This window comes from Erithacus rubecula (assembly GCF_903797595.1).
Source record: "Erithacus rubecula genome assembly, chromosome: 6".
NCBI classification, from domain to species: Eukaryota; Metazoa; Chordata; class Aves; order Passeriformes; family Muscicapidae; genus Erithacus; species Erithacus rubecula.
In genome coordinates, this window is record NC_136688.1 from 43,536,129 (window position 1) to 43,824,486 (window position 288,358).

At 37.2% G+C, this 288,358-nt stretch overlaps 5 protein-coding genes across 13 annotated transcripts; 3 read left to right on the top strand and 2 right to left on the bottom strand.

The window, feature by feature from the left end:
• The first annotated feature begins 12,676 nt into the window (after positions 1–12,676).
• SPATA7 (spermatogenesis associated 7) lies at positions 12,677–44,433 on the top strand. Of its 3 annotated transcripts, XM_079308123.1 has the most exons (12): positions 12,677–12,802; positions 19,466–19,525; positions 20,218–20,310; positions 21,192–21,239; positions 29,118–29,251; positions 35,395–36,308; positions 37,323–37,389; positions 37,846–37,916; positions 38,756–38,806; positions 40,075–40,152; positions 41,518–41,575; positions 41,926–44,433. In XM_079308123.1, the coding sequence occupies exons 1-12, from the start codon at positions 12,694–12,696 to the stop codon at positions 42,409–42,411; spliced, it is 2,169 nt and encodes a 722-aa protein (XP_079164249.1). In that variant the 5' UTR covers positions 12,677–12,693; the 3' UTR covers positions 42,412–44,433. The 3 variants fall into 3 exon arrangements, with proteins under 3 accessions (XP_079164249.1, XP_079164250.1, XP_079164251.1); XM_079308124.1 differs by lacking the exon at positions 20,218–20,310; XM_079308125.1 differs by lacking the exon at positions 20,218–20,310 and having other exon boundaries at positions 21,195–21,239.
• A 6,258-nt stretch (positions 44,434–50,691) lies between these two features.
• PTPN21 (protein tyrosine phosphatase non-receptor type 21) lies at positions 50,692–93,859 on the bottom strand. Of its 2 annotated transcripts, XM_079309069.1 has the most exons (20): positions 93,414–93,859; positions 89,699–90,068; positions 79,548–79,717; positions 76,877–76,974; positions 75,182–75,249; positions 74,670–74,740; positions 73,298–73,385; positions 73,026–73,114; positions 70,612–70,699; positions 69,843–69,922; positions 68,592–68,693; positions 67,990–68,050; positions 67,322–67,406; positions 63,685–65,150; positions 61,498–61,635; positions 59,040–59,261; positions 58,084–58,212; positions 57,537–57,771; positions 56,853–57,013; positions 50,692–56,050 (listed from the first exon to the last, which is right to left on the bottom strand). In XM_079309069.1, the coding sequence occupies exons 2-20, from the start codon at positions 89,876–89,878 to the stop codon at positions 55,922–55,924; spliced, it is 3,660 nt and encodes a 1,219-aa protein (XP_079165195.1). In that variant the 5' UTR covers positions 89,879–90,068; positions 93,414–93,859; the 3' UTR covers positions 50,692–55,921. The 2 variants fall into 2 exon arrangements, with proteins under 2 accessions (XP_079165195.1, XP_079165196.1); XM_079309070.1 differs by lacking the exon at positions 68,592–68,693 and having other exon boundaries at positions 93,414–93,858.
• Positions 93,860–98,548: 4,689 nt separating this feature from the next.
• ZC3H14 (zinc finger CCCH-type containing 14) lies at positions 98,549–122,031 on the top strand. 3 transcript variants are annotated; one of them, XM_079308597.1, is made up of 17 exons: positions 98,549–98,713; positions 99,469–99,511; positions 102,744–102,858; positions 105,629–105,669; positions 106,027–106,222; positions 106,563–106,983; positions 108,414–108,574; positions 109,647–109,747; positions 111,877–112,032; positions 113,482–113,556; positions 113,979–114,135; positions 115,631–115,854; positions 117,906–118,026; positions 118,927–119,063; positions 120,098–120,192; positions 121,022–121,128; positions 121,752–122,031. In XM_079308597.1, the coding sequence occupies exons 1-17, from the start codon at positions 98,678–98,680 to the stop codon at positions 121,756–121,758; spliced, it is 2,193 nt and encodes a 730-aa protein (XP_079164723.1). In that variant the 5' UTR covers positions 98,549–98,677; the 3' UTR covers positions 121,759–122,031. The 3 variants fall into 3 exon arrangements, with proteins under 3 accessions (XP_079164723.1, XP_079164724.1, XP_079164725.1); XM_079308598.1 differs by lacking the exon at positions 111,877–112,032; XM_079308599.1 differs by lacking the exon at positions 99,469–99,511 and having other exon boundaries at positions 98,555–98,713.
• A 1,324-nt stretch (positions 122,032–123,355) lies between these two features.
• Positions 123,356–221,953, bottom strand: EML5 (EMAP like 5). Of its 4 annotated transcripts, none has more exons than XM_079308121.1 (42): positions 221,522–221,953; positions 201,500–201,659; positions 199,229–199,327; positions 198,599–198,667; positions 196,830–197,015; positions 189,482–189,617; positions 187,963–188,164; positions 186,738–186,875; positions 185,762–185,985; positions 184,647–184,859; positions 183,581–183,748; positions 182,184–182,290; positions 181,674–181,792; positions 175,853–176,039; positions 174,016–174,121; positions 172,708–172,801; positions 170,980–171,080; positions 168,847–169,049; positions 167,654–167,765; positions 166,582–166,709; positions 164,919–165,060; positions 163,008–163,160; positions 162,079–162,210; positions 160,737–160,825; positions 159,839–160,015; positions 158,798–158,999; positions 157,174–157,300; positions 148,445–148,523; positions 147,286–147,415; positions 146,506–146,604; positions 144,619–144,639; positions 141,709–141,882; positions 140,630–140,838; positions 138,572–138,729; positions 136,584–136,698; positions 135,916–136,104; positions 135,548–135,720; positions 134,469–134,631; positions 133,480–133,583; positions 132,143–132,296; positions 131,217–131,317; positions 123,356–130,907 (listed from the first exon to the last, which is right to left on the bottom strand). In XM_079308121.1, exons 1-42 carry the CDS (start codon positions 221,716–221,718, stop codon positions 130,871–130,873), a joined length of 5,877 nt encoding a protein of 1,958 aa, XP_079164247.1. In that variant the 5' UTR covers positions 221,719–221,953; the 3' UTR covers positions 123,356–130,870. The 4 variants fall into 4 exon arrangements, 3 of the variants coding, with proteins under 3 accessions (XP_079164247.1, XP_079164246.1, XP_079164248.1); XM_079308120.1 differs by having other exon boundaries at positions 185,762–186,018; XM_079308122.1 differs by lacking the exons at positions 123,356–130,907; positions 131,217–131,317; positions 132,143–132,296; ... (5 more) ...; positions 138,572–138,729; positions 140,630–140,838 and having other exon boundaries at positions 141,717–141,882; positions 146,510–146,604; positions 185,762–186,018.
• A 9,304-nt stretch (positions 221,954–231,257) lies between these two features.
• On the top strand, positions 231,258–271,653 carry TTC8 (tetratricopeptide repeat domain 8). Its single transcript, XM_079308055.1, has 15 exons — positions 231,258–231,479; positions 239,748–239,777; positions 242,753–242,873; positions 245,149–245,212; positions 245,367–245,526; positions 246,264–246,353; positions 250,111–250,155; positions 256,422–256,507; positions 258,493–258,580; positions 262,042–262,152; positions 264,712–264,851; positions 266,048–266,222; positions 267,487–267,609; positions 269,347–269,430; positions 271,038–271,653. The coding sequence occupies exons 1-15, from the start codon at positions 231,372–231,374 to the stop codon at positions 271,152–271,154; spliced, it is 1,542 nt and encodes a 513-aa protein (XP_079164181.1). The 5' UTR covers positions 231,258–231,371; the 3' UTR covers positions 271,155–271,653.
• Positions 271,654–288,358: the final 16,705 nt, after the last annotated feature.

Genomic DNA, 288,358 nt, shown 5'->3' on the forward strand with positions numbered 1-288,358 from the left:
TCAGTTTTTCCACGATGTCCCTGAAGAATGTTCATAAGATCAAAGGCCAATATCTGACAAAAATAGCAACCTGATTAATAAAAACAAGTCACCAAGTTCATTTTAAGCAGTACTATTCTCTTCCCTCATGTTATTTTTCTAAAGTTTCTTACTTAATAGATGCATGAAACTCTATCTTTACAACTTAATAACTTTTCTCCATATTAAACAGGAAATTTGGGAGTTAGCTTTCGAAGATGCCTCCGTTTCGTTGCCATTAACACCTGTAGCAGAGCAACGAAAGGAAGGGCGGCGGCAGGTGCCAGGAGCCAGCCTAGCCAACTTTCAGGACCCTGGACAGGGACAGCCCTGTCGCCCGGCCGGCTGCGGGCAGCGGGGCTGGGGAGGGGGCACAGGGCGCTGAGCCCCGCCCGCCGGCAGCGCAGTGACCCTGCAGGGACACCTGCCCTTTGGGAAAGAACACAGCAGCAGGAAGAGTAGCACACGAAATACCCAGAAAGGGAAAACGAGAGACAGCAGATGAAGGGCGATCAATATAAGGAATACAGTGACAGAAGTATGGGCAACCATGTTAGTGATGAGGTCAGAAGGGAACGGGAAAACCCCAACACTTGAAATACAAATGAAAGATTGAATAGATGGCTTTGACATGAGAAGGGAAAGGATAAATAGGTGGGACAGATTCCCTAGCTTGAATACAGAATAAGGGATAAATGAGTAGAAGAAATATATTAAACCACACCTTCACATGCAAGGTGCAAACTGGCATTTCTTGAGTAGAAAGGGAGGAAAATAGACCCAAACCCTACACAGTTTTATGTATATGATTGTTGCACTAATGTTCCTCTGTTTAAATCTTCCAGTTGTAAGAAATAAACCTACAAACCTTTGCACTTAAAAGACACAGAGATCTTGGGCAAGAGTTGAGATTATTTTCTGTGCTGCTGCCTAGCCTGCATATTTGCTTGTTCCTCAGCAGGACCATCAGAACTAACACAGCTACATGGAAGAATGCTTATCCTGCACTCTGACCTTACCTCCCACAGACATGACAGTGACCTCATCAGCCACTGGGGCAGGATCAGGGGCCATATACACTGAAGACATGAATGCTGGTCGCAGAAGCACTGTCTTACCACACATTTTGACCAAAAACTTACAAATATCTTAGAATCAAATATTCCACTAACAACAGCGGCTCCTTTCAGCGTTTTGCAATACAATTTATCACATCAGCAGCCTATTAAATGTGGGGATTAATGCAGCTATCGAATAGTTAAAGTAGGGAGGAACAGTCTGCCCAAACACCATTCACTGTGACCACTCCTCTTACAGCTTTCAGTTGTGCCTATTTCTTTTCTACTCTGAACAGCAAGGGAATAAAGAAGCTATACAGAGCATTTGAAGGGCTGACTACAACTGTTGCATTAATCATCCTCACTTTTACAGTACTCAGAAGAGCTTTACTACTTTCTAAATTCAGTAACATATTTCTCACATGGCTCGAGTAGTAAGAAGCAGCTCCCAAAATGTGAAAGCAATGGAATTGAGATTGGAGCTGTAGAATAAGGAATGAGATGAGGCTTTCTATTGAGTTTCACTCCCAGCACTGTCCCACGTTTTTCCTCAAACTTGTAGTCCAGGACATGCATTTTTTCAGCCATGTGTAGAACTTTTGCAATCACTAGTTTAACCATTATTTGGAAGATTAACACTGGGAATTGTCTGTGTCTCTTTATCTGCACACCATTGCTGCTTTCAGTCCAGGAGCTCTCAGGGGAAAATTACTTTGAAACAGGATGATATTTCAAGCAAAATAAAATCAATGAATTATGATTCTGTTGTAGGAAGAATAAGGGCTGTGTTCTGAGTGTAAGTTAGAAATCATCAATATTAATAGTAGGAACAGTGTGTCAGGCAGTATAACAATCATGAAAACAGCTCATGACTGTCTTAATATACTCACAAAGAAAAAGCTATTTCTGTATTTCTGAAGATTCATAGCCTAACAGTAGGTGCATCTCAATTTGAGTTTTTACACTAATTGTGTATACATATGCGTCTAGAGTTACCAAAAAAAAACCCCAAAAAAACCAAAACCAACCAACCAAAAAACCCCCAATCCCCAATACAAACCCATGAGGAAAATCTAGTAGATTTGGCAAAAAAAGAGAACTGAAAAGATTAGATTCATCCTAATGCATAATGTCACCTTCTAGAAAAACTACCATTCTCTATTTCATTAACTGTTTCATCGTATTTTGTGGGAGAAGATGTAGTGGAATTACAACAGTTTAGATGCAACATGACAAGAGAACGCAGTGTTATTCACACATGGCATATTCTCAGCAAAGTGAGAACCTCACTGTGAATCAACCCATAGGCAGTGACTTCTCACAGTTAGCAGATCTGCTACAGCCTACAGACCAAGAGGTGACATGCATTTCATTCAGCTACCCATCAAAAGAAATATGTCAATGTATATAATTATAATAAGGTTCTGGATCATTCGTATTCTGATAATATAAAGGAAAAAAAGAGTTTATGTGATTTGAGAACTATAATATGTCTTTGAATATAACATACCTTCATGTTGAAGAATTGAAAAACGTTATTTATACTAATTTCCTAAGCCAATATTTGCAGGCTGTCTACAGGCAGCCTCCTTTATGCAATTATATTTTGAATGAACACTTTAAGCCTCTTATGGACTAATTCAGGAATGCACCCCTACAGCTCTAAACCAGCTGCAGTTACTTCTAAATGTAATGCATAGAAGCCTTGAGATCTTCTGTTTAAAAGGAACAATATAAACCACTATGTATTTTTACATCTTTACACTGTATTTGTCTATAAAGATCCCACTAGGTAATTCTAATCTGCCTTTTTACTATGTAAAATAATGTGGTGTAGGCAATATCTAGATCCCAGAGACTTAACATTATTGAACAGTCAGATTAAAATTGCTTGTATTACACAAGGCATGTACAACTCTGATGAGCAGTCTAAAAGCACGCAGGTTTTTTTCCTTCTTTTTTTTCATTATCTTAAAGAAATTGTTTCACAAGTTCCCAAAGGTATTTAGGCAAGAAACTCTGAGTCAATGACAGTTATGTAGGCATCTAAATATCCTGTAGATCTCTTAAGCACACATCACCTAGTGCATCAGTACTGTAGCCATGCTAATGGAATTAAAGAAGGAAATAATTCAGCACAGCAGTCTATTGGCCATCATTTTGAGTGAAGAAAGCTGATGGAATGAAGGCTCTGTCACCATCATACTTCTCTATCTGCACGAAGTTGTAACGGTGGACCCCATGGTCAACAAGTTCAGAAGGAGGGCACAGGTGTACATTTACAGCACAAGTTTTCTGAATTAGGAGTTTTAACTCAGAGCAGCTGTGGTTATAAAACTGTTTGCATAAATTGGACTCAATTAACATTAGATGCTACTAAATATATAAAGAGGTGTGGAAGTTGTCTATTATATGTCCTTGCTAGATAGATCAATAATTTGTCATTGCCAGTACCTGCAGATGATATTTCAAAAAAAAAAAATAATGCAACTAATTTTATTTTCTTTAGCATCTTCCAGCTCAGTATCTGAAAACAATCCACGAGATAAAGTGAATCATGAAAACCCTTTAGAATAAATATTATAATAGCTATTTACAGATTATTTAATTGCTATATGGAATGGTTTAGCACCTCATCCAATTTAATGAGAATTCGCAATACAGTGAAAAGTGAAAATGAGGTTTTACAAAACCCAAGTATTTAATCAGAAAAAAAAAAAAAAAAAGTAATTTTATGACCTAAGAACCCAGACTGGCAAACTTAAAAACACTGAGAAAAAAATAAATAGTATAAGAACCAAGACATACATATAACTGTAATTATAATTTTGCTTGATAGTATTATACCTATTATTCCAGCAATTTATTCAATAGTAAATCTTTGCATAAAACCACCCTCTCCCTCAATTACCACAAACCTATAAATTATACATGCTGGCAATTTCATATCACTTTCTGGCAATATAGCATCATCTTTTAATTATGATAAATATCTCATTCTTGATTTTTTAACAGTCCAAAAATAATAAATCACAAAGATTGCTTAATTTTTCATTTTGTGTAAGAACAGAAATAACCTCATGCCTCAACATCCTTTTTCTGACTCCCATAATGCTCTTTGTCTTTTTGATCTTTATTCCACTGCCTTGAGAAGCAGTGGTTGTAACTGAATTAAACACAGGTATGTATGTTAAAGACTTATTTCAACTTTATTTAATTAGAAGGCAAACTTTTTTTGTATTATGTTCAGTGCTTTTAAATATCATAATTCTTTTGCTTCTCTCATAACTGGGTAAAGACATTCACTCAAGGTAAACTACAGAAATGCTGGGAACCTACTGTTTGCCCATTTCTCATAGGAAATTGTCAGAAACACTGAAAGCAGTAATCACTTAAGTTGTGACAAGCCCTAAAGTAAATGAGGTGGTATTTAGTATTTGTCTTTTAAACATATTTTTTTCTTTTTCAGAGTTATAGCATATTCATGGCACATAGAACTTCGTTCTGCTTCACTGTCTGGGGATGGATATTGAAACAAGTGAGTTTTTGCTTTGGTTATGCAATGAACACAAACCAACAGATTTTGAGATAGAGAGACTAGGACTTTATGCATGAATATTCTCTAAGATTGTAGCTCTTTGTCATGAAGTTTTCCAAAATGAGTAATATTTCAGTTTTGGCATTAGGGGTGATGTCATTAAAACAAGCACATAGTGGTAGGAGGAAATCCAGCTGTTGGAACCATTGGATACATAACAGTCTGCCAGCTGATACCATCTTTAGAACTGGAGAGGCTGCCATGGGAACTGACAACAGTAAACCAATATAGCTATACATTTTATTATATGACAAATGAGTTTTCAAATCATAACACTGCAGCAGTCATAACACAGCAAACGAGTTAGTTACCAGTATTAACGTATTCCTGAAAATCTTCTGGAATTCAAGAAAAATGGCCAGTGAAATCTTCAAATGAAAATTACCAGTACTGCCCACCCCTCTCCCCTCACCCCAAAAAATCTTACTTTATTTTAATTTTAGTTTAATTATAAATTAAACATTTTTATAAGCTCTGAAGTTTTACAAGGAGCTTTGCTTTTGCTTCCATTTTATTTTGATCATGAGTGCTTTGCTTTATATGTTATCTTCCTTCTCAGACATTTTATTCCACCTTAAAAATTGCTAATGTCACTAAGACCAAGAACAACTAGGGCTACTTAAAGCTTGCATTAAGTTTAATCAAGCCAAGCAAATTGTGTCTTAAATTGCTATCTCTTAAACCCCTTTACTTATGTGATTAGAACACATGGTTAAGAATGAAATTACTACACCTCCACTAAAGTGAACAGAATTTCTTTTCCCATAGCTTTCATTGAGGTGGAAAGAATCTCCTAATATTTTCTAATCCATGGTATTATTGTATAATTTACTGGGTACTTACTGAAGAGTGGGTTGCTTATGGTGGTCAGGTGTCTTAGCCCTTCACAGATGAAGATCCTTATCTATCAGACTCAACAAGATTGCAAAGTTTCATAACACAATGAAGATTCTCCAGAAATCCTTCCATAGTTCTGAGCAAACTGGAAAAAAATGAAAACTTGGGAGAGAAATATGGCTTCCCAAACAAACAACTAAGCTCAAGGGAATTGCTGGAAAACTGTGAACAAATTATAGTTTAGGAGGGAGAAAAATTATCCAGATAGGGAGAGGCCTGTTGGTTTGACCTCAGCACTCTTCAAGGACATGTTTTAAAGAAAGCAAAAAGAAAGAACTTGCAGAAGTAATCAGTAAATGCAATAAAACCCAATAAGTTTATTAATCAAATAGAACCTGAGGGTTTTTAGATGTACTTAGATAATACATGTTTTCTTGATAGGTAAACTCCAAGGATTGAAGTTATTAGTGATGATCCTTGGAAACTAATATTGAAAAACTTCTTATACTATCCTAGTACATTCTGTAAAATAATTAGTTGTGCCAATGTATGAGATGTGGGAATAACAGAAACTGAAAGGTGTTGCCAAAATATATTATCATTTGAAGAGTATTTACTAATACTGCAGATTTGAGTGGTACAGATCAGAAAACAACTGGTATTATCAGCACCAAGAGCAAAGGCATGCTTTGGAAGAGAAAGAAGAATTGTTGTTATGAAAAACAGATGACACAGGAAGAACCAGACATAGGAATATTAAATGGGCATGGAAAGTCTTAGAAAACAAAATTCATATCAACCAGGTTGAAGTTTCTAGCACAGATCTTACTAAAACTTATGAAGGAAAACATGAACTGAGAGAAATGGGAATTCACTGAAAAGTGAACAGAATACCATGAGACTAATTCTGCCTAAGACTAATAAAGAACATTAACTGTGTATACACTGATCATGAATGTAAAGGTTTGGTGTTCCTCTATGGAACTAAATTTTTGAGCAAACTTTTAAAGATGGCTGCAAAAAGAAACACATGCAACTTTTAAGACAGAGATTAAAAAGTTTATCAAAGAGATTTATATGATGATGATGTCTTTTATTAAATAAACCATTAGAATACATAAGACTTTTCATCTTACTTGTATTTTTCTTTCTTTCTCCATTGTATAGCTGATTTGCTCACTCAGAGTAAATTCAACTTCTCCTAGTCTTGTGTGGAATTGCTAGACTCCATTACAGATATTCATGTTTAATATTAAAAATCACAGGCCCTACTGGCTTCTATGACATTATCTTAGGGAAAAATATTATTCTACATTTATGTCTCACCCATATAGTGTAATCTGCAGTTCTGATGTTTATTATTCAAAAGATAGATGTAATTTCCTATTTATGATAAGCACTGTGCAAAAAGGCTCATCTCAAAAATGCAGAAAAATGCACTAACTCTAAATGCCTCAATTTTTACTACCAACTATGAATTAAGGTAATTCAGACTGCAACCTACCAAGACACCCAAATTGCTGTACACAAGGTCACACGTGTCACTGACAAAGCTATAAATAGACCCTGAGCATCCTGGCCCTTGGGCCTGTGGAACATCCATCAAACTGATGCTCCTTTCTTTTCTGATACATTTAACATGTTAATGGACAGAGGAAGCAAAAAAGGGTGTATGTCAAATTTTAAACCAGTAAATTTCTGTTTCTGTCTAAATTGGAACACTGGATATTCCTGAAATTTTATGACGCCAGTAAAACATGAAAATTTAGTGTCTAGTAGATGTTTTCATTGGAACATAACTTTTAGATGAAAGGAAGTCCTAGAGAATATAACAGAAAGTACTTATAGTAATTCTTCCAAAGATTTCCTTCCTAAGTATTAATAAAATTAATCCACAGAAAAATTACTCTGTATTTCATTGCAATAGTTAAACTCCACACATTCCATTTTGATTCTGGCCATTTTCTTGGCTATTGCTTTCTTTCACACATACTTAGAAGTGGTTAATGTGACCAAAATTGCTATTATTTATGAAACTTTGCATTCAGATATTTTCTCAGTCTGTTTCATTCATCTTCTACTTTGTATAAACACAGACTTTTATGAAGTTAATGTATAAATATTACAGTACCTTTTTAAGGATAAATAATACCCCACACTCTTCTGAGTAGGAATTTAAGCCCATTTCTAGTAAAACAGTTCTTCACATTCATGCAGATATTGAAAATGCATCAAAGTGCCTTGGAAAATCATAGTATATCTGTGTCTCCTTTTGTAGGCAATTCTAAAGATACCCTTGAGAATTTCTCTTCTTGACCTTGACAAAGCTGGAAGAACTCTCTTTAGCACAGAAGATCCCATTTATTTGAGCATGTGCATGGATTAATATGTAGCCAGGTATGCCTGAGCATGCTGTAGTAGCTGTGTAGAAAGTGGATGGGCCACAGTGACATTCTTCTGTCTGCCTGACATAGTCTAGGTAGACATAGATGATCCATCCAGCCTAAGCAGGAATAGCTTCCCTGAATTTACTGAAGTTGCATCATTTATATATATATCTAATCTGAGTCATAAGTTTCTGATCATCACCAAAATATTAAAAAAAAATCATCCTGTTTCTCATTAATTAGTGTGAGTAAGCATTTCTATGTATCACAGTAAATAAATCAGTTAGAAAATAAAGAATTTCTTATGATCTAGACAACAGTGTTATAACACTTAACATGGGCTTTTTTCCCTTTAAAATTCCAATATATTTCATCAGCTATTCCAGTCTACATTCTTTAATACCTAGTAGTTCAATTAAAGTAATGAGAAAAGAGCAGCCCTCAGCAGTCAGCCTACTAAAGGACAGTTTTTCACCTACAAGCGTTCTGTCTGCAAACTTGCATGGGAACAGTAGATAAACAGCGAATGACATGATATAAGGAGAAATAAAAGCAGATCTTGAGTCACCCCAGCTACTAAATACTACATTACAGCTGAGAATAACATCCTATACAATTTACAGGTTTCTTCTTTGACACATCTAAAATTAGTCTTGTATCACAGTATAGATGCATTATAAAACTCTGTATAGATCTAAAGAGAAAGAATAGTTGTATAGTGTACATCTGTACAGTAGTTTCCTGAAGGGGTTTTTATAGTAGTTATTCTATATATGTTGTAGGGGACACTTTTTATTCTAAGCTGATAAATGTTATGGAATTTTAATATGGTGTTCATAGAAACTTTATATCATTATATATTCCTATAGTTGCCCTCATCTTCCTTATCATTCTCCCTCTTATTTTAGGTTAGGTCCCTTATTGCATTCTAAATTATAAGCTATGAAAAACTACAGTTTTTAAGATATGGATCATCTCCTCTGAAGTTTTTTTGCATCATCTTTCCTACTGGAGCCCTAGCTTTACAAAAATCTATGACTACTCCTGCCATATAGACAGTAACAGCTAAATAACAACTAAATGCATTGCCATGAAGAAAGTGAAGGAATCTGCAGCTCTGCCAAAATACATAACTCTCCATCATTTAGAAAGCTGCAATGATATTTCAAGACTGCACATGATTTTAAATAACTTGAAGAACCATATGACCAAAGAACATGCAGCAAACACCAGGCAGAAAAGAACCCATCATTCCTCCTGGAAAAGTAATCCTTCAAGAAAAAATCCAAAACAAGCAAACAACGTATTTCAGTAGCTATTAAATCTTCTTTTTCCCCTCACACCAGATGTCTGAAAGCTACTTCAGTTTTTTCAACACAAGTTTCCTAAGTAGGTAGAAAAAGAAAAACGCTCAGCCAGTCTGATCAAATGCATTTAGAAGGCCCTCTAATCTTTCAGGTAAATGTTTTTATTTCCACATAGTTGTAGCAGAACAGACTACAAGCTGATGGTCTGAACACACCAGGTGGGAATTGCTGCAACTCAGTTAGAACCCTCTGAGAGCTGTAATGAGGGATTTGGAACACTGACACACAGAGCCACAGGCAGGTGACACCCCGCACTGAGATAGGGCACTTATGCCAAATAAATACTCAAATCCAGGAGAATTATTTCAATGATCAAGTACACATTGTGGTGAATTTAGGTCCTTTCTAGAATACTCTGTGAATAGAGTGTGCAGATTTGGTTGTTGGGCTGTTTCCTGCCTGCATATGTATGCTCACTTGACTCTAAGAAAAAGTAAGCATGAAAGACAACCAATGGCTTGAAAGAGGAGACGACTTTCCAAAGAACTGCAGATTTTAATTTTCCAAATTATATTTCCAAACTATTTTTCCAAGAAAGTCAAATCCTACAGAGGCAAAGTTCTGGTGTTATGAACAGATCTCTGTGCCAAGTCAGCAGGTAACTGTTTGAGGTCCTGCCAGACATACCATCTTTTTCAGAGGAATGGAAACTTGTCTAAGCTAAGCATGCAAAAGGTGGACATCTTATGGGGTATTTCCTTTTTTTTTTTTTTTGGACATATTTTTCTCTGTGTTGGATTCTTGCTGAATACTATGAACTGTACATTTTCACAGAGTTAGGTGTGTCTACATTGGATGATAGAGAGAGAAGAGGTAGTAGACAAGAAGGCAATTGTTCCCTAAGTCCATGCCACAGTGAGGACAGATGCCCACCTACAATTGCAAATGTGACTCTCATATTCCTGCTGCTTTCCTTCCCTCCCAGTGAAAGCACATTTTAAAACCATGTTCTGTTGTAATGCACTCTAAGGAAAAGGGGAAAGTGCCTGACAACAACAGTGATTGCCACGTTTCCTTTTTTCATATTGGAAAAGGACGAATCTTACAGATTTTGGCATGTTATTACTTCTTCAACAATGCTAAGATCTCTGCAGTGATCTGTGTAACTTATTCTGTACTTTTTTGAGGAGATCAAAATCCAGAACTGATTCAATTTTTGTTAAGGATTTTTTTTTTTTTTTTTTTTTTTTTAGTTTAATGCGTGTTATGGAACTTAATGCACACACCATTATAAAATTGTGCCACTTTACAATTACATTCAAAAGATATATATATTCTCACAGACCAAAGGGGACCAAAAGCCACTAAAGGCCAAAGGCCCACAAGTGAGACCAATTAGCAATACATAAAGCTCTTGTATTTGCTGTCACTGGTGGTCAAAAATTTCACAGACAGGACATCTCTATGATGCTGTGACTGCTGACTGAGAGGGAAGAAATGGAAATCTCTACACTCCCTCAGCGTTGCCTAGAAACAAGGGGAATATTTCTAAAAATGCTTACTTACATTTATGTGTTTTAATTATCTACATGGTGGAAAAAAGCACAGGAACAACAAAGAAGAGATTATGACAAATCTGTCATATGGGTTTGTACAGAACAGCCTAACACTGTATATTGAGTACTATAAACCGAGTATTTGGGAACCTGACATTTAGAATTCAGAAAAAGAAACTACAAAAAAAAAGTCTTTAAAAAGTATAGAAAGTTAACTATGAGTAGCATGTTTTTGTGTTTTCTTGGGAAAAGCAAACAGAGATAAGTGTTTTCTATGACATAATCTCTCCAGTAGACAGCATTATGGCCAACCATGTAAAGATGTACACTTACTATCTTGCACACTTGTTTTCATTCTCTCCAGTATCTTCAGGTATCTGAAATGGAAACTGTTTAAAGACAATCTCTACCTTTGAAATCTACAGATTTAATGATCTGAATCGTATCAAAGTATAAACCAGAGACCCTGAAACACAAAAACGGTAACTAATTTCCAGAAGCCCTTTCCCCAAATCTCTAATTTCACACATAATCTGCTTCAGAGAAAAAACAACAAAAACAAATAAACAAAAAAAAAACCCCACAAAACAAAAACCAAACACATGAACAAAACCAAACAAAACCCATACTCAAACTCTTGGATTGTGTTTTTTTTGTTTTGTAATTTTTCCTGGCAGATATTTTCCAAGACATTGACCTCAAGTCCAAGAGACATAAAGGAAAATTACAAAATGCTATCAAATTATTTTGATTTGACAAGAAGGTAAGGTTTTTGTGACCTTATGGTTGACAGTAGATCAAATGCCACGGCAACTGATGCTTTTATATAAAACACAGTCAGAAAGACAGAGGACAACCAGAAGATGGGGGACTGATGCCTTTCCAAGGCATATATTCCCTGCCCTGACCTCTCCCAGACAAATTTGATCCAACTACATTTAAGGATGATTTTACAGAAAGCAGAATTAGACTGCCAAAATGATCACTACAACATGAAGCAGAGAAACTAAGGCTACATCCAAGGAGTACTTCATATGGTAATTGGTATATCTAAAATTAAAAAGGACATCACAACATTTAGTAGTCAGACTGCTACTGAAAAGCTTTTTGAAGTATTTGGAAGAGTCTACAGAAAGTAACAGGTTAGAGAAACTACTAGTTTCATCCAGCATGTATATTTGTGTGACCAAGTGAAAGCTTTGCCTGAGGCAGAAATAAAGAAGAAAGGTTGTTTCGAAGTAACACCCCTTGATTTTGCTATGATTCTGAACGACATTCAAATTAATTTTCTAGCCTGTCAGGAAGTGTAGCAAATCACATAAACCACTGTATTTAGCCTTTAATTAATACTTATTTCTAGATACCGAAGGGGAATGTGTCTCCATCTGGGATAACTATGTGTCAGGCTATGGAGGGGACTGCAGTACCCTTGGCTGGTCAGCGAGAAAAATCTTCACACAAAAAGTACAAAAGGCCTCTGAGATTTCACATTAGGGAGAACAGCAATCTGTCAGACAAACTGTAAATACCCTATTGCTTTTCAGAAAGTTGAAACCCAGCACATCGGCATGTGCACATTAACCAGTGATGGGAGCGAAGGCTGCTTTTCAATAGGTTATTTTGTGGTTCATTTTTAAGGCGTTGTTGGTTTTCAAAGACATTGATATTTATTCCTTCAGTGTAACGCACTGGGAACGCTCGAGGCTCTCGTTTTGACTCGTTCCCTGACATATCACCAATTTGCCGTGAATTTCTCCCGGGCATTTATTATCCTTCATTCCCCTGTCAAATTACAGGAAGAGGCTTAGGCAATGAGGGCCCGTCCGTGAGAGGCACGAAGCGCTCCCGGGGCAGAGCGCCCCGCGGGGGGGCTCGGGCCCTGCGGCCCCTCCCCGCCTGAGCCCGGCCAGGGCCCGCGCCGCCCCCGCCGCCATGGCAACACCGCCCGCCCGCGGCGCGGGACGAACCGCCGCACCGCCCAGCGCGGCCCCGGCCGGGAGCATGGGGCTGAAGAGCAAGACCGGCGGCAGGCGGTGCCAAGGTGCGGGGGGCTCGCTGGCGGCTGCGGGAGGAGCGGGAGCGCTGGCCGCGGCAGGGCGGGGGCTGCAGCCCGAGGGACGCGTTGCCTTCCGGCCTCCCCCGTCCCTGCCGGCCGTGGGGGTGCGGGGCGCGGCCCGTCTCGCCCGGGGCTGGGAGCAGGCGGTGCCTCCGCCTTCCCCGCTGCGTGTGTGGGCGGGCACGGAGCCGGCAGCAGCCCCCGGGCCGGGGCCGCCCGAGCCGCCGTGGCTCCTGCGGCGGGGCTCGGGGTCGCCCCTCGCTCCTGGCCACGCGGCCGCCCCGAGCGGTGCCGGCCCGGCCGTTCGCCGTGGGGAGCGGGCGGTGGCCCGGCGGGGGAAAGAGCCGGGTCCCGCCGCTCTGGAAGGGGGCACGTACAGCCCGGGACGGGCTGAAACCCTCCGAGAGTCGGGGCCTGGAATTGCGCGTCCCACAGCCGGCATCGCGCCGTGCCTCTCACGGCACCGGCATCGAGCGCCGCTGCGGGCAGCGCTTCAGGCCGCGGCATCGGCCCCGTCTGCGACGCCCGTTCCTGTGCCCGCTGCTTTTTCTAGTCGACTTCCGTCTTCTGGAGTGGTTTTCTCCAAAACTGATATTCAGTAATTATTATAATGGATTGTACCCTGACGTGTAGAACGTCCCACGGCTTTTGGCTGTAGATACAAGTCTTTTGGTTTGGTGGGATTTTAGTGCAAGTGTAGTTGAAAAATAAAAGACTCTAAAAGTTTTTAAAGGTCTTATAAAGTGATTCCTTACCCACGTTTAACCATCCGTGGGCTGGTCTGGTGCCCTGTTCCTATGAATAGTCCTAGGGGCACTTGTCATTCGGGATTAAAAAAAAGGCACAAACATGCGAAAATGCTTGCATGAGCCAACTGTGGCTCTTGGAAAATACCTAAATATTTTTAGATACGGACTGGATTACATGCATAATGTAAAACAATGGTAGGAATTATTCAGTGGTGCACTGTAATGTCAAGATCATATCGCTGCATAAAATCAGAGCCATTTGAGATAATGTTAGGCTGTTCTGTTGCATCTCAGTGTCAGTTCCCATCTTTGGAGACAGTGACAGATGCCACTTCAGAAGACGCCTGATATCAAAGAACAGTTTGAACATAAATTCTAATACTATATGGGAATATGAAATTCAGAGCAAAAACTAGTATTTTGTGCACCCAACTTTTATTCTGTCTTATGTAGTGTGAAGGCAGTTCTATGGCAAATACATCCTTTTTCTAACTATTCTTACATTTTTCAAAGTACTTTTATAGACAGTCAGTAAGCCTGCCGATCGTCTGTTGACCATAAAAAGGGAATAGTAAATAGGATACAGGATCTAAATTTCATTCAGGTTACAGCAAGCTTTGCTTGAATAACTTCTGTTTAACAAAGTTCAAAAGTAGGGAAGAATTGCTGTGTGTCTGTTGAATTGGGAATGCTTTGCTTGTCCCCATTGGAGGCTACAATGGGAGCAGAAATGTGTGCCTGAGCAGTGCAGTGTGGGGGTTCTCAGGCACACAGGAGGGATCCTTACAGAGAGCAAGGATTAGCACAGGCAGAGGGACTAATACACTGAGCTGAGCTGGAAATCCGTGTGCCTGAGCAGACTTGGCAGAACAGCCACTGGGTTGCTTGCAGTGCATGAAAGGGGAGGAACACGTGGTATTTATGGTTTCTCCAAAGAGTAGTATCTAAAACATTAATACAGAAAATGTGGGATACACTATTTCACGTCCTGATTGTATGCCGTGCAAAGTTTCTTTTTCAGACTTAGCCTCATCATTTTAAAGAAAGAACCAACATTTTACACTTGCTTGTATCAGGCGTTGTTTTATCTAGTGAGAGTACTGACAAAATACTATTTTTGGGGGTTTTTTTTATATTTGAGTATATAGGATTTGTGTGTAGGTCTTGTCAAAGTTCAAATAAGGCTGAGATTTTTTTACCCTCCTAGAAATATTAAAGAATTAATCTGCTATTTTTTCCCTAATTCCAAATATAAACCTTGTAGCTATTTGATGTAGTAATTTCAGGAGTCAGTTAATATACTCACTGATTTATAGTATGACCTCAAATAATCTGAATACTGTAATTTTAAACCAGCTTTGTTGTTTAAATCCAGTCTTATGCATTGGGATGTTTAATTCCCACAGCCAGTGGGAACACATGCCTGAACAGCAATACCTAACAGCATCATGCACCTACTGTTAATCAGTGGCACACATTTGTACCCCTTTTATCTTACAGCAGTGGGGAACATTACAGCAGTAATGATGCATGGAGGCTGCTGTTAGATTTAGGCAATTTGCACAGGCTTGCAGGATTTTAAAACAAAATTTAAATGCTTGACATGTTCATAGACGATACCATCTTATTTAGATTTTTCCTGCTTTGTAGGAAGTCCTTGCAGTAATCTGACTAGAGCTGAAAAGCTGCTAACACAGAGACTTGTGGACTTTTTATTATTATTCATTCATTTGCCACTTGAACAAACAGCTTACTAAACTTACTGAATTATTAGTTTGGTAGCACCAGATTTTAGGAGCTGAAGTTTTCTTTGACCATCAAGAAAGATGAAAAATAATCTAGTTTTGTCTTCCAAGAAAGAAGGAAATAAGTAAAGTTTAGAAGTTCTATTTGAATCACAATAATTTTAACTGAAATTGGGAAATGGTAATCTCTGTTCTTAATTTTTTACCAAATTAAAACCTTTACTCAGTAAATCTCATAAAACCTATCCTTAACTTAACCACTACTCAGATAGTCTATTAAGTGAGTTTTAATCACTTAATGCTCTTAAAATCCTGACTCCATTCAGCTAATAACTTGAAGTTTTATAATGACTTAAATAATGCCTATTGGCCCCATTTTATTGAGGATTTCTTGTGTGCTTCAAGTGAAATACCTGTTAAAATGAACAGTGTTCAGACCATTAACCCTAGTAGCTTCTTTGCTCCAGATATAACCTGCAGCTTTCTCTGAGGCACAGTGGATCAAGGTTTCTCTACTCTCCTTTCTGGGTGAGGCTGCCTGTGCATTAGAATTTTGGTGATGTATTTCCAGGTAGAAATAGGTGCTCATGGATGAAGGAGGGGGCATCCTTGTAGGTGCAGATTATTCTAGCAAAATAGATTTTTTTGTTCCATATATGGAGAAGAATGTCTATACAGTGTGTCTATACATTCAGGTATCGTTTTCAAGAGTTATGTAATCAGATATGGCTGAGGGCTGTTGTTTTATTTCATTAGATTCCTTAAATTTTTTAGAGGAGGGTTTAACTGTTAAAACTGTCATACAATTTTGGTTACATGGTTTTAATTTATACAGAATACTGTAAAATTGTTAATTCTAAAGATCTGAGAGACCTAACTCTTAGGCATTGAGAGTATGTGTAAAGAACAGCTTTTGTGTAATCCAGCATAGTAAGTGTATAAATAGCACCCATGTAATTAATGGCTTAGGAGGTTATGTGTAGTGCCTGTCAGGGGGTGTGTCATTTCCATCATACTTTGCCTCAGACACAAATGACCCCGTGCAAAATTCAGATGGAAGATTTGGGACTTTATTTCAAAATTGGAGTAGTGTGATTTTCTGGATCTCTATTAATTGAGTTTTGCTTCAGGAAATTTAGATATTAATGCCTATTCTTTCTGCTGGTGAGTTCTGCCATTTATTAACAAATCTTAAATGTGATTCTTTTAAAGATGGCTTCACATGCGAGACTTCATACTCTCCCGATTGATAAGAGTTTTGTTATCAGTGAAATCAGAAAGGGGTCCTGTTCACTTGAAAGAACAGGAAAGAAAATACAGGTGTGATCATGATGTGCTTGTTTTGCTGCACTGTAACTTTCAAATAAAATGGAGTACTGTATTCAGTAAGTGGCTAAATCTAAAGCCATGTTTGAAGGTCTCTTGTGATTGTGTAGGTGCTGAAAAAAAGAAAAGTAGTGGAGACTTGCCAGGTTTTCACCTGTGTTCTTTCCTAAAGAAGGAGTCTTGGAGGGTCACTACTCTCTGCAGGCCTTTTCGTCTCTTCAGTTGTGCATCTGTTTGCCAACTTCACCCATCTGTGAGTAAGAGCTAGGAGCATCAGTGTTACCCAGTAGCTGGGTAGGAGAAAATCCAACAAATTAATACAGATTTTTTAGAGAAACTCATGCTGTTGTGTCTTCATTCCCAGATATGTAAGTAGAGGGTAGCCAAGGATAAGCTTAAACTGGATGACTAATTGTAATTCCTATAGCCCCTTGTCAGCCACAGCTGGGCAAGTGAGGGATGTTTGAGGGGAGGAATGACAACAGGTAAGGAAGAGGAAGCAAATTGGGGGCATTGAAAGGGGTCAGTTTAGGGGGGATGGTACAAAGATGTAAGCTACATGAATGGAGTGTTTGCAAAGCACGTGTCAGATTGGGTCCTTACCAGTCTCAGAGGGATCAAATGTCCAAATCTCATGCAAATGATGCAGTTCTAGTCTGTTAGAGATGGAGATGCTTTCTGCATTGCCAGCTGAGAGGAGGCCACTATAGAGCTAGGAATGCAGGACTCCTGGAGCCACCAAAAACCAAGCCACTGCACAAAAGGGTCAATATTGACAGTGATAGGCATATTGTGGAGCAGCTGGAGAGACCTGTGGGTCTGGGAACTGCCCTTTGGAAATTACAGTGTTCACAGGTCCCTGGACAGTTAAGGTTTCATGTCTTGTAGTGCTAGATTTAGATGCCTATATCCAATATCCCACCTAAGGTCTCTGTATTTGTATGGATTATCTACTAAGTAGCAAGTCTTGATAGGTAAGGGTAGCATGATAGATTGATTTATTTAATTTTTATTTGCTATGACTGAAGTACATGCTTGTTATAAAAATAGTAAGTCTAATACTTGTGTTTAAAATCTTTTCTGGGATAACATGGTAATGAAAGACTGGGCTTCTTTCCAGTGCATATTCACGTTCCAAATCTGAAATGGCTTTGTAGAAGAATCATTTCCATAAATTCTGAACATCTACTAACACCCAGGAAACAAAGTAAACCACCAATTTCTATATTTTGTATTACTGTAAAATCAGAAATTAGGATAGGATACATTTTAAATTAAAATTGAAATCTAAGTTGCTACTTACGTTAGATACCAGTTGGAAAAAAATTTAGATAAAGCTTTTCTGGTTTTGTTTTCATTGTTGTTTAGTGTCATAGAAGGAACTAAAAGATTAAATAAAATTTCAGAAGTATTGAATTTGTTTGCTCATTGTACTTTAGGAGAACACTCAGTTTAAAAATCATGATTTTATATTCAGTGTGGACAGTCCATTTGTATCTATAAGGGAAATTAACATTTAGATCAGATAGTTACATATGTCAGATATCAAACGTATTTTCGTAGTTAGCCTTGCATTGTTTAGTTTATATTTGATTAACTGTGAATTACTGGCAATCCCTCCTTTGCATGTAAAATTCTCTTCACATACCTAAGCCTTCAGTTTGTTTCTGCTGTTGTGCAAATAGCTGTGAAAGCACAGCCTGAATCCAAATAAATATCCATTCAAGTTAAAAGACAATCTGAAATTACAGTTGTGAAACTTTTGACCAATAGCACTTTCTACCTTCATTAAGGTAGAAAAGAGCCTGCACATAGGAAATTCTCCAGTTTGTTCTCTGACATTACCGACATGCTTCTCCATAAGAGTGATTTCTGTGCCGTCTATATGTCCATAGCCAAATAGAGGGTACAGAAATACTGTTTCTCCAGGCTGACGCTTTTTGGCAGGCTTTCCTTGCCTATGAAGTACTGGTGCCGACTTCTCTTTTTTCCTCCTTTCTCCTTCCCTGCAAGCCGAATACAAATTAATTGTAAAGGACAAAACCAGCAGGCGGTGATTTTCCCGGTAGAATTTCCACTGTGCCATCTGCTGGTGATGCAAAGCAAATGAACATTGTAAAGTCTGGTCTTCTGCAGTGCTGAACAGTTGTGTCTCCAGCTAAAGACAGTAAAGGCAACAGGTTTCTGAGTGTCCCTGGTGGTGTTTATCGTGGGACAAAGTCATTTAGCTTACTTGAAGATAATCAGTTGTACAGAGAACAATGTCTGTTTTTTTAAGTGATCATTCTTGCCCTTCTAGGGTTGTGTCATGTAAGGATGAGTTAGAGGTGGCACTGTAAGCATTTACCTAAAACAGCACAGATGCTTCCCTCTGGAATTACAGACTGGCTCTAAAGCACAGAAAACAGTGGAAGAGGGAATTTTAGCCTGGCTCTGAAGCACAGAAAACAGTGAAATACTTAAGTTATTTGAACAATTGTGAATGAAGCACTTTTGATTCTCAATTGTCTGCTGTAATCCAGATTGCAGGTATATATGCATGCAGGTTTTTATCATTAGAGAAAATTCTGTCAACTGAAATTTATAATGTAACATTCAAATCATCCCAAAGACTTGCATTCTTCCAACACCTGCATATTGTAAATTCCAGAAGTCATGAGTTTCAGGTTGAATCCAGCTAGACTGTGAATTACCACTTGTATGTAATAATGTATGGTAGAGAAATATAATATTCATACATTCTTTGGAGAAAGACTTCATCTTGTCTCTAAAAATATGTGTGGGGATTTTTCTCTAACTTTCGGTTTTTGTTTGATGCTTTTTTAAAGTCACTCCCAGATGTGGTCCAGGATGTCCATTTAAAGGACACTGCAGAAATAAGAGTCATGGTAAGTAACATATACTTTCGTCAGAAGGTCAACCTGGTTCCTTTTATGTCAATTTATTGATTTTATACTTGAAATATTTTTATTAAAACTTATGCATTTAACTTATTTGGAGAAGTTTAATAGTACTTATATTTAATATGCATTACTGAAAATAATTTCAAGAAGTAAGTTTTGCCTTGACTGTACTGCTGGCTACAAATTGGTAGCAAGATGAACAAATATATAAAGATGTCCCATCTTTGTTGGCTGTAATATACATATATATATATGTTTACCACATTCAAGAACCCCTGAGGTTAAACATGTTCCTTTAGATTCAGTAGTTTACATAGGCTAGTGTATGTTTCTGTGCTGTACTGACACCTCAGATACTTTTTTTTTTTTTTCAAAAGAACATAGAGTGAAGAAACAGGAAGTTTCCACGTTTACATTTTCATACAATTAGAACCAATTTTCATACAATTTCAGCCACACTTGCAGCTGTTTATTGAATTATTGGCTCATTGGAGAAAGAAAAAGGAGACAGGATGATTTCATGTGGTATAAATATGTGATAAAAAATACTGCCTTTCAGCAAAGAAGTTAAACAGTGTTTTAAAGTTCGTGACTTTGAATTGCAGTTAATAACTGTTTACAGTTTTAGTATTTTTTTGCTTGCCATTCTAATGTTGAAATGTATTTTAATCTGACAGCTTTCTCTATTGACCCCTTTCGACATCTACCTGGCGAATACCTGATCAGAAATCACATGGTGTTTCATTATAAAAAAATTAATTCAGCCAAAGGTAAAAATGTGCATGTATGAATGAACTGTCTCCCCCTAAATTTAGCTCAATCTCCCAGGATAGGCTCATACCAAGAAGGAATTAATTGGATTTTAGGAAGTTTACTGTTCTTCCTGTTTCTTACCCAAACATGTGTCAGCAAGGAGATGTGACTGCTACTTCATAGTACTTTTGTGTTATTGAGATGAAAAGTTTTGTATGAAAACATTTTCCTTAAGTGTTACCAAAGATCCTTCCTTAGTTTTAGAGCACTTTGTGCTGTATTGGCTTCATTCTGCTTTTGATTTATTAATGAATTATTCAATAATATGCTGAAATGAAAGTCACAGTGATAACCATAACAGCAATCATACACAAATTATTTTAGGAATGAAGGCAGAACATTCCTAGTTAAATTCAGATCACAATGTCTTTTTTTCTTTCTTAATTTTTATTTCAAAAACTTAGTAACATTTTGTTCATCTTGCAGTGAATAATAACAGTTCTAAGGACTGTTAAATTTTCCCTCTATGTTTGCAAATGAAAAAATCATGTTACTGACAAATAAAATATTCACAATGTTATCTCATGTAACTTAGTATCCTCAGGTATGCAGGTAAATGCCATCAGAGCAAAATTTATAGAAACCTTTTGCAAAGAGTCTTCATTTAAGTAATGATTCTTCCTTTAAATGTGTTTTACCCAGACAGCTTTATCTCTTAAATCCTGTGACCATATTAATATCAACATAATAGTTTAAGTACACGGTAACTAGTATGTTTTAAAATAGAAAATAATTCAGTTAGTCTTTGTTCTGTGTTGATTTATTACCACCTTTTTTAGCTTCACATATACTGAATAAATACTGAATCACTCATATTTGGTGTTTTTCTTATTTTCAGCAGCTGTAGACACTTCAGTGCCCAAAAGTAGGTTGTCCAGCATCAAACGTAAGTATTTGTTACATGTTGATTCTCAAATGCTTCTGTAAAACTAACTTAGCAAAAGAGCCAGCAAAGAGTAACAATAGCATATAACAAACCCTTAATTGAGAACTTTGCTTGTTTATTCAGCTTTCACATCCTTCTTCAGCTACTTGTAGATGCATTCAGTCTGCATCAAAATGGAATGCTGGAGAGGCAGATCTGTCAATGATTAGTTGTACTTAGCATGACAATTCATTTTTCAATGGCAAAAGTCTCAACTGCATGAGACTGTATAATCTTAATTATCTGGTATGAATGCATAGGCAAAAATCCTGGACCTTTCTTAATAAAAGCCTTTGAGGATTTCTCTCTCTGCTCAATGTGTGCATGTAAGTGATATTATTTTCTGACCTTTATTTTCTTTCCTTTATATGCTGTTCCATATGGCCGAGATTCCTTTACAAACAGATAAGAAGCTGTTGTTTAGGGTGAAAGTTTTGCAGTTATCAAAGAGGTACATTCCATGGAATTACAATTCATCATTATTGGTCTCACTGACTTCAAGGTATTTAAAGTTAAGACTACCCAGGCATACCTTGTTCAGTTTCTGCATTATCCTTATAAATACTAGATTTTTAGAATTAAAAATAATTTCATTTCATACCTAAAATTAGAGTGATTGCAATTTTTTCCTGCAGTTCTGTGCATTGTTCATCAAGAAATACAGATTTCTGTAATGTAACAACCATGCAACCAAGTGTGGTATGTCCAGGTGTTAAGTTCAGTGCAAAGTACCATTTGTAGTCTCTGGTAAACCACTGGAGAATCATTTTTCTTCCTCTATCATTTGGAGATAACAGGCAGTAGCTCAGACAGTAAGAATGTTGAAAATGTGCTGAGAAAGAAAAGTAATGGAAAAGGGGTTTTAGAATATTTTCAAAACAATTTCTTCTTTCTTGCTGAAGATGAGACATAATTTATCCAGGCACAATTTTAACTTCCGTATAGCTGAATATCAGCAGTATCTATAGTGTCACTGAGGACAAGGGGTTTGGTTTGCACCTTTATTCTCACAGTAGTTTTCTACCTGTCGTTTCTTCAACTAAAGCATATTATTATTTTTTTCTCTTTGTGTTCTTTGTCTTACTAGTTTTTGCATACCTAATAAATTTTCTGTTCCCCCTCTATTTTGAGATTTGGGAAGGGGAGTAAATTTAGTTTAAAATTGTAAGATTTATGAATAGCATAGAGTTACAAAACAGAATTCCTGCAGATAGTGTTAAAAAACATCTGAAAATATGCTTCATGTACTGCTGGAATAGCAGGTGAGTATTTCCCTTTGGGGTTGTTGCCATGAATCAGTCACTAACGTTTAAGAATTAAACATGATACTGTAGTTGGCATTCTCCGTGGCCAACTGAATGTGTTCTGTCCTTAAAGTGGATTTAGTTTCCACTGTTCTTTTCCTGGTATCTTAGCTGGCAGCAAAGCAGGCAAGGTGCCATGCCCTGAGCTAGAAGTGAGCATGTTCCTGTGTATTAGATCAGGCTTACTGACTTAAAATAGTTGTTAAAATGTGAAACTTCTTGAAATGTGAAACTTCTGTGTTCAGAATTAGTCCAAGCATGTTGATTGATACCAGTGGCCATTAGAAGTCTGTGGTTGTGAAACTTGTGCCAGAAAACTTGACAAAGGCTGTGCCAAGTAAGACAGCTGCTGCTCCACATGCCTGGTTTCTAACAGTACTAACTTTTCAACCCATATGTTTAGAGGTTTTTCCACAAGGCATATTGATAGTAGAGATTGAACCCAGTGATTAATGTGCTTAGGAATGCAGGTCTCTTGGATACTGGGGCAGGGGGAGAAGAAGAAGGGTAACAAATATTCTGAGAAGTTACCCTCCATAAATCTACTTTAGGTGAAACTTGAATTCTTGGAAGGAGCGCAGTAAGAGATGGGGAGTGGCAACAATTCAGACTGATAGTAATGTTGGTTTTCTGCCCTTTCAAGGGGTTAAGTTCAAGCAAAAATATCAAGAAATACATATTGTTACATAGTTCTGTATTTAAATCTTAATTTTTCCTGTGAACACATACATCTGTCTACACTTTACGTTATGAAAAAGCAGAGATCTGTGCAAAGCTCTTACACGTTTTGTTGTTGCTGCTATTTTAGAGGAAACTTTCACAAAATTATCCTTTTTTTTCTCTCAAGTCTTGTCCTTAAGTATGTATTTCTGAAAAATGAAAGTTGTAAGCAACTAATATAAGCTCTTAAAATTAAAACACTGAGGTAATTCTAAGGCCTGTGTTATGCCTTTGGAAAGGTGTTCTAATATATTTATCAAGTCTAAAATTTGGTGAGTGAAACTGAAAATGTGTCCCTGGTTTTTAATCTAACAAACCTAGCTTTACTATTCATCTGCTGGTGGGCAGAACTTTTATTTTTATACAATTGTCCACCATTACTCAGGATTACAAAATAGCTACAGCATACCAGAGAACAAGAATGAAATTCTGCATTCTACCTATTTTCAGTGTTATCTCAGTACACTGTGTCTAAATTGTCCTTGGGGGCTGCCCCAGTGGTAACTTGAAAAAAAAAAAATCCCTGTCAGGGGCCAGCTAGAAGCCAAATGGGCCTCTCTGGAGGGTGCACAAATGGAAGTTTACATGGGCAGGCTTAGGTATTTCCTTTAGGGCTGGTGCAGCATTCCACAGTCAGTGTGCAGTCACTGTTGGCAGGCTGCTGTGTTCTGCATGTGGCTAACAGAAGAATACAGGCAATGTCTGCTGGATGAGGACCCTGTATATGAGCATCAGAGGTGATGGATTTGGGGTAATCCAGTGCTTCTAGCCTCTTCTGAAATGCTTTTGAAGGATTTATATCTGACTGTTGGGCTTTATTTCCAAGTCTTAGCAATGACCATATTTTGCCATTAGTAGCTTTGCCAAGTAGTATGTGATTTCTGAAGTATAGCTCTTCTTTTGTGTTTGATACAAGCAAAACTTTACTATCAAACCCTTAATAAATACTTTTTCACCCTTATTCATGGTGAATCCTCCCTTATTTGATGAACAGTACTACTGATACTGGACTGGATGTGAAGAAGGACTGCAAAATCACCTCTTAGAGTTACAAAAATTAAAATTTCTGTGTTAAGGAATTTAGATTTACACTTATAAGAAACCTGAACTTCATAGTTAATGGCAATATTCAGTTTGCATTTGATGAGGTAACAGGTGCTTAAATCATGGTGTACTAGAAATTTGTGTAGAGCTAGGAAACTGATAGTGAAAATTAGTAGAGAAGGAAGGGCTTGCTTGCAGAACTAATATTGCCAACTGATATGCTGGCCAGTGACTAGCCCCAATGAGTTCAAGCTCAGCTGAGATGATGTTGGTATGATTTATCCAAAAAGAATTCAAAAGGGAAATAATAACTCCAAGTGTGTTATTGCAAAAATAACATACATAAAACACAGTGGATTAATTCTGAGTATTGGATAATTCCTTTAAGATACATTGTTCTGCAAGCTGAACTCAGTTTAAATCTAACTTCATATTCCATTGTCTACCATGGATTATTTATATCAAAAATGAAATAACTTGAAGTTTAACTGACAGCTGTTTTGTGATATGACATGATAAATTTAGCAATTGGAAATTCAGAGCAAAGGACAACCACTGGCATTCCAGATCATACTGTCCTTCTAACTGCAGAGCTTTCAAGCTGAGTAGGACTATGAAATATAGGATTCATTTGTTTCTTCCAGATTTATGACATTTGCTTTATAACTCTTAAGCATGTCTTGAAATGCAGTCTAGACTTACAGAAAAAATAATTAGCCTATAGAGGGAGTATTCTAAAAGGGAAATAACATGGTGTGATCTCTGCTTTGAAGTGCAGTGTACTCTGCAAAGAATATTTGCCTAGGCAGAAGTGTCAGATTGATCAGTGTTTTATAGGTATCTCTTTATGAGGAGTGCTACATTTTAACATCTGAAATTCATAGTCTTTCTTGTGCTTCCTTTCACTGACAATAAAATTAAGAGAATGGATTCATGGAGTGAATGCAACAAGTTATGGAATCTAGGTTCACAGACTGAATTTATCTGATCTACAGAATCACTAAAAGTTTATGTGCTAGTACATTTTCTCTTACTATACTATGAATCTGTGGGGTTTTGAGCACAGTAGTTAATGAGATGCAATTAATCTCTAAAGCTCTAATAAGACTTTTAAAGGGTCTCATTTGAATCTACAGACTATTATTTTGCTTTCCCCTTATAAAAAGATGAAAAGTAAGTGGTTTTTTTTTTTTCATTTATTTGTCACGAGATATTTACTATTATGTACTTTTCCCATATTTAACTCTACATATGTGACATGTTCATGGAGACAATGTTCAAATAAAAGCTACTTGCAGTGAAACTGTTTCAAGTATCTGTTAACAAATGCAGTTTATGTTTACTTCCCACTGTCTATTACAGTCTGTCAAGGGAACTTCTTTCAAATTTAGTTAATGAACCTCACTGATTTGAAGCAGAAGATACCTTAAACTGTGAGCAATGCTTTCAATTAAAAGCTAAATCTCACTTCTGAAATTGGATGTCTCTTGAATGCTGGTCTCTTTGTTTCTGTGTTTAATGTATTCACACGGCAACACAAGTGGTTATTTATGACAGCCTTAAGTAACTTCAGCTCCTCTCAGTTGTAATATTGTAATTAGTGCCTCAGAGTTCCAGGCAGTTTTTCTATCTGGCTGAAGGCAAAGCATAAGACTGGGTTCTCCAGTCCTTGCATGGGTAGAGGACAGCTAAGGAGAGGTAGGGCAGCATGCCTGTTTCTGCATTTCTCTGTGCTCCTTGCTGACTGCCCCACAGCTGTCCTAACTTACCTCCAGCTGTCTATTTACATCTACATTAACTCTTGTAAGAAGGATTTCTCTATCTCTTACTTTGCTGGCTTCAAAATTCCTAGCTTTTACCACAGATCTAGCCTGAAAATTCTTAACTTGATAATTAGATGTGTGTATTACTGGAGTTTTCTGACATTCTGTTTTGCATGTCTGTGCTGCCTTTCTGTACACACAAGTGACATTATGGCTTTTGGAGCACACTTAATGGATTAGCTGAGCTAAGCTCACTGTGTGACAGGTGCAGGGCAAAAACTCCACATTTCCCATGGCAGTGGTAGTCCCAGTGTATCATTCTGATATTTCAACATAACCTTAGAATCCTTACTGGAATACTTGCTGTTCTTTCATTCTTTATTTTTGGGCATAAGCCATGCTTTGGGTGAAAAGTCACAGCACACAGTCCTGGAGGAGGTTTTTTTAACAGCTTTTTTAACTGTGCCAATAGTAGAGGCATTCATGTATGTCAAATTTTGGAGTTTCTCCTGTAAAGAGCAGAATAAGGACAACATGGGAATTCTGTTTTGCAGTAATACTCACACTGCTTTGCACTTTGTCCAGACACTCATTAAGCTGTAGTGTGCAGGTGGAACACACAGTAAAATGTTAAAGCTTGTCTTGTCTTAGGCAAACCCTCTTTTCACCTAAGCACCTGAGTGTAAGGAATTTGCTGAATCAGACACCTACGCACCCTTACCCATATTTCTGTATGAGTTGCATTTTTGCTTGGTAGAGCTTTCATTTGCCCATTGTTTCTCTAGATATCTATTTGCTCAGACATACTGTTTAACCTGAGCACTAGTCAAGATGTGAATTTTTATAGCCTCCATGCACACACAGACATTGGCTGCATTGGCTCAGAATAAGTATTTATCTCAAACATAAAAAATATCTAACCTGTAAGTAATTTTTGAGTGCTTCTCACTTAAAAGTCTTAAGTTTTAAGACAAATACAATTAGAAGTAGAAATAATAGCAATTTTGAACATACACAATAATTAAATATAGAAAGAAAAACATTCAGATTTAATTATTTAATGGCACAGTATATTTTGTCATTCTGTTGTAATGTATATTTCTTATTCTGGGTTGTATAATGTAGCTAATATTTTCCCAATAATTTAAGTCTCATATTGGAAGTACTCTAATAATGTGTGATGGATAAATCAGCAGCCATAAAAGAAATCTGTATTTTACATACCAATTAAGAACTAAGTCTTACATATCAAGTAAGATTTAAAAGAAAGAGAAAGTGGGATTTTCCTGAGCAATGAGGGCAAAGATTTCACATCTGAAAGATTAAATTCTATCTTAAAAGGGGACTGAAATGTTTAATGCAATGAATACACTTGGGTATTTCCTGGAGATTAACATGTGTGTAGGGTACTTGTACACAGATGAATGCATTCTAAAGGTTGATTAAACATCCTCAGGTTTCTGTTGGTCTCAGCTATGTAGAATGCACCACACCAATCCCTGAAGTTTTTTGCATTTCCATGCATTAAATATAGTAGTGCATGTGCAGATTGGGGTCTCCCAGAGTATGATATAAATATATTATGAAATCAGAGAACAAATACTCAAAGGCCTTTGTGTGTCTCTATCAAATGATTCATACAACACGATATGTGTTAAGTGAATGAGAAAATTTTCTTTTGGTGTACAGACTTCAAGAGCATGTTTGCTTATTTTTTTCCTACTTGAAAATGAAATTACTAACTTTTTCATCAGCCTCATTTTGATTTTATAACTTTGTGAACTTTGAGTATTGTGTCCAGTTCTGGGCATCTCACTTCAAGTAAGACATTGAGGTGCTGGAGTGTATTCAGACAAGGGCAACAAGGCTAGTGAGGAGTATGGAGCAAAAATCTTGTGAGGAGTGTCTGAGGGAGCTGGGGATGTTTAGCCTGGAGCAAGGAGGCTCAGGGAAAACCTTATCACTCTCTACAATTGCCTGAAAGGAGGCTCTAGCCAGGTGATGGTCACCCTCTTCTGCCAGACAACCAGTGATAGGACAAGAGGACACAGTCAGAGGAGATTTAGGTTGAACATCAGGAAGAATTTTTTCATGGAAAGGGTTGTTAAGCATAGGAATGGCTTTCCCAGGGAGGTGGTGGAGTCACCACCTCTGGAAGTGTTTAAGAAGCAACTCAGTGTGGTGTTTGGTGCTGTGATTTATTTGGTGAGTTAGTGTTTGACCAAAGGTTGGACTCATCCTTGGAGGTTTTTGCAACCTACATGATTTTGTGGTTCATCTGTGAAACTTGGCTGTTCCCAATATGGAAAAACTTTGGACTGTATTATGTAAGATTTGGGTGATTGATGGCAAACTCATACACTGTCTTTTGGGCTTCTTTATGTGATGACATAGACACCTGACTCAGCTTTTCACACTGCAGATGAGGTCTTGGGCTGCAGACCAGTGTGGACTGATAAAAAGCCCCTGCTCCTGATCTGACAGTAGTCCTCTTAGAGCTGGCCTTCATTTTTTTTTTGTGTGTGTGTGTTCTTGACAAAAAACTTGCTTGTTCTGCCCTGGATTTCTGTATTTAGGAAACTCCGTATTGTAAGCATGATATTTTTTTACATATGAGATTTGCTAACAATAAACACAGTTTTTTCTGAAATACTGGATAAGAGTACAGTCAAAGGAATTCTAGCTGTAAAAAACAGAAAGCTTGTAAGTTTTTGAGCAAAATGCTCTGTTAGCAACACTGATCTTGGAAGACATGTATGCTGGTGTTTGTTGTGACATAAGAAAATTTCAGGAAAGTTAAGGCACAGCTTCAGCTACCAGCATACTCTATTAAGAATTTTTCTTCTGAGAGTAGACATAAATTTTATAACTGCTGTGTGTTGCAAGTGGAATGTTTCTCAATAATCTGACTTTACTGAGCAATTGGAAGCCACTGCAATGTTTTCAAACACTTAGGGAAACAAAGAATATTTCAGTTTGCATCTGACCAACTTTGTCTCTTTCCTAAGTTGCTGACCAGCTAAGAAGAGAGAAACTGAAAAAGAAGACAGGCAGGAGTGAAGGGAAAACAAATATGTATGACGCTGTCACTCAGTGCTGTTCAAGAGATGGCCGAAGGCTGCCGCCGCCCTGCTGTAGAAGGGTATGTGTTTTCATTCTCTTTAGCAGATACTGTCATATACCTGCCTCCAATGGTAACAGCTGGTCACTGCTGTGCAGCAGCAAGGGCTGGCATCTTTCATGCAGCAGAAAGTAGACAAGGGTCTTTCTGGTATGTGCCCAACACTGAATGCATGTCTTGATCTTCTGACAAAGGTATCGGGTATCTGGATGAAGAGTGCTTGCGGTAAATACAAGCTCTGATTACCCTTGAATTCTCTTGCTTTTATCTCACCTGAAATTCCTGTCCTCTGTCACTCCAGAGCTTTTTACCGTTTCCTAAGGGAGAACTCTGTCACCTCTACTCTTCTAAGCAGAAGAATCAGGAATCTTCCATTTTTTTCTTAATGAAAAGTCCTAGTTGATAACACATTTTGTATCTAAGAGTGTACTAAATCATTCCGTTGCATTTCTTGAAAGAAGAAGTATTACTTAAACCAAAGTATACCATTCTGTATATATGTATTCTGCTTATATGCATAGGCTCACTTAGTTTGGCTGGCATTTAATCAAGATATGTGGTGTGTATTTCTAACTAATAAATAAATAAATACATAGATAGCACAATAAACTACATTCTTGTTCATCGCTGTAAATGAGTAATTGCAGTTGAAAACAGAATAATGATTTAACTCTTTGATTCTAACAGCATAAGCTTCATTGTTTAGATATCTGTAAAGCTAGAGGACATTTCCAAGTAGTACAGCAAACACTGTCAGTTTCTTTCTGTGTAACTGATTTTTGTGGTGGGCAGCCTGAGTGTGACCTTATTGCAGTGCAGAGAAATAATGCTTTGAAATTCAATACATGGCTTTTAGTCATGGATGAAAGCACAGGCATGAATAAGGAAAAGGGAGGAAATGTAATATTTAAAATATAAATTATATTTCTCAGTAATACCATTTTTGTCCTTCCATCTTATTTTTTGCAAATTTGGGGCAGGCAAAGTTCCTTCAGTTGTTTCACTGCAAAAGCAAGTAACATGTATCTAATTACTGCATGAACTCCCAGCTTTAAAATAAAGGATGCACTGTAACAAAGTGCAGCTTCTTTTGTTTGTTTTTCAAAATAAGCTTTTATAAAATTCTGCCTGAGTAAGATCTTTGATTTGAACAACTCCTGGTATTTCATATCTCGTGTTCAAGTAATCCTATTAATAGGCATTTCTGGCTGCTAATGATTTTTTTAAAATAAATTAGTCCATGCCAAAAGTCAATTGAAGGAAGGTTGCTTCATAGAAGGTTAAATTTTCTTTTTCAGCCATTTGAAGTACACCATTGCCTTGACATTTCAAGATCCCTTTCAGCCTGTTTTTTGAGATTTTTTTTTTTCTGAAGAATGAAAGTTGTGGCCATCTGCTTGTGCATATGAAATAGAGATTGGGAAACACCATTAACTGGTTGTGGTCTCTTGTTAATTTTGTGTGCAGCACATGTGTGGCTGTGTGAAATGCCTACTCAAATGCTTTATATGTAAAGATTTATTATACTCTTATGATGCCTGCAGTCTGAACATGTATTGTGCTTAAATTAGTTCTGTCATAATGGGAGATGTCAGTGATGAAACAAAGCAGAAGAACCTTCTAAGCATCAAAGAAAGTTGTTTTCATTAGGAATGTTAAGATTTCCTTTCAGGCTTCATAGTGAAAATTACCTCTTGTGATGGTTGTTTGAATTAATGCACACTCAGTAATACCCTTTATTAATAACATCACAGTATTTGATAAAAGTAGGAACCTACCACATTACAGAAATGATACCCACACACACACGTGCACAAAATGAAAGAGTGTACCAGGAGCACAGTTTTGAAAAATAGTGATACCAGGATACAAACTGAATATATTCATAGAAGATCCAATTTGTTCACATATTTGTATGAATTTTCTCCAAAGGCCGTTGCCACTTCCTACAGTAGACCTTTGCTCTGTCCAGAGAGCAGAGAACAGGTGCTCAGCTGACTTACAGCAATATTTAAATGGTTTTCTCAAATTAAAAGAATCATACTCATTTATTGCAAATTTGCAGCTTCTGTATCCTGACAGTGCAGTTCATAAAGCATCTCTTCAATATCATTTTATGATGGTAGATGAACTCTTCTATTAGGAGAACCTTTTCATACAAGAACAAGTCAATTTCAAGATTAATTTAATCTCACTGTAATTTCAGTGACCCCAGTGAGAGCTGCCTTGGACCTTTTATGTGGAAAAGTGGAAAAAGTATTTAGCAACCTTTCTTTTCAGAGTTTGGTTTTTATAAGGCGTCTGATACTTCAGTGGCTTTTGAGCTGGGAAACTAAACTTCTTGTAGAAAGTAAAAGTAACTTACAGAGAAATCTGGATTCTTTCTCAGTGTTACTGCTTTTGCCCATCAGATGACAGCTTTGATCTCTTTTTTACTGAATTTTCTTTTCCACAGAGTCCATGAAAATTCAGAGGTCTCTACATGCTTGTTGCAAAGTACTGTTCAGTTTCCCCCAGTTTTGTGACTAATAAAATTGAAGCATAAAAACATACTTTATGAAAGTTTTTTAAGAAGTTGCTGAAATGTATCATTGAGTAGATTTGTATCTTTAAAAACTGTTTATACTTGTTTGAATCAACAGAATAGAAACCTATATTGATAAGCAAGATATAAGTCAAGATTTTATCTCCAAATTACGTTCGTTCTTGATAGTTCTAATAGCTAAAGCTCAGATACTATAATGGATTTTTTAAAAATTTTATTTGAAGAATAGAACTAAACCTATTTTAATAAGTGTGCTATTTGTAGGCATGTTTTTTTATTTGATGATTTTATAGATAACCAACTAGAGCAGAAAGTGGGCATACTTGCTTACAGTTTACTTGCAACACAGGACAATTTTCTGAAAGTTCAGAAGAGATAAATTGCAGACAAACAGCATTCTCTGACACTCCTTAAAATCTTTTGAAGTGACATAGTTCCTTGTTCATGATATTTTTTCTTTGTCTACTTGGAGTGTACTTCTCCCTGTTGGAGTAGTAAAGTTTTGCCTCAGGATAAGGGCTTTGAAAGACATCCTTTTCTCAGTATTTGAATGAGTACATCTCATACCTGACACAAATACAGCTTTGGGTTGTAATTCTCTCTAGTCACTAGTGAGCTACTTGATCTGTTCTACTTATGAAATATTTGAGAAGACAATAACTGCCCTGAGCTTCCTCATGTATAAGGAGTGTTTAAATTTAGGATACTGCCCTGTCAACCTTGTGCCTTTATCTTGTTGTGGATCAGCTCAACTCTGCTTCTGAGGAGCAGAACATATTTTCATGAGGTGTAGGTAAATAATTGGTTAATATAACTTCATATCATTTCTTAATAAGTATTTTTCATAAATGCAGGGAACCAGTCTCATATGCTCACAAAGGCTTCTACAATCCAATTTATATTGCAGCTGAATTAACTGATTTAGTCAGAGTAAGGCATTTACAAGAATTAAATTGTTTGTTTATAATATACACTGTGTGTGTGTATATATATATACAGGGTGTGGAGTTAGCTTTTATCTTTATAGGTGTATGCTGAAGCTTTCTAGTCTTATCTGTTTTCTATAGTGCTGAGCTGCCACTGCAACTACTTTATATGCAAACAATCACACTGGTAAGCCTCATTATTCTGCTTGCTAACACAGGCATTTGTTTGACATTGTAACTGCATGTTATCAGTTCAGCACTTAATTATGCTGTAGTAGTAAAATACAGTTGATTCACGAGACACCATCAAGAAGAGCTTATTTGGCCTCAGCTAACTAAAAAAATCCTCTTTGCATTAGGCACAAGCAGCTCTGGATATTTTGGGGTACTTGAATAGTTCAGATAGGTCTTAATGATGTGAGAGAAAATTGTTGTAAATGAAATACATGGTATGACAGCAGTATGATCTGTGACTTAATTTTCATTATAAAATACCTGCATTTTTAATATTCCTCTAAATAACATCTACTGCATGCTGCAAAATGTATATTCACCATAATTGAGCTTTAATTTAAAATACTATGTTTGAAAGGAATTATATAGGTTAATATACTACATTATATCTTACTGGTTTACTAGTAATATATTACTATCTTACACTATCTATTTGTGGGTTAGAATGTCATGAATTTTCAATAAATGTAGAAAGATTTCCAGTTTTGATCATGGGGTTTTTTTTTTCTCTCTGTGTCCACCCCAGTAGGAGACTTCAGAAATCTCAGGACAAGTATTGATTATCTTGCAGAATCCCCACAGGCACTTTCTTTTTCAGTTGTTTTTGTGACTTTTGTTGGCATTCAGTCCATTGTCAATTCCTGGTAGGGAAAATCACACATCCAGCCTTCAATCCACATCTTAATCAGCAGATCATTTTCAAGAAGTGAAGTGTTCTTGAAGATTTTCTCGAGATTTGTATTGTGCTCAGGCAGTGAAGCCCCATTGGAAATGCACTGGATCTGTGTTTCAGTGTTAGTCTCTTGAACTAGTGTCCACATAGCTTAATTGTGAGATCAGGATAGGCTGCTTGGTGAATCCGTGAATCTTCTCAGCTGACATTATGGTTGTATATCATAAATAAATACGTCACCGCATACGTACAAGTCATACCATACTGCATCCCCTCTTTCTCAGGCGTCCCAAAGGGCACATGATCCTTCAGTAGCTTCAGTCATTTAATGCTTCTGTGTAATAGTTTTCATTTGTTTGATAGAAGTATAATAGAGATGAATGAAACACATACAGAAATCATCTTCCTTTTCTTCCTTTTGTCACTGGAGCCCTTATGGTCTATGCTGGTATCTCCTTATCTTCCTGTTCTTTGTTCAGATGGTGGAAGTACATGGACAAGTTAATTTCTGTGTTAGCCTATCTGAACTAAACTTCAAGTTTGTTAAAAACTTCAAAAGGCCTTAGAAATTGAATTTTCTTCTTAGGAAACATCTCTACTTGTATACATTCTCTTAAAACCTCATAGCACTTTGTTGCTGATGATGTGCACCTATATGAACTGCCCTAGTGTTAGGAAAGTATGATAGTAATTTTAGAAAATTAGCTCTTGGTTTTGAATTGGGTTTTCTCGGTTATAATTCAGCTGTTATTTTGCCTTGCTGATTGCATGGTACAGTAGTGAGATTTTCCAGAATAACACTATCCTCAGCTTGTCTCCCTCACTGTTGCACTGTAAGCACTGTCTCTGGGAGTTGTGGTGCTAGATAGTTTGAGTACACACAATGGGAGTTATCTCTTCTGCATCATATAGTTGTGTGTGATAGAACTTGAATTTCATAGTTACATGTGTGAATGCAAAATTGGTTTATACAAATTTTGTTTGCTGATAGGGTTCTGGTTTAATCTTCCAGTTATGTAGTGTGCTTTGCCCATGGAGAATGTAAAATGTCATACATAATTTTCAGATTGACAGAATATTCAGTGGGTGGCTGTATACTACTAGGTAGGAAAAGAACATACAACAGCTGTTTTTATAAGGTATTTCAGCCACAATGTAAAGCAGATGTGAGTGTGCATACCCTGTCTGGGTATTCATGTTTTGATATTGCAAATTTTTAAAATCTCTCTCTATGACTGAAATAAAATTTGCTATTTAATTGTTCTTTCTCATTTAATGAAACAAATGAACAAATTACCAAACCAACCAAAAACTCCACCTTAAAATATCACTTGAATTTAGTTGTGTTTCTATCTTATTTGTCTTTGTCACAGTGTCATAATACAATTTAGGAATAATCTTGAATTTTTAAGCATGGGATAATTATGGATAATGTCCACCTTAGTTTGCCCAGGTGGTATGAACAGACTATACTTAGGTAAAATAATTAGCCTCGGTGCAATGATTTCTTGACTCTTGGTTTGATGGTAGCTATCACTATTCTGTAACAGAGTACCAATGTTTTGCTACTGAAGCAAACCATTTGCTTATTACTCTCTTATTTCCAGTGACTAGGTTTTAAAATCTGTTAGTACTGAGGCTGCTGTGAAACCAGTTTGATGTCACAAAAGTTGAAAGTTTTTACATAGAGAATATCTCCAAGGTGGTAACAGTAATAACTTGGAGTGCCATCATAAGCAAAGCAGGTAACTTGCAAAGCAATCAAATGTTGTTTTATTTTTTTTAGACTTCCATGGACTTAGACGACAGTTTCTTCCCCTGTTCTGAGCATGCACACTACCTATCAAAAGTACCATGCCCTTATGGCAAGGATTGCTGGTTTCACACCTGTCCAGTAAAACATAGGAAATGTTGTCGGCATGCATCCAGAGCATCCCACTCAAACTCAAGCACCTGTGTGTCGAGGCCAACAGTTAAACGCACCATCATTTCACGCAGTCGCTCCGCCGAGAGTTTGGTGACCGCTGGTTCTTCCCAAAGGTATCCAGGAAGCAACCCCAAAGGGTACTGTGGGGATCCCAGCAAGAGTTTGGTGTCTGTTGCTTGTTCACCAGGGTGTCCAGGAAACAACCCCAAAGTGAGCTGTGGGGATCCCAGCAAGAGTTTGGTGTCCGTTGCTTGTTCCCCGAGGTGTCCAGGAAGCAACTCCAAAGCGAGCTGCGCGAATCCCACCGAGAGTCTTGTGTCTGGTTTTTCCAAGAGGTGTCAAGGAAACAACCCCAGAACAAGCTGCGTGGATTCCATTGAGAGTCTCTTGGCTGCTGGTTGTTCCCAGAGGTGTCCAGGAAACAACCCCAAAGCGAGCTGCACAGATCCCACTAAGAGTTTGGTGTCGGTTGCTTGTTCCCCGAGGTGTCCGGGAAGCAACCCCAAAGTGAGCTGTGGAGATTCCATCGAGACTTTTCTGACCAGTTGTTCCAAGAGGTGTCCAGGAAACAACCCCAAAGCGAGCTGTGGGGATCTCCTGGAGAGGCACTCTGAATGCTTCACCAAGGGCAAACTTCCTTTCACTCCACGCACCTTACTGTCAGATGCTAAATCCTGCCTGTCACAGTACAGGTATTACACTCCTCCTCGAAAGAAGAAGAAGAACCATCGCAAGCACGGTGTGGAAGTTGAAACCCAGACTGATATGATCAGGTACAGAGATTGAAACTTTATTTTGAAATTATGGGATTTAGATGTTATCATAACATGATCTTCATAAAAGCAAGATGTTTGGCTCTTAATACATTTGTATAAAACCAGAATAATTATTCTGAGGTTATTCTAGATATGCCATAGCAAAAGCTAGAACAGAATGTGATTTTCCTTTTTTCACTGGTACAGTTTACTTTCTTCCTTCTGGAAGAATTGGTCTAATCTATTTAGATTGGATATGAGGTGCCACTAAACTCAAACTGTGGAATCTCACATCTGCTGGTGATAATCATTCTCCTTCTCTTCCCTGTGCTCTCTGATGTATAGTTCCATCTTGTAAAGAATTAACCAATATAAGCATGCAAGTAGTTCCTCACTATTGCCCCTGTAGTCTCATACTTTCAGTTTGCTGATTAATATACCATGCAAACATAATTTTTTAACTCTTGAATGTATCTCTTCATTGTTTTTTTATCACTTGAATTTAAATACATTCAGATATACCCTGTGTAAAATATTATAAACAAAATTAGTGTCCTTTTCTTGCACTGAACTTCTCAGCAAATTGAACAGTTCTGATTTAGTTTTGCTTCTACTGATACTGCCTTGTAAAGAGAAATCTTTTCCCTTTTGTGTCCTCCATGCCTGCATGTCCAACTTCAGTTTTGTCATAGAATAAATTATGGATTTCCTAAAACTGTGATTACAATAGCATTGGCTCTGTATTGCAAATGTTGATTTCCTGGCTACAGGTCATCTGTTTTCCTGGTGCACTTTTAATTTTAGGATCTCCATTCTTAATTCTGAACAATTATTTTGAATAATTTAGTTATCTCCTGCTAATATGCAGCTAAATAATTAATTTGGATCACCTGTCTGGCAGAAATTTTCTGAACTGTTCAGTACTACATTCTGTTCAGGCCAGTGAGACATTTCCACTGGCACTGGCATTCTCATCCTGCATATTTTAAAAGTAGTCTATTTGGGTACCTAATACCTCTCTGTATTTTGTAGCTTTCCATCCTCAGACCAAGTGTATGAGAGAAAATCTATGAGTGAAGAGCAGAAGATGAAATCAAAGGTAATAACACATCCATCAGTCATCTGGGTACTCTTCCCACACCCACCACCATCACTGTGGGGTAATGCAATTCATCACTGCCACAGCAGTGAACAGCTGATTTAGGTGATCTCTCTATTGCCATGACATTAATTAGTTCCATAGAGGAGAGAGAATTTCAGAAAATTGAATGGAAACTGTAAGAAAAAATAGTGAGGCACATGAAGAGATCTCTTTAGATTTTTTTTTAATTGTTTCTATAAGTCCACTGTCAAATATCTGCTAAGGTCATAGATAATTGGTACCTGACTTTCCAGCAAAAGAAGGTGTGCCTTTTGTCTGTTTACCCAGAGTTTCATGGAAAATGCATGGAATTTCCAGGGCTGCTTAATCACAGAGATTTATTACATTAATTTTAATGGTAAGATTTGCTGTGTACTTGCACTGATAATAAAGATTTTTATTTCTGTGTTGTAGGCTGAAGATAAAAGAGATACTTTGGATGAGCCTCAGAGAGTAATAGATGGTTTTGAATACCCCTGCCAAAGGTGCCTGATTTACAGCAGGAGGGAATATTTGAAATGTTCCTTTCTCTGCAGCTGATCTTTAGGACATAAGTCTTCACTAGCATTTCTCTTTATTTGTCTTATTCTCACATGACTTTTGTTAGGGTTTTTTATATCAATGGCCTTTCCCAACTTCAAAATTCATTATTTTTTTGTGATAAGTTCCACTGGGAAGCTAATTAAGAAAGAGAGCTCTGAAATACGAGTATTGCTGTGAGAATTGAGTGATGATACATTAATATAGTCATTAGTTCTGTACATCTGAGCTGACAGACTATACAATACTATAATTAAACGCTGCATTGCAGGAGCATTTCCCACATCTTTTTTTTTTGAAAACTTAATACTGGGATTGCTGCAGTGCAAGAGCAGTGTTGAAAATCAGGCCAGAACCCAAGAGCTCTGAGCTGATTATCCTCATTGCTGCCCCAAGTGTCATGCATGACTCACAGATTTGCTCTCTGGCCTCTTCATACAAAGGCATTTTTATCTGAGGGGAAAAAAAAAGTAACTCTGAGTTTAGAAAGCTTTCTTATGGGCAACAGAGATTGAATAGCATCTGAAGTAGCACCGAGGTCTTGTGAGCACTGCATCAACTGAGGTGGTGTAATACTCTTGAACCACAGTCTTGCAAGTTTCAGTGCCAGCAGGGGATTTTGCTACTGGAGCAGGATTTAGGAGGGGGGGGGGGGTTATGGTGGGTTTTCTGGCAAAAGGAAATTGTATAATGGTACTCCATGGCTCCAGAAGAAAATTACATGCAAGGCAGTATAAATGGGGTTTAGAATGTTCTTTTTCTTGCCCTCTGATTCTCTGATTAGAAGGATGTCACGGTGTTCTCAGAAGTGTTCATCAAGGAGTACTGTCAATGAGTAAGTATAAACCATTTTTCTGCTCATTTACAACATCAAACTAGAAAGCTTTCCTCAGAACTGATGAAGTTGAAACATACAATACTTAAAAAAATTTATATTAATCTAAAAAGGAAGAAAATTCGTTATAACTTCAAAATATTGTATGGTGCCTGTAGTTTGGTTCTGTTTCTTTTTAGGTCTGTAATCTCTGAAGCAAGTATTGGCAAATGAAACAACAAACTGAAAGGCATTCTTACCACATTTCTGCATTGAAATGTGATGAAAATTACAAGAGTTTTGGGTTATATTCAGAGACACTACTAATGCTTCATCAGGGAGCCTTGGAAAAGTCATTTATATCTTCATGCTTTAGGCTCTTGTTTGCCTAACTTAAGGCTTATAATCGAGGTCTCAAATACCAGCTGTGGGTAACTTTCTTGACTATAGAAAAACCAAAATTATAATCTTTAGGCACCATAACTAATTTTATGTAATAAAAATCATGCAAGATATATTCCATATTTTATTTTCTGTTTATTAAGACCGGAGAATTACTCAGTGGAGTTTGATTGGATGCTTTGGGAGACTTAGAAAAATGCTATGAAAGAGAAAAAGCACTGAAAAATTTTTTTCTGGTGTTTTCTTTCCTGTTCTCTTTCAAGCAGAGCTCCAGACTTTCAGAGAGTGTCTGATTTAGAAAAATTGGCATCAACAGCTCTTAGAGATAAGAGGTGGAAGTCATATCTAACACTGACAAGATTTTGTACATCAAGGAGATATGCTGAAATGAGTGGATGCTGCCAAATAAGCAGTTAATTCCTTCTCAGTTTGTATTTAGGACCAACAGTTTTCAGCTGCAGTCAGATTCTCTAGAAGCTCCTTTGGAAGCCTTTACCTAGAGGATCAAGCTGCAATTGTACACTTGCTTTCCAGTTAGCTCCCTGTATTGTGCTCAGTGCAGGTTCTAAATGCTTGCCAAGATTCACTGATTCCCTTGCCTGGAATCTCTGTGCTAATTTATACTACCACAGAAAATTAGCATAAAGAAAAAGCACCATGACCACCCTTCTACCAGTCTCACATTTTGCAGTTTTTTGTTATTATCCAGATTGAAGGAAAGACTTAGTTTCTCATTATAGCTTTACCTTTTATGAAAAATAACTGCTGATAAAAGAACTATAAAATCTTAATTGCTTTTCCTATGAAATTGATGAAATCTAATTAAAATATATCATATGCATTTCTGTGAGAAAGCATTTACATTGGGGTTTCTATTCTCCCTGCAGAGACGAGGAGCTTTCATATTTAAGTTTCATTGAAGATGTAACAGATGAAATTCTTAGAATTGGGGTATATTCTAACAGGTAAGTTACAGTTGTTTCAGTTTTGTAATGTTGTGTTAGAAAACCATAGATTCCATTAGTAAGGGAAGTAGTGGTTAGTAATAATTTCTTCGTGCACACATACACAATTAGCCCTTTCTTTTGTTTTGTTTCCTCTTCTTTTTTCCTTTGCATAAGAAAGGGGAACTAGGAAATATCTTTGGGTCATCAACTTTGATCTGCTGCTTTGTAGCATGAGATAAAAGCTTCTGTTAAAAACTGACCTAAAGGCCTAGGTGGAATAATACTAAGAACTCATTTTAGTTTGCAATATCTGTTTTGCTAAATAAACCAATTTACTAACCTTTTACACAACACAACTTATTCCTGTTCCAGTATGAATTCAGTCTTCAGCATGGGTTGCAAGGGTTACATCCTCTTTCAGATAAAAGTTAACCAGCTGGTAAATCAGATTATTTTTTCAATATGATACTGGTTCATTCTAAGAAAGAACTCTCAATTTATGCAAAAAAAACATTGCAATAACTTCTGTAAATACAAAGAATATATATATATACAGAATCTTAACAGATCTTTGAAATTCTGCATTCAAGGCAGTCTCATTTCATAATACTATGATCTTTCTCAGGGTTGATAATGTTCCCAGCTGTTTTTCCTATTCTATGCACTCATATTTTTTTCTTCTTATATCAAGGCTGTCAAAGAGAATACTAAATACACCAAGTAAAAACATTATTCCTCAAGAAATTTGAGAGCTTTCTCCTTCTGGCTCTTTCACAGTAATGTTTGCTTCCCTTAGAACCCTTCTTTCACTTTAAAAAAAAATAAATTTGCAAGTAAGCTAGGTTAAATTCACTTTACTTTCTAGAATTCTGTTCCAGTGACTGTGTACTTTAGTTATCACAGAACACTTTCTTTACAGAATTTTTTTTCTCATTTGGCCTAAGAAATGGAAGCGAGCTCTCAGGACTGAGGGCTTTTCTGTGGATTTTTTTTACTGAAGCTGGATCTTATTCCTCTTTATTTATTCATGCATATAGCAGCCACTATGGTGCATCCAAGAGATTTTGGATACTTCAGCATGCCAGTACAATCATGATGGATTGTTATTTCTCCCAGCACATAGGTCCAACAGATCAAACACAGGCATAGTTGTGCTGCAAGTCAGCCCACGATTGCCATGTGCTGCCCACAGCCAGGTCTGCCTGCTGAGCACGGTCCAGTGGGTTCCTGATTACAGGTAGCCCTCTTTATGACAGAGTGGAATTGAAACTGTCTTAGAGGTGCCATTCAGCTGAGAAAGGGAAATAAAAATCTACAGTCATTAGGTTTCATATATCTGGTAAAAGTTGGTTTTCCTCCTGTGAATTTTTTTTTTATTTGTAGGGTTCTGAATAAAGTGTTTGAGAGCCATATACAAGCAAATAAGCACCGCCTTGATGAGGTATGTGCTGTCCTTTATAACAGACTCTGCATATGATTTACGTGATGTTTCCAAAGAGCAGGGCAAATGTATCTGTATATTTGAGGGTAACCAGAGTACTCAAGGGGGAACCTCTCTCTCTCCATTAATGAGATTTGCTCACTCATGGATCATAGCAGATCAGGAGCCACAGTACAGTGGCAAAGAATGGACAACAGTCAATTCAGTTTGGTGGCACTCAGTGCTTAATTTAGTCACCTGATTGCAAGCAGCCTCCCTGTCCTTCTGTCAGAGTTAAGCCCTGAGTGTGAGCAGTGCTCAGGTGCCATGGGGCTGGGGAAGTGTCACACTCTTCTTCCTTCACCCCTTAGGGCAGAATGCGCCAGATGTTGGACGTGCTGAAATCAGACCTTTGCTGTGGCCAGAGCAGCGAGACAGAGCTATGCCATGCAGGCCTGGAAGCCATGGACCCACGGGAGCTTGAGAAGCCAGAAGAGCTCAGGTATCCCAGTAAAGGTCACGGGCTGAACAAAGCTCCAAAAAGCAAAGAATTCTGTGACAGCATGGACTTCCCACTAAAGGAACCAAACAAATGTGGATCACTGTCATGGAGTGAGAGGTCAAGGGAGACACACAGCAGGGAGGTGTCTTCAGATGGGACCACAGAAACTCTGGGTGCTGGGACAGAGTGTGATTTCTGTGGTGTGGAATTTGAAGAAGACACAGACACTCCACGCACCTACGTGGCAAGTTTACCCTTGACTTCTTGTGACTCTGATTTGGACATCAGTAAGGAACTTGCTGAACTTGAGGCAAGCTTAGCACACACCCTTCACATTGCACGTAACTATTCATAACAGCAACCAAAACTCACCTCTTAAATAGGGATAGAGCTCCTTCTATGGTGAGCTGCCATTTGTCAACCCATAGTAAATTGTTGTTACTTCTCTTTAAATACTGCTAAGATCTCTCTAGCAGGATACCAGTAATTGGGCATTAATCTCTGTGTAAACTAGACCTTAAATGATAAAGTGTCAGTTATCAGAAGAATTTTGTAGATTTTGCCTAGAATTGTATAATTCAAAGCAAACTTGAGAATATTATGAGATTCCTATTTTTTAGAGCTGTAATAATAAGTTATGAAATATTTATTGTTTTAAATAAATTAATTGATAGTGCAATAGATAGTGTTCCTGCTATAAAGATCTGAGATTTTGTAGTCTGCAAAAATTCAACAGCTTAACATAAATTTAGCATCAAACAATGTCCTCTTCCAGAATGGACAAACAGTTGTACCATGTAGTGTACTGTGTTAACCACTCACAGAAGCCCACAAGAGGAAAATCTGACTTCTAACAGTTCTATGTAGGTTAATGACTGTAGTTTTTTGTTTTCTTAACTGAATAAGACTGCTAAGGTTAATTTCTTGCACCGATGATAGCCATGGCATAGCATTCTGCATCAAGCTTTGGTTTTGGAAAAGGATTGAGTTGCTTACTGTTTGATGACTAGGACTATCTGGAAGAAGACACATCAGGCACCTTGTACAGCAAATGGAAAAGAGGTGGTGTATTTTCTGGTTGAAGTTTAAATTGAAGTCAGTACATGCATTGCATGAAATCAACCCAAATGTGATAGTATAATCAGAGTACAGCTATTGCCTGACATTCTCATTGCTGCAGAATGAGTTCAACAGGTTCTGAGGAAATGCTGGCAAATTACATTGTCTTGCTGTAGGTGAGGAACTAGGAGATGTCTTAGGAACCAGGATAGAGCCTGTCCCCTAATATCTCCTGGGGTCAGTTTTTAACCTTCTTCCTGCAAGTAGAGGCCCAAGTTGTACCAGTTCTTACATAATAACTGCTACTACTTGCCTCCCCTGTGCCTCGTGAGCATCGACCTAAGTCTGTGACTCTGTTGGCCGAATGACACCTTCAGGTACTTCCTATAGACACAGACCACTGCTTCACTTGTGAAGGATGAACTTTTCAACAAAAAAGAAATGTCAAAAAACAGCTAGAGGAAGCCAGTCAGAGAAAAACATGTCTGGCACAATCACAGCACTGCAGTGCAGAACACAATTCCCAAAGAAACCAAAAGGCACTTTCCTGGGTGCCTTGTCCACAATAATAAATTGCACTTAAATGACAGGAGACCAGAGTTTATTTTAGCCAAGTACTTGTGGCTGGGTAGATGGGCACCAGCCTTTCATCTGCCCCACTCAGCTGCCCTGTAAATCTGGCCTGCAGCATGAGTACTCTGGCTCACTGAAAAACAGGTGAGATAATGTGAGGACTTCTTCATCCCCCCATCAGAGCCTGTCTTGTTGAAAAGATGTGGCCACAGGGCTGAGTCAGTGCAGTGCAGGGAGGGTTTGTCCTCAGTCACAAGCAAACACAGACCTCCCATCCTCAAGGAAAGTCCCTCTCTATGCAGTACCCCCAGAGAAGGGATGCCCTAGGAAACTGTCATTTCAACTTTACAAAGAATTCTGACACACAGGACTGGTTGGAAAACTAAAGAGCATGGTTAGATGTATCCAAGTATAAAGCCTCTTTGCTCCTCAGACAGGACTTCACTCTTGGGGTTCTCCATTCCAAGTTCTCCATTCTTGGTCAATAATGGGAATTTTGGGGTTTTTTCCCCTACCTGTCTTTACTCTTGTGACTTGTACATCATAAAAATGTCACTCAGGGAACTTTGGCTTCTTGTCAACATGAGTCTGATTAAAGATTAATAAGAATTTCACCTGCAAATTTTGTAAATGAAAAAATACTGTAAGAAAACACCACGGTAGTGAACCTCACAGAAAGGCACAAGTAATGACATACTAATTTCCATGTAACACAAAAATAAATAAAAACAGCTCCTTGACCGTATTTCCTGTTGATGAACTGTCTCAGTATCAATGACTTTCATTCTTGCTAGATGCAACTTAAAAGAGGAAATAAATTAATTAAAACAGACCTTTCACAAAGAAAGCACCTGTCTGCCTAAACCCTAAGTGTGAACATTTGGATCCATAGTGGAATGTCTGGTAACAAACCAGAGAATCACACACCCAGTATCCAGCAACTGGAGCAGTTAGTCCACAGAACTGGTTTATCTTATTGTATAGGCACTCCTATCAGATAGCAGGGAAAAAAACATTCTAGATAAATGTTACTTATATAAAATCAGTTTATCTGCAGAGCCAAGAGCAAATTCAGGCTGCCTTGGATTTCCTTCTATTCACATTTACTTCAAAGTGGTGCTTAAAACATAAGTTGTTTAAAGACCTTGATATGCAAGCCTGAACCTCATCACTGATGAGATTAATCAACACTGCAATGTTTGGGGATTTTTTGGGAGTTTTAGTTGGTTGGGTTTGAATTTTTTTCACTCATCACATTTTACTTTGTGTTATACACGGGTCTTGGCACAAGCAGGAGCAGAACAAGGCACTCACACACCATTACATATCTGAGTCCTTCAGATGTAACCAACTTAGCAGCAGTCAGCAGCAGTGATCTGCAACATAAAGACTTTTTTCTGCCCAGATTGTTGTGGGCCATGAGTACATACACTATAGCATCTAGGGTTTTTTTAAAAATAGAAGCCTGCTAGTGTTACTTTGCTCTAACAAAACAGCCTCTTATCTTTAAAGCTACAGTTTTGTCATCACTGCTCTTTTTTTTCAAAGGTAGGATTCTGTTTATTTACTAAGCAAAGTAGGGCTTTCAGTCATTTAAAGTAAAGATTAATGGGATCAAAAGAAAGAGGTGCTTACATGTCTTAGGGCTGACCAGAAAACAACACCCTTCAAGCCATCCTTTTGTCCTTGATCCACCCAGTGTCTAAAGCTCCTACAGAGTTTTCATTTGGGCTTAGCTGCAGAATGACTTCACGATCTTGTTTCTCTGCACTTCTGTACACTTTATAATTTATAGCTATGCAAGAGTAGTTGTAAGAATGATGCAGCTCAACTGACAGCATTTCATGATTCAAGTTCAAATGGCTCCATCAGACAGGAAAAAAGGGCTACCTTTTTCCTCAGCAATGTTTTGTGCAATGTTTATGAGTGAGAAAACTAAAACATCAGCATAAAGAAAAATTAAGCCCAGGAGTTTCATTTGTAGCCTCTAAGGCAGGCTGTTCATTGTGGTGACAGCACAATTTCTAACCAATATGCCATTCTAATAATGCCCTTTAGTGCATTACTACTGTTCTGTGTCTGAGTACCTGGGAGAGGCAGCAGCCCCAGGCCACAGCCTGGGATAGGTATAAACAGCAATGGAAAATGAATGTTAAAGAAAACACAGGAAAAAAGGACTGGGGAAAGGGAAATAGTTATTACTGATTCCATCTTTTAAAAAAATGTGAGACCTATTATTGTGTAGAGCACAGATGTAGAGTAGAGATTTAGGTGCCACTTGTTAACAGTGGCCTTCAAATGTATTTTAGAGCTCCCTCATTTTTCTGCCTTTGTATCATAGCGCTTGTATTTGAGATCTAAAAATTTGTGCAAAGGGAAAAAAACCCACAAAACTGGAACTTGGGGTCTACTTCAGAAAGCTACAGGAAAGTGCAGTGTCCCACTAATTTTTGACCACCCAAGGAGCATACATTGATAAGCAAGTGCAGGGCACTGCAGCTGTGTGATATCTCCAAAGCCATCAATCTTTTTTTCTCTGGCACTTCCCAGTCACTTAACCTGCTGTTCTCAAGAGCTGACACCTGGCATGTACACAGATTACAAGGAACAGAACAGCAACCAGCAGTTTTAACAAAAAATAATTTTTCTCTCCAAAGCAACCAAGCCAGACACAACCAGTCCAATCTTCCATTTCCCTCTAGTGAAGTCTGCTTCATTCAGAAACAACCACCTTCAGTTTGCATTCTAGTAGTAAAGCAAGTGATATGCAAACAGGTGAGTAGTAAATTAATCTGCCCCAGCCATTTCCCCAGCATGGGTCACAGCCAGTCAAGGGATCCAGTTTCAAAACCTGTAGCAGGTCATGGGCCAGCGGAAGTCGAGCACGTCACAGGGATAAAGCATCACTGGGAAGGGAAGAGGAGAATCAGCACTTACCACTGGTATGACAAATCTGCTGCACTGTAGGGCACCCATAGCTCCTCTCCACTTCAGCCACCTTAAAGCCTAGGAGGACTCCCAAGGTGGCAGGCAGTGGAGTAGCAACAAGAATTGTTAATTCAAGTGAGGGATGAAAGGAAGGATCCAAACTCAAGGATGAAATATCTACTGTGTAGATGTTCTCTGGAGAAAGTCTTCAGAGTACCTGGGTTCCTCATGTTCCTTTTAGCTGACCCACTAAGCTAATTCTAGCTGACAGCAAAGGGCAGGAGTTGTGCCTCGCAGCCAGGTGACAACACAGAAAACTTCACTTGCATTCATCTTTGAAACCATGACACTGGCCTGCAAAAATCCAGCACCACATTTTGGCCTGTAGGAATGCCAGACATCCCCACAGGGACCAACACAGGCTGCTGCCTCCATGCCCTTGCTGCTCTTGTAGATCACAGGCTTCAGCACACACAGGTTCCCCTGCAATCCTTCCAGCCCTACCACGCTGAGGGAATGAAATTGGATCTTGAGAAGGGCAAGGAAAGACTACATAAATGGAGTAGGGAGGCCTCTGAAACCTGAGAGAGAGAAACTCAAACAGATCCTCAGGCTGGCACACAACAGAGCTGTGCTGTCCCATTCTCATAGAGGACAGGCAGCTGATCTGTAGCACGAGGTGCAGAGCTCTCTGCAGGTATCCCAAGAATTCAGCAAGCCTGTAGGACTCCCCTTACAGTATGTGTGAGGGCTGCAGCATACCTCACATCTCACAGCAGCCAGAGACTCGTTCCAGATGAGTAACAACTATGAGATGACCCCAGCTCTTCCAAGTATCCATTTCTCTCACTCATAAGCATGATCACATGCCAAAGAAGTGAAGCAACACGTTAAAGGCCATCAGCTCTCCTGTCAGCCTGAGAATTCCTTGCAGGATCTCAGAGGTGTAGCCTCTCCAATCAAAAATTCAGCTCTGAGGCATTTGACGCCCTGCTTTTCCCCAGTGTTTGACACAAGTGAAACCAGAGATGACACAGCACAGGTTTGAAAGCTGGCTAAGAGGCTTCCCAAGAGCTGGGCACAACCCTCTAAGATAACAGTGGATTGTAAGAGAAAGATAGAAGAGCTCCTGAAGCTTTCATCTTGGTTTTCCCCTCCCCAGACACAAGCTTGCATAATGGCTACTCCCATCCCACCCTGACAGTTTTCAGCTTTATACAGGGTTTCAGCCTAAATATCTGTCTTTAAAGGCTTTACTATGCCTTTCCAGAGGGTGTGTTTTCTCCATGGCTCCTCCTCACTATTTGAACATCTTTAGAGTCTGTGTTCAATTCACTTTATGGTGCTATCAGATCTCCTCAGCCAGCTCCTTGTTCCTCCCTTGACCTGAGGAAGCAGCTGGCAGGTGAGAGCAGAGCCCTGCCATAAAATACCCATGGTGCAGTCTCAGGCACACTCCAGTAACAAAGCTGAGGGGCAGGTGAGTGGTAGGATGGGACAGCCTGTGGCCAAAGTTACCTTCCCAAATATCAGGAAATTCAACCTACAGTATTTGTGCAGCAATTCCAGAATGTCCATTACCCTCAGTTCTGCTTATTTGTTATTATTTAAACACCAGCACTGTGCAGAAGGATAAGGCTGACTTTTTGTCTGGAAAACAGGCTCAAATGGAGCATTTTATTTCCAGTTTGATGGCATATGTGCACTGAAAATGCTAAACTCACCATGGCAGCCCTCCTACCACCATGACACTAAAGACAAATTTGCTCTGACTGCAGGGAGTACATACACTCAGCAATTCTCCTTATTTTGGGTAGATTGAAGTTTTTTGCAGTGCATCAAAGCTACTGCATCTGATACCTCTCATTTGGACTCCTATTGCTGTTCTGATTGATCTAGAAACTTCTCAGCTCCCCTAAGTTTCTAATGTATCAAGTCCTGGAGCTCTTGCCAAGAAAGCTTCTGGCCAGATGTGCCAAATCCAAATAAGTCATGTCCCTGTCAGCCAACTCTGGCTACCAAAAGCCTCTAATGGGGATTTTACAGTGACTGGAAAATAACAGCTGCAGTTTAAAGCCATTTGGGTTTAGAGGAAATGCAGGTTTTTGAAGATACCTTTGCCAGAGGTCTAAAACCAGTATAAATAATAAGTGTGATCAAAACTGCTGAATGCTTTACCAAGAGCCTCGGGTCCCAGGAAAGCACATTTTTCTCTTCTATTTTGAATCCATGTCTAATAAAAGAGCTTTGCTACACTGAACATGGCACAGGACATTCTCCAGGACTTGGGAACTGATCAGACAAGTATAGATGTATCTATGGTATGTCTTACCTGAAGCTGATTAATGCTTTCAAACTGAATGCCCCTAGAAGACAAAATTTTAGTTAAAAGCCTGATTGTTTCAGATATAGCTAGATGGACAACACTCTAGACTTTTAGCAAAGACAAGGAAGATGCAATTGTCCAGTGTGAAACTATAATGTCCAGTGTGCAATTCCTGCACCTCATAAAGCCTCCTGCTGTACCAGGTGAGCAGAGCAAGCTGTTGGATCACCTCCCTTTTTAACTCAATGCCAATTCTAGAATGAAAATAACTTCAATGCTAGCTGTTAGCAGCAGCTCCAATGATAGTAAGCATACAATCAACTGTTCTCTCACATGCTTTTGGAAAGGGCTCTCCAACTTTCAAAAAGTTTTTAATTCTTTCTACACCTAAATGTTAGAGGGAAACTGGAAGTTCAGTACCAAAAACAGCCTTAGAAAATGCAAAACATTGTGAAAAATTATGACAATGCAGCAGGCACAAGATTTTCCTGCCACAAAGATGACATCTATTAGTACCTGACAGCACAAGTTTTATTCCCAATACATGAAGCACATTAGAAGAGGGATCACATCACCTTTTTAAAGACAAAGTCCCAGCCTAGGACTACACATGAACAGTCAGTTCTCAAATTTTTCCTTTAATAATGGAACAATAAAAACTCATAATTGCTTCAAATATTTATTTCCATGGCAAAAATAGACTATAATATATTCATTTCACATATATTACATTCAGTAATACAAGCTTTTCTGTCTATGAAACACAATTTATACATTGTTTTACAAACCAATTTCAGTTTTACAAGAATTAAAGCTGGTTTGATTATACATTTTTACAGTATTGGTGGCAAGACAGCAAAAAATAGACATGTTAACTGCTAGCTTAGTACTAGAAAATAATACTTCATGTTTGCTACTTTTAAACAAAGTCCCATTTAAATACTTGCATACTGGCTCAAGTGAAAACTGAAAAAAATGGAGCCAGATCCTGTGTTCCTCTGACACTGAGGACTCAATCCTACAAAACTGCTGACAGGATTTCTTAACATCTGTTTGCTTTTAATGAATGAAGATATTTCAGCAGTGTGCAGGAGTGTACATACTTGCTGATTTGCCAGGTAAAGCCTGTTAAATTTCCATCCAAGTGCCCCCAGAAAAGCTACAAAGAAGACAGATCAGTTGGGTATTTCAAAGCAATTTAAGCAAGTATCTTTGTGAAGAGCATACACACCTTGTCTGGCAGAATTATCCAGGATTAGCAAAGTGACAGACTGGAGGATTTTACAGTGGTTTTCTCCATCAAATTTCCTACCCTTCTAAAAATTAATGGCATTTGCAATGTCTTCAAAGTGTATTAAAAGAAAGTCTCCTAATTTTACCTAAAACATTTCCAAATGGAAAAAGAGCACTTAATTCCCTTTATAAAAGTTAGGCACCTTCTGAAACTCATAAAATTAATAATTTGGTAGCTTTGATTGCTGCATATCTGAACTAAAAGAACATTACAATATCTACAGACTTGCTCTTTGACTTGCCACAGGCTGGATCTGTTGTAAACTCTGCTCATTAGATTCTTTATATTTGATTTCTATCTTCGTTCCCGAAGTAGAGCTGAAGAATAGATTTCAACAAAACAAACACACTGGAGGTTATTCTTCACCACTGAATGCAGGATGATGTGGAAAATAGCAAAGAATAGAACCAATGGCTATTTAGCAACAATTTTTTTAAAAGCTCATTGAAGTTAGCAAATCCTCTTTTTTTCAGCCTAGTTAGACCTTAAAGTAACATGAGATACCAACAGAGTGCACCAAGTTAGCTGGTCCCAAGCAAGATGGTAGTCAGAATTTTTTTTCCTCTTTAACTTTTCTTTTTACAGACAGCTTTGCAACAGCAGTTAAAAGTTTAAGATTTTTCTCCCTTACCTCAGCACAATATTTCACTGTTTTAATGTCACTGTGTTGCAAATGCTTCACTGCAACAGAACTAAGTACATGGTGAATTCCACATTTTGAGTCTCAATGTTAGCCCAGCCTTAAATTGGTGCAACTCACACAAACTGGCTTCATTCAAAGCATAGCTAGACTTTTGAATAATCTCACCTGCATCCATTAAAAATTATCACTGCAAAATTGCAAGTATGCCTATTCCCCCTGCATTTTGTATCTGTAAAACCAGAGACTGGTTTGAAAAATCTGACCTTTAGTAAGTAAACAGAAATTGAGCTGACAAGATTGCATTCAATACATTTGGAAAGGAAGATATGTAAAAATAACAGCCTCTGAAAAAATATTTGGAGTTTAAAAAATCACATTTTAAAAAGCCAGTAAAAATAACACCTATGACTACATATTCACTTACCCTACCATGCCATGAAAAACATACCATATGACTCAAACCCTACTAGCAGCTCTACTTTGGATACAAAACATTCCAAATCCTCCTCCAAATGCCTTCTGCCACTCCTCAAATCCTGACTCTATGTCCAAAATTCTGTTCTTGCACAAGAGAATTTCTTTTGAACTCTCATCTACTTTTCCTCTGAATGCTGTACTTTCCTGTATGCACATTCCTGCTGCATTCTTTTGGTTAATTCTTGTAATCTGTATTTAAATTTGAAGCAGAAGTGCATATTCATGCTTCAAGGGCTTAAGCTTTCATTGGCAGTAAGCCCATTTCAATTCCTACAGTATCATGAAGAACTGCAGGAATTTTGCATCTTGCAGAGCTGGACTCTGGTTTCCACAACTTTGCTCTATTGGAAAAAACTCAACCCTAAACTCTAAAGCACTGAGTTCTTAGCAACTGAAGCATTGATTCCTTCAAATTGATAATTTGAACTATTGAGAAACGAGTTCACTGTTTTTAAGTCCAGGGATTTAGTAATGCTATTGATATTAACACTGAGGTCTCATTACACAGCTATGATAAACAACCCTGCAGTTTCCAAGTTTGGTCCAGAAGCCATCGAAATATATGAGCCACTCAACTTTAACAGCTGCTCCAACACAAAATATGCAGCAGCAGCAGCCTCAGTCTTACTTATTAAATTTAAAGGAGCCATTTTAGAGAAAATTGCTCAGAGTGTTGCCTACTTCAAAAAGAGATACAAAGGATTACAATAGGAGCCAAATGTAAAATGTCAAGAATCTTTTCCACCTTAGTAAAAATTTATTTTCCTTTTATTTGTTATTACTGTATTTTAGGTTTTTATCTAAACGTTGGTGATAACTTAGAGCAGCTTTTCACCCATAGAAATACAGGAACACTGCCTTGGTCACCTGCTTTGAATTAAATGTATTTCTACACATAAACTGGAGCACCCTGCACTTCTATTGTTCACTTGTGTGAAAGGTATTTCAATGAGAGAAATACTAAGGCATAAAACTTTTCCTGCTCTTCCTGGGGGACAGCAGAAAAGGAGAGCAGTGCTGTGCAGGCTGCAGAGGCTAAGCAAAACTCCCCTGTGCACCTCAGAGCTTCTCCCTCACCCAACAGGGCCAGGAGGGACCTGCAGCCTAAAGCTAACCCAGCTGAGTCTGTGACATCTCTGTCATGGACAGGGCTCTGACTTAGCTTCAGGTTTCAGCCCAAGACTACAAAGATTCACTGGCCAAAAAATCTCTCATCAGAACAACCAAGAAAGAAATCAAATATGCAGAAGTCCTTAACTACTGTTTGCATGTTCTTGTCCTGTCTCTCCATATAATTTGATCCTAAAAAGCATCTCCTACCTAGTCAACAAAAAACCACCAAATCTGTCTCTTGACAGTATATAGCACCTTTATTTGTCCCTGAGAGCTCTGACATCCCTAGAGATCAGCATCATCTTTGCCATTTGCTGCAAGAATTTTTCATACAAGTTTTCTTACTAAACAAACTCTGTTCAAATCTTGCATAATCACCTGATTTCATCCCCATAAAAACAGATACACATTTGGCAAAATTGGACAGGCTTTTAGAGAAATTTTAAGCTTTTTGACAAATAAATCCACCTCTGACTCACACTGTGGCTGGATTTGGACAGTGGATATTCTTAAAATATCCAAAACTTCATGAAGCACCCAGCACAACTACATGTAAAAATGCATCCATTTTCAAGGCTCAGAACAAAAGTGCTAAAAACTGAATTGTTTTTTATAAGTTAACTGAAAATCTAAACAAATATTTTTAAAAAATATTTTTATAGAAGATTCTGAAGTTTAATTTCATTTGGTATCTAGAAGAGAAACTTCTCATTTTCAATGCTCACTTGGAGTCATATGCTTACAAACAAAAGCAATCCTACAGTGTTCAGTCGAAAAAACTCACATAAAATCAAGTCTGATAAGATCAAGTCTATTACTGCAGAAAACAGACTGCTGATGGACAGAACTGGAAGCTGAAGGGGAGGAGGTAGCAGTGTTACACCAAAAAAACCAAAACTGTGACTACCAGATTTGAGCACAACCACCTCTAAAAGTGAACACAACTTCTTTTAGCTAGAAACAGAAAAATAAGCCAAAAGAGACACATTTCCTCACCCACCTCAGATAATCCCATAAATACTGGATTAAATTGCTTGTTATAACTGCTCCTTTAATGCCACACAGCTGATGTTCTGTCAAAGAAACTGCTGCTTGAAGTTCTGGTTGTCCATCATGTCATTGAAACTGCATCTATCAGGTTATGAAGATCACAGTGCAAAGTTTAGAAATGGAAAAGGTACAAGCTGCATTTCAGAGCCTGCCCTCCCATTCAAAAAGATTTCTGCAGATAGAAGTTAACTGTGGCAAAAATTAACAATGTTTTTAAAACACTGCATGACACAAATAGCTAAGTACGTTTGCTTCTTTCAATACTTCTGTCAACATGGATATATCAGATTGGTATGTTTGCAAGGTTTATATATAAAGAATCAGTCTTCAGAAACTGGTTTCCTCTGGACTTCCAGTTTTATATTTGGCAATTAATAATTCCTAGGCATTTTATATTAGAACAACATTTCTCTAGTCTGAAATATTCAATCTGATTTATACTGAGAGTGCAACAAATCAGACTGCTTCCAAACAGACCTGAAAGCATCAGATCAATATTGTGTACCTAAAAGTAATATATTTTGTATAAAATGACATATTATCACAATGTCTTTTGGACCATGTGTTTAAATTCGTGGAAGCAGCTTACTACAGAGGAAATTTAAGCAACCTATTTATAATTCTTAATTCATCTTTTGGGACACAACTAATGTTTTGAAGGGGGTTTAAGAGTTTCCAAACCCTTGTTAGAGCTCAGAAAAACAACAATTTCAGCACTAATAGACCTGGCTTTTAGTTTCATTTCATTTCACTAAGTAGGTATCAAGGGAAATGTACACTTAACCATACCTGCACACTGGTCTGCTACAGGGATTTTTCAAAATTAAACAAGATATCTAAAATCTACAGCTCAATTTGGAATAGGGATTTTCAACTCGGCATCTCAAAACACTTGGAAAGGCAGCGAAAACCACGCTGTCCCCCCTGAAAACCACAGAGGATTATTTAGGGATATTGTCATTTGACCGGCCCCATGGGACAAAATGGAAACTACAGTAGGCTGTACCTACCTCAGGTCATTCCACAGCACTGACTCAGCCACCTACACAGCTGCTAAATTACCCTCATCTCCAGTGTTTCCTCTAGGAGCTCTTCTTCTGCAAGTTCTCAAATGCTCTTCATCACAACACTGCACAGCATTGGCAAAATCTGCTCTAACACTAACAAAATAATCTGGAGGATTCTACAGAAACTTCCAGTGCTTTACTGGCTTTTTAGGCTGGGAATATTAACATTTTTAAGGTCATCTTTGCACTGTGTAAACCAGCAATCATAGCTGCCACACCTCTTCCATTACACTTCATACAATCATTTCCACTTCACCACTCTGCACCTTCCTACTCCCATTTTAGTTCTCTCACTTCATCAACTTAAAAAGCTCTTCTTAAAATAACAGGTTAGTAATGGTATATTACCAAATGAAACAATGCATGATTATAGTCTCTATATTTAGCTACATAAATAACAGAGCAAAAAAAAAAGTGCTTAAAACATTTGCATCCACTTTGATTTCAGCCAGTAAAATCAAACTGTCCTCTAAATATATGAATAATACTGAATATGTACTTTCTCTCATCCACTTGTTTCCAATAATCTTGTAGATTCTTAAAATATTTTTCCCCTGCCTGCTGCAGGTAAACATGTCTCCTCTCAAATGAAAGTTATCAACAGTTACCATTATCTTTCACTTCTCTGTTCTATTACATGGCACTCCAACTAACTACCAACAGCTTCCCTAGGACCTTCTGCATGATTTCTAAAAAGTTGGTTCAAACGTTGTCAGTCTTCTCTGAAAATATTATTATGTTTAAAAAGTTTTCAGTTGTGGTAGTTAATTTTTTTTTTAAATTTAAAAAATCCCAAATATAAAAATAGCTTTCTTTAAAGCAACAGCTTAAAATATTTTGCTAAGTAAACCAGAGGAAACCAAATGTTCATTTTAAAAAATATAGATGTATTGTTCTAAATATAAAATTGAAAGCAGAATGAAACTGCATAAGACCTTGACATTCCAAGGGGCAGGTTTCTGACCCTATGTGCACCTACAGATTTTAGCTTTTGCACAGTCAACAATTATGTTTCAAAACATAATGTTAGTAAAATTGTACTATACACCTCCATTCCATAAGATACTTCTTTTGCTCAGAGTAACACCACTCTAAAGCATGTGTGCAAGTTAAATCATTCCTTAATGTGACTGTGGCTGAACATGGGAAGAATTCAGTCAAGCAAAGATCCTGCAGTGCAGGGACTGTTACACTGACTCACATTTAACAGTCACATGGCAACCCCAAATGGTAATGCTGGGATTCATCATCATAGAACACCAGTGAGAGCAGGTCTGGACAACTCTGATTTTCTTTCTGTAAACTCTTGCAGAGTCTCTTAGGAAGTGGCAGGGGTTAGATAAGTCTAGAACTTTTGAGAAACTGAATGAGAACTCCATAGACAAAAGTGTACTGCGAAAGAGTCTGCACCATCATCATTCTCTGCTGCCTCAACATATCCAGCACTCGTGGGATGTCCAGCATCTGGAAGAAGAGAAAAAAACATTACAAGTGACAGGTGAGCAAGGAAAATGGCTTGCACTTTCCCAGCAGGAGGTTCAGAGCAGTACCTTAGTGATCTAAGGACAGAATCAACTGTTCTGATTTCAGCTCTGACAATTCATTGCCCAAGCCCACAGTATGGACTGCACTACACCACTGATCATCTGGGAAATATGCATAATGGTAAAGTTACCTATCTCATGGGCTATTGGTCTTCACAAACCTAATGGCTGAAAAAGTCTGTCACAGTGTTAGGAGAGAAATGCACAATGAAACAATAAGTTTGCTGAGTTTCAAATGATATATTATTAATGAACATTTTACACCTGTCCACTTCTGGCTAGAAGTTGATAGGACTGATTTTATTCTATTAAACTACCACTTTGTCCTCTACAACTAATACTGCAAATACACTGCACTTAGGAACAAAATAAGAATACGTACAGAGACTGGCTAAGAAAGCATGTTCTTGAATACTTTCCACTCTAATTAAGGCAAGGAACAGTAAAGTCAGGATGAAATCCTGAAATATGCTCAGTGGCTTAGGGCATACTTGCTCCACTCAGTGACTCAACATCTTAGCGAGTCAAGAATGCAAATGAGCATTCCAGTGCCTGGTGTGCATGTGGGCAGCTCTAGAAGATTATTAACTTCTGTTGAATTCCCAAGAGCCATTTCAAGCAGAGTTGAAAGGCCTCTCCCAACAGCATGGCATATTTTGGGCAGGTATTTACTCTCGTATTACCTAACATTATTTAAAGGCCAAGAAAGCAGCAGAGCTCACCTCATTGTGCTCCAAGCAGGCGATCATGATCTCTGCCAGGATGACCACCCCTGTGCGCCCCACGCCCGCGCTGCAGTGCACCAGCAGGGGAGGGTTGGAGCTCTTGGGGTCTGCTGTGCTGTTCGTGTGGCGCCGCACCGACTGGATCTCCTCCAAGTACGCTTTAAATCCAAGATAAGAGTCATTAATTTAGGAGATGAAGCCCCATAAACTGTTCCATTATACTGTTGGACCACCAGAAAGCAGTAATTTAACAATGGACATTCCACAGGAAAACTATGTATTGTATAAATCACAAGTCATGCCCCAACCGTAGCAATACAGATCTACAAGGATCATCTAAATTTTGCAAGGATTTCCTTGCCTTGTTCCCCTATTCCTACTGAAGACAGCTTGTGGCCATCTTGCTACTGCTTCAACATACTCAAATGTGTAGTATGTTTTACTCTATATGGACTTCTGGTAAATTATTTGCTTTAGACAGAAAGAATCACTTTAATAAAATGTCAGGTATATTCCTGCATAAAACATCGTTCAGTATCTCTCACTGGTGTGAAGAAACTTTTTACAATGGAATGCTTGGCAAACTTGTCTAAAGTTACTTCATGTATAGCAACCATTTTAGAAAGTATTAAAAAGCACCACAAACCACACCCCAGAACAAAGCTATTAAATACAACTTACATAAAAATCCCTTTAAGTCTTCTGGACAGCCATGCTCTGGCCAGTCAGTATACTGCAAATGCCAAACCGTTCTCTCCTGTCCTGTGAGAAGATGTTTAATCTTCAAACCCGTAGTTGCGTAGCAGCCTGAGTCCGTACGGAATCGCGTGGTAATCTTAAATCTCCCATATGTCACAGTGTTGTGTCTTGAGCCAAGACGTGGCCAGTATCTGAAGCTTTTTTCTCTCCCACTTTCCTAAAAAGTAGAACATTTGCTGTTAACAATAAACCCTTATAAGAACACTGTTCCTGTAATAACAACTGTATCTCTCCTCTATTAAGTAGTACTAGTGTGTTACGGCCTCTTACTCTTACTGAGGCCTCTTACTTTCCAGCAGAAAGTTTGCAAATTCATTTTTCTGCCAAAGAAATCAAGGCAGAAAGGGGTCACTAGAAACTTAATCTTTGATCTGTCTATTTGTTGGAGCAAAGATCCCCTTCCTCTAACAGATTATTAAAAAAATCATGGTGGAATTTCTGGGAGAAACCTGACTCAATTTCTACTCACTTCCTCTGCCGTCACCATAGCTATGATGGCAATCCCTTGTTCCCAGATCATCTGCCAGAAATCCTGACATGTATTTTGCAAAGGGCCCTGTGTAGCAATGTAATCCCACTCTATGCCACCAACAGAGATCTGTAAAAAGAAAGACATTAGGTTAGTAATTATTGAAAACCCTTTCTCCAGTTCAAATATCAGTCATTTGAAGATGTGCAAAATGAAAAGACTGCAACACCACAGAAGTATGAGCCCATTGTGAGTTTTATCTACCCCATTTTTTAGCTGCATATTGTCACATTAGATGCAGAAAACACAATACTATACGTTCACAGCTAAATAAACATATTTTATATCATAAGGATCATGTAAATCTGAGAATACTAAATTGCATTTCTCTTTTGTGAGTTTAAGGTCTTTTAGCAAATTCAGATTTAGGGAAGCTATCATACTCTGGTGCTGTAAATATTATTACAGTACTAGTTGTTATTTCCTGAAAAAATATTATCTTGCTTGAGTAGGGTCAAGATTTGTGAATAAGGCAGATAAATTATGATGCCATGTTGGTATATAAACAGATTCATTAAATAAAGACAGCAACACAACTACAAATGCTGCTTTGACAATCTCAACTCTTTTCAGAAAAAGCATGAAGCCAACTGTAGTTACACTTAGAGCAGATAAATGTATTGAAAATGAATTAACTGCCTTTCAGGTTCTTGAAGTCACTCTTCAAATTCTTTTAAACAGAGCTTAAAGAGTTAAGGATGGGGACAGGTTTTGAAAAAGCCAATTTTCCCCTGGCTCTGGCAGCTCCTTTAATCATCCAAAAAAACTTAAGCTAGGAGCTTAAGAGAGAGAGATGGAGGGATTGTCATTCACCTTACCAAACCAAAACTGATAGCCAAATGCATTTTTAGTTACCACACGAAGTGGGACATTTTCCCCCAGAGCATTTCTCTCACCTTGATGTGAGATGCGTTGATGTAGCCCGTGTTATTTTCCTTGGTTGGGACCAGCTCCACCCTGGTATCATCGTAAGGAAGCACGTCCTGGAAGCGGTTCCTCTCAGCATTCTCCGGCAGCCGCGCGATGGAGCACTCGCCGTCCATCAGCCGCTTCTTCTGGACGCGCTCGTATTCCGTGAACACCATCCCCTGCTCCAAACGCTGCTCCAGCATTCTGCACTGCAGGGCACAGCACAACCCTCAGAGGCACGTTCTGAGCTGGCTCTGTTGGAATTCCTGTATGCACTTTCTTCTCCTACACATTCAATGCCTTCCCAGCTTTAATGTTTCCACAAACATACCAGAATAAACCAGAGGCAACCCTAACCAGCAGGAATTTTGTTCAAGTGAAAACTAAGCAGCCTGTTATACTTCAGTAGGTCACAAAGATTTATGTGGGTACTGCTGGTAAAGGAAAACTTACTTCATAGTTTCTGCAAAGACAGCCCAGCCATACTGCATACTGCTTCAAATACCTTTGATCCATTGTTCAATATAGCAGCAAGATGACATAATTTGAAAGGTCTCCTTGAACCTTATAATAATAAAAAACCCCAAAAATAATAACAAAAGACCACACAAACTTAGTTGTTTGGATGGAGAAAAACGAAATTTTGCTTACATCAGGAAAGCTGCCTTAGAAACTTGCTTCAGTTAAAGTATAAACCCAGAATTTTTTCTAATAGTATAATTCAATCTTTTTTTTATTTAATAAACTGCTCCCTCCTCCCCTTTATTCTCTTGAGACCAAGTTGCTTCTAAATCATAAGACACTTCTGGAATTTCTGCATCTCTTTGCCAACAATAATTAGAGGAATAATATGTAAGATTTCAGCCAGAAAATTTCATCTATGTCACATGTCCCCAGATTCTTACAGCAACTGCTCTGTGGTATCAGGTCATAGAAGTGTCTTATATCAAGCAAGTATGCCAAATGCTGCAGAGGAAGGTGTAAACTTCCATCATATGCAATTTGCACACCAATACATCAACTGCAGAAACTCCTTTATTACCTTTACGCTAAATTCACATCTTTAAACTGATAATAACATGAAGCTGAGCAATGAAACAGGCACTGAATCAACACTAAACTTATCTTCTAAAATACCTGCACTCTGGACTTCTTTTCATGTCACATGTCTACTTTGCTTTGCCTCTTCTCAACTGGAATTTATTCTACCTCTACATGACTGCCTGAAGAGAAAATGTAGTGACATGACTTTGTCATAACTTGACTTTGTGGTTTCTTCTTTGCCACAATGCTTTGGGCAGAGTTAGCTGAATACAAACACAGATGAATCCAGTAAAGGCCAACCCAAAAGAGATGATGGCTCTAGCTAAGAGGAAATAACCAACACAGGTACTAAACCTGTACTTCAGCAACACAATGTTAATTTTTCTCCCTTGGCATCTTAAGCCATGTCTATGTAGTTCAACACAGCTTTTACTGAGTGAACTGCAATTAATTTTCTTGGTCTGTTCATTTAAACTGCAGCTGGTGAGAGCAGGATTATTCCTTCAGGTTCTAAGCCCTAGATTAGATCCCTAGTGACTAGAAACAAAATTGAGCAAGAGAGGACCTGCAGCTGAGAATGCCCAACCATGCTCAGGATTGGAGACTATAGATACCACTGGTGGAAGAATGGGCAATAATCACCATAGAATTTTGTGTACCTAGCTGCTCCCTGGTCAGATGTGTGATGGCACTGCTCTTCATAGCCCATCACAGCCTGAATATTGACTGTATTTCATTTTCCTGCACTTCTTAAATGATGTATGGAACAGACTGAAGCAGACATAGGATTTTTTTTATCCCGACACAAGCTGATAGAGTCTTGTATTTTTCAAGAATGATCCTCAAATTCTAGAACCTGAAGTCCTCTCATTGATCTGACATTTTTTATGGAGTTTAAAATTTCACCAGATCAAAAAAAAGTTCTATGTTTTATGGACTCTACCTGAAAAAAAAAGACAAATACAATCTGCACAAGTTGTATTCTGAGGATGCAATTAACTGCAAAACTCACTCTAAACACCATATGAATTTTTAATAATTGCAAATAAAATCAATCTCACACTCAGAATTTTAAGCTTCACAACTTATCACTCTGGAAAACCCAAAATTAACGGGATCAGTTGCACAAAAACACATCAGGAGGCACTAGTGAATTCACTTCCTGTATGTTCAGAGTGTAAATTATAGTTGAATCATTGCCATCTTAAAGAAAAATTTGAGTTACACCCAATAGTTCTAGCAATGACTCGTCAATTAGGAATCTTTTTATTTTATTTCTATTCTCAGCATTTGAGTTGCCTTAATATGAAGCATTTTACAGTCAATAAAACGTACCACTCATAATCATATAATTTTGAAAAACTACCAGGGTAAATCAAGCATTAAAAAACGTCAACATACTCGTTCATCATTTGTTGCTCTTGTTGATTCTTCCTTCCCCTCATCTGGCAGAGGCATTCTAGTCAATGCCAGTCCATTTAGGGCAGCTAGCTTCAGAGGCCCCATTTTTTTTGCATCATTTTTATTCTTTTTCATACCCTGCAAAAGAAAAGCTAAAATTTATAAATATTCTTAAATATCTGATGCAGTTATAAAGCAGAAACCAGACCAGTTCAACTAAGCAAAAGATACTTCTCTGGCCCCTCCTGTGAACAGCTCTGACCTTTTTCTTTGATAAGCACTGCAGTGAGAGATTAGGGTGGTGGGACCACATTCCTCCAAGGACACAACACAAGTCTGTCTTCATTCCACACAGGTTAATGAAACTGCATGAGAATGACAAATATTGTTCTCTAAAGCTCATGACTGAGGGTGTGAGGTGGCAACTTTGGATAATTAACATTCTTGAACAGACCTGGGATCACTTCCCAAACCCAAAAATATGTAAAAACTATTCCTTCATAGACTACACAGTTTGCAGACACTTTTCTTCCCTACAATCAGGCAATGACCATATAACTTTAAGATATTTGGATACAATTAAGTGTTTTACTAAGTTTGCAACAAACTTGAAATACAAAACACGAACACAGAACTGCAGACAGATTTGAGTCCTAGACCAGGCCATGAATGTAAATTATGTAATTACCATCCATTATTTGATGAAAAATATCAAAGGGGAATTTCTATGAAAGAATCAGTTCAAATTATTTTTTTTAAAAGGATAAGAGGAAACCTCATCATTCCTGATGTTGCTAAGTTTAATTGTTAACAAAAATACACTGAAAATATGAGCGCACATGCTGCTTGAATGATAATCAATGCTTTCAAAAGTTAAATGGTGGTAAGAAACAGGAAGACAATACAGGAGGATGAGACTTCATCTAAAAGTGAACACAAACACAATAAAAAGTTCACTGAAAAGCAAAATGTGCAAGCATTGGTAGGGGCCAGCTTTGTCTGAAAATGTGTTTTTTGGAGAGCAAATACTAAGTAACTATCTAAATGTGAACACCAGGAGGAAGATATCCTTTTTATTCCCCTATATCCACATTAAAAAAACAAGAGAAAGATGTAGAAAAACATACATAATTATAAAAAGAATTTAAGCTGATGCAGGTTCATTTCATTGTGTTCAGATCCATGTATAGCACATCTGACAGACAAAAACTTGTAGGAGTAGTATTTCAATACACAGTTTTTTCATATGTTATTTGTTGCAGTATCTGCTGTTACTACAGCAGTACAAGTTATATAGCAGTTCCCCTGCAGTCCAATATATGCAGAAAACTATTTGACACTAACTCAGGTATCAATCGATTTTAAAAGGCAAAATAATAATAAAAAATGGTCTTCCTCTATTAGCACCTGAATTCTGCCACAAAATACATAAAACTGAACAAAAGTTTAAATCAAAGTGGGTGCTAAGGAGTGCCAGTGAAATTGTGCAGTCCACACAGACCTTGATGTTTCTGTGAGGTGGGAATTACAGGAAAGGTGAAACTTGCAGGTTTTCACTATTTAGAGTCCTAAGATTGGAGAAAGAGATATTGCAAGCAAGAAAAACCTTCAGTGGGATAAAAACAGCTTGAAGAGAAGGCAAAAGGAAAAGGATATGAAAAAGGGAAGGAATGTAGTAAAGAAGAGAATGCAAGGAAAGAATTTATTCCTTAAGGTGTCAGGTTCCCCTCTTAGGTCAGAAGAATCAGGCAAACAAATTTTTTAAAAAGCAAACTTTTCGGCTACATATCATATTTCAGTGCAAGAAAGATGAGCAAGTTCAATGGAAAGAGTTGTTTCTGCTCCAGATAAGAAGTAGGGCAGAGCAGGGATCTAGAACTGATCTTAAACGAGCTCCTTCTAAAGTTCCTAGCCAGGTTAGGTTCTCAGATGCATGGAGACTGCACAGTTGGATTTGTGTGGGTGGACTAAACACACAGAACTCAGACATGTCAGAGGAGGGGATAAAAGATAGCTAAGCAAAGTTAACCAGGGAAACACAGAACTATAAAGGTCAAGCTTAAGGTAGCTTTTAATTCATATGTTTTAAAAGCATCTCAGGCTGATTAAAAGAACCCCAAACCTCAAACAAATACAACAATCAACTGCTACAGACAACCCAAAACAAGACAAATAGTATCCACTTACACCTAGAGGGGGAAGGCCTTCCACAATATTCTTCTTCCCAGACAAAAGATCGGACACGGGTCTCTTCTTTACTGAATCTTTCCTTACTCTGTATCTCCCTGATGTTGTAAGATCAGATTCTGACATAGATGGAGTAAGCAGTCCTTCCCCTCTTCTCTGTACCTGGCCTTCTACTAGTAAATGAACAGGGCTCATATCTTTCATTCTCTTTTCTGCCTCTGTGATATGTAATTTAGGCTCAAGAATATGCAAAGGGCCAGTAGATGAAGCAACAGAGCTATAAGGGTAGTTTAGTACTGAATCATGAGAATAACCTCCCATAACAGATGAAAGTTGGGTTTGATCTTCAGGGAGAGGAGAAAGACTTGAACTGGCCTTATTCTCTTCTTCAAATTCTTCTTCTTCCTCACTACTGTGAATCAGCATAGTGGCATCTGAAAGGGTTTTCTTGTGATCACAGTTCACACATTCTTCTTGCTCACCTTCCTTTTGCTTCGTTCTCTCCATCAGAATGTTGGGCTGTGACCCTTCTGAGATAACTCTTGGAAGAGCCACATCTGCTGCAGAAGCTGACATGGTCCTCTCTTTAATTCTTATTCCTTCAAAGCTGGGAGTCAAGCCTGCTATTTCAATACTGTTCCTTTTCTGCAGCTGAGCATGGCGTGCCGACATCAGAGGTTCGCTGACCTCCTGAAGAGAATGTGCCACAGGCAGGCTGTCTTCCTGAAATGTCTGGACAGAATGGTGCACTCGCCTTGTGATAAGATCTGGATTGCTGCTGCTGATGTAGATGTGTCGAGACAGGTCTGGAGTACTGTTTGCAGGCCTTGGGTATGGGTATGGGGGAGGTGGTCGGTAGACTTGAGTCTTCATTATATTTGGTGCTGGGTAATCCTGAGACTGGAGCTGCACATTTGTCAACTCAGGCACACTGACTGCCCCAACAACTGGGCGCTTCTCAGCAGGATAGGGGTAGGGGGATTGGCTGTGGAAGCTGTAGTTCAGGTTAAATGGGTAATGGTTAGATTGTGGGGCAGCAAAATGGGCATGCTCTCGAATTTCAGGCTGACTGTAAACCAAGGCATCAGGCCTGCTGTAAGCATACGAGTTGCTGATGTTAAGGTTTCTCATTGAATGACTCTGCCTATCTGTGTGCACCATCCCCCTGTTGAGCTGTCTCATCACAGTCTCATAGTCTGGTGTGGGACGATAAGAAGGTGGTATTAGTGCACTATGTCTGTGTGATGGGACATAATCAGTTCTGAGGACATCACTTCCAGTAATGCTTGGGTTAGAGGACATGGGAGATGGCTGCAAGTAATGCTGTGGATTGTTCAAGGAGTTTGTGCTGTGTGCACTATAGACACTCCCATTGCGGAGCCGACCACTGTAGTCATGAGGGGTTCTATCCAAGCTAGTCTGAGAGTGACAGTAGTATCCATTCTGATTGCTCACAAAGAGGTTATCTGCAAGTAAAGTTTAAGAACAATCTTTATGTCCAGGACATCAGACAGATCCTCAAATCCTTATCCTCTATTTAAAGATGTAGCTAAGGCAATGTTTGATATTTTCCAAACCTTAGTTATTCTTAGCTATGTATTGAAATGGGAAGGAAAAAAACCCAAACCAAAATCCCAGCTTTTCTGTTGTTGTTGATACTCAAGGTATACACACCAGAATAATGCCTTATATTCACTTCAATCATGCAAAATGGGGAAACACTGTCTGCTTACAAATTACTTTCTTCTGTTTAGGATATATTTCCTAAATTTCAGTCCAAGATAAACAAAGTCCATATCAACCTTAAACAACATCACTGAAAAAATGAATGTCTACACTAGCATTTGTACCAATGTAATCAGTTTGAACATCAAAGAAAGAAAGAAAGAAAGAAAAAAAACCAAGAAAAATAACACAAAACAAAAATACCACCAAAAACCTAAAAACAGTCCCATAACAAGCAAAAAAACCCTTGCTCTTCTCTTTACTACTCCTTCAAGATGTACGTAAATATAGCACAGCAAAAAAAAAAAAAAATCATATTACCTTTTCTCCAGAAATTTTGGAGACAGTTTAAACTACCATCATGTCTTGTTCACACATATTACATACACCTACACTCTAAAGAAAACAGTTTATACATCCAAGGCATATTTAATCATTTCAATTACAACTTCATTGGATGCACAATTTGCCAGTCTCCAGAGGAGAACAATTCAGTCATTGCTCTAGATGCCTTCATGATTTAACTATCTGGGTCCACCAAAATAATCATCACACTTATGCTACTGAATTTGCTGATAATCAAAAACTGTTTTATGAAAAAAATGTTCAAAAATAGGATACTTGTAGTAGCAAGTACCCAGCAATACTTACAACACTAAACTGCAAAGAATTCAGTTACATTCTGAATGTAGCTGAATACCTGTGTTTTTTTCAGACCTGTGTAACTCTGTTTTGATAGAAAAGGTGCCTATTCCCTTCCCTGTGAGCTGGCTTTTTAGAGTACTATTTGGATGAATTTGGAAAGTTCCTATCAAACTTGAGGAGACTTTGCAAAAGATTAGATGCAGCCCTTCAGAGCAACAACTCTGTTAATTAAAGACACAATGTGTAACAATCAAAATAATGAAAGTAAGCAGCCATGGCTCTGCTGTAAACTGGTAAGATAAGGAGTCTACATTCTTGAGCATACTTGTCAGGATTTGATTGGGTTTCTTTCTTTCTTTGTTTCAATCAAATATATACCAAGTCCACAACATGCAAACATTCTAGCCTTTGAATTCCTCAACACCTTGTAGTCTAGCAAACTTAGACAAATGTCTCTCTTCCTGCATTCTGGGTTTGATTTTTAGTTGTGTGAATTGTCTTGGGGCAATCTCTGCAGCTATTAAGACCAATATTGACAAGGATCTCACAGTGCCATAACATACCAGTTTGATACACCAGCCAAAGAAAGCCATAGTCAGCTTAAACTCACACAAGACACCTCAGCCTACAATTGCTGTACATGCTTATCCTAATCAGAATTGCTCATCTCCTATTTGAGAGGATATGGAGGAGGAACAGTGGAAAAAACTGGGGATGTTTAGCCTGGAGCAAAAAAAGGCTCAGGGAGAACCTTACTGCTCTCTACAGCTATCTGAAAGAAGGCTGCACTGAGGTGTGTTTGGGTCCTTCCAGGCAACAAGTGGCAGGACAAGAGGGAATGGCTTCAAGTTGCACCAGGGGAGGTTAAGATTGGATATTAGGAAATTTCTTCTTGGAAAGGATGGTGAAGCACTGGAACAGGCATGTCCAGGGAAGTAGAGTCACCATCCCTGAAGGTGTTTAACAGACATGTAGATGTGGCACCTGGGGACCTGATTTAGTAATGGATTTGACAGTGCTGTGTTGATGGCTGTTGGTGATCCTAAAGGTCTTTTACAACCTAAACAATTCTGTGATTCCATGACTGTATTTCACATTAGCCTACTTATCTAGAGTAGCAGCAAGCACTTCAATGACTGTTCTAGTACAAACCTGTCCCATGTTCACCTATTAATTTATTCAGCTCTAGCTAAAGTAGCTACAAATATAAATTATAGCTTTTACCTTCTAAAACTGTTTAGTATGGCCATGGATTTAATGAACTTACCTTGGGAAGATGCATATGGTTCACTATAATGACCATTGTAATGCAGCTGAGGTGGTGGAGGCATCATATAAGGCTGAGGCTTGGGCTAAGAAGGCAAACATCTTACTGTTACTTACAAAAATAATTATTGAAGTTTTTAATACATAATGTATACCATTTATATATATATATGTATGTATAATATTACACATATTATATATAATACTATATAAATAGTAATAACACACATTATATATTATATTATAAATGTGTATAATATTACAAATAAACACATACAAAGCCTTAGTCTTAAACCATTTCTCTAAATCTGCAATGTAAGTTTCACCTTTGAGGTCATACAAAAAGAAATTTAAAAACCAGGAAAAAAACTTGAAATCACACTCCACTAACCCAAGACTGTATCTTGCCATCTAACATCTAGGAGAGTTTCCTAGAGAGAGGGTTGAAACTGAAAACAGAAGTGTTTGAAATATTTGTCATTGCAATTGCTTTAATTCCACTATTTAGATATTGCATAACAGCTCCTCCTACAAGTCAGAAACAGTTCCTCACATACTAGACTCATCTTTTCCACTGCTCATTTAATTTCACTGAAGGGAATAAATAGTTGATTCAAAGTCAACTGAAATCTATAAAAATGCAAAGATAAAGCTATTTGCTTTCCTTACCATGGACATCCTGGATGAAGATCGTCTTCTAACAGGATTCACTGTAACGGGCTGAGTTTGTCTACAGAAGAAATTTAACAGTAAGAAACTATTCTTAACAATTAGCAAGACCCATTTCAAATATCAGAATGCATTCCCAAGATCAATTAAAAATGACTCTGTATTTCCAGGACACAAGCCTGTGTTAGTCTTCCACAAGAGCCTCAAAAGGAAAAAGCTCTGTGCATTAGTCACCATCACAAAGCAAAAATCAAAAGCCCAAGATCAAAATACCTCAGGTAGTCTCCTGTTTTACAAATTGCCTGTTCTACAAGTCAGACATAGAACTGTATGGGGACCATAATGTTACAGATGTTACAGAAATTGGAAAGCATTACTGTACTGCATTAGCATTTGCATGTTCTAATATTAATGCTAATGGGAATGAATTTTCATAATTTGTTGGATTTCTCCACGATAAAGTTCAGAAGTCTTAAGCTCCTTTTCCCCCCCACCCTACACTGCACCTGTGCTCTGCAGCCATAACAAGACAGGTCAAAACACAGCATGATACAAATGCAGGAACTGCTATTTTTTAGTTAGAAAGGTGTTTTTAAGCTCACCCTTTGGGAAGTGAAGGACGAGAAAGGATTGGAAAGCGTGGAAGGGAAAGAATGAGGGAAGATTTCTGAGAGCCCTCCTCAGGTGGAGAGTCCAAGGAGTCTCTAAAGACAAGGTATGTACAGATTTAGAAAAAAATCCCTGAAGTTGATACAGGCATGCATAAGACAGTTTTCAGCTGCAGGACCAGATGACAAGAAATCTTAAGAGCAGAGATCATCAGCTAAGTTTTTTTGAGGACTTAACCTCATGTAAAACCATATTGTGGTGAAACAATTACAGTAAGTAATCCTAGAGACTGACATTTAATATAGAACTACAGATCTGACATTATTTAGATAGAAATACACAAGTCCCACAAATGCACTACTTCTATAAATTCTTCTTATCCCTCTCAAAAGACAGACAAATTTACAAGCTTTGAGGTATGAGGTTTACTCTATTTCAAATTTATCTTACTTCTCAAATAAATTAGCATTAAACACACCAATGAGTCACCCATGGCACAAAATACTTGATTATCTTTGTACTGACTCAGCAGATATCAAACATCTATCTTTCCATGTACAAAGAGGAGTGAAACATGGGAATCAATGCTTTTCCAATTATAGACTATTCACTGTGTCTAATTCTCTATTCTTTGACTGAAGAAACTTAACTGAAGAAAAGCTGTTCCAGTAAACTAACTCAGATTCCAGACATTGATTTACAAGTTGGAGACCAGCCCATTTAAATTTAATTTGATGAACTGCATTAAATTTACTTTGCACTGGTGCTACTTGAGCTGTACAGATTCCATGGATACCAAAAGAACCACATACCTCTTAGCTGTCAATCCAGCACATTTCAGGAGTGCTTCACATACACTGCCCGCCCTTTTAAAGCCTCTGGTGTCCTTTCAGAGCAGCTCACCCAAACACAGGCCAAAACCCTGCTGGTTCCAGTAGCTCACTAGCAATGTTAGACCCCAAAGCAACTCAAGTCTCTCACAGTGCTGTGATCAGTAGCAAAAGCCAAACATTATTACTTATGGTAAGATTTCAGCACTTAATATTGTCCTCTGTTATAAAGCAGGGTGTATTTCAAAAACTGGTGGTAAGTACTTTCTCAAAAAAGATTAAGAAAATGAACCCAAGTCATTAATTACTACCATCTAAAAAGGACAGTAAAGGCTTTTGAAAGGAAGGAGGCCATTTCACTTCCCAATGGAAGCTGCAAGGGCACCAAGAGTTCTGCTAATGTATTCTACTTACAGGCTGCATTTATTTAGTCTGTAAAATTTGTGTCTAGCCACACACATCCTCCACACATATTTTGCTGTTTCCATATCTTCCTGCCAAAAAAATAAAACCCAACATTTGCATTAAGTCAAACATTTATATGCTTCACTTGCTTTCAGACAAGCCACTGAAATTTTTAAGATTAAATTACCGTTGACCAATTTAATTTTAACGTAACTTCATTAATATCACCAGATTTTCCCTAAAATTCTACTTTGCAGACCCAAATATACACTCTAGTCTAGCAATTTCTTAGACTTATGAAATTTGAAAGTAGAAGCCTTTTTCTCAAGACATCAGCTGTAATACTAACAAAATTTATAGTTAAAATTGCCGTAAGATTGTCAACAGCTGCCTTTTGACAAAAGCAACTGGTAGAGGATGAATAAAATTAATTCTGAAAAGAATGCTATGGCCCATTCCAGGAAAGCTCTAAGGCAATATTTATCTTTAATTGCCACTGATTCAAGCAAAAAAAAAAAAAAAACATGCTAGAAATTTTACTGGAATGATGAAAATGTTTATGACCACATAACCAAACACTTCAATGTACTCAACATAAAAGGTCCCATTTCAATGCCTTCCCATAGAAAGCTGGCCACAGAAAGATAGGGTTAGTACATTTGATTCATACAGTTCAAAACTGCTAAATATATAGATAGTAGGTCTTAATCTTTGAGTTAAATTATCAGTTTTAATTTATTTACTGATGACTTAGTGAAAAAAATTAAAACGTACTCACAGTTTGGAACTGAATTGTCTCTTCTTTGTTTGCCAATTCTAATGCAAAAAAGGATTTATTGTGGGACATGTTGGCAATATCATGCCACCTGCAGACAAAGGGGACAGGACATGACTGGACAAGCTCTGACTTTCAAACCACAACAAATGCAACTGCAAAGCAGAACCACCATCAAGAATGTGGATAAAGAATGTCCTCATGAGGGGAAGAGGAGGGGCAGGCACTGACCTCTTCCATCCTATGACCAGTGACAGGGCTCAAGCAAATGGCCTGAAGCTGAATCAGGGGAGGTATAGGTTGGGTATCATGAAAAAGTGTTTCACCCAGAGTGTAGTTGGGCACAAGAAGAGACTCTCTGGTCACAGCAGCAGCCTGACAGAGCTCAAGAAGCATCTGGACAATGCTCTAGGACACATGGTGTGACTCTTAGGGTGTCCTGTGCAGGGCCAGGAATTGGACTCAGTGGGCCTGATGGGTCCCTCTCAAGACAGTACATGCTGTAAGTCTATGATTCTGTGATAAAACATTTTATGATCCTGTGAACAAGTTAATTAATGTATCTGAACAAGTTTTAGATCATTACTTCCATACCATTAATGGCTGCTGAAAGGAAAATATGTATGTGACTAACTTTTGGGAAGATGTACATGTAGAGTAAGATTTGTCTTCCATTTGAAATTCTTTCTAGCGTTCTTAAAAAAAAAAACAAATTTCAACAAATTGAGTCATCAGTAAATTGGAATATCCCAATTGCTTGAAAGCAAACCATACATTCCAGGGAAAAAAATTAAACCTATACTACACAAATCCTTTAAGGCACTATTATGCACATTTTCTAGAAATCTTGCATGCTGACAGATGAAAAAAAATTAGATTGCATAAAATATATTTATTCATCTTCTTTTTAAATGCAAATTTAGCTTGGACCACTAGTATTATGTTAGTGTAAATAAAGCCTGTAGCATAGATTTAGTAGAAGAATATTCTGCAGTACACAAATCCATGGAAAAAGCATGGCTTGCATATAGGGCTCTCCCTAAAGGTGTTTATATGGCTCACATTTGCATTATATAGAGGTATCTGTTAGCATTTTCCACAGCTACTGCCTCATGTATATGAGGTAGAGAAACATTAATGTCTCCATTTTGATGTAGAACAAAAATCCCTCAAATTTAAGGCCTTGGTTCATAAGCCTTTGTGGGCACAACTATGAAATTACCTGAATCAATCTCAAGCATAACCTCATTTTAAATTATAGTAATGGGTGATTTGTCTATGCTTTACTGCCACCCAAATAACATGACATTGCTATCCATGTTGGAATTGCCAATAGACAACAACCAACCAAGAGAGCAGAACACTGGATCCTGAAATTGGAACAGAAATACTTTCTGATTCTTCCCAATGTGCAACTTTGAGAATTTATGTGAAATGCATAGACAAAACTTTATTCCTTTTCCTGTGCATTTGGTAAGTGTAGTTGTTGTTTAATGCTGTAGGAAAGCAGAAGAGGGCACTTTGACAATTCCAGACAATTAAAAAGAGCTCAGCATCACTCTCCTATCACAGCAGAGATAGAAATTTTTCTGAAGGACATTTAATTGTAGTGAATTTCTAAATTCTGTTCAAACAAAACTACTAATAGAGAGAAGCAGAGTTGGCTAATTTCTCTAATGCCAGAGTTTTATCAGTAGTGATGTTCCAATAACTGTTGGACCATAGGATTTCAAGATTTCTGTTCATATTCAGTCAGAAATTCAATTCTAGAAGATTAAAGTTCATGAAGAACAAACCCTTTCTTGCTTTAGCAAAAAAATCTCAAAATGTTTTTTAAAAAATTATTCTGAATTCTGCTCAAAGATGCCCAAGCAACTCCTCTCAAAGTCAGTGGGAAGCCATTTCATGTGTAGACTGAATTTTAAGTGTTTAGGTAAGCCAAAGCTCTGTCTACAACTTATAAGAACATTCAATAATAAACTCAAACAATGTATGAATACAAAATATTTAAAATATGTTATTGTACATGTAATCCACATATATTTATAATATATGAAAGGAACTCCTGGACAATTTCACGAGTGAGTATGAATATATGAATGAATGTGACAATCTCAGGATTTAAGATGCCCTACGTGCATTGCTCCTTTCTGGTTTGAGAAATGTTTTGCAATGCGATTCTATATGAAATATTAATGTCTTTTAATTAATCTGTCTTGAAGATATTAATTTTTCAGTTAATACATTGAGAAATTCCCACTGGCTTCAGTATTCACTGTAGCATGACGACTGCGGGACTACATTCAGGTTTATCAAATGCATAAATACACATCATATCTAAGAGGCCCTGATGCTTGTGAGGAACACACCTAAAATGAGAAGTTCACTAAGATATTTTATGAAAGAACAATACTAACCTAAATACAACAGGAGGACGACCATTTTTGTGTTTCACAAAGATACCATCAAGACATGCTCCAATGAATATGTCACTTCCTTGGCTGTCCTGCAAGAAGTAGGAAAAAATTATGCAAGTACAGAAAAAAAAGTCTTTGAAAGCAAAGTTACATATGAAACAACTGCTTTTATAACTTTGCAGGAGAACATTCTCAGTGGTTTGAGGTTTGGGCTTTATTTACTTTTGGCAGGAAGTAACCACTCTAAACAAGGAGAAAAGGGCAATATTTACCTTTGCAGGATAGGTCTCTTCACCATAGCCCTCCATTCTTTCTACTTCTTGCATATATAACATTTCTGCATCAGGAGGAGTAAGGCCTCTACAAATAAAATAGCAATCAGCTAATACTGCCAATAAGAAAAAATCATCTTTGCTTTACTCTGAATAACGATGCCAAAGCTTGAAAAGGATCCCCAGGATACCCAGGCAACCATTAAATTGTGCTATTTCTATCTGGACCAGTGGCTGATATATTTGGCTCAGCCTTTTATACTTTGATTCTAGTAACTTCTTTCTCTCTGGCATCTTTAGGGGTAAATGGCAACAAAGACCAGTTAAAATTATCATCTCTACTAATGGTAGACAATTATGACATTTTTGATCAAATCCAGCACTGTCTCCACATTTCCTCACTTTACCAGAGGCACACATGTTCAAGACATGAATGTCCTCCTGCCATAGGGGAAATACAAAGTCTGGCATTTTACGTTTCAGAAAAGACAGTTTCATCTTCTAGATGTTGACTATTTTAGTGTAATACTTTGAAAACATGAGGGCAAGATAAAGGTAGGTAAAGGTAGAAGTCTTTATGATTAGACCAACTGACAGTTTTCTCACAGACGTGCAGTAGTTTCACAGGGCTTAAAATCTTGTGTTTACAAACCCATGAACATACCTGTTACCTCATAGAAGACATTATTTCTACCTGAAAAATCTTGTCATGCTCATTGCTATTTCTCCTGATACTTTTTCAACCATAAATCTCTCAATTTCTTCACTTTCTCCTAATGTAATGAAAATGAAGTTTTCTTTGCTGAACCTGAACCATGTAATCTTGTTACAAGTGCATTTCAAAGATAAGTGAAACTGCAATTTCCAAACTGTTGTTTTAAAACAATACAGAGGAAAACAGTCAAAAATGTTTTTCATTAATGAACTGATAAAGAGAACTTAACTTTCCTTTGTCCTGGACTACTGCACCTTATCTCCCTTCTAAGATCACAAGCATTCTGGCACAGTTACTGTCTCTAAATTTCTCCTGCCCTTAACACCTTCCCAACATTGTTATCAAGAAACATCCTTACAGGAGCCAGAACTTCATATGAACAAGAGTCAGAAACATTATACAGGTGAAGTCACACTATTTAATTGTGTCCCATATTCTTTTCAAGCTGAATCCTCTAATTTATTTTACTAAGTACTCTGTTCTCTTTTTCATTTTAATTCAGCAAAAACTATCATAACTTTAATACAAATGTACTACAGAAAAAACTCATTTCAATGGTAAGTGAAATTAGTCCAATTGTATTTCAAGATTCACAACTTTCTGAGCTACAGAAGCTACTGAATACTGAAATCAGGCATTGAAGAGCTTCAGACTAACCTGTACTTCTGATGTAGCAAGGCAACTTTCTGTGTTGCTTCTTCCAATATTTTTTCTTCTTGTAGCCAACCCTTAAGGTAAAATAGCATTTGGGGAATGAAATACAAAAAAATTCTACAAAATCAAATGGTTATAAATTTTTTGCACATGCAAATCAACCCTTGACTCTAGTCTGGGAGCTTAGATGCTGTAATATGCACAAATAAACCCCAAAAGCACAAACACTGTGTTGAAGTGCTTTTACTCACTTTCCCATCCATGTTTGAATCTTCAGAGTAATATACAATTAAATTGAAAAAGATCTTATTACATCTTTGTTTCTGTGTAATATAGGGTGTCATATTTCACTCTGATTTCAAAGGAAACCTTTACTAAATTTGACAGCCTAAGGAGCAGTAAGATAGATGGATCACGGAGGCTTCCTAAAAATTATTTGCATTTACCAATTTAAAGAAGGATTTAAATTTGCCAATTAAATAATTTAATTGCACCAATTTAAAGAAAGTACTTACCACTGGAAACAAAGCAAATCTTTGTAGAAACTCCTGAGATTCATACTGATCATAGTCTCCAAAATCCGCTAAAAAAATAAAAAATATCTTGAATTCAAACACTTCTAACAGAATTATTCAAAACCCAGTTAATTGCAGCAGGATCCCCAGGTAGCAAACCTCCATCCTACTGAACTACAACATGAAAGCAGAACAGAACAAACTAATCAATAATGTTTATAAAGAGAAAATCCAAAAAAAGAAAATCCCATCTTTTTACCTCATTCAGAAAAATCGGTAACACTCTGTGGATTGAGAAGAAATTATAAAACACTTAATATGGAAGTTATTTATATGAAAGGGAACCACCTCTGACACACTACACCAATACAGCTCTTGAGATAAAGAAGTGCTTAGAATTAACCTATTGTACTGCTTTTAAATACAGATTTTTCTTCAAAGTAGTTGACTTGAAACAGCAAGCACTGCTTCTGTTCATTCACTAGCTAAAATTACTAACCTATCTCATAAAAGCTACTTCAGTAATTGGAGCACATTAATGTAGAACATACTGTTATCAACACATGCAGTTCATCTCTTATGCAAGAATAAAAAAGGAAGGTAAAAGCTAAAAGGATGAATATTTTTCCATCTGGAAAGAGGGTTATATTGAAAGATTTCTATAAACAATTCACTGAACAGAGAGACATTTACATTGTCCAAATACATGGAAATAACACAGCAAGATTTCTTCAGTTGAAGACCATTAAAACATGGCTTGGATTAAACAGATTCACTGTTATAGAAACAAATCATTAATACCATTTATCCTACTCCACTGATGACCACATTTTCAAAAAAAACATAATCATGATCTTCATTATGATACAACCAATGTACATAACTAACAAAGTACAAAAAAAAAAAAAATCTTTGGTTGTATATACTTCCAGTGATTTTAAGTCCTGTTGAATTTTGGCAGTTTTACAATTGCTGTTAGATGTACTGAAGTGGCATTCACTGTGAATGATACACAAATAACAATATGCAAACACACTAAACACAGCTGTTACCATTACAAACTTTGGGGAGATTTAGCATCAGATAAACACATTGCAAGGAACACGGAATATGATCACTGCAGACAGACTCAGGACTGTTATATATTCCATTCCATATCACCCTAGGTAGGAAAAATAAGGCTGCCTTTTTCATACAGGTGTCACAGAAATGTGTTTTCAGGAGTGATTTGAACATAACAACTGTTAACAGTCTTGCACACTAACTTGAAATAATCTTATGTGATAGGAAATTTTGCATAAAAAGTGGAAATACAAGCACATTTAAAGTTGCTTATTTTTGAAGATATGTCAGAATAAAGAGTCTTCATTAACAGAAACAGAGCAAGGGTCTGTTAACGTAGGCAGATAACTGAAGCCTTTTCCCCCAAAGGAACTCCAGTGTCTTAATTCAAATCCAGCTCCTGAAACTGCTTGTTAGATGCCCAGGTACACTTCTGAGGACTGCACAGAAGTAAGTTCAGGGCCACTGATCCAACTGTTCCTCTCAGCCTGTATGACAAAGTCCTAAGGAACAGACCCCTTTCATAACTTACTGAACTGGGTCTCTTGAGTGATGAACAGAAAACTGGCAATGGAAAATATATCACCAAGTTTCTGATGCAATATTAGCTATTTGGCACAATTTCTTACTTACCCTGAACTGCCAAACCAGCCAGATGTATTGCTTGTTCCAGTGTGCAAGGAATGTTGCCTTCCAAGATGTCTTTCTTTAATTGCAAGTAATACTGATACCTATGGGGGGTGGAAAAAGAAAAAGCTAACATAGGCTTCTTAATTTTTAAGAGAGAGCAAAAGACTAATACCTGCATTTCCTATTCCTGTCTGCACTCCCCAGTTTGAGTAGAGGGGAGCTTTCCTCATCATTCGGACTCACTATTTCAAGGCCTTTTAAAATTCCTTCCTCCCTTAACTTTCACATATAATTCTAGAATCAGTGATATTAAAGAACCTCCACAACTTCTATCTACTACCAAACTGTCTTTTTCTTTTTTTCTCTTCCTTCCTTCAAATTGTTGTTATTGCCTCTTTACAATGTTCAGTAAACTGCTGCTGTTAGATCTTTTCCAATAGATCTAACAATGTACATTCCCTCAATCCCAGCAGTGATTTTCATTTCTGCATTACAACTTCTGAGTACATTTTGTTCTCACTTTCAAGGCACCTTTTTTTTCTTTTAATCTTCCATTTTCCTGCATCATCTCTCATACATGCAACCACTACTAGCTGTACTGTTTGTCCAGTCTGAGCCACTATTTGCCTGCATTTTTCTGCCCCTTTCAGACACTCATTGAACTTTCTACATGGAGCCCAAAAAACCTCCAAATTGCCACTACAGCTACACAGACTTGACCAAGGACGTAATTTGTCTTCCATAAGTCTAGTTTTAAAAAGTTCTTCCTCATATTGTATGTTAACTCTAGTGAAATAAGGCATTAACACTGAGAACATGGAAGAACGTGCTATAATTCATTCAGTGATTAGAAAGGTCAGGTAAACTCCACATAAATTTTATTGATGTTAATGGACAGCTCTCTTCCATCACTGTTTACTGCCTTACTAAACACAGTGATAATTTATAAATATTGTTTAGACTCTTGGGGATCCTACTACAAAATCCCAGTATATCATATGACAGTACTTAGCATCCCTATTCAACATAACAAGAACACCTGGGACTAAACCCAGGCCTTAAAAAAAACAGAAAAGAAAAAGCCCAAGGCATTTGGGGAACAAGTTTTCCCAGTCAGGAAGCAGAAGGTAAGCTCCTTCCATAGAACTGCTATTAAAAGTAAACATAGAGATAAAGAATCTAACACTACCTCAACAGAGCACATCTCTTTTATCTATAGCATTTCCACTTCCTGGTGTACATTAAACATATAATTTGCTTGAACATGTTCAATCTCATTTATATCAAACAGGCATGAAAAAACTCACAGATTTCTGAAACTAACCCAGTCTCTTACTTATCAAAGTAAGTGCCATCCATTCTCTAGGACACAAGCATAAGGTTGGCACATAAATTTCTGCTTTCTACCAAGTAGCCCACTGCCAAATTTTTGTTAAAGCACCAGCATAAACACCATATTCTTTAAAGAAATGCCAAATAACAGTATTCAAGATTTTTCAGGCAATTTACCTTTCCAATGCAACATCATAGTATTTATCTTACACTAATGTATTCTAGTACAACACAGAATCTGAACCAGAGATTTTAAAGCCACTAAATTGCCCAGAAATAGCACAAAACTTTAGAGTTTTAAAAAAAAAAATCTTTCAGAAATTGCACATAAAACCAAAAACTAAAGCTGCCAAACACTGAGCAATACACAACAGCTCCAGTGTCTGCACCAAGAAGTCTGCATCTGGTGACCCTGAAAAGCTTTCACATTACAATTAGCAGAAAAGGTGTCTGGCAGAATATTTTAGGAACAGAGACAGTTTCATGTAACCACAGAATAAATTAGGATGAAAAAGACCTCTGAGTAATCATTGCTCTAACTCTCCACTCAAAGCACAGCCAACTTAAAGTTTTTAGCTTAAATGGGTTAGTTAATACAAGTTAATACAAGTTGTACTCAACTGCCAGTTAAAAATAATTATTAAATCAGAACTATACACATTAAGCCATTAGAAACCAATGTACAGGCCCATTAGAATAGTATATATGCTCAATTTTGCCTTTCCCCCTGCAGTCAGTAACAATGATGTGATGTTCCCCAGTTTCACAGTAGAAATATACATGCAATACCAGAACTAACATCCATACTTATGGCTCAACGATACACAAAAAATAAAATCACAAGCTGAAGTCTAGGCTGCAGCTTGCCAATGCACTGTACTAAAAGAAGAGAAAGTACTGAAAGCAAAACAAAGAAAGCATAGCTTAATAAAATCTGCAAGTGCTTTGTGCAGGATAGATGTCCATGAAAGCAACACATAGATCTTCAAAACAAACAAACAAAAATAAAACAACACAAAAACCAATCAAACAAACAAATTAAAAAATCACACATGAAGGGACAAAAACAATTAAAAGTCTGACCATGCAGGTATGCCTGTTACTTAAAGCAGGTTTTGAGAAGATTCCTAAGATTACAAAAAGTTAGTTGCTTGCTTAGTTTATCATGTATTTTAATTATTCCAAAGATAAATTAGCATACATTTTGAACACAAATTCTGCCTAAAATAATTTTAATTTCTATAAAGGTAGGGGAGAGCAGACAACTTTTAAATTACCTATACATTTCATAATGCTGAGAGCAAATTTATAAACACACTGAAGTTTATACCAGAAGATTTACCTGGTAATCTCCTGCTGAAGCTGAGAAACAGTAGGCACATAGAATACTACTCCAAAATACACAGTTGGCTCCAAGGCATATTTGTCCAGCTGCTTTTTCAGAGGCTTGTCCAAATCTACCCATCTGCGTTGATTCTGCTTATTATAATACCAAAGACTGAAATATGTAATCTGAAAAAGAAGCATTTCAGTGATAAAAAAAAACAGTTAATATTGTGATATTAGATAAAAATATGTAAAAGTATGTAAAATATCTATATGAAAGTCTTGCAACTTAGAAATACATGTTTTAAAACACTGAGTACGGGTTATAGAAAATTTCAGGGAACTGAAGAGACATTTTCCATTAAAAGCAGACATTACATCCAGATAACCAGCTCAGGTCCTCCACCTAAAACTGTACCAGAACTACTCTTTATTTGGAAACAGCTCATAGCTCACAACTCTGTTGTGGCAATTCACAGATGCTAGTAGTAAGCATTCATGTGTGACAGGAAATGCAAGGGAAAATGACATGGGACTGCAGTAGAGTAAAGCTTAGCTTCTGTGGGGAGCTGGAAGGCAGGCTCACATGGGATGCTGGAGGACAAAAGAGCACAGGACAGCTGCTCAGTCAAAGCATATGCATGGCCCACTGCATGAGCAGGAAAATGACCAGATACAGCAGAGCAGAAGATATCTTGCCTGAGTGGGCAACTCCAACCAAAACACAACATAGAGTATGCACTGGAACAGACCACCTGGAAAGGCTGAGGGGTGTCACCCTTGGAAGGTTAAAATCCCACTGGGCAGCATCTTGAGCAACACAATCTAATTTTTATTAGATCCTCTCCCAGAAGGAGTTTGGATCAGAGTATTTTTCTCTTGCTCCAAAGTACAGTTCTAAATCTATACTGCAGAGTCATCTACTAACATTTAAATTTCTCCATTATGTTTAAACTGGCTAAGATCTGCTCCCACTGTATTTATTTATTTCAGTTCTGGAGCAGCAAAGAGATGTGGATTTAAAAATATTCATGTCATTATCATAGCAAAACTAGATATCATAATTAGAAGTGTTTTAACTGAGGGAGAGAGATAAGTGAACATAGACACTGTAGAAATAACAACACCTTTAATCCAATATTTTTCCTTCCGTATTTTCAGACATTTTAAAGTTACACAAAGTAAAGCTTGTAAGGATGAAGTTTTATAAAGCAGAGGGAATACGTCTCATGATTTCTCGAAATAATTTCTGTAAACTAGTCATGGAAAAATTGTTCTCATAGTAAAAAGAGTATTTACTGTTGTTCTCTCAAAAGCTTTAGCATTTTGATATTGTGGAGCACAGATTTGAAATTCATTGGGAAGCAACATATCTTAGTAGAAAAAGGCCATTTCACTACATTCCTGCAAAAAGTCATCCATATATACACATCTGAAAATTCTTATACATACATCTTCTTAGTTTACAGTCTAAACAGGATAAAGAGTCCACTCTCACAAGATTCCATATTTTCCTTACAGCTCTGTCAGGTTGACTGTGTGTGCAACAACCACAGCACAGGCACATATATCCCATCCCAAACTTCATGGGCAGCAACTGAATCAGAGCTCCATATCAGCACAGACCATCAAATAATTTGAGGCACAAAAGTCAAGGTGTAGCATTAAATTAATAAAACTGTCTATTCCATAAAACCATTTTGACTGGGATATTTGCAAAAGGAGGAAATTAGAGGAGTTCTAAGGTATAATGACTTCTTTGCTCGTCTCTAAATTAGCATAAACACAGTTCTAAGCGATTGTTGGTGGGTTTTAGTGTTTGGGGGCTCTTTTCCCCCAAGGTTTAAAAGACTCTTTACATTAAAATTAGTGCTAGCTACCATGTAATTGCAAAATTAGTATTGATAAGATAAAAAATAAACATGTTCAGACAAAATCTGCCTATTTAACCTCCTATTTGACCTTGAGATGCTTTATATGAATTTAAAACAACTCTGACCCACCGATAGAAAGACAGCCTATAATACAGAAAATCAATTGAATTAGAACTGTTCATAGAAGGAAAAAGCAGGTTTTTTCTGTATAGAGAAAGATATCTAGAAGAAGTGCAGAATGGAAAAGTTTAAAAATAACAATAGAGAACCAGATTATTCCCAAATCCATAACAGAGGTCTCTGTAAAGCAAACAACCAATTTTTTCTCAGAAGGATCCAGGTTGCTCATCACTTCTAAATTCTGAAAGCCAAGACTTAGAAAGTCATAAATATTTGAGTTTTAAGAAGACAAAAGAAATGCAGCTATGAATATAAATAATATGAACAACATATTTCTCATTTCCCAATCCAAGCACACAAAGTTCGCTGATAACAACATTTTATTTCTATTCTTCAATCCCCATTAGGTGACCACCATCACCCTTCAAGGATATTGTGAAGACAGTATCTTAAATTCTATGTTAGGGAAAAAAAACCAAAAAGCAGTACCACAGAAACTCCATTATGCAAGAAATACCATGTTCACTGTAACATCATATGTTAAAAAGGATAAAATGTACTGAATGACTGATTACTCCTTAATCCTTGCTGCAGACTGAGTAAGGAAAGGAATGTGTGTAAAAAGGTGTATTTCTCTTTCATCACAAGACTGCTGACACCATGCATGCAGTCACAGGAGCCACAGTCAGATTATGATGCTGATATTCTGCTCTGACCCAGCCCACCTCTCTGACAGGACAACCTCATCAGCCTGGGCTGAGCACTACCTAAAATCTGGAACCACAACATTCTGGGCAAGGGCAATGGCCACGGCAAAGACTGAAAGCAAAGGGTAAGAGCTGCAGCTGAAAAAATTCTACAGATCATCTCACACAAACACATTTGTAAACCAAATAAAAAATACACCCCCAAAAAGTACAGCAATTGTTTTTATAAACTCACTTGCAGCCTTGGTGTACTTAAACCTCATAGAAGCACAGATATATAACAAAGGTGAGGAGAAAAAAACCACAAACATTGCCAATGTTCTGAACTCCCTGCTGTAAAATACTCCTGGTTCTACACCCTGAATTTAAACTGATTGTATAGACAATTTTTAAAGCATGATGATCACTTGAGTACATCTATTTATTTGAAACACTGACCACTTTTTCTTGCCTACACACAGAACTGAGCAGTTGCTGACAGAACAGACTAGGAAAAATGCTTTCACATTCTAAAATATCCTCTGGAAATCAGTATATCTTTAAATAAAGCATGCAAGATACTACAGACCAAAGCTGGTCCTCTGACTTCTATACAAACCTTTCACTTCACTTCAAGGGCAGAATTTGATCCTGTGAGTTTTCAGAGGAGCTTATGCACCCTGGAATATTCGCACTGATTAAAATAGAACCCACTTTTATTCAATGCTAAAACATTTTATTATTAGCAGCTCAGGACAACATCCAGTGCTAAAAAGAATGGCATGACATAATTCTTAAAATATGTTAAGCTGTTAAGATTAACATTACTTTGTGGTTCGTTTATTTTAGTGACTTATTCATGACCCAACCCTCTGAAGAAAATCAAATAGAAATAAAAAGAACATATAATTTCTGCAGAGTTAATTTCTATCTATTTTCTTTCTGACACTAGAGACAGTAAATATTTTTGCATAAAATTTGAAGAGCAATTTCAAAACATCAAGCACACAAAAGTGCAAGAAGCCCCACACAGTATTTACAGCTCACAAGTTGGTGGGAGTGACTTCTTCACTGAAGTCACCCGAACTTCCTAAGCTAAGCAGAGGAGTTTCACCAGGTTATGAGTGCCACAACACTACATTACTGCAGGTGACTATATTAGATCTTTCGGCATGATGTACTGTGTAAATTGGAGAAGTGAAGTTGATCAGCCTTAAGAAGAGACCAAGTAAAATCATACTTCAATTGTCTAAGAGTAGGACACAGATAGAGAAGATAGAACCTGAGTCTTCTTGGAAATAATCACTGCAAGTATGAGAAGCACTGGGGACAAACTGCAATGTGGGAAATTCCAATTAGATCAGGAAAAAAATTTCACAACAAGACTAGCCAAACACTGGAACAGATAGCCCAAAGAGGTGTCAAATCTCTATCCTTGGAGGCACCTGCATGGTAAACTCACCCAGGCAGCCCCTGAACCACCTGATCCTCCTGAGCAGAGGGTAGAACCATGCAACCCTTGGAGGTCCCTTGAGGCATAGCAGTATTCAAAATTTACTTCAACCTTACATATTTAATAATATCTTCTCCAGTAAATTTCTATATTATGTGCTATAAATCTTACAAAATGTGATGGATGACAAACATGCTGGAAATGAGAATTGTTTTCTAATGGTTAATACAGTGCTTTCTAAAATATTTAATTTTAATTAATTAATTTCTAATTAATGCATTTGGCTATCTGCCTCAAGGGTACCTGAGGAATCACCATCCTAAGATCTGAGGCAAAAAATCAGAAAAGAGAAAACAATAGCAGACGAATGTAGTCAAAATATATTTTCATGCTTTTCCTCTTTTACACTGGTACATTCAAATAAAACGGACTGTAAGAATTCCCTGATCAGAATGCTGAGAACACCTTCTCATTATTGAAGGATAAGCAGTGCAGTCAAACTCATAAAATCCTGTTAGCCCAAGGCTCCACCACGTCTAGCTTTATTATATGCTTGGATACAGAGCAGCTCCTGCTATCAGGATAGCACAGTTTAAACCAAGCACGTGCAGCAGAAAGGGTCAATAATCCTGTGCTAAGCACAACTGGCAGATACCAAATGAAAGCTTTTCCCTACGCCCAATGTTAAAAATACAGGAGACAACAGGCCTTGAAAATTCTCCAGAAACTCCATTCTTATCACAGCAGACAACCTCCTGCACAAAACTTCCCAATCTTTAGCTAAAAAGGACTTGGAGCAGCCTGGACTGCCCAGTGTACAATATCCAAGATTTCCAGGAAGTGGTGGAGAAAAAAGCCTCCGTGACTCTCATCAGCCACCAAGTAGAAAGGTAATAGTACACTACCATGACCAATTCTTCTTGCAGAAATAGGAGGATCACTGACAAAAATCCCTTCCTTTTCCCCCATATTGAAGCTACTTACTGTAGGGTACTTTTGCCTATACTGCTTTTGTTGTTCTAGCACTGATGAGCTCTTCAACTGTAGCTGCAGGAGGGAATATTTAGCAGAGTAGCTATATGAACAAAGAGACAATTTATACTTACATCATAGTTCTTTCATAGTGGAAACGTTTTTTCCAACACTTACACACAAAATTTCCTCCTAACTACTCTAATACAGATTTCACAAATGCTATTTAAACAAAGTAATTGCCAGCTATAGTTTAAAGCAAAACAGAAGGGATAAGAAATAAAAAAACAAATCAATATGTTGCAAGTTTATCTGATGTATTATAGTTCATTCAAATTAATCATTGTAATACATTACAAATCACAGTACACTGTGTTTCACACCCTTCAAATACCTTGACTAAACAATCTTCTAATGGGCAAGGAAGATTATACTCATCAGGACATTTGACAAAGGTAAGATGACTAATTTACAAGCTAAAGAGCCATACCTTCCCAGTGCACAGAAAACATTATGTCCAAGACATATTTTAACCTCCAGCAGAGATAGGTGAGTTATCAACATGACCCAGATATTAGAAATACACTTATTTTGAAAAAATCATGTTACTTTTTCCCACCACTGTTCAAGGCTCTGAGAAGGATGAACTCACATAACTGCTTTTGATTTCCACCTGACACATCACTGATATTAGAAGTATCATATTCCCATTCATCAGAGGCTTAAGTTCTGATTGCTTTACTAAAGCAGAAAGCCAAATTTCAAAGCAGTCTAAAAATTCTAAACAATAAGCTAATATCTTTGTTTCAGAAGTAAAGAAAACTTCTCCTGTCAAAATTGGTATAAAACTGTACAGCAATTCACTGACATGATGTTAAGCAAAATGCAGTTGTGATATATTCAAATTCTGACAACTTTATAAAAAGGCTAAAGAAATCAGGGGAAAGGCTTCCTAATTGCCACTACTGTTTTCATGGAAAAACCTTAATTTTGTGCTGCTCAGTATAACAAGACTGAGTGCAAACCCTTTGCCTGAATGTATATTTTTTTTTTCTTCAGACAAAGGAAGAAGTACAAAAACTGAACTGTGGCAGTTTCTGATTTTTGCCTAACTGCTCTGTCCTTCAATTTATCTTGGTTCCTAGATTACAATTATCACACTCTTATAATTAATATTTTTTTCAGATGGATTCAAATTTGCCATTCAATAAAGCAGCATCTTTTAAGCTAATCATATTACACATGGAAGATCTGAATTCTTATATACATTCCTCCATGCCAATTTCTCCTTTCCTAATTACAAGGAAAATTTGGTTCTGAGAAGCAACAACAGCACTTCAACTACAAGCACTGCTTCTCTTCTTATTTCTGCAAGCATCAGCTAAAATACTGTCAGACTTTAAAACAAGACATAAACACAATCATGTTAATGATCCCTCGTCATTATGTGGCCCAACTCTTATTTGTCTGGCAATATGGTTACTGATACATATAGACATAAGAATATTTATGGCTGCATATTGGTCTGATATTAAAAACACTCTTTTCATATGCAAAACACACTTAAGAAACCACCACAATGAATTAAAGGTGTGAATTAAATTTTTTATGTTTTCTCCAAGAGAACTGATGTTTTAGAATTCAGAGCAAAGTTTTACAGCATAGTTCAAGCTTTTCCAAAGCACTGTTTCAGAACTTTGAAGTTATTCAGGATCCAGATAGCCTTAGTTCCTTTTCCTCTGCATGCCCAAAACAAACACAGGAACTTCCATGTGCACAACACACACTCCACAGAAGTTTCCTTCCATTGGTTCCTATACTTGTACTCTACCACAGCTCTGCAGTAAGTCAGACTCTGCTTGTACACAGTAGCAGAACTTGCCCCTTCTCTCTGGTTTAGAAATGTTATTAGCAATCAACAACAACAAAAAATCAACAAGAGAAAGAGACCAGATACATCTCCTGCTAAACTTAGCTAGCTAATGTGCCAAGCTATATTACGATGCTTTAAAAATCTCTTTATTTTCAAGGGTTTCATTTGCACACTCATGCCCTAGATGCAAGATTAGCATGTACTTTTTAAAGTAGTTAACCAGCAGAACTGTGAATCCAGAATAGTTTTCTATAACAGCTTTTTGCATAAGTTATGTTTGGTTATGGTTCTCTCACAGGTTAAAAGACAGACTGTGCTACAAAGGGTAAGTAACTTATGTTCACTGTTGCCTTTGGCTTCTTTCCCCAGTTCCTCAGTTTAAGAGAGCTGGATTACATACTCATTCCTGATGAGTCACATTCTAGGAATACCAGAAAATACTCAGTTTAATGAATTCATTTCTCTTTTCTATAAAGTTTATCATTCAGGAAAAAAAAAAAAAAAAAAAAAAAGTCAACACATGTAAATCTTCCCAAATGCTAACTATGTGTCCATATTAGTATACAACTTGGAAATTGAGAAGTACTAATAGAAAAATCAAAAGAAATACAGTGTTTAGCCATGCAATGCATAATTTGAAGATCACTCATTTACATAAAGATATGTTGAAACAAGTATCTTTAAAAATGGCACACCATAAAAATAGTACAGTTCACTGTCCAAATTCAGTAATTCCAGACTACGCTAGAGAGAAAGAGGTATTTTCAAATGTTACCATTGAATGTGTAAAAAATGGTAGAGATTCCCCTAATGCCTCATGCAATAAACTGTTTTGAAGATGCTTGGGAACTGCTTGTCCTAGCTGCTTAGGCCATATACAGTAATCTGAAACTGATAGCTTGGATTTGAGAATGGTCCCGAGTCTCAGTATTTAAATAAACAGTCATACTTTTATGTTTAACACTTGGAATTCAACCTCATGCTTTAAGGCTGCCCAATGCACTAAAAAGATGCAATAAATGCTTTTTATTTTACTGTATCAACGACTAAAGTTGTTTTTGCAGATTTAAGAAAAGTGCTGAACACATTTTCCTTTCTGAGAATTTTCTACTAAGCAAACCATCAGGAATGATGCAGTATTTGCTTGGCAAATCAGACTACTTAAAGGCAGAACAACTTTTTGTGAATGCAAAGCTCTGGAAAGTAATTTATATCCCTATTTTCCATTCCCTTTTATTGCAACACATTTTCCTGCCAAAATAATCCATGCAAGAATGCATGACTGAAGGAATCTGCTCAGAGTTCAATAGTGTACTGTCAACTCCCTTATTCTGATATATGACTCCTAATTGAGGGAATTGCATCTCTTGCTCTCTTTTTTTCCCCTTTTTTTTCCTTTTTATGTTTTTGTTTTTAAAAAGATTTTTAGGAGGGGTTCCAAAGAAAGAGATAATGAAGAAGAGCTGAAAAAAACTGCATCTCCAACACTCTGTGACTAGTTCAATAGAAGCTAGTAGTCATCATTCAGGAAGACAAAGCCTTTGCATTTTGCAAATAGTAAAAATTCTATACTTGCTGTGACTTAGAAGTTATATCTGAAAGTGGACAGATAAAATTGACAAACTCCATTCACACAACAATTGAATTCTAAATATTTGATACCCAATGAGTTCCAAGTAAACACTAAGGCTACAAGCATAGCTAGACTCTCCTTTTGCTAGAAGGAGAAAGACTAAAAAAAAGAAGGCAAAGAATTGCATTTTCAAAATAACTGTACACTAAAAAAATACTTGGAGACTCTACAAGAATGCATATTGCAATTGAAAACAACCACAATAAACAAACCTTTATAGGTTAATGGCTTCACATTGATTTCATTTTTTATTATTCTTTAAACAGAAAAAATAAAAAGCATTTCTGAAGTGACTATGTGTAACATTTCCCACTGAGGAATCCTACAGTAATGCACACTTTCTAAAGCAATAAATGTTTGCAGGATTGAGTTCTAAATACATTTGCTCAATATTTGAGCAAAGTTACCAACAGTTGCTATTGACAATAAAAAAAAATATTTCAAAAGATCATAGTTATAAATGCAAATATTTATTATTAATTTTTTTTCACAATTACTCATATTTTGGTCACTTAAGTTCAGGGTTTTCATCCTGTATTTGAATCCCATAATCAAAAGCTCATTCTATGGCGGACTACATAATAGAACAAAAGCATATTTTTCAAAACAATGGTAGCAACACTAAACTTGTATCACTAGTTTTCTGTCTCCTGCCCTCCAGAAGTGCACATGCTGTCACAGTTCAGTGAGTCCAATATCATCTAAACTAAACCTTTCAGACTCTAGGGGGAAATGCCAGTTCACCCAGGATTGAGAGCATTCAAACACTGCATTCAAACCACCTGTGCTCAACAGTTTTATGAAACAATGGCATTGGCTCATATGTTGGTCATCTATGTAGATTTCCATTAACATTTCAAAGCTCAGCATTTCAGAAGGAATCAGTCAACACAGGAGATGTAGGAATAATCACTAAATGTGTGGAAGAATAAATTTCAGTTCCAAAAGAATCCTTTAAAATACCAAGTATGGAGATTTTGGGGTAAAAAGTCAGGTTGAACAAGTATTTACATATTCAACTAGCAAGACTCCTCATAAGGCCAGCACTCAATCAATATGACCATATATGAGCTGCAAGACAGTGTCTGCAAATATATATGGTAGTTAAACAAGCAAGATCAACGGCTGATAACTGGTACACTTATCATATTTTGTGCTTTAGATTCTTTTCACAGCACTAATCCATCAGAAGAAAAAAAAATCCATGCACATAAATAAGATGCTGTCTTATGACTCAAGTCTTGCTATCGTTTTTAACCATGTTGCTTAGGTAGAAATTATTTTCTTCCTTTGTGGTTTCTTTAATCAGAATTTTTCACACAGTCACGTTTAACCAACGCTTCTCCCATTTTGTCCCCTTAGACATTCCCTAAACTCTGTAACAACTTTTGCAACTGTTTAGGAGCAATCTAAGTCCCCATAAAGACCAGAAGGTGAAGAAGCAATGGGAACACAGGATAGCTGCTCCAGTAGCTGATTACCCTACATGGCAAGGATTTACCACAGAGGTCATCTATCACCAAAAACTAAAGTTATGCCTTCACTTGACAACTCACCTCCCGCAATTCAAGCCTCTGAGCCACTGCTTCCAGACTTTCCTGGCCTGTGCTTTCCACTGACAGCGTGAACTCCACAAATTCATTGTTGAGCAGCTGGATACGAGCCACCAAGCAACTCTTGCTGGATACTGTGTAACGTCGAGTTCGTTTCAATTTTAACCCAAAAGGCAGAGGCATCTTCTTTTTCCCCTCTGATGGTTAGTGATAAAGAGCTACTACCACTGAGACCTTGAGAGGTGACGGGAAATCACCTTCTCTCAAAAGGTAAGGAGCTGTAAAGTCTCCAGAGATCAACCAGCAGCAGCAGTATCCATTAAAGCCAAGCAAGTTTTCCACCAAGAGACAGGAAGAGACATCCACTGGAGTCCTAGAAAGGAACAAAAGAGAAGAAATACAAGAATCAGAAATACTTTGACTGAAAGAGGAATGGTAACATGGGAAAAATAACGTATAATTTTTCTAAATCTAAATAATCAGTCTGCCTTTCCAAAATGCAGGCTGTTATGTATTCAAATAATGAAATAAGTACCAGAGTTTCTGGTTTTTCCACAGACAACACTGGGTTTTGGAAAGTTGATCTCTTTTTTTAAACTCACAACTGAATAGTCTTAATCAGGTGTGACTGCAATGTCTCAAAATAAGTATTTATAAACTGAATTGGTAGTTAAGCGAAATATGTCTATGAAATCTGAGTTGCCTAAGGTATTTGTAATACTGAACAAAGATGTTTCCTTTAAGAGCAAATCCAGCAACCTGGCTTTTCAGAGCATCATGCAGCCTCAGCCACTATCTGCTGTTGGATTAAACACAAAACCAAGCCCCATAAATGATAAAGAGGGAAAAAAGAAAGGCAAGAGGCATTAAAACTCACACCTTAGTCCCTTCCTACTAGATAATTAAAGTGCAATTCCTCTAATCTTCCATGGATTACAGCCCATCCTACCATTACTCCTTATGCTTAACTGCTGTATGATGCTTTAGGTTATGCTTTGCCTCACCAAGAGAGTATGCGAATTCTGAGAACCATTTATTTTCTATTTTTCCCTTGAAAAACATACCCAAACCCAAACTACTACCATCTCCCCACCTTCTGCAAACACCTCCACGCCTCCTCTCCCATTCCATTCCATGCTTTGCCTTTCTCCTTCTCCAAGTGCTTAGCGCACGCACCCCACTCTGTGAAATTTGTCACAGCGCCACGGGAAGGTCTGGGCTGAAGGCGCCTTAGAGATCCCCCCGCTGCACGCCGCTGGCCTGGGCAAGGGATGGCACTGTCCCCTCGGTGAGGCTGCTGTGCCCCGGGCTGGGCTGTGCCGGGCCGAGCGGGGCGGGAGCGGCGCCGGAGCCGCGCCGGGCCCGGCAGCAGCGCCCGGCAGCGCTGCCTGCAGCTCTGCCCCTGCACCTCTAGCGGCGGTGCCGCCCCGGCCGAACGGCGGACAGAACAAACGCCTACTTTTCTGCTTCAGTCTTACTTTTACCAGGCTGGCATGTATTAGTAGCACGTATTAAAAGGCACAGTTTGATTTCTGAGGGCTCTCAGGACGACCAGACGGGAGGAACGTGAGGATATGAGTTTCTTTGGAATGGAGGAACCGGAAGAAGTCTTCCTAGCACACCTGCTTTTAAACTCAAAGTATAGCTGTAAACAAACACATAGCACATTCTCCTTGGACATGCATATACCCACCTAGAAACTTATCCAACATAAGCACAAACTCTTTAGGCTAAAAACCCCGTATCAGACTCCCTACTCCCCAGCCAGCAGCACTGGGAAGAAAAGAAGGTGGAAAGTCATTAAAGGCCTGCAATGGGGAGAAAGAGGAGGCAGCATGGCATTTTTTCTCCATGACATCTTTGCAACCCTACCCAAAGAATGACCAGAAGCATATTTCATGGCCTCGTTCATGATAATCTTGAAGCAGTTCTATCATTCTACATAATCCCTACCCTCAACAGATACCACCTAAAATCTTAGCTGAATGAGAAAACAATCCTCATCCAAACACAAAAAAATTTATTTTTCGGTGTAGCTGTAGAAAAGTAACAACAGCTACCAACAGGTTTCCCAGAAAAATTTAGGGATATAGGGGGAATCCTCACTTTATTACTCCCTCCACACTTTGATCCTCCAAATCCAGCCCTGCTTGAACAGCATGCAGGGAATGCTCTACAGACAGAAGCTTTTAGTCCTCTGTCCAGTGCCAGCAGAAACTTGCACTGGGTTTATTCCTGACAGAGTAACTTTTAGCTGGCTGACCTTAGCTCACGTCCTCGAGGCCCATTTTCCAATACATTCTTTGTACACAATTAGGTGTCTTCTTTGGGGCTACAGCAATAAGAGAAACCAATTTACTCATCTCTGAAAGCTTCTGAAAGTCAGAAATGGAGAAGTGTTTCAATCTCAGGTTTTATGAAATACCACTGAGTATGAAAGACTTTCAATCTTTTCTGCCCATATCAAGGGTTATTCTAGTAGCATGGAAAAAACATAACAAAACAAAAATGAAAATTACTAACCAGAGGCTAACCTGAGAGGTGAAATTTCCAAAGCATCTAATGCTGACATGAGGCAGTCTCAGACTTTCGCTTATTTCGCTATGCAAACAGGTAGCAGTGCAAACATAGGAAGGAAGTTTACAGCAGAATTTTCAGAATGTGCCAGCCAGGAACACTCTCCAGGTTATGATCTGTTGTTTACATTAAATGCTCCACTGAGCATTTAGCCTAAATTATTTCATTTTTGCACACCTGACATAATCTTCATGACTTCTGAGACCCATTTATAACAAGAAAAACACAGGTAATTAACTTCCAGACCACATCACAAAAGATTCCTAACATATAATAAATATTGTAGAATTAAGGCAAGTTTGCTGAATAACACCAGGGTATCATTCAGTATCTTCTACTGCTAGCCATGTGTAGTTATTGCAAACATAGCTGTGCTGGTTTTATTCAGCAGCTGTGCATTTTACAGTCCTAGGTGCTTTCAAATTCGCCTGCTGCATTACTTTGAATTCAGACTTACCTGCATTGTTTTCAGCTACTTTAGCCAAAACTCATGGCTACATACTGCCAGGAGTTACAAATCCATCTGATGACCTTTACAATAACAAGCCTTTATTTACCAAGCCTGGAATTTTCGTGCAACAGCTAAAAATGTCTTTAGTGGTCAAACTTTGTACCTTTATATTTCAACAGAAACCTGTTGTTTCAAAAATGCTATATTAGAATTTCAGCAACATGGCCGTGACTAATGTGTGATTACTGAGCACTGTGGTATCTTTCTCCTTTACTTTCACCTCCCACTCCCCCCTGAATTATTAGCATTTTACTTTACAAATATTTTTTAATAGGCTGCATAAATGACAGTAAACAAAATACAACTGCAATATATCATGGTGAGGGTCCCTATTACTTCACATTCCTGAAATACGTATATTTTTATTTCAGAGATATTTGGGCAGCCAAAAAAGTAATCAAAATACCCCACCCTCTCCTTGTTTCACCAGTTAATCTTTGACATGACTCTTGGACTGAGAGAGCAGCAGTGAGTGCATATCTCAAACTTCGCCCACCTCCAGAAGCGCAGTCCCACAACCACTTCAACCATTTACTTTTCCAAAAGTGGGTGGTTGAAACTCTTCAGCCTTACGGTACGCAGCAGAGATCACCCGCTCCGTTTTTACCGTGCCCGCTGTTTTCCCCTTACCTTGCCCAGCGATCCAAAGGCACCGGGTGTCCTTTCACAGAGCCGAAAGCCCCCGGCGCTCCAAGGCTTCTCCTGCCCGAGCCATCTCATCTGTATTCCTCGGGAACTGACTTTCTGTGCTCCTCTTGTCCCAAACAGCTGCTGGCTCGGCTAACCCACCTTCTTCTCAGATCACTCATAGTGAAAACATTCCTCACTTCCTGTCTCGAAAAACTTGCTCTGGATATCATTCCACTGGGTAAAGAGCTGGGGGGGTGGAAGAAAATACTACAGCAAAATAAACCTGTGCCAGCCAGCTCTTCAGGCGGCCTCTTTCATGTGACGCTGTGCCGCATGAGCGCAAATTGCGTTCTCAGGAATATTTTCAAATCGGCCGTCCCTGGGTGCCTCTGTGTGTGTGCATTTAATTTCTTTTCCTGGAGGCGTTCCCCTCGCTCTATCCATGCGGAAGGATACGCTGAAAGAATTAAAGCGAAGGCCCGTATGCTTGTAGCCCATTACCTCAGAGAGTTGGAATGCCTGGCAGGGAGAATGTCAGCAATGAACAGCTGCTTCTCTGGCTACAGGGGCACTACAGAAATAGGGGTTACAACAAATAGCAGGCAATCCTTGCTTTTTTTAATCATATGATCATTTATTCTAAGCCTTTCCAATTAAGGCAAATACCTTACCTAAATTCTGTTGGTCTTGTTTTCATGCAGCTTGGAAATATTTTCAAAGTTTAATCCCTATGTGCTTTACCTAATGATCTATGCACATGCATTTATGTCCTTGCAAAGTTTCAGCTGTTGGTGAGATACACAGCAAAAAAAAAAATGCAGACTAAAGGGTGATCTTTCAGCCTGTCTGGACTTAAAAACTCCTAAAGGTGCCAATAGAAATTATGCTCTCATAAACAACTGTCTTAGCAAGCTTTAAATGCATATAAATTCAGAAATATTTACAGTGTTTAACCAATACAAACTCTATAAGAGGGGCGGGCTGTGCTCCAGTCTCACAAGTATATGAAGATCTCCGTGTGTTTGTGTGCATGTGAAATCAACAACTGTGGTGTGCAATTTGGAATATTGGCTCTCCACATTGAGTGAAGCAGGCAAAAGTATATACAAACTTGGAAGCAGTCAGGGATGAGGAAAAAGGTGAAGTGAGGATGTGAACGCTGACTAATAACTGTAAAACCTAGAAAGTGTTTTGGTAATGTGAAGTGCACAAACATGCTACTGTCTGAGCAGGTCTAACCTGCAGGTCAACTATGCAAATAGCAAGTTGCTCACGAGGACACTAATCTCAGCTGAAATATGTAGGTAATTTTGTACTATAATGAATTCTTCTGAGTTATTTCTCCTAGACACAATCATCTTCCCTGAGATCAGAGGAGTATTTTTTTTTCCCTCCATATATCAGCCATAATTATGATGAGCAGTCCATGAGCAATATACATAACATTAGTTGGGAGAATCTTATGTTGAGTAAAATAAACCAACCTTAAACTAGCCTAAATGGATACCCTTTTCTAAAGGTGTCTGCTAGAGGACAGAACTGTAGTTACTTGCTGGAGGAAACTGACTGATACAATGCACGAAAAATCCAAGCCTTGAAAATTCAGAGTTACAGAGGTAACCCCTCCTATTTATAAACAATTCATACTGGAAACAAAGTCTGAATTCTCTTATCTGTCACATTTCCTATTCTAATTCTTCATCACACCCTTTTCCTGCCTGATTCCCTGCCTAGAACTTGCGTTTATTGGAATTTCCTTGCTTTCCACAGTTAGTGCTTGCTGCATTTTCTTTCTTTTCATTTACATTAAAGACAACACCTCATCTTAAAAGAGACAGCTAGGACATTGTCAATGTGCTCCTCTTCAGCTTACATCTTCTTTTGAAGCTCATCATATTTGTATTCACAAATAATTTTTTCCTTTGCTTTTTCCTTATTATAACCCCATTTTGTGTCCAAATGTCTTTTTCTGCACTTTCTCCATATTGCCCCACCCACCTAATTTTGTTTATCTCACCATCTCTGTATTACCTGTTTTGCTCCAACTATTAACTCTAATAAAAGGGACAAAGAGACAAAGGCAGCCACAAATATATGATGGACTCTGGTAAAGAGTCAATAAGTCAATAAGATGTGGAGTGATTACCTGAGGACACAATACTGAGTTTCTGCTTCCCCCTTTAAGCCCCACTCAACACATTCACGATTCTGACCTCATCTTTACCATACTTTTTTTATTCTGTTGTTGAAGTTTATGTCAGGAAACAATATCCCAAAGCTGAATTTTGCACCCCTGGTTCTATAGGTACAGAGGAAAGTTTCTGCCCACTGGCAGAATATGGCCTGCCCATAGTGGAACAGGGATAAACCTACTTTTTTCTCAAAAAAAGGGAGACACCTTCCCTTCTGAGACAGGTTTTTGGATTGTTGGTTTGTTTGGTTTTTTTTCATCTTGGTCCAAATATGTGATTGCAGTTTGAGTGTGTCAGCCAATAGGTGGAAGTTGATACAAATATTCACCTTGTCTCAATTCTGGAGGAACTCTCCAGCATCTGGTCTTTGTATTGACTAAAGGTAAAACAGAAAGGTGGAAGCAAGCCAAACAGGAAGCACAATCAGGCACCCTCCAGGCAGAAAAGTGGTATGCAGGTATATACACCTCAGCTTAGTGGAGAGTTACCCGTTTGTGATAACAACACAGGCAGAATAACCCGGAAACTGCCAGTGAAAGGGGCTTTCCCACAGTGCTGAAACAATGAAGAAGTCATGTGGAAAAGTATCTTAATTTACACCATGTAAAATAATAACTTCATGAACTGAAAAGTCAGAATACCTCTAATCATAAATCTGAAAGCTGTTCTCTAAACAAATTCACTTTGTTCATCATGTTTTGGCTATGAAGCCTTCCTGTTTTTTCATAATTCTATTTCTTATTTGGAAGAAAGCAAGAGACATCATTATATATTTTTGATGCTAGTAGAGAGGAGTGCTAGAAAAATGACCATACCATATGTATGTTACATGCTTGAAGCCTGCAATTTCATGTGTGCAAGATTCATTTTTACTTACAAGGTGCTGTAAAGTGTTGAACATGTTCTACCATGTAACAATTTAAAGTTATACAATTTTCCTATTAGAAGAAAAAATGCAGTTTTCCTACACAGAATGCAGTGCTGAACTTGAAGCAATGAGCTCCTGCTGTTATTTGCAACATTATTGTTATTTTTTATTTTCTTAAACCCAGTATCTTTTTCTAAAGTAAATCCTTTACTTACAAATGAAACTTAATTCTTGTTTCTGTACTACAATAATTATTTTTCTTTTTCCAATAATACAACATAGTACAACATAATTGAAATCTTAAGAAAGCAAAATGTGTCTCTTAAAGGTTATAATGGAATGGTATAATTAAACTAATCTGTTGTTGGTTCCTTCTCACTGTAACACCAATCTATTATAAGTGGAGTCAGGCAAACAGCTCAGATCATTAGCAATAATTAGTCTAAGCTATTTCTGTATGATGTTTGATTTATATTAGGAACAGTGATGCAGAAAGGATTAATACAGCTGTTAACTACAATGCCTGGAGTTTATTTTAATCAGTGGCATTACTTGTAAAAGACCCTTTTATCTGTAGGCTGGGCTTTCTATAATATTACTACTCCTTAGATCAGCTGACATGAATCTGGGGCATTGGTGCAAAAAAATAGTTTGCCTCAAACATTACTTTTTTGCTTACTATTATGCTTACATTGTAGGCTTTTCTCCACATCTTTTTTCCTCCCTCTGCAACTAATCCCTTGTAGCAGTAAGACTTACAAGCAGTAAGATGCTTGTGCTGGTTGTGACTGTGGCCGGTTTTGGTAATGGAGAGCTGCAGGGTGACTTCTGAGAGAAGCTGCTTCCAGCAGCTCCATGTCTGATAAAGAAAATGCCAGCCAGCTCCAGAATGGACTTTACACTGGCCAAGGCCAAGGCCAAGGCAAACCCATCAGTGGAACTGGTAGCACGTCTGGCATGGCATTTTGAAGAAGGGTGGAAAAGTTATTGCGCACAAGTAAATTTCAGCCAGAGAGAGGAAAGAAAATACGTAATAGGAACAGCTCTGCAGGAGCCAAGGTCAGTGCAGAAGGAGGGGCAGGAGTTGCTCCAGGCAGTGACGCTGAGATTCATTCCCCTGCAGTCCATGGTGAAAACTGTAGCGAGGCAGCTGTGCCCCTGCAACCTATGGAGGTCAACAGGGGAGCAGAGATCCGCCTGTGGAAGAGCCCACACTGGAGCACTGGGATGCCTGGAGGCTGCAAATGGGTGGGAAGCCCATGCTGGAGCTGGATCCTGGCAGGACCTGTGGCCTTTGGAGAGATTAGTCCATGCTGGAGCAGGTCTGCCATCGGGACTAGTGACCCTGTGGGTCACTGTTCCTGCAGGAGCGACTGCACCCCATGGAAGGGACCCACGGCAGGGCAGATTGCGAGGAACTGCAGCCACGGCAAGGACGCACAGTGCAGCAGTGAGGATGCAGTCTTTGTGTAGACGGTTTCAGCTGGGAGCAGGAGAGAAGGAAACAGTGTCAGAGATAACAGATGGTGAACTAATCCTAAACCTGATCCCCCCTCCCTGGTGTTGGGGGAGACAGGAGTAAAATTAAACCCAGGAAGAAGGATGGGGTGTGGAGGGTATTTTAAGATTTGGGCTTATTTCTCATTATCCTACTCTGATTTGATTGTTAATTAATTAAACTAATTTCCCCAAGTCTGTTTTGTCCATGACAGTAATCAGTGAGTGAGGTTCTCAACTTTTTTTTGTTGTTGTTGCTGTATTTTGTCTCTCCTGTCCTGCTGAGAAAAGGAGGTGATAAGGGGGCTGTGGTGGCACCAGGAAACCTACTAGCCTGTAGTGTGGCATGCATTAAAAGCTGCTTGAATACTTTGTGTAAACCAAATGTATTTGGTTTTAACAGATAACAGCGTATCCATTTGTGCAGTTCTCAAGGAAGTGTATTGATGCTGAAGTCGGCTCGTAGCACTCGCAGTCGCGCCGGTTCCCCTCACGCCGGGCAGGCCCCGCGGCCCGCTGCCCTCAGCGCGGCTCCGCCCGTCCCGCCGCAGAGCGGGCGCTGCGCCCGCCGCCCGGCAGGGGGCGGTGCGGGCGGAGGCCGCGCGCTGGGCCCGAGGCCGCTCGGTACCCGCGCGGGAGGCGGTGGCAGCCGGAGCCGGGGCCGGGGCCGCGGGGACGGGGCGGCCCGGGGGCGTCTCGGCGCGGCCATGGAGATCGGCACCGAAATCAGCCGCAAGATCCGGGTGAGACAGAAGCGGCCGGGTCGGTCCCTCCCGCCCGCGGCAGGAGGCCAGGCCCGCCGGCGGGGGGGCAGGCCCAGCCGGCGGCTGAGGCACCGGGCTCCGGCCGGCCCCCCGTTACGGCTGCCGGCGGCGGGTCCTTCGGCCTGGGGACTCCCCGGGGAGAGCGGGGGCGGGAGAGTCGTTCTTGTGGGAAGCGAAGTCGGGGCACCCTTTCCCCGAGGGCGGCTGCCAGGAGCTGTCTGTGTCCCGGGGCTGCCCTCTCGCCCTGCAGAGCCCGCCCGGCCCCGGGCTGCCCGGGGACGCGCAGCTTGGCCGGTCTGAGCCCCCGGTACCGGCATGGCCTGGCTGTGCCTCCCACTCGGCAGTCACCGTCTGGAAGTGCCGGCAGGTTTTTGTTTCCCTGCTAAGCCGGGAATGACCTTTTATCAAACCATCTTAGATTCGTTTTCTTTACACTTCATGAGTCCGGATGGTCTCTGCTTTAAAAAGGACAGCTGGGACTGGGAGGTTGAATGGTAGCGCCAGGATCAGGTCTGTCGGAAATACGGTAGGGAGAGTGCGATTCCGTTACTCTGCTGTCAGCCCCTCGCTGTTAGAACGTTCCTGTCCTGAGCAGTAGAAATAGGAAAAGTTTCACAAGTTAAACCAATGTGTTCAAACAGTAAATGAGAGAAACTTTGTTAAGCCTCCCACCTCTTTGCAGTTAGAAACACTTCATTGATCCATCCCTTAAATAATATTTCATTATTTTTTAGGGTGCTATAAAAGGAAAGTTACAGGAGCTGGGGGCTTATGTTGGTAAGTTTTGCCATGTGTTCAGCAATCTTCTCTAGATGATTTCTGTTATGTAGGAAAAAACCAGTTTAACTAATGGAACTTACTATTATCTCTGTTACTGCATATAGAAGCCTAAAACATGAGAATAATTATCTGAAATGCTGCAGTAGTAAGAAAGAAAGAGGCATACTTAAGAAAATGTTATGGTCTAAGCATAAGAGGAAGCAGTATGTGAACATCAGTATGTGAAGAACTAAAAGAAAATAACTGTTAGTCTAGTAGTCTTCCCCTTTAGAAGGGGAATTTGCAAGAAAAACAAAATTATGTAAATATCAAAAGGAAATTTCTTAGAAGGATTAGGAGAAACATTATATAAAGCAAGAACCTTGGAAATACATCAGCAGTTAGCTGTGACCACTCTGAGATGGAATCAGTCTTTCCTAGGCATGTTTTTAACAGGTCTTGAATTCAGGGTGAGGCGTCTGTCAAAATTAGGAGAGAGGACAAAGATGAGTGAGTGGCTTAGGAAATTGAAAGGCCACATCAGAAACATTATGTGGGACAAACCTTTAAAATTTTAGAGCTTGACCATTAAGGAGAAGGCTAAGAGCTGTGATGAGCTAATGATGATGAAACACATGTATCTGAATCTTAGATGCAGAGGGAGATTTTGTTTTGGTTTGTGACAGGAGAGTGAGCAATGTGAATGTGGTCTTGTGGATTTTTATGTTTTTTCTGGATCTGGGAAGAAATGTGTATTTCACTTCAGCTGTTTTCTGCAGCATTAAAAATTGGTAACTTAACACAGCATTCTGTTGGAAATAAAATATCTCAGTCCTGAAACAGTATTGTTGTTGTCTGTGATGCTTCTTGAATTTCAGGTGAAGAAAAGGAATTGAGAACATAATTTAGAGATCCCTTGAGTTGCAGGGCCAAGTTCAAAGTTTGCAGTTGGAGCCCAAATTCATCAGCTTTCCTATTTCAAGGGAGGCATTGTATTTATGGAAAAATATATTGACTCCCAATAAGGGAGTTACCTATGAGCTGACATTCTGAGCTGAGCTGGTGCCTAGGAGCTGTGTTTAGAACTTTTTAATTGTAAAATCATCTTTTTCACCATCTCAAAGCTTGTCTTTTTAAGTAACTAATTTTTTGTTGTTTGTTTGGTTGGTTTTTTTTTTTTTACCATCATTCCAGGTTTCAGTTTCTGAGTGCTTGATTCTTTGCTTTCTCCTGTATTTCTGAAATAAAAGTCTTTCTTGTCTCTATTACTAAGCTGCTGGTAGAATAGTAGCCATCTTTGATTTCAGCTATGACTGCTTATTCTTTGTTTTCCTTCTATCTGTTGTATTCAGAGGACAGGTTTCCTGTATTCCCAGGATCAGCAATGTCTGCAGTTTCTTCTCAGTCAGTTTCTGAACTTCTTTAAATAACTTTGTATTCTTTATTGCTAAGTCTGTCTTGCCTTGTCATCTTTTTTCTTTTTAAGCCACTGTGTCCAAATTTCTGATTTTTCAAGTTTCCTTTCTGGACTAGAGTATTTTAGACAACTTTTCAAGTAATGTTTTTCAAAAACTCTCAATTTCTTCTTTCAGGTAACTAGTAAAAAGTTGGTTCTCCCTCATTCTATCCTGCAAGAACCATGCTTTTGTTTATTTCTGTAACTGCTACTTCTTTTCTCTTGAAAAGTCTTCTGCAACAAGATATGTTGAAACTTACTTGTTGTTTAGAGCTTACAAAGGGAATATTAATATATTAGAAGCAAGATGAAGTCTGTTAATTATTCATCAGCTAGGAAATTTTTCAAAAGGCTGTAGTTCCACATGTAGTTTAAGTTGGCATAAGCCAAAACAATTACTGAGAAAGTTTTTTTCCTTCTTTTATCATACTGTTACAGGTAATTGTGCTAATCTATGTTTTTATCTGTAGTTAAAATATCTTCTTTACTTGATCATGTGTTTAACCACCTGAAGAGCTTATCATGCTTAAAAGTAGCTTGCCCAATAAATAAAATTCATTCTAAGTTCCTAGGTCTGAACATCAGTCCATGTTGTGCTACTTGTAGATTTTAGTGCAAAAAAAACCCCCAGCACAAAGCAGCAACAACAAAAACAGAAACAAGCAAAAAAGCCACCAAAGAGAAGTGAGGCTTTAAGCTAGGAATAGGTTATGTTGGGACAACTGAGTAGTGGTAATGCAGGTACAATGTGTGAATGTTGTTTTTGTAGTTGAGGGTAGAGATAAATTATTTACGTTGTACATAGACATAGAAGAAAGGCAATTCCTTTCACTTGGGTTTTGACTTCTATTTTTCATTTTTTAGGTCTTTTTAGTGTTGTGTACTGTCTTAGCTTGATTAAATAAGCACAACTGTATCAGTGCCTTGGGTCAAATTCATAATTTGGATGGTATTTCCCAGCTGTTTTCACTTACTGTTATGGTCATGTCATGCCATGGAGTGGAATTGTAGAGCATGAGATGTTTGATTAAGCTAAATTGAAGTCTGTGCTCAAGAAGCACATCTAATGCCTTTGAGCAGCAATTGTGCCAGTCAGTCCTTCAGCAGAGGCCAGAGCTAGCCAAAGTGAAATGCCAGACACCAAACTCCCCAAACCCTTCATGTGGTGAGGTTGACTCCAAGCCCCTTCCTTATGCATTCTGATGAGTGGGAGTACCTTGTGTGCAAGGGAATGGGTTTCTCAGTGTGTTTGAAATTGCATGCATTACAGAATAGAAATTCAGTCTTGAGCTTGCTGGGATTTGTTTTATTTTTGTAGGTAGAAAATAAGGAAGTTAGTACGGTTTTGATTTGTTTAATGCACATATCAGAAATGGATATTTATTTGTTTAATTTTTGTAACTAAAGGAAATTTGACAAGGATTAGGTGCTGTATTTGGCAATATTTGAAGTGATGAATATTGTAGATGTTTGATAATGTTCAAGAAAAAGGATATAGGCAGCAGAGTGGCTTTTTTATCCTGTCCTCCTTTCTGTTCTGTTTACTCACTTTTTAAATGCAGCATCAGCTTATACTCTTGTGAAATTGATGATCTTTTATTCTTTGCTTGTAGATGAGACTTGTATTGAACCTCAGAGGAAATATAAGTCTTGTTAATTTGCTTACCTAATCCTCTGCCTGCACATTCTTTATAATAAGACTTAAAAAAAATAAAAAATCACACATTTAAAGATGTTTGCTATGTCTTCCATGATTTATTATACTTTAAAATAATGTATTTCTCTTTTTATTAGATGAAGAGCTCCCTGATTATATTATGGTTATGGTGGCCAATAAGAAGAGTCAAGAGCAAATGACAGAAGACCTCTCCCTTTTCCTTGGAAACAATACTGTCAGGTTTACTGTCTGGTATGTTTGCAAGCTCCATGTCACACTTCTTATCAATAGTGCAGGACTGCTTTCTGTAAGTGACACCAGACATTTAAAAAAGTTATTTATCTTCCCATTATGTAAGTTGCATTAATAAAAACTTCTACTTTGCATGTCAAATAAGTAAATTAGTTTTAATCTGCCAGCAGTTAGGCTTTTGCAATGATAGATGGCAAAGGACTGGAAGATGTATTTGTTTATAAGCCAGTCAGATTTGTAAATAAAGTGCTCAGGTAAGCGAGGGTTGGATGTTGGGTTAAAATAGTTGCTGCTAAATCCACTGAGCATGAGAGCATTGTTCACTGCAGCTAGATGTAAAGGACCAATCTGTTTGCTTTTATGCTAACAGTGCTTCAGATTACTGTGCATGGGAATTGCTGTATCAGGGCAGATGAACAGGGATCTAATTCTGTGTACTGTCTTTGACAAGGCTTAGCACCAAATGCTTAGGTATTCCCACCTCTCAGGCTATTTATTTATTGCCACCACCCAACTCTAAAAATCAAAAGTAGAACCTTAGAATTACTGAACAGGACAAGTTAGCAACATTTCAGCTCTACTGTCAGCTCCTGACAGTGTAGATTCATTTATTCCATGCTGCATGACAAACGTAGCCATTATATTTCTCATGCAATACTAAATTTGTTTTACAGCAGAAACCTACAAGTAAATCCACATTTCAGACATTTGACTTTAGAGATTTTGTTGCATTCAGAGTTACATATTTTTTCAAGTTAATCTTATTTCTGAGTCTCCTACCTAATAGAGCTTTAAGGAATTTAACTTTGTTTTGTATAGATGAGAAAAATACTGATTTTTTTTTTTTCAGTTTGCTTTCTTTGACATTTTCATACTGACAGTTAACATTCACTTCCAATATTTCTTCTATGTAATTAGTTTCTAGGAGCTTTTCTGTTATTGAATAGCAGAGAGAAACATTTTAGAAATTGGCTATGTTATAAAATCATAAACATTGACAAAAAATGAAAAATAGTTCCAGCTATTACATTTCACTGTATTAGCTATTTAAACTGATGGATTTCTAGGTGATAGTGTAACTTGTGTGGGTATAGTTTGATTTTACTTACATGTTTCATTTTTCTCCTGGCATTTGCCAAAAATACGATAAAGGAGTACATTAAGCATGGAATTCTTTTTTGAAAACTGCACAGGCATTTCTTTGCTGCCTTTTGTGGCCTGCCTAGGCAAAGCTTTTGGGTTTCAGAGTATCAGGAAGTATGCAATTGTCTTAGTGCTTTTAGGAATCAGACAAATCAATGAAGTTTAGAAGTGGATGAGGATGTAGCTCCTGTACTATGGTTTTGACTGAATCTACAGTAAGAAATAGTGTAGCAGAAAACACTTTCATGACTTTATAAATGAAACTAAAACTTTATTGAAAAAATAATAAATATGTAGAGAAAGCAAATTTCAGTAAAGAAATCAAGATAATTTTATATTTTTATATTTAAAATGGTGTGTTGACTATATGCAGATGTTATACCAGCAGCTGGTTTTGACACCTGCTTAAATTTTAAACATAGTGACTGTTTTAACTGACTTAGGTCAGTATTCTCATTTTATATACATACAAATACAAACTCAATGTTAGAGTGCTTTATCAAGTACCAAAGTAGTAGGTATTGGTTAAAAGAAGGATGGGAAAAAAGAAGAAAAGATGAATCCTATGAATAAGCTGTAAGGGGACTGGTAGAAAAGTGTTACATAGCATTGTAGCTGGGAGTTTTATATGCTTTTGCTTCTTCTAAAAACAGCCCATAATATTTACATTCTTAAATGTTGATTAAATACAGCACTCAGCAAGATCTGCCTTCCTTGGTTTATCTCTGTAGCTGGTAATTTTGGGCCTTCTGGCAAAAGTTTCGCAGAGGTTGTGACAAACCTGGCAGTCCTGCTGGTTGGCCACCACTTCTTACTCTGAACCAAGTGTCAGATTAGTTATCCTGAGGTCAGTGTGAAAACTGATCTACATCACCAGAGCTCAGCTGACAAGTGTTCTAGTGAAAGCTCACAAGGAGGACAAGCATAAGCCTTCTTTATACCCACATGTAGTCTTTTCAATATGTTCTTGTTCCTTAGCTCCTTTCTAATATTCAGCCTAAATTATGGACTTGCCTATTATCAGGTTTGAATTCTAAGTAAGATATGAATTTAAGTGTTGGGGTTTCTTTTCTTTCTTCTCACTGTAATATGTGTTTATTTTTAAGCAGCCTTATTGTATTAGAGCCATGTAATTTTCTGTGTTACTTAGTTACTTAGTACCTTTTTCACAGGCAAAGGGCAAATTTGGTATTTCTCTGAAATATTTTTGCTAACCAGCACACCTCAAAGATAATTGTTGGTATATTCAAAGCATGCTGGAAGAGTCCTGAGAATGTTACATGCTATGAGCTATATACTGTTTGAGTTTCTATCTTAGGTTTTTTGAATCAATTTGGTTTTTTTTTACTTAACTCCATTGGTTGTAGTGAAAGGTTAGGTTAGTATTGACTTTGATTATGTAAACCAGCCAGATACCAAAAGTAGATGATGTGATGAATACTCTCCCTGCATGAGCAAGACATGCAAGGCAAGATACTTTAAGCCTCCCTTTTGAGGTTAAACATACTCTGGTTGATGGAAAGAGAAGTTTTAATGGGCTTCTGGAAAATGATAAGTCTGAATGTAAGCTAAAGTTTTTTATTTCTCCTTTTTCTCTTTTGCTTCCTGCCCTATCTGTCTATTTCAGGCTCCATGGTGTTTTGGATAAGCTGCGTTCTGTGACTACTGGTAAGTAAGAAAATTAATTTTGAGTGAAGGTAGCCTTTTTTTTTTCTCTGTAGTGTTATATGTTTAATGAGTTACAAAAATATCTTGGCTGTTTTGTTAATTTTTTGTTTATGTGGTTGTTTGGATCCAGACTGTTAAGAAAAGTGCTTTATATTTTGAGATAAAGAATTTATTCTTGAGTCTAGTGTCTGTGTGTTTTCTCTGTGTTTCTTTCTGATGTATTCAGCTAAAGCAGCTTTCAGCTTATTGTGTTTTCAGGACTGCACAACATCATGTTTGCAGTTTCATAGCTACATTTATTGTAAAATCTATATTGCTGTACTTTAATGTAAAAGTAAAAGGCGCCTGTCTCCACAGAACCAACCAGTGTAAAATCTTCAGAATCTAATATCTTTGAGAGCAACCTGCCTTCCAGCAAAAGCAGTTCCTGTGTGAGTGATGAGAGGAGGCGTGGGGATATCTTGCCACCTCTTGCAGTGTCAAGTACTCGAACTGAAAGAAATGACTCCAGAGTTTCAACCAGCTCACAGGAGCAGAGGAACACTGCTTCCAGGTAAGGCTGCTGGCTACTTCCTAACACACCTTCAGACATCAGTAGTTGTGTGAGTGTATAGCTATTCTAAAGTGGCACTATAGACACATGGAAAGATACTTCTGAAGAGTAAAGCATTGCTACAATTTGTCATGTAATAAACATTAAATCAGAACTCAGTTCTTCACGCAACATAGGAACTTAGATTAATTAACCAAGCTGAAAATATCAGTCTGTGTGTTAAACTTGTATAAACAATAATATCTTAATGAGTCTTCCCTCCTGGCTTTGATTAAAAGACAGTTCTTGTTTTCCAGGAATTGACTTGCAGATAACAGTTGGCAATTTCTTTTTTTATCAGGCAGTCTTGTGAAGATGGTTCTGCATCCCGCTTAACATCTACTGTCAAGCCTTTGAGGGAATTGTCACCTTCTGAAGCTGTAATTGACATTAAACCTGAACCAGATGATCTAATTGATGAAGACCTAAACTTTGTGCAGGAGAACCCTTTGTCACGGAAGAAGCCTATTGTGACTGTAACTTACGGTTCCTCTCGTCCCTCGGCCGAGATCTACCGGCCACCAGCTGTCCGGAGCGCAGATGGCATCGCTCACGTGCCCAGATTGTCACAACAGGGCAGCTTGCAGGGGAGCCGGCAGTTAGACACACAAGGCTGCAGGTCTTTGGAAACTGGCCAGATGGGCAATCCAGAAGCATTTGGCAGCTTAGCAGAAGGTCACAGACCCACCTCCAAACTCAGTGCTGATAAAGTGGGCAGTGAGGTTGGTACAACCTAAACTGTTATAAAAGTTTATTCTTGTTTGGAAGCTGTGTACACTTCAGTAAAATCGTGACCTCAGAAAAATCAAAAGACTTTGGTCACCGGTACCAGTAGGTGTGAGATCTCATCCTTTGGGCCCACTGGTAAAAACAGATTACATCATTTGACACCATTATCTCAGAACTTGCTGCATCTCAAAAGTTAATTACCATGTATATCTTCATGTCATGTTGACTTGGACTAACAGGTTAGCACATTATTGAACTGCATATGATGAATCAGAAATTACAATTCTGGTCTTCAGATCAGTGAATCAGCATGATCTTCCCTAAGTGCTTTGTATACTCCCAGCTTTACACAGTTGTGTAAATCAGGATTGTTGGCATGCTGTTGATTAGCACAGATACATTGATGATGATGATGGAGATTATTATTATTCTATTTAGAACCATGTCAGTTAAGAATTCTTTGGGATGGATGTTGGACAAGGACAAATTAAAAGATGATTGCTGCCCTAAGTACTTTGGAGGCCAAGCTAAGCCAGGCTGAGTGGTGGTCCTAGCTGATAGACTATCCATATAAATTAATTAAGAGCCTTTTTTGAGAGGAATGAAGATAGTTATGGCTGCTAATGTTGAAATGAAGCAAGTATTTTGTATATCTTGTGTTGCAAGTGCATCTGTGTTGATTGCTGCCCATAAAGTTCACTGTCTTTGCCAGTACTTCATTCTGTGCAAAAGATAATGAATCTTAATTGGAAATCTAGAATGCTCTACAAAGATATATGCTGGTGTCATTACTTTTTGAGAATGGAGAAGTGCAAATGAGAATATAGTGATTTATTTAATGTTGTGCATAAATCACTGATGGATGTCAGGAATGTCTCTCCTTGGAAATGTTAGAAAAAGGTCTTGTGATACTTTTCTCCTATTACTGTTTCATGAATAAAACAACGGGGACCTTGCACTGTCTAAACTGGACCATCCTGACTGTGTGTAATAATTAGCATCTTTTGGAATATGTCATTTCCTTGCTAGAAATTTTTCCTTAAACTTATCTGAAATTAGAGTTGATACAGGAGAAGAAAGTCATTTACTGATTTCACTTTTCTCTCTCTGTCTTTCAACATGCTCCTCTTGATGAATGGTATAAAATTCTTTGAAGAACTCTGGTTTTCTGCAGGTGTTGGATAATTTTTCTGTACTTGAGAGTTTTTTCTTATATTTTTTCCCTTAATGCTGTTTAGAGTTACATTTCCAATGAGATGTTTCAGTGTAAATGATCTTCATACTATCCAGTGCAGTCACTTGTACAACTGGAATGGAAGTTCTCCATCTCCTGGCTCCAGATGGAATTGCAATGCTTGCTCTGCTGGCTTATTGATACACGGTTTATGCTAAATGAGCTGTTCTGCTGCTCTGTGTGTTGTAGGAGGAAAGCTCCAGGAAGAGACGACTGCCTGTTGTAAGCTCAGTAGTCAAAGTGAAAAAATTCTGTAATGATGGAGAAGATGAAGAGGAAGAGGAAGACTATGGATTGCGAACAGGAAGCATCTCCAGCAGTGTGTCTGTACCTGCAAAGCCAGAAAGAAGGTACTGAACAACTCAGTGATTCTGAGTTTTCAAGAATTAATATAATGAAAGAAAACTTTGGAAGTGGAGATGATCAGTTTGCACTTTTTAAAATTGATAGACAAAATTCAGTAAACCATTTTAATATTTTTTGTACTATCTCACAACTCTTTGGATGAGATGTCTGTTTATGTCACCCCTTTGCCTTTGATTTTGTAACCTGTTCTCATTATTGCATGTAAGGTGCAACAGTGTGAATTTTTACATTATTTGGGGAAAGTTTACTGGCAAAAGAGCATTAATGTTGACATGTTTCAGACCATTATTGTATTTATTGTGGTAAAGTAATTTTTCAGTAATTTGATCTGTTTTCAGAAATTGTTTTCAAACCAGTTATCATTTTTTCTTTAAGGTGATTTTAACTTTTCGAACAGTCTTCAGAGGTTTTCCTTTTTATCTGCTCCCTAATTCTAAGTGTCAGGCATTAGTCAAAATACATGTCTTTTGTATCTGATTTTTAACAATAGAGAAAGAACATTTAAACTAGAGAAGAGATAGTTCTACTGACCTAGAGTACTAGCTTGTATAAGATTTATTTTAAGCTAATGTATTGTATTAAGTTCATCTTCACCACAGCACATTTCTCTCATTTAAGCTTCCTTATTGTTGATGTTAAAGACAATCAGAAAGCCTTTTTTGCAAATAAAATGTTTTTGATAAACTCAGTCTAATTATGCAGCTGGATCATGTTTCTCAAGATAGCTGCATAATTATTGGTGCCAGCACAAACATAGCAAGAGATAAGTGTTGGGCAGAGGTGGGAAGAAATTAATGGCAGAGAGTGCCTTTCCCATGTTAGCATGGTTTTACATAAGTTGAGAGGTGACACGTGGACTTCCATTTTTTAGAGCATTTTGTGGATCTCCATCTACTGAGAGAATAGATTAACTGAACTGTTTTGGATAAAATAATTGTAGATGGTGATTTCTGTTAATATAATTTCTGTGTTAACCTGTTGAAACAACTGTCTTTAATGTGAACACGGTTACTGTGCAATCCATGTACAATTAATGTTTTTTTGTATTTCCTTTAGACCTTCATTGCCACCTTCAAAACAGGCCAATAAGAATTTAATACTGAAAGCAATCTCTGAAGCACAGGAATCAGTTACAAAAACGACCAATTTTTCCACTGGTAATTATTATTGATTTTGCTTGTGCCAATCTGTAATATTTCCCAACTGTTGTATAAATCCAAGCTAAAGAAAGCACTTAGAGATAAGACAGAATGCTAAATAGCAAGTCAGTTATACATGAGGAATTTACCATGTCCTGTTTCATACACTGATGTTCAGTGATGAATTATGAAAACATAAACGAGGGAGAGAAGTGGTATTTAAAACATATTAATCAAGATAGTATGTCTGTGTAGTGTATAGATACTAAGTGGAATTGCCAGAGTATTCTAGTCAGTAATTGCCAAGGGGAAATTAATCAGAATAAGCCAGGTGGTTGGTTTGAGCTATTTACTTGATCTCTTTTGCCTTTCTTCGCTCTCCTTCTTCTTTCTGAGAGGGGAGGAGAAAAAGGCCAAACAACAAAAAAATGAAAATACACTGGATATAGGTAATAGAAGTGCAAAATAATGAGGAACAAATGGATTGATGTGTATCAGGGTATGTTGATAAGTGTCAGGATGTGTATGATGATGTATATTGTCCTTTAACAGCAAAGCTGCAGTTTCAGTTTGGTGATGTTAGTTGCAGTTGACCCAGCAGCTGAGCAGGGTGCAGGCAATCAGTTCTCCTTGCTAGGAGAGACTTCTGAAGAAGGGCAAATCCAGTTGTTGTCTCATGCATTCATTTCACTGGGTGTTGATAAATCCACGTTGCACCTTGCCAGGGAGGAGCATTCACTAAACTGCTTAAACCATGACTTTTATATCATCTGAAGTCTCTTGCCTGTTATCTCAGATTTTGCAAACTGTAAGAAAGAGTACTTTGAGGTGATACAGGAAGCTCTTCCCTGTGTACAAAGCAGTATGGCAGGAAATGAGACATAGCTAGATAAGTCTAAATTAATTGAAACTATTGATCTTTTTAGTAGTGGTGATCTTGTAGTTTGACTTAGCAACACAAGAATATTTTGGTGGAGAGACCAGAAGGCATCACTTTGTTGTTTAATACAAACAGATTTGTGAATCTGAAGTATCATGCAGGTTCTCCCACTTCAGAAGTAATATTTAACATATTTTCTGAAGTATTTTGAATGGAGTATGGAAGTAAGTGATTTTAAAACACATAGGTAAAACAAAACAGTAAATTCATAAATATTGTACTTGAGTGGTACCTTTTAGTTTTTTGTGTCAGAAGTTAAATGCTGTTCTGATACTCAGCGAAGGGAAGAGTTTAGCTTCTCACAGTCAGATCTGACAGTCTTAGCAGAAGCCAAGTAAAGAAGTCAACCTGTTGTCCTGATAACCTCAAATTCCAAGCTACAACTATCTGTACAGAGATTTAGAACTATCTGAAAGGAGGTTGTAGTTTGGTCAGGGTTGATCTCTTCCTCAGTAACAAGCGATAGGACCAGGGGAAGTTGCCTCAGATGGTGCCTGATGGAGGTTAAGATTGGATATTAGGAGAAAGTTCTCCATGGAGAGGATGGTCAGGCATTGGAACAGGCTGTCCAGAGAAGTGGTGAAGTTACTGTTCCTGAAGGTATTTAGAAGAGGTGTAGATGTGGCACTTGGGGACATGGCTTAGTGATGCACTTGGCAGTGATGGACTAGATTTGCAGTTGGACTTGGTCTTTTCCAACCTAAGTGATTCTATGATTCTGCTGCCATTAAGATTTGTATTCTATTTTCAAGCACTTCAGCAAAGGATAGCTAGCTTCAAATGAAGAGACACATTGATGATCCATGATTATTTATATGAAAGATGGAATGAAAAGTGATTTCAAAACTGAGAGTACCACATTAATTACATGTAGAAGTAGAGTGTAGTAGTATATGTAGAAGGATGAATGAGTACTTTGCTGTTGTCACTAATCCTTCTCATGCTGTTTGTCTTACAAGTATGGTTTCTGAGGTGCCACTCACCGTGCTCTGTGCACATGCACAAATAAGCTTGCACACTAAGAATTTTATAGGTAGTTTAAAGGTGCATTTTGTGGAGACAGATGCTTGGGATTTTTTTTTTTTTTTTTGTGTGTGTGTGTGTGTAGGAATTCGTGGGAGTTACTTTAGCACAATATATCTAAAAATAATACTGTTGTGTGATTGGGTAGTATGTAAATGATTTGCCATTGTTTCTCTATTTAAAGTTCCACAGAAACAGACTGTTCCAGTTGCACCAAGAACTCGAATTAGCCCAGAAGAATCACAGTTAGAAGTAATTCATGTGCAAAGCAGACTGCCTGTTCTGAGTTCTCAGCTTCAAGTAGAAGAGTCAAAGGAGCAGACAGTTGAAGAAATTCAAGGTCATCTGATAATATTATTGAAGAATTTATACTAGGGGATGTAATTTTACAGGCTGAGCAGAGAAAAGGAAAGGAACGCATTTAAGTCTGCATCAAAAGTTGCATGGAGAACTGTCCTGAAGACCATGCAGCTTTCTAAAGCATGGCTGTTAGATAGATACGTGTATCCAAACACACACAGACAACCTCAGAGGAATTAATCACTAAGCAAAGAATGTTGTAGCATTGTGGCATGTCACTGAGCAACAGTTTTGCATAAGCATTTACATTTGGATAGCTTCTCTTTTCCCCATCCTTTGCATATTTACCTTAGTGTCTTGTAGGAGTAATTCTGTGATGAGGCTTAAGTGATAGTGAAGATACTCTAGAGTATTTAGAACACTTTTCCAGCATATGAAGTACTGCAAGATTCTTTCCAACACATGGTTTCCACACAAATGTTTTCAGTGCTTTATTTTTCAGTTTAAATATAATACTCTTACTTGCTCTTACAGGACAGCTGATATCAGGCTAACTGTGTCAGCTTTGGTTTTTACATCTGTTTTAAATCTCCTGAAAGGCAGTCAAAGTACCTTTTCAGCATTGTTTTCTTATGGAGGATGGGGGATTGTCTTTGTTAGTCACAAGGAATCATAGAAGTAAGGCAGGGGAAAAAATATTTCTATAGCAAGTACTGAGTTTATACTTGCTAACTGTGTAGATATTTAGATAATGAATAAAATTTGGTTTTGAGTAATATTTTTGTTACTCTATCCTATAGCTATTGTTAAGGAATGGTAAACATTCATTATTTAAAAAAATATTTTTGCAGTTGCTTATTCCTCATATACATGTATTTGGAATCTTTCTGCCACCCTAAAGTAGATTAAATTGTATCTATAAAGTATAGGAAAAGCTTAAAAGCTTCATCAGCCTTTGAATTAATGCACAAAATAATAATGCTAAATATTTTCACTCTTCTGCCATTGAAATGGAAATGACAGCTTGCTTAGGAAATCTACAAAAAGCAAAAATAATTTTTTAAACCATATCTCAAATGTAGAAAAGTGCTGCTCTGATTTGCTTCAGCTCTTTTAGGAAGACTGTAAAGTAGTCCCATGTTTGTTGCTTTCCTGTGTGTGTGTTCTCTGAGTGGCCAACTCCTCTACAAATGAGGAGGAAGAACTTGGCCTTCATCAGTTGCTGTGTCCAAAGACCTCATTTCCATCACTGAGCAGTGATTATGGGAACAAGTAGTGTCCTACAGTATTTAGATTTTGCCATGTTACTGTTCTGAAACAATGAGGAAAAGGCTCATAATAATGAGAATGGCTTTTGTTGTTGTTAAAAGTGTGAATGTTTTTGTTGTTGATTATTTTTTATCGATATAATTAGAGTGTGCTTCAGTTCTCTAATCTATAGTTTCATGTTGACGTGCTGTAAAATATGTTTCTTGTTGCTGTTTTTTAGGAAATGAACAAAAGGAGCTCTCTTGTCGCCTTCAGATTGATCCTATGATTGAAGATACCTTGCAAGTGACTCAGGGTTAAGTCTTGTGATCTTTTTATTTTCAAATCTAATATTACTGTCCAGTGAATGTTAAGATACTCCTTTTCAATTATTTATACTGATTTCTACAATTTCCAAGTTTCTACATCTCTAAGGAATGAACACATTACATTAGTAGCTGTTCAGAGGATGAGAGATTTTGGGGGGATCCTCACCAATACTGTTTCAGCATAGTCATTCCACTTAGATTCCTGATCTGACCTAATACGACTTATGGCTTCTGTTGATACACCTTTTTGGAATTAACAGGGAAGTAAAAATGTTTTCTGGAAACTACTAGGAAGAAATTAAAGTTAGCTAATTGACCACGTAAATTGATACTAGAAATATGCAATAAGTTAAGAGTACAACTACCACCTTATGTTACTCTTTTCTATGTAATTTTTCTCCCAATGCAGATTACTGTGAGCCAGAATCTGTGGTCCACTCAGACACTCGGTCATTTATCCTGAAGAAGCCCAAGTTACCAGAGGACGCGGTGCCACAGAACCAGCAACTGGGAAAGAAGGGCACAGAGGCAGTGCGAGCTCACTCGGGACGTCTAATACAGACACGGTGAAAAGCTACTTCATTTAGGACAGTTACTGGTCAAATTGCTTGTTTGTGGTTTAGATGGAGCCATTTGGTCAGACTTGTGCTTTGTCAGGAGGTGGGGAATCATGCAAAATGGACTGACTTTGAATAGCAAAAGAAAAGAAGCAGGAGCAAAAAGCTTCCCAGAAATCCTTCTAAATGGAAAATAGTCTTAGGGTCAGCTGCACCTTGAGCATGTCTTTGATTTGTAAGAAAGAAGAAAGAACTGAAAAGTACTGCTCTTTTGTTCTGATTTCTGAAATCCTAGTCAAGTAATCATTTTGCTTAAATTGCCTTTAGTTTTATACCTGTTTCACCCTTGAATGACATTTCTTAAGAAACATCTTTTAACAAAGTGTTGCGTGTGGTGAATCCTGGACAATGATTTAAGGCTCCTTTGTGGAGAGTTTGACCAGGAGAAGCTTAAAGTTCATGTCAGCTTCAAACAAAGTTCCAGGTAACAAATAATCCTATCTGTTAAGAGTTAAAAACTCTGAACAGTGTGATGAACTTCATCACATGGGCTGCGGTGCTTGAGAAACTGCTCGTGTTTCCTTTCTGTGAGTGGCTTTCAGCTGCCTGTGATAATTGAAAACTGAGCAAACAAACCCAGAAAGATAACCTGGCAATAACCCAATTGAAAGCTGTGACTGTGCTACAGGAGAGATGTAAATTTTTGCATGTGAATAAGTCAGTTTCTGACTGTTTCAGTCTGAAAGTTCTTGCTCATGATGTTTTTAATGTTCTGGTTTCTGTCCTCTTAAAGGCATTCTCCAATTGTAGTTGCTTTTAGCCTCATTTCATAGAGAAGCAAAGTTTATCCCATTACTGTTTGTCAGAGATGAGAACTTCACAGTTCTCTAAATACTTAGATCACCTGTCATTCAGGAAATCCCTCAGGGGAAATGGATGGGATGGTGAAAGGCTGGAGAAAATGTATGTGAACCCTGTTTTAATGTTCCCTCTTATCCATGCTGACTACTGTCAGATACAAGACACCAGGCTAGACTGACCTTTTAGTCAGGCAGAGTGTCAAAATTCTTAGTATCAGTATTTCAGTTCTCTCGTCCTAGTTCTAAAAACTTCTACACCACTTTTTCATAATGTGCTTTTCAGTAATTTGGAGACACATGTTCTGTGTGTTAAAAGGCTTGTAATTCAAAGAATGGTATTTGCTCTCTCTTTCTGCCTCAAAACTGCAAATTCCACAGGATTGATTGAAAATGAGCTTTTGGATCTGAGCAGAATGTATCAAACTGAGCTGTACCTGAGAGCTGTAGTTCTTATTAGTGCCTCAGGGAAACTAGAAGGCACACTGTTAATTGGAGTGCATTACCAGTAATTACTAAAAGAAGATCTGTTACTGCTTGGCTCTTCATTGATAAGCTTGTACTACTTTCACTCACTAGCACAGCTCACATTCATTCAAACCTCTTGAGTCAGAAAATGTAATTTACTACATTTCTTTGTTTGATAGAGACCAGCTTGCTCAGCCAGAGAAGCCTGCCAGTCCCAAGTTCATTGTGACGCTGGATGGCGTGCCCAGTCCACCAGGATACCTTTCTGATCAGGAGGAGGAAGATTCATATATAATGGAAGGATTAAAGCCAATTACCCATCACATGTTGGCTGGCAAAGGATTAAAAGGTCTTCAAGCCCATCAGATGCAAATTGTAACCAGGCAGCTGGAGAACTGTGATGGTAATTATACTGACCACCTTGGTGTGCTGCTTTGGTCATGGCTACACCTCCTGGATATATAATTCTTAAGAAACTAAACTTACGGTGTTTATTCTTCAAATTAGAGCATTCTTTAGGTAGATGCAATGTGGGAGTTCAGTGGGACCATGTTTTTAGAAGCCTTTGTCTTGGTATACTAGAACAATATGGCACATCTCAGTATTGGTAAAATTTGGTTGGTTTTTCTTTTTGAAGGGGAAGGTTTTTGTTGTTGTTTTTTGGGTCTTTTGCAAATATTGTTGGTCCTCATTGCCAGAAATCTGCCCTTCTAGTTGACCTGTTATGATTTCTCCCTATGCTGATGAACAGATGTTACAGTTGACATACTGACATGCCTTGAACTAACACAAATATATCAGATGGTATTAATGTTTCTGTTGAGGGCTGTGACAACAGAGGAGCCTGTTATGTGTAAGGTGTTGGTAGAGTCCAGTGACTAGCACCTGAAAGTAGAACTTAACAGTGCATGATTTTACATGAAGGTTTCTGTATTCTCTATTTCTTTTGAATAACGTGAGAAATTGCTTGCTGAACCACAATTGTTTAGAATGAATTGTTTAGAATGCTGGCATGGTTTTGTCTAGGCGTGTTGGATACTTGCCCGAGGGCTGTGCTTGGATTCGTGGGTTTTTTTATTTAACTTTCTTAAGAAAATTAAGATCTTTCTTTTCTGTAGTAGCAGTGTATCCAAATTTCTAAACCAAATAAAGAATACTATTTGATGCTGTGCTGAGAACCCTTAAATTTCATGGAGCCAGCTGTAAATATGTAATGCATTTATGAAAGCACATAGCAAAAGATCCTGTAAGTCCACGTCCTTTCAGTCCGCTGGCTGCAGAAGTACTTCACATATAAGGCAGTCTTTAAGGGAATCCTGTGTATCCATGCACTTTACTAGCAGAGAGAAACAGTTATTAGAGTACTTCCTTGCAAATCCATGCTTTTCCATGTGTAGCCTCATACTCTTCTCCAAAGCTGTGTGGTACAGGAGAGTGTTGCCAGTACAGTCCTAGCTCTGTTAAGGATTCCAATGAAGTAGCAGGGATGGATCTGAAGCTCACCCATAATCAGGTCCATGTGGAGTAGTCCATATGAACCAGTGTGGTTGTACAACAGGATGGCATAATTTGGCTTTGATGTATTGCAAAAAGAAGGCATAAATGCGGCTAAGGACAGAATGAATCTGGAGCAATTTGTGTCATTTAGTAGGATGTGTCATTAAGTCATTTATCTTATCTTAGTAGGATAAGAGGGGGAAGTCTAGGCAGTGCTGGAAAACTTGGAAAAGCCAAAGGTTTTGCCATACTCGAAAAAATAAGACAGCAATAAGATATGTACAGTTGTCTGAATTTGGTGAATTGGGTTTTTCAAGCAAATAGGAGAATGTCAAAGTCGCATGTTCCTGTAAGAGTAGTGAAGGCATGGAATGTTTCAGCTTAGAATTTCTTAAAATACTTTTTGAATTAGAGTCTGAGTTCAGGTAACTGAAGTGTCTGAACAAATTACATATAAGTGGCTCTTTTTCAGTATATACCCCCAAATAATAAATCTGATTAGTGTAAAAATTGATTTTAAACTTTCATCTCTTAAAATAGTTTTCTAGAGGAAACAATATTTCGGTGAAAGGAAACATGGCTATAATTAACTCATGGCTCAGCAGAACAGTCATAACTCAGGTTCAGTTGGAGTCATAGTCTTGTCCAAGTCTTGAAATCAATTTGGATTTGCAAAGAAAACTGATTTATTTTGCTTGTAAAGAGTGCAAATTTAATGTTTTATCACCAAAAGGTAGCTGTCAGTCCAGTATTATGACTCTTTGATTTATGGTTTTGGAAATTTTCTTCAGAAAATATGATTGTACATAAACTTTTACTGTCATGACTTTTTTGATTAAGAGAGAATAGAATTACAGTGAATTTTGATTATGCTAGATTGCTTACACCAAATTGCATATAGAATCATAAAGGTCTCAGCTTGGGGTTGGTTTTTTTTTTCTTCTTTCTACCATCCAGTGGAAATGGAAGACTTAAGTATGCTACAAAAGCAAGAGAAGGTGCTGGAGCGCTGCAAATACTGGCCTGCCTGTAAGAATGGAGATGAATGTGTGTACCATCACCCCACACTACCTTGCAAGTGAGTAGTACAGAGCTCATCCACTTGACATGCTATTATGATTTTTATTCCAGTGCTGCAAATTTCTGCTCTGTGTCAGTAAATATTTCAAGGCAGCACAAACCTGTCAGGGCAGCATCAGAGCTAGATTATCATACTGTAATTCCTTTGGTTTTCTACTCCTCTCCCAAGTGTCAGAACACAGGGAAGGCAGCTGCTCCTATGCAGAAGAAAGCTTTAGTTTAGAGTACAGGCTGGTGTTCCTGAGTTGCTTAAAGATGCAAGAATTAGTGTCTTAGAAGAATAGGACCTCTTCTGCCAGCTGTCCCAGTGCTTTGAAGGTTAGGTCCTCATTATGTAGTAATGCAGTCATTGTGGGTTTTAAATTTGAAAGGGAAGGCGAACTCTTGAACGTGCCCTGTGCCTTTGACTTCTCTTCCATAAGCAGGAGCAGTCCAGAAAAACAGTGTCTGTTTTCAGGTAACTCTTACTAAATTGGGTAACTTCAGTTACTCAGACATTTGAATTAGCTTATAAAATCTGGTGTAACTAAATTCAAAATAAAACTCTTCAGTGAAAACCATGTCACTTAGGGAACACTGCACCCCTCTCTGAGGAAGGTCTGATTTCACATTGCCTTTGCCACTCTATGCCACAAACTAAGAGTGATGTGTCCTGGCTGGCATCAAGGAGATTGGGACCAAACTGCCCTGAGAGTGAGGTGGTTCAGTTGTTCACTGCAGGAAGGGAAGCTGAATGCAGGTGTGTGGGTGAACAGCTCATGCACTACACTGTGTGCCCTGCTGGGGAAGACCAGACATGCCCAGCCCTGATGCACCTGCTTTCTGTGATACTCTGGCTTTTGTGTGCAACAGATGCTTGCCGATTTTGCTTCTTTTGACTCAATTTATTTTCCTTCAGAGTTTTCCCTAACTGCAAATTTGCTGATAAATGCCTGTTCATCCATCCCAACTGTAAATATGATGCAAAGTGCACTAAGCCAGACTGTCCTTACACACATGCCAGTCGACGAAGCCCCCATCCATCTCCTAAACCAGGTAAGCACATCTTGTTTTTTGAGCTTTAAAATACTGAAGGGACAACATTATTTTTGGAAACCGAAACTGACAGTGATGAAAATTTATTTTTTTGCTTGAGTTGACCTAATTTTCTTACAACTCTTAATGCAGGATGAAGGATAATAATCCAGTGTTCCTGCATAAACTGAGAAAAACTTTACCAGAAAAATCCCCCAGTGCTTTTATGCAAGAGTCCATTTGAAGGCTGTGCAAGGCCAAAGTGGTGACTTGCTCAAGTTATTGATTTCTCTGAATGGATTAGCCAGCACTGCAGTTTTGCTCAGATTTTTTTCTTAAATTGGACACATGTTGTACCAAGGGCTTGTGACACATGCTGAAAATAGAGGCTTCTGCTTTTGAACATTTTTTTTCTTTAGTGCCAGTGTAGGAGAGAAGTTGGTGTGATGATGAGATGACTTTTGGGGTGAGGTTACTCTGTGAAGCCAGTAACTGTGTTTGGTATGGGTGGGTGTCACTGAGCATTTGAACCATGCCGAGGTGCAGGGCCTTTACTGCATGATCTTTTGGAAGTAATTTAGCCCCTAGTCACAGTTCAATGCAGTTTTGTTACCTTGCCAGAAACCAAGTACAATGTGCTTGTCTCCCATATCATTCCCAGCAGCTCCTCTGTATTCCTGGAAAGTGCAGTGCCTGCACTTCTCAGTCCTGTCAGTTGAAACTCTAATAGGCTTGCTGCTAATTTTAACATTTGAGATTCTCTGCCTACCAGAATCTCTGTATAATTTGCTGGAAGTTTTGTCTTGACCATGGTACTTGCTGCCTTGAAATGGTGAAGAACCAAGTTAAATGATTACATGATAGCCTCGTTCTACTCCAGGATCCACTAACTGCATTGGGAAATGCTGTCTATATTTCTTGTTGAACTTTAGTGTATTATAAAATGGAATTTCTAACAGAAGGATTTATATATTTAAGGTTGTGTGGAGCTGTCTTAAAAAGGCACTTTATTCTGATACAGACTCACTTCCTGTTTTTCTTGTTTCTGCTATTAGCACCCCTGTCCACACTGTCCATATCCTCCAGTGGTCCGCTGTGTAAGTTTTTTCCAGCTTGTAAGAAAATGGAGTGTCCGTTTTACCACCCAAAAGTAAGATATATCTCCTATCTTCCTTCCTTTCTAGAAAGAGACTTGAAACATGCTGCTTTGGGACAGGAAATGCTACTAGAATTTAATGCTTTTTGCTTTTACTGTCCACATTTTAATTTTGCCTTACAAGCAGAATACACAAAACTAGTGGCTTAAGGAATTTGGAAAATTATACTTTTTAATTATTCTTTCTACCAAATGCTGCTGGGACGCTTCAAACGGGCCATATGTCTTACCCAGCCAGGATGCTGAGGGCAGAGAGGAGCCTTTTGGGAAGGAATATGTCTCAAGACTCTTGACTCTTCCTTCAGATATGCTGCAGCATACAAAAACTTTAAAGATTTCCCAGTCACTCTAAAATGTGTTAATGTAATGTATATACTACAGGAGTCTATTACTTGGGTACTTCTATAGAATTGTGTCCCTGCATCTAATGCCAGGAAGTTTAGTGCTTTTTCAAGCCCTAATAATATACCTGTGCTTAGATTTTATTAGCCAGATATTCTGGCTTTTGTCCCTCCTCAGGTAATGCTGTATCATGCTCCCAACTGGTATACAAAGATCAATTCAAACTGAACTCTGTAAACTCTTGCAAGCAAAGGAATTTCCACCAGACAGTGCAGTGGCAGTTTTGGAGCATGAAATTCCTAGTTGGTTCTTTTTAAAAAGGATTTTTTTGTCACTGGGTCAACTGGTTGTACTGGTGGAGGGGAGTGTTGGCTCAGTTGCAGGTGGGATGTGTCACACAGCAATGCAAGGGTACAGTGCAGCTCAGCATGTTCAGGCAGCCAGCATTGAGCAGCCTCTTCTGAAATACTTCTGGCTTTAGCATTGTAGATTTAATACACAATGTACAAGACCAGACTGCACTTTCTACCATCCCACTGTTGCTGTACCTCCACGCCACGCCTTGAAATGGACTCGAACTCAAATCAGGTGAGAAACACCCTAAATCTTACCAAGAAAAATAAGAGTGTGTTGTGACATTACTAATGTAGTTTTACTTGCAGAAGTAAAGTGTGTGTGTGGAACAACAAAGATATATGAAGAAAGATACCCCTTATGGGCAGCTTTCTTTTAAAGACAAGTCTGTGCTGTTGTTTGGTAGTAGTTGTATAAACATTAACTAATGTGATGCAACCTTGATAAACAAGTACCCTGCAGCTGGGATAGGGCAGAGTCACTGGAATCCTGACCTGGACAGGTGATGTCTTCTGAGTTGTATTTGAATAAATCTGAAAACTCTTTTACCATTGTTTTATCATGTGTCTAAGCTGTCTTTTCCACACTAGATTCAGCTGTTTCTTTGAGTGTTTCTGGCAGAGCAGCTCCTTCTTGTCATCTATCCATGATTTCATAACCCAGTAGCAAACTTCCCAAAGCTGCAGCTCTGGGCCTGCCTCAGCACTCATATGATTTAATGATCTTTTCACTCCAACTACTCCCCTCTGCAAAGGTTTTAGACATTACAGGTGTAGGGCACAGAGCAGTTCTCAAATCATCTTTACAGAGGGGGTAGAATTGTTCCTTATGGAATTGTTTTCTTTCTTCTTCCTCAGTGAATGAATATGATACAAACTGAGACTGAGCTTTGCCTTTTCTGGACAGTAGAGGACAAGAAGATTAACTACCAGGACATAGGATGCTAGGAAAGACTCATACATTTTGGACTTTGAATATACATTGTTTTCATAAAACGAGGTTGACTGCATACTTGAAATGTCTCTAATTTTCCAAGTTTGTAAGTTTGGGCAATTTTACATTTTTTTTACACTGTAAGAAAAAACATATGTGTAAGAAAAGTTTTACTTTAAAATTCCATTAAAAACCTTCAAAGCACATGTTGTGTCCTGTTTGGGTAATGTTCCTTTTGTAAGAGTTTGTGTGTTGTAGAAGGATGGCAGCAGAAGTGCTTAGAAAGCATATTCCTGTTTTGGGATCATACTGGAAGTACTTTTTGTCCAGCAAGTGTTTGGTACAGTGCACATGGCTGCACTGCTGTCCCTGCACTCAGTGGCTGAGCTCTCCACCCCAGCACAGGCACAAAGCAAATGCTTTGTCTTTTGGGGGTTGTTCCAGTGCAGGGGTTGGCACAGTCCTTCTGCTGTCTAAAATGGGGAAAAAAGCACAAGGGAAACAAACTGCTTCAGAAGCCAGAACAATTAAAGAATTACTGATACTGTTCTCCACGTAAAAAGCCTATGAACTACTTCACTTGAAAATAGATACTCTGAGATTTTTCCATTTATACCAAGAAGAAAGTAAGTATTGCTGAACTTCCTTCTAAAGAATTCTTTTTGCCTCTTGGGCACACTGTGGTTTCCTTCAAGAGGGTTCCTGTGACTTACATGTACATACATGCCCATAAATATGGTAAAGTGATATTAAAATGATAAAAAGTGTTGAACAGTAACATAAATGCACTTTTTTATTAAATCTTTTTTATATTTTGGGGAACTACATTTTCACAAAAATATACAAAAAAATTTCTTTTTACAAATATTTACATTCAATATCAGAAAACAATGATAGCTACATATTTTGAACTTAAATTTGACAAATATAGTCTTGAATTCTGAAACTTAACACTCCAGGAAAAGTATTTTTAATTTTTTTTTAAATAAAGTACTCAAAGTTCATATTCAAATTTAAAAAAATCTTAATTAATGCAAAAATCTGACATTTAATTTATATATATATATATATATATACTTTAAATAAACAGACAACATTGTTACAGGAATTAGATGTTCATGGTGGGAACCAAAATGGAGTACATTTAAACCCATAATCCTTATTACAGTAATATATGACCATACCTTTGGACTAGTTTAAAATACCTTTTTTTCTTTTTTATTTTTTTCTTGTTAAAGCAAGAGGGATTATCTGACACACTCCATAATGAAACAACAAATCTGAACAGACAACTGCATTTTAACCTTAAAGAACTACAGTAAAATATTTTTGTAAGGTGACCTGACAAGGGACTGGAGAGGAGTGGAGAGGATGTGCTCTAGTGTTGCACAGAGCATTGCTGGAATGGGTTTCCAGATGAAAGACTGCAAAGAACATTATTTTTCTACAGAATTTCCCAATGCCTTCATTAGCTGTCCCTTGCAGAAATAGCTGCCACCATGAAGCTATTTTCCATGTGAGATGAGGAGACAAGAATTTGTAAGGGCAGCAGAAGACCAGGACCATCTCCATTGCTGCATTTCCACTGCTGTGCTGGGCTGTCCCTGCACAGTGTTCAGCATGAGAAAAGCTTTTCCTCTGCTAAAAACACTGAACAAACCAAGCTACTAAGCTAAAGTGCATTTTGTAAAAAAAGGAAATTGTTCTAATGCATTTACTTGGTTATATTTTCAAGTTACCATTTTGGGCTTGAGTGTATTCTAATACAGAATTTGCATTAAAAATGCCTTGACTTGCTTCACAAATCCATAATGCAGCTTTTCCATTACTTTATGCTGTATACCCATAACTGAACTAAAAAGCAGAAATGAAGCTAATTACCAGATACTGCTTTTAAAAAAAATCAAGCTATTTTGCACCTGAAACCACAACACCATGGTACATAGTAGCAAATAAGGAAAAACAGACCAGAAATGTATAAAGTATACCCAACAGCACCAACATTTCACAAAAGTACAGAAAACCATTTTTATTTCATGCAATGCATGTCTGTGTTCATGCCTGGAGTTCCTTTAGAAAGGATATTTACTGGATTCCAAAAGAATACAGCATAGCACATATCCTGGGTGCAACTGGTGGTTGAAAAAATAATGATGTTATGCTAGTACCACTTCCAGTTCCATTGCATGGAAGATCCCCACCCCCCACTTCTCCATCTCAAGAATTTGCAACTAATGTAATAGAAAATTCATTTTCAGCAACAGAATGCCTGGGATTGGCTTTGCATTACAAATAACCACAATAACAGCAAAGCTGTGATTAAAGTTGGCCCTCTCAGCCACTACATTGCAAAAATAAACTTACTTGGTGGCTGGGAGGGGGGAGCTGGGAACTGGAATAGGGACTTCTGTGGAAAGGAGGAAGAGTACTAAGAGCCAAAGCTAATGAAAGAATAATAGAGGATATTACATGAACATGTGTTTTTGTTTTCCCTAAAGGCTTACAATCCTGTAGAGGACTGAAACTAAAATACCCCTCTGCTACAGCCCTTTTTCAGAACCCACCAATGTAATGCCTGTTGCAATAATTTCCATTTTTTCCTTATGGCCTCATCTTCTGCCTCAGCCCCACTGAGAGCAGCTGAAGGCAGTGCCAGCTTTAGGAGCTCTGCAGCACCACACACAAGGGGACAGTGCAATTGTTCATCTTGGAAAACTGGTAAAGCACAACTGGCCTGAATCCACTGGTTTGAAACACCCTTTATGTGGGGGCCACATAGCAGTTAAGTGGATGCAACCTGCTTTCCTTTACAAACAGGGCAAGTCACATGGATCACATCACTAGAACACACATGACAATACTTTGGTGATATCATTAAAGAACAAAAAACATTTGAGGTTTGTTTTGGAATCTTTCTGTTTCTCAATAAGCTCTCAAATGGCATTGGTGCCCAAACTAAGCAAGATACATGCTGCTAAGGGCAAAATCACTTCTTAGGGTCTTGAAGGTATCCCACAAACAGCAAAAGAAACTAAAGAAACACCTGTTTTGGCTTAGGGAAGAGAAATCCAAACCTACCAAGTAACATCCTGCCAAGGAACATCCTGCCTCTCAAAATCAACTGCCCTCTAGCAGGTGGAGAAGGATCAATCCAGCTATTCATGCATAAATTTTGTGTTTCTTACAAAGAGTTGCTACAAGTAAAAGTCCAGTTGTCTAACCAGCACCTATAATGAGTTTGGATTTTTTTTTTACCTGAAGTTTACCATAGTTATTTCCTAGTTTAGTAATGGTCTACTATGGGATAAAATCAAGAACGTTATACTGATTTATTTCTACTCAGATGTATTTGTTGGATCTAATTACATTCACCTGACTTCCTTTATATTTGAAGGCCCATGGGATGGAACCACTGAAGGAATATTTGGCTTGAGTAGGATCTTTACTGCCCTCTGCAGATTCCTCTCACTGTCACACCTCGAGTCAAATGTAATACAGCACACAGCTTTCACACCTGTCCTCTTAAATGTTGTGAATGCCTGGGAACAGAATCAAGCACTGCTGAATAGGAAAGAAATGAGAGGCAGTAATTGCAACAGTTTTGTTAGGAGGGGTTTTCTGAAGTATAGTATTTCTATGGTTTAATGTTTTTTGTTTGAAGAACGTTTTCAGAAGAGGCCTATTAAAACAATCCATGTTTAGTCTAGGTGGAAAGGTAAGTAGCCTTTTAAAATATATCCTTTAACTCTTTTGTCTGAGCTCTCATACTACAGAGCACTTCTGTCTTTATAACATTTTTTTTTTGTTCCACTGCATCCACTGGAGCTGAGGGTAACCTGTTGCACCTCAGCTCCAAACAAGTGTTGCTCAGGTATGGGAGTGGAGACAGCAGAGACTGGGAGTGGCTGCATCTTCCCAAACCAGAGCAGCCAAAGTTACCTACAGCCTTTCCCTGAGCACTCTGCTGCTCTCCAGTCCTTACACTTGCCAAGCAGCCTGAATGTTTCCCACTTGAAACAAGATGTTTGTCATTCCTTTGCCTATTTTTGAGTGTCCCCTTCTCTGCTTTCCTTTCTTCTGCCTTTTCTCCATGTTTCCTGTTACTGCTTCCTCCACACTTTGTTCCATAATTCCAAAAAGAAAAGGAAATTATAAGCATAATGGAAATTAGAATTGCCTACTCTTATCATGCTAAGATCTTACACCTTCTGTTGTTTTGTTTTAAACAGAAGGGTGCAGAAGAGAACATGCTCAATGCTTTTTTCCTCTTCCTTTCCAAAGAAGTAGTGAATGGGTTGGATTGCTGATCTCACAGTTAACAAAAAAAACAGATCAAGGTATCAAGGTTTTGACTGGTTTGCTAATAGTTGAGAAAAGGATGGTGAGTGTTTACCTGTTCTAGCATCAAACAGACTGAGAAAAACCACCTAGTACTTCTTAGATGCAAAAGATTTTGGCAAGGAAACTTATTGTGGCTTTTGTGCATATCAGACACCTAAAACTATTTTATTTTTATTTCAAAAATGAGATATGCAGAGTTCAAGTCTGAAATCAAAGTTAAGTGAAGAGCAGAAGCCAGGGCCAACAAAATAAATGGGCATGGTGTAATCACCCAACAATGAGTGGTATGAAGAATGACAGGAGGCTTTGGCAAGCATATGGATCTATCCACATGAGCAGAAATCAAATGCTGCTAAAAATTTTAGGAAAACAGAGCAAGGAAGCATAAAAAACCAATCAGAACAAAAAAGCATACAAATGCAGCTAGGGGTGTTTACATGACTGATGTGGCAATTAATTTTGTGATTTGCAGTCTTATTTCCCCTTCTGTAGAGTCTAGAGGATGCTCCACTTTTTCCAAAACATGGACAAGATGACATCTGCCTATAGCTTATGTTAACAGATTTTTTTAAAAAACACTTTCAGGATTAAGGCTGGTCACATCTCGGACACTGATAATGAAATAGGGAACATGTCACCTTATCTAATTAAATGCTGTATTTGAAGCCAAGAGCCTTTGCTAGTGACACTCTGACCTTGCCCAGCACATCCAGCCCAGGCTCTGGGCAGGGTCCCCAGGGCAGGGGAGGTGCTGCTGTGCTTGGGCTGGCTCAGGGGTGCTGGGTCTCTTGGCAAACAGTGGGGCTGAGGTGGTTCAGGCAGCAGCTGAGAGAACTGGATCATGGTTTCAAACTAAGCCACTCCTGAATGCCCCATCAAAGTCCAGCTCTTGGTACTGAAGTCCTTTATTTTGGTCTTGTTTTAGACTAGGAGTTGTCTCACCTGCAGTGGACCTGCTTTCTCATGGCACAATTCCAGGTTAGCATTAAGCTGACTGGTAGAAAGTTAATTATGCTGAAATGAATCTTGGTAACTTTGAAACCCTGATAGAGAGCCAAGTCAGAAGTTGCTCTGAATGTTTTTCCTCAGTTATCACCAAGAGATTAAATAGCCTTAATCTTCTGAAATCCTATCCTTTAGTTTCACAACATTTCTTACTTTCCCCAGCAAAATAAGAAAGTCATATATGCTGACTGCCTTCTTGAGATTTAAAAAAAAAAATAAATTAAAAAATAAAAAAATTCAAGTCTAAATGATTCTACCTGTTTGGCTAATTTGCTCTCTCTGACCTAATTTGCAACTGTGTTCCTCAGTTCCTTCTTCATGGCAACTTTCAGTTCTAAATGTGTTTATTTTTTATATTTCCTTGCTCCTAGGAGCTGGATTTTCCTTTTTTCTCTTTTTTCTAAGTATGCTTCTTAGCTTTCAAGGGCATATTTGTTTTATTAAGTGAAATGTTATTTTATTTTTACTCAGTTCTTCAGTTAATTTCTTTTATTACCAAAAATATTGCTAACTAAAGATCCCAAAGACGTATGTTTGCTGCTGACCAAAAAGAAGCTACAGTAAAAAATCATCCACTATGAGTAATTAAATTATACAAAGAACTTTTGCCTCCCCCTCCCTGGTGCTGTATATCCCCAGAAGGGGTTTTCTCCAGCTTCAGGCAAAGCCCTCCTGCTCTCAGTTCTCTCTGATGCTTCCAGATGAAAGGCTGTCACTAGTCCCTCCACATTCCAGCTTCTTCCCTGACCTATCCTACAGGGCTCTGTCATCCTCTAATTTCTCTGTGGAGCGTCCAGCCTTGAGCTCCCACTGCCTATCAGAACAGGCAGCCTGTTCCCATGTACACGTTTCAAGCATGGGTGTCAACAATTAGCAAGTTACTACAGTAGCATTTAATGTAAACAGCAAATGAGGCACAGTAGCAAGCACCATCACAGACAAAAAAAGACCAAAAACACCATAAAGCTGCCAGATTGGACCATGCTGACAGCCAGCTCTTCACTTCAGCAGAGAATCACAGCTACATTATGCTCCAAACTGCAACTGAGGCTCTGCTCACTCTTCTCCTCAACATTTGTGATCATTCCCAGCTGGCTGCCCCATTCTACCTGGCAAAGCAGAGCAGTTTCACCAGGGAAAGCACTGCCTGCCAATATGGGCTGCCAGAGGAGGAACAGTGCTGGCAGTTCAGTTTCTAAAGAGCTCCTCAGCTTCCAGCTCCCATCCCAGCCCTTTACAGCAGCAGTGAGGTTTGGAAGGGAGGAAGAAGCAGGGAGACCTGGAGGCTGCAGCCCTCAGCCCAGTCCCTCCCACTCCTTTTTGCTCATCCTTCAGCTCTGGTGTGGCCTTTGGGATCCCTCAGGGGAAAAGCACCAATGGACTATTATCAGTGGAGAGGCACAGCATTAATGGAAGAGGGGGAGGGAGGAAAAGAGAAGAGGATCAGTGACAGGGATTTGAGGAACAAACCCTCTTGATCCACATACCTCCTTCACTGGGTGAAGGCTACAGAAGAGCTCACAGAGCCTAGGATTTTGTGGAGAAAACTCAGAAAAATATGGACTTTGATCTGGCAGTCTGAGTAGGACAGACTAAGAGTGAACTCTTAACAGTCATCCATCTTGATCCAATGAAAGGCAACTTTAAAATAGAGGCAGGACAAATCTTACTTCAAGCCCAAAAGTCCTGCACAGATGTGTTTAATAAGGGATAGAATCACAGCCATAAAAGAGCACACTGCAAACCATTTCTCTGGTAAAGCGAAGATATAAACACCAGAGACTGATTTTCATGTACAACAGACAGGAAACAAGGTTATGAGATACATCAGATCTAATCACAACTCTCATATACAATTTCCCTAAACTCAAAAACATTACTAGCAAGAATGTACACCCTGTACACTCATGACCAAATCCTCAGTTTTTGCTCCTGTAGAATAGCAGCTGCATGACTTTGTTAAGAACCATCATGCTGAGAAACCTGATAACTGTTTAGTTCATCAACTTCTTTAAAATAAATATTTGTTATAGTTTGATATACAAAATATATTCCCTAAGACAGTTGGGTAACTACTTTTGTATAGCACATTACAAGGAGAGCACACAAGTTTGGCTCTGTAACTTTTCTCCTCCTTCTCTTCTGCCTGCAAGCCCTCCCATTCCTTCTGTAACCAACACACACAAGATGATTACACAAAGATATGAGGTTTATGTCTTTTTCATCTGGCATAAGAAAATGCAAGAGATGAAAAATACTAAAGCCTGCTGACTGACCTAAACAAGTGCCACTGTCAAAGCAATGCTGGCTTACACAGAAAGAGAGCTCTCTGTTCCCAGCAGAGTGCCACAATGAGAGCAGTGCTGATAAAAGTGATTTTTGATGCCTGCTATATTGCATGAAAATTAACTGTCTGTAATCTTCTCTATGACATGATTTAGACAAACAGCTGACAAAATCTTCCTCACTTATACCCAAAACACAGCTTTGTTGGGGATTTTATTATCACTGAAATGCTTTTCCAACTTAGAATCTCTCTTATGTTGCAGGATAGAATAAATGCTCGAGGTGGCAGCAGGTCCATTCAAAGAAGCAGATGATTGGACATTTTTTACAATCAGAAGAGAAATCTGAATAGAGACATCTCCCAGCTAGTCCTAACTCTATTAAAAAGTTCAGATGTATAAAATATAATGCTCGGAAAGTTCTCTCTGAATCTCCTTTATGATGCTGAGAAAATAAAATCAATTCATATTGCTCTGAAATTCTATTTTTGCCACTGCTGACATCCCAAACTTTATCAACAAGAAGACTACAAAACCCTCACCCTGGTCCTCATTTCCAGCAGACAGGCTCACAGCCCAGTCAAGTAACACAGCAATAATCTCTCTTCCACTGAGAATACTTTTATTCACAAGGCAAAAATTGGAGTTAGACTTTTAAGTAGTGGGCAAGGCACTCGCAAAGTGAGCAAATCTATTTTTGCTCATAGAACTAATTTAATGTTTAAGTGCAACAAAAACACTAAATTAGCCATGAAGATCATGCATATCCAAAGGCTTTCACCAGACATGACTGTGACCCAGGCCTCTAAATACAGAAATATTTCAGTCATAAGGAATCAACTCTACTATTTTCTGCTTCATCAGATATGATGTTTCCTTTTGACCAGCCATAGAAATATAATTTCCATTATAATAATTAAACATTTATTAAAATACTATATATTTAAGAGTTAATATATGGTCTCTCTCAGTAATAAAATATGGAATACTCTTTTTATCTATGCTATTTAGACCTCAAAACTTTAAAGGAAAAACATTCATGCTGAAAATAGATCAATGTACAGCACTAAGTCAGAAATAGCATCTCTTGATTAAAACCCCAAGAACTTGCTGTGAAACTGTACATTGATTAACAATTCACTTTTTCCTTTTATCCACAGATTTTGTTTTCAACATCTGGCAGTGAGTGGAATACAAACCCAGATTATCTGACACTGAAGCAAACCTAGCAGCCTCAGTGTGTTTGTGACAGTCCATCCTTCTGGCAGGTCCTGTCTTTCAGAGACAGATTGCTCTGTGTCTTGGGTCATTTCTTTTGCATGCAGGGCACAGCAGAATGTCACATTGCAATCCTGGGTATTTCATGCCTGGTACTTCATGCAGTTTCCTCTTTGCAAGTCTCCATGTTTCTCTCAATGAGGCATATGCACACACTTCCAAACAAATAAGCTGTGTTTTCAAAAAGATACTAAGTGTGAGATACAGAAGACTACAATGTTGTTAAAAGAAATGGCTAGCACAGCCACAAAAAATTCCCATTAAAAGCATGATGTTCTGAATATTCACGTGAGCATTTTAGCTTATTAAATATTAGCTGTTCAGATTAACATTTGAGATTTTTATTCCGTCACAATTATATTCTTCTCTATGTACAAACAGGAAAGCAAGCACACAGATAAAAGGCTGAAGCTGTACATTGTGGTGGACTGCCCATGTCCAGTGGAGTGCAGATTCTGACAGGAATGCAAGAACACCTACCTGCAGTCGTCCCCTCCAGCACTGACCACGTATCTGTCTCCACTTGTGAACCGAATATTAGTTAAGTGGGCAGAGTGACCTAAAAATCGTTTGTGTTTTGCCTGAAAAAAAAACCCCAAACAACAGAATGAGTCTAAATATTCTGCACCGTTCTAAATAAAAAAAAAGGCATGCATGTTTTTATCTACATTTAAATGCATCACATATTAATAATGTGCAAAAGTTATATAGGTTATCAAATGTGAAAGATCTCTTGAAGCAGAGCTACTATTGAGCTGCAATGCAGATTAAATTGTCAGCCAATAAGAGAGCACTTGCAACTTGGAAAGAATGCTCAAGCTAATGCAATAATATTAAATGCATCTTGTCACGTGACTAACTTCCAAGTTTTGTGTAAAATTCCTCATACTGAAAAAAAAAAATTCATTGCAACTGTGGGAGCAGTTTACCCTGTGCAGTCTCAAATCTTGAAAATTAACAGTGAAAACAAATTTTGAAAACATTATAAATTAAATTTATAAAAATCTAAATTATGAAAATTTAACAGTGTTAGTGAAAAACCTATAAACTCTGCATCCATGAAGATACACAGATGGGCCTAAAATCACCAGCTATCTTCCTCATCTGTCAAATGGATCAGAGATGTGGAAATTTCTAAGGGCTTTGAGATTTTCATTAGGCAGGTGCCATGCAGACTGGCAGACAACATCAGCACCTACAAGAAGTTATTGCAAGGGCTCTTGCACAAAATGGTAGAGAAACTCTGATGTGCAGCATGCATATGAGACTGTGGAGCTGAGGAGGTATTAATAAGCTACAAATTTAGAGAAGAAAATATTTCCATCACAATATCTTCTAGAGAAACAAGGCAAGATCCTAATAAATACAGTACTTGTTGTTGTAACCATGCAAAAACAAGTTCTTACAAATTTTTCAGGACATGGAAAGTCAAAGAGTTTGACCATGCCAAAATCATCGCCTGTGACGAGATTGATTCCCGAGTGAGAGACACAAGCACAGTTCACATCAGCTTTTTCAGCATGCCTGGACCAGATTCCAATTACTTCATCCCCTAGAACACTGAAACAGAAGACCAAAAATTCTTTTGAAAACCACTGCAAAAACAAGAGTCAGGAAATAGAAAGCAGATCTCATATTCTAACTGGTTCTATAAAAATGCAATGTTTACATTTTATTTTCACACATGCACACTTTATATAGCTTTTATTCTGTAATTAATTTTTGAGTCATTCCATAATTGCCCCTGCAACTGATTTAGTGACAGAATTCCCAGAATAACGTGGTCCATGGCAATGTGAGAGAACCAAAGCTGAAATCAACAGTACTACTCTGGTCCAGTGAGGCATTTGCAAAAAAAAAGAAAAAAACAAAACAAAATAATAAAGAAAGAACAATTAGAAATAGAACCCCATAGCATAAGCCTTAGATGAATAAGCTTCAGCTTTTGAAAAATAAAAACTTTTATATTCTGTATTGCATGTAACTGTCCTGTTGATTCTGTAGTATTTTCATATCAATCTAAAGAAAAGTTTCTCTAAGTTCAATGAAGATTCTTTATCATAATCAGAGAGAGAAAAATTGTCCTGCCCTGCCCTGAAAACATAATTATTTTAAGTCCAGAAAACTTCCTTTGCAAAGCCTTGTAAAAGCAGGCAACACAGACTGAAAAAAAGCACAGAAAGTCAGATTTTCATAGAATAGAAAACAAATTATTTAACTGCAAAATAAAAATAAAATATGGTATTAAATTTAATGTAATATCTTGAAAGAAACATAACTTTAAGGTGCTTAAAAGCACTTTTGTATGCCTTCTAATATGCAAATGTTAATAGCAACTTATACAGATACCATTAGGGTGATACTGTAAATAAACTTGAATTACCCTAATCATGTATTGCCCTAATATATTTTAATCTGTTTTAATTGGCCTTGTACTCTCATCACTAATTTGAAAATAATAGTGCACTATTACAGATAATTTGCAGAGTGCAATGAAACAGATAGGGAGGCTGCTAGAGTTATATCAAAGGATCAAGGGATACCCAGTGAGCACAAGGACACATGTGAGATGGGTTTTTATCAGATTCCTCCAGGGCCAAACAGCCCCTGTGTACTGAAGGAATCTGCTCTGAACTGCCTTTGGCTCAGCTGCATTGAGGGGAAGAAAACATCCAACTGAAGTGATTAAATATGCTTTTAAATAGTAGGTGTTTTAAGAGGTGTAAATACATGAGCCACTTACCTTGTCCAAGTAGCCCATGTTATTCTGTCAATCACAGCCTGGTCCACAAGCTGCTTTCCTGAAGGCACTTCATACACTTGCCTTTTGTAAGACCCCGTAGAGACCTTGGAGGTGATCACAGAGAATTTACAATACATTCACTTGTTTCAAAAGATCAAAGTGCAATCCCAGAGAGCCTTGAGAAGCATTTCTGTGACAGTTACTTTTTACTACATAAAGTAACCTAGCTACAAAAATTAGACAAGAATTTGAAAATTCTCAAAAATCTATACAAGCATAAAGCAATAGTGAGAAAGCATAAGAAATCTTAACATTTAAATATCTACTTTGTAAAAAAATAACTGAAGCAATTCACATTCTGAATGTATGTGTTAGTGTGTGAGTATATAAAAGTAAGGCAAAATAAGTTCCTCTCTTTAAAACTGACACAAAGGTTTTCCTTGTAGGCTGTAAATATTGATTTGATAATGAGTGCAGCTTATTTTTCCTCTCAGATGCAAGTAAAATATAGAAAGCATATTATATTTACTTTATTATTATTTAAGAAATACCTTAAGCCCTCTTATAGTTGGAAGTTGCAACAGCATTATTTTGGTGCTGATCCACAAAGTCTAGCACTAAAAAGACATGTAATGCCATGGCTGGTGAGGGAGATGAAGAATTCATCTAACCCCAGGCCCTGCAGAATGACAGACTGTACTCCTTCCTCTTTCAAGACAGCCCATCAGCATCAGAGTTAAGAAGGCAGGGAGACACATCACAGGAGGTTTGAAATCTGTCTCATTTCTTTGCTTATTTTCTGTACTTGATCTCCAGGAAAACTCTTCAAAACTAAAGGCATCCACTTACCACTACAACAAAGTCTAATGACAGCAACATACTCCAACACTTAGTGACAAAACTTAGAAGTGGCTAAAGGAAAATACTTGCAGAGTCTCTGTCATGAGTATGTTTTCCATTCAGTACTTTGACCAATTAATGACTGATACCTGGAGATAGGAGCTGTCAGCAGAGAAGTCCATCTGGATGACAAAACTTGGGATATCTTTGCAATAGCTGATTCGATTCAGTGTGGGACCCAAAGTCAGATCATAAAAATCCACTGCATTCTCACTGGAACCAACTGCTAGGTAACGAGAATCTGGGCTAAACCTGAACAGATTAAAGGGTTTCATTAACACAAGCTGGCACTTACAACAGCTTATAATATATGAGAAGTACAGAAATTAGCATTTCAAGTATCTGCTATCAGAACTGGAGGGAGGCAGATTATTCAGTCTGCTAAACAAAATAACTTTTGAAATTAGATTTTCAGGGAATGCATATCCAGCAGAAGGTGGCAACAGTTTTGGCACAGATTACACATGTAAGTGAACTGGGAATATCTCTTGAATAATTCTGCTCATTATCTGATTTCATGGTCTATCTCATGGTCTAACTTACAAGGTTAAAAACTGGAAAACTGAAGTGCTCTAACTGAAGAAAAGCCAGAACTTCTAGATTAAATATATTGAAGAAAAAGAGGTAAATAAAACCTTTTGTTTGCACAATGTATCTTTGCACACTGGTTTCTTTCTTCCAGTTTTCCTTTCTAGTCTTGAAACCCAGGAGCTTCCTGAGCTGAAAAAGTCCCTCACAGACACTTCTGTGTTAATGAGGAAGCTTCTTTATTTCTATTTCTATTCTCTCTGAAACATACCTTGGGACAGCTTTCCAACTCCAGCAACTCCCCAACTCCTAGCAGAGCTCTACTGCAAGGTCTCTTCTCTGTGCTGCCACCATCCCACTGTCCCTGCTGCCACCAGGATGCCAAACAGCCACTCCCAACACACCCCTGGGGAACACCACTAGTCCCTGGTGCTTTGACTGAAGCCACCTCCATGTACCTCCTCTTTCTTTTTAATTCCTGGCATCAGCATAATCACACAAACTCCACAATTCCCTCATTGATTCCAGCTCTCTCAAATACCATTGCAATGCTCCTCAGAACACTGAGTTATATTTTTAAATAACAAAATATTAGGGATTTCTAGCATACTACAATAGACAACTAATTATATTTTCTGACCTGATATCTTGAATTGCTGATCTTCTGTCCCTTTTCTTCCCCCAAATTTTTAGAGAGGTCACAAGCAGGATAATAAATTCTCCATTTTTCATGCCAATAGCTACCATATCACCTTCTGGGCTGTAACAAACAGTACGAGCTGCATGTCCTAAGCTGACTTTGTTCAGCATCTTCTGTGAAGAAATAAAAACCCAGAATAGTAACTGTTACAATTTGTCCATATTTTTAAAGCATCTTATGGTAATAGTTTAACATGCTAACAGCATCAGATTGAGTATTCTCATAACACAATAAAAAACAAGTTTCAAGTATGCAACACCATCACAAATCTATTTTTATTTCCTAAAGAAGTACTCTCTAATACTTACCTTTTCAGCAATATCCCAGAGTCTTACTGTGCCATCTTCTGCAGCAGAAAGGAAAAAATCTCTGGATGGATGTGTTGCTAGGCCCCAGATGGGTCCATCCATATGACCATTAATTAGAATGTTACATGCAGCATTTTTCTCTCCAACTTCAATTATTTCAGCATTTCTTGTCCCAACGAGAATTTTCCCCTTGGAAAACAGTGAAAGAGTTATCTCTGATAAAAAAACATTAATCTATAATGATGAACAGTAATTAAAATATCATCTGGAGCTGTAGCCCTGTCAAGAAAGTTTGCTTAAGTCAAGTTATTAAAGAATCAAAGAAAATTTATTTTTTTAAATTCCTCTGATTCATTAAAGTACAAAGCTCTGTAGATACCATGATGCTGGCTGAGTTACTGCTTGTCATTTGATATCAGAAGTGTGAGAAGAAAATAGAAATCCTTAATTAGTCTTTAATAAAAACACAAATGAAATATTATCCTAAGAAAGAATGAGATCTCACAAAGTAGATGCTTTTCTGCCACAATATCAGTTGCAGACACATTCCAACTTAGCCTTTAATTTCAAATACCATCTATAAGAGAAAGCAGAACTAATTTCTGTGATATTTAGAGACCAACTCACAAATTCTAAGCTTTATTTTACAGACAGGCAGCTTTGCTTACCTTGCCTCTGCAAACAGAGCGAACACAATCTGTCATTTGTCCTGTCTCCAGTCTGAAGGCACGACATCTTTTCAGCTCCTGGTCCCACAGTTTGACTGCTCCTCCCTCCTTTGAACTATGGAGACATCAGGAAGAACCATGAGTGTAACAGCTGGCTCAAAAAGGATAATTAATGGAGGAAAGAACCACATTATTTAATGTACTGTAGTGCAAATGAGGCATTTTGGTATGTTTTAAATAGTTAGGGATTCAGTTTGACTGAACAGTTGATGTTAACATGCTGAGCCTCACAGCCCAGCAAGACAAACTGATTCCAAGTCCTCACTCTTCTACTTCAGAGAACAAGCTGAAAGATGGGTGCTGCCAAGCTTAGTCTGAAGGAGTAGCACTGAGGGAATTTGTCTAGTCAAAAGAACAGTTAAGAATGCAAATCACCATCTTGATAATCAGACAGGCAGAGATTTTCAAATTACAATTGAGAGAAACAGAAAAGGTATGTATTTTACTTCTGTGAAATAAATGACAGAAGATTTTCACTTTTGTGAAAATGTCATTATTTTCAATGCTGTAAAATAAATTACACAGATACAGGAGAAAAACCTGTATCACAACAAATACACAGCTAACAGGTATTAATTATGCAAACACTAAGTATTTCCCTCCCACCTGCAAAAAAAAAAAACTCTGGTATTTCAGTATATAACACATTATAATAAAAAAAAGTTTCTAAAAAGAGGATAATGTTCATTGAAACAGTGATAAATCTGGCATTTCTAGTTGAGCTGGGACATGTTTTATATGTCTCCAATCTCCCCTAACAAGAACAAAAATACAATGTTCCACAATATCAAGCTGCTTGTGTTACAGCTTTGATTACTGAATAATCTTACAAAAAACTTCAGAATGTTTAATCACACTTACTGATTTGTATTATTATTATTAAAAGAACTATAAATTGATACTCCTTGCAATACTATATTCTTTGCTTCCCACTAGCTCTGTTATGACATATGATTAATATTATACTCAGCAAGAAGATTTTACCAAAACAGGCTAGTGAACTGCAACTAAGGCAGAAAAAAGCATGCAGTCTTCCTAAATGAACATTTGCTTTGCATACTGTCAATGCTTCATTTTCCCACAGGAGATGAATTCTGAGCTTTTATTGCTATTCATTACTATTTGTTTCAGGTCAAATACTAATTATTAAGCACCTCTGAAGCTAAGTGGTAGAGAAAACATCTTTCAAATAAAATCACAAAAACATTTATAAATAGTAGAAGGAAATATTCAAGCACAGAAGTAAGTTTTCAGTTGGGTCAGAAAAGATAAGTGGCCTGTGTCCTGCAAAATGGGGCACTATCATGTCATCAGATGGACAATATTACAGCTGAAGCATTTTTTTCACTAGGAGAGCACCAAAAAATTAGAATGCTTGAAGAGATATTGTGCTTGCAACCCTAGAAACAAAGAACCTTTCTGTGCCTTAAAATTGAGAGAAGATGGCTTGCCTCTGCCATTATAACTAAGTAGGTATTTTCTTTGAAAGAAATTGTGCATCATACTGTTATAAAATTTATCATTCATGCATTCAATCACAACTGTGCAAATTACTTGGGTTAACAACCTCAGTATATCTCCAGTGAAAGAAGTAACCCACAAGGACTTTTTAATGCTTAAAGCTGAAAGGGTGTTGGAGCTAGAAAATCCATAAAGCCCCTTCCAACCCCAACCATTCTATGATTCTAAATTCTGGACTAAATGCTTTCTCTTATAATAATAAATGGGAGAAATAGCTAGTTGAAGCCCATATGGGGTTACCTGCACTTTAGAGGTGGTGGCTGCTCTTTTTCTTAACACATATCAGGGATCTGAAAGGGACTACTCTTCTACCTTTAATGTCTTAACTAGTGTTGATGGGATGAACCCAAATAATTTTTAAACAGTACATGTGCATGCAGAAAAAAAAAAGAAAAAAGAAGACTCACGGCCTTTCTTTGCCTCCTGTAACAATCAAACCATCCCTCAGTGTGGTGTACATTGTGAAAACAGGTCCATTGTGAGCTTTGGCCACAATTCGTATCAACACATGGTCCTTCCAAACACAAACATCTCCACTGATAGTACCTGTAAATGTCAAGTTATTCTGAAAAGGGGAAAAATACACTCATCATCTGATTCTGAGTAAAGCAGGAAGAAAAACATTCAGAAATAAACACCATTTGCATTTAGAGGCTAAATTGCTTTTATTTGTTGCTGCAGAAGAGGAAACTGTGGGAGAGGCAATAAGGACCTCTGGGACAAAACAATGAGCCATTATATTCCTTCTTGAAATCTGAAAGATGCTTTCTTTTAGCTTGAAGAAAATCACTGCATTTCTTTTTGCAAGAAAAAAATGCAATTACTTAAGTTTTGGTCATATGATTATCTATGCTTTCAGCCTATCAGGTGTGCAATGTGTGGCAAAAAAAGTAGAATGCCACAGTAAGTACTGACATTCTACAGAAGCACACAAGCAGGCAATGTGCACCTCCTTGCTATATATATTATGCTTGCAGTAATTTTTCTGGTTAGGTGAAGAGACTCAGATGATTACGGTAACCTTAAGTTCAAGAAGAAAACTGTTTGACTTAGAATTAAAAGCTGCCTGTTCTTTACTTCTGCTTCCTGCTTTTGAAAAGTTATAAATTTAATTATCTTTGAAATTAAAGGGCTATTTCTTAGGATTCCAACAGGAACAGGTTATTGAGCAAAATGGTTAGTAACTGAGATGAATCCTCAAATTCAGTATCATGTGTAGTATTATCATGTTTCAAGGGTATCACTACACATATGGCACAAACACTTTCCTTGTCTGAAGTGTATTGATGATCTACACCCTTATTTTTAAGGGGGTGTGTGTGTGGCTCTAATAAAGTAAAAGAGCACGGGAAATGAAGTTTAGAGCAGATCTTCAGATCATCCTCACAGCAAAACTGTTCAGCTGTTTCCAACTTCTGTTTAGGGAGAGCTGAACCAGCTCTCCTGAGACAAAACCAAGAAGAGCACTGCCAGAGCTGTTCCCTACAGAAGTATGGAGAACACACCAGGTTTGGCTTTATTCAGTTTGCATGGCTTTTCACAAAACCCCCCTGCATCCTCAAACCTCACAGCAAACTTCAGGCCATGCAGTACACAGCCTGATTCTCACACTAAGAACCTGTCTCTCCATAAGAAAGTTCACAGAGGTTTCCCAAACTCCTGATTAATGCCTGGGCATCAAAACCAGCTATCATTTGGAAAATACATTGTTTTTTTGTAAGACCTTCATCTAAATCAGCCAGACACCATTGTGTAAAAGAGATAGTGTAGCAAAAAAGGAAACCACAACCCAGTTAGAATTTCAAAAATCAAAATCCGGACCAAACAGACAGATGGTCAAACAGGACGGAAATGCAGGCAATCAAAGCAAAGCACCACTTCACAAAAGGTAGCTGTGGCTTTCTGCCCAGCTGAAGAGATGAGTACTGCTCATGCAGAGCAACTCCAGACCCAGCAGTGCTGTGGAACTTAGCACGATGGCCTGCACATGTCCAAAACCCCCCAAAGCAAAAGAAACCTCTACTGCAGTCGTCTAACAGTGTCCAACATTAATGAATGCCCCAGGACAACACTGCTCTCTGATCACCCATGAGCAGAAGCACATACAGAGTACAAAACAATCACCTCCAGGTGGGCATAAAATCAGTTCATTCCCACTGTTTGGTTCCTGCACTCTAGACTGGATTAAATAACAAGCAGTGTGTTATCAGTTCAAAGCACCTATGTTTATTTATCCAGAAAACACACAAACCCATAGCCTTGTCCTTTCTACTCTAAAGAAAGTTCTAACTAGCAGGTAAACATTAGGAATGTTTACCTAACATTCTAACCTACTAAGCTGAATTTAATAAAACAATTGATATTCTCATTAGCAGGTAATAGAAGTCTTACTGAAGTGAATAAAGGCAGAAGGGTAAAGAAAGTTTGTTTTGATGGATTTTCAGGTGTTTTGTTGACGTACGTACCGCTCCAAACGCCACAGAGAGCATCGTCTGCATGCGGGCATCCTCTATGGAGCTCAGCAGCCCTTTCTTACTGAGGAGAGCTCTTCCAGCCAGGGTCCAGAACCTTACATGCTTTACTCCCACAGAAACAAACTGTGTATCTGAATCTGGCCTGAATTCTGCTACAAATATACGCTGGTTATGACCAGCACGGCTGGCAATTTTGGCACCTGGCAGAAAGAAAATGGAAATTTTGAATTTGAATACACATTTCTGGTTAAAAAGTGTTATAATAATTTTGACCCATATGAAGGTTCCTCAGTTGGGATCATTAGCTGCCATTCTGAATGTCTATCAACCCTTAAGATGAACACAGGCATGTTGTGACCAAACACCTTTCATCCAACCTAAGATTGTATAAATACACATCTGACATTGCATTCATCCCCATAGGATCTATTAGACAAGCTGTGAAAGATCACTTTTTATTAATATAATAGGTAATCTTTAAAATTCAGAGAGTTACTAGCTGATCAACAGCAATCCCCAAAGAGAAAGTAAACCTCTAAGACTAAAGAATCAGGTCCATAATCTGGGCATGACTTTGCCAGGCAGAAAGGAGACGAAGAAAGGAGCTCAAATCTCTTTAGCCTAAATCAGAATTACAGATCAAAGCAGATCTGAAAACATAGCTTAAGGCACCAATTACATAAGATGCATAGAAGAGTTGTCTTGGCACCTAATTTCTGCAATTTGCAGCTTTTGGGAATAATTTTAGGAGTATGACAACCTAGTCGGTAATCAGACTTTAGAGAAGAATAAAGTTATAATAAAAACAATGAGGATGACAATTTAAAAAAAATAAAATCTTAAATTATTCTTACTGGAAATCAGTGAGCTATGTTGATCATTACACAATAGTTTCAATGGAGATTTATTTGGCAGTCACAAGAATGGGAAACACATCCATTTTAAATCTTGTTGAACAGAGCATCGTGCACAGGATTCATTGCAGTAATTTTTGATCGGTTGATGCTTGACTCAAGCCAACATATCTCTAACACTGTAAATACCTACTACCAAACCAGTCTCTCTCCTACCTTCCTGCCACTTCCAAATGGTAATGGTATGTTCAGGATCCAGCCCTACGGACAGCAGCAGTTTGCCAGTGGCACTGAAACTGACTGAGCAGACGCCCTTGGAATGGTAGCACCGCAGTACCGACAGTGTCTGCTTGTTCATTGCATCCCACACATGAATAGAAGGAGCTGTAGCTGCACAAATACAAAAACATGCCATCAGTATTCATTTTCAAGATGTGTAATAATTTGCTTATCGAAGCAGTTAATACTGTTTAATTGCTCTGATCAGGTGGGGGAAAAAAGGAAAGAAAAAAAGGAGATTTTGGCCACCCTTTGGAAACCAATTAATCACAAACAGGATCATTGGGTAGGATGAACAAGTTGGCCTCATTACATTACCAGAGAGGTTAACTTGTAGCTTAACTTGTTATGGGACTTGTGAAGCACAACAGAAGTTCTAAAAGCAAGCTGTCTTCTCCTGTTTTTCTCTTAGTAAAACGTAGAGCAGCCTGCTAACTCAAAAACCTTCATAAATAAAGCCGCTCATCAAGAATGTAACTTCTACATGGGGCTTTTGGACAACTGATAGCTATAGAGAAATCAGTTTACAATGCAGGGCCAAAATCTCCTTCTAAAAATGGCCAGCTGTCTGAAATGCCTGACTTCTTAGGAGAGCATCAGCCATATCATCAGCTTGCTTACTGATGCAGAAGCAGCATGGTATTTAGTCTGCATTGTTTAGATGCAGTAAAAACTGTCTTTCCATGCTACTAATGTATGTGATTATCTACTGTGATGACAGCTGTTTTTTTTCCCAAATGCAATGCCTTCTCAAAAGGTCTTGTAATCTGTATATAGTTTACAATTTCTAAGTAGCATCTAAGGCGTTTCCAGGACAGTGAGGTTCTCAAACTTCATAATTTCTGATCTCTAATAAATTTGACTCCTTATTCTGAAGGTTACCGGTTCTTGTCATAGACCCAGATTCACATAACTAAATTATCTTTTGGGTTCAAGCTTTGTGTTTCTAATCAGCTAAATCCAGGCTCTCAGAGGAATGTATATGATGGGAAACAGTAGGCACAGGGACTTAGGCAAAATTTCAGCCACATGAAACAGCTTTTGAGCACAATTCCAGAGGTATTTCAAAACAATCTTTGGAACATACTTCCTCATTTCTTTTATTTCCCACTGGTATTTCTTCTTGTGGCAGCAACATGATGTTATCATTACCTTTTGAGAGGTACTACAGTGTAATATGGACATGCCATTAAAACAGAAATGGCAGGAATTGTCAGCAACTAGCAATTTCCCAAAAATTGTCATCAAAGTCCTTGCTGTTCTTACCAGAAGCTGAGGGAAGGGAAAGCTTTATTACGGCTTTGGACTGTTTTTCACCCTATAACCTCGGCCAAAAGCTTTCCTTTGGGTGGCAGAAACTCCCACCTAGTTCTCCTGAATAAAAACTGACAAAATCAGAGCAAGATCTGCAAGACAGACACCATAGACTCAGGTCCTTCTGTGCGATGGAGTCATTCTGAAAGTGTCGTTCTCTGGCACTGAATCCTGCCTGTGTAATCAACACTTCCCCAAGAGGGATGTTCTACGTGTCATCTCCTTCTGGGAGCACTTAGATAAAGCTACCATGGGTTGGCAGAACAGAAAAAATCTTGAGTAGAGTAGAACAAACATACACCCAGTCATTAGGAAACTTTATTTGCTGACTACAAACTGCTCAAAACTGAGTACATTACTGCTTCAAGAACCCCCGCATCACTGTAGATAACTAAAAATTTGAACTAGAAAAGCAAAAGTTGTTGGTAAGAAGGATGCCAAATAGCCATCAGTAAATTTTAAATAAAATTATTTTACTTTCTAATGAAAGCAGGTAGCACTTGGACTCCAGACTAATGGTTCCAGAAAAAGAAAAGAGTGCTCATTGCAGGCAGCGACAACAGAATTTAGTAATATACACAAGCTCAAACTGAAGTTGCAATAGGAAGAAGGCAGGTGAGACAGGGAAAGTGTCCAGGCAGGACTAAAGATGTTCTTTCATATATATCTATATCAACATTGCTTTTTTAAAATACATGTTAAAAGTGTGGGGAAAGGTATCTGTATTCTCTCTCCCATCCTTAGAACAAGTACTATTTGCCATATTTAAGAGAAGTCAACCCACATTAAAGATGTCAATGTCCATTTGTTCTTATAGAACAAGTTTTAGATCCACATGAAGATTATTACACTTTCTAGTATACATGACTCCACATCTCTGAATCTTCACAAGACAATTATGGCTGCTCAACAATGAACTCATTCGCATGTGATGATGATGAGTTTTTACAATTACAGTTGAAAAAAAAATTAATAAAAAATATCTCAGTCAAGACTGTCAAAATGTCAAAGACCCAAAATGATAGAGGAAAATGAAACTGGCATAATAAAAATCATTTTGGGTCAGTGGTAATAACTGCATGACAATTGTACATAAATGTGAAAGGTGATTATTTTTTCACTCAGTCACCTAGGCCTCCTCAATAGAATTTACTTTAGAAATGCATATTTAAAATTACTCTCAATTGAAGGTCTAAACCAAATGTTGTGAGCCCCAACACATCTACAAAACTGGCAAGCTTACACAGGAATGCTACAGTAGCAGTATATATTAGAACTCACTAATCACTAAACAGCAAGAAGGGAATATGCTTCAACAAGAAGAGTTTTTAAGTGTGTTTTAGCATTTTTAATTTTTCTATATTTACAGTATGCTGACTGTTTTCACTTATATTCAGTGCTGACTGATATGACTGATACATGGGGTTTGATAAACTAAAAATGAATTCACATCACTTATGGCTCTATAAAGCTGCAGATGGCTACTAAATAGACTAACTACACCTGAAGATGTTAAAATTTTGTTTCCCTTACCTGACATATCTGCTGAGTCTCCTGTAATGGAAAAGCAGCAGAAAAATAATTAGATCAGAAATAAGGTAAGTGCTAAAGAATATATATGCCACATTCAGTGTAATTTCTTAACACACACCTCTTCTTGCATTGTAGCAGAACCAGTACTGCTGCTAGGGATGAGTAATTACTGATAAAAGGAGGTCACATCAGAAATAAATGATAGAATGAATATACTTTGATTTCCATTTTGAGCTACAACACAAAAATCTAGTTTTGGTGTATTTTAGGTCTCTCTCAGCCAAAGTAAATGAAAAACATATATTTTCATGCCATTGATATTTTGACAAATTAAGTGGGAAAAAAATGATAACTAGCATTTGAGTACCTGAAGATTCAATAAATCTTTTGAAGATTTAAATCATGACAGTGACACTATTTGTGCCAACCATATCAGTAGGAAAAGTAGCAGCAGTTAAGTATGCTCTTTATAGAGTATATACATTCCTTAACATCACTTCAAAATAAAAAAATAAGTGCTGTTTTAAGATATTGCACTTCCAGCTTATTTTAAATTCTCTTCTTTAAAGTATATGTAATTTTACATATCATCTGTCCCTGATTTAGTATGCCTTAATTCACATTAGAAAATAGTTGAAACTGTTCCACTGTTAGTCAATGTAGAAACAATTATGAAAAAAAAAAAAAAAAAAAAAAAAAAAGCATTAAGTCCTGTGTTTTGTCTTGGGTAAGATGAACACTGTAGAAGAAAAATCTTCACATTCCTCCCCTACATAAAGGCCAACAGGGCCAGATTAAGAAATATGATGAAAAAGCAAATTCTCAGACAATACAAGGTTTGTAATTCCTGCAAATGTTCTTTGTAATCAAACCATAGACAAAATTCTGTTGATGATTTTTTTCCATTTGAATAGTTTCCATTAAAAAAAATTATTTAAAAGTATGTGAAGCAAGAAATTCACCAAGAAAGGAAACTATTTTACCTAAGCAGTTAGTGTTATCAGTGAGTCAATTTTAATTAAACATGCACCTAAAAATCCAAAAGACACAGGAAAGCAGATAATAAACTCCACAGAACTGCTTGAATTTACATGCAATCTTAAAAACAAACCTAAAGAAAAAGAAAAGCTATTTTGGCTGAAATCAAATAAGGGGTTTTTTTGTATTCTATGCACTGATGGAAAATAATGTAGATTTGAATCTGCAGAGAACAACAGAAGATATGAAAACAACGACCAGATTGTAAGGCCACAAAAATCACTCCTCTACAAAATCTAGAAACAGCAATTTCTAACAGCTCTACTAATGCAAAATGGGAAATTTTATTTTATTTTATTTAGTTTTTAAACTTGGTAGCTCATAGATCTTAATGTCACTAAGAAATATATCTATGTTTTCCCTCTAAATCTCAATTTATCTGCAGGGAACACCATTAGGGTTTTGCTTCTGCCTGGAATATTACAACTATATCAGACCCAACCACCAAGCAAGTATTACAAATCTACCTGATGAGCTAAAACCTATACAAGATTGATATGTATTTTAAGAAATGAAAGTTAGCTCTGTTCAGCTTCTTTGGAAGGGCTATGACTCTTTGGAAAGTCTAATACAAGCTGATAGTTCAACACAACCAGACTAATGGGGCTTAAGTTTTCTGAAAAAATAGTTTTGATAACACTCCAAACAGAAGTTTAATCTTTCATGTCTCAATATTATTGTCAACTTTATTCAATTACACTCAAGAAAACTACAAAGAGGACAGGTAACTGAGTAACACTCATACAAACAGAGATAGCATAATCAAATATTTTTGTGATTTATCATGAATTTACAAGGCCCTGATTGCATGCTGTTATGTTAATCCTTTTCACAAAAATACAAACATACCTACTTGGCCAGTTGCCACTATGTTGGTAAACTTGGGGTGCTGATTCACAGTGAGGCACAAAATATCATCATTGTGTTCTTGGTAAAATGACTGAGAGCCTAAAAATAAGAAAAAAATCGAACCCTAATTCAACTTTAATTATAGCATTTATACACACACAGACATGGTTAATGTTTGAAAATTTTATAATATTTGATAGAAAACAGCATTATAGTCATGTTGCATTTTGAAGTGTAAAACCAGAAAACAGAAACTCCTAAATTTTTACCTTGACTTCAAAACACAGCTCTCAGTAACTCCAAACTAGTCCCTCAAGTTTTCCACATCAAGTTGCTTAAGTATCTCAGAAAAAAATGGCATTGTGTACTTTTTTAAAGGTCTGAGTTATCTAAACTCACTGGGTTATTGGGAAGGAATGTATGTGATAGAGATGATTGAAAAGTAAACTAAATAGAAATACTTATTCTTAGAAAAAAAAATTAAAATACAATTACTCCGCTGTTCAGTTTTTTTACTTTCTGTGATCATTTCAACACACAAATTTCAGAAAGCTAATACCAAGAAAACCAAACCTTTACTTCCTTTAAAGCTCAGTCACCAGAACATTTTAGTACACTTGTTTGCTTATGCAGCTATTATGAATATTCTCTACAGACTGAAATTTTAACAACAATATTTTTCCACATACTTTTACAATATTTAAATTATATAAATTAATTTATAAACTGTAACTCCATGTGTGCAAAGAAACATTTTCCCTCCAGTGGGTTTTCTCCTACCTGTTGCCACGTTATACAAGATCCCAATAGATGCAGTGTGATAAATGACATCAGCACCATCATTCAAATAGTGCACATTGTTCCTGCAGTCCTTCCCTCGATACCCAAACACCAGCTCCAAAATTAGGTCCTAAAAAAGACAGTCGCAACAACAAACATTAAAAACTTACAGCAGTTATGAACTTTACAATCTTCTGTAAGATTTTATTTTTGAATTATGTCCTTTTATGTAGTAAAGGAGTTTACCAACATCTCAAGCCAACAGAACCTGAGCTCATGGCTCCCCTGTCAGTTTACACAGCAGCTCGTTCCTGTCACTCACATCTGTTCACCCTTTCACACACATCAGGGGGATGCTGCAGAATGCACACAGAACACACACAGACATATGCACACACTGAAAGAGCACACACACATAAATAAGGTGCAGTGAAGAATAAAGTTCTTTTAACACAGAAGACATTAAGAAACAGAATGACAAACATTGGTCCACAATTTAATTCTACCCAGCAATTAGAAACCTAAATTAGAGCCCAAAACTTCTACACTGCTGATGTCAGAAAGCTGTTTATTATGCTACACCAAATATTTTGCAGAATCAATATTTGGGTTTGTAAAGAACTGCATTTTCCAAGATTAGATTAAATTTAACTTAAGATTAATAAAAAATTGGTAAATTTATTTGCAATTGCCATGTAATGAAAAAAAAAAGGTGTCAAAGCTAAACTCATTATTAATAAAATTTTAAAAATTATTTTTAAAACTCTTATCAGTGATAAGTTTAAAATGAAGTTTTAAAATAAATTCTAAGAAGATTGGAATAAAAAAATGCTTGATTTTATTAGCAATACCTTTTAACAATCCAGTTATCTAAACAAGACATACTGCTTTCAACAGCCAGCTCTAAGGTTTCATAATTACCAAGAATCGAGTTATATTTCATTCCATTTGCAAAAACAAAAAAAAAACAAAACAAAAAAAAAGAAATATAGTCTTTTTTTTTTATTTAAAAGAAAAATTCTCTCTCGCTTTTTCTGCTATTTACCCACTATTCACTATTTCCACCTTTGATATATTTAGAATAAAACAATCATTTAATTTATTCACAGGTGTGTCAGTTTCTGGCAAAACAAAATGAGGAGAGGAACATTTTTCTTACCTCTATGGGTCTCTTTTTTTTGCCCACATTATTTGTCTGGAGTTTCTCCGGCTGTGGCAGTGCCCTACTAACAGGTGGTCTGAAATAAAGAACTGTGAATAAGAGAAGGCTGTCCGTCACCCATTCCATACTAACAGTACCTTCCAACCTGCCACTGCACAGGGAAATCTTACAGCCCTGGCCTATCCACTAACAATCATATTCATCTTTAGAAGAAATACCTCTGTTAAAGAAGGAAGAAAAAAACTAAAAATCCTTTGTTTAATATGCTAGGTTCTCCAATTCTTCAGCAATCCATGGGGTTAATGTGAAAGTTCGTTTTAAAATGACTGAGAACTTTTAAATATTCTTATCTTTTTCAAGCCACGTTTTTAAGGCACTTTCATCTTCTCTGCAGCAATTTTACTGAAGAGAGGCTCACCTGAATAATCTAATAATGCCTGTTCCCACATGCCTCCAGCAAACCCCTAACTCTCCCTATTTTTGTAATAGTTTGAGACAACTCCAGATGCACCTGCCCATTCATTCTTACATCGACTGAAATGAGATATTGATCAAAGCTTATGTGGAAGTAAACCAAGACCATGCAAATGCAGGAGTACAGCCATAACTCATGTTCCAGTGTTCTGAATAGCCCAGATTTATTTAAGAAATCTCAATTAGCTATGTTTAACAAATATCCATACATCTTTCACATTAGATTCAACTCTGCCTATACAAATAAATACACAAACAAATAAGCTTTATCTATTAAACATATGCAATTATTCCTAGTAATCTGCAGGAACGTTGATTATTGAATCTATAGATACAGGATTTGTGGTTGTGATAACAATCATTTAACCTTGATCTTTAAGAGGAACAATTAATTTTAAAATAAATTCTATGTTTAAATTAAGTGATATCCAGATTATTTAATCCAGTAGCCAGTGTAATACAACAATATCAAACATGAAGCAACAGGTCTCTCATATTTCTTTATAGTATGAAGTACTTCTAATTTCATCTCTGCTCTTGAGTGATGACTGATTGAAAATAATGACTGTCTTTTCTCAGAATTATAGAATATGATTTGTTTGGTCACTGTGTATTTTGAAGGTTAGGTGAAAAGCATTTTTTCAGTTATTCAAATAAAATACCATTTTCTTAGATTTATTTCCTCATTTTTCCTCCCTAATTTTACTACAAATGAGCTCACATCAGAATGTTCAAAAGACTTTATATTTTTAATTTATCATTTGTCATAGACAATTCTGCAAGAGTCTCATTACTATTCCTCTAGAAATGATCAAAACACAGCATAAAAAGCCCTTCTTCTATTTGTCAGAGCACTCAAACCTCATGTCTTTCCTCCTCTCCTACCCTGGCCCTAATTCACTTATGTCCCTGAAACACAAAAGGAAAAAATGAGTTGGAGGGGAAAAATTGGAGAAAAAATTAAATATAGAAGAAGAAAGTATTTGAAGTTTGATGAAAGCAGTAAAAACTGAAAGGGCACGGTTCTGACAGAGGTTTCTGTTACAGGAACTGAGTACTCCTCTGCTGCTTGGTTCTAAAAAGTGGTGTTTTTGTAACATTTGCTGCCTGTTAATCTCTTGTGATGGAATGGGAGAAGAGATAAAACAACCTCACATTTTACAACTGCTTCAGAAGATCACCTATACTTAAAGGTTCTACAGCTACAAATACAGGTTGGTATCACCCTTAAGCAATCACCAGAGTACATTTACATTCCTACATTGCCACATAACAGAATAAAGTGGATGCATTTTGGTCAGGAAAACTTGACAACTTTTACTCAGCTGCATTATGTCACAGGCCACCTAAACAATTTATCTAAGTATCTGTCCAGGAATGACCAATTCTATTTTGATCCAGAGCAGTGGAACTGGAACACAAATTACAAGCACATATGTATTCTCTTCCCAATTAAGTTTCAAGATAACAACCTGAGCATTCAAAACCAGGAATGCTGAAGGATATGAGAATACATTTTCCAAGTCCTTTTTTAAAGGTCTGAAAGCTGAAAATATTTTTAATTTGCTATGTAATGTGCAGCAAAGTGGTTAATGGCATATACAACACAGTGGTCATATATCTGTATGCATAACTCACTGCATGCTCAAAAACTGTGTGGAAAAGATGGGAAGGTGAGCATGAATAATATGTTGGGGTGAATTCACATATGGATAGGGTCAGTTTTAGCATGGGGAAGGAGAGTTCCAGCCATCTATCATTAGGGAAATAAATACCTCAATATTGGTACTTTGTTTTCAAAATTAAAATAGATTTGGTATATGTATTTTAATATTTATTTTTATGAAACCATAAAAATTGAGTACAAGCATTTTGAAGTAGTTTCTGAAATAAAAAAATACTTTGTTCAGTTTTAGACATAGCTTAAATTTTACTACCCATTTTTGCATGATGTATTTCATTCCATATTTTCCTCATTGTTACTGAGTATCTAAAGTTACTAACAGAACAAAGAATTATTTTCTGTTATATGACATATATAAATTACCACTAATTCTTTGAGTTCTGTGGTAACTTTTAACAGTGTGATTTACAATATTTATTTCTGTTTTAAACAGACAGGTATTATTTTGAGCATGATTTCATAGAGCAAATTACAGTAATTGGTACAAATGAAAAAGTCCCTTTCTGTGTAGGGCACCAAAATGATATTTCATACTTAGGAGGACTTTCAGAGAACTTAGCAATTGATTTTATTTAAATTTATTTAATTTTTTAAAATTTAAATTTATTTATAATTGATTTTGTACTACTCTTCAGCATGAAAGGTCTTACACTGCCCTCCCCAAAAGGTGTTGGCAAGCACAAAGTATAAACGAATCTTAAAAGTAAGAAGGACTTCTTTCTATTTCCTCTTGGCACATTCTTCAAGGTCATTGGTGAACCTTTACAGAGGCCTGGTTTCCATCAGAAGATAATGAAGGCTGGTAGTTTCTAAATTCTGCTTCTTGACAAAAATTATTTGTAGTTATTCTCACGTGTCCTATGAGCAGTAAGTGCCAGTTTATACTCACTTTATACTCACTATACTTAATGCAGATACAGGGAATCTAATGCTTAAATAATTTAGTAACATGTACACCTGGACATGTCAGGGGAAACTGCCAAATCATCATGTGTGAAACAGCTGTCCACTAAGGGGCTGGAGTGCTAATCTTTATATTTTAATAAATATTACTGAAAAATACTACTTGTGAAACATAGGAAAATATAACAGCCCATGGAGTTGGAGTTCATATTGGTAGGTAAAACAGTACCTAGCTTAGTATATGAAACAGAACTACAATGAACATACATAAATTTCAGATTTTTCATACAGCAATACTCTGAAGAGTGATAGGTGCATGCTATGGCACCCAACATGACAGATGGCTTTTTAAAGAAAATGGGAGATGGCAGTAAAAGATGGACTAGATAGAAAAATAAAAGCATTACCTGGAACCTCTTTTCAGCAGCAGGTGGGAAAGAGAAAAGGATTACTTATACAAGTTTGGCTAAAAGTTAGGTGCCAGTGAATTGTTCATATAGATAATTATTGCTGACTTCCATGTTTGGATACTTCTTTTTACAAGGGGATTATTCACTTCATAGACTATATAAATCTACTTGTATAGAAAACTCCCATTCACTTAAATGGGAATTATGAGCCTGTGTTCTCTTACTGTAAATAGAGAAATAAAGCAGAAGCAGAACCAAAAACCTCTGAACTATACCAAGTGTTTAGAGTCAGCAAACACAACACCTGAATAACTCAAGGAAATGTTGTGCAGCTTTAACCTCTTCAAATAAGCTGATGGATGGAACAATCAACTCGCTATTTAAGACAGATATTCAAGTTCAGTCACAAAAATATATTTATTTATACTAAAATAAAATTATCTCAGCTGATCAGAATATGTGGTGTACTGAGCACTACTGATAAGTACTATTTTTTCATGACTACTTAATTCAGTTTATGTTGATTGAAGATACTTTGAACTGCATAGGTTTCCTCAGCCATGTATGATGGAAAACTCCTATACTTTGACTAGCCAAAACCCATTATTAATAATTAAAGCAGATGGGCATGTACAGAGTATTTCCTAACAGTTGTAGTATGAATGGGGACTTTACATTAGTTTGATGGGCTGGTACACTTCCACTGATTTAATAAGCTCTTCTTTTAAGAACCACTAAGCAACTTCACTGTGGCAAGGTAAACACTAGGTTTTTTTTCACTTATAAGTTAAGCAAAATAATTCAGAGAATAATTTAGGGAAAAAAAATCCTGAAAATTAAGAGCACAATGCCAACTACTCAACAATTCACAGACTGATTTTTTCCTGTACTGAAAATGATGGGGTTTACTGAATGTCTTCTAATTAGTTTTAACTTTATTTTGCAGTGCAAGACTGATGCATTATTTATTCACATAGGAAAGAGCTAAACTTTTCCCACAATAAAACCCAAATGTAGGTTGAACAGGTTCTGCAGTCAATAGCACGCAATTCTTCAAGGAGTACAAAATTCAAGTACCTTCAGATATTTTTCACGGTAAAGCAAGGATTACTTGGATTCTGTTGATAAAACCAATCTACACAGATAATAAACCAAATGCAAATCTTCCAAATCTCATCACTGGGCCATGCAATCAAGACATTCTCAAGATATTTCCTTTTTTGTTGCAAAGTGAATAGGTTTTTTCTTTTTTTCTTTCACTCAAAATTGAGATTTTTTTGTTAAACCTTGATACTTTGGTAACTGGCTTTTTCAATTCTTCAAAGACATGGGTTTTAGCTCACATCTGAGTGGAAAAAATAATTACCTCAAACTGGTAAAGGGAGACCCTTCTTTTCCATCATGTTGTTCCAGTCTACATTTTGTAATATAAGTAACTAATAATAACTAAATTTATGATTGGAAAGAAGGAAGTCTGAAATGTCAGGGTTTTCAGACCTAAGGTTAATGCCCTGCACTAATGTACATTCCAATGGGCAAAAAGGTTGGCTTCAAAAAGCCCTGTTTTCTAGAACTGGGTGGTTTTTTAAAGTTAATGTTAAATTTAAACTTTCATATAATCTAATTTATTCTGCAAATATGGTAAACAGAGAGAAAAGCTGATAGTGCAAAGTCCATTGCTATAGTTTTCATTTTGACACCTGGCTTCTCCCCACTCCCAAATCACACAAGTTGATAGAATGAAAGTATAAGATAAAAATGATTTTTTACAAAAAGAGCTCTGGAATTTGTATTATTTACATTCATATCCCAAATCACTAGACTGGCAAACAGAAAAATTGCATTCTGCTCATTTATCGAAAACATATATAGAAGATGTCTGTATAAAATCTCAGAATTTCTCCTTCAGTGGCAATTACAAGGTGATATTTGTGACCTTTGGATTAAAAATGTTTCATTTCAATAGTTTCCTTCCTCTGTCACTCCCTTGGAAGCACAATTTAAATTTATTTACTGTCTGTATTGGATACAGAAAGAATTCTTCACTTCTCAATCTGTAAGGGACTAGTTTTAAATACTAGTAGTTTAGTTTCCTTCCCATTTTGAATACACAAGGATCTTTTTTTGATTCTGTCTATATATCCCTTTACACACAAAAAAATCCTCAATTAAAAATATAAATAACTACATAAAATCAGAGGCAGTTTTGCCATAACACCTGGTTTTGAATTATATCTGGGAGTGTATTCAGAACACCAAAATAACTTTCAAAATATATAAGCTGCTGGGATCATCTTTTCATGCAAGTGATCTCAGCACATGGACTAAGTAATGGTTTCATCTGCTTGCAAGTCTTTAAAACTTATGAAAAATCTAAACTGAAATTCCTGGTTGTTTAGTTTTGAGATCTCTTGGTACAGCCATTCTTCTGCAGGGTACATTAATTACAGCACTTCCCCTCTCACAGTCACAAATAGGGAGTCTGCTCTCCAGGGAGTGTAAGAATAGAATAAGAATGGAGCATTATTCTCCAGAGGCATCTCCTAGCCATCAGTGCTGTTCAGTTCAGGGAGCAGCTGAGTCAAGTGTTTTCAAAATCAATCATTATGGGACGTTTTTCAGAGTAACTTACCTAGTACAAAATCATACTAGGAAAGAACTCTTAGTAAAAGATAGAAACAGTTTTCATATGCATTTTGTGCTGTTGAGTATCCATTATGCTGTTACACAACCAAATTAGACACACAGTACACATCTTTTCACATAAAAATATTATCTATAAACATTATTATTCAGAAATGATAAATAATTCAAATTACAGACCTAAGTGCTGCCTCACAGCAGTGTTATTTTGTGATTCCAATAGAAGTTAAAATAAATATTCCAATTTCAGTGATGTAACATGGTAATTTCACTGCTAGAGAATACTATATCATTAGCAGAGCTGGCATTTAACACTGCAAGCTAACCCCAGACCAACTGAATATGAATGAATTCTTGGGTTCTAGTCATGGAGGGAACTCAGCCTATGAGTTTGAAAGGGGCCTAACAGCCTAAGGATCTGCTGTGCTGCAAATTTAACACCATGTTGCTGCATATGCATATATTCTAACTGGAGCAGGTGCAGAAGTTCATAACCTAGTGCAGGCAGGCACACAGGGCACTGCCCTGTGAACACCCTGTGCAGCCAGCAGCTCAGAGCCTCGGGCAGAACGGGTGCCCTGGCAAGGCAGAGACAGCCCCTTCAATCTGAACCTGCATTGCCTCCAGCATGGGGCTGCTCACAGAGCAGCACAGGCACCTGTGCAGGGATCACTGCACTGCACACACTGCACACTGCAGGGCTGGACCTCGACAGCAACACTTACAACAGTGTGTGTGTGTGTCACACTGGGATGCCGTGTGTGTGTCACACTCAGGCGCCGTGTGCTACAGATTGCCATAAATACTTAGGCAAGCTCTCTGACTCAGAAATGGAAGCCAAGCTATTCCTTAGCCACTCAAAAGTATTGAGGAAATCACCTCGCCCCAAATACTCCAGTGTTCACTCATGTCAACTCAGAGTGGGATCTGCACTTATGTTTCATCCCTTAACCTTTTTTTACTCATTAACAGCTACTGCTTAATAGTAAAGAGGTAAATCCCCACTTCTGTTGCAAATTGTAGCCACTTTCCCAAGCATTATAAGTTATTAAAATATTTAATCTTGGACTTCATGTACATGAACTTACCTTACTACCCCCTGCCTTCATACGAAGCAAAAATAAAGAGTCATAAAAATAAAATTAAAATTAGTATCCATGACAGTAGACTAAAACATTTTCTAAAACATTTACCAATCCTACACAATATTAACATCAGAACAGAAATTAAAATACATACAGTAACCACAGTCTGGTTTTATTTTTCACAAAAAAAAAAATTCTTTCAAGTTTTAGGGCCACAAACTTTTCAACAATGCAGGCAATGGAATTATTTTATGGTTTTTATTTTTGCATTGTGAATCACAATTTAATTACCTTACTACAGAAATAATTCTCTTAGTAATTTATCTGAAACTGAAAAATACAATTCATTCAACTTCCAGATAGAGTTATTAAAAGAAACACAAAAGTTTTACAATTTCATTAAAAAGAAAAAAAAAAATCTTTAATCAAAGCTTTCATACGTGCACATTATTTCTTTTTGATTTCCACATCAAATACATCTAATTAAAAAAGAGAAAGACTATTTCTCATAAATGCAAGACAGGGAACCACAGCTTTATACACAGACATCCTTCCCTCTCCTACAGCAACACAACTTAAAAACAAAAGATGATATGAAACTTCCACAAAAGTCACACTGCATTTCTCAACAAGGCTATCCCAAACCTGTCCAGCTTCACACTGGAGACATGAGCATTGCCACAGAACTCCTCACATTCCTGCAGAACTTCCTACTCTCCTATTTCACCATGTCCTTACACCCTGTTGTTTTTCTCACTTCCCTCTCTTTAGTATCAGCCTTCCCCAACTGTGTATTAGGAATCCCTCCTTCCTTCCTCCTCACATATACTGTCCACATCGATTTTGTGGACAACAAACAACTTTCAGGGTTCCATGCTAAGCTGCAAATTCTACAACAGATAATGTTCTAGATGTTATAAATTGCTTTTGTTATTTTGCATCTAGTTTATCTTCTGGGTTTATTGCAGTCTGCTCCCCATCCCATTCTCTTCCAAAGCATACAACAGTGAACCAAGATACAAAACTAACACTGCAAAACATACAACTTCATTTTCCAAGATTCATTAATAAAAACTGCAGAATCACTGTGGAAATAATTTTTCAAAGAAAGGCAGAAGTTACGTGGAGACTGAAGCAATGCAAGGAGCAATTAGAGCTGGATTTATCAGAGCAGTTTGTTGGCAGAACCAAAAAACAGAGAGCTGTTCTTCAATAAAACATTCAAATAGGCTCATGCCTATAGTCAGTATTGAAGTTTCAATAAAACCATATTATTAAATACCAGCAAATAACAACTCAATCATCTCAATAAAATAAAAATATGCATACATAGTTTGTAGATTTTGTGCTCTCTGAAAATAGATACAGCCTAGTCCTTTGGGTCACCTTTTTTTTCTTCAAAAAAAGCATTTAGATTATTTTTATACATACAGTTTTAAGTTAAGAATTATATATTCCAATATAATTTTGTTCTACTATTACTTTTGCACGTTGATTTCTTGGGTAGAATTGTAATTTAGTAATTACCTTTCATCTAAGGTTGGCTCCTTTTGTTGCAGGTGAGGCTTAATTCCAAACATTGGTCTAATGTTTGTTGATAAGGCTTTGATGGTGTAATTAATTTCATTTTCCCTTGTCACATCACTGTCATAACCTAACAAAATCAGAGGTATCAAACCAAAATAAGGTACAATTTAAGAACAATTTAATCTTAATTTGTGCAGATTTCAACAATGTATTAGATTACAAAAACAATTATAGCATGGATTATTAGTAATATAAATACACAACAGAAATAAAGTAGCTGGGAATCATGAACATTGTTAATAAAAGACATTCAAAGAAAAAGAATTCCCAACAATATCTTTGTGGTAAAAAAGCTATTTAAGAGTCAAGGTACTTTAAAATCTTCTCCATTCTGCTAAGTTAGCTAGCCTTAACTACAGTAAGGCACATCAAGATGATGTTTACTACAGTAAAATAAACATATTGGAAAAGGTAAGTTGTGACAAGATTGTTATTTACTCTCCATTATTTTGGTTTTTTTCAAAGATAGAAATTACTAATGCCAACAATGTGATGGTGAATAGTTCTTAACTTTAACTGAAATTAATAGGACCAAGAGAAACTTTTGTGGGTAATGATGGCAATGTCATTTCTTGGAAATGTTCAAAGCCCTCACTCTGTTTTAGAGTACTTTTGAACACATAGCTTAAGAAGGTTCTGTGTAAAGCAGCAGAGACTAGGGAAGATTATAAAGGTAAGATGTTCTAACAGGTCTCAAGCAGAGGCTGAACAGAAACTGAAGATTTTCTGAAGAATTTTTTACTAAAGTTAAAGCAGACAAATCCTCCTATAGGCAATTAAATTACTTTGTGGAAGCATTCTTCAGTACTTTTAAGAAGAAAGTGATTAAAAATGCTTTTCCAATGAATGTTTAATATGTCTATAATATTTAATGTGTTTCTTTGGTCATTTATTATGTTTCAGTGACAGCTGAAGTTAATTTATCACATGGAATTATTTAATGAGTAGCAGTGACAGTTTAAAAATGCCCTGAGCAATTGATAATGAGGAAGAAACACACTTGGGAGAAAACAAGTCAGAAGGCTCATAAACCCATGGAATCATAACATGAAAAAGAAAACATAAGTTTGGAAAAAACAGCAGAAGTTAATGCTACAAAATAGAATGAACACTCCAGAACTGCTGATATTGTGACCTTGAGATAGATATATAAACATCAGCCTATTTCAGTCTCCTATGCTTCCATGTTATGATCTCACATGATACAGATTTCAATATAATTTCTTTAGAATTAGTGACCAAATTTAAACTGTGATTGTTTTATTTTAAATAAAGATTTTGGGTAGCTATGTATAATTGATATTTGGTATTTTTTATTTAGAAGATACCAAGAGTCTCTTTATGTACTCTGACTCAAAGCAGTAACCCAAACACTTTATTATCATTTTCTTCACAGCAGTTTATCATTCCTTGCCCCAAAACTAAATTTTATTTAAGATTTTTGAAGAGCATTTGTTACTTAAGATACTAACTACCCATGAATTACTTCTAAATTTTCAATTTTCCATTAATAAAGTCTTCTTGAAATAGCACAATCCAGCAAGTTGTACAAACTATTACTGACCTCCATCTTCTTCAGAATCCAGATCAGACTCCTCACTGTCACACTGCCTGCTGTCCCTGTGTCCTTCCATCTCATAAGTCCACAGCATCAAGGAGGTGTCTGCTCCTCCAACAGTGACCAGCAAACTGTCATCGTAGGTCCAGCGGACGTTTGTCACGTGGGTACTGTGAGCAACATACCTCTTAAATTTTCCAAACTTTCCCTAAGAAGGGGAAAAGGCAAGGAGCAAATTTATCCAGTCTGCTAGATGAAACTGAAATAAGTTGTCAGTGCACAATGACATCATCGTAACTTCTTTACAGTTCATGCTTCAGCTGTTTTGTATTTCGTAAGATTGTAACACATGATTTGCCAAGTGTTCCCCCTATAGCAACCTCATGAAATGTTAACCTTATCTTCATATCAAGCATGAAAGAGTTAGCTTATAAACAGATTCTAGCAATAAACACTGGACCACTTTTCCTAAGTGAGACAATAATCCAACTGAGTTGGAATAAAATTCACAGAGAATATTTTGAGTCAGTACTTGTGCACTGTTACCATCCTTAGCGTGGCAACATTTCAAAACTGAAGACACATTTACCACCAAATATACAGGAAAGCTTGAGGTACTTGAAGAGCAGTAAAAATACAACGTGCTTCTGGAATGGCTTTCCTATGATGCATGATTTAATAATATCAAAGGTCTCCATCTTAGAAAAAAAATAACTAATATTGGACAGAATGAAGGTCCTTAAAATCACTAATGAAATCTAGGTCAGAAAGATATGTTCATTGTCTTCCAAAGCATTGTCATTTCTAAAGTTTTTCCTATTCTTTTTCCACAGTCAGCAACAGGCTCTACAGTCTGACCTGGAAGGATCATTCTTACAAATTACAAGTTTAATGCACTGCAAAATGCAATGTGATACTGAATGCTTTCTTTGATCACAATGAAAAAAATATAAAAGCATTATTTTCTTCTGAGGGATGAATTTTCACAGTTTTGAAAAGGCAGATTTATTAATAAATATTTTCCATAAACAGCTGCAAATTACTTACTTTAGCAGGGTATCGAAACAGTTTCACAAATCCAAAATCATCTCCTGTGGCCAATACTTTACTATCACTAGTGAGGCATGAAGCAGTTACATCTGTGACTTCACCAATTATTGGCCAGATCCCTTCACAGCAAGAGCCCAAAACACTTGTCCATGATGCCCAGCCAATCTTTTCTACCTGAAAAACAACCCATTTGAGACAGAGCATACTTCTTAGGCATTTTTCTTCCTTATACAGTTCCAGAAAAAAGTCCTTGCACTGAAAGATACATCACATCTGAAAGATAGTACTTTAATATGTTAATCACTTAATTTTCCATTCAGAATTTCATCTGACATCTTCAATTTTACCTCTATGAGCTTTCATTTCCAAAACATAAAGAAGCATTTTGAAAATTTTTACCTTAGCTGCCCTTCCAGGCTAAAGAAAACAAATCATATTTTCCAAAACTGCATTTCAATACCATGGAAAATATCATTTGGAAATTATCCATTTTTGCTTTCTGCCCTATAACAGTGCTCTATATCTGAGAAAACAGAACATTATAGCTATAATATACTACTCTTGCCTATATGTATTATGTAAACTGTATTACATTGTTATATAAAGACAAATGTGAGGTATTTCCCAGCAAGGTTAGAGTTAAGTAATCTTCAATAGGTTTTCAAAGGTGTTTAGGTACCAGAAAAGATATGCAGAAGTCTAGTAGCATTTTCATGACTAAGTCAGCCAAATGTCTATTTCTTAATAGAAGAGCAAAATGTGAAATCCCCTACATATTTTATAATCTTAGAAGTTTAAAATTACAGTTTTATATATCATTCCCTTTATGTGTATAGATAGGCTGCATCATAACTCTAATTTGCAAACAAGTTAAGAAGGCAGTACAGTTCCTTACCTCCAAACTTGGAATAGTCTGTTTTTTCCCCCGAGGGGCTTCAAAAAACAACTGCTCTTTAGCACCAGTGTTGACTTGCAAAAGTTTTCCTACAAAACATATGACATACATATTGTATGTTAACACAGAAGATTCCATTTTACAGAAGAAAAAAAGAACAGTTAGTTTGAATTTTTTATTGCTAACAGCATTGCATAAATTATTAGTTTTTACTGGAAAAAAAATGCACACATAAATAATGGATAATGGAAGTAGGATCTAAAGAGACCTAAGTCCTTTGACCCCTGCATTCACAACCCTTTCTCCTCTCCTTGAAAACTGTACCAAAGCATCACTTTTCTCTCCTTATCATGGCTGTCCCATCAGATGGTAGGAAAATGTACTGGGTGTAGTTCAAAGCTGGTTTGTGGTAACTGGCTATTGATGCATGTGCTCTTGGGATGGAGAAGCACATATGCTGCCTGGGCACCAGCTGATCCCAAGCAGGTGACTTGTTTGCACCTTTATACAACTTTATTTCTGAGAGAAGTTCTCTCAATGTTTCTGTAGTCCTCCTTTACAAAATTCTCAAAGGAAGCTAACCTACAACACTCTCTCAAAATAAATCAGACTGTTTCAAAAGTGATTATGAAGAGGAATAAGAACGTGAACTAATATATTGCACAATTGCACAGCCTTGTTTCTTAATGAAACAGGACTAAATTAGTATTTCAATTAATCACATATTAATGTCCTGGAACTCAAGAAATCCAGTCTTTCTGCTAAGAGTAACAACAAGGATACATATTCCTGAACTACAGATACAACCTACATCGTGCAGTATATTATTAAAGGAGTAGAAACATAGAATTATAGAATGTTTGAGCTTGAAAGGGACATCTAGTTCCAACTCCCTGCCAATAGACCAGGTTGCTCAGAGCCTCATCCAGCCTGGCCTTGACCCCCTTCAGGGATGGGGCATCCACAACCTCTCTGAGCAGCCATTGCCAGTCATCACCACACTTGCAGTAAAGAATTTCTTCCTACTATCTAACCTCCTTCAGCCTAAGGCCCTTCCTCCTTGTTCTGTCACTAACTGCCCTTGTGAAGTCAAATTATTAACAGGAAAGATTTTTTTAAAATCCAAACAAACTGATCTATAGAGACAAACCATTTTACTTGAAATTATGTATGCAGCAGTAAAAATCATGGGTTTAATATTTATTCAGATGCTATGAGAGCATATTTGTAAGATAAAGAATCAAATCTGCCAGTGACACCACAAATCCATACTATACATGTACTTCCTTGGTCTGTAATGTCATCAATCTTCCAGTGCATTTTTACAATGAATACTGCTTACCTCTTATGTCCCAGTCCATGTGTGTGATATAGCTGGAGGCTCCCTTGCAGATTCCTACTCTTTTACTGCTCATTACATTGTAAATATCTACAAAGTTGTCACAGGATGCCACAGCTAAGTACTTTCCAGCCCCTAAAACACATCAGTACAAACACAAAACATTTTCAAAAAATTTTAGTGCTCAGCATGCTAAACACAAGTTCTGGAATTCAGCTATGTGCAACTTGAAATTCTTTGACATCAGCTTGCTAATTTATAGATTTTCCCTGACAAACTGATTTTCATACCACATAATCAGCATGAAACACACAACTATGATATCATTACATTTTCAAACAATAAAAACCATTTGTGAAATTTAAAGCATTTATGGCATTCAGAGAATGGTAGGGCTTAGCAAAGCAGAAAGTAAGGCTGTATGAGAATTGGTATCAGTAATTTGCATCCAATTTTTCCAACAAATGAGTATTTTAACTGAAGTAGGCTATGCATTTTGAGTTCCTAAAATACGAGCTATAATGTTGGAAAAAACCAGAGCCCCAGTAGGAGTGCTAAGGGGGGAAAAATAAGAAAAAAAGTTTTCAGAAGTTTCTGACACATCAGTTTCAAATATTCTCATTAGCTAACAGTAACTTCAGTGATGTGCCAAACTTATGCAGCTCATAAAGTGGAACCCTGGGGATCTGCTGGATATTCATTATTTAAAACTTACTGTTTTATTCAGGAGGTTACTATTCCAATAATCTCATCCTTAAACAAGCAACACAGGACTTCACATCATGGCCTTTCAAAATGTTAGTATTAGTTTTGCTGACCTATTTTTTACACCTAAAGTACTACAAATTTTTACTACTTTTTTCTCTTAAATGTGACAAGCCTTACTTTAACAAACTTGATATTAAAATTTTCATTTAAAAAAAATCACTTACCAGGAGAAAATCTGATTTCTGAAATAACATCTTTCCTGTGCTGGAAAGAGACCAAATCCTCCAGAGTATCTGCATTAACTATCAAAAAACTTCCATCATTGAGACCAACAGCTAATGCTTTTCCATCAGGAGAAAAGCAGCAACATCTGCCTCCTATGAGAAAGTAAGAAATTGCATTTAGATACATTTGCAGCCCATTATCCTTCTTTCAGATCTATTTTTCCCTTAGTGAAGGAAAGCTATTCTTATACTATAAAACTTCCAAGGAAGTTTTCCAGATGCTGCCAAAATAATTTCCAAGCTGTGATATGAACAGGTACACAGGCCCAGAATCTTAGAATTTGCATATTAATTGACATCTGTTCTACATTAGTAATACAGATTAATCACTATTGTCTCTGTATTTTTAACTTGATCTCCTTCTTTGTATCTGGTGCTGCCTGTTTGTTACCATTTGCTATGGTAAGGAGAACACAGCTGGAAATGACCCCCTGGATTCACAGAATTCTGTAATTTTCTATCACAAACAATAAGACACTTGATCACAGAATCCTTCCAATAAACATGCCAGGTGTTGTTTAAAAAAACAGTTTAATTACCAGTTTAAATTTATATATGGTCATATTATAATAGATTTATTTTCATGCCAGAATTTTCTGTTGACATAAATATTTTCCCCTACTATTTGTTCCTCTGATTAACTTGTAGACAGCAATCCTTTATAAGGATGGCTTCACAAGAAAGTTTGCATTCATTATCCTGTAATTCCTTTCTCCATTCTCAACTTTCAGTTTAATTGCATTCAGCTGAACACAGATGAGAAATGCACCAAAAATATCCTCATTATTGTCTTGTCATTTACATGAATACTGCAATATTTCTTGGGAAAAACACTTCACTATCACATGTATCACATTGTCACTCTGCATTCAACAACATCCTCAGCCTTCTGCTCTTGAAGTTACTCCTGACCTACACATACATTTTTCTTAGTCACTGCATCCTGCCTTTTATCATTAACAGATATTATTTCACTTCCATTACTCAGTCTGCAGAAGTATTCATCTTTTTCTGTACAGTACACAAAAACTTCTTAAGATTGCCAAAGCATCTCAAAATGTGTCTCATCAGCAAATGGTCATCAGAGACTTTTTTTGCCAAAAGTACTTTTAAAAATATTAAGAAATATCAGCTTTAAGACTTGAACAGAGTTCATCAACTAGAAACTTTCTTGTTTCATGCCTGCTTATGTGAGCTTACTTTGTCAATATAAATCATCTTCAATTAAGCTTTTCATTATCAGTTTGAATCAAACTGCATTGTTGAATGCCAGACAGATAAAACCTACTGTTATTTCTTTATCTTGCAAAGCATACAGAGCATTAGAAGCTTGTCAGGGCCAGTCTCATCTATTTCTAAAAAAATCACCATATATGATGTCATTTAAAACAGATTTTCCATCTGTCAAAATAGAATTTAATTATAACCTAAACAACAAGTAAAAATTTTATGACTATTCTTTTCTTGACATTCCAGATCCTTCAAACATTCACAAAGAAGAAAATGCTAACAATTCTTTTAATATTTCTTCCAAAAATTTCCAGACCCAAAGACTCAAAAAAGCCTTGAAATATTATCAGCAATATAGCACTTATGTAATTGACTCAACTTCTATTGTTAATTCACTGACTTAAATAAATTACAATTGCAAATAATATTCAGAAGAGAATTCAGAATATTTTTTACAGATTCATTAGCTTAAGGGCTACATAACTAATGAAAACAGCATTAACAAAATAATTTGAGAAAAGAGAAGAATTTATTCTGCTTTCAGGTCCCCCTTTCAAAAGATTTATAATGCTTGCAAATGTCAATTGCTTTAGTAAATATTTTTGATACTAAGCATCTTACCCTTTTTCAATTTGCGAACAGCTAACATACAATGGCTAGGAGATAAATCCCATATTCTTAAGGTTTTGTCATCACTTACAGTGGCACAAATAGGTAAATGAGGATGAGTAGCTAGACCCCAAACTTCCCCCTCCATGTGACCCTGAAAAAACACAATGAATCAGATTTATTTTTATTTTTAATTGAAATGTTAAATAATACATTTAAGAAAGTTAAAAAGCAAAAGAACATGCATTATTTAGAGGATAATAAATATCTGAATAAAACCAGAGAACTTGAAAAAAATTCACTCTGCTACTTGTGCAAAATTATAGTAATTTTTTCTACAGAAAACTTCTGCAAAGTAATCCTCAGACACATGTATGTCAATGGCCTGGACAGTGGGACTGAGTGCACCCTCAGCAGGTTTGATGTCACTCAGGTGACACTAAGCTCAGTGGGGTGCTCCAGACACTGGAGGGAGGGGATCCCATCCAGAGGGACTGGACAGGCCTGGCAGGTGCCCCCATGCAAGGAAGCTCAGCAAGTTCAGGGTCCTGCAGGTGGGTCAGGGCAGCCCCCAGCACAAACACAGGCTGGGCAGAGCATGACTTAGAGCAGCCCTGAAGAGAACTTGGAGGGTTTGGTGGCCAACAGACACGGGCTGGCAATGTGCACTTGCAACCCAGAAAGCAAACTGTATCCTGGGCTGCATCAAAAGAAACGTGGCCAGCAGGACAAAGGAGGGGATTCTGCTGACAGAGGAGAGGGTGCTCAGTCTAGAGAGGAGAAGGCTTCAGGGAGGTATGGTTGCAGCTTATGAGAAATATGGGGACACTTTTAGTAAGGCTTACAGTGACAGGAAAAGGGGTAATGAGTTTAAGGTAAAAGAGGATAGATTTAGACTAGATGAAAGAAAGAAATTTTTTGTGATGAGGGCAGTAAAACACTGGGGGAGCTTGTCCAGAGATGTTGCAATGCCCCATCCCCAGAAATCTCCAAGGTCAGATTAGATGGGGCTCTGAACAATCTGATCTATTTGAAGATGTTCTTGCTTATTGCTGGGAATTTGGACAAGATGACCTTTAAAGGTCCCTTTCAACCCAAACTGTTCTGTGAAATAGGTTTTTCTTTACCTTAGGTTTTAGTATTTTCTTTTAACAAATACAGTCCTTGATCTATTGCACTCAGAAAGGAGAGAATCCAGAGATTTTTACTTAACTATTAAGGAAAATATTGATGCAATGTAAAAATCTGTTTAGTAGTCAAGCTTTAAAAAAATGCACCTGTTTGGTATGGCAAATTTTTTTTACATAATTACAGGTAAAATCTCAAAGCAAACATCAAGGAGACAACTTTTGAAAATAAGAGTAATTAGTACTCAAGAGAAGTTAATAAGGAATTGGGAGGAGGATCCACTATTTCACACACTTTTCTTATTTTTCAAAACAGATCTATGATCTTGGTCTGTTTGGAAGGATGAACTCATTAAACAAACTAGTGAAGAAATTCTATGTTCTATCTTGCTCATTAATGGTCTGATCTAACTAAAAGTCATAGTAACACACTAACTTCATTAGAAGTTAAAGTGCTTCTTATTGCACATTCTTATTAAACTTAGTTTTACTTGAAAATTAAAATCATGTTTGTGGTATGACAAATCTGACTGGTATTTAACACATACCTGAACCAGCAGAGTTATTGGTCCACTTTTATCCACCTCCAATATTTCACCATTCTTTGTGCCCACTAGAATATGACCATGTCCTAATGATATGGCACGTATAGAAGGATTATCTTCTAATAGGAGACCTAGAACATTAAGATGTTAGATGATTGGATTCTCAAGTATGCCTTGAAGAGGATTTTTCCCACTTAATGCACATTACATTCTCACTGGAGAAAAATCTACTCAGTAATAAACAGTGAAAATACTCCTGCATGAAACATGTCTGGATTCATTTGGGAGGTTTAGCAATATATCAAGTTTAATCAGTCTGACTCTATGCATATGAAGCATCAACAATAACAGTATATTGCTACCAATTATGGTAACTCCAATTCTAGCTTTTTGTAAACAAACTATGAGAATGACTGCAATGTTTTCATTAATGAGTATTTACATTCATCATGTTTGAAAATCAAATCATGTACTTTAGAACACAGCAAACATAATTTTAAGGGAAGGGGATGGAAGAGAAAAAGCTATCCAGAATGAAAATACAGACAACTGTAAATTAGCATTAAGATCAACTGGTAGAAACAGGAAAAATAGGAATGAAAATGTTCTTTAAGTATTTCAAAAGACATATGCATTTACAGAAAATTAACTACTAATACCTTACAAAACTAACCACAATTCTGAATTCCTTCCTTTCTCCAAAACAAAAAAGATCAAGTAACAGACTTCACCATCAAAAATAAAATGGGCTTTTTTTGTCACTTACATAAAAACAAAACAAAGCAAGAAAACAACTGCATGATAAGAAACCTACAGTTAGATCAATTAATTTAAGCTAATAGTAAATTAAATATTATGACCTGTACTCACCAAATGTGTAAATAGACCCTACAACACATGACTCCTGTCCCAGTAGAAAAATCACTTATTTAGAATCAATAAAGCTTAAAAAAAGTATTTCAGCATTCATTATGTGAAATGTGGATTTCCTCTTACTGGAGAAAGCAATTTCATAAAGATTTCTCAAGGAAGTACTTTATAAATGGAACAAAACATAGGATGAAGTCTGTGTTACCTTTGGATCCAGGAGCCAGAGCAGCCCTTTTGATGGCATAGGTTTTGAGACAACGTTCAAAGGTATCATCCCAGAGAGCTACTACCCCATCCTTTCCTCCAGTGACAAATCCCTGGGAGGAAAGAAGTAAAAACCACTAGTTACAATTTATTATTATCTTTCCTTACTTTTTCAGTGATTTCTACCAATACTGAAAATGGACCATATACAACACTGTAATGCACAGAGCTACAGATGTTAGAGATGAAAAGAACAGGAGCAACAAAATGAATGATTTCTCCTCCTGATGAAGGCAGCACAGTTCTGTACATTGCATGTACATGAGCTGGATTTAGAAGTTCTAACCTGCATATTTTTACCATTCTAGAAAAATAAGATAACCAACATATTATAGTGTTTTTCCTTGATATTTAGCCTCTATATCCCTTCAGCATTTCTTTGCATTACACGAAACCTGACTCAGTACTAAAAATTTGATTAGTTACATTTTATTTTGATTACTTATATTTTCCAAATATATGCACATTTCTGTCATTCTATCTTTAAAAATTTTACACAGGTATTTTAAAAAGCAACAGGTATGGTTAATACTGAAATCACTAGTTCTTTCCTTCACAGCACTCAGTTCTTGCAGTATGAATAACACGTTGTCCAATCTACTTTTCTGAAACACAAATAATTGGGAGGTGGAGTGACTTGGTCTAACCTAGGAAAACACCAACATACATATAAACTTAAAGACACAAATAATCTAACTGGAACACTCATCCATATTTAAGGACATGCTTAAAGGCTTTCCTGGGCTAAAAAAGAAGCCAAGAATCTGGAGAAGATGCTTAATGATCTACAGATTGAATTCATTTATGGGTTGACAGTAATTACAGCACAAAATAGCACAAGTATGGTCTTCTTCATCTCACAAGCTCATATATTTCACTGAACTTACTTAAATCAGTTACTGTTATTTCTTTAGTAAGAGGTGATGAAAATTACTGAATATCACTGACCACAAGGGTTTGCTACATAACAAGAATAAGAGACTGCATAAACACTATTTTGCACTAATGCATAAAACAATATTTTGAATCTGGGCCACACAAGGTTTTTCTATAATGAAAATAAAGACATGGGAAAAAATTTATCACAGACTTTTTTGTCCAGACATAAAAAAAAGCAATGAGCAGTTTATTTACTTTTTCCAATGCGTGCATGCTGAACACAGGACCATCATGTGCTTTGACAGTTTTTATGAGAAACACATCTCTCCAAATACACACATCCCCCGTGGAGGTTCCAGAGAATGCCATCTCTTCTGTCCAGCCATACACTGCACACATCATTGTGTCAGTTCTTCCCAGTGCACCTATGCAGCCCTTTCTCCCAATTAGTCCTCCTCCTGGTGCAGACAAAAAACAAGTCATTAGACATCTGCTTGGGACTATAGTACAAGAACTGTATAACCATACCCAGAGCAACAAGTCCTTTTCTTTTAGTCCTCTAACGGTCCCCAAAAAAATGAGTTTGAGAAGAGATCTCACAAAATAAGTTTTATTATTTGTCAACTTTGACGACAGTAAAAACCAAAACCAACCAAACAAACAAAAAACCAAACCAAAACCAAGCAAACAAAAAAAACAAAACCCAAAGGATCCCACCTAACTTATTACTTGAATCTGCATTTGAATAAGTATATATACCCACATATACTCATATAAAGACAAAATGTATTTGTAAACTTGCATCTAAACAAAAAAATGAACATCTATGACACACATTTCATAGAAACTAATAATGAATTGTCCAGAAACAAAAAAAATTTAGATCTTCACATCCCACTCTTTTCATGATGCTCAGTGAGAGGATTTCTAACTTTATTTTAGAGGGTTACTTATAATAACCTATGGATAATAGAAATGCTACAGATATATAAATTTTATAATTCTTTCATATCTAAAATCATTTGGCAGTTATAGCACACAGTAACTTCTGGCTAGAAAGACAGATTTATATCATCACAATGACATAAAACAGGGAAACTTTATGTGGTATAACACAGAAGTCCTTCAGGATCTAACACTTTGTACTGTTCTTGCACTGAGACATCAGGTGTTGGAACCCTCTGCCCTCACCAGGCAGTGAAGACAAGCCAGTCCAGAGCATGCACTCCATGTCACTTCTCAACCAAGTGTGCCTGCCCTACTGCAGATTTCAGAAAGCTGGCATGGTGCAGGTGCCCTGATTCTCTGCTCCTCACACAAATACTGGATGTGTTTTCTGGGGGGTGACTGCCTCACCAGTGTGCCATTGATGCTTCACACAGAGGGGCTGCAGCATCAGAAGAATCTGATTCCTCTGGCTGAGCAGTGCCAGAGAGTAAAGCAGCATCTTAAACCATTACTTTTCTTTCTTCAAAACCACCATTTCCAAGGTTTTATCATAGTTAGGATTTATTTCTGAAAAATTTATAGTAGCTCTCTTAGTAAATATTCTGAGACACTTTGTTCTTTCTACAGATAGAATTTCAATTGAGAAAATTACTAATTTATGTAGACTTCAACACCTTGCTTTCAGGCAATCTTGATTAATTTCTATTGGAGCTAGAACTGAGAAAAACAGTATAATTTTTTTGATCACAGTTTCCTCTACACAATTAATCTTTATCAGGATTCATGTCAGTTACTGTGCATAAATTCTGCATGAATAATTAAAACATTCTTAGTAGATAAGTTACTCTTCTGTAGCTCATATGTCTTTATATATGATATGAGGTGTGAAACAATGTTCACACAAGTATCAGGGAATGGGTTTTTCACTGTTCAAAATTTCTCAAGCAGAATTAACCTTGGTTTTTATTTTCAAGATCAACAGAGGTATCTAGACAAAGAGCTCTCAACTGGCACATGTGTCCTCTTCAAGTACTTTGCCTGAATTTTGTATGTGAATTTTTTATAACCTTAATATTATTTATACTTGTGCCTTTTTACAGCATATGTGCTGTAAATGTTCTTCTTCCAAAAACTGTTCTATGATTTTAGAGCAGAACTGTAAAATTTTCAGATATGCTATATTATTACTAGATATAAAAACAGACAGTAGAAATTGCAGGGTATTTTCTACTTACGTAGCTCTAGCTCCATGCCAGATGATCTTAAAAAGAATTTCCACTACTGCCATAATGCCAATTAACATTATTACTGCTAGGGCAACACTAACAAAGAGATATACAGAGAAAACATTTGCCTTTCATGCATGAAACATTTAGTAAATGATACAATAGTTATACTGTCAGCAACTGAAAATGCTCTAATTCTGAAAAGTGTTCTTACCTGCTCTCCGCCAGAATTTCATGTGTTTAATTCCAACTGTAATCAACTTATCAGGCATGTAAGGATTAATCTTAACAACAAAAATCTTATCTTTGCTTCCCCTGAAATACAAAGCAAAATAATTTAATAAAAGTATAACTCCTAATATTTTTAAATAGATGTGGGAGGGTTGTTTTTGATTTTTTTATTTTTATGTATATCTTCTCTATCTTGCTAAAATTTACTTTCAAATTATTACTGATAGTTTACGAGGAAGTAAAAAGCTAAAGAAGTAACATACTGAGTCCTGTTCTATTTTCATTAGCCTTCAGTTTCCAAGACAGGTGAGTAACTATATTATTCAAAGAGGCACTAGAAGGCATTTCCTTTGCAAAATAAAATATATTTGCATTAAGTTTGTGTATATGGCATTTAGATCTTTGACACCTCATAATGACACTCAAAGGAGTAAAGCCACAAATCCTATTTTAAATTCACATATTTTGAAAACAAACTGCCATTGTCATTCACCATTTAGCTGATTTTTCTGGTTCTGTTAGAAAAAAAATTTATGCTGCTGTTACAACTTTGATGGAAATTAGTTGGTTCTAAAAATATTAAAACCTCTTGTGTTTTAGATTTCTTACAATGCTTCTATAAAACTAATGCTTTACTTCAGTCCTACAGGTTGAAAAACAGCTTTTGACTGTTTGCTATCTATGCAAAGCAATCTTTACAGGTTGTTTTTCTTTACTTAAAATGCAGAAGAGCCTCCAGTCCCTAATTTTTGCTCCTTGTTCAGAAGTGGCAGTAATCTTTTCTTTTCTGTCCTTTCAGACCACTTGATGAACTAGTGGCTGAAAGCATGAAATAGCTTCTTTCCAAACTCACAGTCATCTTCAAAGTATAGATGCTGTCTCAAAAATTCTAATCAATTCCTTCTTGTGGGTGGCAGAAACAAGCAAAAAAATATTAGGTGAATGGCAGACAAATGCCTTCAGAGAAGCCAAGATAACAGGGCTTTTGCCAAGTAACTGTTTATTATCTACATCATCTATTCAGAATTTTCTTTCTTCAGCAGATAAGAAATTCAACATGTGTTTAAAAATAAAATGAGAGAGAATGAAATTAAAGAGCAATAATGACTTATGATGAAAGGGATGAAAGGGAAGCTGACACTTTTTTAATTCTACTGCAGAAAGTAATAAATCTTTTTAAAATTTACCTAGAACAATGTTTAGAGTATAAGCACTGAATCCAGACAGAATGGGACAAAACCCACTCACATCATTGCTCTAAAATTAGATTAGTCTGGTCAGGACTCAGAATGGAAAAGGAAAGAACCCTGAAGAATAAAGAACTCTGCAAAACAACTGCAAATGAATACCCCAGAAAGGTGTGGCCTCTAATTAAAAAAATCTGAACATACTATATCTCACCATCTTTAAGAGGGTAAACAGAAGTGTATAGAGTTTTAAGGAAAATATTTCAGAACACAGCAATGTCTTCTATGTCATCTTTCTTTATCAGTTGAGCAGTCACTGTAATAGTTCTTATTGACTATCAGACCTTCATTTACTTCTTCCACTGATAGTTGTTAACATGACATAAATATTATTGCCTGCATCAGTCGCATAATAGAAATTGCTCATTTATTAGAGAACTCTCTTTCTTTAATGAATATGTTTTTCTTACTGTCATTTGATAGTAAATCTAGGTACAGATTTTAAAATATAGTTAAATTTCTACCTTACTGCTGAAAGCTTTTCTCCCTTCTTCCAGTCCCAGAGTACAATAGTGTGGTTGTCATCTATTCCAACAGAAGCCAATCGTTTCCCATCCGCTAGAATAACAAATTTATTATTAAGAGAGTAGATAGATAACTATGTTGCAATAACAAGAAGCCATATTAAAAATATTACAACTTCACAAATATTATAAGAACATAAAAACAAGTAAATAAGCATATGATGTTTTTAGAGGCATGTTTTTCCTTCTTTTTGCTTTTAAACTTTGATGAAGTGCAGGACTTCAAATTTTCCTGTCTAAAATTTGAACTTAGGTGCTCTCTGTTCATATCAAACCCCTTGTTCAGTTAGCTGCTCACATAGTTGCACAAAAATGTTGTTCTTGTGAAAATTTTACGTTCAGTCTGAAAATCTCTGTTCATTCCTGAACAGGAAAGCACTGAAGCCATACCATGAAATTTATGAAATGCCCTTAAGCTTAGTAGTACAATGAAGTTTTAGAAAAGTCTTGACACACATTTCACATCAATCTTCAACAAGCTGTTTGTGTTCACTCAAGATCTGACATGTACACATTTTTGGAATTGCTAAATATCCATGCCAGAATTTGAGAAATTAGACTCATACATTGAAAAAGGAGAACAAAAGGAAGAAGCATCAAAGACCACAAATCATTCATCTTTGTGATCACACATCTTCACTGCGAGTTCAGAGATCTTATCCAGTAAATACAAACAACTAGAGACTTAATAGAAGCTAGTGGAGCAGAGGAATTTTAATATTGGTACAGGAATTAAATGTAGGGAGTATAAAAATCTCAAGGGATTTAACTGATAGTCTTATGTTAGTTTAAGGTGGAGAGAGAGTCTGTGTTTCTGACCAGACAACTCCCTGACTGGACTTCCTGAATCTATCAGTATGCTACCCACATGGCTTTCAGGATTTCATTTAAAAAAGAAAAAATTGCAGGCCAGATCAATTTGCTCCAAAAAGCTTCTTACACTGCTGTAAAGCAGACACAAAACTCCAGATCTGTGCACCTGCCTAGTACAACCAACAGAAATTCTGAAGTGCTCAGCTCAGCTGTAAAACAGGACAGTAGCTGTTCTTGCATTTCCTATGTGCAAGATTCCAAAGGAGATCTTTCTAATGAATGTCCATTTTAAGACAGCATCTCTCATTTGACATTGTACACTGGAAAATTTTTTAATACAAAATTTTCAGTGTAAAGAAACTCCTAGTTTCTCAATTATCTTGTATTTTTACACAGAAAAGGAAAAGTGTAAATAAATAAATAAATACTTATTACCTGAAAAATCAACAGCACAAACACCATACTGGTGATAGCCCTTTAATACTGAGAGTGGCTTTATTGTTTCAGTATCCCAAATATGTATTGAGGAATCTCGACCAACCTGAAAGTATACATATTCATAGCCATTGTTTTTCATTTATCAGTTATTTTACACAGTTGTTTAGAAAGTATTAAAAATACTTCAAAAATTATTTGTAAAAAAAATTACAATGATACAATTTTCCTAGTATTACTGATGTCTGGCTAACAGAACATCATTCCTTTTGCTGCTTCCCAAATACCAAATCCCAGCTGACTTAGGCACATTAATCATAATTAACTAAAGTGCTCCTGTGGGGGGAAAAAAAAGCCCTTCATTGATTGCATGTAGCATATTTATTCCATCAATTTTTCATCAATCACTCCCTGTCTAAAAATAAAAGGTTATTTTTGTTGCTAGTATGTGAGCTTCTCTATGTTTCAGAAATCAAGGTGACTTCTGCTACTTTCTGGTGTCATTACAAGGCAGATTCTAATAAACTGATACCTGTGGAGTAATTTCCACTAGAATGCACTAATGTAAGTAACAAACCTGGTAAGAAATGGAGCATGGCTTATCCTTTTCACCTGTGTCCAAAAGTACTATTAGTCAGCACTTAAAAGATTATTTGCTATTCCAAGGGTTTTGCACCTCAGTGCACAAATTAAAAGGCTGCAAAACCAGAACAAAACTCTCATGCATTTAAGGCTCAGAAAAACTAGGATATGTTTCTGGTTTTGTCATAAACTTAACATGAGATACTTGTAAAGCTTTTCAGAACATCCACTATCAGAAGATCTGAACCAGGGTGGCATGAGGAATTTGATTACTGCTTTGCCTAGTTTCTTTATAGTATACAACAGTGTGTAATGTGTATGTATAAAACAGTATATAATGGAGTGTATCTTTCTGCTGATAGCATAACTTATTGTGAATTCAGGGACATTTTTATTCATAGCCTTTACTACTCCAAAATTAAATCAACTCAATTACTATATTTAGGGATATTTTTTTAACTGACCTACAGAGTTATGTTAATCTCAACATTTTTATAGAAATAAACAGTAATAAACAATAATAAATAAATATTAAATAATAATAGAACTAAAAATTTATTTCTATTTAAAAATTCAGTTTACGTTTTTCAATTTATTATACAAGAGCAGCAATGATAAAAAATTATAAGCATACACAAAAACCTCTGACACATCAGCTCAAACCTTCAAGTCCTAGTGTATAATTATTTACCAGAAGACTTGTTTGTCTGAAAACATGAGTGAAAATAATTTACCTGAAATAACTGTCTGGCAAAAGATAAAATTAACTATTGTAAGTATTATAAAATAAACCCAAGCAACATACATCCCTTTTTATGCACAAACAGTACATAGTTTGTGTACAGGTGATAATGAAAAACATAATGCACTAAAATGAAATGCGAGACTGTAACGGCTCCCTCCATACTATGAAATAGTAAAATAATGCAATGCTAACAAATTTGTTAAAAAAAATCTATTTTATCTGCACATTTCCTCTACATGTTATCAAGAAGCTGCAACATAATTCTGAATAAATAAAACCTATTCATAGTTTTAAATGAGGTTCAGAAAAACTATGGGCTGTAGACTCTTACCATAATATAAATAACTGTAAAAAATACATTTCTGCATTAATTTTTTACTATTATTTCATTGGTGCAGAAATGCAGTCCTTCACCTGAATAAATGCAGACGGGATGCTCTTCCCCCCAAGACCCCTCTAAACTCAGCAGTAACAACTTCAGACTGCTGTTGTAGATAGCCACGAGCCTACCTGGCCTGTTGCCACGTAGTCCTTGAGGGGGTGGATGGCCAGGCACAGGATGTCGTCGTCGTGGCCCAGGTAGAAGCGCTGCGTGTTCTGCTGGCGGTTGTGCACCACGCCCACGGCCGCCACGTGGTACACCAGCTCGCCCGTCTGCGTGTAGAACAGGTTGCTGCGACAGTCGTACCCCCTGTAGCTGAGCAAACACAAGCGCTCTGCTCACCCAACTCGTGAACACACGCATGGAAACCCAGATGAAGTCACGCTGGGTTCATTTCGCGCGTCTAAAACTCGCATTACTTACCAATAACTGCTTCGCTGTTTTAAAATTATGAATATGCTTTCTCGTTCTTAAAGGAACACCAATTTATCAATCTATTTTACACAGACATCAGTATTACAAGCACTAGTTTAAAAGAGGCACTTAATTGTTACTTTCCTAGTTTGAAGAGAAAGTAATAGCTAGTAATTTTCTCAGACCACATGGAGAAGTTGGGCATGCAACTTGTAGTTAAGTGAAGTAGAAAATGTCCAAAGTATTAGTTTTGGCTATTTCCTATTGCGCAAAAATCAGGCAGCAAAACATGATAGTTTCTGGAAACTTGATAATAGAAAGCAAATGTATAAATTTCTTCCTAGAACAGTTTCTTTTTTTGAAGGAAAATCTGTCTCCTTTCTAAGTGATACAGGAATTGGCATGAGTAGGCCAATTCCCAAGTGAGGTCTGTATTCACTATCTCAGTACACTCATTTCTTCCAAGGTATGACTAAGATCATAAAGTTATATACATCTTTCCTTACATACACAGCACAACCAAATGCACTGAGGAAGTAATGAATCTGTAAAGCAGCTGACCAAATTTAGTTTAATGAATATTCCAAAAACCATGGACCCATGTTTGTAAACATCAGACCCATGCTTTACTGGAAAACAGCAGAGCATATACTTGGAGCAGATTTGAATACAAGGTATTTCTGTTGGCTCACCTACCTTACACACAATAGTACTTATGTCATTGGATGTAATTAGAGAAAAATTACTGAGATCACCCCACAAAGTTTTTAAACAGACCAGCAGATAATCCAGGTCCACTGCTTCCAGAAGAAGGATATTGCGTTTCATGAACTTGCATCTCAAATTTTGGAAGATCATGGAACTCCTCCCAGCCCAGGTCTTTAACCTGTCCAGGTCCCTCCAGATGGCAGCACAGCCATTGGATCTGCCAGCCTCTCCCACCAGCTTTGTTCTGTCTGCCTTACTGTGAAGTACAAAGCTGGGTCTCATGAGACCACAAAAAGAGAAGTGAACTTCTTAAACTAGAAAAAAAATGAGATAGCCCAGAAATAAAGCTTTTAAATAATGCTCCCTCCAACTCACTGTTTATATTGGCATTCACAGGCAGATTTTTAACTTCAGATTTGGTCCTAATTCAGCAACTTTTCAGTGTCTCCTGAGTTACTGTCCCTTCAAGGTGTCTAGCAGCACCTCTCCACATTTGATCTGAAGCTCAGCTATTCTGCTCCCTGCTCTTCTCCAAGTGACCAACAATTTAGACTCACAATACAAGTGCAGGCTCTCCAGTCCTGCTCTGCTCTCCCTCCACCCACATCCTTCACTAACAACCTTCCCCTTAAGCAGCATGTGCAGACGTTTTGGAGTTGATTTCTGCCTAACCCAATGTGATGTCTGCTTGCAGCCTTCTCAGATGTACAGCCAATAGGTAAGGAACAGAATATACAATGACCTATAGTAACTATAAAGGATAATACAAAAATAACCTATCACAGTATATAACACCATCAATTTAAGTACATGACAACACTCAGTGAGGGGCAGGGATTTTTAAGGCAGTCACAGTGCCAAAGAAGGTACCCAAGCCTATTGTTGCTCAGACATAATTTTCCTGTGCTTCACTCTGCACTGTGCTCTGCTAAACACACTGGATTTTCTTTGCAAGCACAGAGTAATTAAGAAAAAAAAAAAAAAGGCCAAATTTTCACCCTAAAGGAGAATATTAAAAACAAACAAACAAACACAACACCAAAACAACCCAAAAAACAACATCTATGTAAATATGCATGCTGAAAGAAATACTGTACATTGAGCAATTTCTTGCAAGCTTAGCAGTCACCTATAAAAGTAAAAGGTGTGAAGACAGCAAACGGGTTTCAGATCCTCCTACATGCAACCCAGAAACTCAGAATTTTCCCAGCTCATCATAACAATTGCCTATACACCCTAAATTAAACTTAGAGAAATCGAGTACATTAATGCCATGCATCACAGGACTACTCAAAAAAATCCAAAATGTATCTAGGATGCAGGAAAATAGTTCTTATTACTCATAACTTCTTGTGATATAAGTTAATTGTAGTTAATTTCCTCTAGTTATTGCAAAAATTAGTACAATCATTTACAATCAAAATACAACATATTTTGCCAAAATATCAAGAAGTGCCAACAAAGACTCTGTCACAAAATTAAACACATTTGCTCTTTCCCATGTGCCAGTTTACTAACTTCTTGACAATACAGGTACTTTTCACCAGAAGGAAAGTAATAGGCCTAGGTTAAACAGCAATGAAAAGAAGCATATTTCAATGTAGAATATAATTCTCTAAGAATATTCTACACAGTTCCAAAATACTTTCATCTTCGTATTATTAAAGCAATTTAGAACTGAGATTATTAGCTAATCTCTGAAAAAGCATTAAGAGATATTGTTTATTCACATGGGGAAAACAAACCAAAGAAATTTACAAGGCATCTTGATTAGTGATTATAAATTAAATAATAATGAAAGCAAATTCTGTGTTGTAGTTACTCGATAATGTATAACAAGGCACAATAAAAATAAGACTGCATTCTGCCATAGTTAATTATCCAGGATTGATTCAAGTTAATATGAGAGCAACTATCAGAAGAAGCTGTAGCTTCCTCAGTGCTACATATGGAAAAATAATTGCCATTACCAAAGTCATGAATAGCAGGGGCTGCATTCAATATGAGATCAAAACATGCAAACATCGGTGTTCACACGTTTATTAGACACATTAACTCCTACATTTTAATCAAGAGTCTTGCAGTCAATTGAACAGTCAGTTGAACCTGCAGGGCTGCCCAGCTGGCCAACCTCAGCACTTCATTTTAGCTGAGTCAAATCACTCCTTATGCTCCACTGACTACTAACTGGATCTCCAATAACTGTGATGAAAGTTTAGATATACACATAAAACCATCTCCTTTTGGGCACATCACTGTGAATTCTATAACCTAAAGCTGAATCCTACCCCCATTTGCAAGTTACACACCTATATCCAACTAACAGGCAACTTCACAAGTACTGTCCTCTCTGGAAAAAGAGTCCTATGTCCATAGCCTGTCTAATCCTGGAAGAGTTTCAAAATTTGCATGTTACTCTTCAAAGTATATGTGGGAAGTTTCCACATGCAGTCCAACCCTCCCCCAAAAATCTCTAGAACAACCAAATGTGAAAATTAACATGATTGAGAACAGTGCCTTTAGTACAAAGGTGGAGGTTTTTATTTTTTTTAAATATTCTGCATAGAGTAGTTTTCTCAAGAGGACCCACTCATAGGCTTTTCCCTTCAGATACTGTTTGTAGGTACTTGTAGGAATCCATGCAAGGTATTATACGGCTCTCCTTAAACAGCATTCCCATTTCTTGAAACTGTTACCAAATATCATATTACATAAGGTTAGTTTAGTGAATATCCTGAAACTCAAACTAGACTGAGCTTATATACTTTGAATATTGAAAAATCATTCCATGATTCCATGAATATTCAAAAATATTTTTAAAAGTCATTCTTGTGAAATCAACATAGCTCTGAGAGAATACGCGGCATGAGTATTATATGTGCATCCTTATTTCCTGTCAGCAAAAAGAAAGCATCATAAGCACTGAGTCCAAGAAAAAGGTTCTTCTGAATAGTTCAGGTTTCTGAAGCACCCTGCCATGCCAAAGACATGGCAGAATTAAAATACAGGAATAGTCAAAAAGAGGCCAAACTTGTACCAATTTAATGATGTGTTTCTGATCATGACTGCATCAGATCTCTTAGAGAAAGAACACACTAACAGAATTCTTTCCTCATCCATATATTTCCAGAAGCTGGGTCACATACTCTGAGTTTTATTCCCTTCCAAAACAGAAAGTAACCAGAGGTTCTTACAGGTTATCAAGAGATTTTTTAGAAGTTTGTCTCTCTAGGCAGTTGATAAACTCGTCACACAAGACCAACAAGCTCAAAATTAAAGAAAAGAAAAAGAGCTTCTGATTCCCCTAATTTAAAAAATCACCACTTCTTAAATTTTTTAAGGAACATCTAAGACATTTCCATAGCAGCTAAAGAAAGATGAAGAAAAGCAGACTTCCTGAATCAGAGAATATGCCTATTACTCACTTGGATGTGGGTCACTTTAAAGTTAACAGCCTGGACATTGAGAAAAATCTGCTGTTCAGCATGGATTCTTCATTAGTTTTCTTGATGCCCATTGGGTAACCAGACAGAACTCAACAGGACATTCTACTTCTGGTCATTCCTGGATATTCTGGTCAAGCTTCACTTCTGTTGTGAAGGAAATAACAATAATACCAAAGATCCAGGGCCCTCGCTTGTGCTACATCTTCTTCAGGATCATTTGGTTTTATTCTTAGATCAAAATTTAAAGACTACACACAGCTCCTACCCACCTTAATGCATTTTCTATACAGATATAAAAATCTTCAACTGAGAATTTTGGAGCACCAAAAAGAGAAATAAAAACTCCCAACTCTGTACCAAGCTTCCCAGTTATCATTATTTCCAAAGCTACTACTCAGACTACACGTCTTCTGCAGACAAAATTGTTGATTTGAATATTAACAATTCTTAGACATTAATTTATTAACCATTACATGTGGAGCCCTACTAAAATTAAGTGCCATTATAAATACAGACAGTATCAGTAACTTCTCCCTGCAGCTAGTTATATCTGAAAAGATGCTGTATTCCTGCAAAGAGGTATCTTTTGAAAGGAAACTTGACTTCCAATGTCTTACTTAAATATCAGCTTTGGTTTTGCATTATATCAAGAGAAGTTATATTTCTGATCATTATTCTAATGCAGTAATATCTAGTTCCAGTTTGCTTTAAAACACCATATCTTTATTCTGATAAAAATTCTTCACTTATGAAGAATGATGGGAAACTACTAATCCTAATGATGAAATCATAAGATTTCAAGGATGCATCCAAAAGTCATTCTTCTATTCAAATTAGCACCAAAAAGAGAATAAACTCATTTTTAACAAATTTACAAGACCTATTAAGAATTACATTTAATTCTTAAGATAAGAGAGGAACATGTAAGTTGTTTCAGACTAGGTACAAATAGTTTTTTGTTGGTTTTTTTTTAACAAATCACTGCTAGAAACACCACTTTGTCCATAACCCAGTCATCTTCAATTACACAAAGTTTCTGTTTTAGCTATCAAAATCACAGACCAAAGAGAACTATTGCTTTCCAGATACTGAAAGGTATGGGTGAGATTACTGAACACTTTATTTAGTCACCTGTAGTCAAGCAATAAGTACCAGCTAAAGTTTGAGTACAAATTCACTTCAGAATTCACGTGTAGAATTAGCATGCTGGCTTCAAAGCTTTCTATTTATTTAGTGCAAATTTATTGCTATAGATATCAATAAAAATAATGAATCATAAAGCAACAGACATAGAAGTCTTTAATCAGATTATTAAATTAGAAACACCAGTCTACAAAATCACAGTCTGTTTGTATATTTTAAAGAATCCTAGTTTGCATACCCATGAACAAAATGTAGTCTTATACTGTTCCCTGGAGCTCGTTCACGCCTCTTAGAAGCTGCACTTTTTCTTTTTTCTTTGCATTGCTCTTTAAGTTGAGGTAGATCTTCTTTGTAAACCTTTAAGAAAAAGCATACTTAAAAATTAAAAGACTCACCAGAAAACCATGGTTCTGAGAATTCAGCTGCTTTTAACAATCATGAAAATGTTATTCTGACTCCAATACCTGTAAGCTGGTAATTATATCATGCAACTTGGTTTTAAATTGCACTCTATGATTACATGCAATAATATTTCTCTCTGTTAATATTAATATCTTACTTGCAATTATTAATTAATCATTATATTTTAATAACCTTAATCCTTTGAATGCATTAGGTAACAAAAAAATTCCAAAGGTTTTGGTCAGTTCCCACACAGTCTCCCCAGTTTTGAGATTTCAAGAGTCTTCATAAATTACCAACTTAAACCCTAGGAAGCTTCCAACTGCCATTAAAACTAAAATTTTACCTGTCGACGATAGGTGATCTGTGTCTCTTGCTCAATTTCAGAGTCCAGCTCTGGAACATCAGACTGATCTGAATCTGATTCATCACTATTAGAATCAACAAGACTCTCTGTTATCAAAAAAACAGAAATAAAAAATTAAGCAACGAAATTAAAAGCCAGAAAATTTCAACTAACTGCTTAAAGTTTTTTATTTGATAATCAATGCTTATCTTAAGTAGAATATAAACTGGTAATAATTGAAAGGAACAATTCTGCTGCTACATAAGAAATAAGACATAAATATGATAATTTTGGATGTTGGAGTGAGTGAGTTTTTATTAGCTAAAATTATTTCATCAAGCTTTAATGTTCGGAGGAAAGCAAAAAAAGAAGATAATGAAATAATCAGTATAATGCAGAAACTAACAAAATCACAGTAGAAATTCTTCTGAAATTAAGCAGGTTAGAGGCAAGGGAAAAAAATTATAGATGGGAATAAAAAATTATAGATGGGAATAAAGAGGCAAAACTTTGTTACTGCAGAGAAAAAGGGTATTCATGTAAAATGTGACATGTAGGAAGAGCTTGTTATTGTTTCCTTCTGCATTTGTCACTAACAGGTTCAGCAGTGCATCTGTATTTATTTACCTGTTTGCTGGATCCACACTGATACATATTCATCTAATCTGAACAATTAAATGGTGAAGCAGCCTGTTTTATTGTAACTCTATATTCTCATTTCCCCCAAAGGATTCTCCAAATTCCTTTAGGAATTTCCAAGGGAGGCATACAGCTAACTGTTTTGATTTTAGGAAAATCATGAGAATAATTGTTTAATTAGCCACTAGTAGAAACATGATTTTCATTTTTTTCCAAACATTAAACATCTATAATCTGCTATAAAAAAATAAAAATTAAATAATCAATTATAATACTTAAATAATTGTATAAATATTCCAAAAGTTTAAACAAATTAAAACTGCATTTTTCCAGTGATGCCTGAGCATCCAGTTGTTGTCAATTAAATAAAGGGTGATATAGACAGAATTCAGAAATTTGTATCTGCGATTTGAACTTTAAAAATTTTCCTTCACAAAGGAAGCACAGCAGTGAAGGGTTTCTCATACCCTTGCTAACCTGAACACACAGGTGTGATGGTTTGACCATTGGCCAAATGCCAGAGCACAGATTTTTTTCATCTTCACCAAAGGTCAATTAATGCCAAACCAAGACAACAGGGTCTGGCGAGTATTAGGCAGCTCTATCACCTGCAACGTTTAAAGAACACCAGCTGTTGGAATCGTGCAAAATGACAACTTTGAATATTTATTTCAATACCAGCACCAAAGAATTTTTCTTCCATTTCAGTCTCCCTGCATTGCAACCCTTCTGTTGGTGTTTTTGAGTCAGTTGCTTACCTTGGGGTGCTATATGAAGAGTGTCCTTCAGCTTGCGGTCGGGGACGAACTTCCACTGGAAGACAGAATGATCAGCTCCCCCAATGGAAACAACCCACTGGTGGTCGTGCGACCATCTGACGTTTGTCACGTGAGCAGAATGGCCGAGATACTTTTTAAACTTTGCTCCTAGAACAAGAATAAAAATCTCCCTCGATATTTATGAAATGAGTGTTTCAGAAGCACTTCAGAAAATCAAATTAAGGAACCCATAGGAAAATAATGTTTAATAAAGATATTCTAATTACTACTGGTATTTTAATCAATAGCAACAACTTTTTGCAATTTTCACTAATTTTAATGTGTCTATAAGATACATTTTTAAGTTGAGATTCCAAAACATAAAAACTTAATCAAGTGAAACACAACAACAGAAGGCATATGATAATGCTGTATGAGATATACCAGAGATTTTTAAAATTTCACTGTATTAATTTTATTTTACTTTTTACAAATTAAGATTTTGACAATTATTACTTCTACTTTGAAAAAATACAGTTATTGAAATAATGTTTATTTATTTATTTATTATCACTCCCACACCCATGCTTGTAGCATGGGTTCCCAAAGTACAATCTCAGTGCTAAGCACTTCTAGCAATTCATCTCCTCCCATGTTCAGCAGTAGAACTGGCAGCAGTAGTCCAGCTACATCCAGCTAATGGTTTCATGGCTACATAACTACAACACAATCATTGGATGAGTTACTGAAATGAAGTTCCTAACAGCACTGCATTAGAAGTAATCTTTATATTCCAGAAAGGCTTCATTGTCTCAGAGCTGTTTGAAGAACTTCATTCTACACACCATTCATGTTTAATGATGGCTACACAGATAGATCTTAGCATATGTCTTCAAGCTGGATGTATTTAAAGAAATGGTTTGAGTGTTGTTTTTAAAAACTGACGTTCTCCCATTTTTTTTAAACTCCTTTGAAAAAAAATGATATGATAAACCATTACTAATACATTTTTCTTGAATAGTCACAATTTAAAAATATGCATATAATTGAATTTAAAAGGCACTACCTTTTCTTAGACATGGGTATCGAAAGAGCTTTACTATTCCATAGTCATCAGCTGTAACCATAACTTGACCAATAAAATTCGCATCCACTGAATTTATATCATTTATATCTGAATATTTGGGCCAGATTCCATTAACTTCAAGGCCAGAAACACAAGTCCATGATGCCCATTGAATGCCTTTCAATTCCTCCTTGTTTGTTACTTCTTTTCCACCTAAGTTAAAAAAAAAAAAAAGCCATTTTTCAATATTCACTTATGCAATTTTGAAGAATGTAAAATTCTATAAAAATTGAATCCAAGTGCAACAGAATTAAAAACTGACTTCTGAAACTGTCCTGCTCTAGTATTCCCTATTATGACCAACAATATCAGTAAGAAGTCTTCTCAAGACTTTTAACAGAAGATTATAGGTTTGGTACTTTACAGTTTTTATTATTTCTTAGTATCTGCTTGAGGCTGTGTTTTTTTTAATATGTTTAACAAAACAACATGTAATCATTCTGAGATAAAGTTCATAAAAAATTCTGTTGCTGAATGATTGTAGAAAATTGACTACTTAGAGCAAGAACTGAAGAATTCATATCTAGCTGCTGCAAATTACTAAAATCACCAATTTAGCGCTTAGATCTTTGTTACATTGTTTCACACCAGCTCTATCTGTTATGAGATTGATCCATTCCCACAAGGTAAGAGCTGAGGAATTGAGTCAGACCAAAGGCCCATTGAATAAGTGCTATGTCCTCTGGAAAGGCCAGGAGCCAAGGGCTGGAGCAATGCAAGAATGGTGCAAGCAAAGGTGAAAGCTGTGAGTCAGACTGAACACACACCTGCAGAAGGAGAGCAGGACAACAACTCACTTCTCAGCATTTCAATCACTAATACATGTAAACAATGATTAACAACACTGCTTATATCCATAACTGTCTTGCAGGTCTTGTGCAAATACTTCAGTAACTTTGCTGCTGTACTTATTCAAATGTAGTGAATACTCTTATAAAAAACTTCCTCTATACCCCCATGCTTTAAACCAGGATTTACATTTGGCTTTTTTTTACAAAACCACTATATATTATTTCTGTTATAAGTAACAACATGAAGGCAACTCAGAATCTTACTTGGCATTCTGTAAAAAAGCCTCTTTCCATTGCCATCATTGGTCTGTAAGTATTTACTGTCTGAAGACCAATCCATATGTGTGATGAAGCTTAAGGATCCAATACATTCCCCAACTTTCTTGTATCGCTGAACAACGCCATATATATCCACAGAGCTGTCATTGGAACCAACTGCTAGGAAATTCCCATCTGGAGAATATTTGAGTTCATGAATAGCTTCTTTCCTGTCTTTGATATGAACAACCTCAGTCATATCTCTGTAGTATGAAAGAAAGCATGTCATAAGTAGAGAAGAGCCTCATCACACTTTCAAGCTCCCAGTCTAAAAAAATGAACAAGATTGTTAAGAATTTTAAGAAATTACGTATTGAACTTAAGTATCCTGTGTGCAAACACAACACTGCTGTTTTTAGAATTGGTTAGGGCTTCATGGAGAAAAAATAGATAGAAACAGTGACACAAGAATGTGCTTCACTGGGCTGAGGGACAGTGAACTAAGGAACTGTTCATGCTGAGTCCACACGAAAATGTCATCAGGTAGATTATGAAATCTCTATTCACGCAAGGAAGCAAACTTCACTGACATGAGACATGAATCTCATTTTCCCTTTAGAACTGTGGGATCACAGCAGCACAAGGCAGTACTGGTTTTGTATGCATGATGTGCTGACAGTAGAATTCCAACACATGGAAACAATTAAGGAAGTACTGAAAATTTATTTCTTAGTAATTCAAGAATAATTCATAAATCTAAAACCTAAAGTAAAACATTTCCTATAACACTGCTACTCTCTGCAAATAGACCAATATATTTTTTGAAATGGGTTGTTATAGAACAACATGAACATAGGTAGCACACATTTAAAAAATCTGAGAATCCTCCGCCATTTAAAACAAAAATGCAAATTACAACATGCACGGCCACAAGAGTATCAAAATATTAATAACATGTCAATTTTTAGGTTTTGTAGCATACCTGACTCGAAGCACAGTGAAAGAGCCATCCTTCATTCCAAGGGCAAGATGGATTCCATCCGTACTAACCGCGGCACAGCGAATGGGCTCCTCCATGTTGCACCGGGCAATCAGGGCGTGGTCTATTAAACTCCAGATTCTAAAATAAAGTCATTATTTCAAATGGGAACTGAGTGTGCAGCTTTGGCATAGATAAGATGAAGCCTTCAGTTTCTGCACAGTGCTGGACATGGCAGCATCCCTATTTTACAATAATTTTCCACAAGGAAAATTTAAGACAAAAGTGTGAATTTTGCATAAACAAGAAATATTCTTGTATTTTTAAAGGTGGGAATATCTCTAATGAGAAAATGTTGGGACAGATTAATTTTGATTTTCTGAATATAAAAAATTATAGCATCTGACAATACTTATAGATCAGTCCTGCAAAATTCCACTGTTTTGCTAACCATTTTAGCCAGAAACATTAAATAATAATTAAAGACTTTGATCAGTATAAACAACTTTTCCTATTAAAAAGTCATTATTGATAACACCTTATAACTAATATTATTAAAAAATGTAAGTTTTTAGAATAAGGTAGATTACATCTATTATTTATAATCGTATCTCGAATTTGAGAGTAATATTTCAATATTAATAACTGAATTATTGATTTGCTTAACTGTGCTACACTTAAGATATTTAACAAAAATGCCAATACATTTCACTTATAAGAAAGAAAAGGTGGTTTTAACCAAAACAAATAGAGATTAATATGTAAGAGGGAGTAATTTGGTGACTTTCTATGCATTTATATTCTGTTTACAATGCAGGAACAGGTTTGATGAAATTCACACATTAAAAGTTAATTTGCAGCATTTGGAAAAGTAAATATGGTAAGAGTAAAATGTGTAAGTTTTTATCACAGTTTTTCTTCATTGCAATCTGTGCATGCTTAACATAACTCCTGAAAAGGAAAGACTTACAGGATATTTGTCTCAGAGTGTTCAATGTTAGCCTAAATGAAATGTTTTCAAATTTCATATATGGGGCATTTGGGGAAATACATACTTCCACTCTATTTTATTACTGGAGAGCACTAATTTCCTGCATAAACTAACAGTACAAGTACAACAATTCCACAATTCACTTACTTTAAAATGTACACATTTCAATTAGGTTACCTACGAAATGAGTGGATTGTATAGAACTGTACACAAATTAACAAAGAAACAAGATTTAACCTGACAGATCGATCATCGCTTCCAGTCATGGCCAGGGGTTTTGTAGGATGGACAGCCAAAGCCCACAGCTCCCCTTCACAGTGCCCCTGCATTATCAGGAAAGGCTTATTACGCTCATGCACCACAATTTCAAAAATTTCACTATCTTGTGTCCCAACGAGAATATGGTCTCCTCTCCAGCAAACACTTCTTACAGACAGACCTGTAGAAGAGATTGTTACTGAGAGATACATCCTCAGAACTCGTTAAACAAAGGTAAAGTAGCAAAAGACAAAGCATAAAAGCAAGAAAATGTCAAGAACATGTCCCTTCTCTTATTCCTGGATTTACTTCTTTTACTCTTTTTACACATTTCATAGATAGTGGCATACTTGCCCTTGGAACATAAATTTTTTGTGACTACTTGGAGGATATATGTAAAGTACACCAAGAGGTAAGACAGTTGAGTAGCAGAAAATGCAATTAGGAAAATGAGCAAGATGACAGGTCATAAAGGCAATGCTCAGAAGTATATAAGAAAAAGAGAGTGTAGGGAAAAGAACCAGGAAATTCATTTTATTCAAGATAATATTTTTTAAAATCTGCTTGCTCTGTCATGGGCATTTGACAAGGCAAAAGTTTATGGTAAGAGTCTGTTACATCAGAAGTAAAGGAAGCAAACTGGAGTGGAGAACAAGTCCAAAAGAATAAAACAGGGAATGAAACAGTTTTGTTATATGCATCAGAACTGGGAAGCAGCAGCTGAATAAATTTAAATTTAAAACCGAGCCACTCTACTGCAGAGCACATTTAAAATGAAATTGCATCTTGTTGCAATACTTCACAATCTTGGTGGGAATGCCATGTCAATTACACCACACAAAGACTTCACTTTTATTCAGTCATGTATTGACCCTGAATATCCCATTGCTATCAGACATTCTAGCACATTTTCAAAGTCTTGGCAAGATATTAGAAAATAAAAAAAGTGATTGGGTGTGAAGAAAACCAAATGCTAACAAAAGTAGGTCACTGTAAGTGACATCAGTGCTTCAGTACGTTTGTATTCTTATCCTAAATCATTACAGCAACAGTATGTGAAACACTCTGTAAAATTTTAGCATGACATGAACGGTAACTGAATTCATAGTTACGAGTCAGCAGTGTTCTATTTTACACAAAACTGTAGACAACATCCAAATAGTTTTAATGAAAATTTGGATAACTGGCAAATGAAATTGTTTTTCTGTTTTACACTGTAGATCTCACTGCCTCAAGTTCTCTTAAAGCATTGCTGTTCCTTGCTAAGAACTGCTGTGCTCTAGAAACAATGTGCATAAAAAATTAAATCTGTGTCTAAATCCTCATCATATGTACTGTTGTAAAAGTAACTGTGACCTTCATACTAGTGGGCATGATCCAAATAGCTCATAGCAACACATATAAAACAACATTTTGGGTATTAAAGTCTTGTCTTGTTCAAAACACTGATAAATTTCCTATCTTATTGGTATACTGAAAGGGACAAACTTCTCTTTACCTTTATATCCCTGGTCTGTTTCCCTGAGATCAATCACAGTAATTGGTTTAAAATTTAAGTCCCACAAGCGAACACAGCCATCCCTGCCACCAGTGGCAAACCCCTCTTCACATGCATTCATGCTGAAAATTCCTGCCTAAAGAGAGAAGAAAGTTACTTTTAACAACAAACACAGATTAGAGAAAACCAGTATGCAACCAATACAAGCTTCACGTACGAGGAAGTCAAAAATGGAAACAAACTCAAAACAAGCAGAATTAACAAGTGATAAATTAGTGAGTTGCTGCAAGAATGTGTTCTTTCTGATAATCATCATCATAGTGATGCTGCTTCTTATCCCTAGAAAGAGCTTAGTTTCATATCCTCTTGCCCTAGGACCTGGTCCAACTCTAATAAATGTCAGCATGAACATTTCCCATAATCTCTGTTTGGTTTGCTTTAGGGCCTTTGTTGCTAGTACTCAGCTGCTATACAACAACACAAAAAAATATCTGGGATTTTTTTTATTTCTTAAACCAAGGAAGATTGATTTAAAATTCAAGTTTAGAAATAAAATGTAAGAAAAATAACAATCATGCTACACCATTGAAAAATTAATATAAATTCTTATTTTAAAGGCAAACATTTGGAAACAATACCTAATTTTCTTTAAGTCATTTGATACATGTTTTCTTCAGGATAACAAAGAGGCAAGGATGATATCTGTAGTATTAAAATAAAGATACGATAGCCACAGAGCCACTGTATTTAATTTAATATGATACAAATCTAAATGGCATACACACCATTGGGGTTTTTTTTCATTTCCTACACAACTCATTAGGCCTTATGTTCAGAAATAATTCACACTGAAAGGGCAACTATAGCTGATAAGCCTACTAGAAGTTAAAAAATTGCTCTATATTTATTTAAAGTGTGTAATATTCTCCTATGACAAAAGTAAACAAGAGAGCAACAATAAACAATAAAGAGAGTAAACAATGGAAGAGAAAATCTGTCTCTAACTTCTGCCCAAAAGTAAGAAGAACAGCCAATAATATATACATATCTTCTAAAATATTGATGTGACATTTCAGTTTTGTAAAGAAGTAAAGGTAAGGTTCCAACAGATCTTTAGCTAGGGTCCAGATTTTATAGTAATGAAGCACATTATCTACAAAGATGAAAGCAATTTGCAAAGGAGAAATTGGCTTTTTGGGGAAAAAAAGGCTGCACACTCACAGAACAAATTAAAATACAATGTGACTTGTGAGCATTCTGGAGTACTCATGACTATTATTTCCTATCAATATGCTTTTGCTTCTTAAATTCCAATAAGAAAAGTATCATAATGGACTGGTCACAATTAAATATGGATTATGTTTGCTTCTCTAACATCAGGTAAAAAGGATATAATTTTCATGTTAAGAAAAAAGAAACCTCTCATCTTTCACAAAAAAAGAAGCCTACTAGAATGTCAAATGACAATCAAAACTGAAAGACTAGGATGACAGAACTCAATTTTTTTGGTATGTCATGTCCATTCTCAAGAAAGAGACTTTTATGACAAGACACAATTCAGGAGGCAGTACACGCCTAAACAGAAATGTATTGGAATTTTTAAGTCATAAGCAGATTAGAAGGCTAACTCTCATTATCTCTAGCATCCTGAAAATCCTCTCTTTCTTTAGGAGCCTACAGGTTTTTGAAAATACAGCACAAACTACTTGTTTTTCTCCATGTGTGTCTGTTTTACTGCATTAACCTTTAATATTGTGAGAAGAAGTCTTAAGCTGAGGGAGCTGAAGTTGTTTAGGCTGGAGAAAAGGAGGGCCAGAGGAGACCCTTATCATTCTCTACCACTGCCTAAGAGGAGGCTGGAGCCAGGTGGGGGTCTCTTCTTCCAGGTAACAAGTGACAGGATGAGAGGAAATGGCCTCAAGTTGCACCAGAGAAGGTTCAGATAGGACACCAGTAAAAATTTCTTCACTGAGAAGGTTGCCAGTATGGGAACAGGCTGCCCAGGGAAGTCCTAGAGAGATAATCCCTAAAAGTGTTCAAAAATAGGTGGATGTAGTACATGTGTGTAGGGCTTTATGGTGAACACAGCAGTGCCAGGTTACACAGTTGGACTCAAATCTTGGAGGCCTTTTCCAACTTTAGTGAATCTGTGATTCTAGGTGCCATGGAATAAATAAAAGTCTAGAGGAATTTCAGCCCATTTTGTGGCATATGCTGAATTCTGTCCAAGTTGAATTCTTTTAAAGCTCTTTTTGGAATGCAATCTTGATAATAGAATTATTTTCTTTTCTCTAATTAACTCTTTCCAAAATCCATTATTTAATTACTCAGTATTAAAAAATAATCAGACATTTGGTGATGTGGGAGCTGGCGGAATGCTCTGAAGATAAGATCAAGTGGATCCAGCATTAATCTGTTTTCCATTCCACAGAATATCCTTATCTTGAAAAGGACATACTGGTTGTCAAGGAGATTTGGCAGATGTGCTTGCTCAATCTCTCAAAATGCAATAGGACACTCATTTCAGTCTTTCTGCCACTGGAATAAAAGAATGAGGTGAAAACTATGAAAATGTCCCTCATTAATGTGGACTGTAAGTATCTAATGGAAAAAGCTGAGCTTTGCTACATTTCAAATAATTGTTAGGCTCACACTCAAAGGGGAAAAGACAGATTCTTTAGTGGGGTAGCCTGGCCAGCAAATCCTCTACTAAATCCTTCCTTTTAAAAACTTAACAAGATTGTTAATGCAAATCAACTTTGGAGTCCATGCTGCTTTAATCCTTCAGCCTGAAATTGTCATTAATATAATTTGATTCTTGATGGTTAAAAGCCCTCTAGCAGCAATGAGAGGCAAACAATTGCACTGACTTTGTTAGATCTAATTGAATGTGAGCCACAGACTCTGCTTCTGAATGAAAATAAAAGGTGTAAATCAAAAACTTCCATCTGAAAATTTGTGAAGCTTGGCATGCAGACTGCATTCTTCTTTTACAAATTCTTCATTGCACTTCCTAATGAACATGGAAATTCTGGAAATAATATCTCAAATTGATCAACATTTTCTCAGAATGCTGAATATTTCCTGTTTTTCCAACATAACCAGCTGGTACAACATCTGTGCTCCCTCAAATTTGAAAAAAATAGTTGAATAAGAGCAAATAGAAAAATAAATACCCAGATCTACCAGAAATTATAGTTGAAAGCTGGAGAAGTACAAAAAGAATTTGACAATGATGATCCCTCCTGCATGAACGCTTAGCCACTACTTGAATCCAAGAAGTTTCCAATGCTGAAGCAGTTTATGGGTTTTTACTGCTACTGGACCTATCTTGGCCCCAATGAAAAAAATTCAAGTGTCAGTTTATCTAAATGCAGCTGTTTGTATAAAATCCACCACTCTGACTATGCAATTCCTAAAACACATGATGACTCCAGGACCAAGCTTGGAAGATCATACAGAAACTTCAGAAGCACCTGACTACTACTGAGCAACACATGGAGAACAGAGACACCATCCCAACACAAAAACAATTTCAGGGCCTCCTTCTTACCCCTGACACACTACAGGACACAGAAATGTAAAGCAACACACGTGGGGACTTCCTCTGAAATGCTGTCTCTCCTAATAAAGACTGCACAGTAAGGAAATGGATTGCAAAGATCTAGGTGTTCAGTGAGTTTACAGTGGAGAGACACTACTGAAATGTGATCTTCCTGTCTAACAAATCATCCAGAAAACAGTTCAAAATTGTGCATACTGCTATAAAAATTTAAAGTAGTTGTCTATACAGCTGTCATTGGATAAAAGAATTGGACAGTTGACTTTGAAACCATTGACTAGTCTAGGCAATAGGAGAAAATACTGCATGACTTAATGTGTTGGTACATGATACCAGCTTAAAACCATTCATTTAAGTTCATTATATTGTTTCCATCTATATTTAATTAGTATCCAGCCAACTGACATAGGCGTGCAATAGTTTTAACAGAGTGCCTGTTATTTAACCTCAAGCTTGTTATTTAACCTCAGTTTCTGACATCAATCCACACAACTTTAATGTGTACCTCTGAAAGACTATCTCAAAATTAATTATTCATCTGCTGAGAAAGAGTCTTATGTACATTTACTATGCAAGGCAAAAGCATAGTACACAAGAATCTTTAAAACACAGTGTTTTAACTAAGCATACAATTTTAATATCCAAGTAATATCTTGAATATATCTTAATAGTCATGGACTACCTTGAATTTAGAACATATAAGGTGACAAGTGAAAGATTTTATAATCTGTTCTTTGCACTGGTACACAAATGAGACATTGATTAAAAGATGTTTTATTAGTCCAGGTATTTATTAACCTTCTAGAACCAGATCCATCACCTACAAATAACCTCATGGAGTATTACCATTGCCAGTGAATTTACACATGCTTCTATGTTGTTTTCTTTCTCCCCTTTAAAATTTTCATTATTAGGATTATTATTTAGGAGGCAAATCTAGAATTGGAGTTTCCCATTTTTATCCATTGCTGCCTGCACACGAACTCTGTGCCTTTACTCCTAAACCCCACTCATTTCCATCTTTTCCTACTTTTCATTCCTTCTATTTTAAGTGAGCTCACTAATCCTCTTCCAACTAATTCTTCTGTCACCTCAACTTACGTGCTTTCAACTTTTTGTTTCTGCTCAAACTCAGATAGAAATCTGCAGAAAACTCTCCTTTCTCTTAGTGTTGCTAGGACAGAAAACATTGTCTGAATTAAGAATTCTTATTTTACTTGTTAAAGTTGCTATTTGTTTTCTTGGTTGCTCATATTGGGAGACCATGGTTTATTTTTCACATTGAATTATCCTTAAAATGAAAAATGTCTTTTCAGCTAGGGTAACCACAACAAAGGCAACCAACCTTTGAAAAGAACAGGTTTTCTATATTAATGCAGATAATGTCTTAATAATAACTTAATAAATCTGGGACTGAACTATTTCTCCACATCACTAATGTGCTTTAGAAGTTGCTTTCCAGTATCTCAGATATCTGCTGTTTAGGCTGCAAGAAAAGAATAGTATTTATGCAAATTATGAGATGTCTTCCTTCAATAAGGTTACTGTTTACATCACACTTGCTGAGGAGTAATGATGCAGGATGATGAACAGGTATGCAGGGATGACAATTCCAACATTAGCACACTAAAGAGAAATTGGCATCAATCCCTACTACATACACACTGTCCCTTCAACAATATAAACACACCATAAATCTTGTCATTTACTTACATATTCTTAGGACAAGAAGGACATAATTTATAATTTATAAAATTAAGTTCATTAATTTACTAGATTAAGTAGCCATAAAATATCATGGTAGTCTTTTAGAATGGCTGAAGAGATACTGTCATTCCAAGCTTCCACAGGTTGGGCTTAGGGCAGTCTGTCAATATTATCTTTAAGGTAATTTTTTTACTGACAAACAAGGTTACATTTTATCAGAAATAAGTTTCCATATTTTATTGGATTTTTTTCCCCTGAAATTGAAGAGATTTGTGGTGACTCTAATCTCTTGTAAAAATTAATTTCAAAGGCATGAACTAGTATTCCTGCTTAATTTTCAGTACTGCAAAGTACAATTCCATTGAGCCTAGATGACAGAGCCAAAAATAGAAGGCTAGATGAGACCTGCTCCAAGGTCACCTGAGCCCTGTCCATTGATGTTACTGAAGATAAGGATGTTACTGCACTTCAAATTTGACCTTATGAACAACCAAGAACTGACACAGCACATAAGGGAATGGAGCAACAAGTTCTCATCATCTTAGGTTTATCAGTGTCATTTCACACTTAAACAGCTGAAAAGCACTGCATTACTCTGAGAAATAAACTGTTGCAAGACTAAATAGTCCAAGTAACAAGCATGTTAATATGCAGGACAGCTGTCTCCTACAGCACCAACAGGATGGGAGAATATTTTGGCATTGGTTTTTGACAGGAGGCTCTGGGATTCCTGATTCCTCTGGGAATCAACGTCTGCGTATGCAATGTCCAATCATCTCAGGAAAACACAGAAGAGAACAGAACTGAACACTTCTTATGAAGACTGAAACCAGATCTGAAGTTATAGAGCAAGAATCAGGGATAACTCCACACCCTAAATACCCCCTCATATTTCCTGATTTATAACTTGGGCCTTCTTGAATACATTTAATATTTCTACAGATGCATATAGGACAGTATGCTTTATGTGTGTTTATCTGTAATGTTTATATATATATATATATATATATACACTTCTCTGTATATAAAGAAATCTCATATGAAAAATATAGTCTTGTATACATTACACACACAGATGTTCTTCATAGCTTTATGTTTTCATAACCAGAGACGGTGTCATTATACAGCTGTCTGAATAAGCACTCCAATCACTTTTGAATTAATTATTAGTTCATTCAACAAGCTGCAATCATCCTAAAGGTGTATTTCTAAATCTTTGATAAACCAAGAGTCTCGTTACTATAACTGACTGCAACCTCTCCTACACACATAACATACATCACTTCAACCCCCCCATTCTACCTGATTAAATCAAAGAGTGACTCACACTTCAGCTACAAACATCAGGCCAACCAGTCCAAAAGGCCAGTTAAAACACATTCTTACAAGCAAGAATCTTTAACTGTTACTTATTAGAATTTTGAAGCTGCGATATCAGACCTCACACTTGTTTTTTCACACCACGTTAAATTGCTAATATGGGAACTTAAAATATTATCACAAAGGTATAATCCTTTTCAAAACAGAAATTAAGATTCAACCAGCAAATCATATAGCTTCATAAAGTGACCTGAGCAGCTTCATGCTTCATAGGTTAAACCAACCAGAAACTGGTTGGCTTTGTTTCTAAGTGATACTTGGACAATTAGAAGTCAAATCCTGCATATTACCAAATGAGAGGTAATGCGGATTTTCACAGTTTAGCATGCACAAATCAGATTGGGAACCAAAAAGTGAGGTTTTTTGCTGCCTACTTTAATCACAAACCCACATGCTTTGAAAAAACATGGAAAATGTAATTAAAATTTACATAGCAAAATTATTATCAGTTTATATTCATATTAAACATTTCAGTTAAAAGAAGATATTACCAAGCACTTTGGAAAATTTTTATTAAACTCTCACTGTGATGTCTTCACTTTTCAAAGCTGTATGATGCTCTAGAAAAATATTCAAATAAGACATCCTGAATACCACTGAAACCATTTAGGAACACAGACAAGGTGACCTTGAGTTGCTCTGTCCAGCTTTGCAGAAACCTACTTAACATGCAGCATTAATTTGGAGAGGTGCACTTACAGCATGTGCTCCCTGTATTGTCCGTACAAGGTTGATCCCTTTCCACACGTAAATATCTCCGTTCAGAGCGCCGGAATACGTCACTTCATCCCTCGCACAGGCCAGGCACAAGATAGTCTGGAGGTCACCAGTCTTGCCAAAGACACCACGCTTTGGGGTCAGTGAATTGCCACACAAGCTCCAGAACTGTAACACAAAGGGATTCAGAAAGATGCCTATTTTGCTAATGCTTTATCATTTAATATGTACATCTGAAAGAGAAGTACCTTGTCTGTAAAGGACATCACAGTTCGCCCCCTTTTCCATGCCTTAGTTCTCCAGTTTAACAATGTTTTATGTTATTAACCAACTACATCTTTCTTTGAAAAGTATTTTATAAAAGAATTATCCTTCTTTGATGTAAGACTTTGATGCTGAAAAGGCTGCATTTGTACATTATGTTACATTCCATATTTTTAAAGATGCTACCTAAGCATGTAGATCTCTGATAAGACTCTATTTGCTCTGTTTGAAGGCAGCTGGTTTTATTGTAGATGTATTTCTCATCAGAAACATGGATCACACAAAACAGCCATCTGAGGCAGAGATTTTTAAGAACTTTCTAATAAATTATTTGCATCTGATTGCAGCAATCACACAAGAGTGAATTCTCTCCTAGGTCAGAGGGGCAGTGCCTTAAAAGTTCCTCAGACTTTTGCTTATCTAAATAGATATTTTTTGAAATCATAAAGCCATCTTAAATATACTAAATCATGGCTGGAAAATATTAACTTACAATTGACATAAAGGTCCTCTTAGAGAAATAGGAAAAAAAAAAGATCATTATTAAGCAAGCTCATGGAATTCTGTAACTGAAATGCTGAACACTATGCCAAATCAGACTTATGCAATCTAGCCAACAGATTTAAGACTTTTTTTCTAGTAGGCCATTTATACATATTACTCTAAAAGATCATTGCATAAAAATAAACACATTTACCCCAACATGGGAACCTACACACAACAGCAATACAGAACTTTCAAGCTGCCATCTACTGCTGTTATGTGGTACCACAGAAAATTGTGCATGGGAGAACACAGTGACTTGATGGATGTGAAATACAGTTGCTAATCATTGATAATCCATCTGACAAAGTTAAGTCTGAAAAAGGAGTTGTTTCTGCACAGTATTTGCTACACAGATCAAACAGAGCATGCTTGAAAAAGACAAACTGTCCAAATTATGAATCCTGTAACAACATACAGTGCTCCAAATGACAAAGGTACACTGCCTCCCCATGCTCTTTCTAAATGGTAAGAAATGGCTTTTCAATTCATCTCACCTCTGTGGTGCAGCAATGTACTCACTGCTCAAGATTCAGAAATTTGAGTAGCTGGAGTCACCTTAAACGTGTGCACCCTGTCTTAAACTACTTTGGATTTCAAACAGCATGTTTTAGAGAACCTAAATTATAAATTATATTACAGTTATTACAAACAATGCTACTGCCAACTGCTTCATTCCTACTACATTACTTCTGCCAGGGCATGAAGTCTTTTGAGCAGAGAGGGTCTGTTTCTCACTATAAAGATCTTTTAACATATCTAGTGTAGTCAGGTGTGATTGATGATTGCAATTCAAAGAACTAAGATTACTCTTACACAATTCCTTCCATATTATCATTCTATATTCCTTGTAGATTCTATTTTTATATATTTTATAGAGGATATATAACTGCAGCTCAAATATTTTATAAATGAAAAATCTGAATTCATTTATATATGATTACCTTGATGTGTTTCACACCACAGCTGACGAGCTTGTTTGGCTGGTATAAATCCCAAGAAATATCAAATATCTGCATAAAAAAAACCCAAGGATGTCAGCAGAGATGGCCTTTCTAGCACAGGCCAGTTAAAATAGTACAAACTTTTAGCAAACTAACACTGAGTTTGAAATGCTTTAAATGGATCTATTGGAAAGACTTTTTTATCCTCTCATTCCACACTGAAATTTCAAAATATACCCAATATAGTTCTGGGGTTTTTTCCCCTAGAGTAATTAAAACACATGATAAAACAACATTAAGATTCATTTACAGGCTAGAAAAATTTAAGCAATTATTTGCATTTTGATTTCCCATATGGGGATTAGGGTTTAAGAAGTGCATTAATTCTGCACTTCCCCTACACATTTTCAGTCTGAACAAACCATACACAAATAAATATTGAGTTATGCTTTTTATTCTAGAAATAAATGCACACATTTAAATATCTTCACATCTTTATGCAGATCAACCTTTAGGCAAATTAAATTTCTAAAACAAAATGATTTTTGTTCAGACATAGGTCTAGTATATACATACAGGTATGGTTTAACAAACTTAAATTACATTGATGATCAGACTATTTATACTTACTCTGTCTGTATGACCAGGAGCCATTGATAACAATTTTCCTTTTCTCCAGTCCCATACACAAACTGTGTTTTTCGAATCCAAACCAACCGAGACCAAACGCTAAAAGTGTCCAAATTAAACAAATAAAAATAACTCAATATATTAATGAAAGCTAAAGTCATTATTTTGAATTAGTTACAAAAACTGTGTAACATATTTGAGACAGAAGCAATAATTCCATTTTGATAGGGAAGAAAATATAAGCTGTCTTACACTAACCCTTACATAGATGCATCTTTTCAGATACAACATTATGACCATAAAGAACATCTTAGATAACCACATATTTCTGATTTATAAAGTTTGATATATATATAATTATATATAGCACACATGGCAAGCTGCAGTCAGGAGACATTAACAAAAAAGGAATAATCACTGAAGTTAATGAAACTGTATGTGTTTAACTAGATGTAACTTGCAGAATTTAGGAAGTTCAAGAGATATAAAAAATTGGTTTTCTTCAATCTTAAGAAAATAAATATAAAACATAATTTCATTAAGTCTTCACTATTCAGAAAGACTTTGAAGCCATTTACACTCTAAAACTAGGATGGACAAAAAGATTATTTCAAAAAAAAAAAGAAAAATTACATTTTGAGATCCTCCTGTGCTTTGCAGCCTGTCTTGTCTTGATTGTGAAGACACCTTGCACAGATTTCTAGACACAAGTGATTAACTAAATTAGCCACTTGTATCTGTTAACAAGTCAAAACACTATTTTTCCTATAGAAATTCTCAAGAGAGAACTAATAGGATTGATTTATAAAAAATAATAAAAGTTGAGTGATTTGGTTTAATTTTTAAAGAAAATGAGTATTTTTGTTCAGTTATTGTATGAATTGTGCCATCGTGATATTGATAAATGAAAGTTTTTCAAATCTTCTGGGAAAAGCTTTTTTTACTGTTCAGCAGTTAATACTTAGTTAAATACTTAGTTAAAATTTAGCTTCAATTTCTACATAGATTTTCCAGTGAGTTTGTAAAAGAAAAAAACAAAGTCCAAACTTGAATCATAATCTTTTTTCCCCAAAGACAGAAACCTATTCCAAATAATTCCTTTACTGCCTGAAAAATTTCTCCGTTATGAGAAGAAAAATAAACAAGGTAATACAATTTCTATCCATGCTTCCTATTTATTAATACTACAAAACCTAACCTTTCTATTCCAGATTTGAAAAGTTAGGGTATTTCAATCCTTATCTGATGTATATTGACCTTAAATTACGAAGGCTATTCAAGTGAGGCAGTAACACAAGTTTACATGACAGAACAATATAGATAAAAGATATCACTGTGAAGAAGAAATTATGTTCTAAAAAACAGCTGGCTCTAGAAGCTGACTTCCTAAACAATGAGAGGTCATTTCAACAAACAAGACCTTTCCTATAACAATTACAAAATGTTTTAACAGAAACAAGTTTCAGGCAGATTTTCCTCTGTGTGTTCAACACAGCTCCAATTGATATTCTCTTAAGGACAGCAATTGGTCTCTACAATACATTCCCACTTGAGCAAACAGCAGTAACTAACAAGCAAAATCTGAGTATTGCATTGCAAGGCTCAGTGGGAGGGAAAGGAGTGTTGCATAAACCAGAAAAGCACATCTCCATAAAGGATTTTCTCAGTTAATACCTTTCAGCTGCTACCTAACATGTAAATACAGCCATTACATTTTTCCATTTCTAATAAGAAAGCCTCTTTACTCAGAGAGGCAAGTGTCTGGTAAAAACAATCTCCATTATAGGCAGCAGCTCTGAGAGCCAATTTCCTACTCAGAAAATGCTCAAAAGCAACAAAATTATAATCCAATGAAACCTTTTTCTCAACTCTTAGATACAGGATACGTGAGTCTGAACAAACCATCAAAATGTGGAGAGCCACCAGGAATGCCAAATGCTTGACAGAGAAGAGGATACTACCTGAAGGAGTCCAAGATGAGGAACACAATGGGGCTGCCATCACTCTGGGCACAAACCCTGAACTGTGACCCACAGGCCACAAGAACCTCCCTACCACCTCATCTCCATTCAAAAAGCTTTTGAAGTTATAATTTTCTTGCCAAATGTAAATATGTGGCATTCATTAGTAATGTGATTTTATTTTCCTTGAGAATAAACAGAAAAAACCTGAAACAATACACTTGCATTTTCTAAGAAAAACTATGTGATAAGATTTCTAATGCATAAACAACTTATTCAAGTGTTTGAAGACAGAATATTAATTACATACCTGACCATCTAAATCAAAGGCCAAGCAAGCAATGCCATGTGTGTGAACATCTTTCAGAACAGATACAGTTTGCACAGTGTATGAATCCCACACACAGATGTATGGCTCCTTCCCAACTTGACCTGTTGCCACCAACACACGCTCGGGGTGCAAAGCAAGGCTGCCAACAAAAAAAAAGATACAAAATATTTCTTCATGAAACTTTTGTATTTGCCTAGTTAGTTGCATTAATTTTTTTTCTTAAAAATTCTTTTTCAATATTTTCCCACGGATAGTAGATAATACGAAGCCATTTTGTATCAGATTCCACAGTAGCTGTGAAATTCTAAATATAGTACATACCAATATCTTTCTCGAATTTAGCCTGCAAAAGCCTTCTACATTTAAATTAATTCCAAAATAGTCAATAATCCTCTGTTCCAAAAGTGTCCACTAAATTTGATCAGATTTTCATGCATCCTTCCTTTCTATTTCTCAAAACTTAAAAACACAAACAATGGAAAACAGAAGTTAGTGTTTAACTACCTACACATCAATCACCAATGGAGAGAGATGCACATCTCCAGAAGTTCTTTATTCCACACAATATTTGATGTTCTTTTTATAAGAGGAGAGCTTTCTGGAGCTGTCTCTGCTGACTGCACAGCAACCCAAAGCATGACTAGCTTAGACTAGAGGCAATGACTACACTTAAGATGACTAAACTTAAGTGATTATCTAAAATAACATTTGCGAATAGCCGATTTTGAATAATTATTAGCTCTCAACATTTTGAATATTGTAGAGGATTTTCTTATAGCTTGCATTTCTGTCATACAGAGTGCACTTGAGGATCATCTGTCTTGCCAAATATGGGACCAAGCTAGAAAACATTCTAGTCAGCAAGATATTTCCTCATTTTGTTTATGCCAGCAAGCTGCAAGGGAGAACACGAGGTCTGAGGATTCGTATTTCATAATACACAAAAATAAGAATATGTTCTAACAGAAACCCAAACAAACTACTTGATCACATTCCACACATACTAGGTACAGCAGCTCAGAATGATGCAGAAATACCACACAGAAGTCAGGAAGACAATTTCCAAAGCTGGCTGTTTAATTTGGCTAAAAAATTTCCTAGCCTCATCTCAGGCTAATGGATGATCTTGAGAGACTGGTGGACAGAACCACTAACAACACACAGTAAGTACATTTTTATTTATTTATTTATTTATTTACCAAATGATTTCGAAAGGAGAAAGGTTGAGCACTTTGTAAAGAGAAAATGATTTTGATAAATAAAGTTCAAAGGGTGGAGACAAGGGAAGTCCATAAATATGAACAAAACCAGCAAAGTTAAAGCTAACCAGGAAGTCACCAGAAAAAAACATCTAACTCAAAAGATGCATACATTTTCTATATACAGAAAGAGCGAGACAAAAGCACATTAGAAGATGCTTAATATTTTATGAAGTTACACTACAGTACACAATACACTTCTATATATTTTCTGTTTTAAAACAGTACTTCATTTGGTTGATACTGTTTGACAAATTCCACATGCAAAATTGAGCAGAACTAACTTCAAAGTTGAAAAGGTAAAAAGCCCTGAACCTCTCCATTTTGCTATGGGAATTTCTGCTCTTGGCTACCCCATTATCTTCAGTACAAGGACAAAGTAACCAACATTTCCCCACTTTGCTTCACAACACTTCCAGAGTCGCTCCTCTAGTTCTCCCCTTCTTGTTTATTTGACAGAGCAACTTCATAATTAAAAAACTCAGCAGAAAGAAGCTGGCAGCAATATTTAACCACATTTCAATTCAGTTCTGCCACCTAATCCCAACTAACACCTGCCCATCTCCCAGAGGACACAAAGGCAGATGGTGTACTCACAGGAAAAAGAAAAGCATCTGGAGGGAGAGAAAATGTTGCATCCAAAAGGATGTGGTGTTTTGGTATGGTGCCACAGAAAGGGAGCCATTAGACCAAATGGACAACAAAGAAATTTGTGAAAGGGAGTGAAAAGAACAAGCAAGAAAAAACATAGAAACTAAGAGGAAAATAGAAAAAAAACTCACAGCAGTCTCATCAACTCTTCAATCCTGTCCTGATCTGAGCTACAAGTGCATAGTGCATTTTTAGACAAGCAAAAACCACACCACAAGTACAACAAAACTCAGACACCAACATGGACACACATATATGCAAAAGCACCCCCACATCACACCTTACAAAAACATTTTTAGCAACCAAAACTTAGCTCTGTCTGTTTTTAAGTTAAGCCTAGAGTCCTTAGGGAAACAGAATCAGAGATGGAAGGGACAACAGTAAAGGGAAAGCAGAACATTGTCTTAGCCCAAGCATACCAACTAATTTCATTCACAGAATACTAGGTGAATACAGATAAAGTTTCCTCTATTTCTAATTAAAAAATGGCAAATAACTAATAGCAGTATCACAGTATTAGTTTTTTTTTACATCACAATACAAAATGAACAAGTTGGCTTGAACAACTGAGCTCAAATTCTGCCTTTATATGGGATAATAATGCACACAAATTTAAGATCCAAAGCCTGTATTTTAATAACAGATGATTCTGTAGAATTACCAACGTTCTTCCTCTACCACTCCAGACTCTATAGTAAACTGCCAATAACTTTTCTCAACAGTCATTAGAGAAGAAAATAAATGTAAAATAAATATTTCAAGACAACAAGCTTTAAAAAAAACCCAATAAAATGCAAATACAGTGATTTTAAGGGAAACTATTTAGCAAAGCTGTTAGCAAAGGCTGAAAAAACACCTACCTGAAAATACCTTCCCTCAACTTTTCTTAGAGACCAAGGAGTGAAGGACAACTTAAAGTACTACCTGTAAATATTCTATCTCACAGGCTATCAGAGCAGATGAAAAAGCCAAGCATGGAAAAAGTCAAGGGACTACTATTTCTGTTACCAACACTAAACAAAGTAACTACTACACATATTTATATGATTTTGATATGAGACATTAATTATAAGACTTCTTCCATAATAATAATTTCTTGGCTACTACTAATCCCATGGGGCACCATGCAGAATTATGGATCAGAAATTTTGGGTACTTATGAAAAATCAAGCATTAAATTCCAATTTTACACAATATATAGTGTCTCTCTTCAGTTTTTTCATTGGATTATGAGTGATCAAGCAATCCCAATAAGCATAGTAATGAATACAAAAACACAGTACCTTGATCTAAGCTTTAGAGCAGAAGCACTGATACAACTCACACACTTGAGAATGTTCAGAATAGCCCTGAGCAGAACACTTTAAATACCTTCCTAGTGCAGAAAGAGTCTAACTGGAATGGGTGCCCAGAAACAAATAACAATGAACACTTTCCATACACAGACTATACAAACTCGTGGGTGTGATGCAGCTAACAGGATCTAACAGTGAGTTCCAATTCTCTCTGGATACTCCGGGTGTGATCTCCAACACACCCCTACTGAGGTATTAAAATCATACAGCTATTGGGATGGTATCTGCAATAGCTGCTTTCCTTTCATCCATTCAGCTGCCTAGATCAGGCAGAAGAGTATGGCTCAGCTCTAAAGGCAGCTTTCAAATCTGTTAGTGTGGGACCTGTGGGCTTAAGTACAGTCCCTCACAAATATTTTCTTGCTTTACTTTTTTCTTAGGAAGAAGGAAGAGATTGCTTAGTGGCATGAAAAGCTCTGTACTCAGAAGAGGACATATGCTCCCTTTGTTGCACTCAGGAGAGAATTTGTGCTCCCTCCACTATGCTGGTAGTGAGATCTGGTATGACCCATCCAGGTCAGACTGCTGGAACTGTGCATGCATTGAGCCCACACTGCTAGGCTGGGAACTGGTGCTTGATCCTTTCCTTGTCCTTGAAGGATGACTAAGCTGATGAAAGAGATACTGCTGCTTGTCCAAAAAAGGAAACAGATATTCCTAATGAGACAAGTTCTTCAGGCCTTCTTGTTTGCCTCTGGCCTTTCTGACCTGGGCTTTTCCACAACAGATGTTAGATCTAACACAGTGTCTTTGAAGAAGTACATATGTAAGAACATGTCCAAAAGGCAAACATGACCATGAAAAAAGCAGGTATTAAGCTAACAAACTGCTAAGTCAAATTAAATTATAAATTGCCTCTAGAACTTGGTACTTCTCAGAAGAGTTCAGAAACTGAAAATTCAAAAACCTTGCCTGTCACTACTGCAAGCTGGACTTGTAGTGGACTGAGACTTCCACTGATATGTCTGAATGACAGGTCTTTTCCTAGCCAGACACTCAAATTGGGATGAAATGCAGTAATGGAGTTTTAACAGCATACTGAAAAGGGATGTTTTCCACTTTAGTAGGTTCAGGCTCCTGTTTTTAACACATACAGAAAACATTCTGTCCCCCTTTTGAGCAATATGTAAGCATTTCCCAACATTTTGACCAGATCCATGCACTGTGCAAGACCAATGTTAGATTATTATATTAAATACTAATGGCAGCCAATGGAAAAAAACCTCGTGCACGTTGTGCCTGTGGAATGAAACTAGACACATGGGCAAGACCCTTCAATTTGTGAGAGGTTTGTAGTGGCAGGGCATCCTGAAGGAGAAATAGTCAACAATAAACTATTTGATAATAAAATAAATTAGGAATATTTTTTTCATCTTTACTTGGTTTGTGCTGAGCATTAGCAGGCATTGATTAATACAGACAGGCTGCAGACAAGGATACAGTATTAAAGATGATGTTTCCTTAGCAACAATATTGGATGAAAATCCAAGAATATATTCATGTGACTACTCCTGAGCTTCATAAAACTAGGGCACCAGTAAAAATGCACAAAAGAATACTGCAGTAAAATAACAGCATCTCAGACGTCTATTAATTAAGAGTTAATTTCAAGTGTGAAATTGTTTCTATGCTTAAATAAAGCAAAATATTTTCATTGTATGTTTACAGGTATTTCACATACAGTTGAGAATATTTTCTTATTTGATGTCATTTATTCATATTTCCCAGAAAGAATAATAGGGGAAGTTACAAACCATTTCTGTCATACTATTTAAGATCTTAAAGCAGAAAGGGCTGTAATCAGCAAACTTCTCTCATCAAAGTTTAAACAGATCAAGACAGAGTACACTTATTTTCCATATACAAAACAAAGCAGCATTCATCATGGAGCATCACTACCAGCCTTCCATACAGTTATTGCCCCAGAGCCAATAAATCAAAAATAGCTTTCTGAAGCTTCCTTAAATTGCACAAGCATCTCTTCAAAGTAAGAGAGTCTGAAGTGGAGACAGGGATGGTGAACTCAAACTGTACATTGGTTATTCCCAGCTGCAGTTTATCTCATTACCATTACATATTTTCTCCTCTTAGATCTGAATGCTTTTAGATGAACAATAAAAAGATATATATAACTCAGAGAATCTTAAAGATTACTATGGGCTTCTATTTGTTCCTGAACTCCAAGGAGGGGGCAAAAAAAAGAAACCAGATGTACTTCAAAGAGAAGGCAAGAGTTAGAGAGTAAGTGAAGCAACACTGATGCAAAGTTCCCAACTCATCGAATGTGAGAACTGAGTAAAATATTCTGGGAACTCTATGCCCCTATATTTTTGTCTTGTATTGTCATATACTTCAAAGCTGAGGAAGGGATTGGCTTGAGCTTTCTAGTAAGTTATCACCACTAGAAAACTGATTAAAAATAAAGATATTCCCCTTCTTTTCAAACATGAATGATTTTGCCTGTGCCAATAGAAGAACTCATAGTTTGACTGAGTAGGGTTGCTGGATTTTTTACAAATTCTACATGATCTTGACAATTTAGTCAACAATGGGAGGAAAAAAAATTTTTTTTTTCTAATAAGCCCCTTGAAAAAGAATACAGAAAAATTATTTACATGTTCCTACTAAAAAATCTTCTCACATGAAAGTTAGAAATATCTACTCCAGAATCATTTGGAGATAAATTTCCTAAGATAATGTCCTGTTATTCTTTAATAGCTATTAATATTAAAGAACAATAATGGTGGTATAACAATGAGACATAATAGAGCCTGAAGATAAGCAAGAATCCCACCTAAGAAAATATCCAGCTGTCTTCTTTCCTCAAGACAATGCAAGATTTAACACCAATTATTTAAGCCATTATTACATATGAAATGTCAAACATGACTCCCCTAGAACTAGCAGCAAGGAAACAAAACAAACAAAAACAACAAAAAAAAAAAAAAAAACCCAAAAAAAAAAAAAAAAAAAAAAAAAAAAAACCCCAAAAAACCCCCAAAAAAACCCAAACAAACAAAAATCCAAAGAAAGAGAGGGAGAAAAAAAAGGAAAGAGGAAAGCAGAAGTGCAAGATCTGCAGAGAGAAGACAGTGCACTCAGCTGTCAGTACCTTAGGAGGCTGCAGTGCAGCTGTTTAGCTCCTTTGGGTCATTAGGCTTGATGACCCAAAAGAGATCCCTTAACAAATCAGGAAGTACTAGTAAAGGATTTTGGTTAGGATTTGTCAGCCACAAAGTTAGAGGGCAGTCCTTTGCTCCTGAACACATGGTGGAAAGCACAACCCTACAAAATAATCACAGATTAAAAACCAACGCAGTTTAAAATTAAAGTAGAAATACCAATTTTCCATTCTAGCCAGTTGGTAAGAAACTGTTTCAGTAAAAATTATCACACCATAGCCACTTAATTATGGGGAAACTGAGACAAACATGTCCATAAAATACAAACAGAATTAATTTCAAATAAATTTTGTAATGAGATACAGTCTAGAAGGTGAAATTAAATGGCAAAAGTTCTTATCACATTTTAAATTGTTTATTTTCCAGTGTACAAAGACTCACTGCATTGAGTAAAAAATCTACAGAATAAATTATTTAAGGTCAAAGAAGCATTTACTCCAAATATTTTAGCCAAAACTATTAAAAAAGTTACTTTTCAAAGAAGGGTTATTTTGGATGCTTCTGACCATAACAGTTAACTAAATAAACTTGCTTGACATACAAAATATTCTTGTTTCTAAATCTCTCACTACCACTAAACCCCTTTGAACATCCCTAAATTAATCCCTAAATTAACATCCCATCTAATATTTTTAGAATTTACACTACTGCTTCTAGTATCAAACAAGGGAAAAATTCACAGAATGTAACATTTTCTTTCATATTTCTGCAATTCAGTCTTTTCTCTTATGGGACATATTAATGAAAATCTCTGAATGTGCAAGAACAAACCATCAAAATATCTGAGGAGTCACAGAAGAACTAGTGATAATTTTTGAAAAGTTCTTCTTTTCTACAGAAAGGTTATCCTGATAAAATTAGCAGTTGGCTTAATGTAAGGAATAGTGGGAAGAAGGCAGTGACAGAGCTGCTATTGAAAAAACCTGAGATAAGCATGACATTAATTCTGTGCTTCAATTGACTGTACTTCATTACCCACCAAAGAAGTTTTAGAGCAGAAGAGAACACTATCTTGCTAGCCCTGGACACTGCAGATACACTAGATTTCTCCAGGAATTCTTGAGTATATCAGGCCTACAGGTGTTCTGCAGGTGTTAGACAAAAGTGTTTTCCTACAGAAAAAAACTCGAGGATATCTCTAACACTCATCACAAATTGACCATCTTAGCATCTAATCCTAACCTGGCACCCAGAAAAGTGAGAGGAACCAGGATACCACTTAAAATTGGGACAACACCTGAACTCTTGTTTAGGAAAAAACTATGAAAATGCTATAGAGGCCACAAAAGTATTTACACAAAAAACCATCTCCTAAAACAAACAAAATCCCCACATGTACCAGAGCCATAAATAAAACAAGAAAGAAACATAGGAAAACTAGAGAATATGAATATTAAAGCGACTCAGAAGTCAACATGTGGTTGGTAGGCAAAGAAAGATGTCACCCATGTGGCCTCACAAACTTAATTACTGAAAACCAATAAAAAGGAGATGATGGATAAAGAGCATTCACGTGTAATGCTTTCAAAACACAAATCTTCTGCTTAAAAGCTATGTTTATCTCAAGAATACTGATCCTGTTGACTAATCTCAACAAGGAATGCAACATAATGTAATACTCATTCTCATAAGCATATGCTGTAACCTGCAAAAGACAAAATCATGATTATTTATAAACTATTACTGAATAATGTTTCAAAGGCGGCTCATTTTTGTGGTATTAATGAATATGGCAGAAGAAGCAGCAATTGAAAAAACAGTAAACAAAAGAGGAACCTGCAACTAAAAAACACAAATATCATCTACTGTTCAACCTTGGTCTAAAAAAACCCCAAACCAAAAATTTAACAGTTCTTCAAGTATTCCCTTTATTTTCCCAAGTACTCCAGAAGGCTATTTCACTTAAAATGTCACACCACAATAAATCTTCAGGCAATTTCCAAATGCTGTCAGATGCCTTGTCTTGATGTAAGATAAAGCATCATTCACCTTGCCTGCTCTTGTAGAGGGATTATAAGCAGGGAACAGGGATTAGCATAGTTCTAAAAGTCAGGAGAAGGTTTATACTGTTGTCAGCTAACCAAAACACAGAATTAATCCACTCATTCTGCATGCAAACTGTCTTGACAAAAAGGAAACATCTAACCACCATGACTAAAATGCATAATTTTTTAAAGTGATGTTTATTTTTAATTACATTTTGGGTTTTTTCCCCCAGTGACATGTATATATAATATCTGCACACACCTATATCACAGTCTGACATTTACAGGAGCTTTGCTCTTGAAATAAGTTACCCTATAGTTCAGAAAATTGAAGGGTCACTGTTTTTTTTAAAATATTCAACTAGATTTAACCACAAGAAATGTACCACATAAATAGAAAGAATCAAAGCGGTAAAATACTCTTTTAGAACATTGTTATAAAAATATGTCATATCTACAAATTTCATTCTCAGTTAGGGTAAAGTAAAAAATGCATTAAGTAATCAGGAGTGAAATGTATGAGCCTTGTGAGAACACAATGATTTTAATGTAACTATGAGCAATTTCTAGACATTCTAAACAGCTTGCACACATTTTCTTTATTATTAGGTCTCGTCCTTTGCCTCAATTTTGTTTCTTTTCTTCCACTTGAATTTTTACCTGAATCAAGCATTTTATTTACCTCCAATATTATGACAAATAATGTATCAATATATCTCATGTGAATCCAAAGGAAGTTTAAGGTGTAATAGTTTATACAGTCAAGACAGTGAAAAAGGCAAGTGAAAGATTTCCCTAAATGTAATCTGTCACCAATCTGGCTAAACCATCAGTGGAATTACTACCAAAGCTGGTCATTTTGTTCCCACTGGAATTATTCTCCCCACTTACACCACTCATTCTCTGGAAATATTTCTCTCAATTCTTGAATTCAAATCCCAAAAGAGGAGCCCCTAAAAATATTTATTAAAGATGACCCCATGAATATTTGAGCAATTAGAAGTTAGACATTGCTGTTAGACTAGAAGGTTTAGTTTTGAGATGGATTTCTGGTTTGGTTTTTTTGGGGTTTTTTTTTTTTTTTGGGCGGGTTTTTTTGCTAAATTGATGTGTGCTTTTAAAATAAAAGAATCAAATTGACCTTTGCATACAGTTATGAGTGTTGATCCATCCTGTCTGCAGCCCAAAGCAATAGGTACCATAAAGGAATTCCTCTGACAAAGCTTGGAACATCAAGCAGTGAAATGAAATCAGAAACCTATGAAAAGTGGTTGGAAGCATTATTCACTGTATTTTCTGAAGTTATATCTGAATACTCAGGGCTTTCATGGAAGAATAAGCATCAGGCACCATCTTACAGAACTTAGTCAAAAGAAAAGGAGTCTAGCAGAAAGTAATGAGAATTCTCTGTTAAAGGAAAGTCTTCTGCAACGAGGCTGCAACTTCAGCTACTCTGAAGAAAATATTAAGTATTTCTTTGGAGATTTAATAATGCAGGTATCCTCTAGCAGCTAGGTAAAATAACAAGTAAAACTGTTTTTCTAACAGAAAAGCACTGCTTTGGTCTCACAAAGACATCTTGCTTTAAATGCAGAGTAGTAGTGGTGTTATCAGATGGTGCACACACTGGAATTCTTTGTGGTTTCTATATTTTGCAATATAAAACTGATGGGCATAATAAACCTAGCTTAAAAATTCAATCATAGCTCTTGCTACCAAGAGTTAAGGCAATCTTGGCTGATTGTGACCTTTTTTGTGCAAATCAATCACTGCATTTTCAAAGTCTATTACTATGGTAATAGCTACAACAGCAATGCAAATAATGATACTGGTATTTTTTGCAGAAATGGAAGTCTTTTGTAGCCAGTGGAGTAATCAGAGCAATCTGTGCCCTAATGAAGGTGATTTGTATGTATCTATAATATTCTGTAAGGTGCTTCACTGTTACACCAGGGGAAATTCATATTACACCAGATGACATACCAGAATCTCACTGGACAAAAAAATCTTCACTACATGAATTTTGAAGAGAACATTCAACACCATCTAGGTTAAATATTCAACCAAATTATTGAGATGGTGATGGGAGCTTTCACATTCTACAACTTAAACTCAAGGAAAATTACAGCTTCATTTTTCTTTTCAAGGTATTTCAAGTGCCCAGTAGCTTTGATTACCGTGTGAATGTAGCAAAACCAATAGTTTATTTCAAGTAAAAGAAATATATTGTGAATAAACCAATTTCCTTGATCATAATATAACAGCATTATAATTTATGTGTATCTTAAATCTAAAATTCAATGTGAGCATATGACTAATCTTTATCAGCATAGATTAGGCACCTTTGCTACTTTCATGAATAACAAATTATTTTTCCTTTAAAGTCATTGATACTAAGGAAAAGTGCTGTCCTAAACCACAAATACAACTCTGTAAGTTGTATAATAATATTTTGAAAACCTAGGTAAACTACATCTTGATATTAAAAAAAAAAATCCTTGGGACAGTATAAAAGGTAAGACTAAATTCTATAGATATGTTAGCTTAATGTCAGTGCCAGCTTAAACTTCAAAAACCCTAAAATGTAGATGACATAAAACTAGAAACATAATTTTGGAATTATTCCAGGTTCTGTTTCAAGCACCCTTTTTTTTTTTAAAGTCTACAATGCTTGTGTTATTAATTACAGTAAAATCTAAACTAATTTTTTGATATGTCAAACAGAACATGTACACTACGGTTTTTAATCTAAAAATTTAGAGGGGGATAAAAAAAATCAACAGTTCAATTTTATTGAAACGTGCTAAGTTACTGTCTATCACTGCCATAATAATATGCAAATACAGTATGTTAACCCCATAATGCTTTTAAAAAAATCAACCAGGAACATAATCTACTTTCCTCCCTAAATCAAGAGAATGACTAACATGACTGCAATTTGGAAAAACTGAAAGATTAGGGCAGACCTCAAAATTCCAGCAGAATTTTTAGGAATCAAACATTATTAAGCTTTTGGTTTCATTTCCTGTTCTTCTCAGACATTGTCCTAGAGCCTCATGTTGTTGCAATGTTCTGAGAAAAAGACCCAAGTACCAAGTCAAGGAAAGCCTTTTCCACAGCACCAAGACATTTTCCCATTTAAGTATTGACCTGACCTGACCCTGCCTGTGAGCACTGACAGAATCAGATCAGAAGGTGATGTGACTGCTGGCTATGAAAAGCACAATGCATGAAGGAAAGCTCCTAAGCCTGCAGCTCCTTGCTGTGTTGGTCTTAATCAACTTCTAGTGTATTTTAAATGTTCTGGTTGGAGAGTTTTGGTATTTTTATTGCAGTAGTTTTAATTAGGAAAAATAGTTTTCAGTGGTATGGAGGTGTATTAAACAACAGGCTCATTCTAGTCTCACATCAAACCAAATCCAGGAAAGTTTTAATTCTGTATTCCTGAAATATTTTCATTTTATCAAACCAAATCCAAGAAGAAAGAAAATATTAAAAAAAAATAATAATAATGAAGATTCAACAGTAAATCTTTCAAAAAATATTTCAGATAGTATATTTCAGGTCTAGAACTACCAAGAAAACTGGGTTTTCCTGAGGAAGAAGACATGTCATTGTCTTTCATCTCTCCCCCTGATCTATGTAAAATATGAACCCAAATCTTCCCTTCAGACTTTTACACATTTGGCAATTTGAGACCATTTAGCATGAAAAACTGAAAAGAGCTTAGCTGGGCCTTTGCCCTTGAGAGCCACAGTATAAAATGGTCAGCAGGGTAATTATCTCCCCTTGTCCTAACAATTGCTTCTGCTGTAAGAAATGCCATTTTCACTGGTAGACAAAAGACACTGAAGCTAGAGGTTTATAGAACTGCTTAGTTTAATTATGACATAATTTAGGTTTTAAGTCATGACTTCTTTCATGGAGGGAAATAAACTGAGTATGCTCAAAAAGATCATCTGGAGATCATAAAGTGAGTTAATTGATTTATCTTTAGCATAAACAAAAAAACCCATTACACCATACAGGCCCAAAGAATAAGCTAAGGAGAAGATGTGGTTTTTCAGCTGGAAATACAAACTTTTCTGGGGAAAAAGAGAAATCAGTTCCTCAAATTATATTCAGAAAACAAAAATGCCTTAATGGCATATTAACAAAGTACAACAGCTTGGTGAATTAACCTGCTCAAGTGATTTGGGTGCCTGTATTTGACCTCTCAGAATGGTACATCACAAGACTACAGCATTACAGTGCTTTCATCCTTTGAAGCAAGAACGTGGTTTTCTCCTCAAGTGCAAATGGAGAATGAACCCCAGATGCCATGTTTGAGCAAGAACCAACAATTACACACCCCAAAACCCACTCTTTGTTACAAAAAATATTATTAAAGGTAATTTGTTTCACAGTAAACATTCTATTGCATATCAAAACCCCATGATCTACAGTTAATGCCTAATTTTCTTCAAGAAAGCAATTTGAAAAATTCTTTCCTTAACTAGATTTACATGAAGTGTTTATTATTTGAATTTGCATCTGGGAAGAAAGTAATAAATAATGTTTGTAGTCAAACTTTCAAACTGAGCCACCAATTCTGGAAACTCTTACTGATCAGCAGGGGCCTACGGGTTTTGTTTTTTGGTTGGAAAGTCACTTGACTTGTCACTGAGCACCACTGAAAACAGCTTGGATCCACCTTCTTCACACTTTGGCTTCAGCTGTTTGTACCCATTGATCAGATGCACTCTGAGCCCAATGCTCCCAGATTTCTCAGCCTTTGCTCAGCAGAGATGCTCCAGACCCTTAATCATCTTTGTGGCTCTCCAATGGACTCTGTTTAGCAGCTCCTCATGTCTCTTGTGCTGAGGAGCCCAGAACTGCACAGAGTACTCCAGGGGCAGCCTCACCAGCACTGAGCCAAGGGGAAATCTGCCTGCCAAGGTCCCTCTATGGGACTTGAGAACAAAGACTGCATTCCTAACACCATACCTAATAATAATCATCCAGGCTGTATGCACCTTGTATGTTTTCTAAAAGTATTAGACAAGCTACATTTTGAGATGTTTCTATACATAATCCATTTCACTTTTGAAGGATAACTATAAAATGGATTTTACTCCTATTTTTCTCCAGTTATTAGAGGCTAGAAAAGGGGGGTGACTGGCCTTCTTTGATGGCCATAATTATTGGAATAGTTTGGGAGATTACCTTCCTGCAAATGAATAAACAACAGAGTTCTTTTCTAGAAAGAAAGATCTGGACTGCATAGATTTCAAGTGCATGCAAAGAATTCCTCACCAGAACATGCTGAAACTCTTTTAGCTCAGTCACATTCAAAATTCAAAAGACACAAGACATTGCACATAATAATTAGAAATTTTTCCTTATGGTATCCATTCAGTTACGTTCCCTGAAATCCAAAATACACAACTAATCATTAAATTCCTAGTGAAAATGCACAGATCTGCTGCCAAATCAGTTAAAGGAATTTCACCTGACAAAATTTTGCAGCTATACTTAGTATCCATTGCTTAACATTTGTGTATGACTGTCATCTGGAGTTAGGTCAGAAACATATGCCATTTATTCTGGACAAGAACAAGGCAATAAACTTGACAGCAGATACACCAACTTTCAATTGCTTCAACTATTTTTGGGGTTTTTTGAGAACTCTTAAGGTGTCAGACTACTGAGGAACACAAAACATTGTAACAAAAAACTTCCCTCTCCCTTCTTGTGAAACCTGTTTGGCTCTTTTTCTGAGAATGTATTCTCTTTTGTTCATAATTTTCTTTTTTTTTATTATTATTATTACTAGAATCTAATTAAAAGGGATCAAAGAGGTAGAATGATACAATGAGGTGGTAGAAATACACAGCATCTCTACTAAAAAAGTCCAAGAGCAGGTCATCCAAAGTCATAACAATGCACAGTTAATGAAAAGAGAGGGTGAGGAAAAGATCTGCTGCCATTCAAAACTAGGATGTGACTAATCACCACCCTGCTAGAATTTGTGCTTGCAAACCACAGCTGACAGCCACAAAGAGGAAGACTGGACCTGCCTCCCAGAGAGAATTATCTAGGAGCAGTCTTAGAAAGCAGCTGACAAGACTCCAGCAATTTCTTAGATGGTGATGGTTAGACAAACAATCAGAGTGCAACAAAAAATGGATAAATCAGAGCTGGCAGGCAGCACTAACACCAGAGAGCAGAGATGATTTTAGTAGTTTTGAGTTTCACTAGAACTGAAGAAATGTTGACACTAAAATGAAATGGTTTATTTTGCCTTGGAATACAGGAACAAAATCATAGTATCTAAGGCAGGACAATCTCTTGTAGACTAAGTTGAAACTTGAAATATAAAAAGATGACAGTCTTTATTAAAGTCCCTGGAAAGATCACAGTTTATTGGCCAGATGTTTGGCTGCTTATTTTTATTCCTTGGGAAACAAAGTTTGGGTAATTCCTACAGAGTTCACAGCAACAAGAAAAATTGTCTTAAGAAAAGCCATGATTTAGACAAGCAATTTATTTTGTTGGAAACAGCCAAACCCTGTCTCCAGGAGAATAGAGACAAATGCTTTGCCATTCTTTCCACCTGACTTGCATATACTGTCCCTGTACACATGGAATTTATCTCTCTGCAGTCTTGGATACAGAGGGGCACAAAGAGGGAAAAGAACCACATTTTAACCAGACTGAAAGTAGAACCATTTATTTCTCTTCTGTCTTTGTTGCACAGTATTGATTACTTTCTGGTACTAGAATTCCTAATAGAATTTCAGTGTTTTCTGAATAATTTAAGTTATGTTGCCCTAAAAGTAGAACTTTGCATGAGTCCCAGGGCAGATGATGCATTGTTTCTTTCCCCCAACTTAGTCCAAGACAAGGAAAAATATACAGACTTCAGACAAGAAGGGAAATTAAGTTACTAGACACAGCCTATGGTTGCAGAGCCATAAATGCCATCATCAGCAGAGATTCAAGAGTTCTTACCAGCATAAAATGCGCCAGCTACCTTAAGCAATAAAACCTAAATGTACCACAAACATCTTAATCAAATAGTCACAGTGATAAAGTTCTAGGAAGAATATTCAAAAGCACTATTATTTGCCAGCTAGCTCACATAATGGATATTAAAAAGGAGGACAGAGATACCAACTCTTCCTCATTTGTCTCCTTCTGACAGAGAAACATAATTCTTCTTCCTTCTGTGACTGGCACAGTTGTGCAGTTGTTTTGTGTCAGCGTAAAGATAATGGTACAAAAGGAGAATTACAAATAAGTACTAAAGTTTGAAATCAAGAACAGACATCATGGAAAGCAGAATATAAGCTTTTCCCAAGTCTACTGAAGCTCTCAAAAAGATGCAGTGGTTTAACTTTATGTTTTGATTTTATTTTTCAATAGCATCATCAATGTCAGATTAATTCCCAGTAAAATTACCATACTTTGAAGCCCACAAAAAAAAAAAGATGGTCACAGGGCTAGCACGGAGGAAAAGAGCAGAAAAGAGCAGAAAAGGACCCAAAAAATGCATCAAAAGGAAAAATTACTCTACAAGTCACCTTGGAGCCTCCTTGGAGCACTCAGCATAGAGAATGTCCTAATGTCCTAGTGACATCAAATGCTTTTGCCAGTAGACAGCCATTTAAAAAGGTAGAAAAGTTCAGGGTTTCTAATTTTCTCATATTAAAAAAAAAAAAAAAAAAAAAAAAACAACAACAACAAAAAAAGCCCCACATAAATATGCTTTAGCTAGCCCAGAAAAGTAAGGAGCCTCAACACGAGAATTAGTTTTACAGTATGACAAGTTAATACTCTGAGGGGACATCTTCTGAAATCTTGATACAGACAGATTTAAATGCAATCTCCCTAAGGTCTCTCTTACATGGGAAGATCAGCCAACATTAAATAAGCTATGATCCTTGAAACCAATAAAATTATCAAGAAAACAAAGTCAAGATCTAACCTGAACACACCAAGATACTATTTCTTCCTCAGCTACCAGAGAGCAAACCATTCTACAGATCACAAGCTAGTTTGGTGATGCATGAAATCCTAGACAAAACACACTTGAAACCAGTAGCTTCGTAGGAATTACTTGTATTTTCATTCAGTATTAGTATCTCCTACACATACATAGTCAGGTTGGACAAGGGAACTTATCTTCCACAAACACAGCAGACATCCAAGTTATGCTGTCGGCAACAGATCAAAGCAAGTCACCTGAGATTTCATGTACAAGATTTTTCTCCTTATTTACTCCTGAAAATGTAAGAAATTCAGTTATCTGCACTCCTAAAAGATGCAAATTTCCAAGCATTCCTGCATCTGACACTTTCTACAAGTGCTCACATACATCTCAACAATAAAAATACCCAAACACATAAGAAATGGGAGACAAGTAAGATTGAAAACATGTTACTGCATCATTGAAAACATGTTACTGCATCATTGAAAACATGTTACTGTATCCTCCAGAACTCTGTGTCAATTTCTGGAAAGAAATTCTCAGAAGATATAACATAAAAAGCAAAAGCTCACCAGCAAGCAGGAAAAGTCCTTTTAAAAATGGATTGCAACTGAGATTGTTCAAATAAAAAAAAAATAAATGAAAAAATTAAAAACCCCCAAAAAACCAAAACCAAACAGACTAATAAAAGACGTTTGAAATTACCATAATTTTCCTCTTCTACTCCAAAAGAGTTTTCAATAGATCTAAGGTCAAAACACTGAAAGAAAGCTCTTACTTCTACTATACAGTTAATTGAGGCTGAGGAGTTTGGGGTGTGGACACCATGATCAAAATTAAGATTAGACATTCATACTGAAAAAAATTACATTAAAACACCTAATCATGTAAAAAAAAAAAAATCTTACAGCAAGTTTCATTTAACAAAAGCAGACAAAACTTCAAAGCAGAGCAAAAATTAACTGCTAGTGTTAGAAATTTCCAGTGGAAAATGTCCTATGACTGTCCAGTACTCCAATACTGTTTTCTACTACTAAAGAAATGGTCTCTGACTTAAGAACTGCAGTTCCTCTCTCCTGATTGATGTTTACAATGTCATTCAAAGAATGCTAACAATATAGAAGTTCTCATAATGAAGTACTAATAATATCACCATGTAGTGAGCAATATTTATGCTTAGTCCTTGTAGCTATGGAGCTAGGCTCATGAAAGTTTGATTCTTTAAATACATAAGATTTCCAGAACTGCTTTCACAAATTAGATCCCATACTTGTAAAAAGACACTTAACCCTCTCATTGGTTTCACTAAAAAAATCTCAAATATCTCAGCATTCAGACAGTATCTGCTGAGACTATTAGAGCATTAAATATATTAATTTTTTTTGCAATACAAGAGTTGAGTTTATCTTCAAAGAGAAAATGTAGTAACACTGATTACTATATTATGTAATCCCATTTTTGCACCTGCTTTTTGGCTTTTGGGTTTTGTTTTTGATTTCTAATATTTGACCTTCCCGTGACTCCTTTAAATATTAAGAACTAGCATGTTTAGATACCCAAATTTAGCCAGGAAAAGTGTGAGATGGCATTTAAATGGTACCACAATGCATTTTAGAAGAAGAAACAACTGAAAGACTATCAATGCTATTAGAAATAGCCATTCTGCTTTTAAATCAAGCCTTCTTCTTTAAGCACACTAATATTTCGGTATAGCTTTTGCATTTAAGAAGCATGCAAAATTTAACTGGATAAACCTGCAATGCTTTAGGATACTTAGAAGGATATTCTCACATCAATACAATTTAGAGCAGGAGAAACTCTGCTATGCTGGGCCATGGTATCACTCAAATCAAAATACATACTCACACAAATCAGATATACTGTCCAGTCAGCTGACTTACAGCAGATGTTTGTTTGCTTTTAGGTTTTGTGGCTTTTTATTTAGTACAAGTCTAATCAATTCTGTCACATTTTAGCCAAATGTATCACACTGTACCAAAACTGAGAGAGACTGAGCAAGAAACTGTTACCACACGTAAACAAAAAACTTGCCCAGTTGTAGCTCAAACCATGTAATTCTTATACTACACGAAGTTCTACTGAAACAAACAGTGTCATTCGGAAGCACTCATGAATACATGGTATTAAACGTGTAATATTACACTGCCTTGACCTTAGAATGAGCAGTGAGCCACCGCTTCCTTAGCACAAGAGCAAGTTGCAGACCTGGATTTCCCACAGCACTTGACATCATAGCAGCTAGCAGTTCTTAACAAAACAGTTTTCCCTGGATTAAAGGGAGAATGTTAAAACATTAAACGATGCAAGTGACAGATTCAAACTCCTAGCACAACACTCTACTGTGGTATATTGACTATTTTTTTTCAGATATTTAGCGCCAAGGAGAAATTTACTATGAAAGTGACACCCTTCTTAAGAACATTCACGGCCATACTTCAGAACTGTTTAAATTTCTTCAAGAAGATTTAAACAAAGGAAAAAAGTGGCCATTATGACCAAGTTTTCTAGTGTGTCTAAAAGCTTAAATGAAAGACATAGCATCTAGTCTGCTCTCTACAGGCAATACCTGTTACTCATGAGTAACACATAGAGAGGTATGCCTGGGAGCACTAAGCATCATCAAAACAAATTTTGTGCTGTAGAACATACAAAAGACCTATAAAAGTATCTATTGCTAGCTCTTACCCCAACAGGAAGACCAAAGGAAATCAGAATTTAAAATCCATCTGCAATGACACCTACTGTAAGGGAAAAGATTGATGACTCAGGCTCACATCTGCCCTTCATACTCCTCAAATTCTCTCACTGATCTCACAACACCACTAGGCTTACAAAAGCATCCTTGGAAAGACATATAAGAAATTATACCAACACACTTCTTTTGCAGCATCAGTTTGTAACTAATTTTTTAATGGACTCGGCACCTGGTAACATGCACTGCCAAGGGAACTACAGAGCTACAGAAGGAGCCTCAACTTCTCAAGAAAGGCTGTTCTTTCAAGATTACCCTAAAAGTTGCGTGAGTTACAGGCAGGCCGCTAATTCCCCGTGTAATCGTCGCCTTTTAAACAGCAGACGGAGGTCTACCTGCTACAGATTAACCTCCTCCGCAGCCCAAGTGCTCCGGGGCACACACGCGATTACAGCCTCTCCTCCCGCCGGCCCCGTGACATTCAGGGCGCCCGGGACCGAGCGGCGACCCTGGGGCAGCGGCGCCGGGCACGGGCACCCTGCGAGTTTCGGCACCGCACACCGGCGGCACTGGGGGACACAGCACACGGCTGATTGAATCCGACAGCTAAAAGCCATTTCCAGGCTGTTTCTACCCACGGCGAAGCCCGGGCGGGGGGGGGGGGCGGTGAGGAAGCGCTGACTGTCCTTGATGTATTTCGGTCCGCTCCCTGGAAACCCACGGCACCGGCGGGACGCGCATCGCCGGCGCTTCCCGGGACGGCGCCTGGGGGACACCCGCGCCCCGCTCCCGGGAAGGGACGAGCCGGGCTGCGGGGCCGGGACGGCCGGAGGGGCTCGGAGCCCGGGCGGGATGCGGCCCGGGGAGCGCGGCGCCAGCGGTACCTGATGATGTCGTCCTGGTGCCCCAGGTAGAATTTCTGCCGGTGCTCCCGGGGGCTGTAGACCACGCCGACCCCCGCCACGAAGTAGACGATCTCCTTGGCCGCCGTGTAGTAGAGGTTGTTGCGGCACTGATGACCCCGGTAGCCGTAGACCCACTCCAGCCGCAGGTGGCAGCTCGGCGCGCTCCGGTCAGCCATGTCCACCCGCCCCCGCCAGCCGGGTACGGCTCGCTCCCGCCGGAGACCCCGCGGGAAGGGGGCGACGGGCCGGCCGCCCCCTCCGCTCGGCTGGGTGCCCGCCGCGCTAATCCCTGCCCGCCGACATGGATGCCCGCCGCCGCCGCTCGTCCGCCGCCCCCGCCGCTTCACAGAGGGCGCCGCCGCCCGAGCGCGCCTCGCCGCCCCGCGCCGCCAGACATGGCTGCGCTGAGACACCGCCCGGGACGCGGAGCGAGGGCGCGGCGCCGCTCCGGCCCCCCCGCGCCCCATTGCGCCTGCGCCGAGGGCGGCGCCGTCAGCGGCCGGGCGGGCCCGGCGGGCGGCGGGGACCGAGCGGGACCGGCCACCGAGCGGTGGCGGCGACCCGGCGGACGGGCAGGAACACGCTTCAGCACCGCGCCTTGCGGCGTGGCGCGGGGCTTTTATATATTTACCTTTTTTTTTTTTTTCCCCTCCTCAAGCGAGGCTGAGTCTTCTCCCCTTTCCCCAGGTTTGGAGGGGGTTGTTTTTACTGCCCCTCCATCCTCTCCCTTTGCCCCGACGCATCGCCGCCGGCTCTCGGCAGCCGCTGGGGCTGGAAGAGTCGCAGCCCCTTCTCAGCCTGCTGGAGCCGCCCCCCGCTCGCACTGGGGACCGGCGGCACGCCAGCTCCCTGCCATCCGAGAGGAAAATGTCAACTGTAATTTTTAATGACGAATGGTTAATCCTTTCAGCCCACCGTCTGAGTCATGCACCACACAAAAGATACTTCCCCCTTCAAGCCCTGATTTCCCCATACACAACTTCTCAGCCTCAGTTCTCAAAGCGCTTCACATGGCTAAGTCACTGATTTCAGACCTCGCAGACGTGGAAGCGACTTTTCCGTGCTGCATGAGGCAGCAGCGGCGGGGAACCTCCTCTGGAACACGTCCAGAGTTTTGGCCAGGAAAACGTGCTGCCCCAGCTTTGTAACTCTATATAGAGTACCTGCCTAGCTATAGAAATGTACACTACATGATCATGCCAACAGCTTTGTGCTATGGAGTTGAATACCTGTTCTAAAAACTCCTGGGTGACTGTCCGGTTTGACAGTTTAAAATAAACCCAATCTTTTCCCTATTACTTTCAGCACAGGTTTGGGTTTCCAAGTGCATTTATTTTATTAGGATTTATTTTAAAATCTCCATTTCTTTATCTTCTTTTGATCTTTTACTGTATTATTACTCATATTGACTGCTCTCCCACAAAACATTTACTCTTAACTATTTAGTTCGAACTGGAGACATTTTTCCATGCTACTTTATTTTCATTTTAATTAGAGGGAGTTTTTTCTCTTAAATCCTTCTTGCATAAACTTAATGTTTCATTAGTCCTTTCATTATTTTGGCAAAATAATTCTTTTAAACGCATGCATTTAAGAATTCCAGTCAATTATCTTTATATTAATATATTTTCACAGTGTAAAACCCTGAGAGACAATATTTTTCTCAAACTCTTACAATGACAGAGTTTGTTACACTTTGGTCAGATGCAGCTTTTAGTCCCACACATTTAATGAAAACACAGCATGGAACAGAAATCTGCAGATAAATTCATGCAGTCTGAAACTTACAAGGAAATTTGCCCTTCCATGAAACATATAACTTTCTGAATTAAAAAAAAAAAAAAAAAAAAAAAAAGTACTTTAATCCCTAATCAGGACAAAAATAGATTCTAACTAACATAACTAATTATGTTTTACTCTCAGAAAAACATAAGCAGTTTTTTCTCCTTCTATTTGCTTCCTAAACACCCAAACACCTTGGAACTCGGGGAGCCGTAGTTTCTCAGGAAGTCTCAGGAGGGGTAACTAGCCAGGGAAATGGACAATTTCCAACAAGTTTGTCTTAGAACTGCAAAATGTATTATTCTTTCTAATCAGATGTTAACTCTGTATGGCTGATTTGTGCTGCTATCCCATGGGAAAAGTGGCTAGAGAAAAAGTCTGTAATGATGCCTAATCTCATTCTGGAAATTGGATTGATTATCAGCAGACATAGGCAGCTGATATATTTTACTTCTGATGTTGCAAAAACTCATTTGAAAGTGGCAGTACTTTTATGGTATAAATTAAGGATATATTAATTTTCTGCCCAGATAACGTATATTTAAACATGAATGTGCAAAAAACTATAATTATGGTGTCTTTACTTTCTTCTTCTACTTTACTCTCTAAGTAAATGTTTTTCTTAGATTATTAGTTAAAGTGAAATTCTGCATCTCCTGAGATCAATACTAATGTGTAGTATTAGCTTCAGTGAAACCAAATTTGTTAATCTTCTCATCTGACTTGCAACTCAGAAATTAGAACAAGACAATATTTGGTAGGGGAAAGGAAAACTATTCATTGTCATAGTTTACTAACCTTATGCTGATGCACAAGGGGTTCAAGTGGAAATTTACACACTTGACATCTATTTTTGAGAGGATTAGGAAGCAGCGTAGTGTAACAACCTCTTCCTCTCTCCTTGCTCTGTCTAGCGTTCCCACTCGGACACTCATCATTCCTTTGGCCTACAGATGTCTGCCCGTATCACCCACTCGCAGCGGGCAGTGAAGGCTTTGGGAGCCACAGGGCCCCAGAGCATCCCTCTGTCACTGTGGCACTCTTGTACACGTTGCACACTCACCCCAGAACTCAGTCGCTAGTCCCTGTCGTTTCCCTTTCCCGGCAGATGCAGAAGGGGCGCAGTTTCCGAGCGCTGTGCAGCAGGAGCAGCCCCCGCTCGCCCGGGACGGGCGCGGCGCTGTCCAGGGTGCTGATCCCGCAGCCGGTGCTCGCAGGGAAAGGAAACTTGGCAGCTTTCACAGAATATTCTGCGTTGGAAGGCACCCACATGGATCATCGTCCAGCTCTTATATGGATGGCCCATACACGCTTTAAACCCACAACCTAATTGCTATAAACAACATAGTCTGACGAACGAGCCAATGGCAGGGTCAGGTATTCCTTATTGCCACACGGCTGTAGTGGGAAACAAATAATCTTTTAGACAAATAAGACATTTTATGTTTTTCCAGTAAGGTATTTCACAAGAGTTTGGCTCTTTTGCCTTAGCCTTAAAAACCCACCGGGTTTATATCTCTCCTATTATATTCTATATATTCCTATATATACACCACTGCAAAGTATGTTTCATTAGTATACAGTGACACAGGTACATCACCTCCCTAAATAAAATCCCATAAGCAGCATTTTTATGTTTCACAGTGCATTCTTATAAGAAAACATACTTCTTAGCATATTGTAAATATATTTACAATGTATCTCATGTTCTGCTAAATGCAACAAGTCTTAGAGAAGTGATTTCTTAAACAAATGCTCTTGGAACAGCTAATTCCAGAGCACATAAGATGAGGGATTATTCTCTGTTAAATCCTAAGTAATACAGAGTAGCTGGTTCAAGTAGTAATTATATAATATGAAAGAGATGAACAACAGTGACAACATTAATTTCAACATTCCTGGGGATTAAAAGGTCTCAGTCTATTATGGGAACACAATGTCTGAAAATAATATTTTGCAAAACTAAGAAACCTACTTAAGAGAGAGTAATAAGAATTACATGCCACCATTTAACAGCACTGAGGCAAGTATGTAGGATCAAAAGGCCTGTTTAGTATTGGATAAAAATAAGTTGAGGAAAAAAGACAGCATCAAAAACTCAAACACTTGATGAGCTAATTCTCCTTCAGAAAATGAAAGTTTAATGAGACATTTTATACCATGTCAGTAACATACTGACAGATATAAATTATTTAAAAAAAAAAAAGAATTAAAATATTTTATTAAATTAACAACAGAGATATTTTAAAATAGTAAGAATCGTAACTTTTGTACCTATTTTAAACCCTTTCTTTACAACTAGGATAGCATAGGATGATCAACCCCAAAATATGTTGTTAATATTGTTTGGGGAATGAATCAAAATTTTAGCTGGCTGACGAGAGTTATTACATTAAAATTGTGAGGTAAAACTGACCTCCTTTTACACACTAGTTGACAAGGTTTTCAAAATACAGAGCACAGTATTGACTTTGCAAAAGGTTTCCAAAAGCTTAGATGTCAAAAGGAATCATGAAACATCTTAACCATAAGTCACTACATAGCATCAACATTCAATACTGCAGGATTATCAAGTATGACAAAATTTACTAGCAATGATACAAATTTTCAGAAGAACTCAGGAAATAAAATATTTAAACATTAAATAAAGTAATAGTACTAACTTCCATAATACCAAGAAACTTAAAAAGTAACATAATACTATTAAGCAGTGGAATGTAGACCCTGAATTCATTAATTTCATGGCATGACTTCATACTACCAGATTTAACTAAGCTCTGGAACAGATCAGTTAAGGACTGGAATAAAGTCACAAAGCACTACAGTCAGTGTCAATTGAAGTGAAGTAAGCCTACTTTTAGGACAGCAAATAGTTCAAGTGCTTCCAATTGTAAAAGAAAATAGAGACCATAAACTGCTACATAATAAAAATTTCTAGTATAACCCACTGTGCACAAGCCTTTATAAAGGCTTTATAAAACAGCCACTCTTTTATAAAATTCCACTCATCCTTGAAATAGATCTTTTCCCCACATCTTTGCTCTAAAAATGATAAACTAATAATAAAACAGACTAAGACTCCTAAAAGGAAGAAAGTAGATTTGTAGGGCACCTACATAATTTCTTTTCTTTTTGTGGGAGCTACCAGGTATATAACAAATGATGATGCTGGAATGATTTTGCAATTAATATAGTAGGCTTAGTACCAGGAGATCTGTATTCTCTCTCCACTGCATTTATATATATGTATGTATGATCAAAACTGTTTATATAAAGATTTCCACATATGACAGATATGCTAACTTTGTACTATTACCATGTTTCCTACTTTGATGTTTAGGATCCACTGCAAATAAGTGTGTTAGTCTAGCTGCTCTAAACTTGAAAAGGAAGAAAAATAGTAAAGTCCATGTATTTTTAAGTTCAACATCCAGTCATCAGTGGATCTTTTGCAATTTTTTTTACAACCTATCTTTAAATAGAAATAACACGCCAGCCTTTTTCATAGGCCACTGTTTGTTTTTTTTATAGCTGCATTGATTTCTTCCAGTCTTATGAACACTAATCTATATTCAGCACAGCATACAGAGCATCTGCATCAAACAAGAAATAGTGCCTCATATGAAGCACTACAGATAAAAAAAAAAGGTAATAATCTCACTTGAAAAGCATCCCATTCATCCTGCACACTGAAGGAGGTGTGGGCATGATTACAAAGAGCGGGTTCAGTCAATGAATAAATTACAGAGGACAGACATAAAGTCCTGTGAAGGAAGATTGATGTTTAGGACCTAAACATTTTTGCCATCTCTTTTCTGTTATCAACTGCTGGATGGTTCCTTTTCAGCTAGACCATGGTAACCATGATTAGGATATCATTTATGGTAAGAAAGAAACAGCAGAATTCTTATTTACGATTGCAATAATTGCTATTGATGCATGTTGTTGTCTTGGCTGGACACAGAATAAAACCTGAAGCTGTTACTACAAATTACTTTCCTGGACGCTGAATCCATGCCTCAGAACAAAACTCTACTCTTAATGCAATTTCATTTGCATGACATCCCTCTAAATTTTCTACAGTCAGCAAAAAATGGGTTCTGCAAATATGTGAACTCAGCTTCAGATGTCAGAGTGCTTGCTGAAAATAGCACATAAATAGGGAGCTTCCTCTTTGTGCCCTTCTGCCACATCTGTGTGCCTTTCCCTGGCATGGTCTGATCTGTAGTCCCCTTTGGGTTCCTTCAAAGAACACAAAACCAAACCTGCTCTGTGCTCCGTTGTTCTCAGTTCTCCTGATACCAAAGGTAACTGACTCATCAGAATGAGCCTTTATTGCATGTCAACTTCCAGGAAGCCAACTCTTGCTCAAAGGTGAGCAAGACATTTTCAACTGAGGCAATCTGCAAGTAGATGTGTCACAACTTCAATATTTGTTTTCAGGTCCTTGTTAATTGTATTGAGCTGCAACTTACATCTTTCTTATGTAATCTTATATCTCAAGAGAGATGAGTAACTGACAGAAGCAGTAGCCTGCATCTAAATGAGTTAGCTACTAAGGGATACAGGATATTTCTCCTCAGAGCTGCCTATGAAATTTTAAGACTTCAACAGAATTTTAGGATCTATTTTTAGGTTCTATTTCTGGTTTTATTGTAAGAATGCACATTCACGAGGAAAGTATTATGAATGCACATTTATAAGGCTGAGTATTAGCATTTCTAATTCAAGAAAAAAGTATGATTGATTGGTGCACAAAGGACTCCCATAGGAGATTACAGTCATCAAAGTCAACCTATAAAATGAAATAAAATGAAAAGTGTTGATGGGTCCTATCCTACTCTCTTCTGTACATACTTTGTAAGAAGCTAATTCATGTATCTCATGATACATGAGATACATTTAAACTCAGAATTTAAATATTAAGAGACTGGCAAAGAAAAGTTATAAAAACATCTGGAAAATGCAAAGCATTTTAGGCATCTCAATAATTTATTCTGGAGGAATGTATAAAGATGACAAACATTAAAGACACCTATCCATTCAGAGCCAGTATTCAGTATCAGTTTAAAGTGTCCTCAGCAAAAAAGGACAAAACTGTTAAATTAAAAGGTGAAAATGTGAAGCAGATTTAAATCTCTAAGCAACATTTAATTGTGACAAGGTACTGAACAGTTAATTGAAACATGACTAAAATCCAGTACACAGTTATAGCTGTCACAAAATCTATGTTTTTTAAAAAACAATTATACAAACCCATGTGTTTTCTGAATAAATAATAATTCATTCTGTTCAGTAGAGCCCCCTGATATTTTCATCGATAAATAAGTATAGTGACAGTTTTTATTGCAGCCTATCTCAGGGACAACTAGTTTTCAAATTATGAATAAATAATAGACAGAAGAGGAACCGACCCTTACTTCTGATTCCTGAATTTTTTGTTCTTGGTTCAAATAAGGTTCAAACTACATATACAAGAGTGATATCATCACAATACTCAAGCTGTAAATAAAGCAGCACCACTAAATTTCCTGTCCATTCACAGAGGATGAGAACAGTCACTCAAAACATCCCAGCTAAGGTCAGGTCACCTCTAATACAATGAATGTGCATAGTTATACAAAAGAAGCACATGACTTTTCTTTAATAAACCCTGGTGATTTCTCTGGTTATGTCATACACCTATCATTGTCCCAATATAGCACTGAGTCAATAAACATGGAGGAATTCATTAGAGCTGGAGAACATTTGACTATTGTGATCAATTAAGCATTTTTATCTAAGATAGAGGAAAGGACTAACCATGAGATTATAAAACTTCTGGTAAAAAAATGCAGAAAAGCTTATACTGCACTAAAGCCAAGCAAATCCCACCTTTCATAATATCATACAATCAGATACTACTTATAACATTTCACATGGGAAAATGTTTTGTCCACCTAGACAGTCTCTCCCAGGATGCTGTTATTACTAAATTGTGATTCTTTTTTCTGTCAATATTAAACAGAAAAATTAAAATTTGTTCTTCTTCTACAAATCAGCTACATCTCAGGTGTAATTTCCCAAATTAATTTTGTTGAACTTCCCACAAAATCAATTTTCCTCATTTTGAGAGGGTGGGTGAAAGAAGTGGATAGCTCTAGCATACTACAGATAGTGTCTTAGCCCTGAGCTCTGGGAAAGAAACAAAGCACATTCAAAATAATTCTTTTTCCACACTCTTCACTCTAAGTATGTCAGAAGTAATTCCTGAACATTGAGACTTAAGCACTACTAATGGTACTAAAAACAACCACTATGATTTCCCATAAGCCACTGAAAAGCTATCTTGTGGATAGCTTTGCCTCATGGAGCAGGCTCCTTGCAGGACCTGTGGCCTTATGGAGAGAGGAGCCCATGCTGGAACAGGTTCAGGGTAGGACTTGTGACCCCATGGGGGGCCCACACTGGAGCAGCCTGTTCCAGAAGGCTCTGAGCACAATTCCTGGCTGTTTAGCTTCCATGCAGTTACACTGGAGGGAGACTGACATACAGGATTTCACAAAGCACACAATGGCAGTCACAGAGACTCTCTGTGCTGCATTCCAGGATTTTAGTAAGTTAAAGAAGTGGAATGAGGCCACCCACAGAGATTAATATTTGGAGAAAATACTGGTTAAAAGTTTAAATTTGGTGATTTTGATAATCAATATAAATGAGAATCCCCATATTAGAAAGCTCAGAATATTCTTCCACACAGGAAGTGAAAAGCAATATTATCAGTGGAAAAGACTTCAGAGATGATATGCATAGAATGACCTGTGTGTCAATACCAAACAAAAATTTTCTGGCTTCATATATCATGTAGAAACTGAAAAAAACCCCCTCCTTATCTACAAATAAACAGAGAGCAAAAACCCCTTCCAGGGGGCGGCTGGAAAGAAGGAAAATTGATTTTCCTTTCATTTGCAACAATGCAAAATATCATTGCAAAAAAGCTGAAGATGCATCTTGATCTAATTGCTACCATAGGATAACATTAGTTCAGCTTGATCATTAAGTGCAAAGAATACCTTTCCCAGCAGTATAGCAAACAAAAATTGCTGCAGAACCATCTTCCCCTTCCTTTTGCTGAGAGGTTATACTGAAGTTCAAACAACTTATTCCCATATTGGAATAAGTGATAGTCCTGGGACTGCCACTTCTGCTTCTCCATCTTTACATCTGACATCAGTCTTCCTGGGTATTAATTTCAGGCATTTTGGACAAAATGGTAGTCTAAGTGAGACAAAAACAATAAAACCAGAATGATCTCTTTAAATGGCAACAATGTGATTCTAGCAATCTCGTTAGTGTTCATCCCACACCACAAATGCAGTCAGTGCTCCAAGCATCCCTAGGCATTTTTTCTTTTACTTCGTTTGATGGTTGCAATCACCATTTTATAGTACACATAAACTAGGAGCAAATGGACTCCAACTTTTAAATCTCTAAGTATCTTGGCCTGATGATCTCCCTGTAAAAAGAAATTAACTAAAGGAACTGATAGAGTCTGCAAGACTGGAAAGTGTTGTTCACAGCACCTGTACTTTTCTCGTCCGGGACTCCATGGTTCTAAAGGACATTTCACCGAACATGGATTGATGGACTGTATTATTCTTGTTTAGGCATGTATCCTAACTCCTCTAGATAACAGGACAGAAAATGACAACAGTTAAGAACAGTGGGGTTACTGGAAGCAGACAGGTCCCATTATTACAGATCGAACTATGCTTTCAGTCACGAGCGGCGCTGGCAGGGAGGGTCAGGCCGGGAGCGGGGCCGCAGCTCCGTGCCGGGGCCGCAGCTCCGTGCCGGGGTCGCAGCTCCGTGCCGGGGCCGCAGCTCCGTGCCGGGGCCGCAGCTCCGTGCCGGGGCCCGGAGGCCCAGAGCCGCCTCCCCCGCGGCCCCGCGCTCCGCCCCGGCCGGCCGAGGCGGGGCCCGGGGCTCCGGCAGCACCAGCGCGGCCCCGCTCGGCGGCAACGCGGCGGAGGCGCCGGGCCCGGCCGGACCCCCTCGGTGCTCCGAGATGGGGCTGGAGCCGCTCTTCCAGGCCTGGAGCTACTTCAGGCGGAGGAAGTTCCGGGAGTGCGCCGATGTCTGCTCGCAGCTGCTGGAGAGGCCGCTCGGCGAGCAGGTAGCGGGGCCGGGCCGGGCCGGGAGGCGGTGGGGGCCGGCAGCGGCCGCGTCCCGGCTGCCTCAGCACCGCGGGACCCCCCTGTGCCTGCTGCAGTCCCGGAGGGACCGGGAGCGATCCCTGCGAGCGAGGAGCAGGCGCTGGGCCGCGCCGAGCTCCGCAGCGGGAGGACGGGCCGGGCAGCGCCGCCTCCCCGCGCTCCCCGGGCCTGAGGCGGCGGCGGGCGCTGCGCTCCGCCCCAGACACGCCCCGGGGAGCCCGGCCCCGAGCGGGGAGCGGAGCCGCCGGTGCTGCCGCCGGTGCTGCCGCCGGTACGGCCGGAGCGCTACCGGAGCGCTGCCGTGACAGCTGCGCGGGCCGGGCTCTTCGCAGCGAGAGCTTTAACGCACTCAAGGTTTTGCGGAGTTAAAGCTGAGATTAAAATCATGTCGGCTAGGGATGTTCCTGTTCATTTTGTACTGGTGTTGAGATGCCATAGCTGCTGTATGGACCAAATCACATAAGGTTAAGACATACATTTTAGCTCACCTTACCTACGTGCCCTACCTTGGGACAGGAGACATTTCCATATCTCTCTCTTTGTTCTTTTTCCAGCTGCAGAGACTTCTGGAAACGTAGGACACGTTTTTCAATGCCTACATATTTTCTCACCCTTCTGTAAGAGCACAGGATTTGAGAAAGTTGTTTCTGGATTAATGTTTACATTCGTGTAAACATTTTTAATGCCATATTTTAAAAACAGTGATTGAACAGAGTTAATCTTAAACACTTTACTGTAAATTTTTAAGTCTTTCAGAGCATCCTATAGACAGATGTTTTAAGAATCCTGAACACAGTTTTTATCATAAAGGGCAAATCTTTAAAGAAAGCTGCATGGTCACACAATACTGTAAATATAAAGCACAGTAATTATTTGAGCAGGTTTAGTATAGATATTTAAAGGATTATTTTTTTATGTTTTATACTGTAAGGCACAAATAAGGAGCCATCAGCAGAAACATTTTTAGTGGAGAAAGTATTCCAAGAACATTATTCCTGAACCCTAAATGGGACTCAGTATTAGGTCCATTCTAGTGCTGTGTTATTTATGTGTATTTACATTATTAAGTCTTTATATATGTGATCTTTGCATATGGAGGAACAACATTTGATTTGTGAAAGAAACTCTTGAAATAACACAGATAACAGCAAATAAAAGTTGTGAAGACCATAATGATTCTGTAGCTCTTAATTTATAAAGTTTTTAATGAAAAAAACCATTTTTCAATCTATGATCTCAACATGGGAATGTAAAAAACAACTTCATTTCTACTCTGTGCTTAAGCTCAAGTATAAAATGGTATTGTTACACTTACCAACTCCAAACTTCTGCTGGGCTGTTTCCAGTAGCCCTGGTAAGGAATAGAAGATGTATGAGCCTGAGAAAAAAATATTTAGGAGGAAATTAACAAAACAGCAATGAAAGGCTGTAGTTGAATAAGGCTTTGAGCAACCTGGTCTGGTGGGAGTTGTCCCTGTCAATGGCAAGGGCAGGGTGGAACTTGATGTTCCTTAAGGTCCATTTCAAATCCTTCACATTCTATGGTTCTCTGATGTAGATCCTAATTGGTTTTTCTTCTTCCTAGCATAGATCACACATGGTGAAGCATTTAAGTACATAAATTAAATTGTTTTCTTAGACAAGGACACATTCTTCTTAGAGAACAAGGACCTTATATAGCAGCAGTGTGAGAGTTTATCCAAATTCTGTATTGAGTCAAACGATTGATTACTATATTGAGTCTTTGAAATATTCACAGCAGCCTGTAAGCTTCATCTTTTATAAGAATGAAAGAGGAAAGCAATACCTAAGATAATTTCCTTTGAGAAGTGGTAGAGAGTGGTGTTGTGAACATTGTCTATACCAGACCAAATCATAAGCTCATAGAAGTCTTAGGTGAAGTCTCTGAATTTTAAGATTAGGTTTCATCACTGTTCTGAAAAAACTTTTAGGCCACAGTTGCATGCAAATGACTGGATTTTATAATGTATTTTTATTCAGTATGTTCATTTCAGAACTGTCTCCATATTCAGAAAAAGGTACTCTTTAGTAACAGCACATTTCAAACCTACTGGAAAGTTCAGATGGAAGAGAGGCACACTAGAAATAAGATTAGTTTGATTCTTACCTCATACAATCTTCTTGAGGAATCCTTATTAAGGACTCATTTTAAGCAGGAATAAACGACTTCTAAAAGTATTTGAAAGTATATCTATTTGAGATTAGGAAATATCAGTCTTTCTCTATAACTTTTAAAGGTGCATGGCAGGATGTTTCCATCTTTGTCTGAAAAGATTTCATGCAGTAATGTTCAAGTAAAGTTTGCAGACACCAAGTGGATTTGACTCTATGGAAGTACTTAATGTAAGGAATAACAATTTAGAAATTTTCTTTAAAAATAAAGTAAGTGTAGAGATGATAAATAAATGGAAATTCAGCATGTTTCAGAAGGATCATGGAGCATACTGCATTTGTGGTGTGTAATGGAATGGCTACACAGCTCTTTTCCATCATTCCTCTCTGTTAGTCCAGACAAAAAGAACAGGAGAAGATGTAGCATTGTTTTTACCACCTGTTCATTGTGGTACAACAGGTTGCAGAAAGCAGAATATTGGTTAAATAACTTTCAAGAGTGCAACTTGAACCAAACTCAAACCAGTTCAACATACAAAATGTTACACCTAAAATCTCTTCATCAAAACATTTTTTATTTTCTAATTAGAATATAACATTCATTGCAAACTTAATATGTAACAGCATTTATCTCTGTCAGTCAACTGTATTCATGATATTGAGATTTCACCCTTTTTATTGCAATAAACTTTAAATCCTAATATTTTCTGGTTATCTGTCCCAAGTAACCCTGTATTTTTTGTGTTATTCCGCTTTTCATTTGTAAGGGTGTTTTCCTTACCCATGTTGTTGCACTTTCATCTCATTACTTTCTAACACCTGCTACTTTCAGGTTGCAGTCTATCCTCTTTACCCTGCAAAATTTCAGGGGTGGAGTAAAGGAAGTAGTAAAGTGTCTCAAGTATGTTTTATATGTCCTTGAAACCTTACAAACGATTTTGAGCTTACTTAATACAGCAGAATGAAAAATTGAATCCTGTTTGTGGATGGTAGCATATATACCTTACATTTAATAAAATAATTTTTCTAAAACCTTTGAAAAGTTCTAAGATCCAAGGCTGAACACTGAGGTAATTAGAACTCAAATAAATGATATATATTACTTAACTCTTCTGGATTGCCTAGTCTAATCCTATTTTACATTATTCTGAATTTATTCCAATAATAGTTTATCAGCTAATTCACTGTAGTTGTGAATATTAGAAAAGTGATCTACAATTATTTTATTTCCACATTAACTGAGAATCCAGGATTATTCTCAGGCAGTTTGACTTTGATTTCTGATATCTCGATTACTTTTGAAATGGCATGTTAATGAAATCTGTAGCTCCTAAATATTTTGATTGAACTTTAATTGTCATCTTCAGCCACCTACCAGAAAATGTTGCTGTTTTTCATCTGTGTGAATTATATTAGTAGTATTTTAATATAAGCTGGCAAGTTATCTAAAATTAAGTATCATTTTTAGTACCTAAACCAGTAAGTGTGGTTTATATTGCTTAAAAAACACATAGCAATTCTAGCAGATTTAATGGTCAGATTCTTAATGGTAGTACTTCTGCAAATCAGACCCCAGAGATGTCATGTTGGGCACCAGGAAAGCAGACAGACAAATGACAACACTTGCAGAAAGTTTGGATTAAGTGAGCTGCTGTGCAGCACGAGGCAATACTCAATGGCTGTAATCACTGTGCCATCTGTTCTTATCCTCTTGTCCCATATTCTGCTAAGCATGTGCTTCCCAACCTCTGCAACCAGGGAAAGAGGGATCTTGTAGGAACAGTAGCTTCTGTCACTGTTCAGGGACTCACTTCTTTGAACAGCATGCATTAGGGTATAATTGAAGCTACAGGAGCTGGTGTCCTTTAAAGACATGCCCAGGTTGAGTTAAACAGTGACTCTTACAGGTCAGAACTTTTTCATGCTCAGGTAACTGGCCTTCTCCCTTCTAAGACATGTAACAGCAGATAAGTAAAGGATGAGACTAACAATGCCTAACTGGAGAGTTTTCATGCCTGAAGAGATGGCCTTTCCTGTGTAAAAACGTGCAGTTTTTTCCTAGCTCCTCTGCTAAATCATAGCACCACTCCTGCTCCATTCATCTGCAGAACTGTCCTAGAGCTATGGGCTGCAGAATTACATGTAGGTACATTTTTACCACTACACTTAAAAAAGTAGTAAGAAATTTTCTTCACCAGTATATCTTGACCTATGTTTTGATTTACCACTACCTGTACATGTAGCTTAGTATTCAGGATATGTTTGTATCACAAGTATAATGACAAGATTTCTCCTTTAAGAACATGGCAGATGATGATATAAGGATCTTAAAAATAAGTTTACTGATGATCTAGTTAATAGTCACATGTACATTTAGAAGCTATCTTAATTGGTGAAGAATTCTCTTTGAACTCTGTCACCAGATGCAGTAAGCCCTAGGAGGTTTTTAAAGTACTTTGTTGACCTTTTGGCTAACTGGGTATGAATCAGAAATATTCTTGCATAGCAGTATCAAATACTGTGCCATTATAAATTTTGAATTATTAAAGAGCACAACAACAACAAAAAAATTGAAATGTTTTTGAATAAATTAAGTTTTCCTGAAGAGTTCTTAATAAATAACATTGTGATAGAAGAATAATTAGCTGCTACTGATTTACATCTTGTGGAAGATTGAATTTATTTTCTCTAAAATATCCTGTCCATTTCTTAGTTTAAGAATTAGGAATTTAAATGGAGTATAGTGGAATTCACTTCTATGCTGACATTCTTATCTTGGGATAAGTAAAAACTGTATTTTTGTGACTAGCATTTGGGCATAAAAATATGTAAAATACTGGTGTTCAGTTTAATTATTTCCTATTGTAAGCAAACATGCCTTGTCTTCTGTGTTTATAGTAATAGCATGACCTAGAGGAAATACAATCCAGAACTGTCTCTGTTGATCATCCTGATTAATCACCTAATCTGATTACTCTTTGTGTTCCATATGTCAGATTCAAGGCAATAAACAGAGCCCATGTTTCAGGCCTGCTCTATTTTAACAATAGAAAAAATTTGTCCAATGTAATTAATAGACATATAGTGGATGTTCTTCCTTTAACTTGTTTAATGGTCTTTTTTAAGGATTTCATTTTGTTCATTCATCCTTTCTTCCACGTTGAACTTTCAGCTGCTATAATTTGCATACTTGTTTTTGTAAGATCATAATAAAGTTATCACAGTTATGTTTATGGACATTGTACTTGATTTGAAAAAGCATTTTCAACTGAAATCAATTATTGGTGTAACAGACTGTAGATTTATGCTTGAAAATAGTAACAGAGTGAAGTCATTGTTCCTTGGTAAAGGTTTGGGGTCTTTTTTTGTATTTCTGCTCTTAATAATTTAAAGAGCATTTTCAGAATATAATAATTTTAATATTTTGCATGTGTTAAATTAAACTCACCTGAAACTAATTGTAGAGTGAAACCTTATTAATAAGATAAGGTATGTAATATATTCCCTCTTCCAGGCTATAAGCATCAAAAAACTTAATTATTCTAAGTATTTTTTATATTCAAATAAAAGGACTTTACATTTTAATATTAAAATGCCCTCAGTGGATTTAGGGATCTGGATTAAATAGTTCCTTCATTGCTTTTACAATCTTTTGGCTTTCAAGGGAGCTTTGTATGTGTAAATGAAGAATAAATTTGAGCTTTTGTTTTGAGAGTCAAGCTTACAGGGCAATGCTATTTGTTAATCCTCTCAAAGAATGCTTTATTTAAAATCTAGTTGCTGTGGATTACTTGCATGTGTAGCAACTACTGGATCCACCCAAAGTATATTAAAGTATATTATATTTTAATGTAATTTTTGTTATTCCATACTTTGTTTAATCTTCGTGTCCTGTTACCTGCTAAATCTAAAGTTACTTCTTGTCAAAAACTGAAACACTGTGTTAGTATGTATGAATAATGCATACTCTCACCTACAATTATGAGAGTGCAATGGTTTTAGTATTATTGATCAACTCTACTTTTTTGCCAAAATCATGGGGGACATAGTTTCTGAATTTTATAGTAATATAAGTGCTCCTACAAAAGCAAATTTGTTTGATTTTTAAATTATTTTTTAAACCTAATGAACAGTGCCTAAAGTAATATACACATCTGTAACATTGAGGTGTTTCTGTATTAGTGTTGACATAATATTCCTAACTTGTCCTCATTAGTTACTGTAGCACATATGGTATGGAAGACCACCTACTGTTCTTAAAACCATCTTCGTATGTACTATAATACTCAGACACAATGGGGTGAATAAAATGCAAACTGAAATACCTCAGTGTTCTTTATCACTTAGAAAGCTGAATAGTTTCTTTTTAAAGAAAACAACTGCTATACATAAAAGAATTGTAATAGTTCATTTAATCATACAACTAAGATGCAAAACCAGTTTCAGTGCCTTAGTCAGGCTCAGGTACCTTGCAGTCAACTGAGATTAATCCCTGAGTATTCCACAGAATACTCAATGTGTAAGATGTGTTATGCATTCTAACACCAGTGAACAACTTTTAGGCTCCAAACACAATCCTTTAAAGGCCACAAATTCCAGTGCACTACAGAAGGAAATGTCCTTCACCAATATTCCAGGTCCCTGCTGCCATAGAATTTACTGAGTAAAAATGTTCTAATTGAAAGAAGTAGACCGAGTCTCATACGTCCCTGGGGTGATCTTGACATTGCCATTCTCCTGGTGGAACAGAAGGCAGCTCTGTGTCTTGGCTGCAAAGCAAGCCAGCAACAGGGCAGTCCTTGAGCTGGGAGAAGACATTGGTGTAATCCAATAGCAGCCTTCTAATACATACAAGGAGGTTGTCAAGAATATGGTATCACTTGCAATGATGCAGAGAGTAAAGGAGGCTTTGGCTTGGTATGAAGAAAAACATTTCTCAGTAAGGATAGTCAGCAGTGGACCATGTTACCCTGTGGCATTGTGGAGCCTCCATCCTTGCAAGTTTTCAAGATACAATTGGACAAAACTTTGAGCAACCTCAGCTGACTTCATAGCTGACCTTGCTTTGAGGACTTTGGACTAGAGACCTTCAGAAGTCCCTTTATAGTCTGAATTTCTTGAAGATTGTCTATTCAGTCTAATGTAGTTGGTTTAATTGCGATAGATTTGCTCAATGCTAGATATGCACAAAAATTTTCATTGCCTCTAGGAACAGAAATTGTCTGATACTATAAACGATTAATAATGATTTAGAGAAAGTGACTATCTCTCACTTTCCTTGTCTAAAGATAAAGTAATGCATTAGGAAAAACTCATCGCCCATCCCTGGAAGTGAACAACAAAAGCACTGAAGGGTAGTTTAAATATTATGTAAACATGATAATTACACACTAATTGGTGTTAAGCCTACATTTTTTCTTGTCATGCTATTTACTCAGTTTTACCAGAAGTTTTCAAGTAGATGCAAATTCCAGCTTTTTCACTTATACTTAATCTGGTAGCTTTTATTTTGTTTTTTTAGTAGTGCAATAGGCTGTTAATTTGACATTTATTCCACTTGCAATATGACTGTCCAAATGCAATGAATACATCATCTTCATCTAAAAGTACCATGAAAAAAGACTTAAAATTTTCTTTTGTCTTTTTGAGTGTAATCACCAGCAGCAACTAAAAAAAGTGTGCAAAAATGGATTTTATTAAGTAGACATTCTAAAGACCATGGTGTGATAATCTGGTTAATTTTTAGGGGATGTGCATACATCTTCCAAGTTCATTTTCTTTTAATCTATAATTTTTCAGCTTCATAGTGCTTGAATGTTAATCTAAGATTTGACTAGGATGATCCAGCAGAAGCAAGAAAGCAAAGATATCAGAAAGATACACTCACTTCAAATTTACTTTCATTGTGCAAAACATTGATTAGCTTCATAATGGGTGTAAGTTGAGATAATGTGATAAAATGGAAATTTGGATATATGTGTCAGAGAGAAAATGTTTGTGCAAAATGAGGTCATCACAAAGTATAAATGCACTTGTGTTGTTGTTTTTATTGTTTTGCATTTCCATTCCTCAGTTTTTATTCTCTCTCTTTTCAGGAGCTTGATTCTGAATACACTGTGTTTCAGGTAAAGTTTTTTCCATAAATACAATTACTTGATGCAGTCACTGGGAAGAATTTCTGATACACTGAATAATACTTGTTTTGTTGTTAAGTCCTCAATAGCATGATTTGTTGTTGTTGTTGTTGTTATTGGTAAGGCATTACATTTGATAAGGGGAAGATTTTTGATATTTTGAACAGGCAGCTTTTATCTTCGATAGAATTTTATTTCTCTCATATTTTTCCTATATCTTTATTCAGCAGTACAGTGCTTTCTAAAAGCTAAATTGAATCTACCTTGAACTGAATGACCTTCATCTGCAGATGAGATTAGGAAGAAAATGTGTATTCACAGAGAGAACAATGTTAGTGCTCTTAGGGCTCACTTTCATGTTTTATTAAATGCATGTGATGGTGGGCTCTTACCCATGCTCTTCCTGCTCTTGCAGCTCAGGCTCACTGCCTACCTTGTGTAGACTCTTGTAGCCTTGTAGGTACATCATGATGGTTTACATAAGTAAGGGAAGACTGAGAGTTATTAATTAATTTTCACTCTGCCCACATTAGCTCTAGATTATTTCAATTGCAAGAACAGTATTGTGCAGGTGATGGCATCTTTTGGCTCTCGCCCACAGCCAGAAGAGATTAAATGTGATGTGAAATGGCATCTTCAAATATAGCTCCATAACATATTTTACAGGTCTTTAATTACACTTCATGAATTCATGCAAGTTGTTTACATAAAAATGGTTTCACTGAAACACTACTGGATATCTTCTTGAGTGTAATTATTACCCTTCACCATGTAGTTGTGTTCTGAGGTTTTCATTGTGTATGGAATAAAATTTGTTATAATAGAAAGTATTATTGGAGAATACAAGCTCTTAGAAATGTGTATTCATGTTCAGAGAAAATATTTAAATTTAAATACTAAGTTTATATTTTTAATTTGGTTGTTGGACATTTCAGGAATAAAAAGAAAATACTCGATTCTATCAATACTCGAGAAGTTACAAACTTCTCATCAACTGAGTGAAAAATGTTTTGTCACTTTTCTTTCTGGATTTTAGACTTACATACTGTATACTGTATATCTACATACTGTTTCACATTTCTGAACCTCATTAATTGCTATTAGGTATTATAAATTTTGTTCTGATTATGAGTTAAGCAAGCTATATTTGTTATGTTGTGAATATGTGGGTTGTCTGAAATTAGCTTCCCTTTCTTTTTCCTACCATATAGGTGCTGTTTCATAAAAATGCAGTTTATCTTCATAAGCTCCAGACATAGTGGTTATCACAAAACAAAATTATCAGTCCCACAAAGAGAAAGCAGATGATCTGTAATCTACAAACAGATGTTTTAGATTCCTGAATTAAGGAATACTGTGTGATATTTGAATTTTTTGTTGGCTGTGAATCCTTGGACTAGGAGCTTTAGACTGGAAGAGATAGCTAAGGAATCTACTTTTTATGACAGATATTTGCCCAGTAATTGCAAAGAGACATGTTGATTTTAAAAATACATTTTCAGATTTTAGTTAGTGGAAAAATCACAATAATACACTTATGCCTGTGTGAAGAACTGACCTCACTTTTAGCAATTAGTGTAGAGGAGTTACTACTTCCAATTTCCAGGAAAAGATCATTACTATGGGCAGATGTTCTTGCTTCTAGTAAGAAATTAGCCAGTGGTTGGCTATAAAAGAGCTCTAATTGGAGCATATTCCATGTATAGACATGGTTATATTGACTGCAGATATACATGTCTTTGAAAAGAACAGAATACTATCAAGGTATTAAAAAATCATCAAACTAAATACTTCATAGAATCATGAAAAAACATTAAAGGTGTTGAACATCCAACAGAAATCTCAACATTAATTAAAGGCTGTTATCCTACAACATAGGAAGAAACTAAAAAAAAATAAAGCAGATCTGGATTATGACTCTCTGGCCTAGATTCAGATCATCCTGTTGAATTCCCTTCTCTTCATTCCTGAATGAAGATTTCTAATCATGGTTGAATCAGCTGGCTGAAGCCCTCCTTCTGCTTGGAAAAAAGCACTTTTTAAAAAAATAATTAAATATTTCAGCATCTTTAGATACATTTTCTTTTTGATTGACACAAATTTACATAGAAGGGAAGTCTAGAGAAAAAGACAGGATGAATGAGAAGTGTCTCATTAAATGATTACTTAAATTATTAAGTAAGCCTGAATTTCAGATCTTCTCATACATCTTACTTAAGGAGCAAACATTTCCATGTGTTTGACCTTCTTTTCTATTACGATAGCATCAGTCTGTTTCTATTTTGAAAGGTCTCGTTAGCAAATATTAAATATACTTTTCCACCAGACTGCTGTACTGTGTGTTAAAAAGGAAACAAATCTAATTTTTTGGCAGTGATTTTTACTTGGAAAAAATTATGATGATCTGTTCAGTATCTGATGGAAGATCAGGGATTAGTCTTGTGGCTTCCTTTATTATGCCAGTTGAATGAGTACCTTACAAGCATATCAAATTATCAAAGTGGTTGGACCTGCACGTACACTGTTGGTATTTCTATACAGCTGCTACTGATTTTTCATGTTTTCTTTTTCCTCCCCACAGATTTGGTGTCTTCACAGTCTACACAAAGCTGGTCACATAGGTTAGAGTTATGCTTGCCTCTCCACACTGCTCAGATTATCCTCCAAGACATACAATGTAGTAATTTGTCAATTCAGGTCACTAAAATGTATTCAAATACTCTTATAATCTGAAATGCCTAGGTTATGTATTTATACAGTGTTTTACAGCTGGTGTTTGAACAAAGGACTTAGTCCCCCTTTATACCTCCATCAGACAGATGGATATACTCAGCTGTTTTTAAGTCAACACCCTATTCAAGCCTAATAAAACTGTGAATTGAATAATAAAGAAATGGTGGAATTGCTGATTAGAGTATTTACTTAGTGTCTTGAAGATATTTTACTTTTTACTTATCCTTATTCAGGCTGCCTGGAGCCTGAAAACACGAGCTTTGACAGAAATGGTGTATGTGGATGAAATTGATATGGATCAAGAAGGAATCGCAGAGATGATCCTGGATGAAAATGCTGTTGCTCAAGTTGCACGTAAGATTGACTTCCACTTCAAATACATTGACTCAACAAGAGCTCTTTTGGCCATCTCTTGTGTCATCTACCATAGAGTAGTACAAACTGAGGTGACCTGATACAGCATTTAGTATTGGTAAAAAGAGTATTTTTATGTTGTTTTACGGTTGCATGGTAATATTGAGATCCACATGTGTTCTTGATGTAGCTCTTAGGCCTGTCAGATGAGAGTTCAGACCCTGCTCAATCATGTTTTGTCAGCTTTTCTTCTACATTTGGGGAAATGTAGTGAACATACAAGTGGTCACTTGCTTTTTCCACCAGTATGTAGATTTCTTCTGCTCCTTTCTGGCTTCTTGGGAGGTGTGGGAAATTAGACAAAAAATCTGCCCTTGGTGTACTGTGAATTTTATCCATATGCCTGTAGTGTAGACAACAGTCAGATATCACCTTTTGGCATCATGTCCTGCAAATGTTATCTGAACTGATTTTCTTTCTTCTTCTTTTTTCTACTTCATTTTTCTCTTCCTTCACAGAGCAGTTCTTCAGCTCTGTCATTGTTTCTTCTATGCAATTCTTTTTCAGCTTCATCAGTTTCCTTCCGAGTGGACAATAATTAGTTGTCTTCCACTACTTTTTTGGCATTTTTTGTATTTTTCTCTGTTTCTTTAGTACCGTCCACATGGAAATTTTTTATGTAACTTATGAAGTGTGGCTTTCAATCACATACCATGTGGAATTCAAGGGAAGAACTGGAAGTGATACTTGAAGTGTTAAAAGTTTTTCTTGCCTGTATAGATGTCGATAATTTCATATCTATCTGATTACATTTGTTAAAATTTTCCTTACATGCTTGGTCACAGTCAGACAGTACTGGAGATGTGTATATACATTGTGATCAACTAATTATATATATATATCTCTTAAAACACCATAGTAATAAAATTTAGAGTTTTATTTGATTTTGTGACCCCCTGTTCTAGGTATTATCTTCCAAGAAAAATAATTTGATGAATACTATTTAGAGATAAGACATTCTGGAAAAATATATTCATATTATGTTGAAACTGAAAAAAGGTGACTTTCTGGATACTGTGTCACAGATTTCAAAACCAAAGAAAATTATTACAATAGTGTAGCCTGTACTTCTGAATCATAGAGATAAGACACTGCTTTTTGTGCTTCAAGTCTGTTAGATGTGCCTGAGCTAGTATATAATTTTCAGAAACTATAAGAACTTTCCAAAGATAGACAACCCCCTGCAGTATTTTGTAAATTATTAAATTTACTAGCTTTTATCAGTGTGCTGTATCTTTAGTGGGAATTATCAACTATAACTCAACCTGTTTCTTCTTTGTGAGCATTGTATGCCTGATATAAAGTTATTTTCAAAGGTACATTTCCGAAGTAAGTAGTTAAATCTGCCATTAAATCATCTTTTCTTTGATAAGTCCAGTGATCTTTTCTTTGATAAGTCAAACAATCTTCTCATTCTGAGTTATATCTTCTAATTTTTAGTCTTGAAACTCTTTTCTTAATCCTTTCTAGTCATCCACTGGTCTTTTGTAGTCACCAAACCAGAAAAGGGTCCATTAACATGCAGAAAACATGTTTTTCTTCTACACATTCATTTTACTTTATTTGCACATCTGAGGTGTTCTAATAGAACACTTTCTCATAGAAGGTAAGCACAGAAATGGCTAAACAGAGTGCAAGGAGGACTGAATCAGTGGTGCCCAGTGACAGGAGCAGAGGGAGAGGGCACAAACTGAAACTCAGGAGGTTTCTTCTGAGCATCAGGAAACATTTATTTTTAACTGTGAGGGTGACTGAGAACTGGCATAGGCTGCCCAGGGAAACTGTGAAATCTACCTCCTCAGAGCTGTCCAGAAACCATCTAAATAGGGTCCTGGGCAGCTGGCATCAGGTGTCCCTGCTTGGGCATGGTTGGACCAGATGGCCTCCAGAGGTCCTTTCAAACCTCCACCATTCTGTGGTTCTGTGATTACTCCACTTATACACATGGCTTAATAAAAATGGTTGCTTACTGATTGGGGGCTTTGTTTTTTGCTGTTGAAGTGTGTTAGCCATAGTTGGTCTTGACTGGGCTCTTTCACTGTGGCAGATCTTTCAGGATATCCTCCTCCACTAAAGTCATAGTTCAGAAACATAAAACTGTGTATCAGCACCTCTCATATTGTAATTGGTATTGTCTTTGCCTACCAAGCACTTTAAATCCCTGGACAAGGGAGCAATATCTCAGAGTGAAGTGAGAAATGGTTTTATTTTGTAGGACCAGGAACATCTTTGAAACTTCCTGGAACTGGCCAAGGTGGAGGCCCCAGCCCAGCTGTTAGGTATGTGATAATCCATTTTTAAAAATGTGACAAGTTAAAAATGAACAAATCATAAACTTGAGCTTCTGAAAATGATACGTTTCAGGTGTAACTGTTTAAATTCCTTGTCAATAAATACCGCTTAACATAAGGATAATGTGCTTATCATCTTCAGGCCAGTAACTCAATCAGGACGACCCATTACAGGGTTTGTGAGGCCCAGCACGCAAGGGGGGCGGCCGAGCACCATGGAGCAGGCGATCAGAACCCCCCGGACAGCTCTGACCGCCCGCCCACTCACCAGCGCCTCCGGGGGCTTCATCCGGCCCGGCACGGTGAGCTGCCTCTTCCCACCATGGGAGATTCCTTGTCACAGTGGCTGGCACAGTGACACTGTAGTTGACTTAAAAGCTGCATCTAAACTCAAGTTTGAAGGAGGCGAGTGTTTTTAGTTTTTTCGATTATTTTCAAAGTAGAGTTTGAAAATATAACTTCTTGCGCATTTGCTAGTCTATTTGTATAAAAAAGTATACATAAATTCACCAGGATTGGTATCAATTCCAATTTCAGAGGCTTCTTGAGACATATTTTTATTCATGGAAGGCCATGCAAAGACTATTACGTGATTTCATCGTGTCTACTACAAAACAATTGCTAAGCAATGTGTCAAAAGATAAGAATATAGTCTATACTAATTTACCCCATTCCATTGGCAAAATTAATAAACTGCAAACAGCATGAATATGTAATACATATTAAAATCACATTAATGGTAAAATTATGGCATCTTATCACTATTGCAGGTAAGAACTAATCTTCCTAAGTATTTCTTGAAGATTTCTTTTGGTTGTGTGTCCCAACTACCAAGCTACATGCTTAGGCACTGTATGGAAATAGTGGGGTAAGACAGGGAAGAAGAAGGAACAGTCTGTACTGCACAGTAGAGCAGTGAACCTAGAAATGTTTTGTTTGGAATTTCGGTGGTTTCTTGTATACTAATAATAATTTGAAAATCTTCAGGAAAAGTGTAGGGGATCTTCACACTTAAAAAGCTTCTTTTTTTCCCCCTCAGGCTTCAATGCTAACAAATCCAGATGGCCCTTTCATAAATCTGTCTCGACTGAATTTAACAAAATATGCTCAGAAACCCAAACTGGCAAAGGTATGTAACAATTTTAGTGTTGTGATATCTTTTTCTTATTTTCTGGTGTCATTCCAATGTAACTGTACATGGGATTGGGGATAAAAACAATGATGAACATTGGTTTAGTGATTTTTAGTGGTTTAGTATTAACTTCAGAAAAATAGTGTGTTACTCAACCTTTTGACAATGTTCACCAGACTTGAAATTGAAGGTATGTTTAAAGAGGTTATGGTAAAAGTATAACCTAGGAAAAACACTAGTATAGGAAAAAATATTCCACTGGAAAATAACTTGAGCTGTGCATCCAGGAGTGATGAAGGGCAACTAAAGAAAGAAAAAGAGCCCAGGTGCAAAAAAATCAGTAGAATCTTCCTTAATGTCTGGAAATACAGTTCTCTGTACAAATAGATGGCAAACCTGGCCTAAAAATGTACACAATGTTTGGATTTTTTCCTTTGCTTTTATGGCACGAGTTAACACTTTTTATGTAAAAAGGTACCATTTTTTGTTCAGAATACTTCTTAATTTTCAGTTAAGATCATCTGATTGATGGTCAATGAAACTGTCTGACAATGGAACAGGTTTTTGCAGGTTGTCTGCCCAACTTACAGGTTTCAGCTCTAGTGGTAGGGAGCTGAAATTTGTGTGAAGATTTATTGTTATGTTGCCTTTCAGTTGAATCTTTCCCCAACACAACCAGTTAGCTGTATGGTTGAACATGTTTTCTGTGCATAGTATGTTCATAAAAAACAACTGTTGGGCTGAAGCCAACAGCTCATTTTGCACAGCACATCAAGCAATTCTCTCTAGGGAGCACAAGGTATCAAACACACTCTAGAGAGATATATTTGGCTCTCTACCTAAAGGTGAACAAAGCAGTGTGAATTCAGTCTGTTTTGAGAAACATAATGGTGAGCATTGTTAAGAAGAGTGGCAGTATCTGATAATGTGCTGGTGGAAATAGCTCTTCCAGTCCAAAACTCTGGTTAACAGTTTTTCATAAGCAACCAGGAAATTTATTTGCTTTCTAAAGCTTGATCTGGACTGATATAGGGCATTGCATTTCAGTGTAATTTTCAAAGGAAATAAATCTTGTGCAATTGCACTGTATCCTTCACCCACTGCTTGCATCATTGTCCCTTGGCCTCTTAACCAAACTAGTCAGAACAATAGGTATCAAATGTAGTAAGTTCTAGTCTGGTGAGGTAATTGAAGACTTCCAGACTAACTTCTGAGGGCAGTTACAAATCAGTTCATTATCAGTGCTGAAAAGATCCTGCATGCTTTTTGTCCAGTTATGTCCTTGCTGGCAATCAGCCAGCAGACACATTATTATAAATCAGTCTGGAAAACAGAGGGAATGTAAGAATCCTGGGAAGGATTAAGAAGCACAAGACACATCCATAAAAACTAGGCTTAGTTCTTCTGCTTGAAGACAGCTAGTTTTTGATTATGATTGCTAACTACATGCTATTTAAGTAGGTAGGTTAGCTTTCAGAGGAAATATTCTTAACAACGGTTCTCAGAAATGAGAAACATACATATTTTTAACAATTTTGGGTTTTAATTAGCATTTTCTGTGGCAGATTTGTCTTCCTTCAGTTTCATATGAAAAGAATCTTAAGCCAAAAAATGTAAATCAACAGTCATAGAAACATCCATAGGCAGCAAGTGTACTTGTCAGTATTATGAAGCTAATACATTATGACATTAACATTTCACACAGAATGTAAGATCTAAGTTTAAATTTGTTGCTACATGGATTTATAACTGTTTTTAAATAAAACAGCATTAGGCTAAGGCCAAAGCAGGGGGTGAGAATGTAGACTGCCCTGTCTGTTAATAATAATTGCTTACAGTTTTAAAACTTTTTGAGCTGTCACCTCTCCCAGTGCATAAAGGTGATAAACCTTGCAGTTGTTGAATTCACATAATTATCCAGTGTATTCCTGTTGATATATTAATACCTCCTACATACTTCTTCCTTATGTGTTTGCAAAGTAGCCTTACTGTATCTTTATGAAGTCAGATTATCTGTCTGAGGTTTTCCAATGTTTTAAAGTGTACAGAAATGTGGCTTCTCTTTGACTAGCATTAACCTTAAACACCATAGTAGACATAAGATATCACCTGTCACCAGAGAAAGCCTCTGGTAAATCCCAGTTAGCAACAGTTCTCTGGTATGAAACAGAAAGTTTTGTCTTTTTTAGATTGTGGATTTTTAATAGACTTAATAAGATAACTCTAGATATTTTTATCCAAGTGAATGTTCAGTCACTTAAATCCTTTTGAAGGTCAGAGTCTGTGCATAACAGCAGTAAATTCCTCATGTCAGCCATGCAAGAAAACATCTTTTTTGTCACTTTAGATTTACACGCTTTTACTGAATGCTTCTCTGTTATTGAACTAGAGGAGAAAATGTTCCAGTACTTCTTTATTGTCTATTCTTTTCTCATCTACCTATTCTAAGCTCCTTATAAATGTGTTACTATTTATAATTCTTTAATGTCTTTTAATCATCTGTTCAGAGTCTTTTCTGACCGAAACTAGAAGAAAAGTAGGTTGTGGTGTATTTTCCTAATAAGATATAAGAATTCATTAGTAATTCTCTAGTTTCCTGAAGGTAAATATTTTAAGAACATTTTAAGAGTTTTGTCTAAGAAAATCTGGCAGAAGGGTCAAGAAAGCCCTTAGGAGACTGAGGTCTTGTTCTCTGTTTCTTTTTTTATGGGGCAATGTTTTCTCCTGGCTTTTTTTGAATGAATGAAATGAATTTAGCAAAAAGGTTCTGTTCTTTTGAAGCAATTAAGACTTGGGATTTGGATGCAAAAGAAGGTCAAGGTTCAATTCAATTGAACCTTGTGTTACTAGCATCTATAATACATTTTTGGGAACAGAGGCTTCCAGTCTCCACTTAGTTTTCCAGTATCTTTCAATGTCATTTTATTCACTGAAAATGCCACCCCCAATACCTGATATATACCCATCTAATATTCTAGTGCAGAACAGCTATGAGGTAGTGTGACTTAATTAGCTTTATACAGGAGTAATCAAAGCTGCAGTTATTTTGCTGTGTAGTTCTTGTGGGCTTTTAAGCAGTTAGCCACAGCACAGGTCATGAATGTGACTTCTTTAAGCTTTGGTGTTATGATGGTGTGTTTGATTTTCAGAAGCACAATATTATTAGCATTTATTTATCATTTACAAACAATTTTTTAAATTTTTTTTTTTACTTTATAGATCCCAAAATATTGTAGAGATTAAAAAAAAATATCTGAAAACAAAGTTTGCTCAGCTTGCATTCTTAATAAACCTGTGTTTATTTTAAGTAGGTTTAGCACTACATAAGCACCACATAAGCAAAAAGCTTTTTTTGGATCACCAATTGATGATTTTACAGTTAAAAAGTCATTAAAATGGTACCAGATTCTCAAATATATATTCACTATCAAGTTACAGTTGCCTTTTTTGTTTTAAAGTGATGTTAAACACCAAATATAAGAGGCAATTCCACAAATCTTTTGCAACAAATTAGGAATTAAGATGCTTTTCTTGATGACAGTGTAGCAGTGTAGCAGTGTAGCAGTGTAGCAAATCTATAGGTTTTGTCTATTGGAGTCTTAAATGTGAATGTCAGCATTTGTTGTGTGCAAATGTGATTGTTTCCCAAAGAAATAATTTCTGCTTAGCATAATCAACATTCTGTATTCCTCTAAAAGAATATTATCAATTTTTCTCTTCAAATATGACAATGTTTTAAATATTCTTCTGGCAGGCATTGTTTGAATATATCTTTCACCATGAAAATGACATAAAAAATGTAAGTAACTCATGTTCCTTTTTCAGATGTTATTATGTATGACACAGTTATTTCTGTCAGTATTCTGCTAATTAAGGATCCAGGTATAACATCACAAGTATAGAAGTGGAGCATTAATAGTTTTTTAAGAGTGAGAAATCAGCCAGGAGTGATAATTGGCAAATACAAAGATATGGATTGCTATCTTTTTTGAGACGTGAAACATTCTAATTCTTAAAACTGGGTCCCTCAGCTATCAATTTGAAAAGATCTCTGAATCTAATGATTTCATGTTAGCAGAATTTATTGGAACCTGACTGGTAGCTGAGCTGCCTAGAAAGTTCAGAGTCCTGAGGATTGAGTGTAAGTTACAAAAGACTGTCCATTAACAGAGGAAGGTGAAAATACCTGACAAAACAGATATTGTTGAACATCACTTGACACTTTATACTCCTGAGATGATTGCTTATGCATTTGGGTGAGTTGAAACAAAATGCATTTGATTAAACTACATAAAAATAAAATTTCAATATGATTTTGGATACTTTTTCTAGAAATGTAAATCTGTAGTGCTGAGGTGTTTTGTGATATCAAGAGAAAGATTATACTGTGCATAAGATTGGCTGTAACACTTACTCTTCAAATATTTTCCTCATTATAGTTTCCCTCTTAACCTGTCCAAAATTTTTCTTCTGTAGTTCTTATGTTATTGCACTCAATGGGAAGGATCAAGTTTGGGTGCATATTGTTTAAGCTGTCAGAAAGGGATAAACATTGCAGGGTTTTTTTGGCAGTTCACCCAGGGAAAGGATCTCTTTATGGAATTAATAAAGTGTCAGTATATTACATTGCTGGGTTACATATGTGCACCCAGTTGAAATGTAATCAAAATGCCCAAGTTTGTTTGACAGAAGTTTATGTCAGTAATGCATAGTTCACTAAACAGTTATTGAACTTCCTGCAATACTACAGCTGGTGTGCAATTAGATCTGGAGTTAAACTCCCCAGTAAATCAATAACGCACACCAAAAATATTTTGCTGTTGTTGACATAGCTTCTAATAATTTCCAAATGTACTGCAATGTGAAGCTTTTTAATCTAGTATCAAATGATTATAGTTGTACACTGTCAATTTATTGCATAGCCTTCTTTTAAGAGGATTGAATTGTAATGCACTATTAATCCAAAATATCATTGAAACAGTAAGTGCAAGTGTCAGAAATGTCAGAGAGAAAGAGAAATTAACATTTACATATCCAATACTGAATATGAAGGAAGTGCTTGGGCTTTAGCCCACTAATAATTAAAAATTCATGTTTGTTACTGAAAATCCAGTTCACTAAAAATAAAAGGATCACTTGATATGGAGCTGCATGTGCCTACACTTTTAAGGACATGCAGGATCTGTAGGCTAGACATAGATTCATATAATGCAGGTAATTTTCCAAGAACTCCAGAAAAAATTGGAAGACACTGCATGTATTTTAAAATCCTTGCTGAGAATCCCAAATCACTCTCTTGCAGGAAAAGTTCTGTCTGTATTTTTTTACCCACCTGAGCAAAGAGGCGTCAGATTAATCACCATTACTGTGTAATGCTCTGTGTCTGGTTAATGATTGCATCTTCTTGGAAAAAAATATTGTTGTGAATTTAATTCATACATATTACAGAATAAGGTGTCTTTATAATGTAATGTATGTCTCTGAAGAGATATTTTTTAGCTGTTCAGTTTGCTTTTCTTTCATTTGCTTTCACTGACTTTTCTTATGGGCTTTCTACACCATTTGCAATATAACTCCATTCTCCAAACTGTTTTCCCTTCCTTTGGAACCTCATCTTCATTAATTTTTCATAAAAAATATACAGAAACACCTCCAGGTCTGCTAAAATGTGGCTGCATCACTGTTTATTCACCTCTCCTAACAATGGCATTTCATAAATTCAGTATCTTACTTCTCCCTGAAAAGAATTTGGTTACTTAGGGTTCATCAGAGAAACAGCACATATGTTAACTTTTAAAAGTCAATCTGGCTCTTGCTTGATCACTTTTTATAACATTCACTGACATGTCTTACATCTTTGTATTTTCTGCTGCTCTGTAATGATAGACATTCTTAAAACCCAGCACTTTTCTGTATGATATGAGATGAAACAGATTGAAAGGCTTGGAAGCCTGGGAAATTGACTTAAGTTTGAAAGTATTTACTTTGGGCTTTCTACATGGATAGAACACCACCTCCTGCAGTTTTGCAAATAAAACACAAAGCAGTAGTTACAATATCCTTTCTTTGTCACTGTGCTGGACTGGAGCAATCTGTACTGTTCTCATTTGCATTATTATTTGAGAAACAAAGGCAGTTTTATTATTTATTTTCTGTTTCCTATTTAGCCAGTATTTAGAAAGGAAAAAAAGAATCAGCAGTTTCAGTTGAGAATTGCCATTAATCAGCATGCATTCAACTGGATAAATGAAACGAGGAAATTGGTTCAAATTAAAACTAAATATATCTGTAATCTATCAATTATCAGAAACGTGGGGATGCAAGAAGAGAGAAGCACTGAGCTTTTCAGCACTTGAAAATATATTCAAAAGTCTTTTGTCTTATGTAATGAAAAATTAAACACTTGTCTGAAGAAACTACTATTTTTGTATCCATTATTGTTCTTGACTTGTTTCCTTTTGAACACATATACTTAATAACTGACTTTCTGTACTTCTTGAGCTATTTCTAAAAGCCATTTTATGGGCTAAAGGCTGTAAGAGCAGGGCACTTTCAAAGACTTGTCCAGAAATAGTTCTGCTGCTACTTTTTTTGTTCGACCGTGGCATTGTATTTTGCCATTATTCACAGGTGGGTAATGATGACAAAACACTTTGTCCTGTGGAAGCACAAAGATTGTACATGATACATTTGTGGCCAGAAGTCACGACATCTCAATTTTCCTTACTTCTTCTCAATACTTTGCAGTTTATACTCCCTGATAGAAATCTATTTAAAATGGAATGATGTTAATCTACAAAATAGAGAAATCCAGAAGACACTCACCAAAATAAATGGTGCTAAATTGACTATGGCTAATGTCATTTCCTCAGCTATCTTACAGACTATCTGATGTTGATTTGTCTACAAATAAGACTTTAGTCAATAATTGTTGCTGGGAAAATTACTGCTATTCAACAGCACATCAAAGAAGCAGCAGATGCTCACTATTGTTTCCATCTCCCTAATTTCTAGGTGCATACAATACTCTGTATGAAATTACTGTTTCAAACAACTGTACATTTACCAATTTAATTTTGCAATATAATAGTAAATTGCCACAACCCTACAGGCTATTTTGTACTGCATTACAGCTGGTAGATAGTTTGGAAGTCTTAGGTATAATACCATTCAGCTAAGGAAAGTAATGGTAAAAAAGAAACTCAGAATCATGCTAAATACAATTAAAGAGTCTACATTAATTTTCATTCTTTAAGAAAAACTTTTTTTAAAAGGAAACAGAAAATCCGTCAAGTATCAGGGTTTTCCAAACATTTTTATTTGCACAAACATAAGAACTGAGAGTAAAATAAATTTGTTCTGAAAAGCTTGTCAGGGTTAAGGCTGTTGTTGAAATGGACTCTGCATTTCTGGTAGGCTAAGTGCTCTAGACATAAAACCTTCAGCTTATCAGTATGTCCCAATTATGAGTTATATCCTAAAGTTCATTAAGACTTTCAGAACAAGCAGCACAGCATAGGTTTCAAACTGATTTATGTATTACAGTCAAAAATCCTTGAAAGGGCATTCAGTATCTGCCAATTCCAAATCCATCCTGTTTTTCCCTTTCAGTTATTAATGTGATTGCACCAACATCCAGCAGCACACAGGAGTGGAGGGCAGGCATATCACTACTGCTCTTATGGATTGGTTTTAAATTAATGTATTGTGCAGATTGAACATTGATTTGTACCCAAACTGTACAATTAAAAACCCCCAATTTTGCAGCAAACTGGAATTTAAACATGCTAGCAGTTGACATGGCAAGCTGAAAGCTTTTACTTTTAAAGAACTATTTTAATGCATTTACTAATATTTCAAGAGCCACATTGTCAAAAGACTGTTTTAGTAATAGCATACAAGAAGCCTTTTCAGGCAAACACTTTTCAGAAGTATTTGTAGCTTTGACAGTATTTTTTGATTGAAGTTATTGTAATTGCTTATAAAGTATCAGAAACAGGATCTTCCTCCTCCTTTCCTTTGTTCTTAATTAGAAAATGTAAAAACAGGATTTAATTTCATAGACTTACTTCAAAATGAACTCATGCTGTGTTTCTTGATATTAGTAGAAGATCCCAGAAGAGTTCAGGATCTGCACTGATGGATAAGCTGCTGATACTACTGTCGACTAAGCCTGAAGCAGTCTTAATTCCCATTTTCCAATCACAGCCAAAATTGTTAACCTTGCATAAAATAGTTATCAGAATTAGGGTACCAGAAAGAAACCTGAATGTGTAGCTACAGAAGAGATAATTTTCTGAAACTCAGTCCTCCTTGGGCCCTTGCCATCACAGAACTCTGAGGAAAGCTCTTTGGGGCACAGCATTTGTGGTCTGATCCTTACTCCTCTGAAGTGGCTGCTCCTGCTGCATTAGAAGCAGGTGTGGTATTTGACAGTCGCCCAGGTTGTTTATACACAAAGGCAACAAAATAAATGCAACAAAAGTAACCAATTTTTTAACATAAACTGCTTTCACAAATTTTCCAGTACCGAAACAAAATTAATTATGTATCTTTATATGAAAGGATGAATCTGTCTGGAAGGGTATCTGGACAATTTCTGTCTTGAAGCAAGCTTATTCCCCATTATAGTTGTAGCATCCAAAAGCCCTGTTGGGCAATTTGCAAAGACATTAAGAAAGAAAGGACAACAAAGATAAGAGCTGCCATCTAAGGCCTTCAAGAATTCCACCTAACCTGAAGAAACAGTTTCAGAGTTGTAAATTTACCTGAGTTTTCTCTCTCCTGTTTCTCTCAGAGGCAGGGAATGACAGCGATCTCTTTCTCTTAGGGACAGCACTGGTGCAAGTACTAATCCTGAATTGCTGCAGAAAACTAATTATTCTTTCTCACAAAGCCAGAAGAGAGCAACTTGTCTAAATTGTCATAGCTGTACTGACTTTTCTTCATTATGTCAGATCTAAACCCATTGACTAATTGCAGAATGAACAGGAATCCAGCATAATTGTAGATGTCACTAAATTGGGCTCTTTCAGCATTTCAATATTCACATTAATTTTTCCTGGAATTATTTTTTTCTATGCTACTGAGTGACTGGTACACAGAATTTTTTACATATTGTTCCTAATAGACAACTTGTTTATGATTTCTGTGGTCTGCAAAGTGTTTACCAAACAAAGTAGGCAAGAGAGCTCAGTTCTTTATTATAAAAACACTGTGTTAAAGTTTTTTACCCTACTTCTGATGATATCCTGAAAAATCTAACAAACATAATATGGCTTTGGTATGTTCTGAGGCAAAATGAAATGAAATTTAATATTAAAAAAACCCTCACAAGTTCTTCTATGGTAGGTTGTGGTACAGAAAAGATTTCTATTTGTTTTAACAGAGGTATTGAAATTATAGCTAAAACCTGAAAGGTCATAGCTTCTGGCTGTGGTGGCTGATGAGAGCACATTGATTAGCTTATCTGCTTTTCCAGTACACCAGACAAAAGAGATTTTAGACTTCCACCATCTTCAATAGATACCTGTTTCTTAGAATATTTTTCTGTTTTTCCTGTAATAAAATAATTGTTTACATTACAGACTTTTTAAAGGAAGAAGTGTTTCTTATTCTACACATTTGAGAGTTTCCAGAAGTGATGGCACACTGGTATTAGCAATGAGATGAAAATTTCTATAGTATTTCAATCTTGCTGAACTTATTTATTTCAGTTTATTTTTACTTGGTTTTAACAACTTTTACTAAAACGATGGGAAGCCCGGAAAAAGTGTTTGTGCTTAAACAAACAATAAATTTTGAAGTGCATTGCAGGAGTCTGATCAAATTAATTTTCTGTTTTCTCTTTGATTTAGAAGAAACTGTTTGGATTGCATATCTTTATAGGGACAAATAATCCTTTCAGCTATTTTATGCCCTGAACTACAAAAGTAATAAACAAAAAAGCAGCGCCTCCACCTCAAGTTAACTGGACTTTTGTTTAAAATTTTCTCTTCACAAAAATCTTTGCCATGTTTTCTTTGTGTAAACATTAATTTTGAGATGATGGGTTTGTTTTGGAAGGCTCTAGATTTGGCAGCCCTTGCCACTGAGCACGCACAGTTCAAGGACTGGTGGTGGAAAGTCCAAATTGGAAAGTGCTACTATAGGTAAGCCATTGTTCATTTCTTCTGTGGTGAGTAATTGGGAGTGCAGGACCTGTACTGCTGGGTGTGCTGGGCAATGCTGAACAGAGAGAAATAGCTCAGAAAGTGTTTTGTTGGAGAGTGCTGTGATTACAGTTAAATCTCCTTTAATGTGCAAAGAGACCACTGCTTGAGATAAAGGCATCCATATGGAGTAACTGAATTAGTTGCAATTTTGCCATTGTTAATGGACTTTAAAGTAATTATTTGAAAAGTTAGTCAATAAATGCTAAGAACTATTGTTAAAACAGACCATATAAATATTACAGTATTAGTTTGAGAAATAGCCTCCCAATGAGGGCTTCAGATTGATGAAATAATTCAGAATAAAATATTCATGTTAGACCCTTGCTGCCAGAATTACATATGCTGAGGCCTCAGGCTGCCCCATACACAAGCATCAAACCAGAATAGGATAATGAGAAATATTAGCAATTCTTAAAACAACTACCCACCCTTTCCTTCTTCCTGGGCTCAACTTCACTCCATTTTTTCTCTAACTCCTCCTTTCCAGCAACACAGGGGCACAGGAAATGGAGATTGCAGCCAGTTTGTCTCTGCTGCTCCTGCTCCTCAGGGAGCAGGACACTCTTCCCTTGCATGTGTCTCCCCCTGGCTCACAAGTCCTGCTGGTAGACCTTCTGCAGTGTGGGCTCATCTCTCCAAAGGGCCACAGGTCTTGCCAGGAGTATGTTCCAGCAAGGGAATCCCATGGGGTCACAGCCCCCTTCAGGCTCCAGCATGGGTTCCTTCACAGGCTGCAGGTGGATCTCTGCATCCTCTTAGTCCTCCATAGGCTGCAGGGGCACAGCTGCCTCACTGTGGTCTTCAACAAGGGCTGCAGAGCAGATTCTGCAGCACCTCCTCCTGCTCCTACTGCACTGACCTTATTGTCTGCACAGCTCTTCTCACAAATTCTTACTCCTCTCTCTGCCTGCCACTGTACTGTTTCTTCCTCCTTCTTAAATGTATTATCCCTGCATGTTATTCCTGTGCTGATTATAGGGGTACTACCCCCATCATGGGTGGGCTCAGCCTTGGCCAGCTGTGAGCCCATCTTGGAGCTCTCTGGCATTGACTCTGTCACACATCTGAGACACGTCAGCTTCTCATAGAAGCCATTCCTGAATCCCCCACCTACCAAAACCTCCTCATGCAAACCCAATACATGAGCTTAGAGGTCATTCATTACTTTCAGGATTTTTATGAATCATGTTATGAAGACTAATGCATCCAAGCAGGTACATGAACTTCCAGGATCCCAAAATACCTTACATGGAGCATTGGCTGTGTTTCTTTCTTTTAGCTGGCTTGTTCTGTTTGTGTTTTGCATTTCTTCAGCAAATATGTGCTCTTTGGCTGAAACAAAAGATAATATGTATATGAGAAAGTGTACCATTTTCTATTGTTGAAATTGCATGGTCCTCTTAATTTGTAGTTACGTAGATTTTATCAATTGTGCAAAACATTTGACTGTAATTATGCAAAATAAGTGCCTTTGAGATGAAATAGACTTCAGTTCATTCACAGTGGGGATTACCTGTGTGATCTTTGCCATGGGTGAAGATATTCTGGTCTGAAACTGTTTGGGTAGAGTTGAGACATTAATTGCTCATTTTCTACCATCTGTTCTAAGAGCAGGAGGAATTTCTATGCGTACAAGTACATCATTATTCACCATTCAGCCATTCCAGAAGGCTCCATGTATAAGAGAGGGCCAAATTTCATGGATTTTTTCTTTTTTATAGTTTTGAATGGTTGTTTTTTAATCTTTACACAACGACATGTTTTTTGTTAACGTGTCCATAGATATGTGGTCATAGTGTGCTTTCAGGAAGTTTAAGTTTGGTTTAGTTAGAACTGCTTCATTATTTAATAAGCTTTTTAAAAAAAATATTCAAAAACCCCAATAAACAAGTACCTTCTATATGTATCTGTTCTCTCTTTAGGTTGGGATTATATCGTGAAGCTGAAAAACAATTTAAGTCAGCCCTTAAGCAGCAGGACATGGTTGATATATTCTTGTATTTGGCAAAAGTAAGTAATAGATAAATCATTGTGTTTAAAAGTGTATGGTCTCCATGTCTCCATGCCTGAGGCAATGCATGCTAACAGTTGCAATGGAAGTTGATAGTTTAAAAAATTATTTTAGAGCTCCCAGATTTCACAAACAAGATTTAAAAAATCTCCTATGTTACTGGATTCTTTGTTCTAAACTCCAATGAGGATTATATAGCTAAGAGTTCCAGTATGAAGAACAATATATGGCCTCCTAGGAAAAAAATGCAACAAATCTGTAAATAAAGAGCAAAGCTCAAAATCCTAGTTTCACAAGCAAAATCAAAACAAAGTGAGCTTAAAGGAAGCAAGCAGAGACTTTGAAATAGGGAATGTTCTGTCAAAATAAAGGCATTAAAAGCTTTAAAAGAACAAGTGGCACAGCTGAGTCTCAGAACTACTTGTTTATCAGGATATACATTCGATTCTAAACCTTTTCTAAGACATTCAAGAAAAGGTGGCCTGTGAGAAACTAAAACTGCATTTTTCTTCATCATGTCCTAAAATGAGATGAAACCAGTTGCTCTTTATCAATTCCCCTTAAGCCAGCTGTCACAGACCTGTATGAAAGTCATCACTGGATAGCTAATTCAGATATTCATGTGTACTTTACATTTCTTGAGTAATTTATGTTTTGTATTTAAATTATCATCATTGCTATCTAGAGATATATCTTCAATACTGTGTTTGAAGTTCATTGAAGCTTGTTAATTTTCCTGTCTCTATCACAAGTCATTCTGCAATACATAGGATCACAAAATTATTTGGGTTGAAAGGGATGCCAAAGATGATGTAGTTCCAATCCCCCCCTCCCATATGGACAGGGATGTCCTCCACTAGAATAGGTTGCTCAGAGCCCCTTCCAGCCTGGCCTTGAACTCTGTCAGGGATGGAGCATCCACAGCTTCTCTGGGCAACCTGTTCCAGTGCCTCATAGTAAAGAATGTCTTCCTACTATCTAGTATAGACATAACATCTTTCAGGTCAAACCATTCCCTCTTGTCCTGTCACTACATGCTCCTGTAAAAAGGTCCCTCTTCAGCTTTCTTGTAGGGTCCTGTCAGGTACTGGAAGGTTGCAATTAGGTGACCCCACATCCTTCTGTTCTCCAGGCTGACTCAGCTCTCTCAGCCTTTCCTCCCAGGAGAGGTGTTCCATCCCTCTAATCATTTTGCTGGCCCTTCTCTGGACTTGTTCCATGAACTACACAGAATTATTAAGTTGGCAGAGTAATTGGATTAACAGTGATTCATTACAGGAGATTTGCATCCCCCTGCATCAGTTCTGCTCAGGCAGGAGCTGCATTTGGATTCCACCTCCCGCTCTATAGACCAGCTTGCTCAAGTATAAAGCATTGCACAGCATGATTTAGTGTCTGCTAGTGGACAAGCAGTAGAGTAAGACACTGAGATATGGCTCAATTTAACAGAACTGGGAAAATCAGACTTGAGTTAAGCAGCCATTAAAAAATAATAAGATTGCATAAAGTTCTGTGGAAATATACTGACACTGCGATACTGGTTAGTTTTGTTTATAGTCATTATTGCAACAGCTATCTGGGTTTTTATTATTTTCTTGGAAATGATCTCTCCCTTGAAATGTAGTTTACAAAAATATAAAAGACCAAAAGAAAAAAAAGTAAGAGTCTTTAAAGCAGTCAGGATGTGCTGCAAAGTCACAAAGTATTTCATTACCTAGAAGAGCTAGAAATGGGATATTTTTACAGGAGATAAGCAAGACCATGAGAATGGAGCTATTCTGCTATTATTATATAAACATAATTACTATAGCTGTAGTACTTTTAAAGAGCAGGTCTACCCAAAGCAACTGCGAGTAGATGGAAATTTCCCCACCTTTTTTTGAATTTCTTTTTCCACTTAATCTAAAGAGCAGCTCTACTGTCTACAGAGATGTTGAACAGTGTGGTATCACACTGGATATGGGAATTACATAGGGTACTGTGGCCATGTGGTCTTTGGAGTCAACCTCTAGATAAAGCAATAGAGTAGATTTAAGTCATTAGTGCTCAGACAACATACTTCATAAAGAAAGATAAAAATATAAAAAAGGGGCAGATCTACGGGAGTTTCACACTGTCCATTTTTTAAACTGGATGCATCATTCACGGTTAATGATGTAAGTTCCAATCTACTAAATACCATGCCCTCCAAAACATTTGCTCTTTTATAGATTTTCACAAGAAGGCATTAGTTTTTGAACTTAATACAGGAAACGTGAGGGACATTAGCAGGACGTGTATAAAAAATATCTGTATTTTTTTCATTTTGCCAATGACCAACTTGGAATGGTAGTCCCTTTCTTGGAAGACACTCACAGTTGTCAGCTCTTTGACAATTAAGTATGTTATTGAGTGGTCATAGGAAAAAAATTCTTTGCAAATGTCTATAGCAGTATATATCTATGGGATTGCAAAAAAACAGTGTGCAGTTGTGATTGTTGGCAGTCAGAAGTCCATGAAGTTAAAAGGCAAAAGCAGAAATCATGATTGGTGGTTTCTCAGATGTTCAGTTAACATTGATATTTGTCTTATGTTCATCACAAAAAAGTTTTATCAGAATACCAATCACAAATTCTTTCTCTTTTTTAGTAGTATCAAATATTAGCACTGATTAATATACTATATCTCTAATAAAATCCTTTTCTCCTCAGTGGGAGATAGATAAATCATTCTAGCAATCTAGTTTCCCAAAGCATGTGTGCAGGGTTTTCCCTTTGCTGCAGCTGTGTGTGCCATGCCCCACAGCAGGAGAGCTTTACAGCTGCACTCTCAGACAGCTGCTGAGATGCTCCCTATCAGCACTGGACATATTGGATGTCCAGTACTCACACAATTATTATCCATATTGCACATTTTCATAATCTACTCAGAAGCCAAAATCACAGATGCAAAGCTGCCCTCTTTCCACAGGGTTTTATTGTTTCTGACAGGGGACGTTGGTTGAGCAGTAAGGAAAATTGGAAGTGCTGCTGCTCTGTGCAGTGCAGTCTTATTTGACTAAGTAAAGCATTTTGATATTCCAGCACTATCAACCTGAAGTTTCAGTTCTTTCAAGCTTAAACACAAGTTTTTGAAAATACATTAAACAGGAAAATATATCCAAGGTGATACCTTCACCTCAGTGTCAAAGTATATTTTATATGATAATAAATAAAAAGATATTTTAAATTAGTAATATTCAAATTAATAATGTATAGATGGTATGAGGTAAATTTAATTATCCTAAGTAGCCCATTTTATCTTCATTACACAGGTTTATTCAGTATTCACTCCATTATTTTCCAATATTATTCATCATCTCAGCTAATGGTTTACTGCATAAATTGAGGTGTCATCCCTTTTATTTATCTCCCTTGTTAAACAGCAGAACTTGTATAAAAGTCAGACATTTGACATCTATATGCACTTTTTATTTGCTTAGGTGTATTTGCGCTTGGATCAGCCTGTAACAGCTTTGAACCTTTTCAAGCAAGGGTTAGAGCGATTTCCTGGAGAAGTGACTCTTATTTGTGGAATTGCCAGAATCTACGAGGTATGCACCCACTATTCAATCCTTATAGTGGCCAAATTTAGCTGCTTGAGCAAGAAAAAAGAGTCAGTAGTTGAATATAACTGTCAGGTTATCAAAAACCAACTGTGCTGATTTTCAGTGTCACTAATGCAGAACAGGTAACTTTCCACAAAGCTAACAAGGTAATGTCAGGAGAGCCCTGCAGGTTTATTTGTTTCAACGATTAATCACACCAGTGAGATCCCATTTGCTCTTGGCATGCAGAAGCAAGTCCATATTAACTTGTCTAGATGTTGTCCTTACTAGTTTATACATGTTTCATCATACTAAAACTGCTCAAAAACTATCAAAATTATGCAGCAAAATAGTTTTTTTTGTCTGTGTTGTTTTTATTAGCACCTTTAGTTTCTTCACACTCCCAGAACACTTAGAATATGAATGTTTCTTACTTAGGAAGTAAATGTTGTATTAAGTTGGATTAGTTATAAAGTAACTTAGTTGCTAGTTATTAGTTTTTAGATATAAAGCTTCACTTTAGCATGATAGCAATGTATTTTGTATTTTAAAATGGTGTATTTTCACATCCATTAGTGGACTTTGTATTGTTTTTCGCTGAAAGTTGTAATGTGCTATTCCAAAACAAATGTTAAAAACAAACTAATGAATGTATTTTTTTGTCTGTATTCATGCTTGGCATTCTATCCTGTTCTCATCATTCTCATCCAACCCTAAGCCTTAATCCATTTTCATATTAAATCCTTTTTGTCCTTCAGCAAGATGAAAACAGCTGCATAATTTTTGAGGCTTTTCTTTCTGAATTTTTGAATAGTTTTTAATATGGATATTATTTTGCAGAACCATACATAACATTGCATAACCCTTTAAGGAATTATTAAAGAGCAGCATATATTTGGTAGGATCCAGTTTGCACTGACACTTGAGTGCAGGATTATAGCTTCATTAGCAGAGATTTGTACTGCAGCACAGGCCTGCTTTCATTACATAGACTCACAAGTGGAATATATGTATCAGGCATCTTAATCAGAGCTTTTCTTCTCAGTCACCAACTTTTGACATTACAAAGAGTTGTAGAGCATTTTAGGTTTAAAAACCCCACAATTTTAAAGGGACTGCTTTATTGCTATTCTCTTTAATCACAAGAAATCCTTTTTTTTGTTTCTTTTGTAGCTAAATGCACTGCTGAAGTTATATAAAGGCATATACTTTAGTTACGTTGGGAGCACATTCTATCTATACACAGGTAGAAATTATTCCTATAGAAACACAGCAGTGAGTTTGATATTTTATTTCTTGTGTGGGATAGGGTTCTCAGGACCTTGCACCCCTCAGAAACACTTTGCTGTCATTTATAGCAGTGAGTTTACCCTAGTTCATCTTTCAAGTAGCACAGGTCCAAGCATATGTTTATATATAATACACTTCTCTTAACTGTCATATCCTAGGTTGTAGAAGTTTTAGTAAATACATGATTCCTGTTTTCAAAGGCACATAATAGATTTTCATGTGCAATTGTATTCTCGTTTGTGTCCGGAGCAATTAAAGAGTTGATTTAAGAAGCACTGAAGATAGTTGAGACATTGTCTGGGGAAGTGAGTCTGTTCTGTTGTTAGCATGCTGGAAAGCTGCCTGCACAGTTCTGGGTATCCAAGATGTTGTGCAAGAAGGGGCAGATGTCTATTGCCCATGGTGGTCCTGCAGCACAGGTCCCCTGCAGGGTCACAAGTCCTGTCAGTGAACCTGATCCAGTGTGGGCTCCTCTCCTTGTGGGGCCACAGGTCCTGCCTGGAGCCTGCTCCAGTACAGACTTCCCACAGGGTCAGAGCCCACAGCAGCATCACCTGCTCCAGCATGGGGCTCCTCCACAGGCTGCAGGTGGATCCTGCTCCCCCTGGCCCCCCATGTGCTGCAGGGGCACAGCTGCCTTACCATGGTCTTCACCATGGGCTGCAATCCCAGCTCCAGAGCCTGGAGCAGCTCCTGCCCCTCCTCCTGACCTTGATGGTTGTAGAGCTGTTCCTCTCACATGTTCTCACTCTTTTCTTCCAGGCCACAGTTACATCTGTGCAATAGCTTTTTCCCATTTTTAAATATGTTACATGTTATCACAGAGATGTAACTGCCTTCTCTGATGAGCTCAGCCTTGGCCAGCGTGGCTCCAGAACTGGCTGGCATTGGCTCTGTTGGATGTGGAGGAAGCTTTGGCAACTTCTCACAGAAGCCACCCCTGTAGTCACCCTTTGACTTCCAAACTCAGTACAACAGGATGTCTCTTTTTCTAAAAAATAAGAACCAAATCAATCTCTTTTTGTAGCTGTGGCATAGAGTTAATTTCAGCTAAGACATTACTAGTAAATCAATATGCATTCCTCTCATGGATGTGTGTGTTGCTTGTGAAGATGCCAAACAGTGGTGTTGAATGGAGCATATATAATTAATCTCAATTATGTAATGTACAGGGCACAGATAAAACACTCAGTAGATTAACATTTTTATAAGTTCCACATTAAAAATAAGTGATAAACAGTATAAGTAATTGGAATTTTTTGTCCAATTGTATAGGAAATGAACAATATCTCCTCAGCTGCAGAGTACTATAAAGATGTCTTAAAACAAGACAATACTCATGTGGAAGCCATTGCATGTATTGGCAGCAACCATTTTTATTCAGACCAACCTGAGATAGCGCTGCGGTTTTACAGGTATCTGTACTTACGGAGAGGGAGGGGAACAGAATATGTGAAAAGGTAATATAAAGGGTTGGTTTTTGTAATGCAGGAAAAATAATTAGGATATTGGTATGGGAGTATGAATGAACATTTGGATGAATATTACAATAAAATCAACTTTTGTGTCTTTTTATCCGGTGATAAGTGCATCACTACAAAATTGTAATCATTACATGAGGAGTATGTAGAAATATCAACAAAGATTATCAAAACAGTTACCATTCAACCAATAAACAAGGAAAGTTCCTTCACAGCATGAGGCAGTTTGAGAACAGTGGATCTTACTCTCAACTTCAATTGCATACAGAAGCCACAAGGACTTCCTCTTTAGCCCTTACTCCATCTGAAGTGACCAGGAATTGTGACCACAAAATCCCTGACTTGGAATGTGGGCTGACCTTCCTGTGTGTTTTACTGGAAACAGTGAAAAGATAGTTGCTGCTTGATTTTTATTTCAATACAGTCAGAGTGCAAAGGAGCCTGACATTCGCTCACTAAGAGCAGATTAAGTCAGCAAGAGCACTGTCATCACATTTCTGTTGGACTTGAGCTCTTTTATGCTTCAGGTTCAGAAACTCACACTCATGCTGCAGACAGCAGCTCTCTTTTTCCCTGGCCCTCATTCTGGTTTTTCTATTTATATTAACGTACAGAATTTTTATAATACATTTCCATTTTAAAAGACACATTAAACAATATCAGTGTGAATCAAAATCTGAATTATGCTTGATGTGTAAGATTAATATAGATTCACATCTAAATATACTGTTACTAATTAGAGCAGTATTGAACGATGGGAATCAAGAAAAATATTGAAGTCGAGAGTTATGTAAAGTAGCTGCAAAAAACTACAGCTTGATTGATGTCAAGGGATTGAAAAGAGGAAACAGAGAAATTCTGGTATATCTCTGTCTTACAGTAAAGTCAGATCATGTGACCAAGTCAAGAATACAGATGTTACTAATTTACACAGACTTTTGCACAGTTGTGATTATAATAAAAAATACCTTGCACTGCCCTTCATGAAACTAACAAGTGTAAGGCTATAACACTTGGTTTTTATACCCTCTCAGAATAGGGACAAAGGAGAAGAGAATTTTGTCTTTTAGAGCAGAACTACTTGAAATTAATTTTTAAAAAAATGAAACAAATGTTTTCTTTCTATCTAGACGGCTCCTGCAGATGGGTGTTTATAACTGCCAGCTCTTTAACAATCTGGGCCTCTGTTGCTTCTATGCCCAGCAATATGATATGACACTGTCTTCATTTGAACGGGCACTGTTTTTGGCTGAAAATGAGGAGGAGACAGCAGATGTGTGGTACAACTTGGGACATGTGGCTGTGGTATGAAAAATACAAATCCTCTTTCCAAATAAATACAATTTATAAAAAATGTAAAAAAAGTAACTAGGAAGGAGTGATATCTCTTTTTGGAAGTACAAAACCTGGTAGTGTACAGGATAAAGTCCTGTACAGATGGAATGTTCATTTGTGCTTCAGTAGGGAAGAAGTGACAAGAGAAAAAACTGTACTTTACAGAACCTGATTTTCTCTTGCTAAAAGATTCTCACTCCCCACTGCCTTTAACTTTCCCATTTTTCTAGAAGAATTGCAGCATATACCAGCCCTTGATGGCCTTGGCTGCAAAACAAGCTAATCTGATTTTAAAAAACTGGAATTCAAGATATTTTTCCAGGAACTGTTATTTGTTTTATAAGGAGAATTAGACTGATTCTCTTGTCATAAAAATACAATTCAGCACCAATTAGCCAATATTAAAGTACTGCATAGGATATAGTTGAGAAGGTATGTTCTTTTGTCTTAAAGGCAGTTATAGAAATATTTTGTAGTTGTGTGATAAACTTTGTTAAATTTCTACACAAATTTTCTTACAGTCTTGCCCATTTTTGCAAATATTCTTCAAGAAGTTGTGTTGGATTTCTCTTTAGCCAGAATAAGTTTGCTGAATAAAGTTTTTGACAGCTTTCTAACATGAGTTGTCTTCAATTGCTGATAATGATTTGAGTCAGAAACACAACTGTTTGTCTTGTACTGCAGCTAGGATAAACACAGTAATTTATACTGCCTGAAAGATTGAAATTTGAACTGATATGCCTGTATTTTTCAGCATTTGTCACTTTTGATGTTTAACCTGATGCTGTGTCAGTGTCAGTCTTAACACTAGTAGTAGTCAGCTGCTCCATCTGAGAAGTGAATCTTAAATATGTGTAGAGACAGAGAGGCAAGATGACTTCCTCTCTGGAGACATCTGTTTTTCTTACCCTGCTATAGACAGTAGCAGACAGCATAATCTTTGGATGACACTTTAATCATCTAAAAGTTAAATTGGATGAAGTGAATATCACTTGAACATGGAAGTTTGTGCTGGAGAGAAATGATTCTGTCTATAGAAAGAATAAGGAAAAAAATCAGAGGATCTGGAAAGAAAGCACATACATTTCTGATCAGCATGTTTTCATTGTAATTTGCATTCCATTGTAGTACTTATGGGTAAAAAGTACTTATGGGGAAAAGCTACTCCAAAGACCAAAACAGATGCATGTTGTTTCCAGTCTTTTCACAAATGAAAACACAGTTTTACTTTTAGGGCATAGGAGACCTGAATCTGGCTTACCAGTGTTTCAAGCTAACATTAGTCAACAACAATGACTATGCAGAAGCTTACAACAACTTGGCTGTGCTGGAAATGCAGAAAGGTCACACTGAGCAGGTGAGTGCTGAATCTCAGCCTAAGCAGAATGCAGAATTTTGGCATTTTGTATTTAACAAACATGTCTTTTCTCTGAGATGGAGACACCATATGAATGTCTAACAATGTTACAAAGCTGGGATAACTATTCTACATTTTTCAGTGTAAGCTTCATATTGTCATGCCATCTCCCATTAAACTGTGTATCCTTTGGCATATACAAATGATGCATCAAAGACCAGCAAGGTTTCCAATAGCTTTGCAGTGGTTGAGATTTTTTTTTAAATTCATACCCAAAGCAAATCTCATGACTTTGTAATCATCACTTAAAACAACTTTAACTGTATATTCAGTTTATAAATGTAGATAATACTTTTTTTTTTGTTGGGTGGCAGAAAAGAGCAATCAGATTAGCTCTTGAAAATTGGGGCTTTTTTAGCAAGGAGAATGCATTATAATTTTTTCAGAAAGGAAGAAGTTCTTGATAAATACTTTTGCATCAATAAGCTTGGTGGTTCATCTTACTTAGAGTGACTATACTAGGTGTATTGTGCTTAGATGTATAATTGCATGGTAGAATAAATGTAACCAGTTTTATACACATGCAGGGAAAATTAATATGTGTTTTTTGGACTGTTTTGGACAGAACTACTGTGGGCTTCCTTTAAACCTCATGAGAGCAAGCTAATTTGATGGATTCATATATACATATATAGAGAGAGCTAAAATAAATTATAAATACCCTTTTTAAGAGCAAATTCTCTTAGACAGAAGTTAACTTCATTCAGATAACCTAACAATTACCATGGAAACAGTGAAATGAACCCACTGTCACTGGATATTTCCAGTGACAAATAACTTTGGGTTTAGTTTCAGTTTCATAATCATAAATGTATAGGCATTTAATTTCCTAGCAGAGTATACCCTCAGTTGTGAAAGTGTGATTGCTCAGAATTAGCACTGCAGAGCCTTTCCATTAGAAGAGCTTCCTGTCTACTTTAGTTTTTAGCTTTAAAATTTCAGGTTTTTTTCTTGTATCACTTGTGTAATTAAAAATTGGGATAATTTTGGCAATAAAAATATGCACAGAAGAGTTAAAAAGGGATGATATTTTGCTTATCTTGGATTTAATTTCACATTATTTTTTCATAAATACTGTTGCATGTACTCAGATTTTTCAGATGCACGAAGTTTTAATAAGTTTCTAGTTCAGTCTTGCAACAGTTTACAGTTACTTTTGTTTTGAAATGTTTTGGAGTTTTCCCCATTAAGTTCTCCATTTTTTAGTACAATCTTTCACAAGACTTTGCAGCATGAAGCTATACAATCTGATACTTAGGGTTTTTTTTACCTTTTTATGCCTCTACTTTGCTAGTGAGAAAAAAACCCTAATTTTATTAAAATGTTTGAGTGTGAAAGCTGTCATTTATATGATAAAATTTATGGTTTCAGGGATGCTTATGACAGAGCCGTGAAACACAACAGATAAATACACTGGGGTGTTCTTTAAATACTTTGGATTTTATTTAATTGACTTGATATATTGTCCCCAGGATTTAAATTTAATTGCTTAATTGACTATGTCCCAGTAATTTTTTTCCTGACTCAACTAGAGGTCTTTATTCATTTCAATGTTATTTGACTCTGTTATGTCTACACTATGGATGTAAGCTTTTCTTGTTAGAGACTTATTGCATTAAATCCTTGTTACTCTCCCTCTCAGGTTTCACTATATTATTTTTTAATTTCTCTGTATAGGCAAGAGCTTTGCTGCAGACTGCTTCATCTTTAGCACCTCACATGTATGAGCCCCATTTCAATATTGCCATTCTCTCAGAGAAGGTAATGCATTATCCTGTTCTTGTAATGTAAGAACTAAGTCTTGGTGAGGCAGGTGGTGTTTTATTGTTATTACTGAGAATTCCAGATAGATAAGATAAAAGAACACAGAATGCATAAAATCAAGGAAAATGCTAAATTATATTTTCATTTTAATACCGAGAAGTGTGTCAAAGTAGCCACTCCTGTGTTTGCTTTTGAGAATAAATGAGGCCACCTGGCTATGTAGTGTAATTGTCCAAATGCCTGGAAGATGAACAGTTTGTTAACAATTTCATCCACAGTCTTTACAGTCATAAGCTTTTAATAATGATAGAAAGAATATCCTTTACTGATAATATCTTACTGATCTCAAAAGGAAAATCTGTTCTTCAGTTTTACAACCTCTGAATTTTTTGTGTTAATAATCTATTTCATCTAGAGTGTCTGAGACACTGTATTAACAGTGTCCAACATTTCTGTTAATAAGAGAAACTTGTACAATTTTTTTTCTTGTTTCTTCACAAGAAGAAAATTGCTCCTTTGCTTGTGCCTACTCCTTCATGATTCTGTTATGATTCTGTGTTGTGTGGGCAGCTCCACTCCCACAGATGCTGAAATACACACATCAAGGAGAGAATAACCCATTAATTTGTAAGTGTATCCTCTCCACTGTGAAACACAAGAGGGTGTTGAATTATTGTATTTTTTACTTACTGACTGGAGAGTAAATGTAAATGCAAATTTCTTGTTATGTAGATTTTGCACAAAGAACCCTCACAGGTTATGGGAGAAGACAGACAGCCACATCAGCCAGGTGTTGGTGCAGTGGGGTTATGCAATCCATACATTCAGTGTAAGGCCATGGTTTATAAAACATGACTTCTATGGCCAGGGCCTTGGCTTTTTCTCCTTCAGAGAATTCTTGAGAGAATTCTGAAGCTCTGTGTTGAGTGATGCACGGGCAAAAAAGGCATCCTGGCTGTTCATAGCTCCTCCCTCTCCATGCAGGAGTAATTACTTCTACTACATGTATTCCCAAATATTTGAGTTCTTTTTTGCTGAACACACTTTCTGAGATGCTTTCCTTTCAATCCTTCCAGAAAATTATGGCTATTTAGGAAAAAAAGCAAATTCTCTAAGTGGAGAACAATTTCTTCTAAAAGCAGCAGAGGAGCACCAATAGTTCTCCAACACTGTTGTGCATCTCTGTAAGGAAGCAGGAAATCACAGTTGTTTTTTTTTTTTACAGAGGCCTGATGGGTTGTGTTTTGCTTGTATATACAATAGCACTTCTGTGGAGTTTATAAGCAAAACTACTATTTTTATTACTCCTTACTTCAAGCACTGGGCATGGTGTCTCTTGTCCATTCTCCAAGAAGTTAGTTGAAATGGAATATGTCAAATTGATGTCTCGAAACCTCCCTCCCATTAAAATCACATTTCTGTCTTTCTTATCCCCTGATGTGAGTGCAACATAATCCTGCATCCAAATGTCTGTATACTGACTGTTCACTCTTCAGAGCAGCTGTGTTTAAAATTTGTGAGCATCAGAAATGTCCTGCACAGAATGCAAAGGATGCATGATGCAGTGCTTGGATTTTCAGAATTGGTATGTGTGTTTCTTACAGGTTGGAGATCTTCAGAAAAGTTACACAGCAGCTCAGAAGTCTGAAGAAGCATTTCCAGGCCATGTTGATACACAGCAGCTCCTCAAACAGTTAAAAGAGCACTTTGCTATGCTCTGATGAGCAAATTTTTTATTATGTAAGAAGTTAACCAGAGCAAATGTCCCATACACATTTTGAGAATACCAGCTCAAAGTAGATGAGCTATACTTAATGCATTCCTGTAGCAAAACTTGTGTTACTTTGAGTAGCAAGAAAAGATTGAGTTTCAATTTCTTATCATCTTGAAAGATAACATTTATTCAAATGCAGCTGGAAAATTTTGCAGCTATGTACACAAAATATTACAGAAAAGTGTGTTTTTCCTGGCTTTTATGCAGGAAAAAATTAGTTTTAAACATTTCCATGTGACAATCTTTGAAGAAACAGAGGAAAAATACTTCCTAACTGGTTTTCAAGTTGGCTTTTGATAGTATAGTTTTCATGTACTTTCTTACAGAATGTTAGGTTTTAAAATTAAAATATTTTAAAAGAATCTTAAATACATATGTAAAGTATAAGTTCTTATATTCCTTGTACTGTATGAGTTAAATAAATTCAGTTCATATGAGTTGTCTCATTTGTTTATGTAAGTTAAATGACATCCTTATTGCCATGAAAATCTGGGTTGATAGTCTGAACATTTTGAGAGATTCCACAGAACTGGTAGTAAATTGTATAAATGTATGTGTTCCTCTCTACCCAGGAGGGAGTTTATTCTGGATCTCAGTGAGGGAGAAGGATTTCTAGAAGCTTGCAGAATTAAGAACTAATAGTTGAGAACAAGGCATTGATGGGGTGATTGCATGTCTACCACATAAACACTTGCTAAATAAATACTTGGATTAATCTAACTACAGGAATACTTCTACTAACCACAAATGAAGACTTTCTGTCACACTTTGTGATTTAGGATCCTTTGTGATTTTTTTGTGATTTAGCTAAAAGGAATAAATTTGCATGAATTCAGAACATGACCTTTTTAAAAGACCTTTAAGAAATGTGGGATATTAAGGCAATCTGAAATGGCACATCCTGAAACAGACCTTTGAAATCTTTTCATGCTTCTCTGATATATTAGGGGGAATATCTTAGCTTAAGGGGCAACCCTAAACATGCTTATGAATCTTATGCCATTTTTTTAGTATTTATTACTTTGCTACCCTCATCTTGGACAGTTGTAGCTGGTGAAGGTGGGTGCTGGGGAGCTCAGAAGAGTGTGCCCATAGGTTCCCCCACAGATCATTCTGTAGGTGACAGAAACACTCATTAATTGCTGTCACACGGTGTGAAGTGCAAAACCTTTATTGGCTGAATAGATGCAGCATCTTCTATGGAATTTCATTTTGTCCACTTTCATTTAATATTATTGGAAATTCATCACAAACTATTTAAAAGGGACTCTTAGTTACCAGTAATTCTCATCAATTAAGATTTTACTTGCTGCCAATATACAAGAATTTAGAGAGAAATTTAATCCTTTCATCTGTGGTATTTATGTCTTTCCAGCTGTCATTACTAAACTTAGAAAGGTACCAGAAAAGAAAATTGTCTTGGCAGTTTAAACACAACTGTTGAGAATTTTTGAATGTCATATTACTAACTCAAAATAATTTTCAAATTGCATAGTAAATAAGCCTATTTCTGTATGAACTGGAACAGAAATGAGTAATGCAGCTCTAGTTTTTAATCCAGTGTGGCCATATACAGATGATATAAGATTCTTATGCTTACAAGATGCCACTGTTTTCACAGTTTAGGTTAATGATCTGAGTAACTCTTTTTCTTCTAGCAAACAGTGCCCCTTACAACATGGATCCGATTTTATTATTCTTTTCTTATTAGGGAATGTATGAAAATTGAAAGGGAAAAGGATGATATATGTTAAGGAATGCTTCACACAATATGCTTGTGCAAATCAGATATTTAAAAAATTTCACCTCCCCTAGAAAATACAAAGTTCTAAACAAGAATTAAAACCTTTTTATCTCCTTACTCAGCAGCATCTGCAAGCCTATCCAAATTTTTCTTACGTGGTGTATTTTGATTGCCCCAAAAGGCAGCAGCAATTTGCTTTGTTGATCTTTTGTGCCCCAAAGCAAGGGTCTGACAGTATATTTTTCACGATTAGCACTGTACAAATGAAATCAAATGTGGTAATGAGTTCAGCAGCACAGTGCAACAAAGGATGAATCAGCAGGCTGTTCATCCTGGAAGAATCTTTCGATTTCATTGTGTGTGAATTCGGTGTGAGCCCCATCGAGCAGATGAATGGGCAGCCTCTGGGGCAAAGCCTCTGGTTAATTGAGGATGACACAGCACAGCACAATGCATTGGAGCCTGCTCATCCCTGCAGGATCCTGCTGGAATGCTGTGACCTTAGTATTGCAAGCAGCATTTCTGTAACACAAATCGTTTTTCCTCTGGCTTGTAGCACAGATCCGTGTATGTCTGGCCAGCATTTACAAAGCCTCTTCAGATTAGAAAATAGAGTACAATTTTTAAAACCCACAATTTTTTAATCTACAGTGCTGATAGTTGCACAATGAAGATGCCTGGAAGGAAGCTTGAAGCAGATGTCTGGAGGGTCTTGAGGTTTCTGTGTCCCTGAAGGAAAGGTTTGTACAGTTTGTGGCTGTTGCCATCAGTTTTATCCTGCTTCTTGACCATCCTTTTTGCTGGGGTCCTTCTAATGGATGAGTCAAATTAAAAGGTGATAATGTAGGGTTAGATTATTAAAGGAATTTGATTCTTCTGCTAGATGTTATAGCCACAGCTGCTATAGCCACAAAACTGTGGCTGAAATCAACCACAATTCACCCTTAAGGGTTGTGAATGATTTTGGCTGCAAAAAGCTTAAAAGTTGTACAGAACAGATGCAGTTTGCCATTAGGTGCCGGTTGGGTCAGTGTATGACTGGATAAGGATCCAATTGCTAGTGCTGGTGGGTTTTTTGTTTGATTGCTTCCTTTCTTTGTAGGCTAGAGGGAGAGATTTTTGGGTCGTTCAGTCTTACGTCTGGTATGACGTGAGTCAAGCTTTTTAAGCATGAGCTTCTTCTAATGAACTTTTTTTGTACTTGAGTGGCAATGCTGCTGGAGCAGCATCAAGTTTTGTGAAAGAATTTGTATTTAGTTGCTCTCACTAACTACCACGTTTGTCTTCTTTCTCATGGATACTTTCAATACAGTTTAGTACAGTACTCTATCCCACCATCACAGGGAACAAGAGAGCAAGTGTAGAATGCAAAATGCCCTTTTCTCTGAAAAGGAAAACAAAATTAAGTTTCTCTGTGTGCCTTGGGAGATGAATAAAGCAAAAGCTAAGAGAATTTGATATTCGAGTTATTTACAGGTTTGTATCTCCAATCACTCTCAAGCTGGTAAAATGGTGTTACTAGTTTCCCTGAATACTGGAATTTTTAGAGTTAATGAGTGCTCAGAAGCTGCAAATACTCAGAAGCATCTGTAAGCAGGTTAAATCTGGAATATATGCCATGAAAGCAATTTTTGTTGCAAAATTACCAAGTACACATACCCTGAATTACTCTAACTGAAGGAAGTGTACAAGTACTATATGTACTTTCATTCTGTTGATTACTTACAGTAATTGCTTAGTGTCTTCTCCTTGTGTTTAGTTTGCTAGGAGGTCATAAAGATTTAGATGAAAAAGATTTCCTATTTAGATACTAAATCTGAATAAACCTGAAAAAAATCAAGTAAATGAGTTCATTGTAAAAAACTCTTCCCAGCACATAGTGCATTAATTGTGTATAAGAATATATCAGCCCATACAAGTGTGGGGGGTTTCCTCCATTTCCTGCTTGCTTTTTGACAGGTATTTCCAGTGAAACCAATTACAGTGTGAGAAAGATAAGTCTTGAAGCCATTAGAAATGAGATACAAGTAGAAACAGCAGGATGCAAACCTTGCTCAGGACTATGGAAAGGGCAAAGTCATTAAGAGCCAGGAAGCTTGGTTCCAGCAAGTAGACCACCCCAATAATTTCATCTCATTTTCAGATTATTCAGTTTACATAACCATAAAGTAATTGCAAAGATTCCACATTTTGGCTTTGGTATTGTTTTATACTACTATCAGTTCCATATTTTTCTAAGTCTATATACTTGAATAATACCAAGCATCTTTAAAGATATTACATATGTTAACTAATTCTCCTTTCCAGCAATAAATTTAGCTCATGCTAACCAAGGGTCATCCATCAAGAGACTGGACTAATGGTACATGAGAACAAAAACAGATGCACATGTCTGTCCTAGTTTTCAAGGATATAATTGTTAGTTCTTCCAGAGATACTGATGGGGGAGGCCCAGTAGAAAAACTCTGAAAACCCCTGACTTCTGTCTGCAGTCCTGCAATGTCTGATTGATAGGCCTGTCATTACTAAGCATTCATTTATTAAGGTATTAAATGGTTGATACTTGAATTAATGTAAGATTTGAAATTCCATATAAATTCTGGGAAGGTGGATTAGTAAGCAGACAACACATTTATCAAAAGTCTTGGCTGTATAGACCTGGCTGTCATTACTGGACATGTGGGAGACATCCACAAATAGCCTGTGTTTTTAAGTCAGGGAGGTAAAGTGAAGAAAATAATTCTCCAAGAGTGCCTTAGACCCCAGTCTAACAGGACACTTGGAAGGGTGTGTGGAATGGGAGATCCTGTTTTGCAGAGGTGTATGGATATTAACAAAAATAATAAATATAATAGTAAATAAAATGCGGCTACTTATAAATGACTGACATTCTTTACACTTTTCAGCCACACCCTGGTAGTCTTTATAATCCTTATTAGCCAATGTACATATATTCATCAAACATTAACTTTTAAGCAATTACAAGTGAAGTTCACAAATTTTTGAACCACTGGCAATATGTGATAGGTCTCATACAGTTTACCAGAATACAACATCATCTTAAGGGAAAAAGTTAGACATACGCAGCCATCTTAGAAAGTTACTGTAATTAATCTGAAGCTTCAGATGCTCCAATGCCTCTAAAATGAAAAAACACCACCACCACCAGAATAGACACCTTTCCAGTTAGACCAAAACTTAAGATTCTTGAAAAAAAGCCTAAGTAATGACAGATGCTTGATTCTGAAGGGAAAAGAGAGTTGTTTCATGGGGTAGCCTATGGCTCATGTCACCTGTAACTTCATATCATGTTATCTTGGTGAGTCCTACTGTGCTGCAACATAACCCAATGACAGTGTAAAGTAACAGAAGATGTAAGCAAAAATCACTTCAGGCTAAATATCTGTCATTTCTGAGAAAAAAGGTAATTCAGGCACAAATCTCTTGAATAAGAAAGAGTAAGAGAAAGCTGGAAAAGTGTTACTTGGATTCGAAACAATATTTTCATGTAACACTAAAAGGAACCTTTGAGTCTCTTGGAGTTTATCCCATAGCAACATAGCCAACTTTGTTAAGATTAGGTTCTGTTGCAGCTCAATATCATTTCTAGCAATGTGCAAACAGACAAGCTTTACCCATATAGGTCTGTTCAAGCACCCTGAGGGAAAACAAACACTCCTATTACGTGGGATTCTAGGAAGTACATACTATAAATAAATTCTCCTTTCTTCTCTGGCAGCCCCACTTCAGTTCAGGTTCAGAGCAGCACAGCAGGTAGCTTGACAGGCTTCAAATTGTTTGTTGTTTACCACAAATCTGTTTGTGTTTAATGGATCCACAGAGTGCCATGCTCCTGGGAGCAGTGCCATCCTTGCCTTTGTGACCGTGGATATTTGAAAGTCAGTGCTAGAAATGGTTATTACATTTTTCTGCCCCTTCAGGAGTTCATATCACCAGACATGGTGAATATAACTAATCTGTTTTAATGATAGCAAAGAAGCTAAATACAGGAAAGATGAGGGCTTCTTTCATGCTTTTTTCTCCATGCATATCCATAGCAGGAATCAGTGGTGTGCTTCCCATCTCTTGATTATACCTGTATAGCAGAACAATTTTCTTTCATCAATCCTGATTTCAGGAGTTTGTACCAGTGTTTTCATCTCTACTTTGATGACAAAACTGCTTACAGCAGAGAAGCCATGGATGTAGTAGCCCCTCACAGCTGCTGGGAAATAGGAGCACTCTCAGGCTAAGTACATCTCACCAGGCAAGCAGTCAACCATCCTGTGGTGCTCCCATCTGCAGGCAAATCTGCTCTCTTACATGGATGAGCTTCAAGACAGATTTTTTGATTAAGCCTTAAGTAGATAAAGGTGCACATGATAAAAACCTCAACAGCCAGCCCAGGACCTTGTTTTAAGGCTTGTTTTACCCTTGAAATAAAGGTGTTTAGAAGATATGGGTGACTCAAGGTTGTGCATATCTCCCAAAGGATTGGAGGCTGCACTTTCTTGGGTGGCACACTGCTGCCACTTAGGAAAGGAAAGAGCTGTGTCCCTCTCCTGGGAGTTACAGCCCAGCTGTGTGGCTGCACCAGGCTGACACATGACAGACAGCTAATGTATGAAATTCCTTCCATTTCTGGAGTAATACTTGCAAAATTTGAGTTTTCTTTAGAAGTGACCCAAAAATGGGAAACATTCTGGTCTCTGTGAAATCCATCCTTGAACCAGACACTTGATCTGAAATGCCAAGTAACCTTGGAATTTCTAATGAATGGTAAGTGTGTTTTCTTATTTTTTCTCAGATTTTATGACCTAGTTTCATCTTTTCTCTCAGAATGTGTTCATCCTGCACTTGCACTCTGTGTGACTTCACATTCTATTTTCAGGCAGTTTGGTCTATATGACCACCAAATATTCTTTTTCTCTTCCAGCTGCTGAGTGTAAGCCTAGCTTTTCCCAAAGAAATGCACTCCTCAGACAGTCTTCATCTCCATCTGCCCAAGCTGTCACCATGCCAGGGCCAGCTTTGCAACACAACTACCAATAACTCTGGAAGTTGTTCAGATTTACCATTTACTTGAAGAGAAATGAGAACAATCCATTTTGTCTGGACTTGTCCTTTGGAAAGCAGATTAAATTTCATTTAATTGATCATGCTGACTAACAGGAATTTCATCCTTTTTCAGCCTGATAACCTGTATTTAATCTGATGTCCTTTTCTTATGTTCTGGAGGATGAGAAGACCACAGCAGTAGATATGAGCAGTATTTACTTTTATCTGTCTCAACTACCTCCTGTTCTAACACACTGGAAACTCCAGAAAAAAAGGACTGGAAATGTCTGCAGTTTCTAAAATGTATGGTGAGGATGGAGAATGCTTGAGTAGTCTTCCCTGAGTTCACAGGAGCCCTGTCAAATCAGCCCTGCTAAGCACAAGACATGCAGTGTGGACACCTTCCAGCCCATCTCCTGCACAGGGCACGTTCACTGCAGCAGAGCAGCTGCCCAGCCCTGGAGCCCCCACACCCTGCACGAGCACTGGGCACTGGGGCTTCACTGTGTGCTGCAGATTTACAGCCATGGGGCACTATTTTCCACAGGGCATGGTGGTATGTATGGCTTACATAGGTTTCCCAGGCTTCTTCCATGTCTGGTGAGGCCACAGCATCCATTCCACTTTCTGTTTGACAGCTCTCATGTGTCCTTACATTGTGGCATTTTGTCTCTGTGATTTTACCCATCTCACCCTCCTCACCCTAGTGTTGGACTGTCCAAAAGAAACAGGAGTTAAAACATTGGTGCAGGATGGAGATAAGTGCAGTAGCCTTTGAACATGCTGATGGGATGTGAACCAGGGCTGCTGTGAGCTAAGTGATACAATCTCACCACTGAGCTGCTGGGGGAGGAACTTTCATCCAAACTGCCTGATGCTTCTCAAGAGGTGACACAAATATTACTGAGGGTCAGTGGGGATTCCTGAGCCTCGAAGAGATGCATGAGGCTCCCCTAACAAACTTCAGACACAATTATTAAAGAATATCAGGGAGCAATCACAGATTGGGATCACAAAATTTGGTCCAGTCATTAGAATAGATACCTGGAAAGGGGAGGACAGACATCCAAGGCCCAGCTAGTGCTCCCATCTTCAGCACATTGTGCTTTTCTATGTCCATGGGATTGCTGCTTCTATTATAATTATTATAAATGAATGTATTTTCTGTCAACTGACCCCATTTTTCAATGCTTGCACATAGTGACCACTGAGGTTTTCCCATGAATAGTCCCCCTCAAGCAATGGTGAGAGGCAGTATGCAAAGGGGTGACAAGACAGAATTCTTAAAGGATTTTTGTCTTTGATTTCCCTCAGTAACCCTCACAAGCACTGAGAATAAAATCTGTGCATGAAGCTGGAGTGCTGCAGGCACACTGGGCTCACAGAGCTTCTCCTCCTCTTGGACAAAGGCAACATCTTCCCTCGCCTGCCGTCACCTCCCATTAATGTCAGGAAAGTTCACTTGCTGCAGCTTCTGGAAGTGCAAAGCAAATGTGCTCTTGAGGAGGGAAATGAGGCCATTTATTTGTCTAATAAGATAATGCTAACACCACAAATGGTAAGTCAGGGTTCAGAAAATAGCATTTCTTTTTGAATCCTGCAGGAGGTCTTCTTCATTTTATTTATTCACAGGGTCTGAATCAACAGCTGCCCAGACAAAGATACTTAACAAGAGCAAACACAGGAGGTTGTTCACCCTGGGCTCCAGATACAAATAGAGGAGAAAGAAGAAAATGTCAAATCTGCATAAACCCTGTATGGCTCCCTGGTGGGTATAAAAATACCTCTTTTGAATACCATCTTGCAATTCCAAAAAGTTGAGGTAACCTTTTCTTATTTTCAGCAAATATTTTCCTTCTAATCTTAATGTCATGTTTCACTTGCTCCAGTTACAATCAAACCCCAAATCCATACCTCATTCTGTTGTTCAGATCTTACATCCATTCTATTTATTAAAAAAAACATAATTTTTTTTCTTGCCATATATTTGTTACAAAATACATAATATATAGTCTATTGTTCACTCTGAAAATATGTCATTCAGAATGGCAAAATAATTGCTAGTGGAGTCGGAAAACTTCTAAGGAGTGATTAAACATGATGAATCCTGATTAAATAAGTTTGTTGTTATAAAATGAGAAGCAAATATAGGAAAAGAGCATACTGCCCCAAAGGCAAAATGTGCTCCCTGGTAACTTCTGCTCTCATAGGGATACAAGACTTTGTAAAGAAACAAAATAGTTTTGTGTCAAAGGAATTATTTATATGGCCATTATTTGGCATAGACTTCTCCTCATGCTCTTCCACATACACACAGAGATAAGAGTTGGCTTTTCACCAGATTATGAAGAATATCACAATATTCATTAAATCTTCAGAGAACTTTGGCTGGAGCCCAGAGAGATAGTGTATCACCTCTGGAAGGAGAGGCAGGTAACCCGAGGGGAAGTACAAGGATATTGTGAGGTTACTGGGGAGAAAACTAGAAGGGCCAAAGTCAAGCTTAGTTTGGCCACTTCTTTTAAAGACAAAAAAAAAAAAAGTTTCTCCAAATACACTGGCAGCAAAAAAAATGCCAAAGGGGCTTCTCTATTTTTTGCTGGATGCAGGGGATAAGCATAGTGTCAGGGGATGAGTAAAACTCTAAGGTACTTAATGCCTTCTTTATCTCAGTCTTCAATACAAAACCAGTCGCTCTCAGGATACCCTGGGGGAAGTCAGTGATGGGGAGCTGGGTGAAGCTCCCATAATCCAGGAGGAAATGTTCAGTGACCTGCTGTGCTAATTAGACACTCACAAGTCTATGGGCCCAGACAGGATGCAACCTAGAAGAATGAGGGAGCTGGCAAAAGAACCACTTTCAATTATTTACCAACAGTCCTGGTGAAAAAAAAAGAAAACAACTGTGAGAAGCTGAAGCTGACTGGAAGTCAGGAAATGTGATGCCCATCTATAAGAAGGGTCAAGGAGGATCTGGGGAACCATAGCCCTGTCAGCCTGACCTCAGTGCCAGGGGAGGTTATGGAGCACATCATCTGGAGTGCCATCACAAAGGCACGTGTAGGACAATCAAGAGATCAGGTCCAGCCAGTATGGATTTATGAAAGATAAGTCCTGCTTGACCAACCTCATCTCCTGTGACAAGGTGACCCACTCAGTAGATGAGGGAAAGGCTGTGGATGTTGTTTACCTGGACTTCACTAAAGCCTTTGACACTGTTTCCCAAAGAAATCCAGTACACCCTCAATCATGGTAGAGTCACCATTTCTGGATGTGTTTAAAAAAAGACTGGATGTCTTTTTTTTTGCCACTAGACCTGGTGCCATTGTTTGGTTGGGGTATTGGGCTGGGCTGGGCTGGGCTCAAGGATCTTGGAGATCTCTTCCAACCCAGTGATTCTGATTCTTCGTCAGTCTGTTTGCAGATGACACCAAGGTGGGCAGGAATGTTGGTTTGCAGAGGGATTTATGGAGGCTGGATTCATGGGCTAAGAACAACTGGTGAGATTCAATGAGGTCCTTGGGTCACAACAACCCCATGCAGCACTACAGGCTGGGGGAAGAGTGGCATGAGAGCTGCTCCCAGAAAGGACCTTGGGGTTTCTGGTTAAGAGCAGCTGAACATGAGGCAGTGTGCCCAGGTGGCCAAGAAGGACAGTGGCATCCTGACCTGTATCAGCAGTAGGGCAGTGATTGCCCCTGTACTGGACACTGGTGGGTCTGCGTGAGGATTACTGTGCTTGGTTCTGGGCCCTGCCAAGACACTGAGGTCTGGAGAGTGTGTGTGCCCAGAGAAGGGCACTGGAGCTGGTAAAAGGTCTAGAAAATGTTTTATGAGGAGTGGCTCAGCTCCTTATGGGGGCTTTTAATCTGGAGAAAAGGAGGCTCAGGGGAGACTTTATTGATCTCTATATCTATGTGAAGGAAGGTTGTAGTGAGTTGGGGGACAGTCTCTTCTGACAAGTTTCAAGTGATTATTTCACTTGTGGTGGCTGGTTTGGTTGTTGAAAGATGAAATGGCCTTAAATCGTACCAGGGGATGTTCAGACCATGTAGTAAAAAAGAAATTGTCACTGAAAGTGATTAAGCATTGGAATATATTGCCAAGGGAGATGTTGGGGTCACCATCTCTGGAAGTGTTCAAGAGGCCTCTGGGTGTGGCATTTAGGTGTGTAGTTTAGGAGTGATTATGGTGGTGCTGGGTTGATGATTGGACTCAATGATCTTGACAGTATCTTCCAAGCTTGATGATTCTGTGATTCATACAATCCATTTTGTGGGCAGGTTTTGCAGCATATGTAACCCTTAAGTCCACAGAAGGCTGCAGAACAAGAGCTAACAAAAAAATCTCCTGTGAGAAGGATGGTGCTTTGAGGAAGGAAACTGTTTATTTAATGCAGTTAAAACGTATGGTCAGACAATAGAAAACCCCTTGTGAGAACTGGAGTTCATCCATCAGCAGCTGGAGTCCTGACAGCTTTTCTACTGCTATATGAATAGCAAATCACCTGTTGTCCCCATCTGGATCTCAGTTCCTGGAGGAAGCCTGCTGGCCCCAGGAGAAGGTGGGCATTCATCATGATCATCCTCTGCCTGACGCTCCCTGGGCCCCTCACAGACCAATGTTGGACACAAGTTCCATGCATCTCCTGCTGAATGCAGTCAGAACAAGCCTCTGGAACAGCTTAAATAGCAGCAACACGAGAAGGAAGCAACATAATTTGACACTGAGATTTGAAATAGAACAGATTCTTCCTACCTGCCTCTTTATCAAGAAAGCCCACCACTTTCTGGGGAAGTGTCTTCAGTGCATAAATTCTTTGCCTCTTTGAAACATGATCTGATAATAACCACAATTTTGGGAGAAGAAAGAAAGGCTCACATTTAAAGTGCAGAACCAAAAATAGCATTCCCTGCCTTCAAAATCTCACTGCTGCTCCCTGTGCAATGCAGTGAGCAGATGCAGAAGGTGCCAACCACAGAATACCTTCATCTGGGCAAGGACAGTGATGTAAGGAAAGGTTGAAATGTGTTTTTTCACAGAAGGATTGCCCAGTAAGGAACATAGTCATAGGATAGATACCACAGGTAGTGTTCAACTTGATTCAATTGCCCATGTGAAATAAAATAAGACTGAAAGCTGGGAAAAGGAAATATCTGCCATTTGCAAACCCAAGCAGCGCAGGGAAAGGAGGGCAAGTCACGTTCTCCTGCATTCACAGGGCTCAGATTATCTACTCATCATGCTTCCCAAAATACTGCTTCCCACAGCACTCTGCAATGCAGTCTACAAAAGTGGAAGTAATCTGGGCTGCACAGTTGACTTCAGCTCTGATAGAACACTTGGTTGTGTTATGTGTAACGCTCATGTTATTGTCAGAGTGCCAGTAAATGTCATTGCTTTTTCTGGGAATATACCATGTCAGAAAATCATTTGGGGTAGGATTTTAATTTTCCATTGGATTCAGCAGCAGCTGAATGCTTTCCTCAATATGTGTCAGCAGATCAGAGTCCACCCTTCTGCTTCCCATCAGCACGTGGCATAGCAGCTTCCAGTCTCGGCAGCTGCAGCTCCCCCACCCATGAGTTAAATCAGCATTTCTGTTATGGCCTTGTTTTGCCCCTGCTGTGCAGCACTATGATTTTTCAGGCTTCAAAAACAGTGACAGGAATCCTCTCACAGCATCCTGTCACAGCATTGCACTGTGAAATGTCTTTTTGGCAGCTCCAGTTTTCAGGATGAGGAGTTCAACAGCCCAATTTCATGGGGTTAGAGGGGCTGGGTCAGTACCCCACTGAGCAAATCTGAAGACCCCACTGGAGCAGACTCCAACCAAATCCAGAGGGACAGACGCAGTCCCAGCTCCCGAAGCTAAAACTTGGAAAACCAACCCACATACCTGCCTACCTCACTTACTTGTTGGAATGTCCTCTGGGGAAAATTCCCTGGTATTACATAATTTTTAAACACTTCACATGTCAAAGTCTCAGCTCTTTGCTCATAAAACCAACATGGCATAGTCCCTTCACCTACACGGAGTTGTGATATTAATAATAAATGGATTTGAGTCCATTATCTGAGAGGAGCTATAGAAGTGTGACTTATTTTTAATAATGCATAAGTAATAATTTATTTAACATTTCTTTGTATTCCTCATCAGGTTCCCGAACCTGACTGCACTTTGTTGCTCTGTCTGCAAGTTCTCTCATGAAAGCTGACAATAAGCTTCAAACTTTTTGTTAATTTTTTTTAGGGTAATGAGATACTGTGTCACAGTCATTGAAGTTGTGGCACCTGTTCTGTTAAAAAATAGGATATCAAGTTTACATGGAACAGGATATGACAAGAAATTTAAAAAATCAAACAACTACTTTGTAAACACAATTTGTTCAATCCAGTAACTAGAATTAGTCTTATTTCTCCATAGTGAGTTTATGCTGTGATGTGGCACATTTATTTCCAAGCTATGAAGTCTGGATGGAGTAAAACAGACAATTCAAACACTGAATGCTGTGTGCTGCTCCCTCTGCAGAATCAACCTGTATTTCAAAATGACACAAAAATACAGCAAATGTTTATTTAGATGCTATTCAATTATACAAAAGGAAATATTTTTCCAGGAGAAAATGAATAAATAACAGTGTGTCCTCTCTATAATCTGCATTGCAGGGGTACATGTCTGAAGTGAAGCAGGCAAATATTCAGAGGCTGAGGCTGGTGCAAAAGGATGGGCTTTGCCAAGTCAAACACAGAAATTCCTGAGTCAGCCTCACCAAGAAAATCAAGCAACTATATGTAGAAAGCTGTTTGGATCTCTGATATTCTGAGTAATCTGGAGATTCCTCATGAAATCTGAGCTTGTTCTCTCATTGATAGAAAATGGCAGCCCCTGGGGAGCACCAAGATACCACTGAGTTTGAGAGAACTATGGCCTGCTGTTCCTGACACAAGCATAGGACAGACTGGTGGCCATCTAGGCTTTAAATGCAGGTAAGGAGAAGCATGGGTGCCCTTTCTTGGTTTAGCCTTCCTTGGGTTTAGCCTTCTTCAGGAAGATGCACTCTCTAGGGGTGTTTGTATCTCCGTGACTTTTGCTTGGCAGCACCCACAAGAGGCAAGGAGCTGCAGCTTTTAAGGGAAGCAGTGCCAGAGCTCAGGAAAGAAGCAACTAAAAGAGTTTCTGTTACTGGGAGACATGTATCAAACTGCAGGAAGGGTAACCCACTATCCTCTGTCAAAGACTTGGAGGCAGAAAGACACCTTACCTGGGCTTCAGCCTCTCCATTAATGCTCTGGTTAAACAGGAAAAAGGAAAGAGGAGAGGATGATAAAGAAGCACAGCCAAACTTCATGAGATTACTCAAAGCTGGTGTGAGAGGTTGTTCAAAGAAATCACCTATTGAGGTTGATCTAATAATGTGACAGGAGCTGTTAAGAAAATTGTTGTGTTACACATACATTGTGTGAAAGGATAATGCTTTAAAAATATTTTCTAAGCAAGGTTTTGAAGATTATAAATTGTTTAGAGTGCAGTTGGAAACAGGAAAAGCAAACCACTGACTGAAGCATTGAAGGTTGCACTGGGACTCCTTGGAAAGTAATTTTTATTTATTTACTAGTATGAGCAAAGCAATGGATAGTATTCTGCACAGCTTTTGACTGTGGGGAGGGAATTTTGTTCTGCTGGACTCAGGGAAGGCACATTTTCTGTCATTACATCTCCAGTTTAGACATATGGATTTGCTGCCTCTGCCTTTTATTCTCTCACCCAAAAGGACTGCAACCACCTTTCTCTGTTTCTGTGCTCTTGCTTGTCTTTATCCATAACAGGGACTTCTTACACAGCTCAGGAAGCACCATGCTGAATTACTCAAGGGGTATAGCTTTGCACACTTGGCTCCTGAGTAGCAACTTTAATAATAATAATGATGATTTTTGCAAACAAATACAGAGAGAGAGAAAAAAAATAAAATAGCAGCTGTGACCTTAAGAGTATTTTTCTTCCATGCAGGTGTAATCAGAGCTGCAATACTGTGCTCCCTGGCAGTCTGCAGACACTGGTAACTAAACCCAGGCGTATAACCCTGCCCTTGGCTCTGCAGGGACGGCAGAGGGCTGAGCCAGGGTCGAAAGTTTACGGGGGGAGCCCGTCCCCGCTCACAGCGGGCTGAGCCCGCACCGGGAGCAGAGCGGAGCCACCGCAGGGACAGCCAGGGGACAGCACCCACAGCAGATGGGCTCCTGCGGGACGGGATGGGGACACGGGGACACGGGCATGGCAATGGGAGAGGCCACAGGCAGCGCAGGCTGCGCTGGCAATAGCCGGTCTGACACAGGCAGGTGCTGCTTGGCAGGGCGGGGCAGAGGCTGGGTAGGTCTCCCGAGATGGGGAAGGTCAGCAGCACGGAGATCATCCTGTTACCAATATTTCTTAAATAACTGCTTCCTGTCTGCAGTCATTTTGGAAAGGAATAAATACAGTATAATGCAGGCATGCAAGCTGCACAGCAGCTGCTGTACCAATTCACGAGTCACTGTTTTCTGCTGCTTTGGGTCCAGAGAGAAACACCCCACACCAAAGAGAGCTCCTCCTGTTTAAATGCTGAGACAAAACCGGCAGCTGGGCGCCAGCTGCCTGCAGCAGCCCTCAGGCTGTCACCTCCAGGAGCCAGACACTCTCCTCACACTTGACACCACTGATTGCAATGGTGAGATGAAAACAAGATGCATTTGGGAAGGCATCCCCCTCTCCTGCAAAGGGACCATACAGAAATGCCCAGTTTTATCTCACCCTTGTTTTTTATACTTCCTTACCTCCAAGTACATGCAGTGCAAGATGGAGGTGCCAGCCCATGACACTGGCATCACCATTTCTTTGTGCTTTAAGTCTTAAGTATAAGATACTTGCAGAACTGTCAAAGTCTTCACTATGTTGAAACTAATTTCAGTCTCATATTTGGCTTAATTTCCTGTGGCATTAAATAAATCTTCCTACTAATACCAGAGGAGCAGTGGAAGGCAGAATATGCATTATCTGTATCTAAGAGAAGAAAAGGAAGATTAGTTCTCAACCTGATTGATCTCAGTGTTATTGTTTCATAAGCAGGCTCCATCAGCACATAATTGCCTTCAGTACGGGAGATCCTTGGCTCAGCTGGGGTTGGTACTCCCTGTGCTAGGTTTGGACTGTCTGTGAGACTGTCCTTGTCCTCATGAGTCACCTAAGTGGATAAAACAGTTCAGAAAAGCAGGGAACAAGCAGATCCCTGAGCACCAGTACTCAACAGACCTTATTTCCCAAGGATATGTTTTTCTAACATGACTGGTTTTTTGTCACCTTCTTCAAGGTGACCTTGCAGACAGAAGTGCATCTACATTGTATAAAGCTATTACCAAAAAAACAACAAACCTTTAAAAAGGCTGACAGCTTACTGCATGGACATCAAAAGTAACCTTTGCAGAGCAGGACAGAACAGCATCCTAAACTCAGTTACAGATCACTAAATTTGAAGGAAAAATGAAGGAAAAGAAAGACAAAGCACAAACTCCAAGTCCTCTTCAACTCTGAAGGAAACTATCACTCATTTAAAACTGATCTTTTAATCTTTACTTTGTCCAAGTCCAGGATAATAATTCTGGAGCTGCAGAAAGTACAGTAAGTACAGTACAGACTAAGACAACAGCCCTGGAATTTGGTGATAATTAATTTCACTCTTAGTCATTCCTGTGGGCTTCCTTTGCTGAAATGATGTAGGCTGCACCCAGTAAAAGAGCCATTTCCATGAAAAATTGCAATTTTATTTTTTTATAAATATATCATAATATTTACAAATATAAAACCATAATTTGTTATAAATACTTTATACTACACCCCAATATTTAGTAGCAAACACCAGTCTTTTATGTACCACACTCTAATGCTTGTAAATATGTTATCACTTGTTACCATTTCTAGGTGCTGGATATTTCAGTTTTGGGATCATGTGGGGTATTTAAATGTTTTTTGAGTACTACCATGAGAACCACTGTAAAAATGCTTGTGATCAGATCAGGGATCTCAATGAAAGAAGAGAAAATAAAGGTCTTTGGCTTCATTACAGCAGCACTGCGCAGACCTGCAGTGCTGGGGCTGGAGTGCTTCAGCATCCTCCAGCAATGCTGTGCAGGTCTCCAGGGGCAAACACTGGGTGGGATTAATGGTGAAACCCCCAGAGCCAGGGCCTCTGTCCCACCCACACAGCTGAGAAAGCCCCCCTGGCCATTTTAAAGTATCTAAACATAAAGAATATCTGCTTTCTGACATTTTTACACCAGGTCCCTTTTATTTTTTTTTGTGAGACCATTTTGAT

Coding starts and splice junctions, on each gene's coding strand:
- SPATA7 (XM_079308123.1), top strand. CDS start 12,694: ATGGCAACACCGCCCGCCCGCGGCGCGGGACGAACCGCCGCACCGCCC. Junction 20,311..21,191: donor AAAAATTAATTCAGCCAAAG/GTAAAAATGTGC, acceptor TCTTATTTTCAG/CAGCTGTAGACACTTCAGTG. Junction 37,390..37,845: donor AGCAGAAGATGAAATCAAAG/GTAATAACACAT, acceptor TCTGTGTTGTAG/GCTGAAGATAAAAGAGATAC.
- PTPN21 (XM_079309069.1), bottom strand. CDS start 89,878: ATGCCTCTGCCTTTTGGGTTAAAATTGAAACGAACTCGACGTTACACA. Junction 73,386..74,669: donor TTGCTACATCAGAAGTACAG/GTTAGTCTGAAG, acceptor TTTTATTTGTAG/AGGCCTTACTCCTCCTGATG. Junction 73,115..73,297: donor AAGAGACCTATCCTGCAAAG/GTAAATATTGCC, acceptor TACTTCTTGCAG/GACAGCCAAGGAAGTGACAT.
- ZC3H14 (XM_079308597.1), top strand. CDS start 98,678: ATGGAGATCGGCACCGAAATCAGCCGCAAGATCCGG. Junction 113,557..113,978: donor TACCTTGCAAGTGACTCAGG/GTTAAGTCTTGT, acceptor CTCCCAATGCAG/ATTACTGTGAGCCAGAATCT. Junction 114,136..115,630: donor GGACGTCTAATACAGACACG/GTGAAAAGCTAC, acceptor TTTGTTTGATAG/AGACCAGCTTGCTCAGCCAG.
- EML5 (XM_079308120.1), bottom strand. CDS start 221,718: ATGGCTGACCGGAGCGCGCCGAGCTGCCACCTGCGGCTGGAGTGGGTC. Junction 160,016..160,736: donor AGACTATTCCAAGTTTGGAG/GTAAGGAACTGT, acceptor GTTGTTTTTCAG/GTAGAAAAGATTGGCTGGGC. Junction 135,721..135,915: donor TCTGGGATATTGCTGAAAAG/GTAAGTATTAGA, acceptor ATTTCTTCACAG/AAGATGCTGAACAAAGTCAG.
- TTC8 (XM_079308055.1), top strand. CDS start 231,372: ATGGGGCTGGAGCCGCTCTTCCAGGCCTGGAGCTACTTCAGGCGGAGG. Junction 245,527..246,263: donor GCTTCATCCGGCCCGGCACG/GTGAGCTGCCTC, acceptor TTTCCCCCTCAG/GCTTCAATGCTAACAAATCC. Junction 262,153..264,711: donor GAATTGCCAGAATCTACGAG/GTATGCACCCAC, acceptor CCAATTGTATAG/GAAATGAACAATATCTCCTC.